General features: G+C 41.7%; 1 protein-coding gene across 1 annotated transcript; it reads right to left on the reverse strand.

The window, feature by feature from the left end:
* Positions 1 to 8,907: 8,907 nt before the first annotated feature.
* Positions 8,908 to 144,839, reverse strand: LOC124775999 (protein bicaudal C homolog 1-A). Its single transcript, XM_047250840.1, is given in 13 exon segments — positions 8,908 to 9,011; positions 14,776 to 14,895; positions 18,150 to 18,569; positions 32,491 to 32,628; positions 44,142 to 44,249; positions 44,433 to 44,681; positions 44,764 to 44,880; positions 66,867 to 67,032; positions 69,318 to 69,536; positions 69,616 to 69,849; positions 77,944 to 78,156; positions 115,084 to 115,163; positions 144,773 to 144,839. Coding segments are annotated over 13 exon segments (2,235 nt in total).
* Positions 144,840 to 288,358: the final 143,519 nt, after the last annotated feature.

Here is a 288,358-nt window from a genome sequence, read left to right on the forward strand (position 1 = left end):
ACTGTATCAAACTGCCTTACCATCATGTTATGCTCTTCGAGTACTATGATCAGCATGCAATAGGCAGTGTCTTTTTGATACATACACTGAATTCCTAGGTATGGAATTTTTTTTTTTTTGGGGACAAATGAAGAAATAAGTTTCTTAGTTACAAAGAAACAGCCATAAGAATAACAAATGGTGCCCTTCTGTACTGTGTTTGTAACATTTGAGATTGTGACTAAAAATGTATTTTTTCCAATCAATTATAAACATAACTTTATAATTACAGCACCAACAGTTTTATCCATGAGCATGGTACAAGAGCTGTACTGAATTTACATTTATGAACAAACTCCAAATTACATTTTATACCAATGATTAAAACTTGAAGAAATTGGCTGAAGAGTGTGCTAAAAAAAGAGCATTTAAAAACAATTGTAAGTGATAACATCTAAAGAGTGAAGGATTACTTAGGTGACAGTAGCAGCTTTGTAAAAAATGTAGGAAGTGGGTAATAAAATCTGTCTTAACAACTTATTTTCACACTTTTCTGGAAAACTTTACAAAAAGCTCTGAAATTGCCTTGCTTTTTTTGATCTCAACATTTCAATCATTATGGAGGAATGTTGACTAAATGTTTTGGGCAATCATTTGGGAAGCAGTAGTACACAGTGTCAGCTGACAGCACACATGTATCAAGAGAATGTGAATGTACGCTTTCACATGTAGAGTGTAGTGTCGTGACACAAACATTGTAGCACAGTTTTACTTTATGTAGTCACTTCTTTGCAAGGAAAGGTAAACAATACTATGTTAGACACTGAGGGTACAGGAAATGATGTTGCACTGCTATTAACAGAGTGGTCTTGTATTTCAGAGGATGGAGGCCAATTTTCATCTAACCATCCTTATTTAAGTTAAGTGCAGATTCTGCAGAATCGTTCAGTGTCCCATGCTGGTACTTACTGCAAGGCTTTTAATGATTTTGGTTGCTGCTCAGTACACACAATTTATTCAGTAGCAGATAGGCACATTGAAAGACAACTGCTAGATATTATCAGCTACCAGACTAAGCCCTCCATCAAATATAGACTGCCTTGCCTTAATGCCTGGAGATTACGACAGGTGCATATGCTTCTGTACCACTTACGCCTCCTCTATGGGACAAGTAGGTGTCTACCCTATTTGATATTTTTCCATTTTATTCGCCAGTATTTGAATATTTATCTTCTTTGTCGCATCTGCAGTAATGTTGCATCATCTTGTGTTACAATATGGAGCAATGGGCTGCTTTACTCCTTAACTTTTTACTAGATCAAAGTTCATGTATATCTTCTCTGAGCACTTTCCCAAATTTCTTAAAGCCATTTGACTTTAATGTACATATTCCAGTGATACACATCAGCAGGTGGAGTTGAGATTTGAATTACGTTGCTAAAAATGCCTGGGATAATGTAATTTAATTAGCAAAAAGTGGGAATTAAAGAAATTATGGGAAACATGGAAAAAATGAGGTATATTATATTAACAGTTTACACTGTCAATATATTCAAAAACAAACTCTAGTAAACATAAAAAGGGAATGCATCGCACAGTTTATCAGAAAAAATAATTGTATGTAAGAGATTTTATAAAGTAAATGATGCACAATTATCATGTAAATCTTTAATATTGTTTTGCATTGAGTTTGAAATGTTACTGCGTTACACTTTCTTTTACCAGATTTGAAACTGCAGTAATGGCCAGCCTTCTTATGAGGAATTTTAGCACATTTTCTAGTGAGCAGAATTTTTGATAATGTGATGGACTACTCATATTGGGAAATGGTTGTAAATATAATAAAAGTACTATATGACTAGGTTGTTGTGGATATTCTGCAGATTACTTGGGTTTTGTCTGGTGTGGAAGCACACCATAAATGATTTAAGTTGTTAAGTTTTGAAGGAATAAGGGAACAAATTATACACAAGACTGATCTACAATAATTATTTTATTCAGTGAGAAATCTGTGTTTTGTAGTTTCTCTTTTATTAAGTACAGCATACTAGTCAACAATAGGAACAGTCATCATGTACAGAAGCACTTGGTCAAATTAATGTCATGACAGTGTGTGCAAATTGCAACACTCCAGTCACAGAATGTCAAACTAAAATTTTAATAAATTAAAGAACTTTTAACATGATGGGTCATGTTACTTATGTAAATTAACTTACATCTGTGGCCACAGTAAGGTACATCTATCTATATTTCACAATGTCTGCAGCATGTTTTACCATTGTGCTGATATAATCTCATTAAATTAAAAAACCTTCCAATTTTACATAAAAAAATAAGGCAGGCCACTTGTCAAAATCTTCAGTTCATCTCTACATTAATATGTTTACAGTCTTGAAATAAACAGTCCATTTTTATTTCTAAGGCTCTGAACTGAAGCTCTGTTTTACACCTATTCTAGTAATAGCATGTAATAGAGTCTCTACCCATTTAACAATCTGCATTGTGTACACTGTTTTTCCATTTACCACTATTACCTACAATAATTGAGATTCAGATAAATTCCTCTGATTTTTCTGTCTTATTTACCTTACAATTTCTCACAAATTGGAGGACCATTGTGAACTGTAACAACATGGTATTCTTAATAATAGGGATAGTGTCTTTAGATGGTGTCCTTGTTCAGAAACGTTGGGCAATACTTATCTTATGATCATTATCTCTGCAATATTTGGAGGTTACACTTTATACTGAAGCAGTTGGTACTTGGTGTGACAATTTCAGAGTTGGTCTCATCTAATATATTTGAACTGTGTTGCACACATCATCTGTGTTTTTACGAGAGAAAAAATGTATCCACAAAAATTACAACCAATATATCTGGACTCTTATCATATCTTTATCTGTAGGATGTTTTAAAGAGAGATCTCCGAAGGCACGACTAAAAATGCACTACCTTAATTCCATGTATTTAAGAGATTGCTGCCTCACTCCTGTATACATATGAAGTGCGATTATTTGTTATTTTAAGTTAAATTTAAGTAAAAGGAAAAACTTTTGTTCATTCATGCTTCAATTACAGAACAAATATAAAGGGATGAAACTGTGTAATTCTAGTGAATCTGCAATTAATACTACAAGAGTTAGCAGTATGAAAGAGTATATCATGAACCAGGCATCAGCAAATATAATGAATTCTTTACGTATTGTCACAAAATTTAGTAAAACTTATATTACAGCTATAAAATGGTTAGAGAGACATTTTACATGGTGTCAAGTTCTAGCATTCTTGGAAGCCCTGGTGAACTGGATACCTACGATTGTGATCTCACCAGTCAGAATATTTTGCAACTGAAAGCATCCCATTCAGCCAAAGTTGAGAACTGTACTTTTAACCACCTTTGTTCATTGTGTCCTGGATAAGTGAAGAACTTTGATTGAATTTTTCATGTATCAAAGACAATAGCAGGGTATTGAGTCCTTAAGCTGATTTATACTTTCTCCAATTATCAAAATTAAATTGTTTAACTGACAGCAAGAGTCACAAAAAATTATTTTCATTTCCACATTGCATTTTATTGCCTCTGACTATTACACCAAGATATAAATAGCCCATCACTCAAGTTTAACCACCTGAAGGAAAGATTTATTAGCAAAATGTTGCCTTATTTGAAATCTTTAATGGAAATTAATTAGTTGTCCTAAGAGTATTAGAAGACCATACTGATGAACATTTAAAGAATGCATTAGGCTTCAGGTTACATATTTAGGAAAGGTTGATAAGATGATACCTTTAGGGCTGTAACCGACTGACTATGCCAATACAAATTGGGAGATTAAGAGTACATTACTGACCGTAACACCTACTAATGAGCAAGAATGTCTTATAGTCACTTTTAATCATCTGAGATGTCAGGAATGTTTAAATGTTTAACTTGCACTTTTTAGGAAGCAGAAATAGTTTATATCACTGAGCTCCCAGCAGTCCAGTAGAGGATGAGGTAAACCACGGAAAGCCTAAATCAGAATGGGGAAACTTAGTGCTTATTAGACCACTGTACAAACTTTTCCTGCTTATCTAGAAATGCAAACATTACACCCACTTGCACCAACAGTATATACTACATGACCACAGAAAAAATTTAATCTAACATTGACTTCAGAAACACAGAAACATTAGAGGACAAAAATTCAACAGGTTTTGATACTTAAATTTGTCATTACAGATCACTACATATCTCAAGGAAAGATGTCTGTTAGTCTAAAGAAAAAAATAGCTTCAACTTCAAGCTTTGGCAATTTATAATTTATTATAAAGGAGCTGGACAGCATGTCTAAATTTTCCAGTATTTACACTAAAGGACAATTTGGTGGATAATTTTCAGCACAATGCAGTCAAAATCTCTTAAGAGAATAACTGCATTAACAGTATGCAAAACTGGATAGAGGATGAAAGGGATATTAAAATTTTTTGTGAATAAAGTAATATTCTTTGCATACATTCTCACTAATGTGTTATATGTGAGTATAAACTCTAAGTGGTATTTAAAGAGGTACAGACCCAGTGGGACAGTAGCCTAACTAAGAGATACTTTTTTTTTAATTTAATGCATTTCATCTCTAACCTGTTAGTACAAAATATGATTTTAATGAAGTTGCTACCTGATTATTTACTTTGTAGCGATTATTATGTACTTTGATGAACATATCAAACAATTTATCAACCATTAGGGTTGATATAAAACTAGCTATTAAGCATCTTATAGGAGTTTGACTACCCAAAGGGACTGCTTTGTGGAAGCAGTGATTTGCACCTCATCAAACTGGGCCATTTTCATTAGTTTATTTACTGAACTAATTTTATACTGAAGCACTAAACTGAGAACTATGTTCAAAATGGTTTTCCCAGGCTATCTTTAATTAAAAATAAACTACACTGTTGTGGCAGTTTTGAAGTTATGGTGATAAGCCTGAGTAGGCAAGAACATTTTCAAATACTTTTCTGCAAAATATTTTTAAAAACTTCAATTTTGGCACAGCTTGATATTTGAGTAAGGTTCAAACAACATTTGTTTCTGAAATATTAAAATCTAAAATATAGGTAGAATGATTTACATTCATTAGCAAGTAAAAACTCGTATGTGAATAAGTAATAGACAAACAAATTTGTTAGTTGTGAATTTTGTGGAAGTAATTTTATTTTCATGTTTCAATGACAAGTTTGCCTGAAGCTTGTGTGAACTATGTTTACAAAACATTTGTTGATTTTGGTGTCAAATGATGCAAAGTGAATGAATGTTGTGTTTTGTATTAATGTAGAACCAAAGCATGGGCCAAATTTATTTCTTCACATCAACTATTGGATAATTTAAGAAAGATCACTGAACACATACACATTTACACTGACAAATGACGTTAAAAATTTAAATTTTATTTACTACTGTTGTTGCACTTGGAAACACACATTGTAATTGTATTTTGTTTGAAAATAACATTCATCTACTATGTGAGGGATGATCTACAGTGTTATTGTTTATGCAAAATCAAATGAATCCCAAAATGTCAAAAGCTAGTGTTCCTGAATAGACCCAAATTTGGTCTAGAAACATGAGTTACAAATAATGAATGGTGATAAAACAAGGGACCATAGAAAAAGACAAAGTACTGTGAAGGGGATACTAAGGCAGCATCACCACAATGTATTTGTGAATGGTAATACATGCAAACAGAACTGGACATTCCCAAGAAACAGTAAGAGTAATTCCAATGATCATGTTGGACATTTAATGGAAGAATGTTTCTATTACAAGACATAGGCTAGTTGTAAATAATAGTAATGAGAGTAGTGATGATGATGATGATAATAATAATAATAATAATAATAACAGGAACAACAGAGAAAGATGTGATCACAGTATTTTTTGTGTGTAGTTAAACTGCATTTTACAGTAACTATAAAAGCAAAGTTGGACTTTGGTGTTTTGTGTTTCCAGCACACTATATGACAATATCAATTTGTCTGTACCTATGTCAGTAATCACTGACCTTCACCAACCAGAGTGGCATTCTGTATCAATATTTAATCTCTTTAACCTGGAAAACTTTAGAACTTTTAGTGTATTAGAATTTAGTCATTTGTATAAGTTATTTGTAGTATTCTGAACATGGAAATTGTATTTGCCTAAACTGCTTTTTAATTGTTGATTTACTATGTAGAAACTAAAAAACTGTGCAGTATGGGTGGCTGTGGAGAGGGGCAGGGGGAGGAATACTAAATTTCATTATACACAGGCATTTTTCCTAAAAAAAACAACAAAGAACTGCTTTTGAAGGATTCCTGTAGCAGGTATGCTAGAAGGGACAGCTTTGGTTGTAATAAATATTTTTGGCACAGGCAATGGTGTAAAAATAATCTTTTCACATAAAATGCTAGTTTCCCCTGTATTGTCTTTCATAACCTACATGGAGATATTTTTATAAAAATGAACACGTAAAAACAGAGCTTCAGCCAGGGCTTGCAATTCTCTAAATAATAATAATAATAATAATAATAATAATAATAATAATAATAGCAACAGTAACAAAAATTTATACATTTATAACTTTACAAAACATTCTCTACTTCAATTCATGTGCTTTTACAGTCCACATCTTTGCAGCATTTACAGTAACAGATTTACTTGTGCTAATCCTAAACTGATTTCTAAATCAATTGCCATTTGACACACTGTTTCAGAGTCCCTGATAAGCAGCACTGGCTACAGGTTACCTGTTTTTTACATCACTATTGTCTTATTCTATATGCAATGTATCCGGTCTGGTTTAATGATAACTTTGATTAAATATTATGTTATCATGGTTTAGATAAATTTAGAGGAATGGGCCTCTTGTAAAAACCTGAAATTACATGGAAGCCCTAGATGACAGTTATAGAGTGAAATAAATGATTATAAAATTTTAGTGTAATTGTAATGTCTATAATTCGGTTGAAAGATCCAGGAATATTTATGAGCTGATGAGTGAGTCCTTTATGTAGTATGCCACAAAAACTAATGCAATTGAGAGACTTTCAGATATGCCAGTTCTGCTTTGTTTAATAAAGTAGCAAGTGCTGCACAAACTGATTAAATAATACTCTGAATAATGAACTAGCTTGGAAACTTTCATAACATTTTGAATTTTTCTGTTCACAGCTGCAGTATTGTTGTTTTCAGTGACTTTTGCACAGTTTTTAGTTACATGTTTGACCTGTAATACATTGCAGCACAATTCCTAAATTGAATTTGCTTTTAACTAAATTATTTCAGATGTGTACGTAACTTGTGTATGGATCCATATTATAGTCACAATTAACTAAGGAAATCCTGTTAACTCCCATTCATAATTTTAAAACAAGCCCAAGATTAAATATATAAAATAATATTTCTGATGAACACATTTACATAACAAGAACAGTATCACAGACATTATACTGCTGTTAAAATATTAGCATTTTAGTATTAACACAATATTCAGAATGTTGTTCCACTTCAGCCTCAAAAATACACCTACATTTTGAGCTCAATTTGCCCATTTAAGCAAAATGTAAAGATCTCAAATTTTTAAAAAATATTTTCTGTAATGAAAAATTTAGTTTAATATATCGGTCATGGTCCTAATATCACATTGATGGTTCAACAGTACTACTGAAAGTTAAAACAAATTTAAAAAGTTATGTTTTATTGGAGGCCAAAGGATATTTTTTTTATACATAAATTTAGAAAGTCAAGGATTGCACAATATGAAAACTCTTCATTTTCAAAGTTAAGTGTATTAAATAGGCAAGTTAGGCCCCAGGAATTTCTTTGGTAATTAGTTATTGTAGGCACATTTAAAAAATATTTTGTGGAATTTAAAAAAGTATCTTAGTAAAATTTGTATGACTATTACAACAGTTTTAGAATTTAGTATTATTTTCATCACTTAACTACAAGAAAATGGGAACTTTTGAGTCAGTACTTACTGTACAAAACTTTCTAATTTCAGATTATTATCTACATGTCTTTCTTGCAACCGTATTGTTCCCTTGCCCATGTTATTATCTTTGGGCAATTTTAAGCTCAATTTCCAATGCAGAAAAAAATTATACATTTTATGTTTCTTACTAACAGAAATTCCAAGGCAAGTTTCCATCAATTTGCAGTTTCAACAGTCATTCATTACAAAATTTTGACTGTCCTTTTTTAAGAAAACTCATTGTCATTTTCAGCAACAGTAAGCACAAAGTGTACTTAGATTTTATTCAATTTCATAAAAATTAGAAATCAAACTCTAAAAAATCAGTTATATAAAATAAATTTCAGTATATGTTAGTAAGAAAACCAGTTTCATGCATTTGTTGCAACAGTGGAAGTATTCAATGTAATTAAATATACAAAAACACTTTGCAATTCCATACTACATTACTGTTAGTGCTTTTGTGCTTACATGAAGCTAACAAATTGATATACAATAATTATCTTCTTTATTCAACATTCACAACTACCTCCTACTTAACTTAAATCCAGAGAGCAGGAGTAGTAGTGCTTATCCCTTCCCACCATAAAATATGCATGACAAATATACAATAGTTCCATTACTTCAATCTCATTAAAATACTGCAATAGAAGAAAATCCTAAATTGTTGGAGCTGACTAACAAACTCAGATAATGGTAAAAAAGAGACTAGCAATGAATAAAAGAAAAGTGCTGCACACTGTCATGCATAAACATTTTGACTTGCGAAACAAGAACACTAAGCTCTTATTGGCAACTGAGATCATCAATAAACAAATAATGGAATTCCATATAACACACAAAGCATAACCATGTCAGTCTTCTTTGGTTATCTCCACTTCCAACCATCAACACACTTGCTATTGCACCTTTTTTAATAGTAGTAGGTATATCTTCTTACCATTTATCTCCTATTGGACTGTTATTTATTGTTGAACCAAGTTTACGTTCAGCTCCTGGGGCCGCACTCCCAGAGAATGGGCTCTGGCGTTTGTTGAGCTCTGCCAATAAAATTCCTTAATTAAGGAATGAAGTAAAAATGAGGTAAACATTTATTAACTAGACTTTAGTTGTGAAAGGAACTTAGGGTTTATTGAAATGTGATTTTCACAGCCAGTTAACTTTATTGCATCTGGATAAAATTCCTGGCTTTGAGTATAGTTGGTTGGTTGTTTGAGGTTAAAGGGACCAAACAGCAAGGTCATCAGTCCCTTGTTTCAAATAGACTCCATTCTGCTAACGAGACATCTCAGTATAGTCAGAAAAATAAAACGGATAAAGGGGAAACGTAAAAGGGCAGTCACGTTGTGATTAGTAAAAACAAATGAGGGAAGTTGGCAAGAGAACGAACCCAACACTATGCTGAAGCAGCATAGGCAAGACCACCTGTGACTTAAAAGGTACAACTGCTATAATGCAGAAAGTACGTATGGGAATAGAAAAACTAACCAAGCCTCAAAAGAAGGGGTAAAAACAGAGTAAAAGGGAAAGAAAAGAGGATTCCGGTCAGGGAGGTGAATCGGGAATCTCTGAACACTGCCTACAGTGGGAGACACCCAAACACTCACCGCCCTGCCCCAACACCAGAGGGAGATTAAAAACTTTAAAACTGAGAATAAAAACCACTCTCCCGGAGGAAACCTAGAACCAGAGAGACCATCCGGGAATCGTCAGCCAACATCAAAGGTAAAGTGTGGGGGAGTCTGTACTTAGCACGCAGAGCCAAAAGAAGGGGGCATTCAACCAAAATGTGGGCCACTGACTGGAAGGCTCAACAACCACATAGCGGGGGTGGCTCATCACGCAAAAGGAAACCATGGGTCAGCCTGGTATGGCCAATGCGGAGACGACACAGTGTGGTCGAGTCCTTGCAAGAGAGGCTAAAGGAAGAACGCCATGGGCCTGGATTCACCTTAATGGCACGAAGTTTATTAGACAGTGGAGTAGCCTCCCAAGAATTGGCCCATGACTGTGCAAAGTGGGATTTGATGTGAAGCCGTAAATCCGCTGCAGGAGGGGTTACAGAAAACGGGGGGTAAGTAACTGCTCCCCCAGCCAAACGATCAGCGAGCTCATTACCCGGGATACCCACATGGCCCGGGACCCATAGGAAGTCAATGGAACAAGCAGCACGGTGAAGATCAGCGAGATGGTCATGGATGGCAGAGACCAATGGATGGCGCGAAAAACACCGGTCAATAGCAAGAAGGCCACTCATCGAGTCCGTACATAACAAAACGCGGTTGTGTTGGGATTGTTTAATAAAGGTAAGGGCCCGGGAAATTGCCATCAATTCTGCAGTAAACACCCCACATGAGGGTGGCAGTAGATGATTTTCCGTTCCAACAAAGGACGTGAAGGCATACCCAACATGATCAGCAGATTTAGAGCCATCAGTGTAAAAAACAACAGCATCCCGAAACTCCCATAAAATTTGGCGGAAAAAGGAACGGAACACCAACGGGGGGATGGAATCTTTCGGACCGCGGCGGAGATCCATCCGAATTCGAGGCCGAGGAACTAACCAAGGAGGGGTGGAGGGGAGGGAGCGAGGAAGACAGGACAAAGAAGGAAGCCGAAAATCACGGTGAAGAGACGCAAGGCGCAGCCCAACCGGTAAACCCGCCCGAGGGCGGGAGTCAGGCGGGCGACGTCCATGGTCTGGGAATAGGATAGAATAGGAAAGATGAGCGGGAGAAGAACGGATAGTAAGGGCATAAGACACCAGAAGCTGGGACCGCGGAACAGAAAGGGGGGGGATCCCAGCTTCAACCAGGAGACTATCAACAGGGCTAGTAGGGAAGGCACCGGTGGCCGAACGGACACCACGATGGTGGACCGGATCCAGCACGTGCAGCGTGGAAGGAGCAGCTGAACCATAAACTTGACAACCATAGTCCAAACGTGACAGAACTAGAGCACGATAAAGACTGAGGAGGAGGGAACGGTCCGCACCCCAGGAGGAGTGGGCAAGGAAGCGAAGGACATTGAGTTTACGGAAACATCCTACCTTCAGGAGTCGGATATGGGGCAGCCAAGTGAGCTTGTTGTCGAAAAGAAGACCTAGGAAACGAAACTGTGGAACCACAGGCAATCTTTGTGCAGCGAGATAGAGCTCTGGATCAGGGTGGACCGTAGTACGGCGACAGAAGTGGACCACCCGCGATTTTAAAGGAGAGAATTGAAACCCGTGTGAGAGGGTCCATGCAGAGGCACGCCGTATAGCCACCTGGAGCTGCCGTTCTGCAGATGGCATCGAGGAGGAACTAACCCAAATGCAGAAATCATCCACATACAGGGCAGGGGCGACCAAGGGACCGACAGAGGCCACAAGTCCATCGATAGCAATGAGGAAAAGAAGGACACTCAAGACAGAACCCTGAGGGATGCCCGTCTCCTGGGTCCGTGGAGAACTAAAAACAGTACCAACTCGAACTCTGAATGACCGATGGATCAGGAACTGGCGGATAAAAATCGGGAGTGGGCCCCGAAGACCCCACTGATGAAGGGTTAGTAAGATGTGATGGCGCCAGGCCGTGTCATAGGCCTTGCAAAGGTCAAAAAACACTGCAACCAAATGGCGGCGCTGGGAAAAAGCCTGCCGAACTGCGGATTCCAAGCGAAGCAAATGATCAATTGGAGATTGTCCCTCTCGAAAGCCACACTGGTAAGGGGACAATAGATCCCGAGATTCGAGGACCCAAGTGAGCCGACGGGCTACCAGCCGTTCAAGTAACTTATAACCAACATTGGTCAAACTAATTGGCCGATAGCTATCAACAGATAGGGGGTTCTGACCAGGCTTAAGGACAGGAACCACAATGCTATCCCTCCACTGAGAAGGGAAGTCACCCTGGAGCCAGATACGGTTAAACACCCGAAGAAGATGGTGCCGTTGTGGAGCACTGAGATGTTGAAGCAGCTGGTTATGAATGGAATCTGGGCCAGGGGCCGTATCATGAGAAGAAGATAGAGCAGAAAGAAATTCCCATTCAGTGAAAGGTTCGTTGTAAGATTCTGACTCACAAGTGCTTTGAGTATACTTTTATTCTTTGGACGTAAGTTTTGTAAGGCAATCATGTCCCTTTAGTAAACTGTTTCCTGGGGTATCTGGATTGAATTTAATTGTTACCAAACTGTTGCTTTATATGTTCTGCACTTGCATCGTGAAGTTTGCAGAAAATCACACTGTGCATGTAGGAGGAAGAAACTATTGTAAATAGGTAAGACAGAGAAACTTTAAAAAATTACATTAGTAGACATAACATTTAGTTTTGTTTACAAACTCTCATTTTAGTACTGTTGCAGTAATGGGACTTTTTCATTACAGAAGGTCCTCTAAAAGTAAACTTGCAACTCTAGTGACATCCAATAATATTTCATTGTATCTTCTTTTCAGCCAAGCAAAAATTTGTCATTAAGAAGTGGCAGAGAGAAATAAGGAAGATCATGTTTGCACAGTCTAACAGTGCTGAAGCATTTGAATTTGTAGCTTTTCTCTGGATCCTCTACTAATACTTCAATTTCTCCCAGAGCTATCCTGTGGATTGGACAGAGCTGCCTAATGTAAATTACTGTAGTGTGCCACCTAGTGATGTGGAGTGAGCCAATGCCCAGTGGGCAGGACATTTATATGAGAGAGAGAGAGAGAGAGCGAGAGAGAGAGAGAGAGAGAGAGAGAGAGAGAGAGAGAGAGAGAGAGACAGACAATGGATGGTACTCACAGTGGGGTTTGCTGCAGAAACCTATGTGACAACAAATCATGGAAACAGTGTGGTCAGTAGTTTTCTGAGAAGTTTAATAGTGTCAAAGTGCCAGCAAAGAGTGCCATGCAGCACTTAGTCTGAAAATGGCACCCGACAAGATCTGTTTTGAGCAAGTCAAATAACATTCTGAAACAGGCCACACAAAAGAAAATGTGGCGCAGTTCACCAGATAATGCTTCAGAGTTCTACCAAATCAGCGCAATGCTTTTTGCAACAGTCCAGCATGTCACATTGATCATGTGGACAAATACTCCACCAGGACTTGCATATTTATCTCTAGCAAGTCTGTGTCATTCATGCATTAAATACAGCAGATGTCTCCTCAGCACCTCTAGTGTTGTGATTGGTTGTTCACCGAGGTAACAATGAATGTATTTGGACATGGATCTGTTTGTGATGTCTGATGAAGCCTAATTTCACCTGAGTGTTTATATCAAATCACAGGTTCTGAGTGGCAGAGAAACTGCCTAACTTCCACAAAACACCACTGCATGGTCAGAAGGTTAGGGTTTGGTGTGCAATGTCTGCACACCATATTATTGGCCCCACCTTTTATGATCAGAAGCTGACTTTGGCATGTTAAATTGCCAACATTTTGAAATCATTTGTGGCAACATTAAAAGACCTACTGTTACTTCCAACAGGATGGAGCAACTGCTCATACAACTGGCCAAACCTTGTAGCACATTTACACAATCTTCAAGCCTGACAGTAGTTAGCAGAGGTCAGTCTGGTTATGGCGAGAGCTGGCCCCCAGGTCACCAGATCTGTCGGTGTACAATTACATTGTGTGGGGATCCCTGAAGTCTGAAGTGCTTTGCAATAACCCTCAGTCTTGACAAACTGCAGCCGAACATTTTGGATGAGATTGCAGCAATTCCAGCAGTCTAGCTTTGATCTGCCTCCAGCAACCTGCTGACCGGGGCCCGAAACTACAAAGATGTGAATGGTGTTCACTTTAAACATCTGCTTCAGGCAGGTTAGTACTGTATTTCCTTTCCTCTGCTGTTTTTCTTTGTACCTTAGGACACTGTTCTGCGGGCCACTTATTTGCCCCATCCTGTGTTTTTCAATGAAGAGAACCTGATGCCTTTGATCCATGTTCCATTCCAATTGACCCCTTGTCCACTACCTCTGAGTGTAAGTGCTGGTGAGTTTATACAACTGTTCATAATGGAAGCCAAATTAATCAAGGAGGGATGATTGTGTAGTATTTGACTGGACACAGCTTTCCCAGCTGCTTCCAGAAAGGCAATGCATACTCCTGTTGTATTCTCATATGTGTATTTATGGCCTGTAACCATTAAGTATCAATTGTCAACTGGTGTCAGCTATGGATGACACCTGAGAGAGACCACTGTTTTGTATCATGACAGAAGTTGGATATTTTGGTTGCCTTTGTATATGGTAATCCCATGGGCAACTTCCCATGCTAGGAACCCTTATTGCCATAATGCAATATGTGAGCATGGTCTAACTTTTCCATAACACTTCCATGCATGTTTATAGATTTAACAGTGTACACAAGCCGATGAAGTACACTGAGAATGTGGGTTTGTGGTTACCCTCATTACCTATGTTGACTTATGTAGTCATTCCTTTTAAGAATGAGTGTTGAGAATGAGGTTTCCAATAAAACAAAAACAATTTAAGTCATGACTGTGGTGCAAAACTGAGTAATTTGTAGAAAGACTTTCTTAAACCAAAAATTTCTCCAACTCCACATACTACTCTTGTTGTAAATGACTACTATATGTGTATATCAATATAAGCAGTATCTTGTCTTCCAAGGTGTTTAGCCTCTCATTCATTGCCTAACCTCTAAGTTTTTTACCAAATTATTGGCCAGTCATTAGGATTTTCCAGCTGAAGGGTCATATGTTACAACAGTAAATAACAATTCAACTTTAGCCATCCAGTCTTTTAGTTCACACAATGAAGAGAAATCAACTTTTTGATTCTTAAGTCAAATATTTCATGAAATTAGTTTTATTTGTACCTGAAATTGCAAGTAACAACTTCCGACGAGCTCCTAAGGCAGTTACACCAATTTCTCGGAGATCACTTTCAGTGAGAGAACGAAAGATGTCAACGTCTATTTCTTGGTTAGTGAAAATACCTGAAAATGTAAAAATTCTTTTTAGGCTGAAGGCAGTTTGTATACATTTATTCTAGAAAGTAATTAGAAACATGACAACCTGAAACCTTAGTAGTAGTAGCAGCAGCAGCAGCAGCTATAATGTGTGCTTTGTAACGCAAGTTAAGGCACTGATCTGTGAACTCTTAGTAATGTATGCAACTGTTTCTCTTTAAACCGCTATTCCCTTCACGGTAGGTCATACTGATATATGGAAGTAGAGAAAGTTTAGATGTCTAAATTTATTCTGGACATTAGATAGACCAGAACTATGTTAAGTAAGAATGGACTAAATCAAATACTGGTGTGTCTAGAGACATTGGTTATGTGAGTGCGATAGTCATTAACAAAGCGTGCGATAGTCATTAACAAAGCGTGCGATAGTCATTAACAAAGCGTGCGATAGTCATTAACAAAGCGTGCGATAGTCATTAACAAAGCGTGCGATAGTCATTAACAAAGCGTGCGATAGTCATTAACAAAGCGTGCGATAGTCATTAACAAAGCGTGCGATAGTCATTAACAAAGCGTGCGATAGTCATTAACAAAGCGTGCGATAGTCATTAACAAAGCGTGCGATAGTCATTAACAAAGCGTGCGATAGTCATTAACAAAGCGTGCGATAGTCATTAACAAAGCGTGCGATAGTCATTAACAAAGCGTGCGATAGTCATTAACAAAGCGTGCGATAGTCATTAACAAAGCGTGCGATAGTCATTAACAAAGCGTGCGATAGTCATTAACAAAGCGTGCGATAGTCATTAACAAAGCGTGCGATAGTCATTAACAAAGCGTGCGATAGTCATTAACAAAGCGTGCGATAGTCATTAACAAAGCGTGCGATAGTCATTAACAAAGCGTGCGATAGTCATTAACAAAGCGTGCGATAGTCATTAACAAAGCGTGCGATAGTCATTAACAAAGCGTGCGATAGTCATTAACAAAGCGTGCGATAGTCATTAACAAAGCGTGCGATAGTCATTAACAAAGCGTGCGATAGTCATTAACAAAGCGTGCGATAGTCATTAACAAAGCGTGCGATAGTCATTAACAAAGCGTGCGATAGTCATTAACAAAGCGTGCGATAGTCATTAACAAAGCGTGCGATAGTCATTAACAAAGCGTGCGATAGTCATTAACAAAGCGTGCGATAGTCATTAACAAAGCGTGCGACTCATTAACAAAGTGTGCAAGTTTTGAAGTACTTTCCAAAAGCTGAACTATTACTAGCATTGTTTTTCATTGTGCCCATCTGTGACAACACTTGCCCTATGGGGTTTGCAGCAACCTGCCCTTTCCAAGTTGTCATTATTCCATCTTGGACTTTCCATTATTTAATATTTCAGTATGATATATGAGAAATGTAATGCATGGATACGTTGGGACTATAGGAATAAAGGGGGATCATGACTGATGGACAAGATTGTGGGAGCATGAATGGCTTTATTGAAATAATGATGAAGCATCCACTTAGAAAAAAGTCATCTTACTTTGTACACACTCTTGTTACTGCACATGCTCCTTCCACCAACCATTTAACTGTTAAGCTGTTGACAAGGTCAGAAACAAGTTGGTGTGCATGTACATTATTTGTTTTGTCTGAAGGTGACTGTCCTAATGTTCAGCACAATCTGTCTCATGTATCTTCCAGTCAACTGGTCCATGACTCAACAAGGCAGTGAAGTGTTATCTTACCTCTTATTTGAAATTCTTAACTGAGCTGGTGCATGACACTGTCAAATTAAGCAGTGTTGAAATGAACTAAGTCACTCAGCCAGCTTTTGTATGCGGTCACACAAATGCACGGGTTTGGACAATGGCATTTCTGAATTCATTTTGAGTGTAGTAGTCCTTCTGGAATCTAGATTTAGATATCAGTTTGTTTCACTCCTCAATACTAGCCAGTTGGTATGCATTTTATTTTGCAATTGACTCCAGAAAAATAAGTAAGTCTGTGCATTTTAATCGAGATCAACTACACTATCCATCATCCAGAGGTACATGAAAAATGCAGCATGTAACATAACCTTTATGTCATGCTAGATCATGACTCGCAAAGTGTGTACAATGTGTAAATATTCAATGAGCCAGTTGAGATGCATTACTACATAATTCTCTCTCAACCTTTCCATTCATTATTATGATCACCTGTACACAATGTTGGTCTTCCACATTTTCTAATACTAATTATGCACTTTCCATTAGTTATCTTTTTCTCTCTTTGTATCAAATGCTGAACTTCCTTGATCCATATGTCTACTGTTGGTCTGTGTGAACTACGCACCTACATTGCATACCCATTACAGTCATGTCATGATTACGTCTTCCATTTTAGTTTGTTCCCTGATCCAAATGGTCGTTCTCATCTCAATATTTGTTGTCAGACTTCTGCTCCCTGGGAAACCCAAGTTTTTACATGGGCTTTTGTGTTTTAGGACCATATCTCATTGACAGAGCTCTGAACCTACACTAGCATTGTTCTTTTCAGAAATGCTATTAGCTAAATTCAGTGAACAAATTTTCTGAAAGGATTTCAAATGTATTTTTACTCCCCTTTCTTTCCCAATCTATCTCGTGTTCTCTAACTGCCTTAAATACAAAAACTAAGTGGTTGTAAGACTTCATTATTAATTTACATCATTTTATTTTCAACTTGTTTGTTATAGATTAATTCAGTAGCTGGTTTTCAGACTTAATTTCAAGCTTTCACTATTAAGTTCAAGTTATGTTTAAATTCATCTGCACAGACAATACAATAGGCACTCATGAAATGAAGATGATTAAGATTTCTGGATTAAAACTTATTTCTTCATGTTCCAATTTTCAGAATCTTTCAACTTCTGTTAGGCATGGTGAATATAGTTTAGAGGATACTAGTTATCCTCTTTCAATTCTGATTATTCGATTGTTCCAGGTAATTCTAAGAGAAGGTGTGAGATTATGATTATGTTCTTCAGAATATTAACATAGCATGGATCCGTGTCTTATCTTGTGAAGACAATTGCAGCTTGACTGTTATGCCTTGGTGGTAATGTATTGAAGATCAGATGCCTAGGTATTACTTGTTGACAAGGGCTTCTGAATTTGCTTTAAGTGCTAGGCAAGTCCATCGAGGATTGAATATTATTAATTATGGTTACATGCAAAAGTAATTCTATGCCACATATTAACCTATCAAATCAGTTACAAAATGTTTACAAATGTTTACTAAGGACTAGAGAATGACCATAACTTACAAATGTATTTTTCTAGTCCAATGGATGTTAGAAGTGAAGCAATATCCTTTGTCTTCAATCCTGCAATTTGATTCACAGCAGATGTGGGTGCAGAATCTAGGTAGTTGCTTGCACTCATCAGTCCATTTTCACCAGTTAATAATGTACTGCTGAAGTCTGAAGCCGAATTTAATGTTGGAGATACCATAGAGTTGTTTGTTTTCCATGGGTCCAGATCACCAGAATCCTAGTTTGGAATCTAATTATTAGTCATGCTTAATGTAATGGTGTATTTTAACATCTTTTGATGTATAATGCTTACCTGGAGAAGTCCATTGTGTTTTGGTTTCATTTCTGGTGTTGGACTGGACTGGCTGAAGCCATATCCAGACCACAGTGATGTTGGAGTTCTTAAATTAGTTCCAAGAGGTTTCTGAATCGCTGTTGGGAGAATTAAAATCATGCTTAATAAATGAAAGTTTATTTTTTTTACAATAAGAAGCAAGAAATTTATTAAATGTACAGTGGGGGATTCATTTACAGTTCTGTTTAAATTTCTTTACCTTTAATATTTCAAAATGAGTTTCTGTAACTTAAACGTAGACGTCTATGAGACAGTGGTTTTGTATATTTACTGCTGACAGTGATCTAGTGGTTATCATCACTGCTTCTAGCTTATGGGGTCCTGCATTCAATTCCCAGTCAGGTCGGAGAGTGTATCCACTTGGAGACGATGGTGTTTTATCATTGACGACACCCAAGGAACCAAAGTTATGTCAAATTAAAAATACTTGCACCAGGCAATCAGACAACCCCAGATGGGATCTCCTGCCTAATAAGGCAATATTATTATTATTTCACTGTACAATCTTGAGTGTTCATCACAGCTGGCAACTATCATAATAAGGTCCAGAATATGTTACAATTCTCTTTAAACTATTTTAATACTAGTTTCTTACATTTCTCATACGTTAAGCAATTCTCTTAAGATTTTGAAAGATGAGCAGTCTTAAGTTATGTATAAATACTTGTTCACATTTTGTTTTCATTACACAGTGCAGTGACAGTTTCATTGCCACAATACTTTTAAGCACCATTTTTTGTCTTTAGCATTTAATTATGCACATGAGAACAAAAAGAAAATAGTTAAAAATCCTACTATCAATTTTTAATATTTTTGAATCTTTATAGAACCTTTTCGTATAAAATAATCAAGAACATTGTCTGCACAGTAATATGAGAAGTAGTGGTATCAATGTTCTTCCCTCAATATCAACAATTTATTTAAAATAAATAGTGGCTTGGTTGTATTACACATTTTAGTAACGTAGCTCTTCAAATAAGTGATCTTTGTTTTTCTTGGTTTATTTAGGTATTTTTGTTTCCCATATCAGTCGTAAATTTTATGTACAGCATTGCAGATTTTTGGACACCCAGTCATACGTGTTTGAAAATCACTTTTCACCAGCTTAATTTTTTAGCAACAACTGTGATACACTTAATTTGGAAATTTCTTCCCTTCAACCCCATTAATTTAGTTTTGCATGTTATTCTACAATTTAATTACGATTTTCCTAATTTAACATTATTCATGTAATTACACATAAAGTGTCAGTGGTGATACGGCCTTGAAAAAAATATGGAGGTAGTGTGGAACGGTGAAGGTGTGGCGACCAGTATTGGTCTGGAGGAGAGTATCGCTCAGGCAGGAGTAGAAATTCCTTGAATAGACTGTTTTTGGTACTCTTGTTCAAACGACAGTGACAGGAGCTATATTGTTCTTAATTACTGAAGGTTATTTTGTAATTGAAGTTTGTTTATTTGCAAGAGAGAGTACTCTTCCTGGTTGCTGACAGCCAGCAACCTGGATATATCTACAAAGGACTGTAAAATGTTGCCACATTGCCAGTGTCCGATACCACCTGTCGGCTTTGCCTTACGTATGACGTCATTGGTCAAAGATGCTGCAATGACAATCTGTGAATGGAACATATCATACTCTTCAACAAACAAATGTAGCATGCCATAAAATACATTTAACGTGACTTATTTACGCGCAAATTTCATTTAAACGAGTTGAAGATGACTGAAATAAATAAGAATGAGAGCAATTACGAGTGCATATATTATATAATATTTTCCATATGTACTACAAAAATGATCTAAATAATGAACTGTCAAATAGTTGGAATCAGTAACTAGAAGCAACGTATGTAAGAAATCATTTCTAGTTACAGATTCCAATATTACTGTTTGTTATGCAAAAATCTTATATCAGAAATGTGCTTAAAAATGATCTCATTAGTGAACTACAGAATACGACTAGACTTTCAAAAAATGAAAATCTTTACACACATTACTGCACACGTAAAGAAATAAAATGTAAAAATGACCAAACCTTGCAACTGATAACTATACTACACTAAAGTCACACCAGCTACAGTAGCTCCAAATAACTCAGTAAAACCAATACACCAGGAGTGACAGTAAAAATAAGAGAAGTGTAGCAGAAACATCCAAAAGGAAAACACAAACTTCCCGTATACGAACTACCATAGGAATCAAAGATGGAAGCTGATAAGAATGAAGTAAGGACATTACAAGAAATAATAATGTTGGAAGGTCAAACTGTAATGAAAGAAGCAAAATCCAGAATAACTAATAAAAAAAGTAATAAGAAAAACTGCCAGGCACGAATGAGGTACCACCCAAATCGGTTCTTTCCTATCACCCACGCTCAATCAGATGCAGAATTTTAAAATAATAAAAAATGAAACGAGTCATTCACATAAACACTCTAGCAAAGACACAGCAATACCCCTCGGCCCACCATTGCAACCAGAAAATATTAAAATGACCAAAAAACCTCACTCCAGAGAAACCGAAAAAGTAGCACACACACAATACAGTAACATAAAAAATGCAACATAAAACAAGAAAAACGTGTCAGACCCACCAACACCTAACTAACAAAATGAGGCTTTTACATTTTGCTGACTACTTTCATAAATGCAAGAAATAAACAATAACCTTCAGGAATACTCTTCCTCCAACAGTATTCATCTGATTGGTCTTGCAACACTGAAATCTTTTTATTTCCCCACCCGACAACATATTTTACAGCCCCCCCCCCCCCCCCCCCCCCCCAATACCCCTCAATAGTATTAGTGCATGCCCCCATCTTATAATCTTTAAACTGAATATTGTGATTCAGGAGCAAATGATGATAACCCCTTTCACTCAACCCCTTATACGAAGCAAACCCATCCGAAATGACTACAGAACCTTCAACCACATTTTTTTAAATTAAAGATGTCAAGACTTCCTTTGTCCAATTTGGTACAACCCTTAATACATCAGCACACATTCTGCTCCAGAAACTACTACTACAAAAACGCAACAACCTAGTGGCCCCTTTCGTACTTTCTCTTTCCAAAATGTGACTCATCTACTTCAGCTATAACTGGTAAGTACTGCAAAATATCTAGCACCTGTGTCTGCACAATATGTTAGTGAGGTGAGACTGTAAATTCCACTATGTTTTGGCAAAAGAAGCAAATTTTGACATGGTAACAAGATAAATGTTTACATTTTACTCAAAATTCATCACAAGTGACATCTTCCTGCAAGTTAGAAGTGGTTAACAACATTTTTGGCTGTTCCAAAGCGGACGTCCTGTGAGAGTATGTTTGTGCCAAGTGCAAGAGGAACGTTAAAGCCACAGGCGAATAAATACAGTCATGACACACATTAGTGTGAAAGTTGTTACCATTTGACAGCTAGAGCGACCCTAGCACTCCAAGCGGTGAGAGTCACATGCGTCCTAAGGATAATGATTGTTTTCGATTATTTTCTACTTAATTGATGGAACAGTTGCTACACTTTTGCATTCCGTGCTTTAGTAAGTTACCAATAGACATGAATTATCATGATAGATGTAAAAACAGCCGAATCACATCTATTCAGTGATGTAAGCTACAACTTGATGATGAAATACTTTGGAAGATTTATTTATTTGCAGTATATTCTGCTGACAGCAAAAAATGCAAACACAGCTCATGCTTGAGAAGCGTATATTTCTATTTTTGTCTGTTGTTACTATCATAGCACTTTCCTTGACACTTACATTTTTTTATGGAGGCCAGTGACTTGCCCTTTCTTACATTTCACTAGCCTTTCTAATATACAAATATTGTTTTGTAAATGTAATTTCTTTTGCTTGAAGGGCAAAAGTGTAAGACTCTTGCCATTTGTTGCCTGATTTTGTAACTGATTCTTCCTGTGTGGGGAAAGGTTTTTATTGCTTTTGATACTATCATTGTGTCTGTGTGGGTTTCACGTAAGCTACAGTTCTGGCGGTTTATTTGATAACTTAATGTAGGTACTACATTCCATATAATATGGGTTTACTACAAAGGGAGGGTGGAGAGGATGGACACACACACACACACACACACACACACACACACACACACACACACACACACACACACACACGAAATATTCAGTTACCTAAGATGTCTTTGGATCCCAAAATACTTTGAAATTTTATGGGCTACTGGAAGGGTTGGACAGTCTAATAGTTTCCTGGGTGGCACAAGTTATTAAAAAATGCAAAGGGTTGCCCACAAGGGTTGATATACGGGCCAATATTTTGGAACCTGACAATCATGAACTGATGGATGGGGCTGATGAAGCAAACAGAGTTGTGGCTTGATAGTATCCTGGTGGTGGTTTCTGGAGGTAATAGATGCAAGCTCAAAGAAAATGCAAACCATGTACACTCAGAGGGACAATGGTGGCTCAGGGGCAACAAATTAATGGTAGCTGCAAATAAAACTACATACATGCTGCTTAAAAGCAAACTCATCCTAAACAGGAATCAAATCTTTAGGTTGGTTAACAGCCCAATTGCATGCTCTGTATTTAGGAGTTTTCCTTGATAACAGAAGAAACTTTTCAGCACATACAGACAGCTTGCCTAAAGACCTCTTAAACATTGCACAAAATAGCCTCTGCTGACACTGCTAACTTAACCCTGGAGGCTGCAAAACTGTACCACTATGGAATACTGATTGCCATTGTGGGTTTTGCAGCAAGCACGTGGGTTCACCAGCTACACCTGGTATGACAGACATCATCATAGTAAAGAACCCCTCGAGTGCGAGGTCTCAAATTCAGTCTTCAGTAAGGCTCATTTGAAAATGATGATTTAACAATCGTGACAGGAAAAATATTAGCTGCTAGTGACTGACCAAACACCTCAGGAGCGCAGTGGAAGACGTCAGGAGTGCAGTGGAACACATCAGTGTCAGGAGATGCTGAGACCAGCCTCTTATGGGATGTATGTATTACACTTCACAAAATGGACAACATTCAAGAAACACTCAAAAAAAACTTGAATTTTACCAAGAATACTAAACAAAAAATGGCACACCGCAGTGATCACAAAGATTCAAACCATCAAGATCGAAGGGAAAGTTCCTTGGAGTTACAAACCATGCAGGATATTCAGCTAGGTATCCACTCAAAGAATGCGTACGGAACCATATTGGTGTAACAAGAATTGATGGAATGTGATGGCTTACAGTTGATCACAAAACAGTCTTTCGTGGAGCTTATTGTGAAAGAGGCTAACATTTAAGATGTAGCTGCATATAGTGTGGTAATATGTTTTATAGGTACAGAAATGCGAACAAGGCTGAATTTCTACATTGGTCTCATAGTATGAATTGCAAAGTCACACTTTCCGTGATGGATAGTTTGTTCTAAAGGAGTATGGATTTTTACGCGCAGACCAGGAATCAAGCAAAAGCAAGTTATTTTGACCATCTACTGGCCAAAAGCAGTGCTCACACCACAGTTTTAGTTCTCTAATGCACTTTTTCCTTTCTAGCTTGCTGTGACAAACCTTGTTTACTGCTCTTGCAAGATCACTCACATGAGAAAGAAACGTAGGGGCAGGGCACCTCTGACTTCTCCCTGCACAATAAATAACTTTCTAGCCAATTTATCATCCAGATTAACAGTCAGCATAATTATATATGAGTGATTAAGGCATTGATGTTAGTTGAGCTTGATCCAAATCTTTGTACCTGCAATTTCCATGGTTCCTTTCATATGCATTTCCTTTTCATATCCCAAATCACTTGAGTTTAAAACAAATTCTTTACTGAATGATGTAAGTTTATCTCATCTACAAATTTTCTGGCCAGTTCTGTAGTTTGCTGTATATTGTCAAGTTGACACTGTTTGCAATTTCATTATCTTTCATCTTCCAATTCTGTAGCACTGTTTGAAGTTTGGCAACCATCCACTGCTTTCCTTGAAATCACTATAATCTATGTTGTGCACAGTTTGATGTGTATAACATAGGAGGTTGCAATCTTGCACATCCTGGAAATTGGATCAAGCATCCTTTAAACATGGAAACACCAATGTTTTTGTAGCAAGTGTACCTTACCCTCCATTGAATATCCTTAGTCTCACAGACTACAGTCATACTGGTGCATACTTATTCAAAATCTGTTCATAAATGTTCTCTCTATGCTGCAATTTATCTTTCATGTGCGAGGTTATTTTTAGTACCCACTGGAGATGGGATTTGTGACTCCCTGTCTGACAAAGGGGATTAACTACATGGTTCATCTGCTTCAATATCACCTTCACTTGTTAAGCAAGTATTGTCATCATTGTACTCCTTATGTACATTGTCTGAACAGTTGAGCGTATATGACACTATGCATTCCACAGCATCTTGCAAAAATGCTAATATTTCATCTGCCACTTCTGTTTCACTCTGCAAAATTCCTTGGGGACTTTTCTGATGCAAAGTCAACTTCAGCAACTGACGTTTTAGATGTAACATAATGTTTGCTTTGTTTATTGTTGCCCTAGCTCTGCTTTGTATCAAAACCACTAACACTATAGCAATATATTGACTTGCCTGTTGACTAAGCAGTCAGCTACACTTCTTAGCCTTATGCAGTACTCACCACTGGATACCTCCAGTTCTGCCCCGGTTGCCATTAGCGGCCAATATTGTGGTTCGATGTTAGACAATACATTGGGCATGGAATTCCATAAGTGTCATTCACCATTCATTCACAAGCTCGCACTCAAGGGGCTCCTTGGAAGACTTAAAATAGTGAGGGATGCTAAGGTTGCCAGGAGTGTATTGTATTGCACCAGCCGAGGCTTTTTGTATCACTGAGTATGTCCCTCTGACATCACAGGATGATACATTGCTGCAGCATATTGGTTGTGGTGAGGTAACATATGCTAAGTATGAGGTATTACATAACAAATAAGATATTCAAAACTGGACTCTTAACAAAGGCAGTGGGCCTGGGGCAGTGGAAATACAGGATGCCAGGCAGATACATCCATCATCATCATCATCATCATCATCATCATCATCATCATCATCATCATCATCATCATCTTTCAGTTATCATAGATACTAGAAATTTATCTGATCATCCCCACCAGAGGTACGGTTTGTTTTATGGCAATACAACCCTTACCTCCAGTACACACAAAGAACAGGAAAGAGACTGGCAGCATTGTGTGACAGTGGGAATTTAGAATCCCTGAGTACGTGGTATTCTCATGCCCTCTCGAAGTGTAAGCCAGGGCAAAATAACATTTCTAATTAGGAATCCTAATACATTCCAGTTACTGAACATAATGTTTTAGATTATACATAAAAATGAACTAAACAAGTCCAGAGCAGGTATTGGAGACAGAAATCTGCAAGTAAGAGATGTTAATGGAATCAAGTTTGTGAGAGGGAATATGCGAATGATTATAAAGGTTGAAAGGACAGTGGTAATGTTGATGCCAAGGATGCAACAAGCTCACAAGTAGTGTAGGAACACTGTATAATCAGTGAAGTGTTGTGTGCTGTCTTAACAGGACCATATTCATTTTATTTACCTTTAATATAATTAGCTATCCATAATAATACTACCATTTACAAATAATTGTGATCACTCATTTTTACTGTCATTAAGAAACTAGACATTTATCATCACAAATTTTAAGTGTTTCATTTTAAGTGTGTGGGTACAATACAGGGAAGAGATGACATGTGGCTGAAGTGAAGGCTTTTATCCTACCCACCACAGGCCAAACTAAAATATACCAATGTAGCCATAAAATAAAGATTATCTAGAAAATTGTAAAGTGCAAAAAAGCAGTTGAAAGCTTTGAAATAGTTGTGTGGATTTTGATATAGATTGTGTAGGGCTAAATAATAGCATGAGAATACCACGTATTCAAAAGAGCAAATTAAGTTCCATTGTGAAGCCTGTAGAAGAGTTTTGGCATCAAACTTTTCAGAGGAAAATACAGGAACCTGAAAAACCAGATAATTGTTAAACAATTGCATCAATTTATTGGAGTCAGTCCAAAATCTAGTCAAGTTAACAGATGAACTATGAATTACAACTCGGCAATAACAAAACCAACAATTCTCAGTTCAAATGGAAGATTAGAAAAATACTTCCTGCAGTCATCAAAGTGCACAGAAAAGCTTAGTGAAGAAAGCAACGACAACAGTGTTGACTTTATGAAAATTAATTCTATCAAACAAAAATCAGACATTGGTGAACAAAACAATGAAGAACTTCACGGGTGAAGTATAAATAGTAAACAAGTGAAGTGCTGTGCATCAGAGTTCACAAGACAACAAACTGAAGATAATAGTTCACTGCATTTTGCAAGTGATTTCCCTAAAAAAATGTACTGAGAGTCAACAATGTAACAACACAGAATGCTGCAGCTCAAATACAAATAGTAAACAAACAAACAAAATTGAAAGAAATGTATACAAAGACTTAATACTTATGAGTAACCTCTCAAGTAAACAAAAACATGGTGCTAAGTGACATACACAGCGAACATACATAAACTATGTAGTGAGATTAAACAAACCAGTCAATACATGGCTCAAAAATATGCTTAAGCTTTTTTTATTCTGACAAATTACCAGTATCCATATGAAACAGGCTCCTCCATGACAAAACATTACCAAGAACAGCTAAGTGAAAATGGGTCACATACTACTAAGAACATCACTCTTATAGCTGTAAGCAGTGCTGAAGTACTGAAGTACAGTGTCTTAGGGTGTTGTCATTCTTTATAGAAGAAGAAGCGAAGCCACATATGCTGTGTGTATGTGAATATCAGCACAGAAAGCTAAGTACTAAAACTGTAACGAGTACCTAAACTTGGTAAGTGCATGATACAGAACAACTGCTTCCTTTGGCGGTGTATATGTATGTGAACAGGAAATTCAATATTAAAGAAATTTATTTAAAAGCTACTCTGTGGACCTGGTTTCAGAGTTGGCTGCCTTTAAGTTATTATATCTTAACATAATTGTTGTCTCATTCTCCGAATAGCAACTTTGAAAATTTTCTGTACCAAATACAATGTGCTACTTAACACACCCTTTAAAGAAAAAAAAATGCATTTTATGGCGATTTCTGTGTACACTTTGATGAAGGGATCACAAAGGAGACAGATTTTATGAAGCTAGTTGCCAGTTTTGGGCATTTTTTTTTCTACCAACCAGATGTTATGCCTGCCTTGACACTTATCACAAAACTAAGTTCTCGTGAATATGAGATCACTAATTGACCAAACAATATCTGCCCAAAATAATCAACTGTTACCTGGCATTCTAATTATGTATTCATAAAAGGGTAATAAATAAGTAACATTGAATAGTTTTCCAACAGCAGTATCTGCTTAAAAGTGGCAGCCTTGACTGCAGACAATGGCAGCAACTGATGCATTTACAGAATTTTTCCAGATTATAGAAGCTAAATGACTATCTAGCCACAGAAGACCAGGAAATTCCTGTGAGCAGTCACAACACAGCCACAGTGTGAGAGCAGTCACAACACAGCCACAGTGTGAGAGCAGTCACAACACAGCCACAGTGTGAGAGCAGTCACAACACAGCCACAGTGTGAGAGCAGTCACAACACAGCCACAGTGTGAGAGCAGTCACAACACAGCCACAGTGTGAGAGCAGTCACAACACAGCCACAGTGTGAGAGCAGTCACAACACAGCCACAGTGTGAGAGCAGTCACAACACAGCCACAGTGTGAGAGCAGTCACAACACAGCCACAGTGTGAAAGAATACTTGCAGTATACAGACGAACTGAAAAAATTAAAATGCATAGTTCTGCTATTACATTATCATTATAAAACACCAACAGTTCTCAGTGCAAAAGGCGTGTTCTACAGCAGATATTTACAAGCTAAAAGGCATTATAGAAAGGATGTAGAAGAAGCCAAGAAGAAAAGCAATTTTAGCTTCATTGAAGGAACTCACAAACCATGCAAGGTAGCCTGGGACTTAATCAGTGAACACAGGAAGAAAACCACCTCTCCCTGAAGCTTGTGTAGTCCAGACGACTAATAGTTAATTATTGCATTGGGGAAAATGCTACGTACAATCCCAGACCTCAATATAGACCCTGCAGCTGCTGGAATAAATGACAAAAGATGCAACATGATTAACTAGATGGAAGAAGAAGAAAATGGAAAAATAAAGGTGATAAAGTATTATAATAGATTATATACAGGATGTTTACTAGTGTCCTCAAGAAAATTATCTATGGAATTGCTGAACCATTGACTATAATAACTAGTAAGTGTTTCACTCCTGATGTATTTCCAGACTTTGTGAAACTTGCACTGTCAGTGCCAGTTTATAGAAAGGATGACCCAACCATGGTAGCAAACTTCAGGCCAATCTCAATAAATCCAGTCTTCACTGAAGTCATCAAAACTGCAATGTGAGACCAAATATCACATTGCTTTGAAATTTTTACTCTTCACAGATGCACAGCATGGTTTCTGAAAATGCAAATTTACAACTGCAGCAGCAGCAGCAGCAGCAGCAGCAGCAGCACTGGGTCTGGTTACTTGGTTAAGAGTTTTGAGAAAAAAGAATCAGCAGCACTGACACTTTCTGACCTTAGTAGACATTTGACTGCATTCCTCTTGAGGTACTCCTAAACAAGCTCAGTGAATATGGAGTTGAAGACACTGTTCTGGCAAACCTCAAATTTTAGTTGGAAAACAGAAGCAGACACTGCCAGACCAAGGAGTACCATCAAGTGAACTAAAGCTGGAATACAGTGAGCCACGGGGATTGGCACCATCTGGATGCCTAGAAGAGTCAAACATTGATCTCATCCAGAGAGAGAGAGAGAGAGAGAGAGAGAGAGAGAGAGAGAGAGAGAGAGAGAGCACACTGATATCTACTTCAGGTACCTGTAATTTATTTGTGTCAGTTGCACAATATGTGTTTTTGCAAGATTAAGATGTTTGCTGTGAACCAGTTTTAAACCATTTTTTGAAAGGAATTTCTGCAATTTGACCGACTTGTTCATATAAATAAAAATAAATCAACAGTTAGCAGTGAAGTGGAAAAATTTCCTTCAAAAAATTCTATATTCTATTGCCCACAAAAGAGGGTTTTAAGCCTGTTTCTTCATTCTCCTGGCAATATATGGTATTGATATATTTGGACTTTTTATCAATATACTATTGCTCAAGTCACACCCACACCCAAAAAGGAAAATAGGAGTAATCTGCTAAATTACTGGAACATGTACTGTGTTCGAACATTATAAAGTACCTTGAAGAAAACAATTAATTGACACATAATCAGCACAGATTCAGAAAATATCATTCTTGTGAAACACAACTAGCTCTTTACACTCACGAAGTAGTGAGTGCTATCGACAGGGATGTCAAATTGTTTCCTTATTTTTGGATTTCCAGAAGGCTTTCGACACCATTCCTCATTTCTAACCGAACTGTGTGCCTATGGAATATCTCTTCAGTTATGCAACTGGATTTGAGACTTCCTGTCAGAAAGGTCACAGTTCATAGTAATAGACAGAAAGCCTTAGAGTAGAACATAAGTAATATTCAGTTGCCCCGAAGGAAGTGTTTTAGGCCCTGTATTGTTCTATATTAACAACATAGGAGACAATTTGAGTAGCTGTCAGATTGTTTGCAGATGATGCTGTCATTTACTGTCTTGTGAAGTCATCAGATGGATAAAATTAATTGCAAAATAATTTAGTTAAGATATCTGCGTGGTGCGGAAAGTGTCAATTGACACTGAATAAAGAGAAGTGTGAAGTTATTCATCTGAGTACTAAAAGAAATCTGCTAAATTTCAATTATGCAATAAGTAACAAATCTTAAGGCTGTAAATTCAACTAAATACTTAGGGATTACAATTATAAAATAACCTAAATTAGAATGATCACATAAATAATGTTGTGGGTAGAGCAAACCAAAGATTGTGATTCATTGGCAGAACACTTAGAAGATCCAACAGGTCTACTAAAGAGACTGCTTACACCATGCTTGTCCGCCCTATTGTGGAGTATTGTGGTGCCGTGTGGGATCCGCATCAGGTGAGACTGACCGATGACATTGAAAGAGTACAAAGAAGGGAGCTCATTTTGTACTATCATGAAATAGGGGAGATAGCACCACAGACATGATACGAGAATTGGAGTGGCAGTCATTAAAACATAGGCATTTTCATTGCAATAGGATCTTCTCATGAAATTTCAATCACCAGTTTTCTCTTCCCATTGCGAAAACATTCTGTTGGCACCCACTTACATAGAGAGAATGGATCATCGTGATAAAATAAGAGAAATCAGGGCTTGCACAGAAAAATTTAAATGCTTGTTTTTCCCCACACACTGTTCGAGAGTGGAACGGTAGAGAGACAGCTTTAAGGTGGTTCATTGTACCCTCTGCCAGGCACTGTGAATAGCAGAGTAATCACGTTATGTACTTTTATCATTGCACAACATTACAGGTTCTGAAGAGGCCTCCAATATCCTTAATGAATCATTTATGTAGACCAAGAACAGGAGTGCAAAAATTGAACGCTGGTCCTATTCTGGGTTTAATCTTATTCCAACTGTTTCATTTGACAATGTGATCAGCTCTCTTGTGTTGTTAAGATGTGACTATCCTAGCAAGGAAAAGACCTTTAATGCCATACTGTTTTAGCTTCCCTAGCAGTATTGAGAGATCTATAGAGTTTTAGGATCTTGACAGCATCACAGAAAATGTCAGTCTAATTTTTGTTGTTTATTTCTACTAAAATTGAGCTTGTGAGATTGTATGTTGCATCCTCAGCAAAGAAGCCTTCACAGAAGCCAAACTGTAAGATGATTTTCAGAAACAAGAGTCTTCATTTTGTTTCAAGGTACTGCTTCAAAAACTTGAGATAATGACAGTAAGTGAGATTTGGCTATAATTAGAGGTTAATTGCTGATCTCCACTTTTGTATATTGGTTTTACTGCTGCATATTTCAGTCTTTCAGGAATACTACTCGACTCATTGATTGAAACACAACTCAAGGGTGGTGTTATGAAGTCAGTATGGAATTTTACTTTGTTTTTGGTGAATTGATTTATAGAAACTAAGCTATCTTCCTCACTGGTGCAATCTACTCAAATACCTTTCATACGGACACCAATTCTGTCTACAGTTGTGGGCTAAGCATTTCCTTTATGATCACCACCACTAAGCACACAGACAAGATGAGCACAAGAACAACTTTCATAGCAGAAGCCACTCTTCAAAGTTCTGTAGCAGTTTCCAAAAATACACCTTTCATATGCATGCTGTCCTATTTAGAATATGAGTTAAGTCTTTTCATGAATAATTCACCCTTACTTATGAAGTCCAGAAACTGAGCTATAATTAGCAAGAGTCAAATTATTGTCCTGTTGTGTCATCAGAAATAAATCAATCCATGAAGTACAAGAATATTTAGAAAAATTCCTGCTTCACTACATACAATAAAATTAATTGTATAGAAGGCATTAGCTTCAGATATTCTTTGACCTACTCAAAATATTGAATAATCTGCCAACACATTCTAATTCCAGAATGAGATTTTCACTCTGCAGCGGAGTGTGCACTGATATTCAAGGTTCGCAGGAGAGCTTCTGTGAAGTTTGGAAAGTAGGAGACGAGGTACTGGTGGTAGAAAAGCTGTGAGGACAGGGCGCGAGTCGTGCTTAGCTCAGTTGGTAGAGCACTTGCCCATGAAAGGCAAAGATCCCGAGTTCCAGTCTCAGTCTGGCACACAGTTTTAATCTGCCTGGAAGTTTCACATTTTAATTGATTATGTCAAAACTAACAGATTTAGTCTCTCCTACAGAAAATTAGTAGTTTTGGGTATATTCAGGTCTAATGGGACTAGAAAAATACAAGTTTGCCCTAATGAATGATATACATAAATATTTACATACATCATATTTGATGAAAAATGCTCTTAATAGAACAAACCTTCTAAGGCCATATTTCTTTTCTCGTCATAGTCAAAGAGACTTGTTTGCTGTGTTACAATCTCCACATTTTTCTTCTCACAGCTAGATGCCCTGAGATCAGCACAGTCCATTAGATCCAACAATGCATTTCCAAGCCCTAAAAACAATAAAATTATTAAGCTATGCTTTTAACTTTGATAATTTATTGCAATGTTTGTTGGAAAGTATAAAATTCATAAAAATTATTATTCTTCATATATTGTAATAGGGGTCAGTTTATTCAGCAATTATTGTTGAAAATTGTGTATTTGATAGTTAATTTTTTTCCTATCTTTAAATTCTTACTGACATGGCATCATGCCTCTACCATAATAACTAGCAACCATTTTTCACTAAAGTAGCTTACTTTAGTGAATACAAAATACATAAATGAGAAACCAATATTAAAAATATATATTACTTTAATAGAAATGCAGCACAGTTGATAAATGAAAATTTACTGACTTTCCACTTCCAGGGCTGCAACAGCCTCTAGATAACAGCAAGCAGGAAACACAATATAGAGAGAAATGCATGCTAGTGAAGAACGTTCACTCAGGCAATCAGTTTGTCTCGATACGTTTACACGCAATGTCAAAGAACTTGATCAGTTTCTTAGATTTTATTGACCATAAAGTACCATTGACTGATGTCACAAAGTAGTGAGTGAGTGAATGAGTTAAGTTTGGGGTACGTGTTACTCAATGGGGGTTACATTGTTTGCTAATAACTGGCAGCCCACTGTGCCTCATTAGCAAACTTTAAGGCTTTTCATTTTCTGCTGTTAGTTGCAAAGATATGTATGTGCTGTATGTTTAGTTCAAATGGCTCTAAGTATTATGGGACTTAACATCTGAGGTCATCAGTCCCCTAGACTTTGAACTACTTAAACTTAAGTAACCTATGGACAGCACACACATCCATGCCCGAGGCAGGATTCAAACCTGCGACCGTAGCAGCAGTGTGGTTCCAGACTGAAGTGCCTAGAACTACTTGGCCACAGCTGTATGTTTAGTATGTCATGGCAATGTCCAGTGGTTCAAGTTCCCTGCAGTCTCACTCAACATGTTGTACCCAGCTTGTTGGTAGCCATCATACTCAGAACCTCTAGCTTTGTTCTCTGGTGACTATGTTAGGTTGCTTTAGGTTTTCAGTGGTGTCTCAAATTTTGTGTATGGGCACCTACAGCTGTCTTACAAGAACTCTGGCTTTGTCAAATGTTGTAGGCTGTGCACAATAAAGACTGCTACACTAATATGTGTGTGTGTATATATATATATATATATATATATATATATATATAGTGTGTGTGTGTGTGTGTGTGTGTGTGTGTGTGTGTGTGTGTGTGTTTTGCAATGTCTGAGGCTTTTACTAGATCCTTAGTGGAATCTACCAAATAACTTGCAGCCACTGTGGAAAACTGGTTTGATGCCACTCTGAGGAGCAGTTTGTCCTACACCTTTGATACAAGATAAGTGCACAACCAGCAGCTGCTGTTTTATTTTCTGTAGAATTTCCTTTTTAAGTTTGTTAGTGTTTGGATTGTTTTACTGTCGTAATGGTTGGGTCAGTAAATGTTATGCAGCTCTTTCAGTTCTTATTTCATCTTGTTTGTATCATCAATGCAGTTTGTTCAGGCAGTGACATGGATGGAACACTTTCCTGCTCTTAGGGTTGTATGATTTGGCATGTAGGTATCAGTAGGTATGTGTTGGTTTTTGGTAGACCTTGTGTCCGAATTTACCTCAAAGTTCTGTAGACCTTGATCTTCATTGTTAATGGGATCAACTTGTCCACATAAATTCTGGCTGAGTATCTGGTTAGAAAACTGTCCCTTGTGAGACACAAACAAACCACAAACTGATACAATGTAGTTCTCACAAAGTCTCTTTGCCGCAATACAACATGAAACTGATACAATGTAGTTCTCACAAAGTCTCTTTGCCACAATACAACATGAGAGTATGTGCATCCTTCAGAAACAATTTCTGATATGAATGACCTGGTGGAGTTACGTTTATCATTATCCTGTCTCACTCGGCCTGGTGAATGTGATGAGAAATGAGAAATTAGTACTGCAGATGAATAGATGTTTTTCGATTTGTTTTATCAACATAAAATTTGAGTGTTACATTTTGCAGAAAAAGCTCTAACATTAAATCTAATAGTAGTCCAGTGTACCACACCCATTAAAGGAAGGCCCTGCTTAGGCCCTTTTCTCCACCTTCCCAATGCACTGTTCATTTGTTATAAGAGGAAGAGAAGCCATGTTGTTGTGAGTGGAATGAATTGGTGGAAGCCTGTGAAAGTGTGACTGAGGTCTTTTTTGTAAAAAAAAAAGAAAGAGGTCACTCTGGAACTGTCTTACATCGTCAGAAGGTCATTCCTGGCACTGCAGTTCACTTCACTATTACCCACTTCCAGAGGTGAGCTCACTGATGTGTGCCACTGCAGTGGTACTCTTTTAATGTAAGCCAGTTTGAATCTTTATGGTAGATGAAATTTTTCTTGCCCGTATTTTTTTACAGCAAGGGGAGGAGAGATGATGGCATAAAATTCCACATTGCCTGATTGTGCCTGTGTCCCAGATTGAATTCATGTTCTCTCTGCAGTGGGGGCATGTGACACTTTATGGTGATCCACCTGCCAGATGTGAACATTAAGCTTGGCAGTCCCCTTGCTTCGAAAGTAGTAGGCTGTGTGCTGAACTGGGAATTATCCTCCTCCCGCCACCACCACCACGAACACCTTTGGGTCTCTCAGCCATCAATGGCACACAACTTGTCACTTTATTTGTCCACATGAAAAGCCAGCTGCTTTGTCGAATGTGTGTTTATGCAGACTGTGCTAGACTCTGTATGCAGTATATGCACTCCCTTCGAACAGTAGAATTGCAAGCTCAATTTTGGAAAATTTTGGCACACTAATAACCCAAAATAATTGTTGAATTACTCTTGGGCACCACTCTTTGGAACTAGATTCTGCACCCACCACAGTCAAACAGTATCGCCAGTTTGAAGAAAGCCAGAAAGTGTAATGGATGCTGACTGGTAGGAAGTGTACCAAGAACCATTTGTAGTGAAATAACTTTTCACTATTTACTGTGAAACTAAACAAACATCTTTCACCTATTTTCAGTTGTGAGGGTGTCATATTTCATAAACATCTTTATAAACTGTCAAGCAAGAACATGATGCATTCACTTGCTTGTCGTGTCACTATACTTAGTAATAGCCTTTACATTTATGTGCACTCCATCACTTTTTGTATTGTGTACAACTATTTTTTGGTCATTGTAAGACTTTATTCTGGAACATATGCAAAATCCCGAAGATTGGCTAAAATTTACAGACGCGTGAAATTTGGCACGGACTTCAATGCGAGATGGCTTTAATAGGTTCCACAACGAAACACTGTCTTGAAATTTGGTAGAAAATCTGAATAAATTCTGGTCGTATGTAAAGTACACAAGTGGCAAGATGCAGTCAATACCTTCGCTGCGCAGTGCCGATGGTACTGTTACCGATGACTGTGCCGCTGAAGTGGAGTTATTGAATGCAGTTTTCCGAAATTCCTTCACCAGGGAAGACGAATGGAATATTCCAGAATTTGAAACACGAACAGCTGCTAGCATGAGTTTCGTAGAAGTAGATACCTTAGGGGTTGCGAAGCAACTCAAATCACATGATACGGCCAAGTCTTCAGGTCCAGATTGTATACCGATTAGGTTCCTTTCAGATTACGCTGATACAATAGCTCCCTACTTAGCAATCATGTACAACCACTTGCTCACCAATAGATCTGTACCTACAGATTGGCAAATTTTGCAGGTCGCACCAGTGTCTAAGAAGGGTAATAGGAGTAAACCATCGAACAACAGACCTATATCATTGATGTCGGTTTGCAGTAGGGTTTTGGAGCATATACTGTATTCAAACATTATGAATCACCTCTAAGGAACATCTATTGATATGTAATAATCATGGTTTCAGAAAACATCATTCTTGTGCAACACAGCTAGCTCTTTATTCGCACGAAGTAATGGCCGCTATCGACAGGGGATCTCAGGTTGATTCCGTATTTCTAGATTTCCGGAAAGCTTTTGACACCGTTCCTCACAAGCGACTTCTAATCAAGCTGTGGGCCTATGGGGTATCGTCTCAGTTGTGCGACTGGATTCGTGATTTCCTGTCAGGAAGGTCGCAGTTCGTAGTAATAGATGGCAAATTATCGAGTAAAACTGAAGTGATATCAGGTGTTCCCCAGGGAAGCGTCCTGGGACCTCTGCTGTTCGTGATCTATATAAATGACCTGGTGACAATCTGAGCAGTTCTCTTAGGTTGTTCGCAGATGATGCTGTAATTTACCGTCTAGTAAGGTCATCCGAAGACCAGTATCAGTTGCAAAGCGATTTAGAAAAGATTGCTGTATGGTGTGGCAGGTGCCAGTTGACGCTAAATAACGAAAAGTGTGAGGTGATCAACATGAGTTCCAAAAGAAATCCGTTGGAATTTGATTACTCGATAAATAGTACAATTCTCAAGGCTGTCAATTCAACTAAGTACCTGGGTGTAAAAATTACGAACAACTTCAGTTGGAAAGACCACATAGATAATACTGTGGGGAAGGCGAGCCAAAGGTTGCGTTTCATTGGCAGGACACTTAGAAGATGCAACAAGTCCACTAAAGAGACAGCTTACACTACACTCGTTCGTCCTCTGTTGGAATATTGCTGCGCGGTGTGGGATCCTTACCAAGTGGGATTGACGGAGGACATCGAAAGGGTGCAAAAAAGGGCAGCTCGTTTTGTATTATCACATAATAGGGGAGAGAGAGTGGCAGATATGATACGCGAGTTGGGATGGAAGTCATTAAAGCAAAGACGTTTGTGGCGAGATCTATTTACTAAATTTCAGTCACCAACTTTCTCTTCCGAATGCGAAAACATTTTGTTGAGCTGAACCTACATAGGTAGGAATGATGATCAAAATAAAATAAGAGAAACCTGAACTGGAACAGGAAGGTTTAGGTGTTAGTTTTTCCCGTGCACTGTTCGAGAGTGGAATGGTAGAGAGATAGTGTGACTGTGGTTCGATGAACCCTCTGCCAAGCACTTAAATGTGAATTGCAGAGTAATCATGTAGATGTAGAACATAGTGTGGCAATCGTGCCTTTAATTACTGTAGTGTAGGCCAGTAATGCATTGCTCACATCCTGTTAAATGAAAGCAGTTGTATCAGACAACAGTTCCGAGTTCATTCATGTTGCTCCTGAGACTCAGCTAAAAGTCTAGTATTAGTGACTTGAAAATCATCACACTACAACAAATAAATTATGCAATGATTTTTTTGCATGACTTTGCCACACACAAATCCAGTAGAATCCTTTACTGGTCATCCGGTATTCCTTTGGGTTGTTAAGATCCTATCAGCATCATATAAGAACACATGCATAACTGTATGGATCTTTTGGGTTTCTGTAACTGGTTTGTAAATGTGACTTCACAAATATTGAGTGGTCAGTCCAGACATAAATTGACTAAACAGACATTACAGGCTGGAGGATTGTAATGTGGGACAAACTTCTTAATTGCATATTGTAAAATTACAGTATTTCATGTAGAAATGTTTAAAGTAACATGAGGTTCCTTCAATCTAGAATCTAGGCACTGGATTGCATTGTATCCTTCAGGTGGAAAGTCTGCCTCGTGAAAGGATTTACCAGAATAACCATCTGTCTTGGTGTAATAGTGCTGTAAAATTGTCAAGGGAAGTTTTAAACTGTCACTTAACTCAGCATTTAGCCGAACTAGAAGTCACTTAGAAGTGGTTTCCACATAGGAAAGACCTAGAAATAGTTACTTGTGGATGTAACAATGTGACCAGGAACATCCAGCTGTAGATGGTTCATTTCTGTCTGTTGTGAGTTGGTGCAGAAAGTACTTAGTAGTGTACAACCAACAAGAGAAAGGTTGAAATCACACTGATGCGCTGAATTATATATTAAAAAACCATAGCATGCAAAAATAGAAATCTCGTTAGCTTTATCCCAACATTCATGCTGTAAAAGTAGGACTTGTGCAGAATTCAGAAGGGTCATACACTGCACCTTATTACTAAGGTGAAGACACAAATTGATGTAGAAGAAACTGTGTTTTTAACAAAATGATATTTTACCACTTCAACGTAATACCCACCAATATTAACACAGTTCTCCCAACAATGAACTATTTTTTTTATAGTTTTTGCAGAAGTGTCAGTCTTGTTTGAGCCAATTTTCCAGAAACACTTTGACCACCTCATTGCTGCTGCAATTTTTCCTACATAATGCCTTCTTGAGTGGAGGAAACACAGGGAAGCCAAGGGAGCCAAATCCAGACTTTAGGAAGAATTAGCTAGTATCTCGTAACTCATGTTTTCTGCATTTTGTTGGGTCATGGGGCAGTGTGAGAATGAACATTGATGTGTAGTAATGTCCCACACTTCCTTTTAGATTCACTACGTTTCTCTGTCATTGCTAGTTTTACTTTGCTGGTGAGTATGTCTGAGTAATAGGCCCTGTTTATTGTTTGCTGATCTTACAAATAGGCACAAATGACATTTTGAGCACCCCAAAACACAACCAACGTGACTTTCTCACACTGATGCTTGCATTCTGCATTTCTTTTCGACAAGCAAGCTAATGTGCTTCCATTACATGCTCTGTCTTTTGGGCTATGATTCAAAATGGTGAACCCAAGTTTCATCAGACACTAAAATCTTATCTAGGAAAGGGTCACCTTCCCTTTCATAGCATTCTTTTAAGTCTGTACAGGCTCAGTATTGTTTCCTTGTGTTACCTTACCTAAGATGGAGAAAGGGGGAGAAAGGAGGAGTTGTCACTCACATTAGAAAGGGTTACAATTATAAAAACATTGACATTCTTAAATAATTTAGTGATCAGCATTTTGAAGCATGTACCACACAAGTAGAAACACACAAAAGAAAAATAATTATAGTCACAATACACAGAGCTCCAACTGGTAATTTCCAGCTATTCAATAAACATTTTGATGCAGTATTAAATTTCTTAACTTCTAAAAATAATGAACTCATACTAAGTGGAGTTTTTAATTTAAACTTTCTATAGGATAGTCACTGAAGATCCATACTAGAGTCTCCTACAACTTCTTATAATCTCATTCCCTTAGTACAGTTTCCAACTAGGGTTATGGGTACCTGCAGCACCGCTATTGATAACATTTTCATAGATACTACCACACTAGCGAATCTTAGTATAAGTCCAATATTTAATGGCTTTTCAGATCATCATGCTCAGTTGCTTACATTTAATGTAGTGGGGTCTGATTGAACTAATAACAGGAAGTGGGAAACTGTACAAATAATAAATGAAACAGGAATTCAAAGTATAAAAAACTGTTTGTGGAATACAGACGTATACAATTCCCCAAGATAAATGAAAAATATAACTGCTTCTGTAATATGGTCATAGGTAACATTGAAAACTTTGCCCTAAGAAAGTAATCAAAGCAAATAGATTAAATGTTTTAAAACCTTGGATTACAAATGGAATAAAAGTATCTTGCAAAGCAAAAAGAAGATTGTATTTAATGTCAAGGGAAAATGATGACTACAGAGCTAAATCATATTACAAATTGTATCGTAAAATTCTAAACAATGCAATTGGAACCTCAAAATGTATTTATTTCCAAGAAAAATAAATGTCTCTAATAACAAGATAAAAACTATATGGAACATAGTAAAAAGTAAAACAGAAAACTAATCAGGCAAATGAAGTTATGTTAAATGTAAATAATGAGTTGATTAGAGATACCTCCAAAATCCTTTCACTAGCAGACAACTTAGGTTTGCATAGTTCCTCAGAAGACAACTTAAAATATTTAAAAATGCATTTCCACTGAAGTTTGACAAAATTCAACTATATACCACCTCACTGAAAGAGATTTATAATATTGTTAGCTCTCTTAGAAGCAAATGGTCCAGTGGTTATGATTAAATCAGCACTACCATTATTAAAAGTTGCTCCTCACAACTTTGTGGCATACTGAGTTACTTATGTATGAATCCCTGCACAGCCGTACTTTTGCAGACAGGCTTAAATATGCTATTGTCAAACAATTACACAAAAAAAGGAGAAATCATCAGTGGAAAACTTCCATCCCATTTCATTATTGGCAATATTTTGAAAAGTGCTTCAAAGGGTTATGTGCAATAGACTTTATAAATACTTAATACAGAAAAATATTCTCATTCACGATCAGTTTGTATTTCAGAAAGGGTTTTCAACTGATCAAGCTATATTCACTTTTACAGGTGATATATTAGAATCAATAAATGAAATTTATTATCACTTGGAATATTCTGTGATCTGGCTAAAGCTTCAATTATGTTAAGCATGATATCTGTATACAAAATTTAAAAATTGTGGGACAACAGGAGTAGCAGGCTCATGGTTCTCATCTTTTTAATAAGAAACTGTGTTTGTGTATCAGGCTTACCACATAACAAGTCATTCAAAATATGAAACCATCAGAGAAGGGGTGCCCCAGGGCTCTATTTTAGGTCCCTTGTTGTTCCTATTATATGTTGATGACCTTCCATATGCAGTGTCACAATTTTGTCTTATTTGCAGATAATAAAAGTATTGGCATAAGAAACTAGTTCCCGTGATCTCGCTGAGCAATCAGCTAATGAAATATTTGTGAGTATCAATGGGTGGTTCACAGCAAATGGATTGTCACTGAATTTTGACAAGACCCAGTACATACCATTTAGTACCTCACACAGAATACCTGACCCTGTAAGTACAATATTCAAACAATGAAATTGAAGCAGTAGACAGTGTCAAATTTTTAGGGCTACCAGAACAAATTGACCACAACCTAAATTTGAAAACTCACACTCTAGACTTAATGAAACGACTTAGTTCAGCTACATTTGCACTACACACGATAGCAGAAATAGGCGATTTAAAAATGAAAAAGTTAGTTTATTCGGCCTACTTCCTTTCACTAATGAGTCATGGAATTATCTGTTTGGGAAACTCCTCTCACAAAGAGAACATTTTCAAAATTCAGAAATGAGTCATTAGAATTATATCTGCTGTCAGTCCTAGATCATACAGAGACCTCTTTAAGAAACTTTGTATTCTAACTACTACTTCTCATACTCATTAATCTCCTGTGTTATTTCCAACATGTCACTTTTTACACAAAATAGTGCAAAACATGATAATACTAGAACCAAAAACGATCTGTATAAGGACTATAAAAGCTTAACATTAGTACAAAAAGTAGTCAAATACATGGGTACTCAAATTCAAGAACTTATCAGAGCGTATCAAAGGTCTTGTAAGTGATAAATATCGATTTCAGAGAGAATTAACGAACTTCCTGCTGGCCAACTCTTATTCCATTTATGAATATCTTCACAAGGATTATAGCTCATAGCTTTGTCTGCACTAGAATTTTACATATCCATGTATCTGAGTAGGAAAAAACTGACTCTTTCCACATCGCAGAGACTCCTCTCCAAGGGATCCATGGAATACAATAAATGTAATGTAATATAAAGTAATTTCAGGACCGATGTGGTACTCATCGTGCTGTACTTCAGCCTGCAACTGTTTTTGCTGTAGGTTCATCTGTAATATGTAAGTCTTCACAAACGTGGGTTTGAAGTGAAGGGGTTGACAACGCAACTGGCTGGCCAGGACAGTGCTTGTCAGTCACTGAGGTTTGACTATTTTTGAACTGTTCTGACCACTTATAAAAATTTCTGTAGGTCACAGAACTTTCACCATACTGTAAAGCCATTCAAGGAAACATCTTAGCCAGTTTTTCACCTTCAGAAAGCAAGAAATGTATCACTGAATATTTTCCAGCTGATGTGTCAACTTCAAGTGGCCACACCATTGTTAAATGCAATATTGATGTAAAGGAAACAATTTTTATTTATCAGCTGTTCTCAGCTCATCTCAATGACACCATTCTAAGTACAAAGCTGCTACCAACTCATTTTGACATCAGTCTGTGTCTATTTCGTGTCCCTCATAATTTATTAATTATGTTTTAGAGCATTGCATTACTGTGCATTTTAGTGAACATCTAGGATGTTATTTGTATAAATTAGTCAACAGGCTTTAAAATTTTAAATTTTATATCTCGTTCAGCTGTGTCGCTGATGATGGCATGGCAGGATAGGTGGCAGTAAAAGAGTCAAGCAGTGGTGGACTACATTTGTGGCTATATATCTAAAGTAGTCCAGGAACATATAGGATGGAAGGGATGGAGGAGAGTAGTAGTTTTAGGATGAGGAAGGATACACTGTTCTGGGAGATGAGAGTGAGGAAATTGTGTGGAGAGTGAGGAAATTGTGTGGAGAGTGAGTACAGACAAGGTTTGTCTTCAGAGTTTCCTGGCTGACAATAGCTGCATAGTGAAAGATTAAAAATTTTGCAAGAGAGATCTGTGTGGGACTTAGATGACAGTACACATAGGAAATTTATCTTGTTCATTTAGTGAGCTGCTTTTGAGTTACTGTGTGCAATTTTTATCCAAAAAAGATCTTAAACATTCTGATTTGAAATAAATTACAGTGCTGTCTAGTTTCAACAATCACATAGACAACACTTACAGTAATTGTATGATCCAAGGAAGAAAGCTCTGCAAATAAATTTTATGAAAATTATTTTTCAACAGTTCACAATCTGCCCCTATGTTGTTATTTATTAGCCAAAGGCTATTTCAGAACTGGCTCTCCTAACCAGTTCCACATCCAAGGTGTCTAGTCGAATTTGTAATGGAACAGAAGGTGTTATTAAGGGTCATGGTATAAGGTTTGATGTACATTGCATTCCAGTGGAACAACTCTTAAACAGAATTAAGTATATTCTTGTCACTGTGCATAGTAAATCAAAACGTTAATATGCTGCTGAAATTATTTTGAAAAAATTGTGTAGAACATTTAACTAATGAGTACACTTTTTCAGTGAGATTTCAATGTATCAAAAATCTCACTGAAGAAGTGTCCCTAGTTGAATGGAAAGAAAGTGGTAAGGGACACATCAATTTTAGGGAAAATTTCCTGAATGCTGCAGTGGCCACCACACTGAAGTGGCCAAATACTGAAAATAAGAGTATTTTTGAAACATGAGATGTACAGTATTTTCCAATGCTGCTCTCTATAAGGGAATTAATATTCTAGAGAATTTTTTTCACTTAAGCTGCCCCATGAGGCACAGGCATGTGTGAGCACTTGCCAGCTTGCTCAAGGGAGGCTCAGCTAGTATAGCCCTATTGAACGTGTTCTTTGAGTGTACACGAGTTACTTGCCTGCCCACAGATGCTCAGCCTGGTTAGTATGATGTGTAGGCTACAGTATGGCTGCCTAAATGCATGTATGACAGTTCTTTGCCTATTTTTACTTCTTGCACTGTCTTTAACTAAGTACTCCTATATTTTTACCAATAAAAATGACTATCCCACATGTCACTAACAAGATTGTTTCATTCTTCTTACTTCAGTTATACATTTTTTACATATGCTTAGAACAAACTCACTCTGAAGTACAATTTGAAGAGACCATAACTGGTCAAGTGTGACAAACTTACCAGAAATATTTGTGAGAGTGTCATCCTGCACTGGAGAACAACTTTTTGTTCTTGGGCTCTCTGCAGGACTTCTTACTGGACTAGTTGAATGACTTAGTGGAGAATTTGCTGCAACATTGAAAGATGTTTCAAACAAACAATTACTTTTGTTAACATTCTGAAACTACTGAATTTGTCTACAGTTTCTAGCAGTAATAAAACATGAGAACAAACTTATAGTTTACAGTTTCTACCAACTACCTTTGCACGCGTTTGATTCCGAGGCAAGTGATAAAGGACTGTTTGACCGACTGGCATATCCACTGCTGCAAGACATGCTGCTGAGAATTGAAGGATGCTGCATCAACAGATGAGGAGGAAGATATGGGCTCGGTAGAGAAGGCAAAACTGTTGACAATCCCCATGGAGTAGCCTGACTAGCTAGGTCTGGCGAGAGCAGTGGAAGTGATGGTGAATTGTATCCTGAAGAACATGGTGAACACTGGTAATTATTGTTCATCAGCAGTGGTGTGTCATACTTTTCACTATCTGTTTTTCCACCTGGAAAATGAATTTTACACTATTTTAATGTGATGTTCTTCGTGAACTCAGTGATTAATGAACTTTTTCCAGGTATACATACTACTGTTGACTTCAAATACTGGATGATCGTCAGGGATGAAGTAAGAGTCTGGTATATCAGCATGAACTGAGGGCTCCTTGAGGCTCAGTAGCAATTTTCTTGCTTCATATATCTTGCCTGAAATTAAATCATGATAAAATTTCACCTACACTAAAAGTAATAGAAATGTGGAAGTGTTTTGTAATAATTCTGAAATAGATCTAAGCTTTTTGTCTGATATTTTATTGCTTATAATAAATAGGTTTTTACCAACTTTTGGTCTAATTATGAATGTACAGGACAGACATTAGTACACTTAACAATTACATATCTGAATTCAAGGGCAAAATGTTAATATTGGTAATGTGGAGGTGTAACAGTGTTGTTACTTTTTGAACATTTAATGCTTTAATGAAGTATTAACTCGAACCAAATGCTTATCTTTATTTCCTCTCTGAATACTGTTATGTCTTATGTTGGATAAAATGTACAGAATACTAAGTAAACTAAGTTGTGTGTCTCCTTGAAAGGACTGCTTAACAATATTTGATAAGCAAAAGTAAACCTATCAGAATCCTAAATATTAACTACAAAGTTTCATGTGCTTTTGTAAATACAGAAACTGCATTGAGAATATTTTGAGAGAATTGGTGACCAGTATTCACCATCAGGAGTCAAAATATTAATGCTACCAATAGGTGCATACAGAAGTACACAACAGTACCCTAGCTTTCAGGAATAGGAGTTCCTTCCTCTGAGAGGAGGGGGGGGGGGGGGCTAAGTTACAAAAATTGAAGAGGAAGGGATCACTCAGGCAATCCTCCATCCATCTGCCAACCTTGCAGAATGAAGGATCTCATTTGAGACCTTCAAAACAATCTAATCACATTAGTTAAAAAGAGTGTGTATTTGTAGAAGTCATTCCATTCAGTTTTCCAATGCCAAATGGGTTTTATTATGTAATATTGATTGGAAAAGGAAAGACTAATGCCCAGTAAATTATTTTGTCATTTTAGAACAGTTGCTGGACACTTAGCCTACTTGAAGCCAGTAACCTGTATCAATTTCGTAAACAATTGCAACACCAGAGCAAAGGAAGGAGATTATCTTTAGTGCAATATAGTTACAGAATTGTTTGCATTATGTTACACTTTTGAAAACTGCACTTTCATCCAGTTTTGATGAGTGAGGGAATTGAGTCTCCATTACTTGTAGGTCTTCATACTACTGAAACGTCCAACAGGAAGTGAAATTAGATCTTAGCATCTGGTACCATGGTTTAATTATTTGAAGTAATTACCTGGTAAAGTTTTCTTGAAAATTTTACAACACACTGAAATCCAGTTGTCCACAAAACTGTCACTATGATAATCCCTGTTACAACCACTTACATATCACTTCAACAGGGACCATGAGGACAAGATCAAGCTAATTACAGCATGCAGAGAGGCATTTGAACAACCATTCTTTCCACACTCCTTACATGGAGTAAACAGGAAGCAGCCCTAGTAACAGTTACAATACCTCCAGTCATGCACTTCATAGTGATTTGCAGGGTATAGACATAGATGTAGATGTGGATCATTGTAATAATGTGTCTTTTCATATTGATGGGAAAATATGCTCTGGTTCCAAGATAAGTATAACATTGACAAAGTACTCCAATTTTATTGACTGAATGAAATAGTGAACTGTCACCCCTATTGTCTTCTTGAATTTGACTATATATAATCTTACTGACCTTGCAAACAGTGGTCTGAATTTAAAAAAAAATCACTCTCCAGAGTTAGTGCATGAACTACTACTGTCCACTTAGTGATTGTCTTAAATATTCTTTACATCAAAAGTGCTATTGAGTACATTACAACTTATTATCAAAAATGGTAAACAGTTTACAATGTTTAGATTAGCAAAGACACTAGCTATGAAGCACAAACTAACTTTTTATTTTATTTTATGAAGATTGATTTTAGTCAGCACACACACATGCATGCACACACTGAAAATACACAGAAATTCTCAGCTCTATGACAGAGCACTTTTAAACTTCAAGTTATCTTTACAGTTTATCAGAGATGATTACTACCACACACAGCTGGTGCTGTGACTCTATTGATTTGTGCTAGTAAACAATCTGAAGCAATTCATCTTATGAAGACACTTAGTTCATCTTTAAATGAGGTTTCCACTAGATGAAGTGGAAGTTCATTATTTTGTACAATCTGCATAATAGCTTTTCATTGTCAAACACACACTGATAAATAACCAGAATACATTTAGAAGTATTTAAGATGCAGTGTGTCAAAGACAGAACTCAAAAAAAAAAAAAAAATTGTTTGAAATTATTTTAACCTTTCAGTTATTCAGAGCAGCTGTGACAGCAACTTAAGTGTGGCATTTTATTCAAAATTAGTCTGCCCTTATATTCGGTTTCACCAAATCAATCCTAAAATACTTTGTGTCCTAGTTTAGAACAGGAAACATTCTCTGATGAATTTAAGTGTGTGTACACAAACCTTGTGGTTGGAAAGAGGCGCAAATCACACCCATCTAGAAGTATAGCTGAAGTGATCAACAGAAGTAACATCCAATAACCTTCACATCCATTTCTTATAAAATCTTAGAACAGACTTCATGGATGATTCAGTTACCTATAATGATAGTGTCTGAAAGAAGCTGCATAAATATTCAGTTAGATCATAAGGTCTTAACGTGGTGCGAATACTGGCAACTTCTTTTATATGTTTAGAAATGTGAAACTGTGTGCTTAACCATATGCAAAAACTTAATATCCTATTGTAATGAATGTAGCCACCTCAGGACTTTTGCACTGTCAACTGAAATTTTCAATTATGTATAAGTTTTGGGTTGACTTGGGTGAATTTTCTTACCTAAATTACACATTTCTACTCTGTAGATATTTCTGAACATAGGTCAGAAAATTAACTTAAGTCAGGTCAAAATTTATATAGAATCAAACATTTTGGTTCACAGCATGAAAGTTCCGAGATTCCTCATAATAGGATACTAAATTTTATTCATTTTGTTGAGTGAACAGTTCTACATTTCTGAACATTTAAAGCAAGTTGCCAGTCTTTGCACCAGTTTAAGCTAACTGAATATTATGTAGCTTCTTGCAGACTATTCCATTGTAGATAACTATCATCTGTGAAACAATCTATTTACAAAGAAGAGCACATATTAAACACTTGTGTGAGCCATTATAGAATACTGCACAGTTGTGTGGGATGCATACACAAGAGGACAACAGTTAACATAGAATGCATTCAGAGAAGGCCAACATGAATGGTCAAAAGTTTATTTGACCGAAAGGAGATTGTGTCACAGATGTTCGAAGAACTGAACTGGCAGACTAAGATAGATGGAAACTATTCTGAGGAAGTCTAACTACTTAAGTTAAAAGAACTTGACTGTAGGAATAATCTACAATTCCATAAACACTGCTCACGTGGGGATTATGGGGACAAGATTAATTAGAGCACGCAAAGAGGCATTGAACAGTCATTCTTCCTGAACTGCATATGTGAATGGAATAGGAAAAAATTCCATTAATTGGTACAGTGGAGTGTACCCTCTGCTGAACACTTCACAGTAGTTTCAAGAATACTCTTAGCACAAATGTAATGAGCTACCTCTAATAACAACCACTTTATGCCAACCAGCAAGACCTGTGAAATCACTGATCATATGAAAACAGACACATATTTCTCTTTTAACATTCTGAAAACCAGGGCTCAAGGTAGTCTGGTAGATATAGTATTTCTCAACTTCCAGAAAGCATTTAATTAGTAACACATCTAGACTTAAGAGAAGTTTGATCATATGGGATATCAAGCATAATTTGTGACTAAATTGAGGTTTTTGTGGTAGGACGACAACAAATCTTTGATCAAGAATTGATAGTTGAAATGACATCAGGTGTGCCCTAGACAAGTGTATTTGGACTCTTGCTCTTTGTTTTATATATTAATGACCATGAAAACAATTAATAGTAACCTCAGAGTTTTTGCAGATGGTGCAGCTGTCTGTAGTGTATTGCCTGGAAAAGGCTGCAAAAGTATTCAGTCAAATCTTGGTAAGATTTCAGAATGGCACAAAGACTGGCAGCTTTCTCTTCAATATGTGCACTTCTCAAATAAATAAATAAATAAGTAAAATAGAATACTTAGCGTCCTATGGCTAGGAAGTCAATGTAACAGTTACAGTGTTGTCAACTCTCAGATCTGGAGCATAGCAATTTGCAGAAATGTGAAGTGGAACAATAACATATGCTCAGTCTTAGGTGACAACTTGGCAGTTTCAGTTAATTAGTGGAATACTAGGGAAAAACAGTCAATCTAAAAAGGAGAATGCTTGCAAAACAGTGATTCAACTGATCATTGACACTGCTCATTTGTGTAGGTTTCAGGCCTTGTCATAAAGCAGTGAATGGTGTGCCTGGGAACAGAGAGGAAGTGAGATCAAATCCTTGTCAGACCAGGAAAATTTTCTATCTGCCTTTAATCTGGCCTTAACCTCTCTGTGTGGGGAGTCACTATGCACAATAAATGTTATGATTTCACATTGAACTGTAGGTCCCCTTTCCCTGATTGGATAAGTAGCAGGGCTTTACAGACACTGGCACAGATGGGGACACGAACAGAAAATTCAGGCCAGAGGGGTTACAAGGATGAAGTAAATTTTTCAGAGTGTTTCCAGCTACACAATTCAGAAAAGCTGGTGTTAAGGGAAGAATCCAGGTGTAACAGGCCATGAAGCAATCATTGTAGAGAAGCACTGCACGTTGAACTGCATACTCAGCACCTGGGCTGTCCGGCTGTCTGGCAGTGGCCATTAATGTGGACAGGCAGCTTGTTATTTGTCATGTTCACATACCTTGCTGCTGAACACTTCACAGTAGTTTCGAGTATACTCCGAGGACAAATGTAATGAGCTACCTCTAACAACACAACCAATGGTTGCAGGTAAGTTGGTAGATTCTATGGCTACTTTCACAGACTCAGGGGAGACAGTCTGGGATGGATCTGTCCCTCCTCACCCCCACTCTTCACTGCAATCCTACCTTCTACATGCTTGTGTAACTACAAGAACCCAGTCACCCAGGATGCCCCATTTAGCCTGAATACTGTACGCCCACAATAATCTCTATGCTCATGCCCCAGACAGCTTCAGCTTCTTACCTGTAACCAGCTCTCATGGTGATGTGTCTAGAATGGCTTTGTGTAGGCAATGATTCTTTGGAGAGAGAGGTGTGGATGCACCAGAAGACAGTTCAGGGATACAAAAAACACTGAATCTGTTTGTTTACATCCCTCAATGTTTGATGCTGGTAGTGTTGATCCCTCATGAGCATGGCAAATACACTGACATGACATAATGTAGTATGTTGACCTTCCAGCCTGGCTCTGTCCACAGAAGAGCAGGCCTGGTGCTTTTGTTGCAGATGCTTTGTCAAGAGAAGTCTCTTGTTACTAGCCCTTAGCTGGACGTCACTGCAAATACAGCAGATTGCATCTGAATTTTATATTTCTCTGTTGCTTGGCTTAAGAAAACCAAATGGAGAACATATTCGATGACACTGACTCTTGTGGGCCACTAGGAAGACCGCACTGTAGTTCCTTCTCTAAATCCTCGCACAAACGAAAAAATGGCTGACATCGAAATAAGTGTCCAAGGAATACAAAAGCAACTGGAATCACTCAGAGGAAAGTCCACTGGACCTGATGGAATACCAATTCGATTCTACATGGAGTACGCGAAAGAACTTGCCCCCCTTCTAACAGCCATGTACCGCAAGTCTCTAGAGGAACAGAAGGTTCCAAATGATTGGAAAAGAGCACAGGCAGTCCCAGTCTACAAGAAGGGTCGTTGAGCAGATGCGCAAAACTATGTACCTATATCTCTGACTTCGATCTGTTTTAGAATTTTAGAACATGTTTTTGCTCGCGTATCTTGTCTTTTTTTTTGGTTTAAGGGCACTCAACTACTGATGTCATTAGCGCCCAGTCACAATTGTTAGAGCACATAGAATCTAGTAAAACTCAAGGGGGGGGGGGGGGGGGGGGGACAGCAGAAAGTTCTTACAAAGATGCAGATAAAATAAGTGAAGGAGTTAGATGTCTTTGGACAAGCCAGTCAAAGTAATGAAACGAAGAACACGAGCAGCTGCTCGAGCGTCATCACCTAAAATATCTGGTAAAGTAGATGGCAGAGACAGGACAACACGAGATTGACTAAAACGGGGACATGACAATAAAACATGGCACACTGTTAATGCATGACCACAAGGGCACTGCGGGGCTGGGTCACCGGAGAGCAGGTAGCGGTGGCTAAACCGGCAATACCCAATCCGCAACCTAGTCAGAAGGACCTCTTCTCGCCGAGATGGTCGGGAGGAGGTTGTCCAAGCAGTTGGGAACAGTTTTACTGCCCGGAGCTTGTTTCCTTGAAGTGATGACCAAGTATCCCACCACAAAGACACAAGCCTCCTACAAACAACCCCACTAATGTCAGATGACAGGACACAATGGGAGGCTGGCCGAGGCAGGAGGACTGCAGCCTTGGCTGCAGCATCAGCAGCCTCATTCCCAGGCACTCCTACATGGCCGGGAACCCACAGAAAACTGACAGAAGAGCCATCAGCGGCAGAAGAATGGAGGGACTGCTGGATCCGTGGCACCAAGGGATGGACTGGATATGGAGCTCCAAGGCTCTGAAGAGCACTGAGTGAATCAGAACAGAGTACATACAATGAATGGCGGTGGCGGCGGGCATACTGAACGGCCTGATGGAGAGCAAAAAGCTCGGCCGTAAAGCTGGAACACTGGTCGAGGAGCCGGTATTTAAAGGTGCCGGCCCCGACGACAAAGGCACAGCCGACACCATCGTCAGTTTTGGAGCCATCAGTGTAAATAAAGGTGTGACTGGCAAGTCGCGCACGAAGTTCGACAAACCGTGAGCAATGCACTGCAGCCGGAGTACCCTCCTTCGGGAGCGAGGTGAGGTCGAGATAAATATGAACTGGAGCCTGGAGCCACGGTGGTGTCGGGCTCTCACCCTCTCTGAAGGAGGGAGGGAGGGCAAAATCCAATTGTCGAAGCATGCGACAAAAGCGGACTCCAGTGGGCAGCAGGGCAGACACATACAACCCATACTGACGGTCGAGAGAATCGGCGAAGAAGGACTGATAAGAGGGGTGGTCGGGCATTGACAACAGCCGGCAGGCATACCAACAAAGCAGTACGTCACGCCGGTAGGTCAATGGTAATTCAGCAGCTTCAGCATGAAGACTCTCGACGGGACTAGTGTAGAATGCTCTGGTCGCAAGACGTAACCCCCAATGGTGGATGGAGTTGAGATGGCGTAAGAGGGATGGCCGAGCAGACGAGTAGATGAGGCTCCCATAATCCAGCATTGATTGGACTATGGACCAATACAAGCGAAGCAGGACAGTGCAATCCGCTCCCCAAGATGAACCACTAAGAACTCTGAGGACATTAAGGGAACGTGTACAACGGGCAGCCAAATAAGAGACGTTTGGAGACCAACAAAGTTTCCTGTCCAGTGTGAGCCCTAGAAACTCAGTTGTTTCCACAAATGGGAAAACAATGGGACCGAGATGTAAGGATGGTGGAAGGAACGCTTTATATCGCCAAAAGTTGATACAAACCGTCTTCTCTTCAGAGAACCGGAAGCCATTTGCCACGCTCCATGAGTAGAGGCTGTCTAGACAACGCTGAAGGCAGCGCTCCAGGAGGCATGTTCTCTGGGCACTGCAGTAGATCGCGAAGTCATCGACAAAAAGAGCCTGAGACATTAGGTGGAATGCAATCCATAATTGTATTGATCGCTATGGCAAAAAGGGCTACGCTCAAGACGGAGCCCTGAGGCACTCCGTTCTCCTGCAGGAAGACGTCGCACAATACGGAACCCACACGTACCCTAAACTTTTGATCTGTTAAAAAGGAATCAATAAAAAGGGGCAGGCAACTGCGTAGACCCCACCTGTGCATAGTGCGGAGGATACCTCCTCTCCAACAGGTATCATAAGCCTTCTCCAAATCTAAGAACACGGCTACCGTTTGGCGCTTTCGCAAAAAGTTGTTCATGATGAATGTCGACAAGGTCACAAGGTGGTCAACAGCGGAGCGGCGGGGATGAAAGCCGCATTGAACATTGGTAAGTAGCCATCGAGATTCAAGAATCCGAACTAACCGAGCGTTAACCATGCACTCCATCACCTTACAGACACAGCTTGTAAGAGAAATGGGGCGGTAACTAGAAGGAAGGTGTCTATCCTTCCCGGCTTTGGGTATAGGAACAATGACAGCGTCATGCCAACGCATGGGGACTTGACCTTCGGTCCAGACACGATTATAGGTATGAAGAAGGAAGCTTTTGCCTGCCGGAGAAAGGTGGGCCAGCATCTGAACGTGAATGGCATCTGGCCCCGGAGCAGAGGACCGGGACAGTGCAAGTGCACATTCGAGTTCCCGCATAGTAAAGGGGGCATTATAATGTTCCAGATTCAGAGAGTGGAAGGAAGGTCACCGAGCCTCTTCTGCCTCTTTTCTGGGAAGGAAGTCAGGGTGGTAACGGGCGGAGCTTGAAACCTCTGCAAAAAAACGACCGAAGGCGTTGGAGACATCCACAGGATCAACCAGGACCTGTTTACCTGAAGTCAGGCCAGGTACCGAGGAGTGGGCCTTAATGCCCGACAGCCGGCGCAGGCCACCCCGGACGACAGAAGAGGGAGTAAAATTGTTAAAGGAGCTGGTGAAAGAGGCCCAACAATCTTTTTTGCTGTCTTTGATGACTCTACGGCATTGCGCTCTGAGTCGTTTGTATCCAATACAATTCGCCAATGTAGGATGGTGGCGAAAGGTGCGTAAAGCACGTCGTCGAGCACGGATAGCGTCTCTACAAGCCTCATTCCACCAGGGGATGGAAACGCGACGTGAAGAAGAGGTAGTACGAGTAATGGAATGTTCGGCAGCATTGATGATAACAGCCGTGAGGTATTCGACCTGACTGTCACAACTGAGAAAATCGTGGTCCAGAAAGATCGCCAGGGAGGAGTAAAGTCCCCAGTCAGCTTTCGGTATGTTCCAGCTCGAAGGACGTGGATACAGGGTGTGGTGCAGGAGACGAACAACACAGGGGAAGTGGTCGCTCGAATAGGTGTCAGAAAGGACATACCACTCGAACCGACGGGCAAGAGTGGTGGAACAGATCGAGAGGTCCAAGTGGGAGTAGGTATGAGTAGAGTCCGAGAGGAAAGTCGGGGCGCCAGTATTGAGGCAGACAAGATTGAGATGGTTGAAGACATCCGCCAAGAGGGAGCCTCTCTGACAGGATGCAGGAGAGCCCCAAAGGGGATGATGGGCATTGAAGTCGCTAAACAATAAAAACGGCGGAGGAAGCTGAACAAACAGGTGCATCATGTCAGCCCGACTAACTGCGGATGATGATGGAGCGTAGACGGTACAAATGGAAAAAGTAAAGGCAGAAAGAGTAATACGGACAGCTATTGCTTGGAGTGGGGTGGTCAATGGGATGGGATGGTAATAGACATCATCCCGAACGAGCAACATGACCCCACCATGAGCTGGAATACCGTCCACAGGGGTGAGGTCAGACCGCTCCGAGGTACAGTGGGTAAAAGCAAGGCGGTCAGTCGAGCGCAACTTGGTTTCCTGGAGACCAAGGACGAGCGGACAGTGCAGGCAGAGGAGCAGTTGTAATTCCTCCTGATTAGATTGAATACCTCTTATGTTACAATGTAACAAAGCCATCGCTAGTCAGAAAAAGGGGGAACGAAATGGGTTAAGAGCTGGTCACCTCGACGGCCACGGAGGGCCGGGTTTCGAGGGAACAACGCTACAACCAGCGGGAGGCGGATCCTGTTCCATTGAGTCATCGCCAGCTGCGGCCGCTTTCCCAGGTTGCGTAGAAGGGGCAGCATCATTTGCCCACGAGATGCCAGCTGAGCGCCTGGCAGCAGAGCGCCCAGCGAAACTGAGGACGGCCGGGAGCAGCGACTCACAGATGGAGCGTCAGACGAAACGCGCCGGGGTGGAGAGGGGATAAAGACTTCTTCTTGGAGGCCTTCTGGGAAGTCCGATGAGACACGGGGATGGTGGGCTGGACCCGAAGAAGGTCCTCACGCGCGGGGTCCGGAACGTTTCCCCGATGGACGCCTGAGAAGAGGATCACTTCTCAGGTGGCTCCTCATAAGACATCAGATTGCAGCAGGAGGTCCTGATGAAAAATAACTCCCTGCATCCTATTCAGTGCCAGATGCGGGACAATAGACACTGGGATGTCCCCTAGTCGGTCGCACGGCTGGAGCGCCGCCGACTGAGTGGCGGAGGTGGTCTTTGTAAGAATGGACCCCTAACGCATTTTACTGAGAGTCTCGATTTCCCCGAAGATATCCTCGATGTGCTGGACAAAGAAAATGGGCTTGGAGGTGGCGAACGTCCCCCCATCGGTTCGAGAACAGACCAAATAGTGGGGGAAGTACTTCGCCCCAAGCCGGCGGGCCTGTCCTTCCTCCCAGGGAGTGGCCAAGGGGGAAGGGGCAGGAGAACCAGAATCAGAGACAGTACCTTTCTTTTTAAAAGACTCGGCTGCAGAGTGACCCGATACATGTTGACGTTTCATCTGCGAAACGTCCGCCCCGATACCACCCACTCCGACCAGGGGCTCTTCCCACGGGCGCCACCCAGCCTCAGCAAGGGCCACCTGGCAGGATGACCGTTGTCAGGAGTCCTGATGCCCCAAGGAGATGGGCATCTACTCCTTGGCCGACGTGGGGAGGGTGCAGCTCAGGTATCGGCAGTACGATCCCTGTGTTGTCAGGGGGCTACAACCTAGAGGGTACATGACGACCCCACCACAACGGGCTGGCTACCATGCTGGATTTTGGGTGCCATGGAAAGTCCATCATGATCGTAGGTGCAGATGGGAACGCACTATGGGCGTAACTTGTGCACCCCATCAGGCGTTTAGGCCCAATTTGAGGAATAGCGAGTGTGGTTACAACACCGTTACAATGCTGAGTGCCAAGGTCTTAGTGCACTGAGGACCAGTGAGACACCACGTAAGGCGTCCTTCCCCAAAAGGCTTGTAGTTCTGTAGAATTTTGAAAAGTGGAGGTCAAACCCCAAGGAGGACCATCACATGAAAGGCCAAAACGGTTGAAACTCCTTTCAGTCGCCTCTTACGACAGGCAGGAATACCTCGGGCCTATTCTTACCCCGGTCCCGCAGGGGGGTCGTGTCTTTTCTGGAAACCCAGAATCTACTCTGTAGGAATCAACATGGATTCCGGAAACAGTGATCGTCTGAGACCCAACTCTCTTTATTTGTTCATGAGACCCAGAAAATATTAGATACAGGCTCCCAGATAGATGCTATTTTCCTTGACTTCAAGAAGGCTTTCAATACAGTTCCGCACTGTTGCCTGATAAAGTAAGAGCCTACGGAATATCAGGCCAGCTGTGTGGTTGGATTGAAGAGTGTTTAGCGAACAGAATACAGCATGTTGTTCTCAATGGAGAGACATCTACAGGCGTTGAATTAACCTCTGGCATGCCACAGGGGAGTGTTATGGGACCATTGCTTTTCACAATATATATAAATGAACTAGTAGATAGTGTCTGAAGTTCCATGCGGCTTTTCGTGGATGATGCTGTAGTATACAGAGAAGTTGCAGAATTAGAAAATTGTAGCGAGATGCAGGAAGATCTGCAGCAGATAGGTACTTGGTGCAGGGAGTGGCAACTGACCCTTAACATAGATAAATGTATTGTGAATGCATGGAAAGGATCCTTTATTGTATGATTATATGATAGCGGAACAGACACTGGTAGCAGTTACTTCTGTAAAGTATCTGGGAGTATGCGTGTGGTACAATTTGAAGTGGAATGATCAGATAAAATTAATTGTTGGTAAGGCGGGTGCCAGGTTGATATTCATTGGGAGAGTCCTTAGAAAATTTAGTCCATCAACAAAGGAGGTGGCTTACGAAACACTTGTTCGACCTATACTTGAGTATTGCTCATCAGTGTGGGATCCATACCAGATCGGGTTGACGGAGGAGATAGAGAAGATCCAAAGAAGAGTCCCATGTTTTGTGACAGGGTTATTTGGTAAGCGTGATAGCGTTACGGAGATCTTTAGCAAACTGAAGTGGCAGACTCTGCAAGAGAGGCACTCTGCATCGCGGTGTAGCTTGCTGTCCAGGTTTCTAGAGTGCATTTCTGGATGAGGTATCTAATATATTGCTTCCCTCTACTTATACCTCCTGAGGAAATCACGAATGTAAAATTAGGGGGACTCTAGCACGCACGGAGGCTTTCCAGCAGTCGTTCCTCCCGCGAACCATACGCAACTGGAACAGGAGAGGTAGGTAATGACAGTGGCACGTGAAGTGGGGTATATGTAGCTTGACGGGGGAGGGGGAGAGAAAGTTATAGGCTTAAAATTCAAGTGATAGCATTCTAAAGATGTAGAAGCACTATTAATACTTAAAGTTTTTCATGAATAGCTAATGTATAATTAAATAATATGTAGGTTAAGTACTAAGCTGTTAGGCTAGGCCTAAGTTAATTATATTAAATAATAAAATAATTTTATTGCATGCAAAAAAATAACTCACATTTGCATCAAACTAGTGTGTCGAGGCTTTTTTTTAGCGTATCTCTTGACATCAATAAAACATTGTTGGCTTGTCGTCCCCTTCAGCTGAAATTTTCACACAAGCTTTGAGCATTTCCTGACTCATCCTATTCCTTAATTTTGTAATCACCCTGTTCATTGTACTAAATGACCTTTCCACTCTGCAAGTCGAAACGGGAATGCACAGTACACGTTCAGCGAGTGTCCGTAGTGCTTCATAGCCGATGTCGGCTCTCAGAATGGAAGAAGCAACATCAGAAGACATATCTTCTCATTTATTACTAACAACGTGCCTAAAAGAATGCAAGTCTGCAATAACAGGGTCAACATTTGTAAGTCCCAAAATCAAGCACAGTTCTTTACAATCATTATCAATAAACTCTAGAAATTTTTTTAAAACTTTCAAAATATGCACTTACTTTTATCACTTTAATTGCCTTCTCATCAAACCGTTGCTCAATTTCATCAATCATACTTTTAACAAATTTCTTTGCAATTTTCATAGCTTTAATCTTCTCCTCTATGTTCGTGAATAGTACAGCTTTAACTTTTGTTGTGTACTCCTTACAGTTTTCTAATTTTATTAAGAGTTTCATTTTTTGCAATATGTCTATTGCAGTCGCAAAGACAGTCTATATGTTTTAAATGTTCCAGAAACAAGTAGAGGGATTAGCGAACTTTTAAGTGATTGTGTCTGCAAAACTTGACATAAGTTTGAGGCTGCATTTAACGTATCATCTAAAATCACAAAATCTACAATGAAATTGGAATTTCATCATTTCTAACAAGATTCCTCCAACTAAACTTGTTAAATCCGCACCGTCCTTGTGTATACGTTCGCATGCCATTATAATGGCATAAGGTTACGAAAATAGCATGAACTGTGTGATAGGTACTTAACCATCGGATGTCAAGAGCTTCAGGTATTTTTAAAACAGGTTGCCCTAAAGCACACTGAATTTCATGCAAAACATTTTGTCATTTGGAAGAACCATGAAAAAGTTTGTTAATGTCTTTAACAACATGTAATGTTCGTTTTATAATGGGGTGTTTATTCCTATAGTTGGTGGCAGCAATTGACAAAACATGTGCTCTACAGTGAATGTATGGCAGCTTATGGCCCTTCCTCTCTGACAACAGTGTGGACTCCTGAGATAGAACCACTAAAATTAGCAGCACCGTTGAAAGAACAAGATAATGGTCTGTCATAAGAAAGTTTTCTTTTCTTTAGTTCAGTATCAATTGCTGTAAGTATGGATTCAGCTGAAGTGCTTTTCAACTCAACGAGACATAAAAACCTTCACTTCAAACGATGGAGACGGTGCAACATATCTAACTACTAAAGACCGTTCACTTTGGTTGGAAACATTTGCAGATTCGTGTGCCATTAATGAGAAATATTTGTCATGGAGAAGTGTTTCAATCTTGAAAGTCTAAAGACTCTCCCTAACAAGTCAACAATTCTGACGCAGTATACTTATTAAGATATGTGGACCTTTCACTCTGAAATTTTCACCACTTTTCAAGATTAATGTCACTTTTCAGTACTACCTTACAAATTAGAGGTTCATATTTTGTTGTGTGGGGTATTTCTTCCTTATTAAGGAAATGTAGACTTCAAATTAATTATGACAATGCTTGGTGGTTTAAAGCTTTTTCTTTTTCATTTTCTTCGAATATCTGTGCATGAATTGGAGCATTTAATCCATGTAATCCCCAATTTTCAAGTGCAACAGCTCTTGCATGTTTTTATGAGTTGGCGTGCTTTTCTAGTTTTCCCATGCTTCCGGTGATTTAGTGAAAGGTACAGAAATGAACACCACTCCTGTTTTCTGCAGAGCTTCGATATCTTTTTTTAAATGCATTTCACACAATTTGCAGAAAGCCCCACCCTACTTGTTATCAAAGTACAACCAATTTACTTACACTATAGTCTTGTGTAGTTCACGAATGAACTAGTTCAGAAGAACACTCCCACAGGAGAACTAGTTCACGGATAACCTCATTACTTAGATCGTTTGCTCTTTTCCGAAGACCGCCAGACAATAGCGAGACGGTGCGAGAGCCCACAGTAGGCTTAAAAAAAAAAAAAAAAAAAAAAATCACATGCTCCCCTGACGTTTTGGTGCAAGTTAAAAATATTGTCGAGTTTTTCAATAGTAGTACACAAAGGGGGGGGGGGGGGGGGGGGGAAGATAGCTACACAACAGCAAATGAATCTGCCTGTCCTCAAGCTCAAACAGGACGTCCAGACCCGCTGGAATTATTCTTTTGACATGCTTCAGCGAATGGTAAAGGATGCAGTGATTGCTATTAGCACTTCTGTGCTCTGACCTAACAATAAAAGAAAGTGACTGGCAAATAATAGGAGTTTTTGCCCTTACTTAGTCCGTTCTATGAAATTATGGTAGAAATAAGTGCCGAAAGAAATGTGACTGTCAAAAGTTAATATGTTTTGTAACCTGCTCAACAGTTTTCTGCAGAAGCATGCTTCTAACAATAAAAAAATTGTTGCTGTGCAACCAGTGCTCAAGAAAGGCATGGAAGACCATTTTAAAGATTTAGAGAATAACATTCTGTATGCTGAGTGTACTATTCTGGACCCCCTATTTAGACAAAGGGGATTTAGAAATCAAGAAGCTTGTGAAGTTGCAATACAACACCTCAAAAATAAAGTTGGCAGAGTGCAGTTACTTCAGAGGGAGAATCTAAATATTTTTTAGTGGCTGATCCCACTGCTAGTGACCCTTCAGCATCTTGTTCTAGTAAGTAGCAGCACTAATCAAAATGAGAAAGACTATATGGGACGAGTATGACAAAGAAATAAGAGAAATCACTAGACCAGATAACCAACTTTCTGCTGGTATTCGCAAACTCAATAAACACCTCAATGAAGAGTATTTACATCAAGAAAAAGATCCACTTGAGAGGTGGCATGAGCATCGTCAGTTATATCCTCATGTATATGCATATGTGTTAAAAAGATGTTGCATAGTAGCGACATCAATGCCCTGCGAACGCATTTTTTCAGCGATGGGACAAATCCTTAATGAATGAACTCTTATCAATGAACAAAGCTTCCAAATTAATGACTCTACATAATAATATGTAAATTTTTATAATATTTCAGTTGAAAATTAGAAGACTGATTATTTAAAGAATGATAATGCAAAGCACAGAAAGTATGCTTTAGAGTACTATTTCACTCAGGGGTCAGTTATTTTTTCTATGTCTAATTCTTTGGTAACAAATTACAAGTGCTAGTGTTTCTTCTGTTAATGATAAAGGTATTATTTTTTGTGCCATATAGTAGTTAACCTGTACCTAAAGCAGAAATATTTTTTGTTGGTTATTTCCAAAACTTTAAAAAGTCGATTATTTATGAAAGTGTATTTTTATTCACAAAAAAAAAAACATTAGCATCTTCTGTAATTAATATTCCTACAACGAACTAATAAATAAATATTTTAAAATTAAAATACTACAAGTGCACTGTATGTAAAGTAGTTGACTAGCTCATTTTACCAATTTGTGTAAACAACTGGTTTGTCGTTTCGAAGTCTAATTGTTGTTTGTTGTTGTGGTCTTCAGTCCTGAGACTGGTTTGATGCAGCTCTCCATGCTACTCTATCCTGTGCAAGCTGCTTCATCTCCCAGTACCTACGGCAACCTACATCCTTCTGAATCTGCTTAGTGTATTCATCTCTTGGTCTCCCTCTACGATTTTTACCCTCCACACTGCCCTCCAATACTAAATTGGTGATCCCTTGATGCCTTGTAATATGTCCTACCAACCGATCCCTTCTTATAGTCAAGTTGTGCCACAAACTTCTCTCCTCCCCAATCCTATCCAATACCTCCTCATTAGTTATGTGATCTCACCCATCTGATCTTCAGCATTCTTCTGTAGCACCACATTTCAAAAGCTATTCTCTCGTTGTCCAAACTAGTTATCGTCCATGTTCCACTTCCATACATGGCTACGCTCCATACAAATACTTTCAGAAACGACTTGCTGACACTTAAATCTATACTTGATATTAACCTATTTCTCTTCTTCAGAAACGCTTTCCTTGCCATTGACAGTCTAGATTTGATATCCTCTCTACTTCGACCATCATCCGTTATTTTGCTCCCCAAATAGCAAAACTCCTTGACTACTTTAAGTGTCTCATTTCCTAACCTAATTCCCTCAGCATCACCTGACTTAATTCGACTACATTCCATTATCCTCGTTTTGCTTTTGATGATGTTCATCTTATATCCTCCTTTCAAGACACTATCCATTCCATTCAACTGCTCTTCTAAGTCCTTTGCTGTCTCTGACAGAATTACAATGTCATCGGTGAACCTCAAAGTTTTTATTTCTTCTCCCTGGATTTTAATACCTACTTCAAATTTTTCTTTTGTTTCTTTCACTGCTTGCTCAATATGCAGATTGAACAATGTCGGGGATAGGATACATCCCTGTCTCGCTCCCTTCCCAACCACTGCTTCCCTTTCTTGCCCCTCGACTCTTATAACTGCCATCTGGTTTCTGTACAAATTGTAAATAGCCTTTTGCTCCCTGTATTTTACCCCTGCCACCTTCAGAATTTGAAATAGAGTATTCCAGTCAACACTGGCAAAAGCTTTCTCTAAGTCTACAAATGCTAGAAACGTAGGTTTGCCTTTCCTTAATCTTACTTCTAAGATAAGTCGTAAGGTCAGTATTGCCTCATGTGTTCCAATATTTCTACGAAATCCAAACTTATCTTCCCCGAGGTCAGCTTCTACCAGTTTTTCCATTCGCCTGTAAAGAATTTGCGTTACTATTTTGCATCCGTGATGTATTAAACTGATAGTTCGGTAATTTTCACATCTGTCAGCACCTGTTTTCTTTGGGATTGGTATTATTATATTCTTCTTGAAGTCTGACAGTATTTTGCCTGTCTCATACATCTTGCTCACCAGATGGTAGAGTTCTGTCAGGGCTGGCTCTCCCAAGGCTATCAGTAGTTCTAATGGAATGTTGTCTACTCCCGAGGCCTTGTTTGAACTTAGGTCTTTCAGTGCTCTGTCAAACTCTTCACACAGAATCATATCTCCCATTTCATCTTCATAAACATCCTCTTCCATTTCCATAATATTGTCCTCAAGAACATCACCCTTGTATAGACCCGCTATAAACTCCTTCCACCTTTCTGCATTCCCTTCTTTGCTTAGAACTGGGTTTCCATCTGAGCTCTTGATATTCATACAAGTGGTTCTCTTTTCTCCAAAGGTCTCTAATTTTCCTGTAGGCAGTATCTATCTTACCGCTCGTGAGATAAGCCTCTACATCCTCACATTTGTCCTCTAGCCATGCCTGCTTAGCCATTTTGCACTTCCTGTCGATCTCATTTTTGAGACGTTTGTATTCCTTTGTCTGCTTCATTTAGAGGGTTTTTGTATTTTCTCCTTTCATCAATTAAATTCAGTATCTCTTCTGTTACCCAAGGATTTCTACTAGCCCTCATCTTTTTACCTACTTGATCCTCAGCTGCCTTCACTACTTCATTTCTCAAAGCTACCCATTCTTCTTCTACTGTATTTCTTTCCCCCATTCCTGTCAATTGTTCCCTTATGCTCTCCCAGAAACTCAGTACAACCTCTGGTTTAGTCAAATTATCCAGGTCCCATCTCCTTAAATTCCCACCTCTTTGCAGTTTCTTCAGTTTTAATCTACAGTTCATAAAGAATAGGTTGTGGCTAGAGTCCACATCTGCCCTGGAAATGTCTTACAATTTAAAACCTGGTTCCTAAATCTCTGTTTTACAATTATGTAATCAATCTGAAACCTGTCAGTATCTCCAGGTTTCTTCCATGTATACAACCTCCTCCTATGATTCTTGAACCAAGTGTTAGCTATGATTAAGCTGTGCTCTTTGATTTCTTAGCCCCAATCCATATTCACCTACTACGTTTCCTTCTCTCCCTTTTCCTACACTCGAATTCCAGTCACCCATGACTATTAAATTTTCGTCTCCCTTCACTATCTGAATAATTTCTTTTATTTCATCATACATTTCTTCAATTTCTTCATCATCTGCAGAGCTAGTTGGCATATAAACTTTTACTACTTTAGTAGGCGTGGGCTTCGTATCTATCTTGGCCACAATAATGCTTTCACTATGCTGTTTGTAGTAGCGTACCCACACTCCTATTTTTCTGTTCATTATTAAACCAACTACTGCATTACCCCTATTTGACTTTGTATTTATAACCCTGTATTCACCTGACCAGCAGTCTTGTTCCTCCTGCCACCAAACTTCACTAATTCCCACTATATCTAACTTTAACTTATCCATTTCCCTTTTTAGATTTTCTAACCTACCTGCCCGATTAAGGGATCTGACATTCCACGCTCCGATTCGTAGAACGCCAGTTTTCTTTCTCCTGATAAAGACGTCGTCCTGGGTAGGCCCCGCCCGGAGATCCAAATGGGGGACTATTTTACCTCCGGAATGTTTTACCCAAGAGGACGCCATCATCATTTAACCATACAGTAAAGCTGCATGCCCTCGGGAAAAATTACCGCTGTAGTTTCCCCTTGCTTTCAGCCGTTCGCAGTACCACAACAGCAAGGCCGTTTTGGTTTGGGTTACAAGGCCAGATCAGTCAATCATCCAGACTGTTGACCCTGCAACTACTGAAAAGGCTGCTGCCCCTCTTCAGGAATCACACGTTTGTCTGGTCTGTCAACAGATACCCCTCTGTGTGGTTGCACCTACGGTACGGCTATCTGTATCGCTGAGGCACGCAAGCCTCCCCACCAACGGCAAGGTCCATGGTTCTTGCTGGGGGGAAGTCGAATTACTCTACATAAAACTGTAATAATACAGGCATTGGCAATACTGGTCATTATTTAAAAGACTAGCATAACGATTAAAAGAGTGTGTGCAGTAGCGGTAGGAAAGCGAGCTAACTGTCTTTCTGGAAACTGAGATGGGAACTAACGAACTGGAAGAGCAATCTAGTTCGCGACGGACCTGCGAATTAAACTGAATGTTCCCAGTCGTGAACTATTGTGTGCAAAACTATTACACTCCCATTTTTGCTGATACTTAATCTTGCGTTCAATCATTTGTTTAGAATTGCAATTTACGGATGGGCCAGAAACAGTACATTTATCATTTGAAAACTGTGGAAGGGAATCTGAAGACTTGGTAGACCTACGCAATTCATTGTCACAATCACTAGCACTTCTTTCAGTAGACTCACACTCATCTTTGTCTTTTGCAATACACTGTCTTATTAGAAAAGAAAGAAATTAAAGTTTCTTGTTTGGACATTGTATTTCGGCACTAACATTTCTTTTTATGTTATGAACTGACTAAGACTGCACGTAGTACACTACATAATCACATCACACTTCCATAGTAACTTATCGACTGACTGTTACAACCTTACAACAGTTTCAACAATGCATTGAGTTTTTATATAACAATGAAAGCTTAGATTATACTCTTATAGCAGCATTGCCAAATGTCCCACTCATGGTGGAATCTACCGCTTCTTTAGGCAGAAATTGTGTATCCCCATTGACACTGCGAAAATCTTTGTCCAGTGTACACAAATATTTGGTTTGAGCTTTGGACTCATCGATTACGAAAAATCTATATGGCTATTGAATCTTTGAAATATTCCCAGTAATGCAATAAAAAATTGTTTTAATCTTTTATAATGTCAGATGCTACTTCCAATTCCGTAGCAATACCCGGGACATGTTTTGCGACATCAGGTTGATTCTAAGGGCAAACTAAGTATAGATGCGAGTGGCGGATAAGAATAAAGTTCGTAGCGAGGGTGGGCTGCGTAGCTAAGGGATTACATGTTAAGGTGATTGCAGGTGCGGTGAGGGAAGACATGAGAGAGGAAAGGCTGACTTATTCTACAATCGGCGTTGCCAACACACCTTGCAATGCTTAGCTTTACCGCACATTTATTGTACAGCAACTGCTAATTTGTTGGTGTTGGCAATAATAATAATAATAATAATAATAATAATAATAATAATAATAATAATAATACTGGAACAGAACCATTATAGCAGATAAAACACCACCACATAACAAACCTGACATACTCACCAATAAAAAGAGGAAATTAACACAACTAATTGAAATATCCATGCCCAATACAACAAATATACAAAAGAAAACAGGAGAAAAAATTGAAAAATACATCCAACTGGCTGAGGAAGTCAAGGACATGTGGCATCAGGATAAAGTTGACATTATACCAATTATACTATCAACTACAGGAGTCATACCACACAATATCCACTAGTACCTCAATGCAATACAGCTAGATCCAAACTTATATATACAACCACAGAAATCCATAATTATTGATACATGTTCAATTACCTGAAAGATCCTAAATGCAATACAACATATACCGTACAGTTAAAAGGAAGTAACGCTTGATCAAGGTCCACGCCACTTTCCATTTTTAACCAGACTTAACATCTGAGAAAGTAAAGAAATAATAATAATAATAAAGAACAGAACAATCGACGCTAAGTGTTCCAAACTGAACCAATAAGTAACGAAATCTAACTATAGGGACCCACCTGCCACCTATTGTGTTACACATTCATTCTGCTTGTAAAAAATTCATGTCTTCATGACTTCTCCATTGTTGACTCCAAACTTTGTTAGCAACAGCAGCTGGTGTAGTTTAAATTTTGTCACAACAGTACAAGTTAACATACCAGGTGATAATTTTTATGTTTCACCACAACTGTAGATATGAATTTCTCAGGGCAGGGGGGGGGGAAGGGGGGGGTGGGGAGGCGGACTTTCCCCCCTGGGCCACCCCCTGAATTCATCACTGCCACTAGTATTTGCCATGCACATACATTTAAGAACTAAAAGAAAATGTAAGGTATCTTTAAGAATTGAAATGTTTCATATTTTACTCAACAGTGTAGAAAACTTTCAGCCAATATTCTGTCATTTTTTTGAACTTGTTAATTTGTCAATATAAGACTTTGTATATGGAGATCGATTATTTATTTATTGGTCCAGTCCCAGGAATATTGAGTCCCAACCCCTGGTTCTGTGATGTTTGATATGCGAGATCCTCTTTCATACTCATTCCAATTGATCATAGTTAGCAAAAGGATACAAATTATATTTGACTCTGCAGAGTCATTCTATCTCCTATAGTATATTTTGAGGGTATACCGGCATCAGAAGGAATATCTTTTGCCGCAAGCTACTTTAGGTTTCATGTGCACATGTATGCATGATCAAAATTTTCTCGACACCATTAATCAAATTTTTTATGAAACAAATGCTCTTAATTCTCTATTAATGTGGTAATACTAAATTCAATATTTGTTGTTTATGGGCTTAAGTCCAGATTATAAGGGATAATTATTGATAAACTTACTTGCATGACGCTCAATTCCCTTTATACTTAAAGAAAGGGTGTTCTGCTTAGGCTTGTGTCTAACATTGATATGAACATCCAAGGTCTCCATCACACTATTTATTTTTTCTAGATCCACAATAACATCTTCAGGCAAGTCAAACATCAGCAACAAAGGAAGTGATCCCTGAAACAATGTGTAAATAAGATGATTCTGAATTAAACTGCAACAGTATTACAATATTTTATTTTATAGAAAAAAATAACTGCACAAAATACTTCAACATTTATTGATCGTAATATTTGATGACATGTGATAATTACATCCTTATGCTGGAAAAAGATGATACTTGGCTTTTATTGTTACATTGGTACAATGAAACAAGCAAGTTTTCATAAATACTCTTGTACCATAACTATATGTCCTTGTTGGGGTTGTCACAGATTAACATTATGATTATGTTTTGGAATCCATAATTAACCAATGTAGAATATGAATTTCTGCATGTTATGTTTATTAGGAACTAGCCCTGTACTTAATGTACTGCTGCCAACCAATTTAACACCCACTCAAAGATCAAACTTTGCATGTAGTGTCATACAGATTGAGAACAGTCTTCATGGGTTGGCCACTGGATCATGTTGTGCAAATTCCACAGTACTTCCTCAGAGCAACTGTCCTCAGAGCAACAGACCCGTCATAACATTGGTCTCTTACAGTCTTTATTGAGAAATGTCTGGCTGCCCTGTTAGTTAACACAGCATACAGCACACGTGCAGGAAAGCCACTCTGATTTTCGGCAGAGGGCATTTGAGTATGTCACCATTTATCTGCAGATCATTTTTCACATCTTATTTCCATGCCCATGCTTTCTTCGAACACATGCTCTAGAAACAGCATGTCAATGTGCCAATACCGTCAGTTGTACTTAGCTGCCTGCAAGGTTGAACCACCTGAAGATGTCTGACAGTTACTCCAAGGAAATATTGTGGAATTTGCACAAGATGAACCAGTGGCAAACCTGTGAAGACTATTTACAACATATCCACTGGGAAAGCTTGACGAATCACATGAGATTGAGATCAAATTATATGAATGGATTTGGCAGCCATATTCACAATCCACTTAATTGTCATCAATTAAGTATTCCGAGAAATCTTTCCACAGTTACATACTCCTTTGAAAGCTCCTGCAAGAGATTTTTCATCACAGCTGACTGACGAAAATTATACCGTAAATTTGAATTGTGAATATGGTAGGCCTGGTCAAACACTGCCTGTAGCATGCAGGTGTCGCCTTGTAGCCCAAAAATGGCTCTGAGCACTATAGGACTTGACTTCTGAGGTCATCAGTCCCCTAGAACTTAGAACTACTTAAACCTAACTAACCTAAGTACATCTCACACAGCCATGCCCGAGGCAGGATTCGAACCTGCGACCATAGTGGTTGCACAGTTCCAGACTAACGCCTAGAACCGCTCGGCCACCCTGGCCAGCACTTTGTAGCCCAGCCCAAATTGTTTTGCCAGTAATGGAATATAACAGCAGCTGTTTCTTTAAATGAACCTTAAAAATTCATTTAGAAACTATCTGACTCCACTTATTTCCATATAAGGCCCAACATATGAATTAATATTAAGTATTTCAAATTCAAAGGAGGATTCCACTTCCCTGATAATGATCACCTTATTGCTATCTGATAGAGTGTAACTAGAAAGGCACAGTGGCTTTTCAACTTGCAGTTATTTATTTTGCCGCCTCATGTTTACATGGGATAGTCAAAAACAGACATTCAAAGCCAGAAAACCAAACAATGCTCTAAGCTTAAGATGAAGCATAACCAACTGTCCCAATTTTAGAGTTTTAAGATGCAAGAAAGTGCACCTTAATCAATGGAGGAAATGAATTCTGACTGCAGGTGACTTGCTTAAGATGAATACCTATGAAAGGTTTTCACAACACAGAAATTGGTACTTGAGACATTATATCAACAATATTGCAAGCAAAACGTTTTCTGCAGTCTTTATGCTTTTGGATGAAAAAGTGTACTGGAGCCTTGAATAAAAGAGGAGGCAATGGAAATTGTCTTCAGAAGTTAAGATTAAGGACATGCAGATTTAAAGAATAGATGGACCATCAAATGTTGATACAATGAAAGGTCATGAACGTGGCTGCAACATAATTTAGAACGGAGAACTTATTTCCTCTTCATTCATTACTGTACTGTCTGTAAAGTGATAATTTATGGAGCTGATGGACCATTTTTTAAAAATCTGCCTCCCATCACTGTTACAATTTTAACAAAAAATTATTTCTGAACACTGTTAAATTGATTTTAGTACATTTTGTGATGATTAAGACTATGCATATAAAAATACATTTATATACCTAATTTCAAATTACAAAATGAAACAAACCATTGCTAGTGTAAAATATTAAGTGACAAACCTACCATTAATTTCTAGTACTTACCATTAGCTGCTGCCTGGCTTTGTAAACATTATGTATTGTTCCAGTTATGTTTACACTGCTTTTCTTCAGACTAGGAATGCCAGGATCACCAGCATCAGGGAAAAGTATTTGTGTTCCAGTTCGTTGCATTATAAGCTTTAAGTTTTCTCTGTTCTTTCCCAAAACAATTGGGTGATGCTGAGGTGATATTTCAATTGTCATCTGCATTACTACTTGCTCCTGAAATGTAGGGTTTGTATTTTGTAATTAGTGAGTAATCAAACATTTGAGAGAATTTTGTTTATGTTTAAGTACTGACCACTGCTCCTCTAAAGAGATGCGACACCAAAAGAAGTGTCGCTTCCTTTACTTGAGCCACTTCCCATTCGCAGCCTTTCACCATAACCAAGGTCGCATTAAGACGAGCTCTTGTACGGAAAGTCACCTGTACATTGTACTTATGCTGCAGCTGTTGTACATAAGCTGAGGCTGGGTCCCAGTGTGCAAGCTCCACTACAGGTAATTCAAAACTAAAGATAAGTGGTGTCAGCATCTGTCAAAGGATGAACATTGACAGATAAGTAACACATTGTGAAAAAAGTCTTTGCATCAAGGTTAATTACACTACTTTGTCTAAAAAGTGCCACCACTTTAGAAAAGGAAGGATGTTGTAGACTAAAAAATCAGGAAGTCTGACAAATTGTTGTTAAAGCAACTACCATAACTTATGCCTCAGGTAACACACAGAAACCACAGGAAACGAAAATTTGTGTGCCTGGATGGGGATTTCAAACTCAGTCTTCACAAATTTAAGATGTCTATCTTTACTATTGTACCTCATTCTGTACCAATACAAAATATCAGTCATGAACAGCTATTCATTTTTGACAACCTGTGTTGCAACATTTCTATTACAAAACACTAAATAGACTTAACGGTAAGTATGGCTACACACACTGGGTGGGCTAAAGTAAATTTATTCTAACATGGGAGAGTTTGTCCAGTAGATCTTTTTTCCACATAGGGAACTAAGAACAATGGATGCCAACATTGATCTAGTGCCATGATGGTCAAAGTTCCAGTAGTATCTGTAGACATGGAGTAAAATACATTTATCAGCTTCTGCTTGCCTGTGTGTTGAATACTTCAGTTAATTTTGGCTCATTTTGTATAGTAAACATCTCTTTACTTCCATATGTCAATATACTTCCTTCATGCTCTGTGCTGTGTGCTACAGTAATATTTTTGCCTTCTTGTCTCTTATTGCATTTGTCCACTGTTGTGTTTTAGATTTAAACTCTAATCACGACAATGGTTTTTCTTTCATTACCAGTGGAACTAGTGCTCAGAATATATTCCTGCATTTGATAGACACTTGTTATTAGCTCACATTCATCTTGTAATCTCAGAACCACTGCTGTGTCTTATTATCCTTGGTTAATTTGATTTATGTAATTTGCACTCTGTCTGCAAAACTAGTTATTACTGATTTGTACAGTGCTGACAGCAGTTATTATTCCAAAGTTATTCGATACTATTTCATGGACATTAACTTATTTCATTAACAATGAAGGCTTTAGTAGTTTTATCAGCACTACATTTTATTGTACTTACAAAAATTTAACAGATTGGTGTAGACAGCCGATAGTAAGTGTGCACAATTTTATAAATTTAAAATAGTTCTTAGTGAGCATCTGATCAAGTTATTTAATGAAGTGAATATCAGCCAAAAAATTCAAAGTTGTCTGCCATTTATGTAAGCAGATGTAGTGTACTAACTACTCGGCTGACAAAGCAACGCCCCTGTATTACAGTACAAGGATATTCCGACTAAGTGCCAACCATCATTTAACATGAACTCAGCAACCCACAAATGACTTGCTGATAAACATTTAAGTGTCACTTTCACAGTAACCTTTTAAGTAATTATTTTTTTTTTAGGTGTTATAGAGTGCCAGTCATATGGTGAACAGTGTACAAGAAACTTATGCAGCAGAATGAACTGGAGTTTTAAGAGATTCCTGAGATAGACATAAAGGATGGCCTCCAGCTGATGAATAGCCTGAAGAACATTAGATCAAGAGGATGTTACAAAACTTAACTATTTTTATTTAGAAACAGAAACAGCAATCAGTTATACCACTGGTTCATATAATAAACTGTTTTCCATAAATACATACTCCACAGTAACTTAAAGATGACAATTGTCAAGCTTTTATTTGAATGGAGATATTGTAAATTTCTTAAACCTATAGACCTGTTGCTCCAATTTCAATTTCAGTATACTTTTTGAAAAATTGTCAAACACATGCTGGATCATAATGTTAAAGATACATCAAGTTATTTTCAGCATGATTTAAGTAGATAGAACCATGTCAGTAGTAGTGCAATTTTTATACAGGACTGTAATAAAAATTACAGCAAGCACATATCCAAAGTCTTTTAGAGCATTCGAAAGACTGTCAGGGTAATCGTGGCATACTGCTGTCAAAGCTTGCAAATGACAGTCTTAATGGAAATCATGTGACTATTAAGAGTCATTCGACAGACAAAAATGGAACCACTCTTGTATCCTGATGGTACACCTGACCTTCACTAAGTGCGAAGGATAGTCTGTGAAGACATATGTTTTATATTTTATCATTATGACTGGAAATGCAACATCCATGTACGAAACTATTAAAATAGTAACAGAAGACAGAAAATATGCAAGCAGCAGTATGGAGTTTCACAGTTATAGCACAAGGCGTAACGAATATTTCCACTTAGATGTAGAAGGTAAATAGGGATGTATGTAATGGAAATTTATTGATAATTGCTTGATTAATGCAAAACTGGATTGTAAAGAATGTTTGAAAGAACTTTGAAGGTAATTTATGAATCTGTGCATAATCCTGGGTGAACTTTAACTGATACAAATATCAGCAGACCTTTAGTATCGATACATTCAAGATCAATAAATATAATTTGTGCCGTGTACTGCTTCCCATTAATTTTATTTTATTTTATCTTGATGGTGACAATGTCAGTGCAGGAACACTCCTCTGGATACTGCGTAAATCATTGTCTGCACTGAACTTCTTGATGCTGGATATCTGTGCCAAGTTGTTCTGTTTACGGTGTGAATAAATATTGCTTTTCCAATAACTTTTTATAAAATTTTTAATGAAGTCGAAATACACATTTTTAACAATGCCAGTACGATTGATCCAAGCATACATCCATACTCTACCACTTTTCAAAACAAAAGGGTGAAGATACATGAATTAATAAATTGAAGAGCATATTTCTTCTTCGGTCCATACAGATATTTAATGCTGTATCAAAACATTATCCTTGCCACAAAACAACTCTTTACTTTACCTCTGGTGCTGTTTCTAACCCATTTAGTTTACATATAGCTTGTATGTAAGAAAAGACTGAAAACATAATATGAGTCAATACAAAGGCTCAGAATAATGTAAGAAATTTATGTCAAAGTAGCCATAATTCCTTACACAGGAAGCACAAGAAGTTAGAGGACAAAGAATTTGAGAGATCTGGAGAAATGGGTTATAGCAAGGTTTTAGTAAGGCCCAGAACTTAGTCAGAATTTAGTACAAATAAAATCAAATCAAATATTTTATGGTACTAGGTTTTTGTTGTTAAATTTTCCTGTGCATCTTAGGGGTGCATGGGTGGAAGGCAATTTTTATTCCTATTCTGCCAGTGCTATTTTACCCTTTGAATAGGTACACTTTTCAAAAGAACTGTAAGTGATGAAACAATGAAATTTTTACCACACACACACATACAAAAGGTGTGTTCCACGAGTAATGTGACCAAATTCATAAAAATTTGGTATTGAATATATTCGTACAAATAATCAAAATTTTCAAAATAGCATCCTCTTTCATCGATACATTTCTGGAGGCAGTGTTTCCATGCCTGGAAGGCATCTTAGAATGCCTTTTCTGGAATGTTCTTTAGAGCTGATGTAACATGCGCCTGGATGCTTTCAATCATGTCCCAATGTTTTCCTTTCGTTACTCCTTTTAATCAAGAAAAAAAAAATTAAAAAAAATCAGCGGGAGCCAGGTCAGGACTGTAGGGAGGCTGGGGGACCAATGGGATCTTGGTTGTGGCCAGGAAGTCTTTGACAATGAAAGTGCTGTGGCTTGGCATGTCACGATGAACTTTCCATGTGTCCTTGATGTCACTTTGGCAGTGCAAGACCCTCTTCATTCTTTTGACCACTTCCAAGTAAAAGCCGAGTTCGCTGTAGTCCTGGCAGGTATGAATTCATTGTGCACAATGCCTCTGATGTCAAAGAAGACAATGAGCATGGTTTAGATCCTGGACTTGCTCATGCATGCCTTCTTGGGACGGGGCTACGATGGAGTGTACCACTCTGAACTATGCCTTTTTGTATCAGGGTCATACTCAAAAATCCACAACTCATCACCAGCGATAACCGAGTGTAAAATATCAGTATTATTTTCACACATTTCCAACATCCTCGGCACCAAAGCACTCACATGTGCTTGTGTTCATCAGTGAACACTTTTGGGACATGTTTGGCACACACCTTTCTCACGTTCAAATCTTTGGTCACAATGTGGAAGACTGTTTTTGACATGGTTAGAGTTTGTGCTATCAATTGAAGGCTCAGTCGTCTGTCAGAGTTCAAACAATCGCGCACACGCATTACATTTTCGTTGACTCATGTGGTTGATGGCTGTTCACTGTGAGGTTCATCTGTGTTCTCCTCTCGGCTCTCCATGAATGACTTGTGCCATCAGAAAACTTGATTTGGACAAGCAATCATTCCCAAACGTATGCTGAAGTAATAGAAACGTTTTGGTGATGGACTTCCCAAATTTAACACAAAATTTGATAGCGTACCATTGCTCTACAGAATGACCCGTTGTGCCATGTTACATAAACTCAAGTTCATCAAATAATGGTACCTGAAAGTAAAAAATGTAGTTTTGAGAAAAATCCATTTAAAGTTTAATATCGAAATTCTAGTACAGTTATTGATGAGAATTACTTACCACTAATATTTTCATGCACCATACTGAGCATCATCTGAATCATACTGATCTTTTCTTCTGTTGGTCCCTTTTCCTTTCTGTCTGGCTTTTTTGTACATTTTAAATTAGCAATATCTGCTTTGCTGATTCTCTCTATTTGCACCAAGGATTTTGCAGTATTTCCACTAGATTTTATGCCCAATAATTCCAAAACATCCTGTTTTCTAATTAGACTATCATTGAAGCATAAAATAGCATCTTAAACACCAAATTTGAGGGCTGTAAGCTGAACAAATACAGTTTTTGGTAACTGGTTCCAAATGACAGAATTCACACATTCATTTAAATTTTGGGTTTTCCCATGAAGACATTTCTTCAACAAGGTATCTTTATGAAGGTCTTTAAATATGGGTTTAATTTCATTCATTACTGATGCTGGTAAAGAATGTTTGTGGTCTTATCTGGCACTACTCCTGTACTTGCACCTAGTGTCAGGATCATTCGGGCAAAGACCATGCACTGGATTTTCGTTCGTGGAAATCTTATGGAAAAAGATAGCCCAAATGGGTTTTTTTCCTGTTTTCTAAATTCCTTACATTTCTTCTCATGACCAAGCCATAATTCCGTTATCTATTTCAATATTTGTCAGGCGACATTTATCACCCACCTTCTTACCATCTTCGAATACTATTTTTGACTTTTCTTTCAATAATCTTCTCAACCTGCACCCCATTCTATTCTGGATATGCCAAATGCACTAATTTAGCAATTGTGACATTAGGACCATAAGGTTGTTCTGCACACACCCGGTCATAAGCCTTGCTGTCTTCGTCTCTTTAAATACTGTGTGTACCTGTTTGCCACTAAACAGTTAAAAATCCTGAGAACTCCTGTTATTTCCATCCCACCACTTGAAGCAGTATAATTCATCTGACAGTTATGTTCATGCTCTTTCTCAGTTCCACTACCACAAGTTTTACAGTATTGCTTAGAATCTCTACATCAATTACCTTGCCAGTATGAAATTTTGTAGCTGTCACAACACTATTTAGTTAAGTGTGTCCATGTTTCTGCCAGCTGCCATCAAAACATGCACAAATAGCACCACTTTCACTGACATCACTTTCCTTGAGTGCTTCTTCAGCTGCTTCCTTCACTGAGATGTTACGAACTTCAGCAACAGCAGTACCAGTAACCTTACTGTAAGTCATAAATTTTGCAGGATGATTTGGAATGTAAAGTAATACACATAATAGTCTGCCTACCCCCATCCCTTTACCAATAGATATGACACCATGAACTAGTCTTATGTTGTTCTCATATAAATTATTATTAGCTATTTTTTATGTCTGTTGTAACAACTGCACCAAATTTTTTAAGACTGTGTCAGGTTTGACACAATCTTTTTATGAAAATAATGATTCTCACCCAAAGATGCATCACCACCACATATTCTGCACACAGCATGCTCTGTGGTTTCATTTCCAAAAATACTAAGGTTCACGATAATATTTCCAAACAAATATTCATCTCCACAAGCTGACTGGGAGGGAATGCCTTTAAGACACTTCAGTTTCTTTCTTGATGTGTGGATTTTCTTTATGTCTAACATTCTTGGGTCCTTTCACCCACTAATCTCATTTACCTTTACATATTTATTTCCTCTGAATTTTAATTTATGCGAGAATTTCTTTATTCGCGTCATTTTTATGAAAACACGTGAAACCAAAGAAATACTTCACTCACAACAAACTTCACCACGTACAACCATTAATGCTCGAAAACAATAAACATGATCAGAAGAATGAGTATCGATAGTAGATACAGGGTAGGAAACATTGAAGCGATAAAACAATAGAAGCATGAAATAATATACAAGTAGTAAAAGAATGCTGTGCATTATCTCTGCATGGTGCAAAAAGGAAGGCATGGCATTTAAATGCCAGATTGCACAGAGCGTCAGGAAAACCATCGCATCTCAAGAAAAAAATTGTCTTATTTATATAAAACAAACTGTTTCACGCAGAAAAGACCAGGCATTTGAAAGACACTAAAATCTAAAGAGTTTTTTTTTTGAAGCCCACTTGCCTTCCATCTCCCCTGAAGTAACATGGCTCATTTCTATCTCCGTCAGTATGGTCTGGAAGTGAATATAGTCTCCCAGAAACAATTTATTCTTTTAGAATACTTTGAGTCTCTTAAAACTTACATACTTTTCTTAAGTGAATGGAAGTTCTTAATATTTTTAGGATTGTGACACTTCTTACTTCATATACTTTTGCAGAGTCTGCATCATACACTACACACACAAATACGATGTTTCTGTTCTAGTATACTTAGATGCTTTGTACACATTTTCTTCTACATCGGGAAAGCTAATTCTTATATGAATATATCCCCACTATTGCCAATGTGTATCTTAGTTCTTATAATTTTGTTTCATAAATTCACTGTTTTAAAATACACTTAACTGGCCTAGAATTTTTATTTACTTAATTATGTTTTGCATCAACTAAGACACTTTTTAAGACACAAAGGGATTAATGACATTAGCTGCTAGGGGTCACTGATTTAAATCAATGGGAAAAGTTAAAAATTTGTACCAGACCAGGACTAACCCAGATGATCTGCCTACTAGGTTAATGCACTGACCATTGCACCATCCTGATACTGTGGTCATCACAACTGCACAGACTACCATAACATGCTCCTTGTCAGACTCAAATTCTCAACTTGTCCACACACTGCAGATGTAGTGCCCTTGCCAATTATCTTTATTACTCACAGTATTTTGCCAAGCCCCACAAGAGTTCGAGCATTGTGTGCATCTGCACTGGAATTATCAGTTTGTTGTCCCCACCTTAATTATATGTATACAATATCTATTCTTTCTGATATGCCTGAAATGACAGATGTCACATATGGCTTTTTGCTGTCTTACTTTGTTTATAAATGTTACATAGTTTTGTTACCGCACAGAATAGAAGTACAGCAGACTGAAAACTATCTTTGCTTTGTATGTAGTATGTTAAGGCACAGCTACTGTTTTCAGATGTATTTATCATGAGAAATTGCAGTATCTCCCAGGTTCTCTCAGCACGATTGGTTAATTGTGTCCCTCTGGGTGTTCATAGGTGTTTATATTTCCGTTTTCACTCAGTATTTCACAGACTGACTCATTCTTTGTCTTCAGGTGCTCCAAGTCGTGCTGTCACGTATACTCTTAGCCTGGACTCCAAATAGTCTGTAACTATACACAACTTCAGAACTCCCGGCTCTGTAGGCTAACAGGATTGGTTGCAAGAACGGTGTGCAAAAATAGAAATATAAAGTCAGCTGAACATGTAGAAGTACACCAGTCACCTTGTGAAATTCGAGTGTGATATTAAATTCAACGGTTCATGAATTTTCAGTTGCAACTAGGCCTTAAAATTCTCTTCAGTAATTAAAAATAAATTTGCAATGTCATTTAAGAAAAATATGATCATACTGAAATATCTTGTGTGATAAGTGAAAGGGCGTGAAATGGCAATAACTGACATCATTAAAACAACTCCGTTGCTTCCATTCCTTGGGGGCAGTAAAACTACTATTACATGATATGCACAGATATGTACTGAATTCTTACTTACCCTTACTCTTGCCCTAGCTTTCTCCACAGCTTGCATTTCACCAGATATTGAAACTTGGTTATTTTTTTCAGTTGGATTACTGCGATTCGAATCAGGAAAATGAATGTGACAACCTGTTTCCTCCATTACTTTCTTTATTGTCAGACCTCCCTTTCCTATTATATGTGAATGATCAGTGTAGCTGACATCCAGTTTCATTGTCACCCTGTTGCTCTGTAAGGAAGTTAAATTTAGTTTATTAGCTTTTAAAATATTTCTTCAGCTTCTTACACAGAGACCAGTACTGAAGGACATGCAGAAATCAGTAATACCAATGCACCACCTCCAGTTACCCTAAAACTTATTTTCTGAAAGTATACAAGTACACCACATGTGAATTAACTCTTATTGACATAAGAAACGAACTTCTTTTCAAATTAGTTACAGATATTGGTACAAAATGAGTATCAAAATGTATTCTACATCTACATGATTACTCTATAATTCACACTGTAGAGTGTCAGAATTCTTAAAGCTACTTTCCAACTAGCCTATTTCTTTACAGTTCCACTCTCAGTTAACACATGGACATCATGAGCACCTATCTAGATGAGTCAAAAAGTTTGGCATCTGGAGGAGAAAGATCGTTGGAAAGATTTCACCATAATGAAAAATGCAATTATTTTAATGACCACCACCTCAACTCACTTATCTGACAGTTTGTGACTGCATAATGTGCCCTGAGTTATGCTGTCTGACACTCAGAGGTGAGATACCAGCTTCCACCTAGAGGATGTCTAAAGAAAGGAGAGAGAGGCAGGAAGGAAGGAAGGAAGGAAGGAAGGAAGGAAGGAAGGCAGGAAGGAAGGAAGGAAGGAAGAAGAAACAGACAGGCAGGCAGGCAGGCAGGCAGGCAGGAAAATGAATGAATGAAGAAAGAAATAATGAAGAAGAAAGAGGTAAGGGTTATGGTTAATGTCCGATCAACAGTGATATTACAGATGGAGCATAATCCTAATTTGTTTTTGTAATGATTGGTAAGGAAATCATCCATGACATTTAAAAGGATGCATCCAACCATTTGCCTACAGTGATTTAAGGAGATCACAGAAAATCGAAATCTTATGGCTGCAGGGGGATCGGAACTGCCATCCCCTCCAGTGTGAGTCCAGTGTGCTGACTACACTGCCATCTCACTCTCTGCCATCTACATGGCTTGTATGGAATGCTCCAGTTGCCAGCTACACACCACCATGATTGACTCAGACTCAGTACCAATGGTGCTGCTGGCTCATCGGCGACATATCTATAATTCAGTCAGAATAAAATCTAAGCTTCAAAAAAATTCGAAAACCTATGAACTAGTGCTGAGAAATCTGAGTGTTAAGTCATCTTATGCTGTTTGCCTTAATATAGCATACACATGATAATCATGTTAACTTACTTTCAAGTAAGAGTCTTAAAAACTGGTTGTTTTGATGAATCCTGTTAACTAGCTACCCAGATAAAATTCGTTGTGTGGATGCACAGTTCTGAGTAAATAAAAATGCATTATGCTAGTTTTTGTGGGAGAGAGTACATATCCATGATTTTGGCCAAATTATATACTTTCTTATGACCCCTGAAGTTGGCCCTCTGTGGCACACAATGATTGAAAGCTGTGATATAGGTGAAGATCATCCACAGTGGCAGTGAGACTAAGGGACCCACTGCAGTCATATCATCGGTTGTGACGGCATCGGTATTACACTTTGAACCAGTCGCCGAGGCTCCCAGTTATCTGTTTGTATTGGTTATTGAAGGCCATACCGATCACGCATGCAGTTGGAGAGATGGCAAATTTTTTATTAAAAAGGGCAAATAGCCCCAGAGCAGCACTCCTGCAGTCTAAAAGGGATGTGATGGTGCTAAGTAGTATCGTCTGCCTTGTTTAGGTCAAAGAGCTAAGTGCTCAGGTGTCGGTAAAGCGTGAAAACATTGAACACTGCAGATTCCAGACATTATTTGGTTGGTGGTGGGCCAGAATTCCTGAAAGCCACTTTAAAATTGCAGTGCATGCCCTCTGGCTTCCAAGCACCAACATGACCTATGGTTGACCACACTTTCCTGTTTGTGCAGCGCATTCATTGAAGAGAATGGTCAACAATTGGTCAAAATTTGAGGGCCTTTCCTGGTTTAAGGATAAGAGTAATACCAGCAGTGGGGATTCCCATCCGAGGGTAGGTATCAGGATGACCACATCCATGGATGTAAAGAGAATGGGATGAGTAAGGTGTAAGGGAAATGTTGAATGGTGATTGCATATGATACAGTTGGTATTGTAATCTGAAGGGAGAAGATCCTGCTACAGCAAGGAACTGCTAATGGGACTAGTCTGAAAGGCACCAGTGGCCAGATGCATACTACAAAGGTTTAAAGTTGATGAAGTAACCAAGTCATAAACCTGGCAATCATAGCCCAGTCAGGAAGAAACCAGAGCCAGGTAAGTGTGGATAAGAGTAGCATAATCTGCACCTCAAGATATGTGGGCAAGGAAGCAGACACCTTTAAGCTTCTGCATGCAGCTAGTCTTCATTTTATGATTATTGTGCAGCTAGGTTGGCTTTTTATAAAAAAGGAGACCCAAGAAACGGGACTGTGCTGCAGTGTGCAGGTACTAGGTACCCAAGTAGAATCCCAGGTCAGGGTGAATCACAGCATGAGGGCAGAAATGGATGACCCATGTTTTTGTAGAAGAGAACTGGAAGCATTAGGAAACAGCCCATGTAGAGGTTCACCAGACGGTGCCTTTGACCTGGCATTAAGAAGAGGCTACCAAGTGTGAGCTTTACCAAATGTAAAAATCCAACATACAAAGCAGCTGTGACCAGTGGCTCAACAGAGGACACTGACTCATTAATGATGAGGGAAAGAGTGACACTCAATGGAGATCTGTGGGGCAACTTCCTCTTGGAAATGTGGGGAGCTGAGTGAAGTGCTGACTAACTCAGAACAATCTGTGGGATAAAAACTGACAAAAAACTGTAGGGGGTCATGGAAGATGAGAAACTTGAGAATGCCAAGCAATGTCATACACATTATGCATGTCAGAAAGATTGGGACAAGATGTTGGCATTTAGAAAAAGCCTGTCAGATAGCCATTTCCAACATAAGCAGAAGATTATGGATTGTCCATCCCAGAAACAGCACTGATAGGGGTACAAAAAGCCCCAGGATTTGAGAACCTAGCACCACATGCAGGCAACCATCCTTTTGAGCAGCTTACAGAGCATGTTTGTCAAGCCAATTGGCCAGTAATTATTGAGAGATGATGGTGTTCTTGCTTGGTTTAATGATAGGCCATGCTATCTAACTGTAAGAGGGAAGGCACCTTTGAGCCAATGACTGTTTCAAACCATGGGCAGACTTTACCTTTGGAGTGTGTTCAGGCGCTGGCTCATCTGATTGTTAATTGTATCATGGCCTGGGGCTGGGTTGTGGGCCAAGGTAGGTTAGTTTGAGAGGGTATATGGGACCAAACAGCAAAGTCATCAGTCCCATAATTCCTCCGCAAAAAGTGGACAGATCTAGTCAGGGGAGTCAAAGTATAAAGTAATAAATTTAAAAAAACACACAATAAAAGGCATAAAAGGTGAGACCAAATCTAAAAATTGGAAAAATAGAGTGGTCTTCCCATGGGGGAGCTGTCATGGTGTCCCAGACAGAAGACAAAGAGAGGTCCCAACCACAACCACCTTGCTGCTGCTGCTTCTTCAGGAGCAAAGCAAAACCTTGTATCTGGAAATAAAAACCATTTTCACAGAGGAAACTGAGGACCAGTTCCACCAGGCTAATGTGAAAGTACGAAATCTGGAAGACTATATTTAGCACAAAGGACCAAAAGGAGGGGACATTACACCAACATGTGGGATACCATCAGTATGGCTCCACAACCACATTGTGTTGGGTGGTTCTTTACACAGGAGGAAACACTGGGTGAGCCTGGTATGATCACTGTGTAGATAGCATAGAACAGTGGACTACTTCCTAGAGGAGCAGAAGGAAGAGTGCCAAACTGTAGTAGGCTCCTTGATTGTGTTTAATTTATTACTGGGAACAGCAGCATACCAGATGTCATTCCACTTTCATGCAAAGAGAGGTTTCATGTAGATTCACATATCTGCAGCTGGAATCGTGAAAGGAAATGGGGGCAAGTATCTGCTTCTCTAGCCAAACGGTCAGCCAATTCATTCCCTGGGATGCCCACATTACGTGGGACCCAGAGAAAGACAACTGAGCAGGCAGGAAGGCCAAGAGCAGAGAGAAGGTCATGGTAAGTAGATACTAAAGGGTGTGAAGAGTAGCATTGGTCGATACCCTGCAGGCTGCTCATTGAGTTGGTACAAATTAAGACACTGTGGAGGGAGGCCAGAGAAACAAAATGGAGGGCTCTGAATGGCTAGAAGCTCTGCTGTGAATACACTACATGATTCCAGCAATAAAAGGTGTTCTAAGCCAGTGGGAGATGTGAAAGCATATTCCATCTTATCTATCATCTTAGAATTATCAGTGTAGAAGGTGGTTTGTTTGGTTTTATGGCACAAGAACAACTGGGGTCATATGCATCCAAGTCAAAACTATAGAACAGGAAGGCAGGAGTTACAAAGTGACTGTCAATCCCAATGGACATAAGATAAGACAGTTAAAAACAGGGATATGGAGAAATGGCTACAGAAGACACCACACAGAAATAGAGATCAAAAACTAAAAATTAAATGACCTTCGCCATATTGCTTTGACAGATAAATAAAATGTCATCAATAGCCCGCACTTCATATGCTAGAACAGCCAAGCGGAAAATAAATGGTTAAAAAATTTGTGTACAGTTAAAACATGGGCACAATGTACATGAAGTGGTGGAGGAGTGCCACTTATCAAATGATGATGGCTAAAAATGCTGTGACCAATACACAACATAGTTAAAATGACCTCCTCCCAGTAGGAAGGCCAAGGAGGTTGTCTAAGGTGCTGGGAGAGGCTTAATAATCCAGAGCTTACTCCCATGAAGGGAGGACCAATGGCGATGCCAAAGAGACACCGCCTCCTGATAGACGGCAATGCAGGGATCATTGGAGGGAATGTATGAACTAGTGGGCTGAGGCAGGAGGACTGCAGCCTTTGAGCAGCCTCATTTCCTGACAGACCCACATAAATATCACAGTGGCTCCATCAAGAGTGAGCAAGTGAGTTTTCCTGGAGCCATTGCACAAAGGGATGGGCAGTGTACAGCACACACATACTTTGAAGGGCACTGAGATAGTCTGAGCAGAGGACACAATTTATGATGCCAGATTTACTCCATGGCCTGATACAGGTGAAGAGCTCAACTGTAAATACGAGCAGTGTGGTGGTAGAAGGTGGTGCCACCCTGGAACTCTGCAAGGATGGGACAGAGGATGCCAAAAAACTGTAGGAGTGTCAGATCTTAGGACCCTGCAATAAGTTGGTCATAATCCATGGTCTAGGCACCATCCAGGGTGGGGGGGGATGAAATACAGGGGTTGAATTCCAGTGAGTGGAGATGGCGATCCCAATGAAGGGAAGTGAGGTGCATTCCAACCAGCAATCCCACCCATGGGCAGTTGTCATGAGGGAGACATCCCTCATTCTGAAAGAAGGCATGGTACACTGGATGGTGAGGGGAATTGACAAATGGTGATTGCATAAGAAACAATGAGTTGGCACCATTGCATCTGTAGAGGGAGAGTCGCCACTTGTGCAAGAAGACTGTCAATGGAACTAGTGCAAAAGGCACCAATAGCCAGATGCGCCCCACAGTGATGAACCGGGTCAAGTATTTGTAGAGTGGAAGGAGCCACTGAGCCATAAACATGACTATCATAATCTAGTCCAGACAAGACTAGAGAATGGTAAAAGATGGAGAAAAGTGGCACAATCTCCACATCAAGGTGCAGAGGCCAGGAGGCAGAGAGAATTAAGCTTTCGCATACATGTAGCCTTTAGGTGGTGAATATGGGGCAGCCATGTCAGCTTTTTATCAAAAATAAGGCCCAAGAAACAGGACTGTGCTACAACATTGAGGAGCTTGTCACCTAAATAAAGTTTTGGATTGGAGTGTACTCTGAGGTGATGACAAAAATGCTTAAACTGCATCTTGGAGGGAGGAAACTGGAAGCCATGGGAATGGCCTACACAGAGGTCCATCAGATGGTGCCTTGGTCAGCAGATGCTACCAAGTGGGAGCTGCACCAGATGCAAAAATCATCAATGTATAATGCCAGGGTAACCACAGGCCCAATAGAGGTTACAGGCAGATTGATGGCTATGAGGAATAGTGTGACAATACAGAATCTTGTGGGACACTGTTCTCCTGAATCCAGGGGTGCTGAGTGAAGTGCCAATCTGACCTGGAAGAGCCGGTGAGATAAAAACTCATGTATAAAAATCTGAAGGAGGCCGTGGAAACCCCATTCATGGAGGGTATCTAAAATGTGATGATAACAAGGCATGTTGTTTGTCTCATGTAGGTCGAAGTAGGCTGCAACAAAGTGCTAGCAGTTAGTAAAAGCCTGTTGGATTGCTGTTTCCATTCTGAGTAAATGGTCAGAGATCATCCTTTGCAGAGGACAATGATATGGAGATGAAGGACCCTGAGATTTGAGTGCCCAACATAATCTGAAGCCAACCAACTGCTTGAGCTGTTTACAAACTACATTCATCAGGCTAATTGGTCGGTAGCTGTCAAGCGACATTGGGTTCTTACCAGGTTTAGGGACAGGGAAACTGTACCGTCTCACCATTATGACAGGAAAGCACTTGTGAGCCACATGTGGTTGCAGACCCTGAGGAGATGCTGCCTCGGGGGGGAGTGACCAAATGATGCATCATCTAGCTGTGGATGGAATTTGGGACATGGTCTGTGTTGCATGAAGAGATAAGAACCTGCAATAATTCACATTCAATGAAGGATTCATTATAGGGTTCAACGTGTTATGGGATGAGAGAGTGGGGTATGGTTAACTGTGTTTCTGCCGGAGAAAGGTGGTAAGATAGGAACAGGAAGCCAATGCCATTGTGAAGTGTGTTGTCAGGTATTCTGCAAGGACCAATGGATCTGTGCACATTGGAGGTTAAGACCCTGAACAGTTGACTGTTGCTGGTGGCTCAAAAGGCTACAGAGGTTGGACCATACCTGCGATGAAGAGGCAAATGTTCCCATGGAGGAAACAGAGCACTCCCAGCATTCCTTTTTACACTGCTCTAACAAGCCTTAGCATGGAAATGCTTAAAATTGATGAGGTTGGTTTGTGAAGGGTGTCGTTTCAATCACCGCAGCATCTGTCAGCAGTTCTGGACAGCAACTGCTACATCCTTTGTCCACCACAATACCTGACAATAAAGGGGACCTGTGGATAGGTGTACAGCAGTGCCAGCAGCATAAAGAATAGTGTTAGAGATGCCTTGCATGTCCGCATCAATGCAATTAAAGAGGGATGTATCCAAGTGCACACTGCAGATGTATATAAAGGCCAATTGGTCCTGCATGTGGGCCCGTCTGCCTGGCGGTGGCAGTGGGACAATAGAATTACTGGAAAATGGTCACTATCACGATGATCATTATGGGGTAACGAATGTAGGGAAGCCGTGAGAACAGAGGAGGAGATTGTGAGATCGACAGCAGTAGAGCTGCTGTGAACGGCATTGCAGTGGGTAGTGAACCTGTCATTGAGGAGACAAATCTAAGTCTGTAGTAAGTTGGTCAGTTAGGAGACCCCTATCCGTTTTAGTGGCACCCCCCCCCCCCCCTCCCACCCCCCACCCCACACAGGGGATGGTGGGCATTGAAGTCCCCAAGGAGGAGAAACGGGGCTGGAGTTGCTGTATTAAGGTAGACAATTCAACATAAGGAAGTGGACTACCTGGAGGAAGGTAGACATTGCGAATGATAATCGGCGGAGTCTTTTGCACACTTACCAGTACTATTTCCAAGTGGGTACAAATGGGATCCAGTCACTACTGACAATGGAGGGAACCAAAGTGGAGATCCAACCAGATTTTTGTTTTAGGGCACAAAACCAATTAGGGTCATACAGATCCCACTAGTTGCTACCCGTGGGCCGGCACGGTACCAACAGAACACCTGATAACCATGAAATGTTGGGGAGTGGTCATCGTGGAAGTGCATTGCTTGAAAAAAAGAATGCAGAATAGGAGGAAACAAGATGAAATATTTCTGATAGGTGACGACAGTTGAATTTCACTAGATGGTTGTGTGGTGTGATTCCAGATCAGACAAGATAAGCTGAGAGGAGATCATTTTAGTATCAGTGGTTGTCACTAACAAGGATGGGATACTACTCCTCCTCCTCTTGAAGGTGGAGGAGGGTAGGGCACAGAGGGAGTACAGGCATCTGCAAGATCTGGAACCGAAAGACAGCAAGTGACCTTGGGGTGCAAAGATAGTGCATCTTATGGCCAAGTTGTGGTAGGAGGTTTCTGGCTCGAGACACACAGGAGCATGGATTCCTGGGGTTTGGGGGGGGGGGGGGGGGGGTGCCCCATCACTGGAAAACTGCAAGGAAGGGTGAGGGGGATGAGGCTAAGAAAGAAGAGGGAGGGGAAAAGGATTTAACAGGGCAAAAGTTGAAAGTGACACCGGATGGATTCTCTCATATTTCTGGTGAGCCTCAGCATAAGACAGGTGGTCCATGGACTTGTACTCTTGGATCTTTTATCTTGTAAGCTGGACAATCTGGTGAGAGAGGAGTGGTTATCGTGACAGTTGACACACACAGGTGGCGGAACACAGTCACTTCCCTCATGGAGTGGGTGCCCACAAACACCACACACATGATCTGCTGTACAGCAGGAAGTTCTGTGCCCAAAACAAAAGCCCCGAAAACACCTCATAGATGGTGGAACGTACGGCTTCACGTCACATCTGTAGCAAATAACCTTGACCTTCTGTGGGAGGTTATCCTGCTTGAAAGCCAGAATGAAGGTGCCAGAATCGGTGCTGTTGTCTTTGGACCCTTCTGCACACATCGAACAAAATGAATGCAGAGTCTCTCCAGATTAGCCCAGAGTTCATCAGTTTGTAGGATAAGGTCCCTGTGAAAAATCACTCCCTGGACCCTACTCAGAGTTTGGTGAAGGGTAAGAGAGACTGGAGCATTGCCAAGATGATAACAAGTGTAAATAGCTGCAGATTGGGCAGCAGAAGAAGCTTTGATAAACAAGGAGGCTGACCACATCTTACTGAGAGGCTCCATTTTACCAAATTTCTCCTCACTATTCTCCACAAGAAACAATGGCTTTGTGGCAGTGAATGTGACCCCATCTGTCCTAGTACAGATGAGGTAATGGGGAAAGTGTTCATTCTAAGATGGCAAGCCTGGCCTTCCTCCCATGGTGTAACCATGGGTGTGAAGGCTGCCAGATCATATGAAGCAGCTTTCAATGATCCTTCCCCACTTGAAGACAGCTGTTTGAGAACAGCCAGATTTTTGCAGCTTGGTATGCTCCATGTGCCAAGCATACACTATGACACTACCCACTCTGATTGGGAGGGGGCTCTCCCGATAGGCACCACGCAACTGGCTGACATGGCACCCCTTGCCTGGAGTTCCCATGCTACAGGAAGAAAAGCAACATCATCTTGATGTCCATGGGGATGAACAGCCCAGGTATCAGTCGTGTGATCCCTGTGTTGTCAGGGGGCTCACGCAATGGGTACGTAACAGCCCCACCACATGACTGTCTACACATGCTGGTGACATAGCAAGGTGGAGGGAAAGGAAGAGCAGAAAGAAGGAAGGGGGGAGGGGGGGGGGGGGGGGGGGGGGAAGGAACCCACACCATAGATGTCAGAGAGGAATTTCCCAACTGGCTCGCTACTAACAGAAAATTTGGAAGTGATGATCAAACCGTGTGCAGACCTAAACGACAGGATGAAAGAAAAGACAGAAGGAACAAAATTGCAAGGAATACAGGGAACCAGGTGAATAGCCAGGTTGATATAAATCAGAACACTGAGAAAGGGGAAGAAGAGGGCAATGGGGAATAGGGAATAGGGAGGAAGAGCAGAGTGAAGGAAATGCAGCCAGGGACGGAAAAATTGGCTGCAATAGTGCTGGGCTCCATTCCAATCTCTCATTGTGCACAAAGAAACACCTGTATCTCCCCAGATGAGCTCCGATTTACCTTATTTTATCATGGTGATCATTTCTCCATATGTATGTTGGTGCCAACAAAATATTTTCACATTTGGAGGAGAAAGTTGGTGATTATAATTTCGTGAAAAGATTCCACAACGAAAAATGCCTTTGTTTTAATGATGTCCATCCCAAACCCTGTATCATTTCAGTGACACACACTCCCTATTTTGCTATAATACAAAACATGCTGTCCTCCTTTGAACTTTTTCAGTGTACTCCATCAATCCAATCTGGTAAGGATACCACACTGTGCATCAATATTGTGATAGAGGACAGACAAGCATAGTGTAGGCAGTCTCCTTAGAAGATCTGTTAGATTTTTTAAGAGTCCTGCCTATAAAACAGTCTTTGGTTAGCCTTCCGCACAATATTTTCTGTATGTTCTCTCCAATTTAAGTTGTTCCTAATTGTAATTCCTAGGTATTTTCTTGAATTTATGGCCTTTAGATTTGACTGATTTATGATGTAACTGAAGTTTGGATTCCTCTTAGCACTCGCGGATGAACTCTCACTTTGTTATTTAGGGTCAATTTCCAATTTTTGCACCATTTATGTATCTTATCTAAATCATTTTTAATTTGTTTTGATCTTCTGTTGACTTTATTAGTCGATAAATGACAGTGCCATCTGTGAACAAATCATTTATATAGGTAAGGGGCCTGTAACACTACCCTGGGGAACACCAGGAATCACTTCTGTTTTACTCTATGACTTTCTGTCAATTACCATGAACTGTGACCCCTCTGATAGGAAATCATGAATCCAGTCACATAACAGACCTATTCCATAAGCAAGCAATTTCACTAGAAGCCACTTGTGTGGTACGATATCAAAAGCCTTACAGAAATATAGACTCAATCTGAAGTCCCTTGTCAATAGCACTCAACACTTCATGCGAGTAAAGAGCTAGTTGTGTTTTACAGGAACAATGTTTTCTAAACCCATGTTGACTGTGTCAATAGTTTTCTTCAAGCTAATTCATAATGTTCGAAGACAATATATGTCCCAAAATCCTGCTGCATATTGACATTATCGATATGGGCCTGTAATTTAGTGGATTACTCCTGCTACCTTTCTTGGATACTGGTGTGACTGGTGGAACTTTCCAGTCTTTGGGTACATGTCTTTCATCGAGCAAATAGTTGTATATGATCGATAAGTATGGAGCTATTGCATGAGCATACTCTGGAAGGAACCTAATTGGTATACAGTCTGGACCAGAAGGATTGCTTTTATTAAGTGATTTAAGTTGCTTCAGTACTCTGAGGATAATTACTTCTATGTTAATCATGTTGGCAGCTGCTCTTGATTCATATTCTGGAATATTTTCTTCGTCTTTTCTGTGAAGGCATTTCAGAAGGTTGCATTTAGTAACTCTACTTTTGCAGCACTTTTTTTTTTGGTCACCAGTCTACTGACTGGTTTGATGCAGCCCACCACGAATTCCTTTCCTGTGCTAACCTCTTTATCTCAGAGTAGCACTTGCAACCTACGTTCTCAATTATTTGCTTGACGTATTCCAATCTGTCGTCATCTACAGTTTTTGCCCTCTAGTACCATGGAAGTCATTCCCTCATGTCTTAGCAGATGTCCTATCATCCTGTCCCTTCTCTATATCAGTGTTTTCCAAATATTCCTTTCCTCTCCGATTCTGCATAGAACCACCTCATTCCTTACCTTATCAGTCCACCTAATTTTCAACATTCGTCTATAGCACCACATCTCAAATGCTTCGATTCTCTTCTGTTCCGGTTTCCCCACAGTCCATGGTTCACTATCATACAATGCTGTACTCCACACGTACATCCTCAGAAATTTCTTCCTCAAATTAAGGCCGGTATTTGATATTAGTAGACTTCTCTTAGCCAGAAATGCCTTTTTTGCCATAGCGAGTCTGCTTTTGATGTCCTCCTTGCTCCGTCCGTCATTGGTTATTTTACTGCCTAGGTAGCAGAATTCCTCAACTTCATTGCCTTCGTGGCCATCAATCCTAATGTTAAGTTTCTCGCTGTTCTCATTTCTACTACTTCTCATTACCTTCGTCTTTCTCCGATTTACTCTCAAACCATACTGTGTACTCATTAGACTGTTCATTCCGTTCAGCGGATCATTTAATTCTTCTTCACTTTCACTCAGGATAGCAATGTCATCAGTGAATCGTATCATTGATATCCTTTCACTTTGTATTTTGATTCCACCCCTGAGCCTTTCTTTTATTTCCATCGTTGCTTCCTCGATGTACAGATTGAAGAGTAGGGGCGAAAGGCTACAGCCTTGTCTTACACCCTTCTTAATACGAGCACTTCGTTCTTGATCGTCCACTCTTATTATTCCCTCTTGGTTGTTGTACATATTGTATATGACCAGTCTCTCCCTATAGCTTACCCCTACTTTTTTCAGAATCTCGAACAGCTTACACCATTTTATATTGTCGAACGCTTTTTCCAGGTCGACAAATCCTATGAAAGTGTCTTGATTTTTCTTTAGCCTTGCTTCCATTATTAGCCGTAACATCAGAATTGCCTCTCTCGTCCCTTTACTTTTCCTAAAGCCGAACTGATCTTCACCTAGCGCATTCTCAATTTTCTTTTCCATTCTTCTGTATATTATTCTTGTAAGCAGCTGCGATGCATGAGCTGTTAAGCTGATTGTGCAATAATTCTCTCACTTGTCAGCTCTTGCCGTCTTTGGAATTGTGTGGATGATGCTTTTCCGAATGTCAGATGGTGTATCGCCAGACTCATATTCTACACACCAACATGAATAGTCGTTTTGTTGCCACTTCCCCAATGATTTTAGAAATTCTGATGGAATGTTATCTATCCCTTCTGCCTTATTTGACCGCAAGTCCTCCAAAGCCCTTTTAAATTCCGATTCTAATACTGGATCCTATATCTCTTCTAAATCGACTCCTGTTTCTTCTTCTATCACATCAGACAAATCTTCACCCTCATAGAGGCTTTCAATATATTCTTTCCACCTATCTGCTCTCTCCTCTGCATTTAACAGTGGAATTCCTGTTGCACTCTTAATGTTACCACCGTTGCTTTTAATGTCACCAAAGGTTGTTTTGACTTTCCTGTATGCTGAGTCTGTCCTTCCGACAATCATATCTTTTTCAATGTCTCCACATTTTTCCTGCAGCCATTTCGTCTTAGCTTCCCTGCACTTCCTATTTATTTCATTCCTCAGCGACTTTTATTTCTGTATTCCTGATTTTCCCGGAACATGTTTGAACTTCCTCCTTTCATCAATCAACTGAAGTATTTCTTCTGTTACCCATGGTTTCTTCGCAGCTACCTTCTTTGTACCTATGTTTTCCTTCCCAACTTCTGTGATTGTCCTTTTTAGAGATGTCCATTCCTCTTCAACTGTACTGCGTACTGCACTATTCCTTATTGCTGTATCTATAGCGTTAGAGGACTTCAAACGTATCTCGTCATTCCTTAGTACTTCTGTATCCCACTTCTTTGCATATTGATTCTTCCTGACTAATGTTTTGAACTTCAGCCTACTCTTCATCACTACTATATTGTGATCTGAGTCTATATCTGCTCCTGGGTATGCCTTACAATCCAGTATCTGATTTCGGAATCTCTGTCTGACCATGATGTAATCTAATTGAAATCTTCCCGTATCTCCCGGCCTTTTCCAAGTATACCTCCTCCTCTTGTGATTCTTGAACAGGGTATTCGCTATTACTAGCTGAAACTTGTTACAGAACTCAATTAGTCTTTCTCCTCTTTCATTCCTTGTCCCAAGCCCATATTCTCCTGTAACCTTTTCTTCTACTCCTTCCCCTACAACTGCATTCCAGTCGCCCATGACTATTAGATTTTCGTCCCCCTTTACATACTGCATTACCCTTTCAATATCCTCATGCACTTTCTCTATCTGTTCATCTTCAGCTTGCGACATCGGCATGTATACCTGAACTATCGTTGTCGGTGTTGGTGTGCTGTCGATTCTGATTAGAACAACCCGGTCACTGAACTGTTCACAGTAACACACCCTCTGCCCTACCTTCCTATTCATAACGAATCCTACACCTGTTATACCATTTGCAGCACTATTGATTGATTAATTGAGAGGGGTTAGGGGACCAATCGGCAACATCATCAGTCCCATGATCCCGAAGTGAGTCCCAGAAGAAAGGGGGTCTGCTAAAAGTGGATGGATCCAGTCAGGGAAGTTAAATTATAAAATCATGAACATTAAACATGCACAGTAAGAGCATGAAAGTTAAGACCATATCTAAAAACTAGAGGAAAGGGGCAGTCATGGGGTCACAGATCGAGAAGATTGTAAAAGCAGTCCAAACCACAACCAACCTACCCCTGCTCCAAGATTGAAGTAGAATCTTACACCTAGAAACAGCAACCACTTTCATGGAAGGAACTGAGGATCAGTTCAGCCATCCATGGATTGTCTGCCAATATTAAATTTAAGGAATCGGGAAGACTCTACTTAACATGAAGGGCCAAAAGAAGGGGACATTCCACCAATATGTGAGGTATCATCAGTAGGAGGGAATAATAGGTGAGCTGGGTATGACTAATGCATAAACAGCATAGAACCATAGACTCCTTCCAGGAGGAGCAGAAGGAAGAATGCCAAACTGCAGTGTACTTCTTGATTGTGTGGAGTTTGTTACTATGAGCAGTAGTGCTCCAGATGACATTCCACATTTGGGTGGAGAGAGATTTGACGTAGATCCGCATATCTGCAGCTGGAATTGTGAAAGGAAATGGGTTTAAGTATCTGCTTCTCTAGCCAAATGGTCAGCCAGTTCATTCCCTGGGCTGTGCACATGACTTGGGACCCAGAGAAAGACAACTGAACAGGCGGCATACTCAAGGGAAGAGAAGGTCATGGATGGCAGAGACCAAGGGGTGACAAGAGTAGCATCAGTCAATAGCTTGCAGGCTGCTCATGGAGTCTGAACAAATTAAAACACTGTAGGGAGGTCCGAGAAACAAAAAGGAGGCCCCTATGAATCGCTAGAAGCTCTGCTATTAACACACTACATGATCCTGGCAATAAGTGGTGCTCAGAGTCAGGAGGAGACGTGCAAGCATATCCCACTGTATTGACCATCTTAGAACCATCAGTGTAAAAGATGGTGGCACCCTGGAACTGTGCAAGGATGGCACATAGAAGAAACCGGAAAACCATAGGAGCAACAGAGACTTTAGGGCCCTGGAATAGAGCGGTCCTAATCCGTGGTCTAGGCACCATGAAAGGGGTTGGAGATGGATCCCTATAGAGGGAAGTGAGACATGCCAACTGGCAATCCCACCCATGGGTGGGTGTTATGAGGGAGACATCCCATGCTGGCAAAGAGCACAGGGTACAGGGTACACAGGATGGGCAAGGAACTGGTGGATGGCATTTGCATAAGAAACAAGGAATTGGCTCCATCAGATGTGTGGAGGGGGAATCCCTGCTTCTGTGACGAGACTATCAACATGACTAGTGCAAAAGGCACCAGTAGCCAGATGCACCCCACAATGCTGCACAGGGTCAAGGAGTTTCGAAGTGGGAGGAGCTGCTGAGCTATAACCTGCCTACCATAATTTAGTCTGGACAAGACCAGAGCACAGTAAAGATGTAAGAGAGTGGAATGGTCTGCATCTTAAGACATGTGGGCCAGGACCCGTAGAGCATTAAGCTTGCACATGCATGTAGTCTTTATGTGGCGAATGTGGGGCAGCCACATCAGCTTTTTATCAAAAATCAGGCTCAAAAAATGGGACTGTGCTGCAACATCAAGGAGTTGGTTGTGTGAATAAAGCTCTGGATTGGGGTGTACTGTGGGTCGAAGACAAAAATACATAACCTGCGTTTTGGTGGGAGAGAACTTTAAGCCATGGACGGTGGCCCACACAGAGGTCCATCGGATGGTGCCTTTGAGCTGGAGCTCAGCAGATGCTACTGAGTGCATACTGCACCAGATGCAAAAATCTGTTGATGTTCAATGATGGGGTAGCTAGAGGCCTAACAGAGGTCAGAAGCCCATTGATGGCAATGAGGTAGAGCACAGAGCCCTGGGGGATACAGTTCTCATAAATCTGGGGTGCTGAATGAAGTGCCAACTTTAACCCAGAAGAGCCGATGAGATAAAAACTTGTGGATAAAAATCTGAGAGGGGCCATGGAAGCCCCAGTCATGATGGGCAACTAAAATGTGATGGTGCCAAGACATGTCATACTACTCATGTAGGTCAAAGAAGGCCTCAAGGTGCCGGCAGTGAGTAGAAGTCAGTCTGATGGCTGATTCTAATTGGAGAAAATGGTCAGCTGTAGAGAAAATGGACAGCTGTAGAGATCACCTTGCCCAGAAGCCACACTGATACAGGGAACTGTCTAGAGATGTTGGGTTTCTCCCGGGCTTAAGGACGGGGATTACTATACTGTCTTGCCATTGTGACAGGAAAGCACCCGTGATCCAAATGTGGTTGAAGACCCTGAGGAGCTATTGCCACTGGGGAATGGCCAAGTGTTGGATCATCTGGCTGTGAATGGAATCCAAGCCTGGGGCTGTGTCTCTAAGAGACAAGAGCCTGGACTAATTCCCATTCAGTGGAGAGTGCATTATAGGGCTCAATGAGTTCGGGCGTGAAACAGAGGGTGGTCTGTTATACATTGTGTTTCTGTCAGAGAAAGGTAGTAGGGTAGGAAGAGGATGATCATGCCATCACAAAGTGTTTTGTGAGGTGTTTGGCAAGGATCGATGGATCAGTGCACAGAGCACACTGGAGTTCAGACCCTGGACAGTGGACTGTTGCTGGTGGCCCAGAAGGCTATGGAGCTTGGACCAAACCTACAATGAAGAGGCATTCATCCCTAGGGAGGAAACAGCACTCTCAGCATTCCTTTTACTCTGCTTAATAAGTTAACGAGCCTTAGCAGAAAGAAACTTAGAAGTGAGGAGGTTGGTCTGTGAAGGGTGGTGTTTAAACTGCTGCAGCACCCATTGGCAGTCCTGGACACCAAGACATCCTTGACATGAGGTACCCTTGGTCCACCCTGGTACCAGTTGATGAGAGGGACCTGTGGAATGGGGGGACAGCAGTGCCAGCAGCATGCCTTGCACAACTACATTGATCAAATTCCAGAGAGTGGTGCCAAAGATCACAGCATACATATATAAAGGCCAATTGGCCCTGCAGACTGCTGAATGTGGGGGGACTGTCTGCCTGGAGGCAGCAGGGGAATGATAGAATCACCAGAAAGTGGTCATTGTCACATAGGTCATCATGAGAGGGCAGGGGAGGAGATCGTGAGATTGATAGAGATGGTGCCATGAGCAGCGCTGAAGTGGGTAGAGGGACTATCATTGAGGAGACAATTCAAGGTCCATGATAAGCTGGTCAATTAGGATATCCCTAATCTCATTGAAGTCCCCAAGGAGGACAAATGGGGCTGGGAGTTGCTGTATTAAGGTACACAGTGCAACATGAAGAAGTGGTCTACCTGGGGAGGGAGATAGACAGGGCAAATGGTGATTGCCAGAGTCGTTTGTACTCTAACCAATATCGCTTCCAAGTTGGTATGTAGGAGGGTCTAGTTATTAATGACATTGGAGCAAACTGAAGTGCAGATCACATGATATGCTATCCCAGGGCCAGAACAGTTCTGACAGAATGCCCAATAACCATGAAATGTTGGAGTGTGGTCATCATGAAATGCATTTCTTGAACAAGACAGGGAAGGAGGAAGGCAGGCAGGCAGGCAGGCAGGCAGGGAGGGAGGGAGGGAGGGATGCTTGCTGCATCTATGTTCTTCCTGTGTTCAGCCTGCACCCTTTGTGACTGAAGCCTTTTGTATGTTTTCCCTGAGACCCTCTAACGTAAAAAACAACCCAGTCCATGCCACATAGACACTGCTACCCATGTAGCTGCCTCTTGCATATAGTGGCACTTCTGGCCTATTCAACAGAACTTTAAATCCAACCACCCTTTCACGCAAGTCAAGGAATCTGCACCCAACATGGTCACAAAACTGTCTGAGCTTCTGATTCAGACCCTCCACTTGGCTCTGAAACAGAGGTCCACAATCAGTCCTGTCTACTATGCTGCAAATGGTCAGCTCTGCTTTCATCTTGCAAGCAAGACTGGCAGCTTTTACCACTTCTGTTAGCCGTTCAAAACCAGAGAATCTCTTCTGATCCAAAGTGACATCATTGGTACCGACTTGATCCACCACCTTCAGTTGGCTGTACCCTGTGCTCTTCACAGCATCCGGGAGGACCTGTTCTGCATTTGATTTGGAATGAATCCACCCGGTAGGCACGTGGAGTGCACATTGGCTTTCTTAACCTTCTTGGCAGCCATGTCCTTAAGGAGCCCCAGTAACACCTAATTTTGGAGCTGTTAACTATCAATACCACCCTCTGTGATTTTCCAGATCTTGCAGGCGGAGAGATTTCCTCTAAAACAGGACAGGCAACAGCATCTGGCTCAGTGTCAGTGTCAGCCACAAAGAGCAGGGGGGGGGGGGGGGGGTGGCAGGGGGAGGGTGGCAAGGCAAGAACCTGAAGTAGTTCCACTGTCAGTGAAAGGTTCATTATAGGATTCAGCTTATGGAGACAAATGTAAGGGGATGTCTTCAACTTCTTGCTTCTTCAGTGTAAATTTAGTGAGATCGGGCCACCGATGCTGCTGCAGCAGCAGCAGCAGCAGCAGCAGCAAAACCTGAACAGCTGTTTTAACATTCGTGGCCCATATGACTATGAAGCTTGGTCTACACACGAGATAAAGAAGTACACATCCTCAGAGCGAAGAGAGCACTCCCAGCATTTGAACAGCTAGCCTTTGCAGGGAGGCTTGTGAAAATGATTGATTTGGTCTGCGAAGGATGTCATTTGAATCATTGCAGGGCTAGTCAGTGATTCTGAATAGCTACTGCAGTCTATTTTGTCCAGTATGGCACTGGCTGATGGTTGTTTGAAAGGGGGGGGGGGAGGGGGGAGAGACCTGTAAAAAAGGTGAATAGCAGTTCTAGTAGCATGGATGATCACATATGAGATGCCTTACACAGCCTCATCAGTGCAATCTGAAAGAGGTGGTGAATGTTACAGAGGTATACAAAGACCAGTTGGTTCTTAAGTGCCCAACGTAGTAGTTAGTTTGGTGGAGGCAAGGAAACCATGGCATCCCCAGAAAGTAGTCACTGTCATTAAGAGCATAGTGCAATGACCAATGTAACAAAGCCCCAAGATTAGGGGAAGAGATCAGTAGTTCAGTAGCTGAGGAAGTACCTGGGCATCATTAGTGGATAGAAGAATGATCAGTGAGGAGGAACTGATATTGGTATGTGAGAAGCTGGTCAATTACAAGCCCTCTACCAGACAAAGTGATGGGTTTGTTTCACAATTAAAGGAATTGAACTGAGGTCATCAATCCCTCCTATCTGAACAGGTGAGTCAACAAAAATACATGCCAAAGAAGGGCCTAATGCATGAAATTCAAGGTAAAAAAATTCCAAGGTCTACCAGGAGCCCTCAAAGACATAACGCCAAGGGGTGCCATACCCCATGCCACTTACTGGAGGCACCCAACCAAACAATATGCAGGAAAGACTAGCAACATGGATAAGGTGAGAGAAGCACAGGAAAACACAGCGAGGACACCAAGACAATGTAACACTTGAGAAGGGGGAAAAAAAGCAAAGGAACAGGTAGTGTGAAGGCTGCAGCCATTGCCTTGTCAGGGCAGGGGAGGTAATAGGTCATAATGCCAATCCATCAACGGGCTGACATGGCTGAGGTGAGGGGAAGAGGGGTGGCGGGGGGGGGGGGGGAAGGGGGGGGGGGAGAGAGAGAGAGAGAGAGAGAGAGAGAGAGAGAGAGAGAGAGAGAGAGAGAGAGAGAGAGAGAGAGAGAGAGAGAGAGTAGTTTCACCTGCTCTGGGGAGCAGAGGATGCATAATGCCATAATGCCTAATCTATCAACTGTTGTTGGCTCAGTACCCATAATGGAAGAGCCTCAGCCTCCACTAGGTGACTGATCAAAGGGCTAGTTGTGAAGGTGTCGGTTTTTTGTTGGATTCCACAATGGTGTATAGGGTACAGCATCTAACATTGAACATGGTGCCAAGCCATATGTGAAACTCTCATACTCTAGAAAGGACTGGACCAATGCTTTGTAGAGCCATAGTGGAGTAGAGTGGTCCATGCCCCAGTTGGTATTGCTGAGACATTGAAGAGCATTTAGATGCAGCCATCATGTCTGCTTTAGTTGATGAAGATCAAGAGGCTGTATCAACTGGGCATAAATGACCAATCCCAAGAAATGGTGAGACAGTATCACATTGAGGAGCTAGTCATCAAGGTACAGGTCCATATGGGGATGCACTGTCCAGTCATGACAGACATGTGATGCAGCTCCTGGCAGCCAGAAATTAGAAGCCACAAGTGAGAGCCCAAGATTGAACTCTTGTTTATTGCTCCCTGCAGTTTGCTTTCAGCAGCACCTATCACATGTGAAAAAAATAGGTACAAACATCATCAGCATCTAGAGAGAGGGGCACCACAGGTTCACACCTGCCACCAGACCTTTAATAGCCACTAAAATGAGAGGTATAATCCGAACACTGTAGAACCCCATTCTCTCACAGCTGGGAGATGCTAAGGAAAGCACTAACCTTAACCTGAACACTGCAACATGAAAGAAAGTTCCAGGTAAAAATCTGAAGAAACCCATGGAGAACCCATTCATTTAAGGGGACAAGGGTGTGGTGGTGTCACGTGCTATCATCAGCTTTAAGCAAATCTAAGGAGACTGCAACAAGGTGTTGACACCACGCGAAGCTGTTCAGATTGCAAACTCCACTTGGACTAAATTATCTGCAGTAGAATGGTCTCAGTGAATATCACCCTGGGTTGAAGCCAAGAGGTCCTGGAATTCATGGATCCACTATAGCCTTTGGCTGACAATTCATTCAAGTAACTTGCAGAGGACATTGGTCAAACTGATTGGATGATAGTTACCCTGAAGATGCATTTTAACCAATTAGAGAACTGGAGGAGGAGGAGGAGGAGGAGGAATGGATATCTGAAGCAAAGGTGTTAGAGATACTGGGTGGAGAATGTCAAATTTCTGTTAGGCCTCAGAATCAGATAGGCAGTTGAGAGTTTTGAATTCTGAATCTCTCTCCCCTTTTTCTAGATTGGGCAATCTGGTGAAGGAGGAGAATATGGCCCATAACACAGACTTTAGTGGTTAGGTGCAAAGACTCCCCACATGGAGAGGGTGGCCTGCAGTCACCATAAACAGCAGTTGCCTCACATTGCCAAGAAGTGACCAAAATGGAGACGCTGTAAACAATGTATGAGAAGTGGGATATAGGGCTTCACATTGTGATGGTAAATCATAACCAACTTTCCAGAATGGTATCCACCTCAAATGCCAGGATGAAAGTGGAGGTGTTGACATGATTCTCCTTAGGATCTATCTGGGCTTGCCGGATAAAATTAATAGCATGACATGCCAGCTTAGTCCCAGAGTTCCTCACCAGAGTGAAGGAGGATGACAACTTTGTGGAAAATAATGCCCTGGGTCATATTTAAAGACTGGTGGGGACTAATGCTCACCACAGTGTCTCCTGAGCATGCATAAGCACAAAGGGAAGATGACTGACTGGCAGAACAGGTTTTGATCAGTAAGGAACCAGATCATTTATTACTAAAGGCATCAACTTCACCAAACATTCTCCATTTGTTCTGAAAAAAAAGTGATTTGGTGATGGTGAAAGTCTCCCTGTCTGTCCTGGAACAAACAAAGTAATGGGGAAAGGACTTTGCCCCAAGCTGATGGGCATAGCCCTCCTTCCAGGGAGTGGAAGCCTGAGGAAGCAAAAGTAGGAGCAGGGATAAAACCATTCCTATCTGAAGAGAGGGCTGCAGACAGTAGCCAGAAGTGTGGACCTTAGCATGCTTTGTGTGCAAAGTAGCCATCCTGCTACCACTCATTGCAATCATATCAACACCCCATGGACACCATCTAGCCATGCATGGCACAGCAGTCATTGTCTGAAGCTGAAAAGATGAGCAATCATTTCTAGGGACACAATAGGTGGTGACAGCTCATGTACCAGAAGTGTGATCCTTGTGTTCCCAGGGGCTCAGATAAATGGGTACATAACAGCTTCAATCCACTGGCTAGTATGCTGGTGATCTAGTGAATAGGGCTTGGGGTGGGGGTGGAGGCTACAGTTGGGAAAGTGGGGAGAGGAGAGGGACCCACACTGGAGATGCAAGGGAGCTCCTCCAAAAATGTATTGAGTGGGAAAGGGAGAGAAGTCTGTAAAGGAGTAGAAGAAACAAGGGAATAGTTGAGCCACTGTAAAGGGAAGCACTGAGGGATAAAGAGTGGGGGGGCAAGAGGGGGAAAATGGGAAGTGGCCAGTGTGGAGATAGGGAAATGTTGCACACAGTAAAGCCAAGGTGGTTTGCACCCAAACTGTGATCACCTCCAATGGGATATAAAGGGGAATACATTGACTGACATCTGTACAAATCAGGGTGCAAACACCTCCACATGCCCTCTGGGGACTAATACAGTTCTAACAATGTGCAGTAACCCTCAACTGTTTGAAAATGGTCACCAGTAAAGTGCAGTTCTTGAAGAGCAATGTAAACTGCAGAAGGGCAAAATGTGTTAGTTCTGGCAGGTGATAGTAACATTCATTACAGAGCCACTGAATGATCACATTACTCATGGCCAGCTTAGATGTGAAGGTACAATCAGGACTGGTCACACTGCTGGATCACCTCATGGCACCAATGGGGATCGAACCACATCCTCAAACATCTACTCAGAATCCAGCTGGATGAGGGGACCCGGTACCTCACATTGAGCATGGTGACAAATGAAGAGCAGGCAGCCCTGGGACACACTGGGTTTGGCTCCTTCAGCTGTTTGGTGTTTGGTCTCTGGTCCGGGTGCTGCTAGGGAGAGGGTTACAAATATTGATCCGTGTCACCAGCAAGCACAGAAAAAGAAAGATTTTCTGGTCAAGTGTGGGAAGCAGTTCCTAAAGGAGGTACTGCAGGAACCATGCGAGAGGAGGATGGTGGGTGATCTGGTTTATGGAAGGTTGAAGTAGGGGATGATGATCATGATTTTAGCATATTGATTGTCATATCCACAAGATGTATGCATTCATATTTCTTCTGTGCCTGAGTACAACAGTCAATATATTTTTATGCCTGTATCTTCTATTGTGTCTTTAAAACTGGCAAATGTGAAGTGTGATGTTTCACACAAGACCAGTATTTTCCTCTCTGACATCTGGCTTGTCCCTCTTCCCAAGGTGTAGCCAGGGAAGGAAATGACACAGGATCATATCTTTCTGCATTATTATAATGTTTCCCATCTGAAGAGTCGTGGGGCCTTGCGACTATCAGTGAAAGAAAGTTTAGTTTGCTTCATGTGTGAATCACCTGCCATGATCCCACACCCTGAGCAGGCACTTCTTAGCCACATCTGTGGTTACCTGGCCAGTAAATCATTGCTCTGAGTCACTGTGCCCAATCCATGATGGGCACATACTCTTTGGCTTGCAAGGGGAGTTTCCAGCACAGGCATGAACAGTGTGATCCCAGAGTGATCAGGGGGCTGCCACTGTGCAGGTACTTGACAACATCCCCTTCCCCACACAGCAAAATGGTTACTGTGCTGGGTATTGGGTGTAGTGACTTCCAAGAAAGGAAGGGTGCAAAGAAAAAAGGCATAAGATGTGGAATATACACCATGCTGGGTGACCTTCCCTGCATCATCCGCACGTCTATAAAATTTATAGTAGTACTAAGTGAGCCCTGCAAGTGGATTCTGTAATTAAGAATACCAGAAGGAAGAAAACGAGTGTCCAAAATCACAAACTAGATCCAAGTACAATCAGTACCAAGAAGACCATTCAATAGAAAGGCAGAGAGGCGGGGGGGGGGGGGGGGGGGGTGGAATACTAGTGGGATACACTTGCAGCACGGTAAGTGAAGCAGCGCTGCAAGGGCTGGTTGTCCATGATGACAACACACCTACTCACAAAAGAGAAACCTGCCGACTCCTCCAGATGTAGTATCAGCATTAATGCCATTTTTACAGTAGGATTTGACTTTTTAAAAGTAGGCAGTTCGGGTTCTGAAAACTGTTGCCTGAAGTGCCACACTAATGGTAGATTAAGTAACCTGTAATTGACAGAGTTGAGCTAGGTGGCGATGGTAGCCTGCAGCCTGTGACTGTCAGCCAGTGGGTGGTGATTGACTGCTGATCTGTTTCATCCTGGAGTTGACTCATTGGCTGGAGTCTTCTTCCCTGATGATGCTGGAGGAGGATGTAGCTACTCCAGTTGTATCTGTGGCATGGTTACTACATGTGCTGTGAGTATGTGTTGAGAGAGATGGTATCCCTTCCCTGACAAAAACAGGAATTTTTATGTGGCTAGGACCAGGAGTTGCTGTTAGATACCTTGTCAGCCTAGGTGTGAATTTGACATTGTTTCCACAGGGTGGTGTCATTCAAACTTTTAGTTTCTTGATAAGACAGGTTGTAAAGTTGCATATTCCTGGATTTTCTTCTCCCTCTTGAAAACAGAAGATTTCAGCAAATGAGGGGGATGTGTTCTGGCACTTTACACATGTAGGGAGTTTTTCTGAAGGGCTGCCCTTATGTGTTGTCCTGCCACACACCACAAAAGTAGGTTCATTATTACAGCTTGGGAACCTGTGTCCAAACCTCTGGCACATGAAACACCTCATAGGAGGAGGAAAATAGGCCCTGACATCACATCTACAGATGACATTAACTTACTTGGGTAACATTCCCATCAAAGGCTAGGATGGAAGTTCCTTTGCCCACCCTGTTATCCTTAGCTCCTCTAGACAATGAACAAAATGAACTCCATGCCACTCTAGTTCATCAGTGTAGTGTTAGATCCTGATAAACCTTTAATTTTATTGTGTTTTTATGAGGTGAGGTGGTAATGATATGTTCCCAAGAATGTCACAGACCTGAATTATCTGTGATTAATTAGCAGTCTAAGTTTGATCAACAAAGAACCTCTTCTCATTTTCTGTATTGCAGCAACTTCTCTGAACAGAAATAGCAGTGGATTTGTTTTTGAAGAAGATTATACAAGTTCTGGAGCATACCAAGAACTGGGTAAATGTTCCCCTCCCTTTCTTTTTGTCTGACTCATTTCATGATGTGTGGAAGACAAACACTACGAGGTCATAAGCATCTGCATTATAATATTGCTTTATCTGCTAAGATGGACGTGCTGTCATGGTCACCAGTACAAGAGATTTTGATCTGTTTTTCTGCATATCATCCACCCTGAGGCAACTTCTAATTCCATTCCACTGAGTGCTTGCATCACTGTCAGTAGATTTTTATTCCTGTATTTTTTTCATTTCTTCAATGTTGGACAGACTAGTAAACACGGAGGATGATAGAACTGTATTATGGAGGATGGTGTTCCAAACAATTGACATATGATGGTTGTTCACAAGAACTATCTTCATGGGTGCAGCAGGATGACAAATGAGCAAATCTTGAGCATCTGCAGCACTTCATAGGTTGTGGGATGTACACATCACACCTATGCACTATGACAAACTTTTCTGGGAAGACATTCCCTTCAGAGGCTAAGATAAAGACATTATCTTTTCAAAGATCCATGGGACTTTTTGGATGTGCCCAACTGTGTGTGCCAACCTGCTTGTAATTAGGCTATAGCTCCTTATTTGGAGCATAAGGTCTCTACAGTAGATGACTCTTTGGACCATATTCAAAATTTTGTGTGGGGAAATGGTTGGTTGATTTGCGGGAGGGACCAAGCAGTGAGGTCATCGATCCCATTTGACTAGGGAAGGATGGGTAAGGAAATCAGCTGTTCCTTTCAAAGGGACCATCTTGGCATTTGCCTGAATCGCTTTAGAGAAATAACAGAAAACAATCAGGATAGTCAGACGCGGGTTTGAACAGTTGTCGTCCTGAATGTGAGTCCAGTGTTCTAACCATTGTGCCACCTCACTGTGTGGGAAAATTGTCAGTGGCTGAGGGGCTGTAGGTTGTTAAGCAAAAGATCTATATTAATGACATAGGAGAAAATCTGAGTAGCCCTCTTAGATTATTTGCAGATGATGCTGTCATTTACTATCTTGTAAAGTCATCAGATGACCAAAACAAACTGCAAAATGATTTAGATAAGATATCTGTGTGGTGCAAAAGTGGCAATCAACCCTGAATAAAGAATAGTGGTAAGTTATTCACATGAGTACTAAAAGAATTTCGATTACACATTAAGTCAATTCTGAAGGCTGTAAAGTCAACTAAATACTTAGGGATTACAATTACAAATAACCTGAACTGAAATGATCACATAGACAATGTTTTGGGTAGAGCAAATCTGAACTGTAATTCATTGGTAGAACACTTAGAAGGTCTAACAGATCTACTAAGAGAGACTGCTTACACCAGATTCCTGCCCTATTCTGGAATATTGCTATGCAGTGTGGAATCTGCATCAGTTGGGACTGACGGATGACATCAAAAAGTTCAAAGAAGGGCAGCTCGTTATGTATTATTGTGAAGTAGGGGAGACAGTGCCACAGACACGATACAGGAATTGGAGTGGAAATCATTAAAAGAAAGGCGTTTTCCATTGCGACAGGATCTTCTCTTGAAATTTCAATCACCAGTTTTCTCGTCTAATTGCAAAGACGTTCTGTTGTCACCTACCTATATAGGGATAAATGACCATGATAAAAGAAAAGAAATCAGGGCTCACACAGAAAAATCTGAGTGCTCATTTTTCCCACGTGCCATACGAGAGTGGAACGGTAGAGGCAGCTTGACTGTGGTTCATTGAACACTTTGCCACACACTTAATTGTGAATTGCAGAGTAATCACAGATTTTGATGCTTTCGTCAGTAGTGGTGCATGGTGCATGGTGCATTTAACCCAGTTAATCAACTTCTCCAAGTTTATTTTTAGTATGTTTCACAAAAATAATGTCTTTGTCACACCGGGAACATCCCCTTCAGTTTCATTATATAGTAAATACTGGGTGTATTTGTTTCTCCCAGTCATCTTGTGTATCACTCTTCCTGAAGAGTAGCCAGAGTAGAGAAAGCAGTATGGTTGTAATTGTCCATATTGAAATTTCTACATGATGAAACAGCCAGGTCAGAACTTTGAAGGCTTTGGTGTAATTTAATGTGTTTTGTGTGTGAAATGTGTGCCTTTAAGTGATCTCTGATCCAGGGGTCTTCAAACAGCCACCAACTCCTTGGCATGCATTAGTAGCTGGAATGCCTGGGAATCTCGTGTGTGTGTGTGTGTGTGTGTGTGTGTGTGTGTGTGTGTGTGTGTGTGTGTGTGTGTGTGTGTGTGTGTGTGTGTGTGTGTTTCTGATGACTTTAGTAGAAAACGGCATCATCCTCTGCAAAAAGAAGACTGCTCAGATTGTCTTTTAAATTGCCTGTGTAAATTATTAACAGCAGAGGGCATAGATCCCCAGATGCCACTTAGGTTTCATTCTTTGACTTTCTGTCAGTTACTACTAACTGTGGCCTTTTTAATAGGGAATGACAAATCCATTTGCCAAACAGAAACAATATTACATAGGCAGTTTGATTTGAAGTCACTTTTGATTAATGTTGTCAGTAACATTATGGAACCCAAGAAATGTGGGATGAACTTCGGGTCCATGTTGATAGTAGCCATTTTTTGTGTTTTTGAATGGCCAACTGTTTCACAAGAAACACCTTTTCTGACTCTTGCTTGTTACATGTCAATAGTAGTTTTGTTTGAGGTAACTCTTAAGGTAGGAACACTTAATCCTATTGCACATTTTGTCCACAATATTTGTCAATAATTCAGTGTACAACTACTATTTCCTTTCTTGTATATTGATATTAACAGTTCATCAAGTGAGCAGTTGTATATGGCTGCCAAAAATGGACTTATTTTATCAACATCTGAAAGGAACCAAATTTGCATACAAATTGGACTGAAGGACTCCTTTTTAAGTGAATTTTGTTGCTTCATTACTCTGAGGGAATCTGCTTCCACATTCATCATGTTGATAGCTGTTCTGGATTTAAATTTTAGAATACTACTAAATACCCAATTCTTTGAATAATCTAGCACCTGCATATAAAAAAGCTTACGAAAGGTTTTAAATTATGCTTCAAGTTTGATGTCTAAGTGCTCTTTTTATGAAATGCTAAAACTGGTCAGGTAATCCATACTTCATTTTGAACCAAAGCAGGTGTTTCATGAACCTCACTGTTTGTATCTCCTGAAATGTGTGTGGTCTGGAGATTAATTTTGCAGGTATATTGGGTAAAAGATGTCATACTGTTTGCAAACAGTGTTGTGAATGGAGTTTGTGGTAAAAAAGTAATAAATCATTGTGCCTGATGCAGTCATTTTACTGCATGAACAAAAATGTTATAAAAGGTAAACTTTTCGCCTTTAATCATTTTTTGCAAGTGTCAACAAGAAATAGTTTTGTCAAGGTTTGAAATAATGTGTAAATTCTGTTTTAAGTCACTAACTGCTCTCACTTTAATGCTAGATGAGTGTAGTCAGGGTAATTTGCACATACTGAGCTATATTGCCTCAAGACAGATGGAGTTTCTAGTTTTAATATTTGTCTTGCTGTGTTAAACCTTTAATATAAGGTTGTACCTCTTAAACAGTAGGTGTCAGCATTTTAAATTTTTAAAATCAGTCAATAACACAAAATATGGAAAACCAGATTTTGTGTTGTTTCTGGAAGCCTTTAGACACATAACCTGTAGTTGTATCTGATTGAGAGAAAGATGTTTAATAATATGGATCATCATCATCATCATCATCATCATCATCATCATCATCATCATCATCATCATCATCATCATCATCATCATCTCTGCTGAAGGTATTTTGGGAAGCTTTGTTCAGTAACTCAAGTTTAGTAGTCCCATCACCAGTAACATTTTCACTATCATTGCTATCTTGCAGTGAAAGTACTTATTTGTCTTGCTGCTGGTATACTTCACATACAATTAGAAGTTTTATTGTGTGTCAGATTTTGAGACAGTTTCATTGAGAAAACAGTGAAAGCTTATTCCATTGACATCCACACAAAGTTTTGAGCATGTGTAAAAGGTTGTTAATAGTGAGTGTTCTTTTAAATATAGTCTACTTTCCTCATTGATTCCACAAGTCTCTTAGCCTGTTTTGTATACATGGGACATATGTTTAACTAACTGGTACAAAACACCATTGCTGTTCGAAGGTTTTCATTGACATTAGCTGCATTTGGGCATTGAAATTTGTCAGTGGCAAGAGGTGAAAACATGTGTCAAACTAGGACTAACACAGATCTACCACTTAATGTGAGCAGTCACCTCATCTGCCTTGATCGTCTGAGCACATTTCCCAGCCGACCCAAATTTCCAGCCTGTTGTGCATTACTTGTGTAGCGTAACCTGCCGATGAAGACCTCATTCACCCTTTTGGATTCCCACAAGTGATCAGGCTTTGTGTGCACCCGCACAGACAGAATGCATCATCAAACAACACACCTTGCTGATGCATGTACATGTGGTGTATGTGTTCTGACGGGTCCAAAAGAATAGACTTCACATTTATGTAAGTATCAGTTGCTGTTAACACTTTCTTTGAATTTCAGCCAGATTTGATTGACAGTTATATAGTTAGACTGTCTGAAAGGAAGCTGTCAAATGGATTTTTGTCTGATTTTTTAGGTAAGTATTTTTGACAGATTTCCATGTCATGGTTGTCAACCTTGCTAAAACAATCTTCTGACCACTAATCCCTATATCCATCACCTGATATTTGTGAGTGTTTCGTATCAAGCAACTTAACCTCTTACCCGTGTTTACATTCTGCGCTGACCAGTTGCAGCTGTAGTGGCGCATCGAAAGCTAAATACTAATTAATTGTTTGTGTATAGTATTTTATTTAGGAACTTTAGTAGTCTTCAACCAGTGTTCTTGGTGTTTTCCGGTGAAATAACTTCAGAAGAAATTTTTGCAAACTGCTTTCAGTTTCGTTACTGTCATTAGACGTTTGATTTTCTTTCTGTGTTAGTATTTTGTTATATTCTCATTTTTTGTTGATTAATACTGTCAATAATAGTAGTTACTTTCCTTGTAGAGCAAGTTTGTGATTATTGTAGTCAGTTTTTAACATCTTATTGTAGTAGCGGAACTTAGATAAAGTTGTTTTCTTGTTTCAATAACTAAAATTTTACCATGAGTGATAAGTGTGGGCTTCGCCGTAGGTTCGCGAGTAGTGGATTGCGGTGTGAGACTTGTTCGAAGTATTTTCACTGGGGGGAATGCAGTGGGCATTCTGGTGAGATCCTCTCTTGGAACTGCAGGTTATGTAGCAAGAGTGAGTTGATAGAGGAGCAGGAGTGTAAGATCTGTGCCCTTCAGGTGCAGTTGAAAATCTGCACAGGAGGCGCTAGATAGGATGAGGAGGGAGAAGGGGGTTGGGGAATGGGAGCTGGCTGTTGGCAAGAGATCTGCTAGGAGAAGGAGATTTTCAGATAGTTTTACTATTGGTGTTTGTAATAGATATGACCAACTGTCAGAGTCTAGTGGAGAGGAATCTCTAGTAGCTGTAGATGTAGGAAGTATGCAGCAGACCTCAGCAGTTACGGTGGCTAGGACAGTTGCAAAGTCTAAGAGAAAGAAGAGGTTCTGCTGTTAGGTAGTTCTCATGGTAGAGGTGTAGGCCAGCAGTTGCAGGAAGTTTTGGGGAGTGAGTACCAGGTCACCAGCATTGTGAAGCCTAATGCAGGATTGGCTCAGGTGACTTATCATAGGGGGGCTATGTAGGGATTTTACAAAAGAGGATCAGGTAGTGATTGTGGGTGGGGCTGGTAATAGTATTGATAGGGATGGGGAGTATGACATGGATGGTGACCTGGAAAAGATAGCCACTCAGACTGGCAACACGAATGTGCATTTCGTGGAACTGTTTCAGCATCACGATCGGCCTCATCTTAATACAGCCGTCAGGCATAATAACATGAGACTTGGGGGTGCGCTAATGACAGAAGGCACGAGTCACATTTCAGTGGTGTCGGAGTCTATCAGCAGGACGGGTTTCACTAGACATGGCCTGCACCTCAACAGGTATGGAAAGGGGAGGTTGGCAAAGCTTATAGGTGACAGCATAGGTGGGGGTGGTGGGATCACTCATGGGAAAATTCCGATAGTTGTGGGTGTTAGAGCTGTACCTTTTTTAGATTGAAGTCAGCTGACAGGTATTCCTGTTTAAGGGAAGTCTCTCTATCAAAGAAACCACTTTCGACAAAGCTTAGGTATCCGATTAATGAGGGAATTAGTATATTTCATCAAAACATACAAGGCATTAGAGATAAAGTTAGTGAACTGCTTATAGATGTTGACTGTGAAATTATTGGTATATCTGAACAATTCTTAAATAAGGAGATAATTCAGAGTCTTCCTTTACCAGGATACAGGTTGGCTGGCAGCTTTTCTAGGAGCTCTTTGCGGTGTGGGGGAGTAGCCATGTATGCGAAAAACTGTATCCCATTTGAGTCAATTGATGTTTCAAAGTACTTCACTGAAAAGGTGTTTGAATGTTGTGCAGGTGTGGTTAAATTTAGTGGAGCTAAACTTCTTACTGTTGTTATTTATAGATCCCCAGACTCCAATTTCACAACATTTTTGCTAAAGCTAGAGGAGGTTCTTGGTTCACTTTATAGGAAATACAAAAAGTTAGTTATATGTGGTGACTTCATTATAAATTGTATAAGTGATTGTGCAAGGAAAAGGATGCTGGTAGACCACCTTAATTCATATAATCTTATGCAAACCATATTCTTTCCAACAAGAGTGCAAGGGAACAGTAGAACAACCATAGACAATATGTTTGTTCATTCATCATTACTAGAAGGGCATTCTGTTAGCAAAATGGTGAATGACCTTTCAGATCATGCTGCACAAATTTTAAGTCTAAAAGATTTTTGTGCTGCAACACATGTTAAATATAGTTACCAACTTTTTAGGAAAGCTGATCCAGTTGCTGTAGAGACTTTTGTAAACCGTATCAAGGAACAAGAGTGGCAAGATGTTTATAGTGCTGATACAGTAGACGATAAATATAATGCTTTCCTCAAGACTTTTCTCGTGCTCTTTGAAAGTTGCTTTCCGTTAGAACGTTTAAAACAGGGTACTACACAAACAGGCAGCCTGGGTGGCTGACTAAAGGTATAAGAATATCTTGTAGAACAAAGTGGCAATTATATCAAAACGTTAGAAACAGCCACAATCTAAATGCAATAGCCAATTACAAACAGTATTGTAAGGTGCTTAAAAAAGTTATTAGGAAGGCAAAAAGTATGTGGTATGCAGAGAGAATAGCTAAGTCTCAGGATAAAATTAAAACCATATGGTAAGTGGTAAAGGAAGTGGCTGGTCTGCAGAGACAGGTCGAGGATATAGAATCAGTGCGTAGTGGGAATGTCCGTGTTACTGATAAGTCGCATATATGTACAATATTTAATAATCACTTTCTGAATATAGCAGGTGAACTAAATAGAAACCTAGTCCCAACAGGGAATCATATAGCGCTCGTAGAAAAAAGTGTCCCGAGACTGTTACCTGAAATGCTCCTCCATGATACTGACAAGAGGGAGATTGAGTTAATAATTAAATCACTAAAGACCAAGAACTCTCATGGACATGATGGGGTATCTAGAAGAATATTGAAGTATTGTTCCATGTATGTTAGCCCAGTACTTAGCCATATCTGTAACTTTTCCTTTAGGAGTGGTCGGTTTCCTGACCGATTAAAGTACTCGGTAGTGAAGCCACTTTATAAAAAAGGAAACAGGGATAATGTTGATAATTATAGACCTATTTCTATGCCATTGGTGTTTGCTAAAGTTATCAAGAGGGTTGTATATACAAGGTTACTGCAGCATTTAAATTCACATAATTTGCTGTCAAATGTACAGTTTGGTTTTAGAAATGGCTTAACAACTGAAAATGCTATAGTATCTTTTCTCTGTGAGGTTTTGGACAGATTAAATAAAAGGTTGCGAATGTTAGGTGTTTTCTTTGATTTAACGAAGGCTTTTGACTGTGTTGACCACAAAATATTACTGCAGAAGTTGGAATATTATGGAGTAAGGGGAGTAGCTTACAATTGGTTCGCCTCTTACTTTAAGAACAGGAAGCAGAAGGTAATTCTCTGCAATATTGAGAGTGGTAATGATGTTCAGTCCCAACGGGGCACTGTTAAATGGGGCGTTCCCCAAGGATAGGTGCTGGGGCCACTGCTGTTTCTTATTTATATAAATGATATGCCTTCTAGTATTACAGGTGATTCAAAAATATTTTTTTGCTGATGACACCAGCTTGGTAGTGAAGGATCTTGTGTGTAATATTGAAACATTATCAAATAATGTAGTTCATGAAATAAGTTCGTGGATTGTGGAAAATAATTTGATGCTAAATCACAGTAAGACACAGTTTCTACAGTTTCTAACTCACAATTCAACAAGAACTGATATTTTAATCAGACAGAATGGGCATGTTATAAGCGAGACTGAACAGTTCAAGTTCCTAGGCGTACAGATAGATAATAAGCTGTTGTGGAAAGCCCATGTTCAGGATCTTGTTCAGAAACTAAATGCCGCTTTATTTACCATTAGAACAGTATCTGAAATAAGTGACATTCCAACACGAAAAGTAGTCTACTTCGCATATTTTCATACGCTTATGTCATATGGTATTATTTTTTGGGGTAATTCTTCTGATTCAAAAAGGGTATTTTTGGCTCAAAAACGGGCTGTTTGAGCTATGTGTGGTGTAAGTTCGAAAACCTCTTGTCAACCCCTATTCAATAGTCTGGGAATTTTGACATTGCCCTCACAGTATATATTTTCTTTAATGTCGTTTGTTGTTAGCAATATTAGCTTATTCCCAAGAGTTAGCAGATTTCACTCAGTTAATACTAGGCAGAAATCAAATCTGCATATGGAATGCACTTCCTTGACTCTTGTGCAGAAAGGAGTGCAGTATTCTGCTGCATCCATTTTCAATAAGCTACCACAAGCACTCAAAAATCTTAGCAGTAGCCCAAACTGCTTTTAAGTCTAAACTGAAGAGTTTCCTCATGGCTCACTCCTACTCTGTCGAGGAGCTCCTGGAAGAGCTAAAAAATTAAGCAAATTCCAGTGTTACATTCTTAAAGAAATAAAGAAATAAATAAAGAAATAAATAAAGAAATAAATAAAGAAATAAATAAAGAAATAAATAAAGAAATAAATAAAGAAATAAATAAAGAAATAAATAAAGAAATAAATAAAGAAATAAATAAAGAAATAAATAAAGAAATAAATAAAGAAATAAATAAAGAAATAAATAAAGAAATAAATAAAGAAATAAAGAAATAAAGAAATAAAGAAATAAAGAAATAAAGAAATAAAGAAATAAAGAAATAAAGAAATAAAGAAATAAATAAAGAAATAAATAAAGAAATAAATAAAGAAATAAATAAAGAAATAAATAAAGAAATAAATAAAGAAATAAATAAATAAATAAATAAAGAAATAAATAAAGAAATAAATAAATAAATAAATAAATAAATAAATAAATAAATAAATAAATAAATAAATAAATAAATAAATAAATAAAGAAATAAATAAAGAAATAAATAAAGAAATAAATAAAGAAATAAATAAAGAAATAAATAAAGAAATAAATAAAGAAATAAATAAATAAATAAATAAATAAATAAATAAATAAATAAATAAATAAATAAATAAATAAATAAATAAATAAATAAATAAATAAATAAATAAAGAAATAAATAAAGAAATAAATAAAGAAATAAATAAAGAAATAAATAAAGAAATAAAGCTCTTTGTGTTCAGGATTGTTTGCTGTGAAAAGTTGTGTTACCACAAACAAGTGCACTTTATATGGGCTCCTAAAATTATTGCTCAAAATTTTTGGAGGAAGTATTGATTGAAATTTTGGATGGTGTTTTTTGGCTAGTAGTCACTTTAAAAATTTCTTTTCACCAGCACATTCAGGGCAAATTGGAGTCACTATCAATTATAGTAGTATGAGCAAATTTTTATTCAAAATGAGCCTCCAATTTTCATCAGGCTGCCTCCCATTAGGAATGTGGGTTTACGAAGCAGTTGTGATATTGCTTTCAAATGACAGTGCAGCAGTCATTTGTCTTTTTCTTGCAGGTTTTATCCAGTAAATTTAGATTTCAGCTAGTGCTAGCCATTATCATTGCTGAGAAATACAGGAAGTACATAGTCCTGCCATAGTATAAAAAGTTACAACTTATGCCATAGTCTATATGGCTTATACATTATATCACATATCAACATTTTATAATATCGATGCAAGTTCTGGTATGTCAGTCCCCTGTTTGGGCTTCTGTCATTTCTTTCAACACTACGGTATAATGGAGGTAGGCTTTGTGGAGAACACATTGATTGGTTGTGTAGTGCCCTCTATATGAACTATGTAATATATAACACTAAAAGGAAGCAGGAATTAATAAAAAGAAAGATTCTAACTGCTTTCTTTTGAGTGCTACATATTATGTAGTTCATATAGATGGCACCACAGCAAATCTGTGTGTTCTCCACAAAGCCTACCTTCACTATACTGCAGTCTTGAAATAAATGTGACAGAAGCCTGAACAACAGGGGAGTGATGTATCAGAAATCTAATCTATACTATAAAAAGGTGGGATGTAATCTAATATCTAAGCCATATAGGTTATGGCACGAGTTCACTTTTTATACTATCGCCTGATGATTTACTACCATTATTTTTTAGCATTGACAATGGCTAGGCACTGGCTGAAATCTAGATTTGTCAAATGAAACCTGCAAGAAAAGTACGACTGATTGCTGTTCTCATTTGAAATCCTAATTTTTCTTGAAACCTTCAGCAACTACTCTATGTGAATCAAAAGACCACTAGAAGCAACCAGTTAATTCCAGTTGCCAAGTATACCCTCCACCCACAAGTCGCAGGAACTATCTTCAATTTCACTACAAAATAAACTGCTTCTAACAAACAAATATAACATCAGCAATTTTATTCAGTCTGTCCTTTCTGACCACCACCAGAATTTTCATTTTAATGTTGCAACCCTTGTCAGTTTCAATGTCATGAACAAGACCAACCACAGTTAAGCATGTGACCATGTGACAGGAATAAATGTCACTTAAGGCTTGGAAACAGGGAAAGGGGAGATAGACATATCTACTAATTTTCTCTATTACAGATACAGTTTTATATAATGTACTATGCAATGAGTGTAAAGTTCAGATGAATCACTAAGTTAATGATAACATCCATATACGTACATGTGACTGCTGAAAGGAACAAGGTAATGGCCATATGTTGTGTTTTTGTGAATGTGTTTCATTTGGAAGTTTCTTTGCATGTGCGTACGTCTGTCCGATTAATTGAGGCTTATGATGTATTTCAATTCAGAGAGACAAAAGAAATTTGAAGTGATAAAAGCAGCAAGATTTCAGCTAAATTTAGTTAGTAACCACAAAACACTTTACAGTATGCTGCAGTTGGGTATGTTTTGTAAGCATTATCTTTGCAATGCAGATTAACTGTAGATCTGAGAAACTATTAAAGCAAATACTGTACATACAGAACACTGGTATGAAGCCAGAACTGTATTATGTCCTGTACTGGTAGATGATAGAAATAGAATTCCACATGTAGGGGTGTTTGATAATGAGGGGGAAGAATAGCTTCACTGTTTTGCATAATATATTTACTTATGATTCTACAGGAATGCGTTAGATCACCATAACCATCTCTATGAACAAATGTTTTCTCCAAGGTTATTGATTTTGAATTTGTGTAAAAGATCAAGTTTACTCACTCGTGTGTCAAAAACAGACATCACCATGTCTTTGGCATTTTTCACATCTGAAGGTCGACCAGCAACACGAATATGTGGATCTGCAACAAGTAACTAATTTAATTACTTATTGTTAGTGCAATATTGCTTTAACAAATTTATATAAATGTTTTTCAGAATCCACAAGGACAACCTAGCTGCAATTTAATTACTAATGCTGTTAATTTCACAGGACCTTTATTTTCATTCAGAAGTAATTTTTTTTCATTTTTATCATTTATTTACATGACTGTGCAATGTAATGTTAGTTGAATCCATGTTACTTCTGTGTCAAAGATATATCTGATATTAGGAAAGTGATGCAGTTTCATGCTGCATTGTGTAATTTACATATTTACATTTTAAGATTTTTTTCAGTGCATTTCTATGGCAAATTCATGTAAGTTTGATGTTTTTGAGGTTATCAATGGAAGACATTGCTGAAGCTCTTTTCAAAAATTTTTGGCACTCAATGATTTTGATAAATTTGGTAGGGTATTACGTACTGCTTGTTTGATATTTGGGCTTTTTGCTATCAGTGTCAGCCTCATGCTGCTTGTATGAAAGTGTTCTCCATGTTATTGTAATTATGAACTGACTAACATTAAGGTATTGACATAATAAATCACCAGAATATTAAAACTAATAAGCAGGTTTTTCAAGTTCTTGGCTTTACTTTATATTACGAAACACATCAATAAGGATCATGGATGAAACCCCTCATTGGTTAGACAGCTGCAACCTCAAAAGCCAATTCCAAGAGACAGAAAGGAGCATACCAAAGGAAGGTCAACAACTTATAATGCTCTGTTATTAAGATGTGGAGCTATTCTGATTATAGGAAACCTAAGAATACATTTTTATACTTCTGTTCTGTTTATAAGCAGTCCTAGCTAGCTGCACTTTCTCCTCAGGAGTTCATTCATAAAAGGGATCTATGACTTCTGAAGGAAATTTTATATCTCTGTATTTATCACAGATTTCTGAGCTAAACATATGCCATACGTATCTTCAGCATATGTGGTAGTGTGATGCTTATGTAGGACAATTAGTCCTCAGTGTGGTGTATAAACAGAAAAGGCCCTAAAGTTAATCGTTAAGCTTACCATTTTTCTTTTTCAAAAAATTACTTTTCTATTATTACACACAGCTTCAACATATTTGCATATCTTTGAAGTACAATACTATTATAAGCACCAGTTTCACACTGACATCACTTCTTGCAAGTTTTGTGATTTGTACGCAACAAACTAATGTGGCATTTTTGCATAAACACATTCTCATCCTGAGCACTGGGTAAGGTCCACCCCTGTATTCTGAAAGGGCAGCTGCCTCAGTCCATCTACCAACCCGCATACCAAGTTTTTTCATAGTCATCTTTTTACTACACAGCATGACACCACAGTCTGTGCATTGTGGGTGCAGGGGAAGTTATTCATAACCAGATGTGTTATTGTATGCAACATCATTAAAATTTTGTTTGAAGAGGCAAACAAAGTAAGACTCTGTAACTGCTGAAAAAAGTTGCAGGAAGTAGCAACTGTTCCCAACACACAAAGTGATTAAAGTAGGAGAGGAGAAACCTAAGTGCTATTACTTCCCTAGGCTTCACTACTTCGGAAAGACATTGAAGAAGCTAAGTTTATAATTTTAGTTTTTGGTAATACTGCTGAACAGGTTCTCAGAAGATTTTATTTCCATTTGACACATGCTCTGTATTTTACACTGTCAGTATAGTAGTAAGTGATATCTACCATGCTAGCTTTTGTACACCTGTTTCGTGAGATACTTTTAACATTTTTGCATTTGATGAATTATTGTTTGTATTAACTACCTCTTACTATGATCATTTGCAGACTCACTATCTGCATCTTACAAGTTACGAGAGATGCATTTGTGCACAGGCATGAAATGTAACTGCATCTCCCCTACCATGTGGCAGCCATTTAAAATAGAGCCTCCATCACTACCATCACCCCCCCCCCCTGCCCCCCATGCTGTTTATGCATATATAGTCTAAGCTGGTTGGCATGTACTCATGAGTGAGTAGTGCACCCCTTGAGGGGATGAATCACATTTTCTGTGTGTTCTGCTGTTGCTTCTGAAGATGTGTGAGTAAGTATTATAGTGCTCATTGTGCTTTTAGGAAACATTTATTACTTTTATAAAAAATGTGGTTAAGCCAACTTGCTTATATTTAAGAGCTTTCATTATTTTCCTTTTCTGAAGTAGGATTAAGGGTGTTAACTCTAGTTTGATGAGTAGAGTTAAAAAGAACTAATCACGGTCTTCTGTTCCTTTAATAAGAAAGATTTTAGGACAAATAAGCTGTGGAGAGCAAATATGATCATTTGTGGTATCATCTTATGCATTGGTTAAAGGATACTTAACTGCAACGAGGGAAGGAAAGTGTGCCTGATAGACTGTCCAAGGCTCCCTAGAGCTGGCCTTACAGCGGGAGAGCAACGTCTTTGTCAACTGATCAGAAGTTCCTTCTCTAGATTTCCAAAATGACAAAGTTCAGAGGAATATAGTAGAGCACCTAGTATTGAGATGGTCAGTAATAAAACTGTATGATTTTAAAACCAATGGGGTATGATAGCACTAGTTTATTGTGTGTAGATTGCTTAGTCACAGCATTTTTGGAAATCTTTCAGAGGTCAGGTGCAAGTACAGTGAATTACTAATAACTGCCACAAATACTGCTTTAAAAGCACTGCTCTAGTATGATGAAGTTTAGTTCATAACCCCCACACTGCATGAAGGTATAGCCTATGTGACGAGTGACTTTTGGGCCATCAGTATAGTTTACTTTTGACCAGGAGAACTGGCAAAAACAGAGGAATGAACATGGAAATTTGAGGAGTTTATTATTTATTTTGGTCCACAGGTTAAGTCCAGACAGATCTTTGAGGTACAAATCATAGCAGGGGAACTGGAGGAGTGGCAGGAAATGACAGGTGGGTGAGATGGACAGAAGTTTATCTGACAAGAGGAAGATTGAGGTCAGAGTGAATAGACTGCAAATTAATTTTTACTGGGACTCCAGGCCCGAGTCACTTGAGTAGGTGAATATCCTTGCTGTTCAAGATTGCTGTGGAGATGTGCTGCCAAATTCTACAGTAACTGGTGTGTTATCTGTCGAGGAGGAATTCCAACCTACAAGTAGGCTGTTCACAGGTTCTTGAGCCACTAGTCAGAAGTCAGATCCCGAAGTGGTGCACTGGGGCAGTAACTAATGCTTTTGGGACTACCAATCCATTAGCCAATTTCCTGTAATCCAATCAAGTTTAATCAAGCACCCTATGAAGCCCAAGAGGGTAGAATGGTCTGCAACCAAGGAGGCATGACAACTATCAGAGTGTTGAGCTCCAACTGACACTTCTTATTAAGCTGGTAGGTAAGTGGCAGCGAAATCAACTAGGCATCGAGAGTTCACAAAAATTGAGGTAACAATCACACTGAACAGTTCATTGTGAAGGTCAAGTCGTGTTTGTGAATAAGCAGTTCTAAACTGGCAAAATTGTTTAACATGTTTTGTCAGTGGAAATTGTGAAGAAACTGCTGACAGCCCAGAACTACACTTCCCACCTGTAGCTTGCATTCAGCGGAACTCCTGGTTTAAGATCTGTAGTAAATACAAAATAGTCTATATCTAGGTTCAGTGGGGTCACACTACAGTCTCTGAACCCATTAAAGTGTATAAAAAAGTAGTCTCTCACAGCACAGACACATGTAGAACTCCATTGTTCTTTGCATGAAGGGTACTATAGGATCATCTAACACTTGACAACCAAAAAGAGGAAACTACAGATAAAAACTCAGAGGGTGAGAGGGAGTGTGTACTAAAATCACCCAGGAGATGGAAAGATGATATCCGATGGAACAGGTTAACTATCTTGATATGTACATTCCATATTTGGAGGGATACAATCATTATGGAGAGTAAAATCTATAGTTACCTGTATGCAGAAAGCCTCGGTAGCAAATCCTTTACTGAGTGGTACTTTATCACGAAACAGTTTCACAAGTACAGATGCACAAGTAGGACCCAAATCCTTTTCAAAGTCCACTATTTTCAAAATAGATTGATTACCAGAATGAGTTTTCACTCTGCAGCGGAGTGTGCACTGATATGAAACTTCCTGGCAGATAAAACTGTGTGCCGGACCGAGACTCAAAATCGGGACCTTTGCCTTTCGCGGGCAAGTGCTCTGTGATTATATACAACAGGGCATATGTTTCACACAACTGAATTTACTGAAGGATAATGCATATTGCCGGATAAAATACTAGTTGTCTGAATTTTGATAGGTGGTGGAAATATCCTTTACATTCCTAGTTGATGATAGCCATCAGTGTACTGAGCAGTTTGAAGGGGGTGAGAAGTTTACATGACCTATTAGGTATACCATCGACAAGTGTAACTGGAACACCAGTTACAGGAGCAGGTTTTCCAGTGCAGTTGGGAACTGAAGACCCACATTAGCCTTTGCTCCTCTCTTTTTTTCATCTTAATACTCCTTACAGAATTTCATCCCTGGATGGAGATACTAAGCTGTATACTAAAGGGAGGATGAGAAAACTTTTACAGCTAACAACTCCTGGCTCCCTCCAGTATTGTCTGATGTTGAGGTACAAGGCTGTCTTACTCTACTGAGGAAGTGCAGATGACTATATCCCTCTGCTGGGAGTGGCATGACAATTGAGTAATACTCAACCAACAAGGGAGTTGGTAACTGTGGTCACTGATACATGGTGGTGGTTGGATCCATGATGTGTCCTCATGCAGCAGTCATTTGCAGTCTCCACAGCTGGTATCATTTGCCCAGTGTGAAGACATTCTCAGATTACAACATTTAAAACATTGGGGGTGGGGTGGCAATGGGGGCAGAAGGTAAAAATTGGCTTTACAATACAAAAGTTAGCCATCACTTACCTTTTTAGGCAATATTACCCTTTGAAAGCAAAAAATGAAAGTACCAGTGTGTTTTCTTACCTTTCAATCCCTGCTGTGTAAGTCAGACAAAATTATTCCCAGCTCACTCTTCATCTGTCTGATGTGAGCTTGCAATGGAACCCACCCTGAGCCATGCTGAGGCTCTTCGTAGGAGCATTGGTGATGGGAACATCATATGTTATAGAAATGCAAAGCCTGTGATAGTGTTTTGCTAGTTTAGTTCACTTTCCTAAATTTTCCCCCATTATGTTCCACAGTGGTTTAATTGCCAAAAGGGATTTTTTTTTACTATACTGTTCTTCTCTGGTGTAGTCAGGTAAGTGGAAGTTGGAGTCATTCCTTTCTACATTAAAACTAGATCTGGGGAGACAGCTGTGGTTTTGTAGCCACCAGTATGGTTAAGTTTGACACTATCCATTGCAGATCATTTATCACAGAGCCACTCACTCCAGCCAGGGGCTCTTCACATGGGCACCACCTCTGTGCAGCAGCCCATATGTGGCACTATAATCACTGACCACCTGTGGTTCTGAGTCAGAAGCCACATACTCCATGTGCACCGAGTTTTTTTCATCTGTGACAACAAAAGTGTGTGTTCTGCAAGTAGCTAAAAAGCTGTAGGAGCACCATGTTAGTGTAAGTGCTTTTCATGCTTTTTTCATCTGTAAGTACTCCACATGTAATACGTAATTATGGAAATTGTTTTGTATCATGTTCATCTACACACAGACAAAGAAATGCCTTTTCCTAATTATTCTCCACATATTTCTTGGGCAGTGGAAATGCTTTCTGACATTCTTTATTTCTTTGCTTTTATGTGATCTGAATGACACTACCATATGTTCCATTACTGAAGGTTGTAAATTATCGATCCTCATTCCAGTTTGTCCAAGTGTTCTTCAAACTTGTGGAGCTTCACAAGCAGGAACATCCACTCCCTTTCTGAGTACCCTGTATATTGTCACATCACAATGCTTTAGCAGTTGTCTCCTTGGTACAAGCATTTACCATATTCAACTCATGGCTGCTCTTCCTTCAGGAATAATAGTTTTTACCATCTTCACTGAAGATGGAATTTTTACTACAGTAAACAAAGACTAACTCTTTGATGAAATATTTTTGGTTATCAGTCAAGTCATGGCATTATATTGTCAGTAGTTCAATTAGCTTCCTACTTGTCATTTGCAGGCAAGGTGCTATGCCTGGCCAACAGGTTCTGGGATTCTGTCAAAGTGGCAGTGGAGATTGAAGTCCATGATAACCTTGATATTTCTAACAACAGTTTCCATGTGAGATCTGCATGGGATGTGGTGCTAACAGAAATCTCAGGAATGCTCCCTTGTGAAAGCAATAGAGCAGTGGGTGGATTAGATAGGCAGCATAAGAACTAGATGCCCAGACTGACTCCATCCCAACAGGGCCCCACCACTGGACATCTCTTCTGGAGCAATGCAATTGACCAACTCATTGAGGTCTTTGCAGATGAGTCTACTGTGAAGGAATGTATTTGACATAAACCTTACATTTTCTCAATATGGCAGGTAGGAAACTCATGGAAACTGCACCAGCATAACTTGGCAGATAACCTGAGACTTCAGTTAAATTTGCTTAGAAAGCCTACATTCTCATTTTAGAATAACTCACAAAAGTAGTTTATATGAGGTGCAATCAAAACAACTGTTTTCTGATATTTACATGTTGGCAGCTCAAACGAACTAGTTCAAATGCACTATTTGTTGATTGTTTACAAAACCAGTAAAGTCCTGGTTTTGTTTCAGCAGTCTTGACTGCTGAAAGTGAACTACAGCTTAAGAAGTCTTGACTTCTGCCAGTTATGTAATGAGTGTTGTAAATTTGGGTTTACAACTAGGAGTTACAACCAGTTCATGTGCCTACAGTAATAAATGAATGAATAGTTATATAGTGACTTCAAGACATTAAAAGTAGCCTTAGGAGTGTGCATCATGAACAGAGGGGCATAACCATTATCCAAACTGATGAAACTGCACAGTAAGTGGACCAAAAACTGCAACCCAATTCACAGTTTGTGCTCTGGATGAGTAGTCCTATTCTGCTTATTTAACAGCACTCCTTACACAGATGTAACAGACAGCTCTGGTATCAAAAACTGTGTGCAAGATTTGTACTGGCTGCTGTAAGGTGACTTCTTTTAACACAATATTTAAAAACCTACACAAATGCAAAATCAGAAGCAAATTCAGTGGTACCTTTATCTGTCAAAAAACCAAGATCATCTCTGACTTAACACTTCTTACACTTTGAACAGTGGCTTGTGGGACATTGGCTTGAAGGTGATTAACTTAAGACCACTTAACTGGTTCAAATGAATTCTCAGGCATAGTAATTTCGTCCAAGGCAATTTAAGACTCTAGTACACCATTATAAAAACTACTTGAAAGTGCTCAGTGACTGCATAGAAAAGTGAGGTAAGTTTGTAGGAAACAGCTACAAGCTTTTTCTGAAGGATATTTATGATATAACAGCCCTTACTTTTTGAATATGCCTCTTATCTTTACAGCTCCTCAGTCACTGTTCTGTGCATGTGCTATTGGTAGAATAATGTAAAATATGTGAATGAAAATCAACATGCTACTAGCCAGAGGAACACTAATGTCTTACACTGACAATAGGTGGAAGTTTTCCTTCAGATAGGTACCAGTAACCCACATCTCTTCATTTTTTTATGCCAATGCCGTAGTGCCTAATATATTTATCCATCTCTGAAGTTTGTGTGTACCATCTATGACAAGATTAAGAGCATTGTCTACAGCTGGAGTTTGCAGTCTGCATCACACCATTGTTTACTAGCATCTAATGACTGCTATCTTTACTCCCCAAGTTAAGGACACAATTCTTTAAATTTGTCTTCTTCAGTCCAGAGACTGGTTTGATGCAGCTCTCCATGCTACTCTATCCTGTGCAAGCCTCTTCACTTCTGAATAAGTACTGCAACCTACATAATCCTGATTCTGCTTTGTGTATTCACCTGTCTCCCTCCATGATTTTTACCCTCCACACCTCCCTCCAATACTAAATTGGTAATCCCTTAATGTATCACAATGTGTCCCAGCAACTGATCTGTTCTTTTAGTCAAGTTGTGCCATGGGCACCACATTTTGAAAACTTCTCTTCTCACATCCATCACATCCATACAGGGCTACACTCCATACAAATACTTCCAGTAAAGACTTCTTGACACTTAAATCTATAGTCAATGATAAATTTCTTTTCTTCAGAAATGCTTTCGTTGCCATAGCTGATCTACATTTTATATCCTCTCTACTTTGACCATTTATTTTGTTCCTCAAATAGCTCAACTCATTAATTACTTTAAATACCTCATTTCCTAATATAATCCCCTAAGCATCACCTCATTTAATTTGACTACATCCTATTATCCTCATTTTGCTTTTGTTTATGTTCACCTCCTTTTAAGACACTGCCCATTCCATTCAACTGCTCTTCCAGGTCCTTTGCTGTCTGACAGAATTACAATGTCATCTGTATACATGAAAGCTTTAATTTCTTCTCCATGGATTTTAATTCCCACTCCAAATTTTTCTTTTGTTCCTTTACTGTGTGCTCAATATACAGATTGAATAACATTGAAGATAGGCTACAACCCTGTCGCACTCCCTTCCCAACTACTGCTTCCCTTTCAGGCCACTCTACTCTCATAACTGCCATTTGGTTTCTGTACAACTTGTAAATAGCCTTTCACTTCCTGTATTACACACATGCCACACTCAGAATTTGAAAGAGTTTTCCAGTCAACATTGTCAAAGCTTTTTCTAAGTCTGCAAATACTAGGAACATAGGTTTTCCTTTCCTTGACCTAACTTATAAGATTTACATTTATTCTTTCTTTAACCTTACTGTGTAGCCCATTTTCCCAGAAATGTTGTGATAGGAAAAAGTAAATGTAGCAGTTCAGCATGCCTGTTGTAGAATGCCAAGACAAAGATATTTCAACAAAATCAGACACCACATAGTTGTTTCCAAGTTTCCCTATTTTGACAGCCAATCTGTCTGAAAGCCATATGGAGTAACTTCCACCTACTAACATCCAACTTTAAAATTTATATTTATTCTTCTGATACATTTGTAGGACTACTGACAGAAGCTTTTGTTTAACAGCTAGACATGTTTCACCACAGTTTTATTTACAGAGTTCTCTTTTATCATTTTATTTTCTGTATTGTGTGTGCACCTTGAGACTGCCAACAGAAAGCAGTTTTAAGTATAAATTGATACAGGATGTCATCACTGTAGTTGACCTGTCCTGAGCAGTACATTATTTTTTGTCCTGCTGTATGTTTGTGTTTTTTGTTTAGACTGTCTTCTTGCCCTCTCTGGCAAATTCTGGAATTTGTTATGTTGCTGTGCCTGTACATTTGCATTTAACATAATGAATTAATGAGCAAAATTCATGTACAGGTATCTTCCTGTATCATCCTTGTTAGTTACATACCAATGAAAATAACTGATTCTTGAAAATATAGTGTAATATAATTGAATAGATAAAAAATCCTCTCACCATGCAGCAGACAGGAGAAAAACCGAAGTTAAAGAAACAAGTTTTCTGAGCCAGTAGTCCCTTCTGGCAGAAGAGGAAGGAATAAAGCTGCAGGGAAAGGACTATCTGGGGAGAGTGAAAGGGAAGTCACTCTTAACCCCAGACCAGAAGACCCTTATAAGTTCTGGGTGATTTTTCTGTAACTCACTATTTTGTAAATTCACCAGTCAGTTTTGTTCACCCCCCCCCCCCCCCCCCCTCTTCTGCCATGAGGAGCCACTGCCTACTAAACCTTGTACATTTAACTTTGCGTGTTTTTCCTGTCACACTAGGTGTGCAGATTTTTCATCCACCTAATTACATTTTCAATCATTGTTAATTAGTTAAATGAATATATATGCTCTACAAACCACTTATGTGCACGACAGGGTTATCACATTTTCTTTCCATCCCAGCTGTGTAAATAGTGTGGGAGGAAAGAATACTTACATGTCTCTGCAAATGTAGTAATTAATTTTGTCTTAATCTCTATGGGAGCAATGTATACCAGGGATGAAAATAATCTCCAGATTCTTCACTTAATACTCGTTCTAGAAATTCTTTTAATTAGACTTTTGCAGGATAATTTCTGTCAATCTTTAAGAGTTTGCCATTTCAGATTTTTGGGCATTTCTACAACAGCCTCCCATGGACCAAACAAAACACTTACCATTTCTATTTTATCTACAACCGAGGATACATAATCACTTCATCATAAATAAGAAAGTTCTGTTTATTACGGTTCTAGGGCACAAAACAGCTATGTCCAAAAATGACCATTTTGTGGGCTTAGTGAAGAGTAAAAACAGGAATTTAAATCAGCAGAAATGGGAGTGAAACTCAAGGAGAAGGGAAACTAAAAATGAAAGGTAACCTTAAAAAAGTGCTATTGAATGGCGGGGGGGGGGGGGGGGGGGGGGGAGGGGTGTTTTTCCTGAAAAGAGCTTCGGATGACCGATGTCATCTCCCTAACACTTAACTCAAGGATGCAATTTGCTGAGTGTGTGTCATCTGCTAAAAGGGAAGATATATTAGATGACAGCTGCAAACAGGTGCATAGTGGATTAAAATAGGGGCACAGAAGTAAAAGCTGTCTCACCATCCACATTTGAGAGCATTGGGGACAAAGAGGAGGACTGCTACTTAAAAAATGTTGATAGCTAAAAAGTCAGTGCCCAATGTGGAGTATAGTTAAACTTACCTTCTCTTGACAATGAGGCAGTGAGGAAGGGGCCCAAGCACAGGGAAAAGATTTTATGTCCCGTAATTTATTATGCGAGAGTGCAGACTAATTTGTGTGCCATAAAAGAGCAACATGACAAACACTCTGCAGATCGGCAAAGGGAACCACGCTAACAGCGGATCGAGGAAGAGACAGCAGCCTTTGCCACTATATCTGCTTTCTCATTTCCATGTATACAAACATGCCCTGGGATCCAGAGGACTGCCACAGAGATGCCCCCAAAGTGGAGCATGTGGAGGCAGTCCTGAGTCCAGTGGACTAGAGGGTGGATGGGAAAAGAGCTTGGAGGTTGAGAAGAGAGCTGAGCGAATCCAAGCATGTAATATACTGTACCCACTGATGGCGACAGATATATTGTACAGCCTGGAGAACAGAATAAAGCTCCACAGTAAAAACCGAACACTGGTTGGGAAGCTAAAATCTAATAGGGGTGTCATCAGTAGTATAGAAACTCTAAACAACAAAGGGGGTCTTGGAGCCGTCAGTGTAAATAAATGTGGCATCCTCCATTTGTGCGCATAGAGTAGCAAATGCCCGATGATAAACTGTGGGGGAAGTGGGGGTTGTACTATCGTTGGAAAGCTGATGAAGGTCACAAAGAAGGCAGGTCCGGGGTGAAGCCAAGGTGGCATCTTACCTCCATTTGTCAAGAAAGTTTTAGGAAAATGAAAGGAAAGTGAATGTAGCAGTCGGAAGAAGTGGACTCTGTTGGTAGAGAGGAAGGCTGGCTGCATACCCTAAGTCTGAGGTGGTGTAAAAGAAAGGCATGGGTCAGATTATCAGGCATGGAAGACAGGTGACTAGCATAACAACTCAGGAGGATAGCTCACTGATTGGACAGTGGAGGTTCAGCAGTCTCAGCTTAAAGGCTCTCCACAGGGCTAGTGTAAAAAGCTCCAGACACTAAACACAATCCACGGCAGTGAACAGAATGGAGAAGCCAAAGAAAAAATGGCTCTGAGCACTATGTGACTTAACTTCTTAGGTCATCAATCGCCTAGAACTTAGAACTAATTAAACCTAACTAACCTAACTACCTAAGGACATCACACACATCCATGCCAGAGGCAGGATTCGAACCTGAGACCGTCACGGTCGCTCAGCTCCAGACTGTAGTGCCTAGAACCGCACGGCCACTCCGGCCGGCGAGAGAGACTGCGAAGAATAGACAGCCATGCAGAGGAATAAACTGGGTTTCTATAGTCCAATTCTGAGCACACTAAGGTGTGATATAGGTGGAGGAGGACCACTCTGTCCGCTTCCCAGGAGGTACCACACAAAACATTGAGGGCGTTGAAGGATCAGACATTAGGCGAAAGATATGGAACGTGGTAAGACCAACACAGTTTTCTGTCAAACTTAAGTCCCAAGAATTTGGTGACATCCGTGAATGGAAGGTCAACAGGGCCTAGATGTAAGGAAGGCGGATAGAACTCCATATGATGGCAAAAATTTACACTGACTGTCCTACAGGGAGAAAATTGGAACCTGGTTTCAATCCTCCGTGAGTGGAGGCAATCGAGACATCCTTTAAGACGTTGTTCAAGAAGGCTGGTCCATTGAGAGCTATAGCAGACCGCAAAATCATCGACAAAGAGGGAGCCCGAGACGTCGGGAAGGAGACGGTCTGCAAATGGATTTATGGTGACGGCAAACAGTACAACACTTAGGATGGAGCCCCAGGGAACCCCGTTTTCTTGGGAGAAAGTACAGGATAGAGAAGTGTTCACCCACACCTTAAATGTGCGCTCTTTCATAAATTCAGGGATGAAAACGGGTAGCCCATGTCGGAAGCCCAAGAGAACAGTGTGTAGAGGCTGCCTGTCCTCCAATAAGTATCGTATGCCCTATCCAGATAAAAAAATATAGCTAGCGTTTGGCGTTTCCTGAGAAAATTGTTCATGATATAAGTGGAGAGAGCGACAAGATGGTCAACTGCCAAACAATGCTTTCCGAAACGGCATTGGGCAGTTGTTAAAAGGTTTCAGGACTCCAGCCACCAGCCTATACGGCAATTTACCATATGCTCCAAAACCTTACAAACACTACTCTTGAAGGAGATTGGGCGATAGCTGGAGGGGAGATGTTTGTCCTTTCCAGGTTTCAGAACAGGAATGACGATAGCTTCCCACCATCTTCCCTGGAAAGATACTGTCGACCCAAAGTCTATTATAAAGGCGAAGCAGATAGCACAGACTAGGGTATGATAGATGCAGAAACGTTTGGACGTGGACACCATGCAGTCCCGAAGCAGAAGAGCGAGAGGAGGAGTGTGCTTGTCGGTTCCCACCTAGGAAAAAAGGCATTATAGCTTTCGCGATTTTGAGAGGAGAAAGCAAGAGGTCGCTCTTCTGCTACCTGTTTCTTCAGAAGAAAGGCTGATGGGTAATTAGAAGAGCTCAAAATCTCAAAGTGTTGACCCAATGAGTTAGAGATTGCGACTCGGTCCACTAACGTATCCTGCGTGATGGTGAGCCCAAAAGGTTGATGAGAAACTGAACATGCCAGATATCTGTCCGATTCGGCTCCAAACAATGGATGAGAGACTGAAGATATTAAAGGAGTTGGTGAAAAAATCCCAGCTTGCCTTATTTTTATTACATTTGATGCAATGGTTGGTTGGTTGGTTGGTTTTGGGGAAAGAGACCAAATAGCGAGGTCATCGGTCTCATCGGATTAGGGAAGGACAGGGAAGGAAGTCGGCCGTGCCCTTTCAGAGGAACCATCCCGGCATTTGCCTGGAGCAATTTTAGGGAAATCACGGAAAACCTAAATCAGAATGGCCGGACGCAGGATTGAACCGTCGTCGTCCTCCCGAATGCGAGTCCATTGTGCTAACCACTGCGCCACCTCGCTCGGTGATGCAATGGCATCGCACACTTAACTACTAATAGCGGATACAGTTGGCCAACGTAGGATTATGGTGGAAAACGTAAAGAGCATGTCTCTGCTCACGTATTGCATCACAGCACACCTCATGCCACCAAGGAACTGGGGGGCACCAGACAAAAGGGGAGGTATGAGGTACTCAGCATTCCGTTTGTGCTAGGAAATTGACTGTCATCAAACGTTGCTAGAGAGGAGAAGTGTCCAGTCAGCTAGGGCAAACTTCCAGCATCTTGGGTGCATAGGTAGCAGTTGTGGCTATAATTTAAGGACACACAGAAAATTGTCACTCGCATGTGTATCAGCAACAGTGAACCATTCAAAGTGCTGAGCTAGCCGAACAGTACCTACCGAAAGGTCCAAATGAGAGTAGGTTGACATGGAGGCAGACAAAAATGTAGGTTCCCAGTGCTGACATGAACCAGATCCTCTTGGTGGAAGAGGCCAATCAATAGGGATGCACACTAACAAGGACATATCCCCAAAGTGGGTGGTGTGCATTGAAGTCCCCAACCAGCAAATAGGTGGTGGGAGCTGACCAAGGGAATGAAGGAGATCAGCTCTTGCCATTGGTGTGGATGATGGAATGTATATGGTACAAAAAGTGAAGGCGAATCCAGAAAAGAAGGATGTACAGTGAACTGTGTAAGTGGATTCGGTGATAATGGATAGTATCATGGAGAATAATCTGAACTTCCCATGTGACAGAATGGCAGCAACAGAGGGGTGATCAAACAGGAATGATTAGAAATGAGGGGAAAAAGCGATCATGGAGGCATAGCTTTGTTTCCTGAAGGAATAAGATGACCGGGGAGTAGGATCTTAAGAGGATCAACACTTCATTCCAATTGGAGCAAATTCCATGGTTATTCCAATGGGTAATTGGCATAGGGCGGACGAAAAATGGAGAATCTCACCACTGTTACCGTCAACTTATCAACTGCTGAGAGCCTGTGGCTGACAGCGTGGAATGGCATCCAGCCAGCCAGAAGACCCCAATCCATAGGTTTGGGGGGGGGGGGGGGGGGGGGGGCAGCTCCTGCCGCCGGTGATTGGCTGGTTGATTGGCCGCCAGCAGTGCTTCTTGGCGAAATGGAGGATGGCTGAGGACGGCTACCTACAATTACTCTCAGCAATTACGGCAACTAAAATGTCCGCGATTTTTATAGTTTGGCGCTCAAACGTATTATAGCTAAGACTATGGTCCATTACTATACTTCAATAAAATCTTTCAAACTTTGCCCGCTTTTACTTTCACAAAGCTAAGTGTTCTTATATTCAGTTTAACGTAACTTCGTATAACCCACAGATCCTCTTATCTGTTATTTGGCATGTAATAGAATTTAATACTTGGCGCTACTTTTTCTCGCGCATACAGTTCCTCAGATATTCGTAGTCCATGACCTTACGCCAAACGTCTGTACCGTATAAATTAACTATAGTCAATTTTCTTGCAGTTTAAAGTGCTCTGATCCCTTCCGTAGCATATCTCACAGAAATGCCAGCTATATCGCATGCCGCAGCTACGTAGACTTATTTGGAGTGCAGAAAAAACAAGAGAACTAACAATACCAGCGCATGGTTTAATTAGTAACATTTAGAAACAAAAGTAGCTGCGTTGAACCCCGTTAGATTTCCCTGAAGCGCTACTTTGCTTGCGGGCGTTATTCTTATTGGAAATTGTATAGTAACACGAATTCTTTACAGACGAATGGAAAAATTGGTAGAAGCCGACCTCGGGGAAGATCAGTTCGGATTCCGTAGAAATGTTGGAACACGCGAGGGAATACTGACCCTATGACTTATCTTAGAAAATAGATTAAGGAACGGCAAACCTACGTTTCTAGCATTTGTAGATTTAGAGAAAGCTTTTGACAATGTTGATTGGAATATTCTCTTTCAAATTCTAAAGGTGGCAGGGGTAAAATACAGGGAGCGAAAGGCTATTTACAATTTGTACAGAAATCAGATGGCAGTTAAGAGTCGAGGGACATGAAAGGGAAGCAGTGGTTGGGAAGGGAGTGAGACAGGGTTGTAGCCTCTCCCCGATGTTATTCAATCTGTATATTGAGCAAGCAATGAAGGAAACAAAAGAAAAGTTCGGAGTAGGTATTAAAGTCCATGGAGAAGAATTGAAAACTGAGGTTCGCCGATGACAGCGAAGGACCTGGAAGAGCAGCTGATCGGAATGGACAGTGTCTTGAGAGGAGGATATAAGATGAACAACATCAAAAGCAAAACGAGGATAATGGAATTTAGTCTAATTAAATCGGGTGATATGGAGGGTATTAGATTAGGAAATGAGACAAAGTAGTAAAAGAATTTTGCTATTTGGGGAGCAAAATAACTGATGGTCGAAGTAGAGAGGATATAAAATGTAGACTGGCAATGGCAAGGAAAGCATTTCTGAAGAAGAGCAATTTGTTAACATCGAGTATTGATTTAGCCACTTTTCTGAAAGTATTTGTTTGAGTGTAGCAATGTATGGAAGTGAAACGTGGACGATAAATAGTTTAGAAAAAAGGAGGCTAGAAGCTTTCGAAATGTGGTGCTACAGAAGAATGCTGAAGATTAGATGGGTAGATCACATAACTAATGAGGTGGTACTGAATAGAATTGGGGAGAAGAGAAATCTGTGGCACAACGTAACTAGAAGAAGGGATCGATTGGTAGGACATGTTGTGAGGCATCAGGGCATCACAAGTTTAGCATTGGAGGGCAGCGCAGAGGGTAAAAACCATAGAGGGAGACCAAGAGATGAATACACTCAACAGATTCAGAAGGATGTAGGTTGCAGTAGGTTCTGGGAGATGAAGCTTGTACAGGATAGAGTAGCACGGAGAGCTGCATCAAACCAGTCTCTGGACTGAAGACCACAACAACAACAACGAGAATTTAAACTTTTCAATGCTATTCATTATTTCCGATATTATCCATCACCTGTCCCCTATATCAACAGATTCTGCTTCGCATGGATTCGGGAAGTCCTTGACAGGATTTCAGCAGTATATAGCATCAGATGTCTACGCACAGGTCAAGAAATTCCCCAAATTATGGGATGGCAGTTTATGAGCCCGCAGCGGGGACCGTGTGTTCCAATCGGTACAGCCCAGGCTAATTTGCTGGACAGGACAATGGGAGTTCGCTATAATACCGCTCAAACCACTGTAGCACGCTTCTGACCTCCTACTGGAAGATGTCATCGCCACAGGAGGAGAGTTCAAGCACTGAGCGATGCAGGTAGTCCACAATAATGTTTTTGTAGTTCACTGCTGTCATGATGCTTTCGATTATCGCCACAGATCCCATGGAAGCCCAACTCAATGTACCCCACAGCGTAATTCAACCTTGCCAGGCTGTATCTGCGGCGCAATGCATGTGTTGTGCAACCATTCGCCTGGCTGGCGGCGTGTAAGGACGCAACCATATCCACTTAAAGTAACAGAAGCAATTCATTCGACAAGCAAAAAGTTTCTATTGATCCACGGTGAAAACTGTGTTCCCACTGAAATCATAACCGATGATGTTGGGTGAATACAGGAACAGATAGGGATCGTGTGATGTGGAGCTGCGTGTTCAGAAACGGCTTTTGAACGGTGTGCTCCGAAACACTTGTGCCTGCATCAGGACTGCACTCTTGTCAGATCTGCTACAGATCGCTGTCTCTCCCAGATTACACAGTGGAGGGATCTACTGACCGACGTTTTGTGGTGAGACATGGTCATCCAATACCATACGGCCTACTTGTGGATTCACCCTCCTTCAACTGCTTTCCATAGGTGCCCACGACTGCAGTGCAACGGGCGACATAGGTGCCCACGACTGCAGTGCAACGGGCGACATAGGTGCCCACGACTGCAGTGCAACGGGCGACATAGGTGCCCACGACTGCAGTGCAACGGGCGACATAGGTGCCCACGACTGCAGTGCAACGGGCGACATAGGTGCCCACGACTGCAGTGCAACGGGCGACATAGGTGCCCACGACTGCAGTGCAACGGGCGACATAGGTGCCCACGACTGCAGTGCAACGGGCGACATAGGTGCCCACGACTGCAGTGCAACGGGCGACATAGGTGCCCACGACTGCAGTGCAACGGGCGACATAGGTGCCCACGACTGCAGTGCAACGGGCGACATAGGTGCCCACGACTGCAGTGCAACGGGCGACATAGGTGCCCACGACTGCAGTGCAACGGGCGACATAGGTGCCCACGACTGCAGTGCAACGGGCGACATAGGTGCCCACGACTGCAGTGCAACGGGCGACATAGGTGCCCACGACTGCAGTGCAACGGGCGACATAGGTGCCCACGACTGCAGTGCAACGGGCGACATAGGTGCCCACGACTGCAGTGCAACGGGCGACATAGGTGCCCACGACTGCAGTGCAACGGGCGACATAGGTGCCCACGACTGCAGTGCAACGGGCGACATAGGTGCCCACGACTGCAGTGCAACGGGCGACATAGGTGCCCACGACTGCAGTGCAACGAGAGACCAGCATCCCCGTTTCAGAGATCCCCGTTTCAGAGATCCCCGTTTCAGAGATCCCCGTTTCAGAGATCCCCGTTTCAGAGATCCCCGTTTCAGAGATCCCCGTTTCCAGTTGTAGTGCCACATCAATGTGCCCTTTCTCAAAACACATCAGTGGATTTCCGCCTTTGCGGACCGTATCTTCGCTATAACGACTGCCCATTCGTCTCTCTTCCGCTTACATTCTTTCCTTACTTCGTCATGAATCTGCACCACCACCAGGACGCATTCAGTCTCACGCTGGCCAGTGGTCTAAATGTTCTGGCTCATGAGTTTATGGGAAAGTTTGAAATCAGGGTATGTCTTCGTCTATAGAGAGCTACGGCGAAATATGGTGGAGGCAGTTCTGTCCTTTTGAGTGGTTTATGAGGAGTGCGTCCTACCTGCTGGCCGAACATTTTTGAATCAGTCTGCTGTAGGGTAAATTTGCGCCAGTTTGCATACAGAAAGTGACCGGTTCCGAAGGGCAGCGATGCATCTGAGAACTTAATTACAGCGTCATTCAACTTTTAAAAAATATGGATCTTTTATTGTACAGCACTGGAAACCCAGCACTGTTCATGATGCGCGCAGAGTGAAAAATGGCTATGCAGAGCACGGTATATGTATTTCAAGCATGAAGACTTGTACCCTTGTCCCTACCGACCACTAGAGGGCATTCCAGCTTTCGTGATGAGCAGTAGGGGTTTTAAGAACTTTTCTGTAAGTTTTCACAAAATCTTGACAAAGCCTATGGTAATTATTATTAGCTTTAAATTTGCCGCACGTCCGCATTATAAATTTTATGATTTAAAAGTTACTTCCTACTTTATGAATCACCAATACTATGGAACCAGTGGGCGGTTAGAAAATTCTACTATTAATAGAGATACAAAAGTGAGCGGTAGGAAAAAAAAGGTATAGGTAGGACGTGCGGCTACAGGGAGACGTCCGAACAGACGAGCACGCTCTTTTCTTTAAATGAAGGACTTCCCTGCCGCAGCATGAATGGAGAGCTATTGTTAACAGTAACGAATCTAATATTCTGATGCAGATGACGGAAAATTGTCGCCAAATTTTCCTACGTTTCGCACGTTACATCCGACTGACCTGATTCGAGTTAATTTAAGATGAATGAAGCTTTAGACAGCCACTTATTTATGGCTTGCACGTTATTTTCAGTGCGATACGACTCTTACCCAGAGACATGTGAGCGTAGATTAGCTAAGATCACACACCACATACTCTGATTTCGGAACAGATTGTAAGTGGTAGAAGCCGAGCAGTGGTCCGCAATGAGGAAGTCAGGGTTCTCTTCCTCTCCGCTGCTAATGATATGCAGTGGACTATTATTACAGCTCATGGAAGACGATTTAGGTAAGAAACCTGCAAACTTTTAACATGCGTTTTAGATAAGTAAAAACAGAACTACCCACATGCACCATCATCTCTGTGCGCACGTCAGCTGCAAAGTTGTCTATTGACATCAATGTGTAAGAAAGAACACGAATTTTGCGGAGGATTGAGTTTTTGAAGTAACAGCCTCGAACGCTGTGGCCATAACAACAGGCTGATCAGACAAGATCCTATCATCTCACCAGTGTTAATTCCAATCTGGACAAAATATGGCGCGATGTTTGGCAGCTAGCTATCAATTTGAAAGTACGTAAATTTTCTAGTACAGTTTAACGCTTCCTTACGATTACAAAACATTTACATGTCAAGTGTTGGAATAATGTTTAAGTGAGATATCCATATTAGGTTGGAAGAGGAATCTTAGATAATTTATATTGTGAAGGACAGAGCGAATAACTGCACCCTTGTTTCGCTGGATCAGTGCTGTAGAATCTAAACACAGTCCCGCACCGAATCTTTCTTCGGAAATTCCAACAGCATGATTTCAGGACGGAGTTTCCCTTCTGTCCATAAGGCGTTGCTCTTTGAAACTAAGGTAATATTACACAAATAACAGAGTGCTTAAGCAATTCCATTTTCTCGCATCCTCCCTCATGAATGGAACAGGAAGTAACCTCTACATACACTACTGATCAAAGTGTCCAGACAAACATTTATGGGTATGTCCAATATTTGCCTTTTTTTTGCTTGAACTCTTCTGGAGATATTTTCGAAGAGATGTCTAAAGGTGTGTCGAGGAATGGCAGCCCATTCTTTCCAAGAGCCGAAACTAGGGAAGGTAGTGACAATGGTCACTGGGGTATGGAGCGAAATCTACTTTCTACCTTATCCCGAAGGTATTCCGTTGGGTCCACGTCTGAACTCTTGGCGGGTCCATCCATTTCAAAAATTGTTTTCTACAAACCACCACCTCACAGATGCTGCTTCCAACGCCTCACAGATGTTGCTGTGACTGGATGCGTTGTCATGTTAATACAGACATGTCTCTGAACTGTGACACTACTGTATAGAGTAAGCAAAGCTGTATAATGTGTTGTCCTCCTGCATTTGGCGTTTTCTGAAGGGCAATAAAGACACGACAACCTAACAAACACCACCCGATCGCCTAACATCACTTTCTCGATACTTCACTGTTGATTACAAACGACGGCAGCTAACGTTCCCCAGGAATTCATCATGTCTGAACCCTTCCATCGGATTCCCCAAAGGCACAATGTGATTCATCACTCCAAATCACTCGTTTCCAGTCATCCATTGTCCAGTGGTGTCACTCTTTACACAATCTCAAGCGTCACTTAGCAGTGACTACAGAAATGTGTGGGTTATGAGAAGCTTCTCGACCACTGTATCCGTATCCATTCGTTTTAGCTGCTTACGAACTGTAATGGCGCTGGACTGACTGCCGGTAGCATTGTGGAACTCGTAAGTGATCCATTCCGTTAATTTCACGCAATTTTTTTTTCAGTCACCCATCACAGTGCTCGACGATCCTGTCTCAGCACATGATATCTGCCTGGTCTTTGTTGAGATGTGGTTATTCCTTTGCGTTTCTAGTTCGCAATCACATCATTCGACTTTGGCACCTTTAGACAGGTTGAAAATTGTTACTCGGGCAACGTCCAATGACTGGTTCATGTTCGAAGTCAGAGTTCTGCGGACCAGCCCTTTCTGCTGTTAGCCTCTATACTAACAACACCGCACTGCCGCCTCATTTTATACTGGCGAGTCTGCTTGCGGTGCAACCTAGCGGGCAATTCCGCTTTTCGTAGGGTGTCCTGATACTTTTGATCAGATGACGTGGCAGGGGATGCTTTTTATTATATCGTACACTGTCTCTTATAAACCACATCTAATTATAGGTCCGTGATGCTTCATTCGGTGCAGGATAGCGCAGTGATCAGCTGTAGCCCATCGCGCAAACCACTGCAGCATTTGCTGGAAATTTACGTGTATGGCTTGTGGAAGATTCTACACCTCTAAGCACAGTTTTAGTTGTCTCAGTTCAAGAGCTAAGTGGCCGATTGCCCACCGTTACCCAGTTATTTCTTGTATTTGATAAATATAACTATACTGTAAAACCTTTATGCATTTACACGTTTTCAGAAGCCGAACTGGGTGGAGCAGTGGCTAGCACACTGCACTCCCATCACGGAGAGATGAACTTCGATTTCATTTCCTGTCAAATCGCTTAGGACCAAAGAGATTAATCCACTTAGATACATACTGCCTGTTTCCTTCCTCACTCTTCCCTACTCCGGGCTTCAGTTTCAGCGACATCGTCGTCGACCGAACGTTACATCAACACAAGGCATAAAAGGGTATTTAATTGACGGAGCTGTCATTTGTAGTCAGTTGATTCACCTGGAAAGGCTTCCGATGTGGTTATGGCCGCGCGACAGGAGTTAACAGACTTTGAACGCTGAATGATAGTTGGAGCTAGACGAATGGTACATTCTATTGCGGAAGTCATTAGGGAATTCAACATTCAGAGGTCCACGTGTGTCGGGAACACCAAATTTCAGACATTACCTCCCACCACGTGGAACGCCATGGACGATAGTCTTCACTTAACGTCCGAGAGTAGCGGCGTTTGCTTACAGTTTCAGTGCTAACTGACAACACTGCGTGAAATAATCGCAGAACTGTAAGATACGTAAGACGAACATATTCGTTAGGACTGCAGCAAAATTTGGCGTTAATGGACTATGGCAGCAGATGACAACGAGACGCGAGTGTCTTTGCTAATAGCATGATATCGCCTGCAGCACCTCTCTTGGGCTCGCGACCATGTCGATTGGACCCCAGACGACTGGAAAACCGCGGTCCGGTCAGATGGTAGAGTTCGAATGTGTCTCAGACCCCACGAAACCATGGACCAAAGTTGCCAATAAGGCACTGAGCGAGCTGGTGGTGGCTGTATAATGGTGTGAGCTGTGTTTACATGGAATGCACTGAGTCCCCTGAGCCAACTGAAGTAATTATTGACTTGTGTGGTTATGTTCGGCTACTTGGAGACCATTTGCAGGCAACAACGATGGAATTTTTATAACGGATGACAATGCGACATGTCACTGGCCCAAGACTGTTCGATACTGATTTGAAGAACTTGCTGGACAAATCGAACGAATGATTTGGCCACCTAGATCGCCAGACATGAATCCCATCCAACAATTATGGGACATAATCGAGATGTCGGTTCGTGCAGAACATCTAGCACCGGCAACACTTCCGCGTTTACGAACAGCTATAGAGGTAGCATGGTTAATATTTCTTCGAGAGAGTTCCAACGACTTGTTGATGCCATGCCATGTCGAGCTGCTGCGCTATGTCGGGCAGGTGGTGGTTCGACACCATATTGGGAGGTGTCATGGCCTATCAGAGTATCTGCAGCCGTTCTCCGCACTCCACTAAGTTCATAGCAATTGCACGAAGTTCCAGATTGTACTGTGTATTCCCGCTCCAGTTGTTTACGGAGCGCAGGAAAAATGACTGCTTAAATGTCAGTGCGTGGAGTAAGTCGTCTATTCTCGTCTTGTTTATTCTTATGCGGGCGATACGTCGCAGGGCTAAAGAATAGCTCTGGATTCTTCACTTACCATTTGTTGTTGAAACTTTGCAAGTAGGCTTCCGTGTGATACCTGGCGTCTTTCTTCAGGCGCCTGCTAGTTTAGTTCTCTCAGCTTTTCAGTGACGCTATCCCACGGTTCGAACAAACCTGTGACCATTCATACTGCCACTCCGTATACAGAGGGATCAGTAAGCCTGAAAAGCTTGTAAGGATGTTGGAATATAGGTTGTGCTGAGAACTCTGTTAACAAAGTTAGGTACGTCGCACCGGTTCCGCGTTAACTAACATTGAAGTTAGCCGATCAGACCGTTGCACGTCCAGATTCAAGCGGCGTGCCAGATACAATAAGTCTCGGTTGTCAAACCGTGGGTCAGGTGGGCAACCGGCAGCTAGATGGTCAGGTCCGGCCAGCGAGAGAGCGGCAGGCGCTCGCATTGCATGTACCTAGTGCTACTAAAACAAACCCATACCTGTGCGATTAGTCATCCTAAGTATTTTAGGACAAATATTTCAAAAATGCTTCTTTATCGTATTTGCGGATATTAACACAATGAATTTGACAGACGCTAACGAGCTTCCTCAAGCCAAAAATAGAAAAGTTAGTCCTAATTGCTTGTCAACTAAATTGCCTGCCTCACTGCCGTATTTTGTTTTGTGTATCCTCATTATCATTAAATAAACCTTACCCACTATCGACATGTTAGAGAACTGCCACTATTGAAACTGAAGGTAATTTAAATTTAATGTTGCCACTAGTGAGTTTAGTGACATATATGCGTTTATTTTTCCATGATATTTCAAGGTCCTCGAATCCAATCTTCATTTATTTACATTTCGGTACGTGTCGTGAACATTGTTTCTTTACTAATGGCGTTCAGAAGTTCGCAGTGGAAACTTTTAGAACACCTATGGTAAAACGTAGGTAAAGAACGTTCACGACGCATCGTGACATTGCCCGCGAGCTTAAGGACATATGAACCAGGACTGCGGGTCACCAAAGGTTTCCCATGCCTTGGCGTAGAGGACAGCGCATGAGACTACCAAGCTTTTGGCTCTGGTTCGATTATTACTACCGTCTCATGTCGAGTCTCTCTCTCTCTCTCTCTCTCTCTCTCTCTCTCTCTCTGTCTGTCTGTCTGTCTGTCTGTGAAACCGTATCTGGCGGGACGATAGCGCCGGCCTGACTGACTTCAGCGCTAATTGACAAACGGCGCAACTTATCTAATTTTTTTGGTAATTATTTCTAAGCAGAACCTACCATACAACACCCTTATAAGCTCTCCAGTATGTTCCTGACCACCCAGTATATTCAGTATCTCTTAGTGGTTCTACTTTGTATGGTTCCTACACACTTTAGCAATATTGTAAGATGGTGTACACAAATGATTTTAAAATAGCCTATTGATTTCCCAGTATCCTGCCAGTGAACTGAAGTCTGCTATCTGCTTTATCCCAGAGTCTATGCTATCCTTCCGTTTTGCATCCCTGCAAGTTGTTACCACTAGATATTTGAGTTCACCGATTCCATTTGTGGCCCATTGCCATTGTATAGCACTTTTTTGCATTGTGGAGAGTGCACTATTTGTAACTTCCGATCATTTTAGATGAGTTGCCACTCGTAATGTTTCGCAATCTTTTGAAGATTTTACTTCATATTTATGAAGCTTACTTGACCGTAATTAAGTACTTCTGCAAGAACTGAAGTTACTGTCAATACTGTCTGACAGGTCATTAAAATAACTAGAACATTAAGGGTCCCTCTACATTTCCCTGCACCAAACCTTGTATCCGTTCTTTCGGAAAATTGACATATCAGATAGTATGCTGTGTCTACGAACAGATCCTCAACCCAGAACAAAATTTTGTTTGATAACCCGTAAGATCGCACTTTCAATAAACGTTGTGAGATATAGAGTCTGATTTTTTCTGGAGCCAACATATACGGAGCCTCCTGATTGACTTGATCCAAGGCTTTCAAGACGCAATCCAATTCCTTCCTTGATGTCTTTAAAATGTAAATACTGAAAAATTATAAAAGACATTACAATTTATAGGGCTACATTAAAGAAGAACAGGTTACAAATAACATGCGCCATCACGACGTGTGCCGGAAATTGGTCACACACATTTTATGCACTAAATATCAGTTATTAAAACAAAATCTGTTTCTTACAAGGTGTCATGCATAAAATATGAATGTGTTATAAAAATTACACACACACAGAGAGAGAGAGAGAGAGAGAGAGAGAGAGAGAGAGAGAGAGAGTAATTATGCCAACGAATACATACATATGTGCTAACTTTCTAGTGGCTTAACGAACTTTACTGTCGCCAGGGGCACCACACTTTATTGGCAGGTGTAGCAGTTTGACTCTCCAGTGTGTACGGCCTGATGTCGCAAGGACTGCGCATAGAAATTGGCGCATAATAACTTTATTCGTGTTTTTAAGTTTAGGAAGGCGTCATGTGATAGGTGATTTTGTTTTATTAAGAAATTTTTAGCGCATCAAACGAAAGGCGGTAAGGAGTTCGATTCCATAACGTTGTACGATATGGTACGGTACGCATTGATCGCAAAATGTGCTGTGCTGTTTGTGTCAGTGGCACTTATGGTTATTCCTTTTCAGAGTGAAAGGCATATGATTTACTACCAGCACACGTATGTTGCGTGCGTAGGTATTTGATACACTTATTCAAATGCGTATCTGCACACGTCCTGATTAGCATATTATTTGTAACAGGCTTTTTTGTAATGTAACCATACGCTGTGATATTCTACCGGCATTTATATATAATACTTTTACCTTCAATTTTACGTATGTACGATCAATGTAAAGATAACGTTTTGGCTTTAAATCCTGCCTTCGTGCCATGGATGATGATTACGTCGGGCAATGCTCAATGTGGTGCTGTTTGATGTTTGTTTGTTGTGGAACTGCAGTTTGTTATCAAAGGTTGCATAAATTAATTTGAAAAAGATGTGACTTTTCTGTCTTCCACCTTATGTCTTTAGACAGTATGTGGAAACTTACACTATAAGGAAAGCGAATTTTAGATTTTAGCACCGACTCCCTGTATGGAATGCTTGATACTGTACCCGACAATAAAAATGTAAGGTTGTACACATGAGTGCGAGCTATGTCGTCACCACCTGGTTTTGTATCATTTGGCTGCTACGTTATTTTGTAAAACAAAATTGTTAACAGTTCGTATAACGTAAAATTGAAATTTTTCTACTTTTTTGAAAGTGTTATCAGTAAACGGCAATGGGTGATGCAACACCATAGAATACTAATAGACAGCCGACAGCTACTAAGGTGTCCTGTTGACTACTGGAAGTAAGTTTATCAATTTTCTTGTGTGAGGTGCAACTGTGGACACAGGCTAATATCAGAGCACTTACTGCCTACAGTTTGCCTTTGTACAGAAAGTATTTGTACCTTATGGCACGATATTGTACGACTTGTTAGGTTAATGACGAGGTATGTCTGTAAGCATGTAAATACCTGCAATATGTACATGCATACCGTATGTGAAAATTATTGTACGACACGTACTCTGTACTTTTTAGGTCTGGTTTGGGGATGGGCGTGTCAGCCCGAAACGGATAACCACTGCAGCAAAAACTGTATGTTGCTTGCAAGCAACAGACACACAGAATGAGGACATTACCAAATTTCCTCAGTACCAACATCTGCCAGATCAGCACAGCAACTCCCAAAAACATGATAAAATTTATGGGCCGTGAAAGCTTTGAACTAGTAATAGTCTCAGCTGATTGAATTCATGGATGGCAAGTTCAATTAGGAGGAGAAAGTTGCTTAGCTGCTGGAATAACTAAAGAAATATTTATTTGCAATATTGTCAGGCATGGGCTACGTGAAATTAAAGCTTTGACAGTATTTCCATTTCCTAATGTTACACGCTAAACGAGTTAACAAATCAAGCCAAGCAAAAGATTTTCGTGTTCATATAACAACTCATCTTACACCCTTCTTAAGTAAAGGTCTTTGAGACCATACAATAAAATTAATTTCGAGTAATACACCTCATTCGAACCTACGGATCAGTTAATGGAATTAACACCAGGAATAGGATCAAAATTCATGAAGACTAAGTTGCTCACTTTTGCCCAGAAACGTGTCAATTATTCAGTAACAATTTAAATTGCTTGCCGGCAACTATAAGAATATTCTGTCAGTAAATTACGGTTTAAGACATACCTGATGGACTTCGTAGAGGCCAACACACTGTAGTATGTATTGCTCCAACGAAAGTCACTGATGTAATGACCATTTCACATAACACGAATGTTACCTAACTATTTCGGTTAAGTTCCAGTCCTTCGATGAGATAAGTGTAGGTATGCCTCTGAAGTCTTTCTACGATCCTCGATTACAGTAACGCAAATTTATCTTACGTAAATATGTATACATTTCAATGCTTACAATCTAATGCATGAAAAAGAAATATATAGGATTCACTATTTCCGCATCGCTGAGGACAACCTGACGCTCGGATGGCGCATTAACCTATCATGCATTGATCTTCCACCTGTCTTGTTACGGATCTATGGATTTAAGTGTGTAAACCAATCTGGCTATTTTACATGCCTTTACGGAAAGCTCACATGTGTATGCGATGGCTGGATCAGTTCTAACACGTCTAGGTAGGTTTCGCTTCCACCTGCGTAATTTGTAGTCTACTAACCGCTGTTTGCAATGATTTTATTCCGGCTTAACTCTTATCTCGGTACCACTTACGAAAACCACAACGACTAACTGAAGGAAAGAGCGATCGTTTTACGATTAGTGAGACCTTCATAGCGTGTAAGGAAAATTTATGTTTATTACCTCTTGCAGGCTCGGAAAGCTGAACTGCCCATTTCACACTTTCTTTTCCTCTCTTCTTATTGCTGGCTTTTTCCATCGAGGGACAACTCTCGTACTAGAGGACTCTCCGTCAGCGCCGAAACAAAGTGCAGGGATTCCACGCTTCAGACGGCAGGTAGCCACGAACGTTACATTTAAATTAGTAGCAGTGATGCTGCGGGTCCAAACGGCCGAGATGACAAGTCAGCGTCCGCATTGTAGTGGTCCACTATTGTTAGATGCGCATCTCTATGTAGGCTGCTGTAACGGATGCTGCAAATTTAAGTGCTTAGCTGACTGGTACGTTTTGCACGTAACCCCCGCCCCCCTCCCTCACCCCATCAAAAATTTTTCCCTTCCCGCTAGTTACTGCCCGTATTCGTCTTTCGGCGCTCGAGTTTATCCTGGCGATCAAAATGTTGCACGCGCGACACAGCAAGACTTTATATGCTCCATTAATTTCGAGCTCCGAGCTGCGAGCTGCGTCATGTTTTATCACTTAAAGCCAGCTCACATAGAATCAAATGCTTGCCCTGATTTACCATATAATCTGTTGCCATCATACTCGACAGCAAAATAAAGTCTGACAATTATGTCAAAACTTACATTTTTGAAAGTATAAATACAGTACAAGAACTGTGCTTCTGGACTGACCAGTAAGCCTAGTGAGTCCAGTAATTGCTTACTGCACACAGGAGTAAGCTCTTAGATTGTATTCTTGCTCTGGCGAGAAGAATATGTGAATTATGTCAACGGAGAAGTTAACGCATTTCAGTAGCATGTCAGTTTCGGAAGTGCTGACCGTAACCTTTTAATGTGTGACAAAGGTGGAACAGTATCATATACACATCACGAATTAGACACATTCAGCTTATACTTTACAGCCACTTTTCCACTTCTCTCTCTGTGTCACAATGACCACTGATTCCTGCATTTTCGATAGAACAAAAAATCCGCTTCAGTTGCGAGTAGTATTTATGACACATCCGGTTTTTAAGCCTAATGCGTTATCTTGAGTGCAACCACGTAATTACGGAGACAAATGTAGCGGTCGGGACAGCCACGGGATCCCACCCACGCCAAACGAACGCGTGGGAGTTTAGGACCAGCAACCGCTGCGTCCGCCTTGACAGCGCAACACGGAATTTGACGTAAGTGCGACCTGTCCCTCCGTGACTGACTGGCCCGACCTCCAGATATGTATGTCTCAGTTATTTGATGCTGCCTGAAGATTAGGCTTCGAAACCGGCCGTGCAATGAATGAGTTACTGGTAACTGAAGCGATTCTCAGTTGCGGATGTTCGCATGATCAAATGTTTTCTACCTACATTTTGGATTATATTTTGTGACTTATTGGTCACTGGGATATATGCATGTCGCTACAATTTTAATTTGTACAAGAATATCTCCAAGTAACAATTTGTTCGGTGGCAGTTCTCTTACTTTTAGTTCAGAGCAACTTCTCTACGTCAAATTTAACACTAAGCGCGCATTATTTACCAATGGGAACGAGGCCCATTTTGGAGTCTTATCCAGTTAAAGAGGCGTACGATTATCGTTGCCAAAGATCTGCGTCATTGACTTGTAGGCTAGCGAGAAGAGACCCTGAAAGTAAAGTTTATATTTTGTCTCTTACCTTTTTTAGATTTTGCTCCTATTTTCAGCCTGGTAGGCCACGATATGTGTGTACAAGTTTCTTCCATAACCTGAAACAATACGAGTTATGCTTATTGATTCACATAATTAAGAATAATGCGTCTTGTATGTTACGAATTCTACAGTTTAGATATACAATATTAACCTAATCAGGAAAAGTTACTTTATTTTTAGAACCTGTTGCTGAGATACCCGTTAACCAGAAAGAAAACTCTTAAGGGTCAGTACTTTTAAATCACAGCATGAAGGAAGTCCCAGTTTTATCTCACGTTTAGATTTTAGAACAGGAAACGGCAGTGCATTATTCGTAGCCTATACTCTTTCCTATTGGAGTAAGTGCTGTAAAGGGGATTTATTCCTGTTATCTATTTTCTGGAGATCTTGAAAGACAGGAATTTACCAAATTGTTATTACAAATCTGAAGTACATCAACAGTACAGTTCATTACGAACGACAGACATGGCTCAGTACGTCTCATTCCATTCGGCTTACCCTTAATGGCTAACTTCAAAGATTACTGAAAAACGATCTTGAAAGGGACCAGACTACGAAGTTATCAGCCCCTTCTTCCTTAAAGCAAAGCGAAAATCGTTCCACGAGGAGAGGACGTTCTGCCAGCCTATCTGATCTCTTGTTTTCTTTCGCGTAGTCTGAATATCGTGAAAAGATCCCAAAAACTGACCATTGAGGGGATTCACTTTGTCGACTACTGAAATGCACCGTCGAGAGAAACATTTCGGGAAAAATATACTTATGAAAATGTTTAGTAATGAACTACTGAAGTATACAGCATGTAACATATCGTCTGCTCGTATCTTTAACTTTCTTGAAGTTTTAGTCGTGTACATGTCAACACAAATTACGGAACTGGTTTTCCACTAATCTCCTAATATGAGGGTTTCAGGAGTAAGAACAAACAAATGTTTTAAGAGAAGGGCCGTTTGAAGTGAATATGCGGCTGGCGGTGGAAACGTAGCGAACAAAAGCGCGGAATGTTGCTGGAGTGAGGCAGGGGAAGAGCGAAGTGGTTTTTTTGATAATAGCTTCTAGTCCATTCTATATAGGGTTAGGAGTACCAAATCAAATAAGTGTACTGTAGGAGTATGTCTAATAACATGACAATAGCACTGCAGGCAAGCTACGATCAACATAGTAAAACCATTATCGTAGCCAAGAGAGACATGAAGGCAACAACCACGACAGTAGCACGATGGCTCTGCAGATGAGAATGAAAAAAAAATTCAGGTATCTAAGGAAACCGAAAATATAGCAGTGGAACAGGAATCTAGTAGGAAGTGAAGGAAGAGATTGAGAACTAGGAGAATATAGAGACGACTGGGGTACGAAGGGGGAAGGGGGAGGAGGATTAAACGAGAAGCTGCCTTGAAGAATGTTACACAGCGTAATTTAAACCTCACTAACACTGTGTAGGAATTATGATAGGCTACATACGTGGGGTGACCTGGCGACACCAGATTGGTTCAGATTACCATTATACAATCAAGCATATCTAATCCAGATTTTGGCCAGCGAAATATTTCCACGGCAAAATATTTCCCGGACAAAGATTGTCCAACTGAAATTAGTAACTAATTGCAGGTTGTAACAGACGTAGGAAATTAAGGAGATGGAACTTGGAAGTAGGAACCGAATTATAAAAAAGGAAGAGGAAGTACAGGAAATGGAAATATGATACCGTTTGCAGAATCTGAGGAAGTACTGAAAGATCTAATTGAACCAAGGCTCCCCTGGAATAGACGACGTGCTCTCAGAATTATGGAGATGCTGTTGGAATGCGGGGTGAGGCGCAAATGTGATAATACTGTTTCATATTGTGGGCAAGCTGTATCGTAGGAGCGACACACGCTCTGACGTTAATGAGGTAATAGCATCTGCTTTCTTTGGAATAGAAGTTAACAGGTGTGAAAATTACCTCACCATCAGTTTAATAAGTCATGTTTTCAAGAAACGGACGCATTATTTACGAAAGTATAGAAAAATAATAGAATCAGACCTAAATAATATCAGTTTGTATTTCGGAGAAATGTAGGAACTCTGCGAAGCATTATGGACTACGCCTTTATCTTGGAAAACGTGTTAAAGAATAGAAAGCCTACGTTTAAAGCAGTTTTAGAATTAGCGATAGCTTTTGGCTATGTAGATTGGAATTCACTGTGAAGTTTTGAATGTGGTAGGGGTAAAATGCAGAGCGTAAAAGCTTTAAAAGCTTTTTTATGTAACCTTTACAGAAAGCAGACGGCGGTTAAAAGTCGATGGGCGTGAAAGGGAAGCAATGGTTGAAAAGTGACATATGTAGCCTATCCCAGATGTTATTTGATCTGCAAATTAAGAAAGCAGAATGGAAACCAAAGAAAAATTTGGAGACGATATTTAAATTCAGGGAGAAGAAATAAAAGTTCTGATGTTTGCCGATGACATCTAATTGTCAGGGATACCAAAGGACTTTGATCAGTTGAACGGTAGGGACATTGTCTTTAAAGGATACAAGATTAACAACAAATCCAAAACAATGGTATTGTTTAATTAAATCAGGTGATGTTGAAGACGTCAGGTTAGGGAACGAGAAACAAAGTAGGCAGTTTTGCTACGAGGGTGTTTGAATAAATGCCCCACAGTTTGTTTGTTTCTCTCTCTCTCTCTCTCTCTCTCTCTCTCTCTCTCTCTCTCTCTCTCTCTCTCTCTCTGCCTCTCTCTCTGTCTGTCAGTCTGTCTGTCATTAATAACGAGTCAGAATTTAATGGCGATAGCAATCTACGCTTCTTTCAAATTTGTATTTACCTAGATGGCATCTGTCATTCTGTCGCCTTACACCACTGATGTGTAAGAGAATGTAATCCGCTATTATTAAAAGCTCTTGGGCTTTTAGCAGTGTTTTCACTGCATGCCTGGCCCACAGTGTGGGAATTTGGTTTCTGGGGTAGTGGCTATTACAAAACGTCCGGAAAGAGGTGGATGAGTGAGGTCAGTTTCTGCACCTCGTGACGCTTTAACTCTCTTCCTACATATGCATACTTCGCAAGCTAGCTTACAGTGTGTGGCGGAAGTTATCTGGTACCATTACTGGTCATTTCCTTTGGGTTCCACTCGCAAATAGAGCGAGGGCAAAACGACTGGCTATATACCTCCGAGTGAGCCCTAATTTCTAGTATTCCTTATACGAAATGTTGGCAGTGGAATCTTTCTGCAGTCAGCTTCAACTTTCGGTTATCTAAATTTTCTCAATAATGTTCCTCTTTAAGAACGTCATCTTCCCCTGGAATTCCCATCCCGAACAACTTCCGTGTTGTTCGAACATACTGGTAACAAGTCCAGCAGCCTGCCTCTGAATTGTTTCAGTTCGTTACGCTAATACACTTCTAAACACTAACAGTACTCAGTAAGTCGCACCAGCGTCTATGTTCTTCAAAACTGTCCCAATAAAGAGGAATCTACCATTCGCCTTCTACAATCTTTACGTGCTCACTTCATTTCGTATCGCTCTGCAACGTTACGTCCAGATATTTAAACGACGTGGCGGTGTCAAGCACGACACTAATGCTGTATCCGAACAATGCAGCTGTGTTTCCCTACTCATCTACACTAATTGTTTTTTATACGTTTAGAACTAGCTGTCATTCATCACAACGATTAGAAATTTTGTTTAAGTCATCGTGTATCCTCCTATAATCACCCAACTTCGACACACGGGATCATCGACAACTAACGACCGATTGCTGCCCACCCTGTCCGCCAGATCATTTACGTATACAGTAAACAGCGATCCAATCACACCTCCATGGGATTTTTCCGAGTGTACCCTTATCTCTAACACTCGCCGTAGAGGACAACATACTGAGTTCTGTCTTTTACGAAGTCTTCGACCCACTGCCACAGCGCACACTCAGCTGCAGAGTGAAAATCTCTTTCTGGAAACTATTCCACATGCTCGTACCTTCGGTAACAGTCGCAGTAGGGCACCGTGCCAAATATTTTTCGGAAATATATGTATATAAAATCTGCCTGGTAACCATCATCTACAGTTCGCAGAGTATCATGTGAGAAATGGGAAGGCTGAGCTTTGCACGAGCGATGCTTCCTGAAACCGTACTGATTCGTGGACGTAAGCTTCTCGGCCTCAAATTTTATGATATTGGAACTGAGAATATGTTTAAGGATTTGGCAGTAAACACACGTTAAGAATAGTGGTGTAATTTTGTGGGTCTGTTCTTTTACTCTTATATAAAGGAATCACCTGCGCTTTTTTCGAGTCGTTTGGACTCTGCGCTGGGCGAGAGATTCGTGATAAATGCAAGTTACGTAAGGAGCTAGAGCCGTAGAACAATTAGTAAAATCGAACTGGGATTCCATCCGGACCTGGCGACTAACTTTTTTCGAACTTTCATGTGTTTCTCTTTGCCAGGGATGTTTGTTACTATGTCGTCCATACGAGAGCCTGTCAAACGATCAATTTGCTAAAGAATGAAGGTTGTGATAGTTGTATGCTTCGCGCAGAGATCTTTTCACAGACGGACGAAGTCCAGCGGCCTTTGCTCCCTCAGCATTTTCCGAATTTCGTTACTAAACCACGGTGGTCTTGCAGCCTTAATGCACGTACTAGGCACATACTACTACTGACTACGATTTACAATCTTAACTTCTGCACTTTCTAACAAACACTGTTAGCCTTCCTGGCTGCTTTATTAACTTTTGTAACTAAACTCACTATGATGACATTCACTAATCCCCCGTCTCTATGCTTACGCGGTAGGTAACTTCCGGTCTGCTTGTAGTTACAAGGTTTAAAATATTTATATTTCATGTGGGCTAGCTGCTTAGCAGTTTTAGAAGAACGCTTTGAAAAGTACTTCGGAAAACTAACACTCCGCAATGAATCCATAGACGTCTCAGTATATACTCGGTAGGTTAAAGTCGCCTCCAACCAGTACTGCATAATCTGGGTATTTACGTGCTACTGGACGTAGATGTACTTTGAATGCCTCTAGAACTGTCACAGCGGAATTGGGTGGGGCGGTAAAAACATCCAACAATTAACTATTTCACCGACGCGCGCTACATGCGACCAGGTAGCTTCGCTGTCGGACTGGACTTCGACCTCAGAGAGAATATCTCTGTCAACTGCAATGAACACTCGCCCTCTTAGGGTATTTAACCTGTCTTTCCAATATATATTCCATGACTCACTAAACATCTCCGAGCTTTCTACTTAAAGTTTCAGCCAGCTCTCCCAAGAATAATGTGGGAGCGGGAACTATCCTCGAGATTAGTGAATTCTGGAACTTTGTTACGAATGCTTCGACTTTACCCATCGCCCCGTGTTATTAACTGTATCATTACAATACGCTGAACAGGAATGTTTATGGACGTTCTCCACGAATTCTTTTTCCGCAACCAAGAATTCGATTACATCACGTTGCTTGTTAATAGAGTGTAGCGTATATACCTTTTGATGCTTCACTGTGCCTCTATGATCTGTTAGAATTTTTCGAAACTCCCCAGAAGTGCGGAAGAAGCGTCTAATTTTAAGCACTGAGAAAGACGTTTCCTGCATACACAGCTGTAAAAGAATGATATATTATTGAATGACGCTCGTATTTGGGTATCAAATTATCTCGTTACGGCCGAAGTGAAGTTTATAAAACAATGTGGCAATAGAAAGAAAATAATTTGTCCAAAAGAGGAAATTGTTAATACTGAAAGTAAATTTAAATTTTAGAATTTTGTACTCAAGTGAAATGTGGAAATTAAGCACTTAATAATATAGAAGCTTTTGGAAAGTCCCGCTGCAAAAAAATGATGGAAGTTAGACGGGGAAAAATGTGGAACAACCTGACTAAAAGCAAACCAGTGTTCGGACTGAAGACCAGAAGAATATAGGATAACGTGAAAGAATGGGAAGTGCTACTGCGATCTTTCAGCTAATTAAAGAATGATGATTAGGAAAGAAGTTTCGATTAAGGTATATTACTGTCATATCGTATTTCCTAATCTACGCAGCATTAAAGTTATGCAAAAACCGTCACATGAGTGTTGATAGTGTAGTGCTTATCAAGTTGAAATTTGAAGGTTAGGATGAGAATAGATGGAACGATACCATTAAATTTAGGTAAGATGGTGTCACGGAGTTAATTATCATTAGCGAAACTGGAAGCAGTTTAATTAGAGAAAGATGGGAACATTCCTGAAAAGTGATGTACTATAACCACAATATGAATGAGTCAACTTTCATGATTGAACTTTTAACAATTATCCGCATGTAACAATTTGTGAGGAATAAAACTGAATGACGACATAGGTTTAAGAGCAGATGACAATCTTTGGTTCAACGATAAAATACTGGGAGAATGCCGTCAGTCAAGCAACGAAATTTTTGAGAACACATTTATGCAGCTCATCCTAAAATACTGTTGTGTATAGTCCCTAGGAAACAGGACTAACAGTTGATATTTAACGTATTCTAAGGGTAGCACAAATGTTTGATCCTCAGGAGATTCTTCAGCATCTTGCACATCACTCCCGTAGCGTACACTCCATCACCGTGCAAAGAGGAGTTTAAGCAGTCATTTTTGTGCACTGTACACGATTGGAACAAAAACCTTTGGTGACTTCTTGTTCAGTGATAGGTACGCTCTGCCTCTCAATTCATAATGGTTTGGAGTGAGAGAGGGGGAGGGGGGGAGGGGGGAGGGGGAGAGAGAGAGAGAGAGAGAGAGAGAGAGAGAGAGAGAGAGAGAGAGAGAGAGAGAGAGAGAGTACGTTATGGCAGGGATTATTTAGTTTCTTAATTAGCAGCGCTGCCTGTATAAAGCCAGAGAAAGAGGAGCTATATTATTACCTTGAATTCCTTATCCTCAAGGTGAAGAGAGAAATACGCGTAAATTCACACCTTGTTCGAACAGAGATCGACTCGATTGGAACATATTAAGTAGAAGTAGCACATTAGAAAAACGTACCGGATGTTCATTTAGACGAAAGGACATCTGACGAAATGAATAACTTATGCAGGAAACTTGGACAGTTTTTTTTCGAATTACGTAAAATTTTCTGTGTTAATTTTAAATTTGTGATTTCCGAGGAATGCGGACGGACTACAGAGCAAGGAATAATATTAAGAATCTAAGGAAGAAACCGGCAACAACTCAAACCAAGAGTGTTTCAAAGTTGAATTTACTAGAATATGAGGGTGGGAGGAGGAGAAAAGTGTCGGTCAAGTGGGCTCAGCAATAGCAGAGAAAGACATCTCACCAATTGTTTTATTGTAATTTTTGTAACAGTTACGTATCATTCGCTATTTTATTTGTGAAGCGCTTAGTTTCTTCACTGGTAGTCATAAATAATTGCATTGCTTTACCGCTCTTTCGCAGTTTTACTGTTTCTTAGGCCTTAATTTTCTTTCTTCCCTACAATCGGCAAGGCACTTATCGACGCCCGTACACCTAATGCTCAAGACTCTTCGATTTCTTTCTAATGTGTTATGTATTTGCTGTTACGTCTTTGATACGACGTCCCGGATGTTGTTCCACTATATCCAGTCTTCTTCACTTTCTATTTTTCTGGAGAAAACTTTGTTATGTAGTCTACCTTCTCTCATACTTAATGACCAACCCATTTCAACCATTTTTGAACATTATGACTGTGCGGGGTTTTTACAGTTATTTTAGTTCATTTCTTTTCGAGTGTTTGGAACCTTATCGATCACATGCCAAAAATTTCTTTCAAATGTTGGTTTTCCTCATTATTTACTCGATATTGAGGCCACACATGACACATAATGGCATTACAGTAGAGCTCTATCAGCTAATTTTGTAGTTCGTGCCGAGTTTTCTTCACATTCTGATGCAACTAAAGTGATCTAGTTCGGCATCTGCTATTCTCTTTAGCGAAGAAATTTCCGAAGTACAGGTTGGTTATGATTATACTGTATTTCTGAAGGTCCCATGAAAACACAGTGGTCATAAGACCATGGAACGTAGAAAGTCTGTAAGGGCGTGAGCAAGAGAAACCATTGCAAGAAGCATTTTGATTTTAATTTTCACATGAGGTAATGTTTGCAAAATGCATACCATGTTTACGTTCCATGTTACAAACGTTGCTGAGTGTTACGACCAGCTGCATCCACGTCGGCCTGGAACAGCACTATAGATTTCTCTCGCTACCCGAAGTAACAGTGGGCCATGACGTGTTCAGCCGTCTTGACAGCTGGCCATGACGTGTTCAGCTGTCTAGTTTGTTTTGGTTTTAGGGCGCAAAACTGCTATGGTCATTAGCGCCCGGTCCGTGACTTAGGAAACAGTAAAAAATCGAAATTGAAAACCAGCAGCAATGGGAACGAAAGTCATAAAATTGGAGAAACTAAAAGCATAAGGAAGGCTTAAAAATCCACTACAGAAAGGGGTTGGTTATCCCCAAAAAAAAGCTTCGAATGACTGACGTCATTTCACTGGCACTAAAACTTGAGAACGCGGTCGGCTGAGCGCGTGTCATCTGCTAAAATCGACGATATATCAGGCGATAGCTGGAGACGGGAGCGTAACGGATTAAAATAGGGGCACTCAATTAAAAGGTGTCTTACCATCCACAGCTGAGAGCAGTGGGGACAGAGAGGGGGAGGATCCCCGCTTAAAAGATGTCGATGGCTAAAAAGACAGTGCCCTATCCGGAGTCTAGTTAAAATTACCTCCTCCCGACGACGCGTTCGGGAGGAAGAGGTCCAAGCACAAGGAAGAGCTTTTATGTCCCGCAATTTATTATGGCTAAGTGTCGACCAATGCGTGTGCCATAAATGAACACGTCGACATAGAACGCTCCGTAGATCGGCGAAGGGAAGCGATTGAATGGCTGACCGAGGAAGAGAGGCTGCAGCCTTGGCTGCAATATCGGCCGCCTCATTTCCACAGATACCAACGTGTCCCGGGAGCCAGAGGAACGCCACCGAGACGCCCCCCAGGTGGAGCAAGCGCAGACAGTCCTGAATCCGGTGGACCAGAGGGTGCACAGGATAAAGAGCTTGAAGACTGAGGAGAGAGCTGGGAGAATCTGAGCAGATAACGTACTGTATCCGCTGATGGCGGCGGATGTAGTGGACAGCCTGGAGAACAGGGTAAAGCTCCGCAGTATAAACCGAACACTGGTCGGGAAGCCGAAAGTGATTTGGGGTGTCGCCAACAATATAGGCACTCCCCACACCTAACGATGTTTTCGAGCCGTCGGTGTAAATAAATGTGGCGTCCGTCATTTGTGCACATAGAGCAGCAAATACCCGACGATAAACAAGTGAAGGGGGTACCATCCTTGGGAAATCGACAAAGGTCACGGAGCAGGCAGATCCGGGGACAGAGCCAAGGCGGTACTGTACCCCAAGTTGTCAAGAAGGTTTTAGGAAAGCGGAAGAAAAGAGAATGAAGCAGTTGACGGAATCGGACTCCCGGTGGTAGTAGGGAGAAGGGGCGGCCTGCATACCCTACATCAAAGGAGGCGTCGATTAGCAGGCATGGGAGACAGATGGCTAGCATAACGACTCAGGACTGCTCGCCGATTGGACAGCGGAGGTTCAGCAGTCTCGGCATAAAGGCTTTCCACAGGGCTGGTATAAAAAGCTCCAGACACTAAACGTAATCCATGGTGGTGGATAGAGTCGAGACGCCGAAGAATAGACGGCCGAGCAGAGGAGTAGACTATGCTTCCATAGTCCAATTTCGAGCGCACTAAGGCGCGATAGAGGCGGAGAAGGACCACTCGGTCCGCTCCCCAGGAGGTACCATTCAGGACACGTAGGGTGTTAAGGGATCGCAGACAGGGAGCCGAAAGATAGGAAACGTGGGAGGACCAGCACAGTTTTGTCAAACATAAGACCCAAGAATTTAGCGATTTCTGAAAACGGAAGGTTGACAGGACCTAGATGTAAGGAAGGCGGAGGAAACTCCTTACGTCGCCAAAAATTAACACAAACGGTCTTACTGGGAGAAAAACGGAAGCCGGTTGGTTGGTTGGTTGGTTGGTTTAAGGATCAAAGGGACCAAACTGCAGAGGTCATCGGTCCCTTTTTCCAAAATACTAAAAATACCCACAGAGAATAAAAAATGTTCAACGGAATAGGAGACAGATGACACAGAACAATAGAAACAGACAAGGACCAGACAAAACGAAATAGAATCACACTGAGTGTGACTGTGGTTGGCCGACCATAGGAACAAAAAAAATGGAAAAGCCAACCACCGAAAACACATTAAAAACTTAGTTTAAAACCGTAGGCCAAAGGCCAGAATCAACACAAAACAATAAAATAAAACAAACACTCAGATTAAAGAATAAAAACTCCCTGCCCTAATAAAACGTAAAACTAAGGCAGCCATAACAGGGTCATCAGATAAAACGGCATGGAGCGTATCAGGCAGCGCAAATGTCTGCCTGACCACAGCTAAAAGGGGGCAGGCCAACAGAATGTGGGCCACTGTCAAAGCCGCCCCGCAGCGACAGACAGGAGGGTCCTCCCGGCGCAGTAAATAACTGTGTGTTAGCCGGGAGTGGCCAATGCGGAGCCGACAAAGAACGACTGAGTCCCTGCGGTTGGCTCGCATGGATGACCGCCACACAGTCGTCGTCTCCTTAATGGCACGGAGTTTATTGGGTGTGATCCGATCGCGCCATTCAGCGTCCCAAGGCGCAAAAACTTTTCGGCGGAGGACTGCCCGCAAATCAGTCTCTGGGAGGCCAACATCCAGAGAATAACGTCGGTAATATGTGTGACCTCATCGTCGACGCTGGGAAAGTGACGGTCATCGAATGTCGCTAGTGACGAAAAAAGTGTCCAATCGGCTTGGGCAAACTTCCAGCGTCGCGGGCGCATGTATGGCAGTTGAGGCTGCAGTCTAAGGACACTCGAGTGTGTATCGCCAAGGGCGAACCAATCGAAGCGCCGAGCTAGCGGAACCGTACCGACCGCAAGGTCCAAATGAAAGAAATTTGTCATGGAGGCAGACAAAAATGTAGGGACCCCAGTGTTGAGGCAAACTAGATCCGCTTGGTGGAAGACGTCTAGCAATAGTGAGCCACGTGGACAAGGATGCGGAGATCCCCAAAGCGGGTGGTGGGCATTGAAGTCCCCAACCAGCAAATATGGGGGTGGAAGCTGACCAAGAAGATGAAGGAGATCAGCTCGTGCCATTGGTGTGGACGATGGAATGTATACAGTACAAAGAGAGAACGTGTATCCGGAAAGGGGAAGACGGACAGCGACAGCTTGGAAGGAAGTGTTTAAATGGATTGGGTGATAATGGAGGGTTTCATGGAGAACAATCGTGAGTCCTCCATGTGCTGGAGTGCCTTCAACAGAGGGGAGATCATATCGGATGGACTGAAAATGAGGGAGAACAAAGCGGTCATGGGGACGCAGCTTTGTTTCCTGAAGACAGAAGATGACTGGCGAGTAGGATCGTAAGAGGATCGACAATTCATCCCGATTGGCTCGAATGCCGCGGATATTCCAGTGGATAATGGACATAGGGTGAACAGAAAATGGAGGAATGTGATCAAGGTTGCTGTTAACTCATCGACTGCTCAGAGCTTGCGACCGACAGCATGGAATGGCATTCAGCCGAAGGCAGAAGATCCTGATCCATATGTTGTTCTGGAGCAGCTCCTGCCACCAGCGGTCGGCCGGTTGATCGGCCGCCAGCAGTGCGCCTCGGCGACACAGAAGATGGCCGAGGGCGATTTCCGCCAGGTGGTGCTGTAGATGGGACACGCCTTGGCGGAGAAGGAGAGGAACTGGGTTTCTTTGTACTGTTCTTGGAAGTATGATGTTTAGATGAAGGAGGAACCGATGGTTGGGAAGTTACGGTACGTACAAACTCTTCACGAGTGTGCTCTTTTTTTGAAGTCTTGGTGTGACTTTTGGGCTCGAGATTTAGCAGAACCCGACGAAGGGTGAGCCATTGAGTGGGCAGGCGAAAGTGGTGAGGTTGAACGGGCGATCTTTGCGCTGGCCGATCTGACGACCGTGGTACTAAAAAGGTGAGGTCGCAAGTCTGCGTGGCCGCCTCCTTTGGCCGAGGAGAAGCAAGGACAGTGCTGTATTTTCCTGTCTGAGGCACGGTGGGCTTTCGACTGGCGAGTAATTTTCGAGCAGCTAAGGTCGACACTTTTTCCTTCACTCTTATTTCCTGGATGAGCTTTTCGTCCTTAAAAACGGGGCAATCACGAGAGGAAGAAGCGTGGTCACCCATACAGTTGATGCAGCGAGGGGATGGAGGTGGACAAGCACCCTCATGGGCATCCTTTCCACACATCACATTTGGCCGGATTGGAACAGGACTGGCTGGTGTGATTGAACTGCTGACACCAATAGCAACGCGTAGGGTTTGGGACGTAAGGGCGAACGGAAATTATCTCATAGCCTGCTTTGATTTTCGATGGGAGTTGAACTTTGTCAAATGTCAAGAAGACAGTGCGGGTTGGAATGATGTTCGTGTCAACCCTTTTCATAACCCTATGAACAGCCGTTACGCCCTGGTCAGACAGGTAGTGCTGAATTTCTTCGTCAGACAATCCATCGAGGGAGCGTGTATAAACGACTCCACGCGAGAAATTTAAAGTACGGTGCGGTTCCACCGGGACAGGGAAGGTGTGTAATAGTGAGGTACGCAGCAATTTCTGTGCCTGGAGGGCACTGACTGTTTCTAACAACAGGGTGCCATTCCGTAATCTGGAACAAGACTTTACAGGACCTGCAATTGCGTCGACACCTTTCTGAATAATGAAAGGGTTGAATGTGGAGAAGTCGTGACCTTCGTCAGACCGAGAAACAACAAGGAACTGTGGCAACGATGGAAGAACTGACTGTGGCTGAGACTCAATGAACTTACGTTTGTGAGCAGACATAGTGGAAGGTGAGGAAACCATTGCGGAAGAATCCCCCATGATTACCGGCGTCTCCGATGGCGCGCTCCTCCCTTGTGGGGGCCCTCACCGAGGGCACACCCGCCTTAGGTGATTGTTCACACCTCAGGTCACACCTCCCGACAAACGGACGGAGGGACCAATCGGCACTTTCGGAAGGTATCAGCTTGGGTAATCTCCCCTCCCTGGGCCTGGCCGTTACCAGGGGGTAAGTACGTGTCCTACCTGTCTACCCGGGACGGGGAATCACGCGTTACCCCGTCACCGGCTACGCATGGAAGTGCGTGGGTCGGCCTTCAGACATGCACAGGGAGGAAAAAAGAGAAAGGGAAAGGAAAGAAGAGGTGTCTCAAACGCCGCAGCGGAGAAAAGGGCAAAGAGAAGAGGGAAGGAAAAGAGAAGGACAGAGGAAGGACGAAGACTTGCAAATGTAGAAAGCAAGGAATTTTAACAGTTTCGAGCGTCCGTCTCCGGACGTAGGCACAAACCATATCCCCAGAGGGGGAGAAAGGGAAGGAAAGAGGAAGAGGTGAGGGGGGGGGGGGCGAAGATGGGGGATGGGGAAGGATGCGGAAAGGGAGGGTATGCAGCCCGGAAAGGAAGGAGGGCCACATTAGCTCGGGGCCCGTGCTCGCTATGCACGTATCCACAAGAGAGTTGTGGACCCCCTGGGGGGGTTCAGCTGTCTTCACAGCTGGCCATGACGTGTTCAGCTGTCTTCACAGCTGGCCATGACGTGTTCAGCTGTCTTCACAGCTGGCCATGACGTGTTCAGCTGTCTTCACAGCTGGCCATGACGTGTTCAGCTGTCTTCACAGCTGGCCATGACGTGTTCAGCTGTCTTCACAGCTGGCCATGACGTGTTCAGCTGTCTTCACAGCTGGCCATGACGTGTTCAGCTGTCTTCACAGCTGGCCATGACGTGTTCAGCTGTCTTCACAGCTGGCCATGACGTGTTCAGCTGTCTTCACAGCTGGCCATGACGTGTTCAGCTGTCTTCACAGCTGGCCATGACGTGTTCAGCTGTCTTCACAGCTGGCCATGACGTGTTCAGCTGTCTTCACAGCTGGCCATGACGTGTTCAGCTGTCTTCACAGCTGGCCATGACGTGTTCAGCTGTCTTCACAGCTGGCCATGACGTGTTCAGCTGTCTTCACAGCTGGCCATGACGTGTTCAGCTGTCTTCACAGCTGGCCATGACGTGTTCAGCTGTCTTCACAGCTGGCCATGACGTGTTCAGCTGTCTTCACAGCTGGCCATGACGTGTTCAGCTGTCTTCACAGCTGGCCATGACGTGTTCAGCTGTCTTCACAGCTGGCCATGACGTGTTCAGCTGTCTTCACAGCTGGCCATGACGTGTTCAGCTGTCTTCACAGCTGGCCATGACGTGTTGACAGCTCGTACACTGCTTGAAGATCGCACATTGCGTCCAGCATTCTCAGCCATGAGAACAGTAACTTCAACAGTTGGTCGTTGGCCACTCACAGGAGCAACTTCCAAATCATCCGTTGATTCCAACTTCTAAATTGTTTTCTTCAGCCTCAGTGCGCAAAGAGGACCTACCGGTATCCCTTTAATGCGTCGATACTTGGGATGAGCGAGAGACCTATTGCTCTTTTATTAAAACAGTTTTACGAGTGAAGCCTCGCTCGCTGTGTCCAGACCATGTTGACTGTCCAACTGCAATGCACTCTGAGGCTTGTTTTCAGGCCTACGTCTCCGTACAGGTAGCGGCTGCTAACTTCAAGTTGTGACACAGACTAGTAACGCTCAAGTTCTACAGCACACAGTCTGAGCGTCATCCTTTTGAAGTCAGGTATCAATACAGTAAGTAATTCTCCGTCTACACTGGCTGAAGTAGCGAAGGTTTAACTGCAACCACCCCATATATAGGCTGTCAAGTCTTGTTTTAATATTGAGTCATCTATAGCCAAAGAGCACTTATCTTTATTTCCATGCGTTCCATCATCTCTAACACACACCCCTGTTTCTCAGTTTCGTGATAGCTTTGCACCAGTCTAATTAAATCTGTCCTGGAATTCTTTATTAATGCTATATCGACCGTGTAGGCGAACCTAGTAAAGTTTAGACTTTGCAGTTTATTCCTTGAGACCAATTTTAACAAATTCATTAATTTTACCTACAGTAATCTCACATGTATTATCAAATCTTACGTTCCCTTCTGCCAGTGGTGCACACAGTAATTTAGTGTGTGACGACAAAATTTTGTTTTACGATTAAACCGTATAGAATGAGGAAGTGATAAGTTGGAACAACAGTAGGCTGCAGTTCCTTCGATTAGTGTCTAAGCCACAAAAATTTCCAACGTCGAATTTGTGTAATTAGAAATGTGAGCCTGACGTTCTCTGAAAAATACAAATGTTGCTACTGTTTGTGACGGGGGTAAATTCTTATCTCAGGAGTATTTATGTATCCTTAGTTACCTTTATATAATCATCCTTAGTTAACACTAACTTCTTAAGAAGAGAATGTGCAAACTGAAGTCAATAGTGAGGCGATGAAGCTTTGTTGGCAGTACGAGATGTTTTCTGGTAACTTATCCATCCAAAGATCTTTATTGAGGTATTATGAACCTGAAGGAAACCAAGTCTGCGAAGTATGGAAATGACACAAACAGGAAGAAAGTTTTCTGTCTGCAGGAATAAAAAAAAAGAGGGATCACAGTTTCAGAGCGAAGTAATGACGGAACAGTCTGATGAGCACTGAACCTGCTTGAAAATAAACCAATCAGAGACCGAAGTAACACGGCGTAGCAGAAAAGAGGTTAGCGATAAACCGATCGAACTTTGTGACAGTTTAGTAGACGAGGCTAAGGGCTGCTACATCTGAAGCAAAATAACTCATGACAGACAAGGAAAAGATGATATGACGAGAAAAATTGTGCAAGAAGAGGGAATTCCTGGCCCTAAGTACTAAGCTCATATCGAATATATGTCTATTAGAATGTACGTCTAGAATGCAGTGTTATACGAAAGTGAATTTAGGGACAGTGGGATAAACTGAAAACATTTGGATCCAAGCGTTTGGGATTTGTTAAGTGGGCTGATTAAGAGTGTGGACTCATAAAGTGTGAGAGGAAAGTAATACGAGGAACACAGTGACTGGAATAAAGGACATGATGATAGAACATATGTTGAGGCTTATTAAGTAGAGGGAGTAAAAGGGTGGGGGTAAACATTTTATAGAAGGCTGAATGGAATATATACAACAAATAACGGAGAACGTTTGATATATATGTCACTGAGGTTAAGCAATTGGTACAGGAGAGGAAATCGTTGCAGCCACATAAATACCCGTTTGATAAAAAGTTTTTTCGGTGTTCTGCTTCGCTCGTCAACTTTAGTTCACTATATATCCGTGTTGGATACACGGAAGCAATTTGTTAAGTATCCTCCTAAAACGAAGAGATTTTTATCTTTTACTAGCTGATCACTGTGCGTTACTCTGTTAGTTGCCTCCATCTTATGTAGGGGCGAAAGTTAACTCGTCTACCAGTGTGCCGACAGCGGAAGTTTTCGATTTAGCACTAACGTCGGCCGTGTGCGATTGTTTATATTATGTCACCTTATTGCGGGGCCGAATTCCACTCCTAACGGTGCTACGGACGTCCCAGCTGCACCATATTCTCTCCTAGACAGCAATTAGTCTGTTTTAAGTTTGGTCGAAATTGATCCAAGTGTTTCAGAGTCATGTTTCATGTGCCACGCGTTCTTAGTGCCACTCCTGAAGCACTGGGGGTTAAATGTCGTCGGGATTGTCATGAATAAACCCAGGAAAATAATACCTATGGGATACACCTACACTTACCAAGCTAGTGGTGCTTTGTGTCGGGCGCACACTGTCACTTTCTACACTTTCAGAATCCAATTGCTAATGATGCCCAAGAACAATAGGGCGGGTATGCATTGCGCGCGGAAAGACTTACTGTTTGCCCATTTGCACGAGAGCAGATACAGCATTACCTCAGCAAACACGTCGACTGCACGCGACAACCTATGTCATGAACAAGTGTAAAGGACACGCTCGTTTTATTCGCTTCTTGTAATGCTTACACTGTGGCATTTATTAGTGACTTTCTCTGAGTGCTGTCCTGTGTGTGCTAGTTTCTACAACGCCTATGTTACTGGTAAGCTATACATCGATTATAGTGTACCTGTGGAGCATATGGCGAATGCAGAATCCCTAAGTTGATCGTTGTTGGAAGAAGTAAATTTCGGGAATACAAAAACGCAACGGTGGTGTGGTGGAGCATAGTAAAAACATGTCAGGTATTTATTTAAACTAGTCTTCAATCCCACAGTCTTTCCGAAGCCAGTCATAACCATGAAGCAATTGATAACTTAGACAAATAACTTAGTATAGTGTAGAACGAAAGGCTTTTACTGAATTACGTGAGAGCTCTCAAGGTAATCCATAAAGAAATTGCCGCCAATGGATTGGTTATTTCCAGCCAAGTTGTTACTAGGATAAAAATGTATCAGATCAGCAGTTTTATAATGCTCTGCTTTTGTTGAAGATTTAATGAACAGTAAACCCGCAATGGAAAATGTTACGTTTTGCTGATTGTCAGCTAATTTCAGTGTCAGACTATTTACACTCGAAATTTGGGCTTTCAACGCTGCAAGTTCTGAAAGAATAATCAGTATTTCTGAGGCATTTCATTTCACAGGACTTTCGGCCTTAATTTTCACAGTGCACATCCACAAGCATTATTTTGATGACGCTATTGTCCAAAATCTGACAGCAATACAGTATGATGAATGATACAAATAGGCCTCACTGGTATAACAATAAACGAGAAAAATCATGTGCAGTATATATAGCAATTTATTTTGAAATACAAAAATGGATCTGACACGATTACATTTACAAAACTGTTATCTTAAGGAAAGAAAATAGTTTCCTTGTCTTTTCGAAGACCATGAAGAGTGCGCCTTCACGGAGATGAAGTTATCAAACATTTTTAACCATACCTATGACTGGTCTAACTTAGCAAACAGAAACGCAAGTCTCGGAAAATGGGAAGGGAAATGCCGTAGTGGCAACATTTGACGCAAAAAATTGACCATTACCCGCAGTTTACCTATTTCGAAATGCGAAATGTGAGGGCGCGCGTAGCTGATCACTTTAGGAGCAGGTAAAATCTTCCATCTGCGCACAATCGGTATCACTGAACAGCGAACTCCCTTTTGAGTTAATTACTGTCTTTGACTTTTCGTGGGATGTGCATGGGAGGGAGCATCATATTCGTTGATTGCTACGAATGCACTTTAGCGAAATTTTAACATTGAACTACACTGCGATGGATTTAATCCCTTTCAGCGCTTCACATTTGAGTTGGCTGAGCAACTCCGTGACGCTTTCACGGTTACTAAATTAACATAACATACTGCTCTTCTCTACTTCATGTACCAGAGTCCTGTCTGGAAAAGGGTTCCAAACCGAGGAGCAATATTCTAACATCGGTATAAGGAAGGAAGTTACTTCCATTGTGTGTGGACTATCTTCTGATTTTTCCTACAGATCTCAGTTTGCTTTTCAGATGATTCGATTTATGTGGCCGTGCCACTTTAAATCTCTCCATACGCATATTACCGGATATTTCATCGATGTGACTGCCTCCGGTGATTGCTCTGTCAAGTGTATAGTGTTTGCCTGTTCCGTTAGGACTGGGGCTATGCAAAATCAAAGTCATGGATTATTTTCACTGAACCACTGTATTTATTCAGTATAATCGCCCTTGAATCAATACATAGCTAAATTAGTTTTAAAAGTGTTCTGAAACACTTTTTGAATTGCATTTAGAACTGCAATACAATTTTCTTAGATGTCGTTTGCTTCTTATGTGTGCCCTTTATTTGCTACCTTAAATCTGGGGAACAACCAGAAGTCGATTGGGGCCAGATCTGACGAATATGTCGGTTATCCAACATTGATCCATTTGCAGGTTGGTTGGTTGGTTGATTTGTAAGAGGGCCGAACACAGAGGTCATCGGTTCCATTGGATTAGGGAAGGAAATAGGCCGTACCCTTTCAAGGGAACCATCTTGACATTTCCCTGAAGCGATTTAGGTATATCACGAAAAACCTAAATCAGGTTGGCCGGACGTGGGTTTGAATCGTCGTCCACCCGAATGCAAGTCCAGTGTGCTAACCACTGCGCCACCTCGCTGGGTCCCATTTGCTGGCCAAATCTCGTCGACAGCCTTCACTTTGTTGACTGGGTCATCGTCGCGAAAGAACGACCGGAAACCTGTGTCGATATGCGGGTCAAATTCTATGAATTTTCGCCCACAAGCGATGGAGGTCTCAACTCTTTGGTTGCCTCATTGCTCCACCGTCATTTTCCTACAAGTGACACACGTACTCTTACAATTATAGCCAGGACGTGTGCTGCAGTGAAGCTAGCACTTTGACCTACTCGCCTGTTTTTGAAACTTCAAGGACTGTAACATCACAGCTCTCTGCGAGATAGCATTACAAGTTTGGAATTTCACACAAGCAGTTCTAACGGAACTGGGGCACACTGTACAACAACGGGTTGTTCCGCCTATTTGTGCACGACAGAGTACATTTACTGGTATGTTGACGGTTAACTGACAGTCCTTGCACGGAGCTTGATCCTCTGACTTTTCTGCATCTCTGTACAATTTGATAGCATTCTCTCTACAACAGCATCATCGTCTAAAGGTCTCTGGAACTTCAGACGCTGTTCATTATTTTTAGTTCGTTTCCAGTTATTTTCACCTGTATCCCTTCATACACCCCACATTTAATGATGCTAGTGCTAGGATACACACACACACACACACACACACACACACACACACACACACACACACACACACACACACACACACACACACTGTGCGTGTTTTTGTCACTAAAGGCAAACAGCCTAAGTTAGTAATTAACAAAAGCAGTGCTTGAGGATCGAGAGGGCTGGTAAGAAGTGCATGAGGCGTGACGAACATGGTATACAGCGCCCTCCCGTTGGGATGTATTATTACAAATAAAAATAGGATAAACATTTCAGATGGGATAATGGTCCTCAGTACTTTAGCAGATTTCGCAAGAAGAGTGATAGCGAGGGTACGTAGCAGGCTCCTGCTGAAAGAACCTCAAATTTAGAAGGTCTGATCCTGGGCTGGGCAGTCTTTTACAACGCGATACTAAAAATGGTACAATAAGGAATTCTGGTGTACGCGAGCTAATGGTTTTCCGTAATTACTAATATCAAGAGTTTCCCTAGAATTTAGGTACACATTTCTACAACTACTCGTATTTGAAGCATATTATTAGATGTAAACGAGACAATGTGGTAATCCTTGAGTACGGGCGACAGACCTAAAATCTGTCAGATAAGGATATTTAAACGGAAACCACAGTAAAATTTGTTTATTATTATACAAAAATGGGAAAAATATGGAGGACGCTTGCGGAAGGTAGTCTTGGGTCGTATCATGAATACTCAGACCGAAGTGGGAAACACTTGTGGTTCATTACGAAGTTTGTAACAATATCGACGACGTATGTAAGAAGCGAAGACACGAAGATAGCACAATTCGATAAGAAAGCCAGTAACTCGTCAAAATACTTTAACGATGAAGTATGTGCTAATGTCCTTTCCCGCAGCCATTACCCAAATTTGTCTTCTGCCTCTTTCCTGACAAAATCTCTGCTTTAGCCGAGAGAAATTCGTACCAATTTGATCCGCCATTTCCTTCCGTATTACGTACTTTAGTAGTGCTTAAACGTGAAGGCTATGAGATGCTCTTTATCATCCTTTGTCCTTTTCGCACTTTACGAAAATACTATGGGCGACTGCAAAATAATCTTCATGCCACTTTATCATTACAGTGGCCTCGCGCCAGGAACATACTACCCTTTTCCATCCTTTCCCACGCAGATCTATGTTTAACAATGCAGTGAGCAAGCTGGTTAGGGGTTAAACCACTGAACTCTATGGCGTCATCTGAACGCGTGGGTGCAATAACTTCTCGAGTAATTTTTGTGACAGTATTTTGGTGACAGTTCCTTGTAGGTTAACAGTTTATTTTGACTGACTCCAGTGGGTGGCAGTTTGCTTTCCACCTTTGCGCGAAGAATAGTTGTGAAATGGCTATCACTCTGGTTTTACTACGCAAGTTTAATAACTTATCGCCTGTGTCAAAATACATCAAAATACTCTTAGAAATTGGCAGATTAAACGATTTTCCTCTTCCCAGTACGCTGAACGTTTAAAGATAAGCTGTTTTGATTAGACCCCGTAATTCTCTCGTGATTCATATGTGGTTATCCAAAAGTAATTATTTAAGAATCGTCAGTGAACAGTATGGGCGCGTCGTTCACGAGACACTTCTAATCATATTGCTTGCCTATGGAGTGTCGCTTCACTTGGGTGACTGAAATCCTGATTTCCTGTCAGAAGAGTCACAGTTCGTAATAATTTACGGTAAATCGTCGACTGACACTGAAGTGATATCCGGCGTTCCCCATGGAAGTGTTATAGGCTCTCTGCTGTTCCTAATCTACAGACACGATTTGTGAGTCTCAGAAAACCTCTTACACTGTTCGTGGATGATGCTGTTTACTGTCTTGAACAGTCATCAGAAGGTCAAATCCAGTTGCAAAATTATTTAGACAAAATATCTGTATGATGGCAATAGTCTCTGAATAAGGAAAGTGTGAGGTCTTGAGTACGAAACGCGTTAAATTTCTGTTATTCGATAAAACACATTTGAAGGCTGTCAATTCAGCTAAATAATTCGGAATTTTAATTACGAACAACTTAAATTGGGACCATCACACGGATAATGTGGCTGGAGGCAAACCGAAGGCTGCGTTTTTATTGGCCAAACACGTAGAACATACAACAGCTCCACTAAAGAGTGTCCTTATACTACGCTCGTCTATCCTCTTCTGGTTTACTGCTGTGCGGTGAGGGATCCTAATCTCATATCACTGACGTAGGACATCGAAAACTCCGAACAAGGGCAGCTCGTTATGTATTATCGCTAAATAGGGAAGAGTGCCACAGACATGATACGAGAATTGAGATGGCAATCACTAAAACCTTTGCGTTTTTCATTGCGGCGTAATCTTTTTCACGAAATTTCGATCACAAACTTTCCGTGAAAGTGAAATTATTTTGTCACCAACGTATATAGGGAGAAACAATCATCCTGACAACGTAAGAGAAATCATAGCTCCTACAGAACGATTTAAGTGTTCATTTTTCCGACTCACCGTTCGAGAAACAGGTGGTTCGAATACCCACTGTCAGGACTCTAATGTCAGTTTCAGAGTAATCCAGTAAATGTATCTACAGCGCCGTTCATAAAGAAGAAACACACATTTATAGCTTCCGAACTACGAAAGATATAACCAATCCCAATGTTCCTGGAAATTGGAAAGTTCAAATTTTTATACATTAATTGTGATAACAGTGCTCGAATTGAATGCATAAAAATTTTAACTTTTCTATTTCCAGGAAACTTGTGTTTATCTTTTGTAGTTTAGAAGCAATAAATGTTTGAAACCTGCTCCTTTTTTAATAGCCATGTATTTACGTTGATGGTCTCTTAGTGCTTCATAGTTTGGACAAAAACGACATTTTCAAATAGGCACGGTTTTGAAGTCTGTAAGTGGTTCACTTCGCCCAATTTTGCTGCAACGCATAATTAAGAAATCGTCTCTTTGTTGATCTCTGTAAAGGACAGCTTTGTTATTACATTTGCATAACACACATTTAAATGCACACTAGGAGAAAATCTGTTTCCGCCACTGCGTTTTGAGAATTGTTTCCGCGTTAAGAAATACGAAGATACTGAAATTTATGCTTTATGGTCTCGGGAATATGAACTGTGGGACTTATTCAGAGAAAGCCCTTTTAGTAGGTTTCTATGATCTACATAAATCTGCAACACGTTTTTAATTAAAAATGACGTCAGTAATGCATATCTTATGTTTTTGCCGCCTCTTTCCCTTCATAAATATGCACAGCTTACGCTCCCCTCCGTTCTTCTGCCCGTAAAGAGCAACCTTGGTTAACACCAGATAGTTCAGGTAGTTCAGATACGTGCGCTCTGGCAAACTTAGCAATCCACTAGTTTTTCATGGTATTCATTTTGTCAATCCTAGAAATATTTTCTGAGCTTGCTTGGTGGCTAACTATTGAAGACAAACTTGCAACAGTTTTTAGCTCTGATCACCAGATAACTTTCAAATTTATCTTTAGTGCAAACTATAGCAAGTTTAAGCCCCAACATTTTAGATGAACCTAGAAATTAAGAGATTTTCTGGGAGAACTGCTACTTTTACGTTACTACTGCGAAGGTAGCAGTTATATTCCTTAACTCATGTAAGTTAGTTTCTGAACATGTGATTTTGGCTGCAGAGGTGCCTAACACTTTAGGCCTACTGCCTTTCTTCAAATTTCTTGAGAGTTGGTCATGATGTACTTTTTCCCGTTAAGTATAACTAGTTAGCTCTGATTTGCATTTATGCTCACATGTGCAAGCGACGAATATTTACGCTAGTTTTACTTTTAAGGAGATCATTCTCGCAAGTACTCGAGTTTTCGCACAAATAAAAAACCTTAATTGAGAGTAGGTCCGCAGCTGCAATGACTTGCTTGAACAACGTAGTTCTGTCTGCAGCTGTCTTTTCCCTTTGTTGGTTGTACGAGTGTACAATTTCAGTTTTAGACGGTTCTGAAGTATAACAAAGGTAAAGATCACAGCTGCAGGCTGTGACCCAGAAGGGTCACTTCATAAATTTGAGAGTTGACACCAGTTTCTGTGGACTCTAGTGAAAATAAAAACTGGATACTTACATTTCTTATACTATATAAATTTACGTTTTGAATTAAGAAATGTCCTGTTAATTGTTTTTGTTTAGCAGTTGCGTGATCCGAAAGGCTGTTTCTCCAGCTTTTCTCAAGAGACCTATTTAATACTGGTACTATGTAGTGATAGATCACTATTTTCCATACTAGTCGTAAAAACTTAGAGAAATACGTAGTTCACCCAGGCGGAAATAGTGCAACTTTGGTTGAAGGTTTCCTCCACAGAGGTTAACAGAACCAATTCGAAATAAATTCGCTGGATACGAATAGCTTGGGATCAGCTGTGTTAGGTATAGATCTGCTATATTAGTGAACTGTGAAAAGTTTTTGCCAGTCTGGCTCACCTTTACCACTTTGGTTATCCGTGCACTATTCCTGGAGCAACAAACTTCAACAAGTCGCATTGTCTACGTCCCCATATCATACAGATGGTTGTCAGTTGTCAGTCTGTTCATCCAGATACGCAAGTAAATGTTAGCGCAATTGTCATGATCTGGGTAGTTACGGAAAGATGCAATTTCCTATGACATAACGTTTCCTTGTTGCTTGACGCAATGGTTGCCGTAGCACACCCGAAACTTCCAGCTGCAGCACTAACACCCAGCACGCCAAACATACAATCAAAGACGACATTTATTTGAAATAAAACACCCCCCCCCCCCCCCACACACACACACACACACACACACACACACACACACACACACACACACACAATACAGAACCAACGTCAAATTTCGCAGTGGGACCATCAAAAGAAATACCTCGTGTTTCAAATTGATCATCAGGGTTTTAAGGCTTTTTTTATTCGTTTATTACATTCAACCAACAAGTTTAAGAAATACAGCAAATGAAAGAGCAACGCCGACAGTTTTTTCTTATAAGTATTCTATATGAGCACTATTTGAGATGGCGAACATCAGGTCGATAGGCGAGGTCTTTCCAAACTATAATCAGTGTGTATGGAGCGATTGTTGCAGTAACTGCTTCACCCCTCTTCAAGTCCGGTAGATCAGCTTGTAGCGGAGGCACGTAAGATCCTTTATGAACCACCGAAGGTCACATCGCGTGAAGGTGGAGACAGCTGTCATCCAGATCCCCTTGCAGCCAGTCCAGCAGTTGGGTACAACGTCGTTTAACCACTCGTGTACTGGGTTATGCCAGTGAGACGGTGCACTGTTTTCTGTGGTTCATCTTCCTCCAATTTAGCTAAGAGCCATAATTCTAACCCATCAAGATGATCAGTTATGGTGCTTCCCCGAAAAAAACGGCCCAAAAACATTCCGCCGGGGTAAGCCACAAGAAAATTCTGCTGCTGTGACATCATCCGGCGATTTTCTGGCCCCCAGATGCGCATATTATGTATGTACACATTTCCACTTAAGTGATATGCCGAACCATCAGTGAAAACGATGATACAGAAAATCTTAGTCGTGCAGCAACATTTCGTTTCCAAAGTTAGCAAGTGAACAGATCTTTCAACAGCTGCAAGCAATAAGAGGACAGTTTAAGGGTCTTCTTGATAGTCTCCACACAGACATTACTGGAACTGCTGATTCACGATTAGCCTTCTGAACTAATTTCTTGGGGCTAAGCTTGAGAGACGCTCACCCATTTAACACTTTATTCAGTCACTCTTGGTCGTCCAGTGCTCTTTTGCCAAGACAGCCAGTGTCTTCAAAAAGATAATACCATCTACAGATGTTATCACCACTTTGAGTATTACAATAGAACTTGGTATGGAACGCACATTGCACTGTAACACGTTGAGTCCTTGCAAACTGTGGAACAAATACTTCAGTTCATTAGTCGTACTCTTTGCCATTAGCGTTTCCTAACTGAAGACAAGGGAAACCATGCACGTATACTGGCATATAAACGAAACAGCTGTTTCATTTGCTATAATATTTATATATTTGATGTAATAAATCCTAGAAAGCCTCAAAACCTCTTAATTTTGAAATACCGGGTATTTAAATGATGCATGCATTGATAACTCCACGAAACATTTTGGGATGAATCCATAGCAATGACAGATTCCTGGAGTTCTGTCACCGACTGGCAGATCAAGGGTTCTGGTATTTGTCTAGTCAGAATTTCTATACATGATCGCTCCTGTTGACAGTGACGATTTGCATCCATGAGAGCTACTCGGGATCCTAACTTCAGAGGCAGACCTAACAATCGTGTGCTCTGTGATGTTCAGCCGAATTGTTGATCCCATTTTTCTGCATGACGTTTGGACGACCGACCAATATGGCTGCTTCAGGTGATACGAGCTGTGCATACTGCTTGCCTGGACTCCCACCAGACTGAAGTACAGTTGGTGTCGCTCCTAGCTGAAGTAGAGTTCGACTCTCCAAGCCCTCTATACTCTGTTAATGTGTTACTCTTTTCTCGGAGCCCTAATTTACTCCATTAAAAACATTCAGCGTTTTACAGCTTTGATGGATGAGATGTCAGGCTAGATCACAGTATATCGAGTGCCGGATCCCAGGCTTAACAGTTTATTGGATAGTCTCCGTAATTACACTGTTCCAGAAACAGTGTTTGTAGCACGATACATGTATTTCCGTCTCGATTACACTGAAGACAGTGGTCGGCGACAACTGAGTTATTTGTTTACTTGCTTTAATCGGGTGCTTTGCTAATGTTCCTTTCACACCACCTGGACCGTTAGTAGCCTGCCCGCGTCAGACATACCACATTCGAAAGGAACGCGGTACGCGGCCATCTTTCGAAGACTTAGATCACGTAGACCGTCTTTAACATTAAAGAGGAGAATGTAATATCTTCCAATTGGCAGTTACAGAACCGCTCTCCTAGTAACAGTGATGGCTTTTAGTCAATCATGAGTTTGCATTTCGACAATTACTGTGGTAGATTAAAGCTTTAAGGGTGTATTACCTCTAATGAAATCCTTACAAAATATTTCAAATTGAGAATCAATGTACTCGATTTTTGTAAATTACGATTTTTGTAAATTACGATTTTTGTAAATTACGATTTTTGTAAATTACGATTTTTGTAAATTACGATTTTTGTAAATTACGATTTTTGTAAATTACGATTTTTGTAAATTACGATTTTTGTAAATTACGATTTTTGTAAATTACGATTTCAGTAATCAACAAGACAACAGTAGGTCAGTCCTGACATTGAGTTGTGCCTATTGTATTTCCTTTGCACTACAGCCAAGTTCTTGCACATTAATTATCTTGCGAGGAATATGACACCGTTTCAGTCATTTCTGCTGACACTAGTGCAAGAGACGGCAAATGATATTACAAATTAGTTTCGAGTTATTTAAGAGCTTGGGCTCACGCAGAATCGCTAACGACGCAGCGTAGCTTTTTACAGCCAAAATGAGATTGGTAGTAATTTGCATCAGAGTCACATTGCCTAGTTAAACCGCCGACAGATTCACGGACGCATTCTGGATCATTCGGCGCAACGGATCTGTTTAAATTAATTGAACAGCCAAGGAGCTGTTGGGTCAACTAGATTCCATTTGTATCAAACTGAACTAAAGAGAAATCTTTAGGTTAACATCTTTGGATTACCTGCGATTATGTATGCTTCGTAAGTCATTGATGTTACTCAGGGTTTGGGAAGTGACTACACTGCCCTCCAGTTTTTTTCCTACTTCGGAGTGCTGGAAGGGCAGTTGTCGATACAGCTCTATAAAACTAACTTACTTGCACCGTCTACCACTTGACTGCTTTACATCTCTAACACCATGGCGCCGATTAAACCAATCCCTGAAGAAAATGCTCAATTCGTCGAAATTGTCCTATCACTTTTTGTGTTAATCCCACTTCGAAAGCATTCGTTACCACTAATCGTTACAAATAATGTGGACAAATTTGAAGGGGACATATCGATCCAGTACCTCACGTGTCGACTCTGATCTGGTGGATAAGCAAAGACCATGGGGTGCGGAAGCCCTGTTCTAAGGGCAGCAGGCGATATGGCCCATCTCCATCTTTGGCGCAAGTTTATTCATCACCCGAGTTTGGTCGCTATGCCGAAATGGTAGCATACGCGAGTTGTGTGCGAAGTCGTATCGAGCAGTGCATAATTTAAAGCATGCATTTAATTTCGTAACCGATAAAAGCATATTAATTGAAGGTGAACGTAGAATACCTAACAGGAGTGCTTGCATTATGTTGTCGCTAGTATGTAACCATTACATTTTGTATGTCAAAGATACAAGTTATTTGGTTGTAAGCAGATTACACGATTTATGCCGAGTGTACAGGATCCTAAAGGTGTTTGTGAGTACACCGAAAGACTACCGTATTCAGGCAATGAGACACCTATATTGATATTACCAGATGCAAAGGTACTGAAAGTGTCAAACAAGGCGTGCAGTTTTGGCGTTTTAATCGTCTTATAGATGCAGTGAACGGTAGTAATTGACCACCAATGATCCTATAAATGTTATTTTCTCCACATATTCGTATCCTATTTCAATGTTCATTTGTTTTGCTAGCTGTTTGGAGATGCATCATTAGGTACCAAACGTGCCTGATAATCTATTAGCTGGAGTACCAAGAGTGTTCATCCAGAACAGGTCGGCTCCATATGAAAAACATCCGAAGTATGTGGCGTGTGTGACATTAGCAGGAAGTCTAATTATTTACTTGCTGCTACTGTGAACAAATATTGTTAGCGGTCACTTAGAAAAACAAACGCACGTGAGATGTCTAACGTCTTAACATTGGTTACTTTATTTCACGTCCGCGTCTCGTGGTCGTGCAGTAGCGTTCTCGCTTCCCACGTCCGGGTTCCCGGGTTCGATTCCCGGCGGGGTCAGAGATTTTCTCTGCCTCGTGATGACGGTGTTGTGTGATGTCCTTAGGTTAGTTAGGTTTAGGTAGTTCTAAGTTCTAGGGGACTGATGACCGCAGATGTTAAGTCCCATAGTGCTCAGAGCCATTTTTGAAGTTTATTTCACGTAATGGCTTCGGAGCAGATCAGCTCTTAATTTAGGTGATACTCCGGAGCCTCAGCTGCATTAGTAGGTGGGTGGGTGAAACTATAAAGACGGAGGATCTGTAACGCACTGGTAACAAACATAACGAAGGGATGAAACGAACAATTAAGGCGAACCACTTAAGAGGCCGATGGGTGGAAGGTTCGTCATCCAGACAGAAATTAAATCTCTGACCATATCGCTAGGGTGAATACTTAGTGGAATGCGTTCTACATTCTCTTATAGCTCAGATGAACATTAAAACGCAAGAACGTTGAGAAACTGATACAGGGTTAGAAAGTGGCTCACCATCAGTGGTTCATTACAATGAGCGTAGAGTACCGTAGTGTGGCCGCTTAACAGGTAACGACGGCTGAAAATACAGTGCTCAGTACGTTGTCTAGATTGTGTCCTCGCTAGAATGTCGCCTAAGCCTGAAGTAGCAGTTTAGTCTCCCGGCTTTTTTCCAGTGTTCGTACCAGAGCAATACAATACAACAAAGCCGATATCTGAGCGTCAGAGTAGCAAAGAGGCCTGGACAGACCTGCAGCCTTAGCAGCAGTATCAGGAACTGCATTCCCGTATACACCAACATGATCAAGAACCCATATGAACGATACGTTGGCGCCAGAATCTACGATTGAAGGCAGTCCTCGATCCGCTGTACTGAAGGGCGGTGCGAGTGCAGCGTACAGAGGGTCTGGAAAGCACTGAAGGAATCAGAATACGATACGTCGGTGGATGTACAGGTTGCATGTTGAACGGCAGAAAGCTATGCAGTGAATATTGAGCACTGGTCTAAAAGGCAGTACCTAAAATATTTTCGCCAAAAAAGTGGGTATCCCGTACCAATAACCCTTAGACCCTTAGACCCTTCTGTGTAACAGGAGGTCCTGTCCCCATGCTCCGTCGAACTAATGACCGAACTCAAAACAGTTTTCGGAAGTGAAGTGAGTCGAGGATGGACCTGTGCACGAAGCCAAGGGGGAGATAGACTAACACCTCGTGAGCGTAGCGGGTAATGCGAGATGAAGCTTTCGAAAAGGAGTACGAAAATTAACCCCGGGAGGCAACAAAGAAGCTGAATACAACGTGTTAGTGGTCAAGTAAGCTATAAAGTAAGGAAGCTTAATGTGGGTGGCTGAATATAGAGCATCATTAGTAAGTCCATCTCCAGAGCATAACACCGCTCCTGAATGACAGTGGTAATTCGGCAGCTTCCGGATAGGGACTTCATTCACCGGTGGCGAAACTGATTTCGCTATGATTAATCTTGCTGAGGCGACGTAAGATCGACGGAGCTATAATGAATATACTATACATTCTTTGTCCAGGTTAGATCTGATTAAGGACCAATGCAGACTAAGCAATGTCCGGTCTGTTCCCCATGAGGTACTGCAGAGAATGCGTTGGACATTTGAGAAAAACATCGATGCCAGCCAGGATATACTGCAGGACCAACCAATTTCTTTCAAGCGTTAACCTTAAGAATTTCGTGATGTGTACGAACGGAAGACCAGTGGGGAAAGAGAGCGGAGGGGCAGAGTGTAAGTGCAGTGGAGGGGACTGCTTTCGCCACCAGAAATTTGCTTTTTCGGTGGAAATGTGGAAGCCGCTGTCTATGCTCCACGAGCAGAGATGGTCAAGGCAGCGCTGAAGCTGCGACTGTGTTTTACAGGTCCCCCGAGAGCTGGAGTGGAACAACTTCGACGTAGAGAGCCTGACGCGTCCGGCGTGAGTGTGGTTGACTGCTGGAGTAAATAAGGTTACGCTCAGTGTCAGCATAGAACCCTGAGGTTCTTACAAATAGATGGGATCAAGCGAGCTTAATTCAAGCTTACATTAAAATCTGCGCGTTTTATAAACTACCAAATAAAGTGGAGGAAAATGGCCTCGGAAACCAATTCGTGGATTGTAAGGAGGATGCTCGTCCTCCAGCACACGTCATAGGTCTTGTCCAACTGAAAAAAAAATTGTTACTATTTGGTACTTCCGCAGGACTGGACGTTTGTTAGCGGCTTCTGAGAAACAAGCCATTATACCAGCTGCCCACTGACTGTTCGTTTCGCCACTTTCCAGACACTACTGGATAGGGAAATGGAATAGTAGCCGTAAGGAAGCTTTTAACAATATACACCTTTGTATCTGCTCAGTGTCCCACCTTAGCCTTCCTGACAGCTTCCGCCACACTCTTGACACATTCAAACATCGGCGAGTAATGTTATGTATGCAATCTTCTTAGATATCTACAGATTTCTAGTGTCCCTACTATCTTTGTCTGCCACTCCATATCTATACAATGTGAGAAACTGGCAGTCAAAGGCCACAGTGAGTTTACGTTTCATGAAGTGTACAGCTTTGCATTTTTCTGCATTAGGAGCAACCTGCCCTCTCTTTGCACCATCCTACGAGGGTAATCCCAAAAGTAAGGTATTTTTTTATAAATACATACTTTTATATTTCTACAATGGTTTACATCAGCTTACAGCTTTAACATTTAGTTATGAACCTCTTCTTTCACCTCGTCGTCGGAGCTGAATCGCTGGGATCACAATTAACGTTGACAGGTACTGTGAGACACTGAAAAATCTCAAACGGGCAATTCAGAACCGGAGGACTGTTGAGCAAGGGCGTACACATTCTCCATGACAACGCTCGCCCATACACCGCTCGGCAAACTGTTCCTCTCCCGCAACAGTTTCAGTGTAACAATCACCCACCCTATAGTCCTGACTTTGCGTCCAGTAACCTGTTCTCTAGGTTAAAAGAACATTTGGCCCGAAAGCTATTCAGCTCCGACGACGAGCTGAAAGATGTTCATAACTTTCTGAACAGCATGACGGCGAACTGGTATGACATGGGCATACAAAAACTGCCACAGCGTCTACATAAATGCATCGACAGAAATGGTGATTATGTCGAAAAAATAGCTAAACGTTCAAGCTGTAAACTGATGTAAGCCATTGTAGAAAAACAGGTCTATGTACCTATAAAAATAGACTTTTTGGATTACCCTCGTAATATTGCGTCTAGATGTAACTGATTATTTCTGCAAATACATTACTGGCAAAACACACGCAAGGGAGGTGGAAAACTTCACGGGTCGAGACGATGTGTGATACTTCAGTGATTACAAAATCTAGTCATATTTACAGAGAACTTGGCACAAGAAGCTTATTTATTAGCACGACACTGCACTCCCTCTGGCCTGAATGCATGCACTGATTCAGTTGGGTATGTCATCTTACAGCTCTCGTATCCTCTCCGGAAGCATGCTGATCCACGGCTGTCGTTATTGCTCCTTGTAATCTGACAGTCACTGGGGCGGTGTTTATGACCGAGCTGGTCTCGTCTCCTCCCTCTCGCCCCCCCCCCCCCCCATGTCCTGTTTGGGGGTCATGATCTTGAGATCTTGCTGGCCACAGGAATACCTTATCGTGATGCAGACAGTTTGTAGATACAGATATCTTTCGACGAGCCTTGTCTGTAGAAAAATGGCACCGTTGCATAACAGGTATCACACGAGGGCGCAGGATGTTCGTGACACACCATCGTGCCGTCCGAGTTCCCTCAGTCACCTCCAGCCGTGACCTGAAGTCATACCTGATTGCTCTCCACACCATGTCGCCAAGCGAAACACCACGGAGTATCCAAAACATTGGAGGATTTGGTCCTCTGCCCAGGTCGCTGGTGTACTCCGACGACTATCATACAGGTCAGAGCTTCATCGCTGAACACAATTCGACGCCTTTCATCAACAGTCCATGGCTTTCCACTCACGACCCCACTTCGGACGCAGCCGTTTGTGTTGAGACGTTAACGGCAGCTTACACACGGAACAGTAATTCTCCAATCCGGCTGCTATTGTCCAACCAGCGGTGCGGGATGATTCACAACGTTGCAGGCGCTGATGTGTAGGGGTTACGATCTGTATGGTACTCAATGCGGCGACCTCTTGAGTTTGTCAGACGTGGTGGACTGACCTTTACGACCAGTACGCCCGTTCTCACTTTCCCGTACAGCACAACATGGGGACATTGTCGGAACCAACTGCCCTATAAATAAGGATATCTCACGATTTGAACAGCTGATCAGATCGAGACGCATAGTGAGACCCCTTTCGAATTCAGTCAGGTGCTGATAACTTTTTCTAACCTGTGTACGTAGCATCTGTGTCCCCTCCACAGTGGTCAGTTCGCACCTGACTGTTCACGCCTAATATTTCCCATCAGGCCTGGTAATAACACTGAATGCTCACACTAACGCATTCTGGTCGCTGTTCTACCTCTTACGGATAACTGCGTACCCTCCGATGGTACGTTCATGTACGAAATTACAATGGCATCCGACGATGACTTCTTGATGTTTCACTTTTTCTATCACGCAGTGCTTGTAACCGGGACAGTATCCTCAGGTAACTACATTATTTGCGAAAATCCTGAGAATGCAGTGTATACAGGCTTTTTCAGAAAGATTCATCTGGCTTCGTAAGATGATCTCTTACGGGGTTGAGAATAAAGAGCTCGGATAAATTTTACATTTCGCAGTGAAACCGCAACTATTTTGGCGAAAGTCTTAAGTTACCGATTCATGCGACAGCGATAATGCAACAAGAGGCTGTTATGCTTTCTCCGTTTCAACAGAGGAAGTAAAAAATTTAGTTCATGTGCGTCTCCTCTACAACAACGCTGGCTGAAATGCAAGGTCGCCTACCAAGTGCAATGAATGCAATAATGCCATGCACGCTCGCAAAGGTATGGGACGATTTCCACTATTATCCGGAGAAGTGGAGGGCAAAGGTAAATGAAATATTTTATCGTAAACGCAGTTGTAAATTATAACTCGACTTTGTATGTGCTTGTCTGCAGAAGATTTAAAACTAAGGTGGGATGGTTCTTTCGAAAAGAACTTGACCCTAAGCGTAAGTTTGAGTGTACTCAGAAGGTTCGATGTTCTTTCACGTGGACTAGTTACGCGAAATTTGATTATTTGGAACTTAAGGTATCATTTCAGTCACTGTCCGAGTATAAGATTATCAGCGAAGGCCCTATTACACTTCCCTGGGCCAAAAAAGAATTTCAGGAATCTTGAATCTCTGCTAGAGTGACTTCGATTCAGTTGCAGAACTGTATATAGCCCACCGCAACGTATTTACTTTACAGAACAAAGGTTCGGTGCTAAAAATCGTTTTTTGGCGGTCTGGAAATACCGAATAAACTTACGTTTACTCATGGCTCTGAGAAAATGGTTTGTGAAAAGTAGGAGTTGCGTTTTGCATGACCTGTTCGGAAACCAAATTGCTAAGAGAACAACGTGCTGTCTTACAGTTCCTTCCGGACTACAGCTTGTGGCTTCAGTTGAAACCTGCACTGAAGGATCTAAGCACATTGTTACCCGTCCTCGTGTTCCAAAATAAGAGGAATATCAGTAAGTTGTAATCATACCAGCCTAATCATAGGAACTGTTTGAAATTAAAGTTTTGTATTCGTATATTTTTGCGTGAGGCGTGAAGCAATGTCATATTATCGCCACTGTGTGTGTGTGTGTGTGTGTGTGTGTGTGTGTGTGAATTCCTTGAGCAATAGCAGAGCCATCTGTTGGTCGCCGGCTGAAGCGACCATTCAGCAGTTAAACGAAGCGCAAGGCCTTGCACGAAGAACTTTGATGTTGGTAATGGTGAATTACAGAGTGCTCGAGAGGTGTCTTTAGTTGCCCTCTGAGATACAGGTATTACTGCGAGGCGTATCATTTAGATAGCTGTGCTTATGCACGGGTAGTCATATGGTAAATATGCGAACAAAAGAGGCATGAATGTGGTTTTCAGTGCTAAATAGGGTCTGTTTTAATTTAGTAATCTTTGTCCTGGAAGAAAGAGGAGTTGCGAGATTACACATTTAATTATGTTTCTCCACTTTTGATTAGTATTCAAGTGTGAAGCTTTTTGCATTTAGTTAATTTAAAAAACTTAAAGGCAAAGTTTAACTGAGACAAGCGTAAATGTTTATTTGGCTGAAAGCTTAAATTCATCGGTTCTGTAAATTTGAATGAAGCAAATTTACGTTTTTCTTAATGAAACTATTGTGTTATGCTTTAGTAGTTAATATTTTAATTAATTGCTCTTTTAGCAGACAATAGAAAGAGGAAGCTTCTTTTGCAACTACAGAATAGAGTTCAGACAGTATTGATGTATTTACAAGAAAATTCTTGACATGTTTTTGCGTAATGATCAGAGACAGGATTTTCAAACTTACTTCACCATACACTGCGAAGGAAGTGTTATCGCTGGTTAACAATGTGTGACACTCTTCCCTCTTACAAACTATTTCAGAGAATTAAAGTTACAACTTTTGGCAGGAGGCGTAGCTAAAATCTCGGTAATATGAAACTAATAAATTTAAATATTTTGTACACGAAGCGAAATATTTCAATGTTATGTATGCAACATTGCAGAGAATTAAAGGAATTTTTGTGATTGTCAGGTTTCTTTGAGACTATCTTAAGAGTTACTTTATCTTTGAATTAGAAACCGAGCCGATTTCATGCACATCCTTGAAGGAAGGAGACTCAGATTTTTTTGGTTTACTGTGTAAGTTGTCGCCTCTCCTTTTAATAGATGTTTTACACAGCGTATCGACGAACCTGTACTTTGTTTACATCAGGTTTATTCTTATGATGAACAAACACAAACACGATGATTGGTCAATAGCCGTAACACACACTGATGGAGTTAAGGTCTTTAAGATAGGTCATATTTTCTATTACTATGTTACGGGAAATTGAAGTAAGGTGTTTTAATCTTAACAGTTATCAACGTTTTTCTTAATCGTACTTAAATTTTATACTTTTTATTTCAATAAATGTGTGCAGTCGCAATCTCTCTATTATTCTGCTGTCACGCTGTTAATATGTACTGTGAAAACCGCTAACACTTGTTCCTGCACCGTAGTGAAACACTTAAAAGTGACGAGGAACAGGTTGTTACAGGTTTTTACAGGTTTTTCACACTTTTACAGAAATGAAATCAACTTTTAAGTTTTCCGAGTTTGTGTATGTACTGAAGTTCAGAAAATTTTGAAAACTGATTGCATAGCTGAACCGATGGCTTTGTAGAATGATCATACGGTGCACTCCATGAATCGATGGTACGAATATCCCCAAGGTCTTTTTCATTCAATTTGGAATAGCTACATATTTTCCAATGTAAATTTAATCAAACTTCGGCTAATTAACATATATAATGTTCACTTTTAATGAAAATGCCCATATAGTTTCTAGGCCTAATTAGGTATTGCACGCAAAGTTACAGTTTTCATTGCAAATCAATTTTTAATTATCGATGTTTTATGAAATATTGATAAAGATTGTTTAAGAAACCATAAATCAAAATTTATGGACCAAAATGAGAAAATGCTCTATTTGGACTGTCCCTGATTTGTGCCAAAGATGTGGTCTCTCACGAGCCAGCGTGAAAAGCTTCGTGGAAGCCATGGAAAACAATTATCACAGCATCGAGCACACTATACAAAGCTTATTTTTACAGTTGCCACCGTAACACTATAGTATCAACCCAACTGAACTGATCTGGAGCCACGTTAATGGAATTGTCGCGAGAAATAAGATATTTATGCTGCCAGACGTACTGGAACTAATGAACGAAGCTTTGTCACACGTCACTTACGTCGGCGGGCTACGGAATGCCACATCATAGAAGTGGAGTCTTGTTGATCGACTCATCAGTTCTACACCAGACAGTTCCACCACTGGAACTTATTTCTCGGATTCGGATAAGGAAGCAGCTAAGAGACTACCAGACGACCGACTGTAATACTTTCAGTGGCTTCAATAAACTATACGGTGAAATCCCTGCACTACGCTATTGCATCACACGTATCTCACACAGAAAAATTATCCTGTTTGATTTCGGAATTTATCAGTTATATTACTATAATTACATTACTGTGTTAGATAAGAACGAGAGCATATTATGCTTTCTGCCTGGGGTTTGACGAATGTTATTTTCTTTAAAAATTCTTTAAAAATTAAATGACATTACAACCTGTGATGTTTCTCTGTTCGTTTCGTTGTACCAGCTTGCTGGTCAGTGCTGTCCAAGATGTGCCAGACAGGCTGTTATCTCTTATTACCTCTTAGTCTATGTGCGCGTAATGCACAGCATGAAACTTTTCTTACTTTACCTGTATTCTAGACGGATTGGCTTCTGCTCCACGTCAAACGAAATCCAATGAGATCCCAGCAAACGCGAAAAAAATACGTGTAGTGTTTACGTCATGGTTATTCTTTTGGTGAAGACATTTCAGTTTATTCACACAATGTTTTTCCAATATATGTGTATGGGAACGTTATCGATTGCAGCACTGCCGATTTCCATAACTCTTGATATTTATTGTTCGAGGGACTTTGACTATACGAAACGACAGATTTCAGTACAGCTGCAACTATACTGAAGTATTTCCTAGACATTTAAATAGAAACCTCCATTTAATACTACATCACCCTGTTTAGAAGTTAAACACTAATAGTAGGTGTGGCAGTTTCATAGGTAACTCAAAATTGCTAGGTGGTGCCCAGTATATCTTTACTAACTATGAACTTCCAATGAATTTCTAGATCTACAGCTCAAATTTCAGAATGCTGAATACTGCAAAATCTGTCATTTCATTTGTATTCCTTTTTAATGCAAGTGGCAACTCAGGTGTCAGTTTCACTTTTCCCTGAATATAAATTCTTACTTCAGCACCTTACCCCATGTGAGCATTGCGGAACGAAACGAGTGCACAAGCACCGTTGTTAATTAGATAACCCGGTCACAGCCAGGACGAGGCAGCCATACTGCCACACATCTAATGCAAATCATGGTATTGCCTAGGAATTACGAGCGATGATCTATCGATAGCTGCAGTCTACGATTTAGTCACATTTGCGATCTGGCGACGAATTTCTGTGATCCGTTGTTTGTAAAAGTCTTTAGAGCTATTCCAGAGGAGAGGACTGTTGGTACCGCGTTGCGTTACCTATTTCTAACAATGGGCCTATATTGCACTGCAAAAGCAGTAATCTTTTACATAAAAGTTGCTCATGTGACGTTCACAAGTCCAAAAGCAGTCCCATAACCCACTGTCAGCTACAACTATTTCTGTGTCCTGACTGCTATACAAGGCATCATCGACTACATGGATTCTGTAACGAGTGGACCATTGTATGAGGATTATGGTCATCACTTATTAAACTGAAGTGGGTATTCACAAACGCGAGATACCAGTCAACGTGGTCTTCACAAAAATGCAAAAATATGACAGAAGAATTTTTGGATAGAAAACTCAGCTGGTTCAAGTGAACTACCACATTTTAAAGTAGCTGCAATCAGAAAAAAATTCACTTTGCAAAATGTCAGTGTATAACGCAACTATGCATACTAAGTTTAGATATGGCGGTCTAACAAGGAGACCTTACCCATGAATGGCGCTCTTATTCATATTTTTAGGACAGATCAGTGTGCAGACACCAATTTCCTGAAGCAACATGACGTAATTTTCAAAACCTAAAAATCGCTTTTGAAATTACGGTTTCGGAGTGGTGTTCGGTACAAAACGTTTGCGGTTTGTTAACGTATTGGCTAGTGCCTAAGAATGTAGCGTTATCTGTGAGATTGACGTGTGATTGTAACTACGTTAGTAGCATATTTCTATATTAAAAGTTTATGAAGAAAAAGAAATATGGAATCGTAATTATTAATAGAAATCTGCTTAATTCTTATTTGTATGTAAATTCGACTTACAACATATTAAAATTTGGTATAAAACTTTTAAACATGTAAAAATCAAATCTTTCATTTCTAGAGGTTTAACTGTATTATGTACTCATTTTTCATTTAAGAAAAAGGCATTTCAATTATGTATCAAATTTGTTTATTTTCATATGACCAACTGTTACAGTAAAAAGATGTCTATTAATGAATTCAGTATGTGTTAATTTTTGTATTTATTAAATATGGCTCCCAAATGAATAAAAAGAATGCTATTAGCGAGATTCAAATTGCCGACTTATCACAGGCATTATACTAAGCACTAAGATGACAATAACAGTATTGTACATTTTATACCCACAGAATATTTTGTTTATTAACATGTTGCAGATCATTTTCTTTAGGCTATATTAATATATTGTTGAACTGCTTTTAGATCTGAAAGAGAGAGATTTAACAATTTGAACAACAGCTGCAGAATTGAAGGTCATAAAATAATTGGCGGGTACTACAAGAAAGTGAACATGTGATATTTATCCTAAAGATACGATTTGTTTCAGTTTTTGTAGCTGAAATTAGTGTAAAATTTTTGTTGGTTAAAATATAATTAAAAATCTAGACATGTAATGTAAATTATCTATTACACTTAAAATAAAATAAAATGTCCTGATTTGATTGTTCCATCAAGAAACGGAGTTACTGACTTTACTGCGGACTCAGTGTTCTCTTCCGTTCCTAACTAGTCAAAGATTATACACAAATGATTATGCACTATTGTTCCACATCTGGTTCTCAGATGAGATTTGACTCTAGTGTCGCAATGACAAATAGGGAATGTTGTTAAAGTCTCCAAGAAACCAGGCAAAGGTATTTTCTTCACTGTGACGGGAGAATTTCCAGTCTTGCCGCCAAACTTTGTCGACATTGATCATACTTATGGTAGTTCTTGTGAGAAATTCTTACCCAATTCCAAATGGCACACACATGTCTACGCAAGGAATGAGTAGTGTCGTCGGTTCAACAGTAGACAGAGCTCATAACGATTAGGGGGCAGGTTGATTATGTTGCTTATCAAGAGTAGGGTAGGACGCGGTGATGACTTCTAGCTACAAATCTCTAAAACTTGCGGGTAAAATCTGTGCCGACATCTCTCCCAACTTGACTAATTTGCATGAAAATTTATAGACATAGAAAGCTTAAGAGCTCGTTGGACTAATTGTTGGTGGAGTCTTGCTGAGGATTACCTCAATCTGTGTGTTTATGTGGAAGATGCCGACATACATATAAATTTTGCATTCTCTATTATATAAGTCTGTACCCTTAAATCTGAAGGTCGAAACATTGGAAGAGCTTTTGTGTGATGCTTATAGCGTCTTCCCTGAGGTTTTTGCTTGTGTATTTCGGGAATATTGTCATGCAATGCTGGTACAGATTTCCCAATACCAATTCGCCGTTGATTCGTGGAGTGGGTGTATTGAGAAAAGGCGGTTTGAACAAATTTAACCTGCAGACATACCGCGTCGCCCTGAAGTGTGTATAGGCAAGACTACTGGTACATGACTGACCTTGTGTAAGCAGCATTCATGTAATAAGCCATTTGCACTGTCTAGACTTCAAAGATTTAGGCTCCTTAATGTCTCTTCGTTTGATTGTACGTTCTCTCGATTAAGGTTCAACATACGCGTGGGATTCATCGTGATCACGCTCAAACGGTATTTTTCTGGCTTCGCTCGATCATTACTATTCATGGCTATGTCCCCTCTGTTCATTCTGCCTTCTCATTTAAAATTATCTGCGTAAGCGGTTGCCGTGGTATTCACCCAATGATACGGCGTCCGTACAATGTGGTCCGCAATTTGTGGCAAAGAGGTTACGTTGCTATTGCAAAGATAGATTCGTTGGTTGGTTTAAAAGGGAGGGAAAGGGACCAAACTGCGAGTTCATCGGTCCATTGTTCCCAGTAGAACAATTACCCAAGGGGAAGAAGAAAACGAAGACGTGGGGCACAACAGGTGGAAGTAAGAACCCGGAGAGCGACAGAAGGACAATACTACAATGGACAAAACAGGACAAGAAAACCGCCGAGAGACGCAAGAAACAGGGAGAAGAGATTAAGAAACAGATTACAATGGCTGGCTGATCATGAGAATAAAAACTAGAAGCCAGTCACTCTGCAGCACATTAAAACCTCCACCCAAAAAGCACTATGGTGGAGGAGACAGGGACAAAGGACATGCGCTAAAACTTAGATCATATGATAAAACCCACCCTAACGAATAAAATGTGAAACTAAAGCTGCTGTTGAGGCATTGTTGTCCAACACCTAAGGTAGAGTGCCGTGAGAGAAGTCCGTCGCAGAGTGGCTAAAAGTGGGCAGTGCAGCAAGAAGTTTAAGACTGTCATTTGGGAGCCACATAATGACACTGAGGTGGGTCCTCGCGACGGAGGAGGTAACCATGTGTGAGCCACATATGGCCAATGCAGAACCGACAAAGGACAACTGATTCCCTGCGAGACGACCGCAGGGAAGACTTCCACACCTTCACAGTCTCCTTAACGACACGCAGATTGTTGTGCTTACTATTATGCCACTCCGTCTCCCAAAGACGAATAACTTTGCGGCGTAAGACAGAATGCAAGTGACCTGGGCTTTTTTTTTTGTGGTTTTAGGGCGCAAAACTTCTATGGTCATTAGCGCCCAGCCCGTGACGTAGGAAACAGGAAAAAAACGAAATTTAAAATCAGCAGCAAGGGGAACAAAGTCATAAAATTTGAGAAACTAAAGGCAGAAGGAATGCTTAAAAATCCACTATAGAAAGGGGTTGGTTGTCCCCAAAAAAAAGCTTCAAATGACTGACGTCATTTCACTGTCACTAATAAACTGTAGAACGCGGTCAGCTGAGCGCGTGTCATCTGCTAAAAATCAACGATAGATCAGGCGATAGCTGTAGACGGGAGCGTAACGGATTAAAATAGGGGCATTCAATTAAAAGGTGTCTGACCGTCCACAGCTGAGAGCAGTGGGGACAGAGTGGGGGAGGATCACCGCTTAAAAGATGTCGATGGCTAAAAAGACAGTGCCCTATCCCAAGTCTAGCTAAAATTACCTCCTCCCGACGACGCGTTCGGGAGGAAGAGGTCCAAGCGCAAGGAAGGGCTTTCACTTCCCGCAATTTATTATGGGGAAGTGTTGACCAATGCGCATTCCATAAATGAGCAACTTGGCGACATAAACCGCTCCGTAGATCGGTAAACGGAAGAGACTGAATAGCTGGCCGAGGAAGAGAGACTGCAGCCTTGGCCGCTATATCGGCCGCCTCATTCCCACAGATACCAGCGTGTCCCTGGAGCCAGAGGAACGCCACTGAGACGCCCCCCAGGTGGAGCAAGCGCAGACAGTCCTGAATCCGGTGGACCAGAGGGTGCACAGGGTAAAGAGCTTGGAGACTGAGGAGGGAGCTGAGAGAATCTGAGCAGATTACGTACTGTATCCGCTGATGGCGGCGGATGTAGTGGACAGCCTGGAGAACAGCGTAAAGCTCCGCAGTATAAACCGAACACTGGTCGGGAAGCCGAAAGTGATTTGGGGTGTCGCCAACAATGTAGGCACTCCCTACACCTAACGATGTTTTCGAGCCGTCGGTGTATATAAATGTGGCTTCCGTCATTTGTGCACATAGAGCAGCAAATGCCCGACGGTAAACAAGTGTAGGGGTACCATCCTTGGGAAATTGACATAGGTCTCTGAGCAAGTCGATCCGGGGACGGAGCCAAGGCGGTGCTGTACCCCAAGTTGTCAAGAAGGTTTTAGGAAAGTGGAAGGAAAGAGAATGGAGCAGTTGACGGAAGCGGACTCCCGGGGGTAGTAGGGAGGAGGAGCGGCCTGCATACCCGACATCAAAGGAGGCGTCGAAAAAAAGGTCATGGGCTGGATTAGCAGGCATGGAAGACAGATGGCTAGCATAACGACTCAGAAGGACTGCCCGCCGATTGGACAGCGGAGGTTCAGCAGTCTCAGCATAAAGGCTTTCCACAGGGCTGGTGTAAAAAGCTCCAGACACTAAACGTAATCCACGGTGGTGGATAGAGTCGAGACGCCGAAGAATAGACGGCCGAGCAGAGGAGAAGACTATGCTTCCATAATCCAATTTCGAGCGCACTAAGGCGCGATAGAGGCGGAGAAGGACCACTCGGTCCGCTCCCCAGGAGGTACCATTCAGGACACGGAGGGTGTTGAGGGATCGCAGACAGCGAGCCGAAAGATAGGAAACGTGGGAGGACCAGCACAGTTTTCTGTCAAACATAAGACCCAAGAATTTAGTGACGCCGGATAACGGAAGGTTGACAGGGCCTAGATGTAAGGAGGGCGGAAGAAACTCCTTAAGTCGCCAAAAATTAACACAAACGGTCTTACTGGGTGAGAAACGGAAGCCGGTTTCGATGCTCCACGAGTGGAGGCGATCGAGACATCCTTGAAGACGTCTTTCAAGCAGGCTGGTCCGTTGAGAGCTGTAGTAGATCGCAAAATCGTCCACAAAGAGGGAGCCCGAGACATCAGGAAGGAGACAATCCATAATTGGATTAACGGCGATGGCGAACAGTACAACACTCAGCACGGAGCCCTGGGGTACCCCGTTTTCTTGGGAGAAAGTACGGGAGAGAATAGTGTTCACCCGCACCCTAAATGTGCGCTCTGCCATAAATTCGCGAAGAAAAAGGGGCAGCCGGCCTCGAAAGCCCCAAGAGAACAGTGTGCGGAGGATGCCTGTCCTCCAACAGGTATCGTATGCTCTCTCCAGATCAAAAAATATTGCTACCGTTTGGCGTTTCCGGAGAAAATTGTTCATGATATAAGTGGAGAGAGCAACAAGATGGTCAACGGCAGAAAGATGCTTTCGGAATCCGCATTGGGCTGGTGTTAAAAGACTGCGGGATTCCAGCCACCAAGCTAAACGGTAATTCACCATACGCTCCAAAACCTTACAGACACTACTCGTGAGAGAAATGGGGCGATAGCTAGAGGGGAGATGTTTGTCCTTTCCAGGTTTCGGAACGGGAACGACAATAGCTTCCCGCCATCGCCTGGGAAAGGTACTGTCGGTCCAAATTCGATTGTAAAGGCGAAGGAGGTAACGCAGGCTATGGGTTGATAAATGCAGCAACATTTGGACATGGATACCATCCGGTCCTGGGGCGGAGGAGCGAGAAGAAGAGAGGGCATGTTGGAGTTCCCGCATGGAGAAAACAGTATTGTAGCTTTCGTGATTTTGAGAGGAGAAAGCAAGATGTCGCACTTCCGCTACACGTTTCTTCGGGAGAAACGCTGGCGGGTAATTTGAAGAGCTCGAAATCTCAGCAAAGTGCTGACCCAATGAGTTAGAAATTGCGACGGGGTCCACTAAGGTATCATGCGCGACAGTGAGCCCAGAGACCGGGGAGAAACTAGGCGCGCCTGAGAACCGTCGAAGCCGACTCCAAACTTCCGAGGAGGGAGTGAAGGTGTTAAATGAGCTAATAAAGAATTTCCAGCTTGCCTTCTTGCTATCGCGGATGATGCGACGGCATCGCGCACGGAGATGCTTATATCGGATACAGTTTGCCAAAGTTGGATGGTGACGGAAAATGCGAAGAGCACGTCGCCGCTCACGTATAGCGTCACGGCATGCCTCGTTCCACCAAGGAACTGGGGGGGCGCCGGGGCAATTCGAAGGTGCGTGGTATTGAACGTTCCGCAGCTGTGAGAATAACGTCGGTAATATGTGTGACCTCATCGTCGACGCTGGGAAAGCGACGGTCATCGAATGTCGCTAGAGACGAAAAAAGTGTCCAATCGTCTTGGGCAAACTTCCAGCGTCGCGAGCGCATATATGGCAGTTGAGGCTGCAGTCTAAGAACACATGGAAAGTGGTCACTCGAGTGTGTATCATCAAGGGCGAACCATTCGAAGCGCCGAGCTAGCGGAACAGTACCGACCGCAAGGTCCAAATGAGATAAATTTGTCGTGGAGGCAGACAAAAATGTGGGGACCCCAGTGTTGAAGCAGACTAGATCCGCTTGGTGGAAGACGTCTAGCAATAGTGAGCCACGTGGACAAGGATGTCGAGAACCCCAAAGCGGGTGGTGGGCATTGAAGTCCCCAACCAGCAAATAGGGGGGGGGGGGGGTGGAAGCTGACCAAGAAGAAGGAGATCAGCTCGTGCCATTGGTGTGGACGATGGAATGTATACCGTACAAAGAGAGAACGTGTATCCAGAAAGGGAAAGACTGACGGCGACAGCTTGGAAGGAACTGTTTAAGGGGATTTGGTGATAATGCAGAGTATCGTGGAGCAGAATCATGAGTCCTCCATGGACTGGAGTGCCTTCAACAGAGGGGAGGTCATATCGGACAGACTGAAAATGAGGGAGAACAAAGCGGTCATGGGGACGCAGCTTTGTTTCCTGAAGACAGAAGATGACCGGCGAGTAGGATCGTAAGAGGATCGACAATTCATCCCGATTGGCTCGAATACCGCGGATATTCCAGTGGATAATGGACATAGGGTGAACAGAAAATGGAGGAACGTGACCAAGGGTGCTGTCAACTCAACGACTGCTCAGAGCTTGCGACCGACAGCATGGAATGGCATTCAGTCGAAGGCAGAAGATCCTGATCCACAGGTTGGTCAGGAGCAGCTCCAGCCACCAACGATCGGCCAGTTGACCGGCCACCAGCAGTGCGCCTCGGCGACACAGAAGACAGCCGAGGGCGATTTCCGCCAGGTGGTGCTGTAGATGGGACACGCCTTGGCGGAGAAGGAGAGGAACTGGGTTTCTTTGTACTGTTCTTGAAAGTATGATGTTTAGATGAAGGGAGAACCGATGGTTGTGAAGTTGCGGTACGTAAAAACTCTTCACGAGAATGCTCTTTTTTCGAAGACTTGGCGTCTGACTTTTGGGCTCGAGATTTAGCAGAACCCGACGAAGGGTGAGCCATTGAGTGGGCAGGCGAAAGGGGTGAGGTTGAACGGGCGATCTTTGCGCTGGCCGATCTGACGACCGTGGTACTAAAGGTGAGGTCGCAAGTCTGCGTGGCCGCCTCCTTTGTTGGCCGAGGAGAAGCAAGGACAGTGCTGTATTTTCCTGTCTGAGGCACGGTGGGCTTTCGACTGGCGAATAATTTTCGAGCAGCAAAGGTCGACACCTTTTACTTCACTCTTATTTCCTGGATGAGTTTTTCGTCCTTAAAAACGGGGCAATCTCGAGAGGAAGAAGCGTGGTCACCCATACAGTTGATGCAGCGAGGGGATGGAGGTGGACAAGCACCCTCATGGGCATCCTTGCCACACGTAACACATTTGGCCGGGTTGGAACAGGACTGGCTGGTGTGATTGAACCGCTGACATCGATAGCAACGCGTAGGGTTTAGGACATAAGGGCGAATGGAAATTATCTCATAGCCTGCTTTGATTTTTGATGGGAGTTGAACTTTGTCAAATGTCAAGAAGACAGTGCGGGTTGGAATGATGTTCGAGTCAACCCTTTTCATAACCCGATGAACAGCTGTGACGCCCTGGTCAGACAGGTAGTGCTGAATTTCTTCGTCAGACAATCCATCGAGGGAGCGTGTATAAGCGACTCCACGCGAGGAATTTAAAGTACGGTGCGGTTCCACCCGGACAGGGAAGGTGCATAGTAGTGAGGTACGCAGCAATTTCTGTGCCTGGAGGGCACTGACTGTTTCTAACAACAGGGTGCCATTCCGTAATCTGGAACAAGACTTTACAGGACCTGCAATTGCGTCGACACCTTTCTGAATAATGAAAGGGTTGACCGTGGAGAAGTCTTGACCTTCGTCAGACCGAGAAACAACAAGGAACTGTGGCAACGATGGAAGAACCGTCTGTGGCTGAGACTCAGTGAACTTACGTTTGTGAGCAGACATAGTGGAAGGTGAGGAAACCATTACGGAAGAATCCGCCATGATTACCGGCGTCTTCGATGGCGCGCTCCTCCCTTGTGGGGGCCCTCTCTGAGGGCACTCCCGCCTTAGGTGATTGTTCACACCTCAGGTCACACCTCCCGACAAACTGACGGAGGGACCAATCGGCACTTTCGGAAGGTATCAGCTCGGGTAATCACCCCTCCCTGGGCCTGGCCGTTACCAGGGGGTACGTACGTGTCCTACCTGTCTACCCGGGGCAGGGAATCACGCGTTACCCCGTCACCGGCTACGCATGGAAGTGTGTGGGTCGGCCTTCAGACACGCACAGGGAGGAAGAAAGAGACAGGGAAAGGAAAGAAGAGAGGTCTCAAACGCCGCAGCGGAGAAAAGGGTAAAGAGAAGAGGTAAGGAAAAGAGAAGGACGAAGAAAGATGAAGACATACAAGCAAGGAAGGCGAAGAGTGCGGTACATTTACAAGCGTCCGTCTCCGGACGTAGGCACAAATCATACTCCCAGAGGGGGAGAAAGGGAAGGAAAGAGCCAGAGGTGAGGGGGGGGGGCGAAGATGGGGGATGGGGAAGGATACGGAAAGGGGGGGTATGCAGCCCGGAAAAGAAGGAAGGCCACATTAGCTCGGGGTCCCATGCTTGCTACACATGTATCCACAAAAGAGTTGTGGATCCCCTGGGGGGAGTGACCTGGGCTGCTGATGCGGGAGATGAACCGCTGCAGGTGGGGAAAGGAGACAGTAATTCAGATGCTCAGCAGCACTACGAATGTGTGCAAGTTAAGTGGCGAGCAGTTGCACACGTCGGATCCGCAGTGGAGGGACTAGCTTCCACCAGGACACTGGTGAACTGACTTTTTCTAAAAGTTCCCGTCGCTAGGTGAATGCTACAGTGGTGCACTGGATCAAGTAAACGCAATGCTGAGTGCGCCGCTGAACCGTAAACCAAACTCCCATAGTCAAGGCGGGATTGAACAAGGGCTCTGCAGAGCTGCAGCAGCGTAGAGCGATCTGCACCCCAGTTGGTGTTACTAAGGCCGCGGAGGGCACTGAGGTGCTGCCAACACTTCCGCTTAAGCTGACGCAGGTGACGTAGCTAAGTCTATCGGGTGCCGAAAACCAGTCCTAAGAATCGATATGTCTCCATTACAGTGAGTGGATCGTCATTAAGGTTAAGTTCCGGTTCCGGATGAATGGTACGACGCCGACAGAAGTGCATGACACTCAACTTTGTCGCTAAAAACTTTAAACCATTGGCTAGAGCCCATGGCCGCCTTGTGGATGGCTCCCTGGAGGCGCCGCTCATCAACACCAGTACTGTAGGAGCAATACGAAATGCAGAAGTCATCCACATACAGAGAAGGGGAGATCGACGGTCCTACAGCTGCTGCTAGGCTGTTAATGGCCATTAAAAATAGAAAATACAGAGCCCTGCGGGACTCCATTCTCCTTGATATGGATGGAGCTACAGGAGGCAGCAACGTTGACTCAGAAAGTACAGAGTGGCAAGAAGTTTTGGATAAAAATCAGTAGTGGGCCCTGGAGACCCCAATCATACAATGTGGCAAAGATATGTTGCCAGGTCGTGTGCACAATCTCGACATGTGATGCTGGGAGCACAGTGTGAAGTCATATGGCCGAAATTCCAGCACTTAAAGCACTTTATTGGGGGAGGGATATATAGCTTGACATCACATCGGTGGACCATCAACTTGACCCCCTCGGTTAATGTGTGTCCCTGTAAGGCCAAGATGAAGGCACTGGTGGCAACCTGATTGTCCCTCCGACCCTGATGGACGCGCTGAACGAAATGAACTACTACTCGCTCTAAGTTGACGCGCAGCTCGTCGTCAGACTGCAAAAGAAGGTCCCTGTGGAATATAATAACCTGGATCATATTTAAGCTGTTATGAGGCGTGATGATGATTGATACATCCACCTGCTTGTCACAAGCGAGTAATGCTCGTGACTGGCCAGAGGATGCCATTTTTATCAGGACTGATCCTGGCTGCATTTTGGACAAGCCCTCCACTTCCCCAAACTTGTTCTCTAAATGCTCTGCAAAAAACTGAGGCTTCATCGAGACAAAGGAATCCTGATCAGCTCTCGTACACACGAGGTACTGGGGCGAATAAAGTTCAGTGCCAGCTTTAGCCTGGCGTTCTGCCCATAGAGCGGCCAGGGAGGGGAACGATTTAGGATCTTACTTCCCCGCACTGTGCTGAGACTTTGAACGCTTAGTGACTGCTGACGTTTGATCAAGTGATGACGTGGTACGCTTCATCGCGCGTCATCTGCCCTGATGCCACCCACTGACCAGGGGCCTTCCCCACAGGCCCCACCCAGCGGCAGCAACGGCCACCTGGCAGGATGGCCATTGCTAGGAGTCCCGATGCCCTAGGGTGACGGGCATCTACTCTTTGGCATACGTGCGGAGTTAACAGTGCAAGCATCAGTAGAGCGATCCCTGTGTAGTCAGGGAGCTACAACAACAGGGTACATGGCGGCCCAATCACAACGGACTGGCTACCGTGCTGGATATGAGGTGCAAAGGATTCATGGTCGTCGGCGCACAAAACGACACTGCATAGTGGGTAGAGGAAAACACACCCAGGAAGTTGTCTTCGCAGAAGAGTTTGAAGACGAGTGGAACTGCAATGCCACGACGAGAAAGTGGGCTGAAGATCTCAATGCACGATGCACCAAGTAAGGCGCCGGAAGATTTTGAAAAACGGAGGTGAAACCCTACAGGGGACCATCACAAAGGCCGAAAGGTGTGAGTCCTTACGACAGGCAGGAATACCTCGGTGCTATTCTAACCCCCAGGCCCGCAGGGAGGGCAGAGACAGAAGCAGACTGGATGACAGTGCCCTCTGTAGCTGTATCTGATCTGAAAGATCACTGAACATTCGAGTGCACGCATATCGCACACGTACATTGAGAATTTATGAATTTCCTATCAAATCCTATTTTATCCGTGGCAATGCGGTGGAACTGTATTGTATGGCCGTTTTCTGGAAGTAGAGAAAAGCAGTATACAAGTTGGCTGCGCTCCCGAAGAAAGAGGAGCGATGTGTCTTGACTGCCAATACGTCCATCATTCTACATCGTGGGGCCATGGATTTGAGTGTCGAGAGGCTCCAGATAATCCAGCTTTTAGTCAACTCGTAATGACCTCCCTTGAGTATTTGGTAGTCGGGACTGGTGAAAGCAATCTGCCCCATATTGTCGGCTGCAGTGATTTTAGTGTCCTTGGGATTAGTAATGTTACCGTACCCGTTAATTATACCAATGATGCTCTACCTCGCAGCACCGCTAGTACAAGCGAGAATTTGGCACAGAATTCCAACACCCAACACTAGGTACCCAGCGATTTGTGCCTTGGCGCCTTTCGGACTGGATCATTATTCTCATCGCTAGTAACTGTTGTTAGTCGATTCCTTTTCCGCTCCTTAGAAGCCTGAGAAGCGTCACAAAAGACAGCGCCCTACTGCAGGTTTGCGAACTTTACCAAGTCTTCATTAAGCGCGAGTGCCACTCTTTAGAACACGAAGAAGCGAAATTTTGCCGCAATAGTCTAACTTGGGTGACGCAGATTTTTAAGTTCTTGTGCCTGATGGGTTGTTTCTCATTGTTTCCGCGTATCGTTTCCGTCCCTAGCCGAGATGCGATAACCTGTCGTTTGCTTCTTTTAAGTTAATAATTTTGGCTTTAGTATGTTATTGCGTCAGTGTCATTTGTCCGCTTACCTGCCTCGTGTAACCCTTGCAGTAGGGTAATATTCGGGCCTTAGTTTTTGCCATGCAACATTTTTCTTCGCGTTTTCTTTCACACAGTTGATTAATGCTGTCTTACCTTCCGGTATCCACCACAGGGTCACAGGTATGCTCTGCTCTTTACATAGTGTCAGTATATTCCAGTTCTGCCTTATTTTTATCTTTGATTTTAGAATCATGAAGTAAGCTCCAATGAAGTTGCCATAAACAATGATACTGACAACAAAGAGTGATCTGGCAACTCATTCTCGTGTAGACTGGTGAGTTCATCTCTTCTAGACGCTTAGTGCGAGTTTCAGCTCCATACAGCCATCACGCGATTTTTGAGAGCAAGATCAGTGAAACTGTTATAAAAATGGAACAGCGGATATAGATCAAAGTTATGCCATCAAGTTTTGCGTTAAACTTGCTGAATCTACGAGTGTGACCTGGAAATTTGAAACGGGCCTACGGAAAACATTCGTTATCAAGAGCACAAGTTTTCCGCTGGCACAAACCAATTTTGGAAGGCCGAGAACACGTTGAAGATTAACCTCGCTGAGAGAAACTATCAAGACCGAACTTGAGCGTGCTCTTATGACGTCAGACCGATGTTTAGCAATAAGGAAGATGGGTGACTTCATACATATTTTCACCGTACATCAGATTCTGATGGATGATTTGCACAAGCGGAGGGTTTGTGCCAAAATGGTGCCGAAAAACGTCAGATATGAGCAGGGGAACAGAAGAAACGTGTACATTGATCATTTTTAGAGGATTGCCAATGACCACAAATGGTTCAGTCGCGTGATGAATCCTGAATTTTTGGGTACGATCCTGATACAGCGGCAAAGTGAGGAGTGGCACATCTTTACATCTCCTTCGACCGAAAACGATCTTTAATAAGCAAATCTGAGACCATAAAGCTGATCTGCTTATATGACAGTACTAGTGTGTGAAGAATTTGTTCCTTTAAGACAAAGTGTAAACCAAGTGCTTTCTGAAGATGTCCTTCAGAAGCACATGAAAAATTTAAATCGAGTGAGATTCTACATTGCAGGCAAGCGAATGCTGCATCATGACAACGCCCCATGTCACACTGCCACTTCCATCAAGAAATTTTTGATCTCAAAAGGCATTCGTGTTGTTCCACAGCTGCCTGTTCATCTGACCTGAGTCCTTTCTTTTTAAGAAAATGAGAGGACGTCATTTTGGGATTCTCGAGAACATTCAGTTGAATTTGACAGACATGTTAAACGCCTACTAGCTGTAGGCTTTCACCGCTGCTACCGAGACTGGGAACGACTGCACCAGTGTATAGGTGCCGAATGGATCGGGACGAAAGTTAATATTGTTTGAAAAAATAAAAACTTTGGTGGATAAATCTGACTTATTACTTTTCTCACATGTCTCTTACCTCAGTGGATTTTTGCTTTGCATGAGCAACACTGACACATGCGAAATGATCAGATAAGGCTTTGGGACAAATTTCTGCCAGGTGTATTTTCTTTGCAAGTTTTGATACTTATATGCGGCCTAACTGCCTCTCAACTTTATCTGTGATGTACAAATAAAGCTCTCTGGGTATTTTAACCACCAGGTGTCAATTTGAAGCCACTGATTAAATTTTCTAGCTCAACGATAGAATTCCTTTGAGATGTTTGATCTGTGTAAGTACACAAATTCGCTGGCAACAATCGCTGTGTACGGATACTATTTTTAGTCTAGATATTTCTGTGGCGAAAAATCGTGTTCTTGCACGGTGTTTGTGTCCAAGGGAGCGTAGATAATTGGATGCCTAGGAAGTCAGTTGCGATGCCGCAAGCTGATTCAGTAACTTGGGTGCGTGCATTGTAATCCGTCTAAACAGCTGTGCCGGCATCTTTCCCGGGTTTCAGTATTGCCTCATATCCACATACTAGGTTTCCAGTAGTAATTCCTTTTATCAGAAAGGATGCGGCTGCGGTACGAATACTGCGGGAAACTTATCTCAATCGTTAATTCGCCTCTGTTCGCGTTGACGATAACAAGTCAATCAATGATGCGTGCCTGTACTCTTATTCCATGTCGTTCACTCAGTTTGAACGATGACCGTGGTAAACCTTGTGCTTGTCCGAGTTTCTCTCCATCGCAGACAGGGAATGTTTGTTTTTCCTTGTTTTGCATGGCCAAGTCGTTCTTTGTGAAGTTCATGCCCTTTTCCCATCTAGCAAGTTTGTGTCCCTGCTAGATCTGCGTGTACATTGCTGTTTCTTTTCTAGTTCCTTATCCTGAAGGTACTAACGCGTTCTCAGGGCGCTCTTGGTCCTCGCCGTTTTCATTGGCTCAGTACAGTTAGTCTAAGTCTGGTCTTCAGCGCAAATTTCCTGTTATACTCCGCGCGCCTGTTCCTAGTCCTGTGTATTTATCAGTAATTCCCTAAACCTGCGGTTTGGCGCCGTATTTTACAGCACATGCTTCTGTCTCTTTGGTATTATGTTCCTTGTACGGCATCACTGACGTTTCGCCCTTGTGCTCACCTCATACCCAACATTCTTTTGATCGTACGTTTCACCAACTAACAGCAAGTGGTTTATCTGCATCTATACTTTGCAAACAACCATGAAGTGTATGGCAGTGGGTACGTCGCATTGTAAGTTAGAGTTTCTTACCGCTTCATTCACGTATAGAGAGCGGGAAGAATGACTGACTGCCTCTGTGCGTGCTGTAATTGTTCTAATCTTGTCATCACGATCCTTAGGTGAGCGACAGGTTTGGAGTTTTAGTATATTTCTAGAGTAGCCATTTAAAGCTACTTCTTTACACTTTGTTAGTAGACTTTCTCGGGATAGTTTAAGTCTATCTTGAAGAGTCTTCTCGTACAATTTTTCAGTATCGCTGTGCCACTCTTACGGATCAAATAAGCCTGATCGTTCATGCCGCCCTTCTTTGTACGTGTTCAATATCCTTTAAGACGTATCTGGGACGGGTTCCACATGCTTAAGCAGTATTCTATAATCGGTCACACAAGTGATTGTAAACAAGCTCCTTTGTAGACCGATTGAGTTACCTCAGTATTCTACTAATAAACTCAAGTCTATCATCTGTATTATCCATGACTGAATCTTTACGATTTCATATCCCTGTTAAGCGTTACACCCAGGTATTAGTAGGAGTTGGCCGATTCCAACAGTGACTCATTGATGTTATAGTCATAGGATACTATTTTTTATTTTGAGAAGTGCAAAATTTTGCATTTCTGAACATTTAAAGCAAGTTGCAATCCTTGCACCTCGCTGAAATTTTATGGAGATTTGACAATATTTATGCAGCTTCTTTCAGATAGTACTTCATTATGGATAACCATCTACAAAAGCCTGATTTGACTATTAACGTTGTCTGCAAGGTCATTAATATGCAACATTAACAACAAGGGCTCAACACACCCGAAGTTACTCCATCCAATGTAACATGTTGTGTCGTCCTACCTAGAAGTCCTCAATCTAGTCACAAATTTCACTTGATACCCCTTATGATCGTAATTTTGACAATAAGCGTAGGTGTTGTAACTAGTCAAATCAAGATATACTGCATCTACCTGCCTGCCTTGGTCCAAAGCTTTAAGCAGGTCGTGTGATGAAAGTGCGAGTAAGGTTTCACACGATTCTTTTGGAATCCACGCCGGTTGGCATGGAGGTGGTCATTCTGTTCAAGGTATCACACTGTGTCCGCTCAGAAGATTTTCTAAGATTCTACAACAAATCGATCTGAAGGATGCTGGCGGCAGTGTTGTGGATAATTTTACTAGCTTTTTGTAGATGGTTGCAACCTGAGGTTTCTTTTTACTACTGGGCAAGGTTTATGTTCCAAGAATTTACTATAGAGTATAGTAAAAGGGGGGGGGGGCAAGGTTTATGTTCCAAGAATTTACTATAGAGTATAGTAAAAGGGGGATAACTCGACCGCGGATTCAGTATAGAATCTGACAGGGATTCCATCGGACCCTGGAGCTTTGTTCATTTACGATTTCAATTGTTTCTCAACACCACTGACACTAATACTTACTTCACTCATCTTTTTAGTGTACGATGATTATATTGGGACAATTCTGTGTTCTCGTTCGTAAAGAAACATTTAAAACCAGAGTTAAGTACGTCAGCTTTTGCTTTGCTACCCTCAGTTTCAGTTCCTGCCTCATTTGGTCCGGGATGGACTAACTTTGGTGGCACTAACAGCCTTTTATATCACCAGAGTTTCTTTGATTTTTGTGAAGGATTATTTGACAATTAACAATTCACGCATTGCTCTCTTGACAGCAAAATGCGTTTCATTCAACATCTCTATCTATAGTTATATGCTTTGTTTTACACCTAATATGCACAGTCGCTGTTTCTTCAGTTATGGACTGTTCTGCTGGATACGTATCTATCCAGTGCATGGCCAATTATCCTTTTAAGCTTGAGCCATAGCTCCTCTACATGCTCCTGTCCTGCTATGAAATACTGAAGTTTCTCCTTCAGACGTAACGCTCAGGTGTTTTTTGTCCATACATGGCCGTACATGTGATCGTGATGCTAATTCTGGTCACACCGTGTTTACAAATAGTTTTGATAGCTGGATACTGTTAATAGCAACCTGGTATCTTTCAGTCGGTGCCAGGGAATATTTAGACAGGTTTCTGAACATCTAACGTTGTCACCTTACGCAACAAGTGCTTCAACACCAGCTCACGGCTGTTAAATGCTATCTCTTGTCGCAGTCTTACTCAGGAAAGGCATCGAAATATACTGGACACGCAACTGGGTGACTTATCCTTAGGCTATTTGGAGCAGTGATAGTTACTTCTGTGCTTTAGTGGGAACTACGTTGGTCGTCCTCTTTTGCTGACAACTTTTCCAAGAATGTGGTAGCAAGAATAAAAAATGATAATTGCACTACTCTAATTTATTCTGCACATGTTCTAACATCTTTCCGCGCTTAGTCGGGCTAGGTAATGCTAACTTAACTATGGTCAAAATTTTGATTTATGACTCCAAAGAAATACTTTCAGTGTTAAAGCTGTTGTGGTATTAAAATGCATCCCGTCATCATACTACTTCATATATATTTTATGTTAAGTTCTGAATGTGCAGACATGTTTAACAAAACTCGTCTGAAGAAATCCTTCCTAAGCCCTGTCCTTTTCTCGTCTTAAAGTTTCGCTTGGTCGAAATAATTTCGATTTACAGACACACTAAGCATATCACGTCCCTTGCGACCCGACCCTGTATCTCGCTTTTCTTCATATCTGTATTACTTAGGAAACAGCTTCGGGTGATGCTGTACCTAGCATAAAGTTAGATCTTTTAGCAAAGTTTTGGCCCTTTTTTGATGAGCTATTATTTGTGTTTCATGTGAATTACGTAGGCAATAAATGGAAAAGCGCTTTCAACAAAACTGAAGCATTTCTGTGTGTTGAAAACTATTTCACAATGAAGTAAGAGGCCTATTTTTGTGAACTAAAATCTAAATTTTCACTAGAAATTCTCAGTTCATTACAATCTAAGTTTCAAAGGGAAAGGCGTCAGCTCCCGAACGTAAACATTGAGAGTGGGTCCAGTTCTTTTAGCACATTTCAGACGCAAGTAATAGCCTCTTAGCTAAGTGATCAGAAGCTTCGGAACACACAATGATAAATTATCTTGACAACAAACAAGAGTAATATAAGGCGTGCCACAATGAAGCTGACATTCTGTCGTCAAAAGCAGTGTGGGATTTGGACCTTTCAGTCTGAAGTGATTGATAGATCCATTAAAACAGAGTGATGTGCGCGTAGAAAGGCGAGTGAGGGAGGCAAACTGCAGTGGCAAAGGGTTAGCGAAGGGCAGTATATCATAGAATACATCAGCCAATAGCGTGATTCTGGCGCATGTGTGTGTAGCGTTCATTTCGATGTGCTCGGGATAACATTTAATGTTTATTTTTTCCTTGAACCCCTGATTTCCCGGCGGGTCTATTGCAAATGCGCCTTTACGATTTGCCGCCGTATGACATTATGCCCTACAGTACAGGGTAGCAATTGTCCATGATCACCAGGTGGTTGCTATGGCTTTTTCTGCTTGATGTGACGGAGGGGATATTCCGCTTCGGTGTCCAGATGCATCAGACACACGAAAAGGGATCAAGCACACACGGAAAAGATAACTGTTGAACGAAAATACCGCCCATACTGCCCCTTTTTGGTTGCCGAAAAGAGGTCTTTTACGCGAGTAGACGTTACTGTGGCTAAAAGCTGAATTGGATTTCTGCCGTGAGTTGCGCCGTATCTAATCGGAGGTTCTTGTTTCTCTCTCGCTTCCTTAATGGCAACCAGCGCTGGATTTCAGGCAATACTTCATAAGCTTTGATGAAATCCCGCATTCCTGTTGAGATTTATTGCCGCATGGCTAATTAAGTCTTCCAGGGTGAATATCAGAACGTGTGTGTGTGTGTGTGTGTGTGTGTGTGTGTGTGTGTGTGTGTGTGTGTGTGTCCAACACGTTCTCGCACGATGCGACACATCCGTCCAATCTAAGGATTCCCACAGTGGCACGGAATATGATATACGCCCCTTTTTCTCAGGACGGAAGTCTTTAATGTAAATTCCTCAATTTTATCGGTGGACGAAAGATTCGCTTTATATATTTTATCTTTGTATTATTGATTACATATCCCAAAATTCACCATGAATATCGTTGCAGCAGGTGCCTCCGCATTTTCACTTTCATCCCTAGAATGGACTGACCACACTGCGGCGCGGCAAGTTTCTGTTTATCGGAATAACCGCTCTCTTGAACGTCGTTTTTACAAGTTGTATCTCACCTGGCGGATACCAGAGATCGCATGCGCTCTATGTACCAGGGAGCGTAAGAGAATACGGCATTGTGCAGGGTAAAATGGTTCAAATGGCTCTGGGCACTATGGGACTTAACTACTGAGGTCATCAGTCCCTAGAACTTAGAACTACTTAAACCTAACTAACCTAAGGACATCACACACATCCATGCCCGAGGCAGGATTCGAACCTGCGACCGTAGCGGTCACGCGGTTCCAAACTGACGCGCTTAGAACCGCGCGGCCACACCGGCCGGCTTGTGCAGGGTAATGACAGCTCTCCTTAAGTAGGTGTCAGGTTTCAACTGGAGGCTCTGCACCACGATCTCTGAGCATCTTTCTTCATCTTTCTGCATGTTCGCCCCTTCCTGATGTCTATCTGCCAATTCTCTTTTGCCTCCTCTTATTAGGCCTGCCAATGTAACTGTGAGTAGACTTGCAATAGACAGTGTCCTAGTGTAGCGTTCTGTTCATCCTTCTAACCGTGATGTCCAAAAAATGGTAAGCTGACGTCTTTTTCCACTTTCATGGCTAACAATGTTCGAGTGGAGTGAGAACACACATGGGAGTAATTGTCTATTCCCCGGAGCAACACCACAAATATGTAAACTTACAGCCAAAAGGAGGAAAGAGTTTTTGATCAGAGTATTTTCCTCTAAATCTTCCATAACGGTTGGCTATCGTAGGAGATTGTGTATATTACATGGTGACGCTGTCCACATGCTGTAAATACTGATTAATAAGAAATAGGTTTAGCTGAGCAAATGTTTAAACAATGATACATTGTCATCGTCGAACATGTTGCTATCAAGCTCCAAAGTGGTGTGCAGCATCCAAGCTGAATGATCCGTTGGTTCTCTGAGCGTCTGCAACTGATATACAAAATACCCTGATTTACTGTTGGGTTAGGTGCGGCACAACTATATCAAGTTAGTGTTCACTATGGGAGACGAAGTGAACAAGATTTATATTAGAAAGCCATATCGTTCTGAGGAACTGATCACACCCAAGTCATGCAAATTGCCAGCTGGAACGTGCAGTACATATGGTACACATGTTTCCTAATACTGGATGGAAGGTGGTAGTTGAGGATAAGTTAGTAGCCGTTTTATTTATAGCTAGTTCATAGAAGTAACTAGAGCAGAGACATGTTTACTACAAATTGTTTAAAAAATTTAAAACCCTCTAGGTGAGGAGCCGATAATGAAGATACATGTAAAATTGGAAGTGTGTTTCAGCCTGCCTCCATATAAACGATTATACTTTGGAATCAACCTAACAGCTTAAGTTTCCTGGTATGTTTTATCCTATTTCCATCCTGTGCTTTAAGAAAGAATGCATACAGACCAATTTGTTTTAGTTTTATTTCCCATCATCGAACTCTCACATTATGAATAAGCTCTATCTTGTGTGGATAACTGAGTACGTATGTACTGGTAAAAATTCTTTTCTGGTATAGTCGTGAAAATTTTCCACCGATTCCTGTTCAGACGTTTCTTGTAACTTGTGTGAAGTAGTTAAACAGTCATCCTGCCTGCTTTTAGCGTATTTCAGTGAGTCAAGCACCCAACGGCTTTTAGTTTTTCGATTGGTCCAGCACTCTTCCAGCACGTAAAAAAGGGGGGGCGGACCCCGGCGACCAACGGCCGGCAGTTTTTTTAGACACTTCCTCAGGACAATGTCTTTAGTATCTCGTGTTCGTCTGTGCACTCTCATCCTGTGTTTCAGTTTGGTCGGAACTAAATTTTCGTTCTGCAAAGTGTGCAATTATCGCGTTTACTTATATTAGCAGTCAAATGATTCATTCCAGAAATGCAGTCTCTATTTTGCGAAGTTTCTCAGTTTCAAGTGGAATTCAGTGTTAATCGAATAATTCTGAAGTCATTGAGTAGATTGAATACCCATATGCATATTCAAGCGTCACAAATTTTGTTGTATTTTTACGACTTTATCCTCACAATTGTCCCACTGTAGACTGATTTAATTGCATCGCACCCAGTTTGCTGATCATGACGAATACCTATATGGCTCCGAATATTCCGACAGGAATTTATCAAAATTGACTTATTCAGTGTAGTTGGTTGATTTCTTTTCTGTGGAGCCATCTGTGATTGTAGTGCATGCTGCATTAATAGATTGTACAAAATCCCTGGTAGTTTTCTGACGTGCGAATGCTAATGTGTTGTCTCAAATCTATTTTGTTTCCTGATCTATCTGTAGTCCCTCCTGTCCCCATGAAGTCCATGTGCTGATCTTTAAGATAATGCTAGTGGTAACCCCTAACTCAACTTAGGAAATCATGGTTTTTAATGCTAGTGGTAACCCCTAACTCAACTTAGGAAATCATGGTTTTTCTTGATTCACAATGTATGCTGCGAGAGTGAAAGATTTCACTAGCAATGAATTCATTTTTAAATGATGTGATCCTTCTCAGCCACAGTCAATGCCCGCCCTATTTCTATTTTACCTGTGAAATCGCTAATAGATAACTGCGTTTAGTAGCGTGGCGAGATATCCTTCCTGTATAGTCATGTAGAAGTCTGCTCTAATTTCAGTTGCTCATTTGATGAATGTACCGTACCTTACGTAACAGATTTTCAGCGGGACTTTGCATAAGAGTGCATTGGGACAGAAAATTTAACTTCCTCCCCAAATTCTACGAGTCATCAAGCTCTTCAAAAGCCGTGGTATATGGCGAAAATACGAATCAAACAGGAATATAGGGATCGCTTTTAAAATAGCAAGACTTATGAGAGAGAGCAATGTTCCTAAAGTATGTGCAGCACGTACTTTAGTGCTACTAACGGTTTCGGAGTACCAAAACTACTGCGTCTAGATTGTTATGTCCAATAACTTACTTTCGTAGGAACAGCAATGACGTAAGATTTATAGTGATCAAATAAGTTCATTGGCCTATCGGCAAAAATAGTGAATCTGAGCAATGGACTCTTGTCAGTGCCCAGCCAACTTAAAATCTAGCAATTCCGTTTCGTAATTCATGAAAAGTGTGGTCAACAGCACGTCTTGTCAGAAGGTATAGGTATTGTACCTCAAGTAGCAAGTAATCTTATTTACGTGGTATTAAAGCAGTTTTACGAATTAAAACTTCGTTAAATGTAGTGTTTTATCTGGTGTTGTAAATGCGAAAGCAAATCTCGGACCTGTAGCAAGATGTCAGTGTCTTACCACCAGTGGTACAGTAACATTGGTAACAATTGATCACGGCGACGGCTAAGGAGCAGAATATTGTGACTGCAGAAAGAACATCCACCTGGTTGGCAGCGAATTTGCTTCCAAAGTTATGTAACTCTTTTATCCTGTCAGATACATGTACAGAAGTTTAGGGAGCTTTGAAATTCCCAAGCCTGAGGTACAAATACACTGCTCGCGGTTAACGCTTTGAGTCTCAACAACATACATTTAATTTTCACGTTTTTCAGAAAATTGACCGTTATCATAGTAAGCAGCAAATAAGAGAAGAAATTGGGAAAAGTAAACAATCTACTTTAACGTGTGGTTTCACTTTGGATCCAGTGGGACACAGTTTTACATCACCCATCATTTCATTAGCTGTATTTGAAAGCTGTTTCGCATTTCTCCGAGGCTATTTTATGTCTCAAAACTTTCATAAATTCATAATACCTAAATAAGAAGCAAAATTGGACCTAAAATTTAATACATTTCTATCAGAAGAGCGTTCTGCTCCAATGGTTTCATTTGGAAACAACCCAAAAGCAGTAGTAGAAACTCAAATTTACGTTACAATAGGCTAAGATAAATTTACTGTCCGTCAATGATATCGATATCACCACCACCACCACCACCACCACCACCACCACCACCACCACCACCACCACCACGCCCCTTGGCTTCTTTCAGGGGCTATATCAAGGAAAGAGTCTTCGCATACCAGTTGACGTCGACGAACTGAAGGCTACGATACAAGCTGCTGTGGGTACTGTGACAGAATACATGTTAAGAAAGACCTGGAGGGAACTGGAATACCGCCTCGACATTCTCCGAGCTACCAAGAGAGCACACGTTGAGGTTTACTAACTAAAGTGGTCTTGAAAAAACTAGTAACACTAACCTATGTAACGGCATCAAATGTAACATGTTAAACGGTTACTCTGTTTGAAATTTTTATAATCGGGGAAGACTTGGTGCTCACCCTGTATTTCTCGGATTGAGATACGGAAGGAGCTAAGTGATTACCTGACGAGTGACTAAGTAATACCTTCATTGGCTTCAATTTATAAGTATACGGCGAAATCCTTCACTACTGTCTTACGTTACACACAGATTATGCAGAAAAATTACCCTGTGGTTTAGGAATTTTCATTATTCTTGTTTTAATTACAGTAGTAAGTTAGCTAAAAACGATAACGTGTTGCGGTTTTCGTCTAGTCGTCTAATTAGAGTATTGTGGGAGATTTGCAGTGTTATTTCATTCTGCATAAAAAATGACATTCGAAGCTGTATTGCTCCTCTGCTCGTCTCTTTACAGGCGAACTGCATGCAGCTGGCCACGTTACTGCAGGCTACTTACTGTACCAGCTGACCGGCCAGTGCTGTCCAAGTTAAATGCGCCGGTAGAGCTGTTGTCCCGTATTGTCGCCAAGTCGATGAGCGCGTAACGCACAGGACAAAACGTACCCTTATTATCGTACTTGATAGTACTCGAGACAGCGTGGCTGCAGTCCCACGTGAAACGGAAATCCAAAGAGGTTCCAACAAATGCGGAAGAATACATAATGCAATGTTTACATCAGATTTATTCTTATGATTAACGGATTATAGTATTAAATGTCTTAATACCGAAGGAAACTTCCACTAACGATCCACGTATTAAATATGAACTGTGACGACATGAAAGGAATTTATATAGTAAAGAGAATAGTTTTGGGAATTAGAATACATAGAACTAGTCCAATATTGTGCTATGGTTACAGATTTGTTATTCAGCGAAGAATAGCTTAATGCAGCTCTCATTGCTTATCCACCCAGACAACGTCTTGCTCTCCACCTACGTACTTTTCCTAGATTACGATTTAAAAGCTGCAAGAAGTGATTTATTCATTCGCTAGTCTCACGTCGCTCTATTTCGGTTTATGGCGTAGAAGTAATTTTTATGTATTAGATGTCTAATCAAAACGTCTCCAGCCATCTAATTTTCCAGTTATTTTAATTGAGCAACCAGTTTCAGTTTTACATTACGCGATCTTCAGGCCCCTCTGACTTGTAGAAAGAATATCACCTCTTGTCCAGCCAAAACAGGGGCCAGCATTCAGTGACGTATTTGCAGGTTTCTTTTTTAACACAGCGATCCCTTCGATCATTAGGTGGAACAGTCGGCAAGCGATGGAAGGAATCGCTGCGTTAAAAAGAAATCTGCAGATACCAGTCTGAATGCTTGCTCCTATTTTGGCTGTATCAGAGGTATGATTCTCCTTACACGTCTGTCGGGGGTCTGAAGATGGCATCATGTGGCGTTGAAAATGGGTGCTCAAATAACTGGACATTTAGACGGCTGAAGGTGTTTTGATTCGACATTTTATGTTGAACGGCCGAGGTCGCGCAACGATCTGTGGAACGATGGACACTCAGAATATTAAAGTAGTCTTAATTCCACCATGCCAAATTGACAGTATCTCTACACTGAGGTTTTAGACTATAACATCTAAGGCGTTGAGTTTTTCGGGAACAGATTCTATTTCATTTTCACCCAAGAACTACAAGTGTTGGAACTGAATTACAAACCTCAACACCGTTTACTGCAGCATCAATTGGCAGACAGCATTGTAGTAGTAGCAGCTGCCGTTATCTCAAGACCTTTTCAATGTTGGAGATATCAGTAGTACCTGTCGGCGACGCGTTGTCTCATTCCAGATAGCCGCGGGAACTAACTGCTCGAGATCGGCAGGCGCTGCGTGGACTATCTTATCACGGGACCTGTTCTCAGATCATCGGATTAACTTTAAAAGCGTGGCAGCGTACTCACTGAAGATACCACTGCCTTCTTGGTTGTTTTCAGCTGTTGGAGCTGGTCACCGTATTTTCATTCGTAAACTGATTGCCCCTTTAAGCGAGCGCTCGTGCGTGCGTCTTAATTGTTAGGAATCAAACGCAATTTTTTTGTTTTCGCTTTCAATTTAAGGAAACAAGTCAGTCAGCACATCGAGGTATAAAGTTTCAATTATTACTTCCAAAATTTTATGTAATTTTGTTTGCAGGTACCTGCCTGCGGTAGTGGTGCACATTGGAATAACCTCGGCTCGGTAGCGTGGCACACCGCTGAGGGAGCTAATAATAAATAGCACAGCTCATTGATTAAATGAAGTACGGCGCTGTAATTCATTTTTTTTCATTTGAAAGGACCAAGGCTGCAATAATCCATGGTTGGTTAGTTGATTTGAGGGACGCACCAAACAGCAACGTCATCAGTCCCATCGAATTAGGGAATGATGGGGAAGGAAGTCGGCCGTACCCTTCCATAGGAACCATCCCAGAATTTGACTGAAGCGATTTAGAGAAATCACGGAAGACTTAAATCAGGATGGAAGGACGCGGATTTGAACTGTCGTCCTCCCGAATGCGAGTCCTTTGTGCTAACCAATGCGCCACCTCGCTCGGTAATAATCCATGCTGAGTTGGTCCAAGTGTACAATGCACTATCATGTGACACGTATTAGGTGGCGCAGAATCTTCGAGTGTGGCCAAACAAGTCTAGAAGTCTTATTAATGACGAAGTGGCGTTCAATCTCTCTAACGAACCAAGAACCGCAGGAGTCCGGCTTATCACAATCGAAGTGACAGTGGAATAAGTGAAAAATCACTTGCGAAACAGTTTTTAGCGTCTTTCACAAAATTTTTAAGCAACTTTCGCCACTGACTGGATTACGCGACTGAACACAGCCAATCGGAAAGACCGCCTAACCTAGACAACAGCGGAAAATGTTGCAGCTGTGAGAGGCCAATCTAGAAGGTTGCTTTTGCTGCGTAACTGCCATGGACGGGTTCTACGTGTATCAGTATGATCGCGAGACTAAGCAAAGGAAGCTGTGAAAGCACGTGTATTCCAGCAGCGCCGATAAAAGGGAAGATCCATCATCGGGACCCATGATGTTTAGCCCGTTTCGGGAATGCAACGGTGCCGTGCTAACATTTTTATTGCTTACCTTAATGACGAATGCTTTACACAGAACCTGCAAATGACTGCTCCGAACTACAATCTGTAGATGTCCAGTACCTCAATGAAACTAGTTACAATGTACATAGTGTATGACATGAGACTGAAGGTGTTTTAGCAAGTCAGTTTTCTTAAGTTTCTCCCCTTGACAGTATGTGAAGCCTTGATAATTTTTGGTTCTGTACATCACATCAAGATGGCTAGTCAGGGCTGTTTTCTCATCAGGATCGCAATTTCTGGGAGAGAGGGGGGGGGGGGGGGGGGAGAGAGAGAGAGAGAGAGAGAGAGAGAGAGAGAGAGAGAGAGAGAGAGAGAGTTTGAAATGCAAACTTAGAGAGGCTATTTTAAAATCCACGCAAAACACTGAATCCAGTAGCTGTGAAAACCTGTTCCTCATCCCTTTGAATCACTTTGCCCTCGAACGTAGCAGTGAAAGGTGTTGGTACCGATAGCTCGAAGCAGAACGTTAGGATGAAAGTGATGTGTGTATTCTCAGCCTGCTAACGGTTAGGGTTTTCCAGGCGTACCGCAGGCCTGGCGAAGTATTCATATCAGTAAGCAGCCAACGCGCTAGTGAAAGTTTTGTTTCCTGACGTGACATTCCGGACGCAACTGAGCAACCGCCTCGTCTGCTGATCTGCCTGCTGTTGAGACTGCACGTTCCGCATATCAAATCTGAACTATTTAAAAGGTTACACATTCTTAACTGTTTGCTAAAGGGAGATGCGCTTAACCCAGCGAGTTCCCGATATTTTTATCCTATCATTTAGAACTTCGATAAGAATTTCTTACCTAAACACCGTAGTTTTGATGTCGGTATACTGAATTAGGGGAATAAAACTGAACGCAGTTTGGGTCCTAACTGATCAGTTTTCGCTTTTGTGACTGCTAATGATTGTTGAGGAGACTGCTGCTATGTTAGTGCGTGGATTGTTTCCTAAGTATTTAAACAAAATATAGGGTGTTACAGTGCAGCTTTTATCTGACTAACATGAGATTTAAATCTTGGAAAATAATCTCTGGTCTACACTTTCCTAGTCAGCAGAACTGTAGTTGCCTCTTCGTTTGTGAACTTTCGCGAACTTCATGCATGGTTCTGGGTGCAATGATGGATTCAGTCTGCATCCAGCACATACGTGTCTACACTCAGTTACTGGTAGCTATATTCTGCATTGACATTTCCTTTTTATCTTTTTGGTGAAAATTTTCAGTAACTCGCGCACATAGGACTTATCACCACCAAGTTCGTGACGACTTTTGCATCGTGTTAGATGCATTTCACGCACCTTTGTTTTGTAATGAACTTGCACATCAGTAACTTTCTCTTTGCTTCCGGTCTGATGTCTTCTACGCTGACCTCTAACACTACGACTTAAATTTCTTAAGAAAGTAACTGCTGCTTTCAGACAAATGCATAGAGTCCGTATCAATGTATTCCAATTTGGTTTTGATTTACTCAGTTGTCTGATCATAACGATTAACAGCACGAAACCATTCCATATACTCAGACTCTGTATGCTCATCACATGGCTGCCAACTAACACTGCATATCGCTTTAGCACGGAACATTGGAAGAATTTATCACTGGTGCTTTCCCATCAGGAAAGAACGAGTTCTGAAATTTACAACATGGGTGCCGATTACGGCAACTAAAATCAGAAGTACTATTCTCAGACCGTGTTTCACAACAGACGAAACCAGTAAGAAATGCTTTTATTGAATGATGCCGAATATCCCAAATTACACGGTAATTCAGAAAGTTCTATTGCCCGCAGCTCGTGGTCGTGCGGTAGCGTTCTCGCTTCCCGCGCCCGGGTTCGATTCCCGGCGGGGTCAGGGATTTTCTCTGCCTCGTGATGACTGGGTGTTGTGTGATGTCCTTAGGTTAGTTAGGTTTAAGTAGTTCTAAGTTCTAGGGGACTGATGACCCTAGATGTTAAGTCCCATAGTGCTCAGAGCCATTTGAACCGTTTGAGAAAGTTCTATTATAAAATAGTTAAGTCTGAACAACTGTACACGAATTGAAGACCAAAAATTTCTTTGAAGAAGTCATTTTCGCGCGGAGGCTTATTTTACCTTTAAATATTTACCGAAATTAATGACCCTTCGTAGTAAAATGACTTCCTTCAAGAAATTTACAGCCGCTGTGTATCCACAAAGATTGAATGCAGCTGGATAGGTACGTAATAAAGAGAAAATTGAAAGTTTGACATGGCGTGCTGGGATGTTCGGGCGGTTAAATAAAGCAAGAAATGGAGAGACTGTAGTATGTACTAGAGAATGAACAATGTTTTGACTGATGCTAATGACCAGGGAACTTTCTAATTGGGTAGAGTAGCAAGAACTTTTTTTTGAGAGGAAATACCACTGAATATCCAAAAGTCAACGCTTAAAGGGCAGACGTGAAGTGAGATTTACAAATGATTGAACTATTGAAAGCTTGTAACTACAAAAATATAGGTTGCTGGACACACATTCACAAGATCTGAGGAAGAATTATTACACTGAGGCTTTGCTCAAAGAACATGGGTGATGTCCCGCCAACTAATAATTTGATATTTCATTATTGAGAAACTAACACAAGCGGAATAGTTTCAAAAATTCTAGAAAGCGCTCACGATTATTTTTGGTGACTGCTGACATAGTTGGCAGGAAAGCGTCAAAATTTTCAAATTGAAACGTGATCCCAGACGACGTCTGGAGCTAGGAAACGTTTTTGAGTGATGTACAAAAGCTTCTGGCAGCAAACTAAAGCTGCTGGGAAAACAAAACCTGAACGAAGAAAACTACGTTTCCTTGTATAACTCAGTCGGCCCGCCCAGCAATACACAACATAGGCGAAATTAGTTTAGAAATATTGTGTCGTTTACCGAGGCGTCAAGCTCGGCGAATATGATACCTCATCTTCACCTCAGTAGAACCAGAAAATGAAGCTTTGCAACTGACTTTGTCGAGCAAGGTGGCTGAGGGGTAAAGACTCTTGACTCACGCGAAGACTTTCAGCTCTGTCTTTTTATTCCAATTAATGTTCTACATGGTTCCAAACAGCTTACGGCGTTATCTATATCTACATCTGAATACGTACCCCGCAAGCTGCCACACGGTGCATGGGGCATAACATGTACCACAGCTAGTCTTGCACCCTGAAATGAAGCGACGGGAAGGAACTAGTGTCTATGTGCTTCTGTACAGGACCTGATTTTTCTTTGCAGTTCACATGTGTGATACGTGTTTGCGACAGTAGAATCGTTCTGCAGTCTTTCACTAATATTGGTTCTCTAAACTTTCTCAATAGTGCTTCGCGAAAATAACGTCTTCTATCAAGGGATAGTGAAGTGGCAGAACATTGCCTTAATAATCGCCTGTTTATCTAACCTACTGGTAACAGTTTTAGTAACACACTAACAGTACCAAAGAGTGGTTAGAAGAACTCTGTATGCAGTCACCTTTGTAGGTGAGCTACATTTTTCGACAGTTCTCCCAATAAACTGAAGTCCACTATTCGCCTTCCCGGCAACTGACTGTTTGAGAGTTCCATTTCATGCTAGTTTGTAACGTTACTCTTAGTTATTTTACAGACTTGACAAACGGCACTCTACTAGTACTGCGTTCCAAAATTACACGATCCCTTTCAATAGGACAATTTCCAACCATACACCTTTAACAATCCTAGCTTGTGATCTATTTACGTCGACCGAACGTTAAAACCATCTTTTTCGGATGACTTGACACCTCTCCTGAATAAATCAACCTGATAAGCTTATCACTTTTTTGGCGCGCCTTAGTTCTGAGGCCGCTTTAGTTATCCGACAATATGCAGACGATAAGACTATCTCCTGGTGCGAGTACTACAGTATCGATTTCATGTAGTCTGGAATGTTATATGCCGATAAACAGGGTTAGAGCTGACCCAACTCCAGTTGTTCGGGGCGATTGCAGTGAGATTCCGTTCGGGTGCCTTAATACTCTTGTCTTTTTGATACAGTAAAAGTGAAGAAACGTAATTTGTGGGAGAGAATCCTGATGTGATGAACACAAAAACTCCAGAGATCCACTGTCATTGAACCTTTTTTCTAAGGAACGTGAGCCGAATCTACATTTTAGTGTTCTTTAACTACCCTTCTTTGCCACTTCACGCTAAATAGGTGTCCAATTCTAAAGCTTCTGCAGGTCCCCCCACATATGAGGACATACAGAAATTTATTAGAGTACTTCAAACTCAGGTGCAACGCTATGAAGATCGAAACCGAGGACGATAGAAAGGAGAAACTCTAGAAATCCAGCGGAAAGGTAGGGTTTTTATTAATGAAAAGAGACACAGAAATTACCAGCCACAAATTGGCTGTATGGAGTTTCGGGAACATACAACCCAACTACTGAAAATCATACAGTGATGGAAGTACTCAATTGCACTGTTCTTCGTGACATTTAATTACTTGTTTCGACAGACAGATTCAAAAATTCATCAACATGGAATGTACCAAAGAGTTCTGTATTCTTTGTTTTTCAATTTGATGACAGTCTGCCGAAGCGCGTAATTCACAGCTGATTTGGAAATATCAAGCGCGAGCTAGACACTTTCCATAGTGGAAGTGCACGAAGATTTCTCACTTCTTTGAAGACTTCTCACTTCTTTGAAGACTTTCTATACTATAATTTTCAAAGCGTATCGCTCCTTGGACTGAGTCCTACCCAGCACTCACGAACTGTCGCCTTCCTCTGAAGAGCATTTAGTCGTAATTTGTAATGATTATGTAATATCTTAAAATTGTTTTGCGTGACAAGCTGTTTAGCCAGTTTCTACCATAACGTTAGGTATGAGTGTTATCACGCTGAACGGACAAAGCAAGGTCTTTCCTATTTTCTACCCACAGCCGACATTTGCACCCAGGAAATAATCGCTATCCGTTTCTCTTTCGGACCACCAATATACCTTGACAATATACAACGAATTCATAACAGGTTTCCAAATTGTAGACGTGGAGAAGCCACGTCCACGGACTAAACTGAGGTCTATTCCAGCCACGTAACGATCACAGTAGTTAAACAACTCAGTACGTACAAGGCGAGGTGAAGGACATGGGCTCTTCATTTTAACCTTACACTTAGCTTCTTTTTACTAACTGCTCGAATAGTTTAATCATAATTTACGCTTGTAACATTTTCATCACTGAAGCTCTTTACTTCGATAGTTCTAATTTCCCATTTGCTTCAAACCACAGGTAACACTGATTACATATTGTCACATGATTTCATTATGCTGCAAATGATTTTGAACGCTTACCTTGTTGAAGAAGTCTTCAGCCGCCTGCGGCCCATTTTCGCCTGTAACAAAACCCGGTATCAATAAGAGATTCCTTATGTCTAAACACAAGTACTAACAAATTTTGAGTAATTTTATTGATTAGTATAAGATTACGTTCAGTGTTCAATATACTAACAAAGAAATAAGACCGCCACAAATTACTGTAACAAATACTTCACAGAAAATAATTAGTGGAGAATATATACGACAGTTTTTTCTTTGATGTGAGAAACTAATTTCCTTATTGCATAGGCAAGTAATTTGTAAATATTCTCTGCACATTTCATTTCATACACATTGTTTTACTTAAGCGGACATTAAATGTCTGACAGTTGAAATTGTTAGGTCAAATACTGACAAATGAAAGCTTATACCAGTGTTTTATGACACTTTAACCACAGAATTTGCAAAATATGACAAGAAAACTTTAGCAAGCGTGCCATTGACACCATTGTTTCCAGCATAAAGACGGCAAGCAAGCAGAATGTATAGCGTTCTGATGGAGTGAAGAGAAGGACTAGATATTACCACTTTTGTATGCATTTGTGTTTCGTACAATGTGATCGAATACGACACTGAGCACTGAAGAAAGAGATTCGGAGGTTTATGTGGTTAATGCCACAGTCTGCAGATCTTTGACGTTTAAGGGGGTTTTACTTTCGAGTATGTTATTGGATTCTTGTGCACAGCTAGATATAATAGCAAATTACAAAGATAGTACAAGTAACTTTCACCACACAATTTCTATCGCCTGGGTCCATAATTTGTTTTTTCCACTTCTTACAACAGGGCTTCGCAACATACGTGCTCGCGAAGCAAGCTGTGAGCAGCAAGGCGCGAGCACGGAGCAGCGCGAGCATGCTACCCCCACTACCGGACCACAGCGGAGAGTGGGGAAAGTCACGTGGGGCACACAATAGCTGCCGCCAGTCAATGTAAATCCGCGGCCACCTGTAGGGATATCACACGAATTATTACTGCGACAAATGAAACAAAGGAGAATGTACACATGCCACTTAATTTTATTAGCTTAGTGTATGCCTCTACATTCGCATTAATTTGTGAACTGTTACACAATAAAAGGTGTCTCTGAAGTGTGGGATTCTCGGTTATCTTGTACTTTTTACCCTTTACAATTGCGTCTATGTTCGGAGTAATTGTTCTTGTGCATTTTAGGCGCAGCGTGCAGTTTAAATTTCGATCAGACAATGCGTTTCTCAGGCGCGCCTTGTTACATTTCATTGCAGAGAACAGTTGTTCACAAACATACGTGGAACCGAACATTGATATTATTGTAGCCGCCAGTTTGTGCAAACGAGGAAATCTATCCTGAGGGAAATGTCTGTAGAATTCCAAAATGTTTTTCTTGTTCTGAAATTTGTCTCTGTATTCTGTCACACTGCAGGTCAATTTCTTGCTGCAGCTGAGGACGAATCTCTTAAATATTCGCTGAATATGGAGAGAACAGATCAAAATCGCTGTCTAGTGCTGTCAGATCTTGAAAGCGCTGATCAACTAAACTATGTTAATAACGTTCACAGTCTTTGTGAACATCTTGCATCGATGATAATTTAGGAAAATGATCTAGGTTTCCTGTTTCCACCTGACTCACCCAAAGTGTCAATTTCATTTTAAAAGCTCGTATTCGATCTATGAAATGAGTAATTAGCAGATCTTTAGCTTGTAGTAAAATGTTCAAAGCATTCAGATGGCTAGTTAAATCTGCTTAGAACGCGAGATCACATTCAAACGTGCGCGCGCATTTCCCCTCCCTCACTACTCCGCGACCTTGCACCTGCTCGCGAGCACGTGCCTGAGCAGACGCGAGTACTCGCGCTCAAAACCGGCCAGTTGTTAAGCCCTGTCTTACAACATCGTTTTGGTGCCGTGAATACGCGTAACGCGTAACGCTGCTTATGAGATCTTATAAAGCCAAGCTCTTACGATCTATACTAGGAACGTACTCTACAGAGTACCACTGCGGAAGTCTAACGACACTCGCAGTTAAGTTGTACCATTTAAATGATATGCCCCATACTTGAACCATGTGCACGTCCTTAAGATTCCTAAAATGAAATCCTACAGCAGACCAAGATAATGTGAACTGCTCTGCCAGGACGAAAGCAGTAGGACTTAGAATCGAGCTAGTCGCCCCATATGTAATACTACACAAGTAGCTGGTAATGCGTGGCCTAATGAGCAAGATTAGCTATTCAAGTCCTGTCGAGCGCAAGTGATGGATGACGGGGGAGAAAAACGTATCCAGCGTCAAAATCGAATAGGCTATTTGCCTTTAGCAATTTCGAGACGAAACGAAAACAAATCTGAATGATCGGACGAAATTTGAAGGCAGTTTCTGCCAATTATTAGCACCTTAATCATCCTTGGTAGTACACAATTTTCCTGCCTGACTACGGAAGGCGGTAGAAACGGAAATGAATGACCCGTTATATAGTCTTACCCGTAACATGATTACGAACTGCGGACGTATATTTAAGGAAAATTCCCAGTACTAGAGAGGCAGATGTGTGGAACATCACCAAACTCCCAGCCTAGTTGTCCGTGCACCGAAAATAAATTTCTTCAACAGAAGCAATAAGAAATTTATCAACGAAACATAAGATTCGCGGAAGGATCATTAGTTTTGTAATTCGCAATTAATGGACTGAAAGCCATTTAACAATTTTTGTAGATATTGAGAAAGCGTTTGACAATGAACGAATGGGAAGAAATAGGTGAGGTACTGAAGAGAGAGGATTAGGCTTCAGATACCAACTGATGTGGAACCTTTAAATCTGACTGCCGTTTTGGCGACCGCTAAATATAGGCACAGATTAGGAAATAGTCCATCGAGGAAGTACACTAACAAAGCTTTTTTGATGTGTAGATCGTCACATAACGGAAGAAAGGTTATCTTGGAAATTCTGAGGCCAAGTAGTCTGGAGATTTGACTAATAAAAAGAGAAAAGATCTGCATTATTGCTTCAGGCCTTCTACGTGTCCTCATACTGGAAAATGTCTAACACTGATTTAGGGACGCTGCTGCATTATGATTTGTAATAAGGATACGGCTACCCGTCCACCACGTAACACTGACTGGTCGAATGCACGTCCGGTTACAGTTCAAGCTGCCAACGCAGTTCTGCTATGACGTTGCTAATATGTCAGGAATAAAGTTCTCTGAACTTTTTGGACGAACTGTGTGGTTTAACGGCAGCCTATGGGACTGTTTCCGGAAAGACACGGAATTCAAACTACCTGCTCCGTCAGCCAATGGTGCATGTCTAAATCTGTATACTTCAGACGAAGATTTCCATTAAATTCATCCTGATTTTAATCTTAGCATTTCATGTCGACTGCTACTTTTAATAGTGGCACAACTCTTACTAATCAGTTCTCCTATGACCTCTTACTACTGTCATAATTTGTTTTAATTATTGCGTATCATTGCACTATTGAAGACGGCTTGTGACAGCAATCCAGTTTTGCATGTTACTAGGGTCTTAGTATTATAAAATCAATGTATACCCGCAACTGATTCTGGTCTTACTACGGCATCTTTCGCTAACATTTTTATCAGTCTGCAATGTGATGTGATGCAATGCGCATTTTTCATGTTACTGTCATCCCTGAGCACTACCCAGTACCTAATTTACACGTGGTGTAAGGGGGAGCGTCTGATTAGTAATGAAAACTTACTCGGTCCCGTGTTCGAACCCCGCCACTGCTTGAATTAGGAATAAAATTCATGAGCAATGGCAGCCGAAAACTTCCGGCATTAGAAGCCACTCCCCTTCAGTCAACGGCCTTGTCAAAGAGGGCGGAGGAGCGGACAGAGGGTCAGGGCACTTGTCCTTGTGGCGCTGAACTGCCCCCAAAGGCGGAAGAATCAGCAATGATGAACGGCACGAGGATGCAGGACGCAATGGAAACCACTGCATTAAAGACAATGTGTATCCATAGGACATGTGGCCTGTAATTGGAAAGTGTTATGATCTCTCCATTGGCAAAAGATTCCGGACTAGTCCCCCTTAAGGATCTCTAGAAGATGACTGCCAAGGGAGTAGGTGACCATGAGCAAAAGGACTGAATAATCACAGAAAAGAACGTTCTGCGAGTCTAGGCGGGGATTGTCTGAAGTTTGAAAGTGGTAGGGAAACAAAAGTATGAGAAGGGGATATGATGGTAGACCGTTAACAGTTCAGTGATAGGGTTCTTATCAGGATCCACAGCAGACCAGCACCGACAGTAGTTCAGGTATACATGCTGATGTCGCAAGCAGAAGATGAGAAGTATAAGGATACTGAATGGGCAATTAAGTATGTAAAGGGAGTTTAACAGTCATGGGAGGGTTAGAATCCAATTGCAGGGGAGGAGTAGAAGGAAGGGTTAAGGGAGAATATGGGCTTGGTAGTAAGAAAAAGAGGAGGAGACAGTTGTGCAACGTATATCAGATGGAAATAGTTAATACTCTGTCGGAGAACCACTACGTAGTTACTTCGATGGTTGAAATATCGGCAAGATGGAGGAAACGAATGTAAAGAAACCAAAATCCAAAACTTGACTTCTGCAGGAAGAAAGCATAAGGAACTTAAAGACAAAGCAGTTTCATATAGTTGAAACTAGAGAATATTGAAGAACTGGGAAGATTAAAAACAGAAATATTAAAAATAGCTAAACTGGTACTAAGGAAAGCAAAGAATCGAACCGGGAAAGGATTCCGGAAATATGGAATACAAAAATAGCTCACAATATTCAAGAAAAACAAAATGCTTTCAACGCATTTACAAACACGAACAAATGAAGCATCGGCAATATACAGGGTGTTACAAAAAAGGTACGGCCAAACTTTCAGGAAACATTCCTCACAAAAAAATGGCTCTGAGCACTATGGGACTCAACTGCTGTGGTCATAAGTCCCCTAGAACTTAGAACTACTTAAACCTAACTAACCTAAGGACATCACACACATCCATGCCCGAGGCAGGATTCGAACCTGCGACCGCAGTGGTCGTGCGGTTCCAGACTGTAGCGCCTTTAACCGCTCGGCCACTCTGGCCGGCAACATTCCTCACACACAAAGGAAAGATGTTATGTGGACATGTGTCCGGAAACGCTTAATTTCCATTGTAGAGCTCATTTTAGTTTCTTCCACCTACGCTCAATGGAGCACGTTATGATTTCATACGGGATACTCTACCGGTGCTGCTACAACATGTGCCTTTACAAGTACGACAACATGTGGTTCATGCACAATGGAGCGCCTGCACATTTCAGTCGGAGTGTTCGTACGCTTCTCAACAGATTCGGTGACCGATGGATTGGCGGACCAATTCCATGGCCTCCACGCTCTCCTGACCTCATCCCTCTTGACTTTCATTTATGGGGGCATTTGAAAGCTCTTGTCTACGCAACCCCGGTACCAAATGTAGAGACTCTTCGTGCTCGTATTGTTGACGGCTGTGATACAATACACCATTCTGCAGGGCTGCATCAGCGCATCAGGGATTCCATGCGACGGAGGGTGGATGCCTGTATCCTCGCTAACGGAGGACATTTTGAACATTTCCTGTAACAAAGCGTTTAAAGTCACGCTGGTACGTTCTGTTGTTGTGTGTTTTCATTCCATGATTAATGTGATTTGAAGAGAAGTAATAAAATGAGCTCTAACATTGAAAGTAAGCGTTTCCGGACACATGTCCACATAACATTTTCTTTCTTTGTGTGTGAGGAATGTTTCCTGAAAGTTTGGCCGTACCTTTTTGTAACACCCTGTATAGACAGGAAAGGAATAAAGAATTTAATAAGAAGGTATTGTGGTGAATACTGGGAAAGATTCATCGCTAATGTTTAACATGACATTGGCGGAAGACAATACAACGTTTTAACTTGTGAAGCTTATTAATAAACTCAGCAGAATGCTGTAAACAATGTAATAACGGAAAAACAATGGATACACCATCACAGAAATTTATGGTGTGATGATAGTGAAGAATATTATCCTGTAAAAATTGGTAAAACTGCAGCTCAAATAGGCATAGAAGAATTAAAAGCCGCCTTAAATGTAACACAAAAGAGGAAGTCTACTGGCTAGATAACATTAATGCAAAGTAAAGTATGGTAGAGCAATATCAGAATTTTTCTTTCTCCATTTTTTTTATATGTGCTTGAATGGGACACATCAAAACTTACTTGTATATTTAAAAAAGGCATTCATAAAGACAAGGTATTAAAGGGTGCTTGAATTTTTAATAAGAAATTATTGAAAACCGTTGGGAATTTTGTTTGGAAATGCGTTTTAACAGATTTTGAGGAAACCTTTGATAAGATAAAAAGACCATTTTGTGGAAAACACTGGAAATGAAAGGTTTCCTAAAACATCTTGATACCACAGTCTGTCTGTCAATACAAACAGTACGTGGAAGTATAGGATCGAAACTGTCACATTTCTAGAAAGGGTAATCACAGAAGTTGGAAAGAAAATCTTAGATACATGGAAAGCAATTGCAAAGAAACCACGGGTAACATAAAATATTTCAGCTGACTGACGAAAGAAGAACGTACAAAAATATTCTGGGAAATTTAGGAAGACAAAAAAACATGTCACTTAGGAATGAAATGAATAGGAAGCCCAGGAAGCTAAGGCGAAAAGACTACTTGAAAAATAGGGAGAAATCTGAAAAGAAATAAAGGACTGACTCACCGTACAGCAAAGTCAGAACAGCCTTCGCTGAAATTAAAAGCAAAGGTGGTAACAGAGTGCAATAGGAATTCCGCTGTTAAACGCAGAGGGGAGAGCAGATATGTGGAGAAAGCACAATGAAGGCCTCTATGATCGGTAAGACTCGTCTGATGACGTGGTAGGAAAAAAAACGAGTTGGCAGGGAAGAGGTAGAGCATCCAGTATTAAAATCAGAATTTTAAAGAGCTTTGGGAGACTTGAGATCAAATAAGGCAGAAGCGATGGATAACATTCGATCGGAGTTTTTGGAATCATTGGAGGAAGTGACAAGAAGACTATTCTTCATGTTTATAGAGTATGAGTTCGGCGACAGAGCATCAGACTTTCGGAAAAACGTCATTTGTACAACTCCGAAGATTGCAAGAACTGATAAATGCGAGAATTATTTCACAATCAGCTTAACAGCCAACGCATGCAAGCTGCTGACAAGAATATACAGAAGACTGGAAAAGAAAATTGGGGATGTGTTTGATAAGTATAAGTTTGGCTTTGGGAAAGGTAAAGGCACCAGCGAGGCAGTTCTGACGTTGCGGTTGATAATGGAAGCAGGACTAAAAAAATCCAGACACTCGTAGGATTTGTCGAGCAGGAAAAGCTTTCGACGGTGTCAAACGGTGCAAGATGTTCGAAATTCTTATAAAAACAGGGGTAAGCTATAGAGAAAGACGGGTGATTTACAACATATACAAGAGCCAAGAAGGAACAGAGTGAAAACCAGGAACGAAGTGCAGGGATTAAAAAGGGCTAAGAGATGGATGTAATATTTCGTCCCTACTGTTGAATTTATACATCGAAGGAGCAATTTTTTGTTTGTTTGTGGTTTTAGGGCGCAAAACTTCTATGGTCATTAGCGCCCAGCCCGTGACGTAGGAAACAGGAAAAAAACTAAATTTAAAATCAGCAGCAATGGGAACAAAGTCATAAAATGTGAGAAACTAAAGGCAGAAGGAATGCTTAAAAATCCACTATAGAAAGGGGTTGGTTGTCCGCAAAAAAGCTTCAAATGACTGACGTCATTTCACTGTCACTAATAAACTGTAGAACGCGGTCAGCTGAGCGCGTGTCATTTGCTAAAATCGACGATAGATCAGGCGACAGCTGTAGACGGGAGCGTAACGGATTAAAATAGGGGCATTCAATTAAAAGGTGTCTGACCGTCCACAGCTGAGAGCAGTGAGGACAGAGTGGGGGAGGATCACCGCTTAAAAGATGTCGATGGCTAAAAAGACAGTGCCCCATCCGGAGTCTAGCTAAAATTACCTCCTCCCGACGACGCGTTCGGGAGGAGGAGGTCCAAGCGCAAGGAAGGCCTTTCACTTCCCGCAATTTATTATGGGGAAGTGTTGACCAATGCGCATGCCATAAATGAGCAACTTGGCGACATAAACCGCTCCGTAGATCGGTAAACGGAAGAGACTGAATAGCTGGCCGAGGAAGAGAGACTGCAGCCTTGGCCGCTATATCGGCCGCCTCATTCCCACAGATACCAGCGTGTCCCGGGAGCCAGAGGAACGCGACTGAGACGCCCCCCAGGTAGAGCAAGCGCAGACAGTCCTGAATCCGGTGGACCAGAGGGTGCACAGGGTAAAGAGCTTGGAGACTGAGGAGGGAGCTGAGAGAATCTGAGCAGATTACGTACTGTATCCGCTGATGGCGGCGGATGTAGTGGACAGCCTGGAGAACAGCGTAAAGCTCCACAGTATAAACCGAACACTGGTCGGGAAGCCGAAAGTGATTTCGGGTGTCGCCAACAATATAGGCACTCCCTACACCTAACGATGTTTTCGAGCCGTCGGTGTAAATAAATGTGGCTTCCGTCATTTGTGCACATAGAGCAGCAAATGCCCGACGGTAAACAAGTGTAGGGGTACCATCCTTGGGAAATTGACATAGGTCTCTGAGCAAGTCGATCCGGGGACGGAGCCAAGGCGGTGCTGTACCCCAAGTTGTCAAGAAGGTTTTAGGAAAGCGGAAGGAGAGAGGATGGAGCAGTTGACGGAAGCGGACTCCCGGGGGTAGTAGGGAGGAGGAGCGGCCTGCATACCCGACATCAAAGGAGGCGTCGAAAAAAAGGTCATGGGCTGGATTAGCAGGCATGGAAGACAGATGGCTAGCATAACGACTCAGAAGGACTGCCCGCCGATTGGACAGCGGAGGTTCAGCAGTCTCAGCATAAAGGCTTTCCACAGGGCTGGTGTAAAAAGCTCAAGACACTAAACGTAATCCACGGTGGTGGATAGAGTGGAGACGCCGAAGAATAGACGGCCGAGCAGAGGAGTAGACTATGCTTCCACAGTCCAATTTCGAGCGCACTAAGGCGCGATAGAGGCGGAGAAGGACCACTCGGTCCGCTCCCCAGGAGGTACCATTCAGGACACGGAGGGTGTTAAGGGAACGCAGACAGCGAGCCGGAAGATAGGAAATGTGGGAGGACCAGCATAGTTTTCTGTCAAACATAAGACCCAAGAATTTAGCGACGTCTGTAAACGAAAGGTTGACAGGACCAAGATGTAAGGAGGGCGGAAGAAACTCCTTACGTCGCCAAAAATTAACACAAACGGCCTTACTGGATGAGAAATGGAAGCCGGTTTCGATGCTCCACGAGTGGAGGCGATCGAGACATCCTTGAAGACGTCTTTCAAGAAGGCTGGTCCGTTGAGAGCTGTAGTAGATCGCAAAATCGTCCACAAAGAGGGAGCCCGAGACATCAGGAAGGAGACAATCCATAATTGGATTGATGGCGATGGCAAACAGTACAACACTCAGCACGGAGCCCTGCGGTACCCCGTTTTCTTGGGAGAAAGTACGGGATAGAGTAGTGTTCATCCGCACCCTAAATGTGCGCTCTGCCATAAATTCGCGAAGAAAAAGGGGCAGCCGGCCTCGAAAGCCCCAAGAGAACAGTGTGCGGAGGATGCCTGTCCTCCAACAGGTATCGTATGCTCTCTCCAGATCAAAAAATATTGCTACCGTTTGGCGTTTCCGGAGAAAATTGTTCATGATATAAGTGGAGAGAGCAACAAGATGGTCAACGGCAGAACGATGCTTTCGGAATCCGCATTGGGCAGGTGTCAAAAGACTGCGGGATTCCAGCCACCACGCTAAACGGTAATTCACCATACGCTCCAAAACCTTACAGACACTACTCGTGAGAGAAATGGGGCGATAGCTAGAGGGGAGATGTTTGTCCTTTCCAGGTTTCGGAACGGGAACGACAATAGCTTCCCGCCATCGCCTGGGAAAAGTACTGTCGGTCCAAATTCGATTATAAAGGCGAAGGAGGTAACGCAGGCTATGGGTTGATAAATGCAGCAACATTTGGACATGGATACCATCCGGTCCTGGGGCGGAGGAGCGAGAAGAAGAGAGGACATGTTGGAGTTCCCGCATGGAGAAAACAGTATTGTAGCTTTCGCGATTTTGAGAGGAGAAAGCAAGATGTCGCACTTCCGCTGCACGTTTCTTTGGGAGAAACGCTGGCGGGTAATTTGAAGAGCTCGAGATCTCAGCAAAGTGCTGACCCAATGAGTTAGAAATTGCGACGGGGTCCACTAAGGTATCATGCGCGACAGTGAGCCCAGAGACCGGGGAGAAACTAGGCGCGCCTGAGAACCGTCGAAGCCGACTCCAAACTTCCGAGGAGGGAGTGAAGGTGTTAAAAGAGCTAATAAAGAATTTCCAGCTTGCCTTCTTGCTATCGCGGATGACGCGACGGCATCGCGCACGGAGCTGCTTATATTGGATACAGTTTGCCAAAGTTGGATGGTGACGGAAAATGCGAAGAGCACGTCGCCGCTCACGTATTGCGTCACGGCATGCCTCGTTCCACCAAGGAACTGGGGGGCGCCGGGGCAATTCAGAGGTGCGTGGTATTTAACGTTCCGCAGCTGTGAGAATAACGTCGGTAACATGTGTGACCTCATCGTCGACGCTGGGAAAGCGACGGTCATCGAATGTCGCTAGAGACGAAAAAAGTGTCCAATCGGCTTGGGCAAACTTCCAGCGTCGCAAGCGCATATATGGCAGTTGAGGCTGCAGTCTAAGAACACATGGAAAGTGGTCACTCGAGTGTGTATCATCAAGGGCGAACCATTCGAAGCGCCGAGCTAGCGGAACAGTACCGACCGCAAGGTCCAAATGAGATAAATTTGTCGTGGAGGCAGACAAAAATGTTGGGACCCCAGTGTTGAGGCAGACTAGATCCGCTTGGTGGAAGACTTCTAGCAATAGTGAGCCACGTGGACAAGGATGTGGAGATCCCCAAAGCGGGTAGTGGGCATTGAAGTCCCCAACCAGCAAATAGGGGGGTGGAAGCTGACCAAGAAGATGAAGGAGATCAGCTCGTGCCATTGGTGTGGACGATGGAATGTATACCGTACAAAGAGAGAACGTGTATCCAGAAAGGGAAAGACGGACGGCGACAGCTTGGAAGGAACTGTTTAAGGGGATTGGGTGGTAATGGAGAGTATCATGGAGAAGAATCATGAGTCCTCCATGGGCTGGAGTGCCTTCAACAGAGGGGAGGTCATATCGGACGGACTGAAAATGAGGGAGAACAAAGCGGTCATGGGGATGCAGCTTTGTTTCCTGAAGACAGAAGATGACCGGCGAGTAGGATCGTAAGAGGATCGACAATTCATCCCGATTGGCTCGAATGCCGCGGATATTCCAGTGGATAATGGACATAGGGTGAACAGAAAATGGAGGAATGTGACCAAGGGTGCTGTCAACTCAACGACTGCTCAGAGCTTGCGACCGACAGCATGGAATGGCATTCAGTCGAAGGCAGAAGATCCTGATCCATAGGTTGGTCAGGAGCAGCTCCTGCCACCAACGATCGGCCAGTTGACCGGCCACCAGCAGTGCGCCTCGGCTACACAGAAGATGGCCGAGGGCGATTTCCGCCAGGTGGTGCTGTAGATGGGACACTCCTTGGCGGAGAAGGAGAGGAACTGGGTTTCTTCGTAGCCTTCTTGGAAGTATGATTTTTAGATGAAGGAGGAACCGATGGTTGTGAAGTTGCGGTACGTAAAAACTCTTCACGAGAATGCTCTTTTTTCGAAGACTTGGCGTCGGACTTTTAGGCCCGAGATTTAGCAGAACCGACGAAGGGTGAGCCATAGAGTGGGCAGGCGAAAGTGGTGAGGTTGAACGGGCGATCTTTGCGCTGGCCGATCGGACGACCGTGTACTAAAGGTGAGGTCGCAAGTCTGCGTGGCCGCCTCCTTTGTTGGCAGAGGAGAAGCAAGGACAGTGCTGTATTTTCCTTTCTGAGGCACGGTGGGCTGTCGACTGGCGAGTAACTTTCGAGCAGCAAAGGTCGACACCTTTTCCTTCACTCTAATTTCCTGGATGAGCTTTTCGTCCTTAAAAACGGGGCAATCTCGAGAGGAAGCAGCGTGGTCACCCATACAGTTGATGCAGCGAGGGGATGGAGGTGGACAAGCACCCTCATGGGCATCCTTGCCACACATATCACATTTGGCCGGATTGGAATAGGACTGGCTGGTGTGATTGAACCGCTGACATCGATAGCAACGCGTAGGGTTTGGGATATAAGGGCGAACGGAAATTATCTCATAGCCTGCTTTGATTTTTGATGGGAGTTGAACTTTGTCAAATGTCAAGAAGACAGTGCGGGTTGGAATGATGTTCGAGTCAACCCTTTTCATAACCCGATGAACAGCCGTGACGCCCTGGTCAGACAGGTAGTGCTGAATTTCTCCGTCAGACAATCCATCGAGGGAGCGTGTATAAACGACTCCATGCGAGGAATTTAAGGTACGGTGCGGTTCCACCCGGACAGGGAAGGTGTGGAGCAGAGAAGTACGCAGCAATTTGAGCCTGGAGGGCACTGTGTGTTTCTAGCAACAGGGTGCCATTCCGTAATCTGGACCAAGACTTTACAGGACCCGCAATTGCGTCGACACCTTTCTGAATAATGAAAGGGTTGACCGTAGAAAAGTCGTGACCTTCGTCAGACCGAGAAACAACAAGGAACTGTGGCAACGATGGAAGAACCGTCTGTGGCTGAGACTCAGTGAACTTACGTTTGTGAGCAGACATAGTGGAAGGTGAGGAAACCATTGCGGAAGAATCCCCCATGATTACCGGCGTCTCCGATGGCGCGCTCCTCCCTTGTGGGGGCCCTCACCGAGGGCACACCCGCCTTAGGTGATTGTTCACACCTCAGGTCACACCTCCCGACAAACGGACGGAGGGACCAATCGGCACTTTCGGAAGGTATCAGCTCGGGTAATCACCCCTCCCTGGGCCTGGCCGTTACCAGGGGGTACGTACGTGTCCTACCTGTCTACCCGGGGCGGGGAATTACGCGTTACCCCGTCACCGGCTACGCTTGGAAGTGCGTGGGTCGGCCTTCAGACACGCACAGGGAGGAAAAAGGAGAAAGGGAAAGGAAAGAAGAGGGGGTCTCAAACGCCGCAGCAGAGAAAAGGGCAAGGAGAAGAGGGAAGGAAAAGAAAAGGACAGAGGAAGGACGAAGACTTGCAAGTGTAGAAAGCAAGGAATTTGGAACAGTTTCGAGCGTCCGTCTCCGGACGTAGGCACAAACCATACTCCCAGAGGGGGAGAAAGGGAAGGAAAGAGCCAGAGGTGGGGGGGGCGAAGATGGGGGACGGGGAGGGATGCGGAAAGGGAAGGGAAGGTATGCAGCCCGGAAAGGAAGGAGGGCCACATTAGCTCGGGGTCCCGTGCTCGCTATGCACGTGTCCACAAAAGAGTTGTGAACCCCCGGGGGGATCGAAGGAGCAATGAGGGGAACCAAATGAAGGTTCGAGAGTGGGATTAAAATTCATGGTGAGGATATCAGTGATAAGATTCGCTGGTGACCTATCACCACGGAAAGTTGTGAATTACATTGTCTGCTGAATGCAATGAACAGTCTGAGTAGTACATATTATGGTTTGAGATTTAAAAAATACGAATGTAATGAGAAGTAGTAGTAATGAGAACAGCAGGAAACAGATAGGTGAAGTTAAGTATTTCTACTGCAGAGGTAGCTAACCCACGACGACGAGAGCAAGGAGATAAAAAGCAGACTAGCACTGGCAAAAATGTCATTCTTGGCCAAGGGAAGCCTACTAGCACCAAACCTGGGTTTTAGTGTCCGGAATGAATTTTGAGAAGGTACGTTCGGAAAAAATTTTATAGCAGGGAAAAATCGGCTGGGAAACAATCAGAAGAGAATCTAAGCATTTGAGACTAGTTATTACAGAGGAATGTTGAAAATTAGGTCGACTGATAAGCTAAGTAGTGTGGGCTTTCTCTGGAGAATTATCGAGGAGAGGAATTTATGGTAAACAAGACGTAGGGTATAGATGATAGAGCATATGCTAAGACATCCACGGTACAAGAGGGAGCTGTGGAGGATACAAACTGAAGACCGATTGGGATACATTCAGTTAACGGAGGACGTACATTGCAAGTGCTACTCACAGATGGAAAGGTTGGCACGAGAGAGGAATTCGCGGTGGGCATCGAACAAGAAGACATGACAAAAAGCTGGAGCCAGCCTAACTAATAGCATTAGTCAGTACCTGTTGCAAACTTACCGCCTCGCTCTTTCCTTTTTGAAGGTTATTTCTTTCCCTATCTCCGTCTCTAAGTTCGGCCAAGAGCTCTTGTGAAGAATGTAGTGTTCCTTTGAATGAAACAGTTTCTCTAATACCTCCGCCAGACCATTCTTGCGGTACTGAAAGCTCCGAAACCGAAGATCCGCCACTAGCGAAGAAAGTAGATCCTAGTGGGATTCAAGTTTAGACACTTTCTCCTTAAGTGGTAGCCAACATTCAAGCAAGACCGACTCAGCCTGGCTCGAGCTTTTAGAGCAAGTCAGTAGCTAATTTATTTTAAGCATTGCCCGTACGTCCGTTGAGAACTTTGTGAAATCAGGTCTTCATGGAAAATGAAAATTTACTTTAACCAAGTTTTAGATGTAAAAGTAAGTGATCACATCTAACGAGATTCGAACCCACAATTAGCGCATGTGAAGCTATTAGTCTATCCATTACACCATGCAGCTTTTTTAACGCTATTGTCACACATTACCAATTTTTTCGTCAATTACTCGCAGACCCGGGCCCACAAGGGTTAATGGCTGCAGTGGCTGATACCTGGGGTCAAAAAGTGGATCCCACGGCTGGGGACCTCTCCTGGTTAGTACTAGTAGCCACAACGCAGCTGTATTTGGCAACATCTGCAATCTCATGGCGTATTACACGTGTAATTTTTGTGCATGTCGGCTGGTTAGCCAATCTGGACACAGTATTGGGCTGTTGAGAAGACCAAAGGCCAGGAAAGTAGGGCGGGTGCCGACGCTCCACAGATAAGTAAGCTGTTTAAATATCATGGCAGATTAAAACTGTGTGCCAGACCGAAACTCGAACTCGGGACCTCAGATGGTAGAGCACTTGCCCCGACAAGCAAAGGTCCCGAGTTCGAGTCTCGGTCCGGCACACAGTTTTAGTCTGCCAGGAAGCCTCATACCAGCGCACAAATCGCTGCAGAGTGAAAATCTCTTTCTGAAAGTAAGCTGTTAATTGATTTCTGAAAGAGTTATGAAGGTTTACTCAAGATACTTTGCGGTTTTTTAGTATTTTCGAACTGTACGCCGAGACTTTCAGGCGAGTTTATTATTTAGGTGGAAACAGGAAACCATTTTGCTGGTGTTTGCTAGGAGTATTCATTTGCGCAAGTACTTTCCCACTACATCCAGGTATTCCCTTAGGATCTTTTTCTGACTCTTGAAATGGAGTTACACCTTGTTGCAAATACCCAGTCGTCGATTTAACATAGCCTTGTACGCGCCAGAGTTCTAGAAATGAAACCCTGAATCCACAGTAGCCCTGCATACTTTTTTTAAATCCAAGGTAATACGTCAGTACAGAGGAGTGTACCATATTCCTAAATCTTACCAACATCAAGGAAATAGTCGACTAATTACAATATTACTTTCAACTGAGAACGAGCGAGTAACGTGACCCGTTGAGACGGCCGCGTGCAGGTGTTAGGTCGATATACGCAGGCGCGCCATCTCTTGGCGTGACTGCCGCCCACCATCCGGTCACGCGGGACGCTCATGCTCCCGCTACACACTTTTTTACCCCTCGTAAAACTAGCAGAGAAGTTACTGCTGCCAGCCTGACTCTGTACTCCGCAAGACTCTTGCGATGTATTGCGGACGGTACTCTTTTGCTCCTTTACTATTCCATTCCGAAGAGGACTTGGGAAGCACTCCTTGTCGATAGTGGTATGACGTAAATCTTACCCCTTGAGTGTTGCTGGTTCTCGGGAACATTCGCAGCTGAACGCTCCAGGATGCGTTGTCCTGGTATTTCGTTCAACAATGCAGGAGTGCCGTTATGCGAGGAGAGGGCAGTACTTCAGGTTTCGCGTACAACGATCGGTTGTAGTAGAGTCGCACCAAACTTGTGTGAACAGATTGCAGGTGTTGATAAAATGAATTTGGAAATTTTTCCGCCGAGTAGTAGAGCGACAGTGAGTTTATTCATGGAGGATGAGCGTAATTACACACGAAACCAGTATACATATCAGTACAGTCATTCCCAGTCAGCAGCATCCGTTTGCGGGCTGAATTATTTGCTGAATTATTTACCTAGGCTACCGTGAACTATTAAATTGTGACATTTTTATTTGGAAAATCAGTACAGCAATGGCAAACTTTTGTGTCAAATTGAAGTACATTTGCTGCCAATGTCCACATGGTTGGATGTAGCAATTTTCTGGATGTGTGTCTCTTCACGAACTAAAACGAAGTTAACGTTATGAATCTTTCAAATCAAACTTTCTCACTTAGCACTGAATTTTAATATTCGTCAACAAAATGGAGACATTTTCGCTTTAGCATCCTCAGGTTTCGTACAAAGTCTGCTCTCTATCATCCCTTACTCATGTTCGATCACCGATCGGCAAAATATAGCGGGAGGGAGTTTGCAAACTCTTCTGCAAGGGCAGTAATTCTTCAATTTTCCAGTAATTCTTCAATTTTCCAGTAATTCTTCAATTTTCCAGTAATTCTTCAATTTTCCAGTAATTCTTCAATTTTCCAGTAATTCTTCAATTTTCCAGTAATTCTTCAATTTTCCAGTAATTCTTCAATTTTCCAGTAATTCTTCAATTTTCCAGTAATTCTTCAATTTTCCAGTAATTCTTCAATTTTCCAGTAATTTCGAGAGCTGCCGAACTTACGGGAACACACTGCCCTCTGTATTTTAATATTAAACCTCTCCGTAATGTGTAACGCGTCTTGCAACTTCTGCCACTGTTAATAGGACGCTCTGGCTTTGGGTTACCGAATCCGGGACCAAACGCACCACTTTTTCGATCTACTTATATTCCCTATTAATCCTAACTGTTAAGGGTCTGACTGACGAGCAGTACTGAAGAATTGGACAAAGTAGTTTTGTGAACCAAATCTTTTCTAGATTAATTGCCTTTCCTTAGGATTGTTGTAGCCAGTTTCTGATCTGGCATCTTGTCCTAAAACTTTATCCACATTACGTTTATGCCTCACAAGCTATTGGACTGTGCACTGCGAAGGGTACACGGTCCGAATATTGCAGACTTTCTCCAGTTCCATACGCATCTTTAGCGCCGGAAAATTGTCGGCGCTCCTATACGTGCCTAACTCTTAATCACTACACGAAATACAAGTTAGTGGGAGATTGGTGGACGCACAGTCCAAAACTGCTATTTTATATCCATTTAAAAGTTATTGTGACGAAATCTGATAACTATTTTTTCAGATAGTCACATAGCTATGTGAATACTTAGCTAGGTAGTATGAGAAACAGCAATGTTAAACAGTTCTCTGTCGGATGATGTAATGGGCAAAAGTTCTCATACTCATTTCGTGAGTGTGTGTGGGGCTCAAGACTACTGTTAATCCAGGGTATGACAAAGTTCCAAATTTCACGAACATTAGTGAATGTACCTATTTACATTTTCATCACTATTTGCCATGAAGTCTTGGCAAAATAATGAATTTTATGCATCATTTTTCCGCACTTCGCTAGAGTTTTCTGTTGAGTAAAGATTTCATACTAATCACTGTACTCAACAAATTCGTTACACATTGCAAATGCATCTTTAATACAAGTTACAGAGCCCAACACAAAGTACTTTGCGCATTTCCGTCCACGGCACGAGGACTACCGTCCAACTCTCTACCACCCGAGCTAAAGACGAAGACGAACTTTTGGTGCCTACGACAAACCATGTATTACAGCAGTTCTAGAGTGCTTCAGAAACGGCAGTTTGTCACATCATTTGTACATAGCCTTATGGATGCGTGAGTGAATAGTTAAAGGAAATACGCCCCTTGAGAACACAAAGTCATAAAAATAAAAATCATTCGTAATTTTGAAATAGAATTTTGTGAACATTACCTATGCCAAATCGCCACAAACCAGCATTTCATATTCTCTCTCATTACTGTTTACGAAAAATTTATTAATTTCCCAACTAACAGTTCTTGATTTAATTGTGTTACAAGATATACTGTAACCAGCCTACCAGCTTTCAGAAGTAACAAAAATATGATTTTCAGTATTTCATGTAATTGAATTTAAATATCTAAAATGCTGTCGTTTTACTCATTAAGTGGTATTCTCTTATGCTGAAAGTGTAACACAAAGTTACAAAGTATCTACACTTCTTGAGGCAGTAACACTCTGAACGCAAATTACCGAAAATTTATTCACCCAATATTCGATAATGAGAGCACTTAGTGACTTGCAACAATCTTTTGACCCCTTTAGCGTTTCGTAAAATAGAAGTCAGTTGCGCAAAGGGGTTCGAATGTATACTGCAGCAACAGAATGGAACTGATTTACTTAAGGGCGCTAAAATTAAGGTCATATGCGCCCATGTCACTAAGATGAAAAAAGGAGTTAAAAGCGACTACACGCTAAGCCCAATAGACGGAAGTAAATAGCTAAAAACAAGGACTTCCTCTTAGAGTAGGTGGACAAAATACGCAGTGAAGACAGCGGAGGTTCAGAACTCCTTCGCAATGAGGCCGGTAAGTTCTGATCATGTTTACCGTCTCAGTTAAGTCGTTAAAAGAGGAGCATTCCGTCAGAAATGACGAACTGTCAAAGGCTGAGGACAATGAGCACGAAGTGGTGGGGTGATCACCACTTAAATCGCGATGGCTAGAGAGAGTGCCCAAAACGCAACCGAGCTGAAGTGATCTCGCGGCGACAGGACAGAGAGGAGGTCGGCAAAGCAGCTGGGAAAGGTTTAATTCTTTGAGCTTGTTTCCATGAAGGGAAGACCACTGATGATGCCAAAGTGACTACCTTCTGACAGACAAAGATGATTAGAGGGAATGGAAGAGCTAGTGTGCCGAGGAAGTACAGGGTGGAGCAGTGGAAACTGCACGTTTTTCATTAGTGGATGACTGGGACACGGTTTGATAATAAAAACAAGCAGTTAGATTTTTAATGCAGTTTTGAAATATACGTACTTTAAGTTCGAAAAATGTCTGAGATGAGGTCCTCCCTGTTGGATGCAAATTTGGATCCTCTCCCGAAAGTTACGCATGGCTTTCGGCAACATTTCATTCGGCACGGCTTCAATTTCCTGACGAGTGGAAATTAGGTCGTCGATTGTACCAGGCTTGTTCATGTATACTTTATTTTAAATATCCCCAACAAAATTAGTCGCATATCGACAAATCGGGTGAGCGAGGGGGGCCGCTAAACGTATCTCTAAATATGTCCTGGGAACATTTGTCGAACCACTTCCATGGTTGCTCTCGCCGTGTGAGCTGTGGCACCCTCCTGCTGAAACCGTATTCCTCCCATGTTCACTTGACGCCTTTCAAGTTCTGGACGAAGAAAGTTAACATTTTAATGTAGTGCGCTGATGTCACAGTAACCAGTTCTTTCCTCTTCAAAAAAATAAGGTCCAACAATCCCAATCTTTGAAATACAGCACCACACTTTTAAACTGTGGAGAGGTCTTTGATGTAATTCGTGTGGGTTCTCCGGCGCCCAATGACGACGATTTTGAACATTTACGTAACCGTCTACATGAAAATGTGCTTCATCACTCATGAAGACTAGTATCTGCATCTTCCGTAAAAATGTCGTCCATTACGCGACAAAACTCTGCGTTGCACAAAATCCCCTTCACTAATCAGCTGGACGATCATTATCTTGTACGAGTGTAACTTAAGATTATCATGTAAGACGCGGTGAAGCGAACGACGTGACATACCCAGCGCTACAGCCTGTCGTCTAGCCGTTTCCGACTAGCAAGAACTGCCATTCTCACTGTCTACATTTTCCGGATTACGAACTGAACAGGGAAGACCAGGTGGTTTCTTTTTCATCGCAGATCCAGTACTTAAACGCTGCAACCCATCGGAGTACAGCATTTCGATCATGCACTGCACCTTGACGTCAAATTTTGACGGAAAAGAGGTTGCACTGTAACTACGGAATCATTGTTTCTAAAGTACTGCTCGACAACGAACAAACGATGGTCTACGCTCCATAGCGACAAACTACATTGCATTGGCAACCTGCTAACATTCATTCAAGGTCAATACCCCCTCTCATCGCCGCATACTAGATGTTCAAAAAAACATGCGTTTCCTCTGCTCCACCCTGTAGAATTGCAGCCTTGGCAGCAGCGTCAGCAGCCCCGTTTCCCCTCAGGTCGAAATGGAGATCAAAGCAGTTGACAGGACGCAATTTTGTTTCCTGGAGGCTGCAATTCTAAGCGTAGCCGTAATTCCTCTGTGTTGGATCTAACACCACGAACATTCCATTGAAGGAGAGTCATGATGCAGAAAGGGGTGAGGAGGAAAAATGAGGTTGTAACTTCAGTGGCTCCTGATTGCCAACCTTCAAAGACTGCTACAAGGTGCAGAGGCTGATGGGTCCTGTTTGATATCTACAGAGATGTTGACATTCTCACTGGGTTTGCCAGCAGGTTCCAAGGCAGAGGAACAGTTGGCAGTGTGCATCGGCGAAACGGAGGCCGGCTGTGTGAGGTTATCATGCGGTGACAACATGGAAGAAAATATCCAAGTCGCCGAAGGAGAAGACTATTTGCCTTTGTTTGGTTTCTTTGGGCCTTTGTGGTTGGCAAATGAAGACCCAGGTATTTGTTGGCTGGCGGGACGTGAGAAGTCTTCACAGGAGTATTCCTTCTGTCCTTTCCGGCCTGCCGGTTGTGTAGCAAGTAATTCGCCGCCGGAGGTGAAAATTTTTTAGCTTGTTGCGCAGCTGCAGGAGGAGGATGATAACACTGGGTGATTTTACAACCGCGGTGCTGAATTTGAAGTCCGAACTCTGCATGGTTGAGTGCTTCATGGAGCCAGGTGTAGCGAGAACGGTACTGTAAGGGCTCATAGTAAAATGCAGGGCTTCCGACCAGTCAGCAACTTCCTAGCGACAGGGTAAGGCACTTTTTCCTTCACCCGGATCGCCTGTATGGCCAGCTCATCAAGATAAATGGGACATTCTCGGGATGAGGCTGCGTGGTCGCCATTGCAATTGATGCAGTGGGTAGGAGGAGGTGGCAGTCACCCTCGTGAGCATCCCTACTGCAACTAAGCATTTGGCCAGGTTTTCACGGGACAGTCTAGTATGGTTGTAACGTTGGCATTGGTAGCAGCACATCGGGTTCAGAATGTACAGTCTGACTGATGACTTCTCAGCCAGCATTGATCTTTGATGGAAATTCTATCGAACGTGAGAAGATTGCGTGTAGGCACGCAGAATGAATGAACCTTTTCCATTACCCAATAGACTGCAGTAACGCCCTGATCGGAGAGGTAAGTTTGAATTTCTCCCCTGTCAGATCATTGAGCAGCCTTGTTTGAATTCTTCCCGTGGTGTTATTTAGAGTTCGACGAGTCTTGACAAACAGGTTAGCCATGGACAAGGCGCAAGCAATTATTGTACCTGAGAATTACAATTAGTCTCCAAAAGCGAAGTGCCATTGCGTAAACAAGAGCAGGATTTCACAGGGCCAGCAATTGCCGCAACACTTTCCTGAATAACAAATGGATTAACTGTAGCAAAGGACTGTCCTTCAGTACATGATACCAAGAGGAAACCAGGTGCAGCTGGAGGCGTCTTGGAATCTTTAGCATCGTTCCGTTTGCATTTAGTAGACGTAGACTGAGTTGGTGACTGGCTCATTGCGAGATAATCCCCAGTGGTTGTCAGTGTCTCCGATGGGGTGCTCCTTCCAACTGCCGCCGCCGCCCCGCTGCTATACTCACCAGGTAACTGTCACGTCTTCGGCGTAGGGTATTAAGTCATCTAGCACGTAGCTAAGTGTCAACAGAAACAACCTTCCTGAAGTAAAAATTTTTCCTGGAATTCCGTATCATTTTCTTAGTCTCAGTAGCGGAGGAAATAACGCCTCACAAAAAGGCCATCTGCATTTGACGAGACATTAAGTTCACTGGTAATTATTCATGTTATCTTATAACAGTGCCCGAAGCCTGTGTGTTCATAACGTTTGATTTAAACTTACTCAGAACTGCAAGTCAGTACAGGTATGTGCTTCATATCAAATACGACATGATATCGTTAAAAGTAAAGTTAGTTAGGTAATTTATTGCAATAGTTTGTCAAAGCTGCTAAGCATGTCCATTGAAGACATTCTATGTTTAGTGTAGTTATTGTGGAAGACTGTGTGTGGAACGTATAATAAATTTGGAACGTTCTCATTACACATGAATTGAGAAATGAAATTGCGATGTGAAAGTCAACTGGCATGTGTGCTTGCCTAACATTAGCGCGCGGGACAAGTTTAGGCTTCTTGTTTTCTGTTATTTTAGATAGATTTTTGAGAACGTGGTAATATTTTACGCGAAGAGACATGTGCTTTGAAGAAATTCATTCAGTGCAAGGTGGTTTCACCTCATTGTCACCAAGGTAGTTTGAGATTTCCAAAATGGTCGTTTCCTGCTCAAGTCGAATTTGCACGACTGCTTCTGCAATATGAAAAATGGTAACTGTAAGAATATCTCAGCCCGTCTATACATTGTCCACTGTTCTTAAGAACAAATTCCATTGAGGAAAATATTTCTGGGTAACGTCTACCATCCTTCGGACAAAGCTATGTTGAGAGAAAGGGGCACTCCCTATGCGAACGGACACTGGTGAGCCTTATTATTACAACACTGCCCCTCTCCAGATGGGATGCGGGCTCGTGGCAAGGCAAGTACAGGGTGGTTCAGACTAAACTTTCGCTACTTGAGAGGCCCCTCATGGAAACAGAGTGATCGTAGGGCAAAAACTTTGAAAACATTTGTAAGGATATACGGAAGAGAAATAACGAATAAACCATTGGAAGAAACATTTCAATCTCCACAGGAGAAGGCAACTTTAACTGCGTACCAAGTTTGCGTTCCAGGTTACAAACTTTGCTCAATGTGACGTCAATCTGCATCCACGACAGCCTGGAACTCACAGGAGACTGCTCTGTTGCTGCCCGAAACAAAGGTGGACCACGTAATGTTCATCTGTCTAGACAGCTCGTGCACTACTTGAAGATCGCACACTGCGTCCAGTAATCTCAGCCATGGCAACAACAAAAAAACAACTTGTGGTGCAATTGGCAGTCGGCCTCTCCCAGCAGTAGTTCCCAGATCGCAATTTAATTCGAACTTCCGAATCATGTTCAACCCAGGTGCGAAAAGAGCACCTCTTCGTATTCCTCGAATGCGTCGGTACTCGCAAAGAGCAGAAACATTGTTGCTGCTGTTTTGATGTACAGCCCTGATCACTTTGTTCAGACTGTGTTTAACCCTAGTCGCCGTAACAGTGCCTAACGGCAAGACATGAGTCATTACACTAATACTACTAACTACGCAAATCCTGCAGCGCACAATCTGCAACAACATTCCTTACAATCTGGGGCACTCAAACGGTAAATAGTTTTCCCTCTACTCTCGCTCCTGTATCGAAAGTTTTATTGTAAGTACTCTGTATACAGGCTGTTACAAAAAGGTAAGGCGAAACTTTCAGGAAACATTCCTCACAAATAAAGAAAAGATGTTATGTGGACATGTGTCCGGAAACGCTTAATTTTCATGTTAGAGCTCATTTTAGTTTCGTCAGTATGTACTGTACTTCCTCGATTCACCGCCGGTTGGCCCAATTGAAGGAAGGTAATGTTGACTTCGGTGCTTGTGTTTACATGCGACTCATTGCTCTACAGTACTAGCATCAAGCACATCAGTACGTAGCATCAACAGGTTAGTGTTCATCACTAACGTGGTTTTGCAGTCAGTGCAATGTTTACAAATGCGGAGTTGGCAGATGCCCATTTGATGTATGGATTAGCACGGGGCAATAGCCGTGGCGCGGTACGTTTGTATCGAGACAAATTTCCAGAACGAAGGTGTCCCGACAGGAAGACGTTCGAAGCAATTGATCGGCGTCTTAGGGAGCACAGAACATTCTAGCCTATGACTCGCGACTGGGGAAGACCTAGAACGACGAGGACACCTGCAACGGACGAGGCAATTCTTCGTGCAGTTGACGATAATCCTAATGTCAGCGTCAGAAGTTGCTGCTGTACAAGGTAACGTTGACCACGTCACTGTATGGAGAGTGCTACGGGAGAACCAGTTGTTTCCGTACAATGTAAAGCGTGTGCAGGCACTATCAGCAGCTGATTGGCCTCCACGGGTACACTTCTGCGAATGGTTCATCCGACAATGTGTCAATCCTCATTTCAGTGCAGATGTTCTCTTTACGGATGAGGCTTCATTCCAACGTGATTAAGTTGTAAATTTTCACAATCAACATGTGTGGGCGGACGAGAATCCGCACGCAATTGTGCAATCACGACATCAACACATTTTCTGTGAACGTTTGGGCAGGCATTGTTGGTGATGTCTTGATTGGGCCCCATGTTCTTCCACCTACGCTCAATGGAGCACGTTATGACTTCATACGGGATACTCTACCTGTGCTGCTACAACATGTGCCTTTACAAGTACGACAACATGTGGTTCATGCACGATGGAGCTCCTGCACATTTCAGTCGGAGTGTTCGTACGCTTCTCAACAGATTCGGTGACCGATGGATTGATAGAGGCGGACCAATTCCATGGCCTCCACGCTCTCCTGACCTCATCCCTCTTGACTTTCATTTATGGGGGCATTTGAAAGCTCTTGTCTACGCAACCCCGGTACCAAATGTAGAGACTCTTCGTGCTCGTATTGTGGACGGCTGTGATACAATACGCCATTCTCCAGGGCTGCATCAGCGCATCAGGGATTCCATGCGACGGAGGGTGGATGCATGTATCCTCGCTAACGGAGGACATTTTGAACATTTCCTGTAAGAAACTGAAGTCACGCTGGTACCTTCTGTTGCTGTGTTTTTCCATTCCATGATTAATGTGATTTGAAGAGAAATAATAAATGAGCTCTAACATGAAAAGTAAGCGTTTCCGGACGCATGTCCACAAAACATTCTCTTTGTGTGTGAGGAATGTTTCCTGAAAGTTTGGCCGTACCTTTTTGTAACACCCTGTTTAAGTGTAGCGGAGACAGTTCTAGCAGCGAAATGTGCCGCAGACGAGCACACACACACACACACACACACACACACACACACACACACACACACACACACACACACACTATAACCTTGTACTGAAGTGATCGCGACAGATTGTGTGTTAGATATACATTACGGCTCAATTTCAAAACACTTCAGACCGTAATTGTTACTCAACAGAGAGAAGGCTAAGGCGTTACGTGTTCACGGTGTTTGCTAGTGTCTTTACGAGTTAGTAAAGACGTGCAATGTGTGAAAGTAACTACCAGCTTGCTAATGAAGGTTAATGGTACGTGGGGAGGGGAGACACCACTGGGCCTTTAGGGCGGCAATACGTTTGGCCACCCAACTAAATTCATCTAAGTGTTGATGTTAGAGTCCGATCAATATTTCAATACACGTTACTTTCATAAGAACCTGCCACAACTGACATGTTAACTGTTCTCTTCCTGTGCCAACTTTGCAAAATTGAAGCTCTGCTGGATTACTAGATGTTCTTTGAAAGCTACGAAATCCACAGAAATGAAGACACGCTTTTTTCACATTCAGTCCAGATCCCAAATGTCTTCTGACTGCACCGCTACGGTACATGGCGCTAAACTGATAAATTCTTTTGTGCTTATACAGGAATGACTACTCTCTTCCAGTTAAGGTCTGTACTTGCTGCGAAAAATATTTAAGCTAGGAAAAGCTTATTTCTAGAGTTGCCAGGTACCTTATTTGGGCGGAACCTTCCCAATTTTTCCGTTGGAAACCCAACTCCCGATTTAATCTTGTCGAGATACATAAAAATCCTGACTACACCGAAACGGGTAATACTTCACACAATACGCGTCGAGATGCACTCTCGTAAAGGTAACAATTTAGAACTGCAGCTCAGACGTCAGAGTTGCACTCAACAGCCATTCAGAGACACAACTAAGTGTGCCGATCGGCTCCCTAATCCTGAATCGCTGTATGACGATGCCAGTTTAGGATAAAGAGTACTCAGTAGTTAAAAGTCTTTAGACTTCGACCCACAGTCATTTGTTTCTGGTTGCAACCGAAGCCACTTCATAGCTGACAGGACTGTGTGCGGTGCCCATTGTCTGCTTTGTTACTGTGAGTTGTACTTCACTATTTCGAGTGTGATTTCTTTGTGATGTGTACATGTTGTTGTTGCAGTTAGGATCTTTATTAAAATACCATTACATGTGATTTCAGTTCCGATCGCGAACATCTTTTAATCTACTTTTTACCTCTGACTTCTGCTTGCAGAACCAGCTGTTTCTTGTTCACTCTACACGGTGGCGGTGAATGTGGGAGCAAGGTTTGCAGTCTGCCAACTTTCATCCAACTCCGTAGCGAGTCAGCAATATCAAAACCGTTGTTTATTGTTCCTTATGGTGAAGCACTTCTACAATTGGATTCCTCGGCAGCGAAGCAAATAACGAACCAATGCCGAAAGGGAAGTGGAATTTAAAACCAATTTTAATGACGAATCATGGAATGATTAGCCAGAATGTTCACTGTATCGTATACCTTTCAGTTAAGCGTGTGCCATTGTCTAAAAGTGTCATGTTCGAAAGCCTCCCGACTGCTTTGGAAATATCTGGCACTCCTGCTTACTCCACATTGTATTCAATCGAATCTAAAGCTTACCTTTTCCACTTTGAGTGTAATTTCGCCTTTAATATCGGGTGTGCTTATCTCATTTTCGTCACGGCAACCCAGTGGTAATACTAAGAATGTGAAGTTCATGAACGAACTATATCAAATGTATTCTGGGAAAGGAAGTGTTCGGAGCGGTCGTTTTTGTGAACTGTGGTTCTTTTACTCATTTCCCCTACCTATTGGAAGACTGAATGCGCGTGAGCGAATTTCCTTCCCTTGATAATGAGTAAACTCCACTCCCAAGACCTAAGTATTTTTTCCCATATTAAGAGTTTATTTTTGGGAACTATTAAATAAGAATGAGTTCTTCCTATTTGCAGACCTCATCGGACAAGAAAAATAACGAGGAAGCAAATAGAAGCTTGGTGATAATGGGAATACTTTAATCTTTAGTGCTTCCTACTTTCCAGGTTCCCAAGTAAAGGCGTGGGTCCACTGACAAAAGATAAAAAAGTCTTAGAAATATACACTGGTTTAGTCCTAAAGATCATTCAATTTTTGTATGCAACTAAAGTATTAAATTTTGCTTTCTAATATGTTTAATATTTTTGTAAGTGCTCATTTATTGGTACTTTGACATTAAATGAACTATGTAGTTCGTTAAACTATTTAGTTCAATACGGATTACTGTCTCAAAGGGAACAGTTCTGTAAAATTGACTGCTTTGTCCATCTCCAAGTGACACGCTAGCACGTTCCTATAATGAATTTATATATGCATATTTAGTACCTGCATTTGTTTTCTCTTTTGTTTCTAGAACTGACACCTAAATGGAATGTGTCGACTCATTTACGTTTCAAATTTCTAGAATTTTCTGAAATTTTTCTATAAGTGAAATTCAATTTTCACGCGATGCCCTTCGTGTAGTTCCACAAATTTTTTGTGCGTCCTCTTCTTTTTGCATCTAGTGTGACATTTTGAATACTGTGGGTGTATGGCGTATTATGTAACTGAATATTGATCAATAGTATGATTTAGTATGTGCCTGGGCTTTAATCACTTTAGTGTAAGATTTAGACAACGTTCTCAGTTTATCAGAAAGTCAGTAATTAATAGTTCTATCGAATGTATGTAGTCTTAACTTGCTTTATAAACTTGTTCCAGTGAGAATCATCGACACTTCTGTCTCATGATCTTGTATAAAATGTCGGACCTGTAGCAAGAAGATCTAAAATTCTCTCCCACGATTCAGCAGCGACTAATTATTCGAAACTTGTCTGATAACACTGTTCAGAACTACTTCACACGATTCCCTACCGCCGACAATATATGCGTATTTCTCAATAGAGACCAAGCATTTATCAACCGCCGCCCACGCCGTCGATTGACGGAGCTGTACTCGTGCTTTTGTATTTATACTACGTTAAGTCAATGACTGCCCGTAGAACAGTGGATGATTACGCCCACTGCCGGCCACTAAAAGTTCTTTGTGATTAAAAGTCTAAATCAATGTACTTCCTTTATTGCGTCGTTTCGGCTACTGCCGTGAGTTCAAAACCTATAACCTGTAAAACAACTTTCAGTGTTATGATCAATGAAATTTCTACCTAAGCAGGGCGCATCGCTGTGAGTAATGGAGACTGACTCCAAGTGCCCTCTTAAGGGTGTGTCGACAAGCAAACCGTCTCATCACCAGAAACTACAGTATCATGTTTTAACTGTCTGCTGGGCTCCGCAAATCATGTTACGAGCGGCAGCCACCAGCTGATACAAGGCAGTAGCACACTGAGTAGAAGTGACAGTCTAGTCTATTCGCATTGCTCTTCATGGAATCTGTACTTCGATGGCATTTGTTTTATTATTTACCAGTGTTTGGTGTGGGAATCACGTAGTCAGCTCCGTATTGAACATCTTAATCTATACTCTGCAAATCACTGAATTGCATAGCAGGGAGTAATTTCACATGCGGTACATCTAAGAAATTGTTAAGCACATACAGAGGTAAAATTCTATGTGCAGTTTACAATTTCTGAAAAACTTTTATAGGTAGTGTTTTTCAGTGCAAAGGTAATGATGTTGTTGTTGTTGTTGTCTTCAGTCCTGAGACTGGTTTGATGCAGCTCTCCATGCTACTCTATCCTGTGCAAGCCTCCATCTCCCAGTACTTGCTGCAACCTACATCCTTCTGAATCTGCTCAGTGTATTCATCTCTTGGTCTCCCTCTACGATTTTTACCCTCCACGCTGCCCTCCACTGCTGAATTTGTGATCCCTTGATGCCTCAAAACATGTCCTACCAACCGATCCCTCCTAGTCAAGTTGTGCCACAAATTTCTCTTCTCCCCGATACTATTCAATACCTCCTCATTAGTTACGTGATCTACCCACCTTATCTTCAGCATTCTTCTGTAGCACCACATTTCCAAAGCTTCTATTCTCTTCTTGTCCAAACTAGTTATCGTCCATGTTTCACTTCCATACATGGCTACACTCCATACAAATACTTTCAGAAACGACTTCCTGACACTTAAATCTATACTCGATGTTAACAAATTTCTCTTCTTCAGAAACGACTTCCTTGCCATTGCCAGTCTACATTTTATATCCTCTCTACTTCGACCGTCATCAGTTATTTTACTCCCTAAATAGCAAAACTCCTTTACTATAAGTGTCTCATTTCCTAATCTAATTCCCTCAGCAATACCCGACTTAATTTGACTACATTCCATTATCCTTGTTTTGCTTTTGTTGATGTTCATCTTATATCCTTTTTTCCAGACACTGTTCATTCCGTTTAACTGCTCTTCCAAGTCCTTTGCTGTCTCTGACAGAATTACAATGTCATCGGCGAACCTCAAAGTTTTTACTTCTCCATGAATTTTAATACCTACTCCGAATTTTTCTTTTGTTTCCTTTACTGCTTGCTCAATATACATACAGATTGAATAACATCGGGGATAGGCTACAACCCTGTCTCACTCCCTTCCCAACCACTGCTTCCCTTTCATACCCCTCGACTCTTATAACTGCCATCTGGTTTCTGTACAAATTGTAAATAGCCTTTCGCTCCCTGTATTTTACCCCTGCCACCTTCAGAATTTGAAAGAGTATTCCAGTTAACATTGTCAAAGCTTTCTCTAAGTCTACAAATGCTAGAAACGTAGGTTTGCCTTTTCTTAATCTTTCTTCTAAGATAAGTCGTAAGGTTGGTATTGCCTCACGTGTTCCAACATTTCTACGGAATCCAAACTGATCTTCCCCGAGGTCCGCTTCTACCAGTTTTTCCATTCGTCTGTAAAGAATTCGCGTTAGTATTTTGCAGCTGTGACTTATTAAACTGATAGTTCGGTAATTTTCACATCTGTCAACACCTGCTTTCTTTGGGATTGGAATTATTGTATTCTTCTTGAAGTCTGAGGGTATGATATCAGAGAGAAAGTATGAAATTAATCTTTAGTAGCAATCAGTTTCGATCGAACTGAACAGGTGACAAAGTTCTTTACATCAGCTGTATTTTATCATTGTTACTGTGGCGTCAAGAAAACCAACTTCAAATATGTACGACCTGTGTTACCAATCCGTAAAAATATTTTAAAAGCTTTTTTGAATCTCCTTAGTCTTGTTGGAGGAGATTTTGTACTCTCCTCTCGCTGGTTAATATTTCGGTTCTAGTTGAGACGTGCGGGCTGCGTAGGGAGCGAGCTTACAAGCTGTATTGTTAGTTCACAATATTGCCTGGTTAAGGAGAGGTGTGCGACTCTAAGGCTAACACGAGTCAAACAGTGACAACGTTTGATTTCCTAGTCCCACGAAACATCCATGAAGACAGTTATTAAATTTCTTAATGACCATCAACCACAAGCAAACACAGACCTACATGTAATGAAAATCATCTTGCATGAACACACTGGGCTAATGCATCCCTATGACACTTCCAGAGACAACTGCACAACTCTCGCTGCACGCTAGCGCGCGTCGAACCACGCCTATTACTGAGACCAAAAACAAAGAGCAATGCATTTCCACTTTCATACAACGGTAAACGAGTCTAATTCGTAAAAGCCACTGATAAACTTACATCAATACATTGTCAAAATTGGAACACTTTACGTACACCGTCTCAAATTGCAGGTCGCGACACTGTACACAAAAAAGAGGATTTTAATCACTTTGTGTTGAGTCCCTGGCTAAGTCGAGAAGACTTGCCATATAGACGCGAAGTTCCCGTAATTTACCTGAATCCTCATGGTGAACGTTGGACGCCGTCACCCGAATATCCTGTCCGTAGAAGATCATCTGGTTGAGGAGCAGGTTACTGTTGGCGTGTCTGGCGTTTTGATTCTTCTCAGCCTTCTTTCCATGCGATAAACGCGCTCAGTGACTTGAGGGATGTGGTGGTGGTACGTGTTAAAATGATGGATGAGGGGCGGGTAGGTACGAGTGAGTGCCCTCTCGGCATTGCATCCTGTGCGACGAGCTCCATGCTCTGAAGCCTTTTTGTGACTGCAACCAGGGAAAGTTCGCCTGAGCTCCATACCTCTCTCACCCTTTTCATTATGTTCTCAATATTAATGTTATACCTCCGTACTTCTGGGCTACCGAGAGCCGATAGAACGCGAGCCTTACTATCAAGATCTCCCTCAGTCCGAGCAAACAGCAGAAACGGAGAGGCTGGTTCACGTCTAACTCCTGTTGCGAGGGAGGGAATGCTGCTGTCCTGCTGCGAGCAGGACAAACATCGCTACTCATGATTATACCGTTATCTTCGACACGATAGTGAGTACAGCAGTTGTGGACCTCAGTCTGTAGAATAGTTTGGTGCAGCTCTTCAAGCTGATCTATCCTGAGCAAGTCGTCTCCGAAGGACTACTGTAAACACAGATTTGAACCTGCTTACTGCTGTCAAACCTTTCTGTCCCTCCACATTGTAACATCTCCCCTTCACACTTCTCTCCATAACGAAACTGGTTATTCCTTAACGCCTCAAGAAGTGTCTTAACAGACACTTGCTTTTAGTCAACTTTTGCTACTAATTTATTTTCTGCTCAGTCCGATGAAGTAGTTGATTAGCTATCCGACCTACCTACGTCCACGATTCTTATGTAGCACCGTATCTCAAAAGCTATTGCCTTCCTGTATAAACTGTTTACTGTCCACGTTTAACTTCCGTATACATCTAGACTACTAATAAACCTCTATTAGTAAACAGCCAAAGATGTCGCCCGTATTTTACTTGGATGGATGTTTAACTTTTCAAGACGCTATTCCGTTCTACTGTCTTCCGAAGAGCATTGTTGACAGCATTACAATATCATCGGCAAACCTCGAAGTTTGTTTTTCCCTCCTCTTTCCGAATGTATCGTTAGTTGCCATTCATACTCTCAGTTCAGCTTGACAGTTTTCTGGTAACAGAGGATTCTGTGGAAGACTAACTGCTTCTAGGCGGTGTGGATTATTTTCAACCGTTGCCGACCTTAACTAGGAAACAATAGAGAAATCTTAACTGGTACGAAGCAATTCGTACCATCAGCAGAATTCTGAACCATCTATTGACGCCAACAAAATAATGGCTTAATGTTTAGAACTGACTCAGAGCATTATTGCCGTTTGCCATAAAAGGCGACGACATTCGACACTATTGACACTGATAACTTGTCTGCAAGGATATTATAGCCAACAGCTCATTTTCACTAAGTCTTTGAGGCAGGTTTTTAATGAGATCATCGCACGTTCCGATAGTTGGGCCATTGTTCCTGTGACAGGAAGTTCGCGTAAGTTTCGTCGTCTGTCTCCGTTTCTGCTTCACTTCGATTGGTAATGACGTTATGTCACTTGCCAACTGGAAACAATATGCATGAACACTATGTACTTAAAGCTTTTTAGAAGCCTTTAGCTCAAAATCCCTCGGTTAAATGCTGAAGTAATCCAGCAATGCTAGTAACAAGTTCCTGGTAAAAATCTAAAATGGGTAGTAGTGAGATTTTTGCAGAAAATTAAATTATCTCTAAGATAGAGGATAATGGCAAATGAACGAGAGACCGAAACCGAAGCTGCATGCGAGACAGAGAAACACGCATTATCAAGGATGAGCGTAAACTTACTATCTGATCCTATCGAGCACCGCATCTTTATTGAAGTAACCAAGAAGTTGAGAAAATTTAAGCTCAGTAATCCTTAAGTTCCCCGACCATGCTGGAATTGGAGAATACTTTAATCATCCAACCATCGATTGGAAAAATTACAGCGTCTTAGGTTTTTTCATGACAAAACGTCCTGTGAAACAAATGCGTTCTCTGGAAACCACTTAGAGCGTAATTCTAAAGTCCATTCCTGATGGAGGCATATTGGATCAAGTTTAACAAGAAGACCTGAGCTCTTTAAGAATGTCTTAATAGAAACTCGTCAGCTACCACGAGGCAGCTACAGTGTCAATGATTACCGGAGTACAGAGGGCAACAACAAAAGGTTATATGTTCAGCAAACTAGATAAAGAGGCAGTAGTGTTATCTTTATCTCGGAAAGGAACTCTACACATAGCTCTGGAGAGGAGCCTTTTCGAGCGAGATTCAGGTTCAAAATAGTTTACCACCCACGTAATAGCTATGTATCTAGTAGGACACTTCATAGTACAGACCATCCGTGGTATATAGTTACTGTAAAGGAATTTCTAAATGAATATGTTACCGCATAGGAAATGCGAAAAGCGTAGGGCTATAGACAGAGGGCTGAATGAAACTGCTTGGTGGTTAAAAGAGCAATGTTTGAAGCCTTCAACAACTATCAATGTTATCTAAAGATTATTCACGTAATCGGTAGAAATTCTGACCTGGCTATTAAAGGTACGAAAGTTAGTTTCTAAATAATCATGGGCGAGATAGAAACAAACCGAGGGTAGCAAATCTAAAGCAAAGGTGCTTAACTCTTGTAGAAAGGAATATCCATGAGTATTGTCATTTCATTCTCGCACCATTACAGATGGACATAGATATCCAGTGACGCTGAGAAACAGTTGATATTGTTCAAATTGAACAAAGCTCCGAGCGCGATGGAATAACGTATTACACGGAATTTGCGACTGAGTTTGCCCCTCATAAGCATAATGTATTTTAGGTCTTACAAAAAGCCGTGCCCAGTATTTAGAGAAAAGCACAGGTAACACCAATCTGTAAGGAAGATAGCTGGAGTGCTCTACAAAACTGTTGGCCTATATCCTTGACATCAATTTGTTGTAGAGCCTTACAACATTTACCGAGTTCAGACTAATGGGTTATCTCTAACAGAATGACCTCCCAGGCCAACCAGCAAGGATTCCGAAAACATTCATTTGAAAGCCTACTTACACTTTGCTCACGTAATATCCTGACAGTTATTGATCAAGGCCGTTTTTAATTTCCGTAAAGCACTTGAGTTGGTACGATAGCTGCCTCATTATCCATAGTACAATTGTATGAGGTATCCAGCTAAATTTGCGACTCAATTGAAGATTTGTTGGTAGAGTGGACCCTGCATATTACCAGTTTTAGAAGTAATTTGAAGTGTGCGTTAAAGAAGTGGGTTGGAACCTTTGCTGTCCATGTTTTGTATTAACAATCTTCATACAACAGTAGTAACTTCAGCCTTTTAGAGGTGATGCATTTATACATGATGTACTTCTGAAAAACTGCTAAGTATTGTCACGAAACGAGGAAGCTTTGTATCCTATGACGTGATTATCAACTGGTCACGTTTCGAATGTCAACTGATACAAACAACTGAGTGCAAGGACTTGCGAGGGTATGAAGTGGAACTATCATATAGGCTCTGCCGTAGTTAAGGCAGGTGGCAGGGGTAAGTTCACTGCTGGAACACTAGAAAATGCTTTCAGTCTACGAATTAGGCTGCTTATCAAACTCGTGACCCATCCTAGAATATTGTTAAAGTGTGTGGGACTAACAGGGGTATTGAACGAATACAAAGGAAGGCAGCACGAATAGTCAAATATTTCTTCGACCTATGTGAGTGCGTCACGGAAATGCTGAAGAAAGCAATTCTTAAAGGTAGACAAACTGTCCCGAGAAAGCTTGCTTACGAAGTAAATGATTTATCTAACAGTATACTACAGCTTCCTACATATCGCTCCCGTAGGCATCACGGTGGTCTAATTACATGCCACAGAGGAGTTTAAAGGCATCACTCTTCCCATGCTTCACTTGTGAATGGAATAGAAAGAAGCCTTAATTTGTGCGCTAAAAGTACACTGCTGTCCGCTTCATCGTGGTTTGCAGAGTATGGATGTACACAGATATGCACGTATACAGGTAGCTGTAGCATCGCTTACAGAAGGTATGAAAGGACAGTAGGACAGTGCATTGGCGGAGCTGTCATTTGTGTTCAGCTGATCCATGTGAAAAGGTTACTCAGAAACCGAAGTCGCGGGGTGGAATCTCTGAAATTTTCAGTCTGCCTTTTATATGGCGTCACCTGTACGATGTGAGCAGTCGTCGGGAACGAAACATTTGTTCGGATTTCACGTTGAACTGTATGTCACCTTTCCTTGTGTAACTGGGATGTATTAGAGGCAAGTCGAAGTGGCGTCCAGTTTAAAGACTTACTCTTCCACTGAGCCACACGGAATGGTTCCAATGGTGATAGTAATTATCTTTATGTTCTGGGTGTTTCCACTTTACATAATAAACTTAAATTTGATACCTTACTACATCATAAGTTTGCCCCACCGCTGTTTCCTACCTTTAACCTCTACTGTGATCCATTCATTCATTGAAACCTTGACAAGCTTGCAGTTTCCTAAATACATAGCTGGAATGATGAACTCTAGTAAGCAGTTCTGTGTCACTCGCTTCTATCTAAGTGATCAAGTTACTACATCGAAATATCTGTTTCTGGGTTTCTGGTGTATTACTGCTTTACCACCTCTACTGTCATTTCAGCAATCATTTTCACATTTTCTACGTGTAGACATATGCTTGTGATATTACGTATTCATTTAAGTGTTCTGTGATAGCTTTATGTTTGAGACAAATTATTTAGTTTCTAATAGATTTATTATTTTTCATGCTTAGAAATATTACTGGTGTTTTGCTGCAGCTGATCATAGTATTAAGCTGTAGTTCATGTTTTACAGTAGACTTAGTGCTTGAGGATCCAGTTTAGTTCGTGAGTTTCTTGAGAAGTTTCCACTTCAAGTTTCATGTTCCAAGGATATCTTTACGATAAATTTTAATGAAGTGGAGCATGTTAGTTTGTATTCACATTATAAATTTTGTAGAAGTTGCAAATGCGGAAACTTCCTGGCAAATTCAAACATTCCCAGACCGGTACTCGGACCCGGTGCCTTTGCTTTTGACGTTTGAGTCCACGTCTGAGTTATCTGCCACGAAGTCTCATGTCAGTGCACACTCCGCTGCAGAGCGAAAAATTCATTGCGGCTGCACGATGATCATTTATTATTTGTTTCAGACACGAACACACCAACTTTAACACAATATAATAACAGAAATAATTCTAGGGACTAGGAGTTGTCAAGGAGAAAGTTTCAGTGTGTAAATTTTAATTTGCTATCTCAGACATTTTACATCACTGATTAAGAGATCAAAAATTTTGATTCTACGAGTGCGCAAACACTTTATGCTAAATAAAACCTTCACGTGGTGTAATGAAGGTCTTTTTCTTGTAATTATGGACTTTTTCATTTTGAACTGCAGTGGATTATTTGCAAGAAACCAAACGTTATAAAGTTCCTGTCGCACCACGGATTCAGTATGTTACCTTTGCTTTGAACAGAAGAAATGTGTTCCACTTTATTCATTGTACAATGGTTGTGAGAAAGCGTGACTAAATAATATATCCCACGGAAAGTAATTTCTGCTAGCAGTAGTTTTGGTAAGCACTGAGCGTTACGAGAATTCCTGATTTTCAGGTCTCTTCTGTTTTTATATCTGATCGCGTAGCTATATGACGGAAACTTGCACCAGTTTCAACATTAGTTGTATCTGAGGTAGAAGATTTTTCCATTTTGTTTATATTTAACCTAACCATGTAAAAATTATAGTCTTCGGCGTACCTATTTCACTAAAAAGTTGATTGATTTAACGGAATCAGTTACTGCTGCGCCGAAAATTAAACAGTTAATTAAATACTACCATAGTTTAAACGTAGAACCAGTGTTTCTATTATTTATCTTCCATTTGTTTCTCACATTACTAAAAAACAAAACTAAGAATGTAAAATTCAGCACTTCAATCTTACAAACAAGTTTATGGTAAATTTTAAAAACTGTATATAGGCAGTTTGAAAATGAACAACAGTCAACAGCAAGGAATTTATGAGGTTATCGGTTTCGTTCTGTTTTAGACGAACTTCAAACCTCACACCACGATCGTACACTGGCGGTGAACGGAGCAGGCGCTAAGACCCACGAACGCTAACTGCTAAAAAGCTAAGCGTTAGCGTTCGTGAAGTCTTCGCGCCTGCTCCGGTCACCGCTACCGTCTACCATCATTTTGAGAGGCCTGAAGATGGTCTACAACAGAACGAAACCGGTAACTTCAAAAATTTTCTTGCGGTTGTGTAATAAACCGCTGTTCAACAGAAATGCACAGGCAGTTACTTGGAATTTTTTAGCCCTTTGGCACATAGCGTCCAATACAGTGGACAGTTACTAATGGTCGTTTCTTTGGCGTTTTCAGTCAGCTCTGAGGCTGCAAATGCACAGTCCACTGCAGTGGGCACTTACTAGTGCTGTGCCCTGCATTCATTTGTAGCCTGAAAGGTTCAAATGGCTGAGCACTATGGGACTCAACTTCTGAGGTCATTAGTCCCTTAGAACTAGTTAAACCTAACTAACCTAAGGACATCACACACATCCATGCCCGAGGCAGGATTCGAACCTGCGACTGTAGCGGTCTCGCGGTTCCAGACTGCAGCGCCTAGAACCGCACGGCCACTTCGGCCGGTTTTGCAGCCTCATGCGATTGAAAACGCCAAAGAAGTGACCATTAAGAAATGTCCACTGCAGTAAAAATCATGCACCACAGGGTTATATGCGTCGTGCTGATGATAAATGATTGGCAACAGAAAATCATTCATTAGTGAAAACTTTATATGCACTTAATTTTCTTAAAACAGTTTGATGGTACAAGAAGGATCGAAAAAAGAAATTTTTAAAAGCGGTATACTTTCAAATTGTTAACGAAACAACCTTAACCTCAAAATACTCTTCATTATAACTAATACATTTGTACGATTTGCACTGTTCGAAACATTTTTGTGGTCATCTTTAGAATTGGGTGTCAGCTACTCCCTCGTTTTTTCTTGGCTGCTTCAATGTTGTCAAATCGGTGTCCTTTCATGCCCCTTTTCATGTGCGGATTACTGGTGAGTTATGGTTACGGCCCGAAACAGACAGTAAAGCCAGTGGGAGACGTCATCGTCACCCTGTCCAAAAGAAGTCATATCAAAAATATCAAATCAAATATCAACAATCAGAAAAAGTCGCATTGGAGTCAGTTGAGGCGAGTAAGGCGTGCGGGGCAACGGAACCATGCCGTTTTCAGCCAAAAACTGGCCAATAGAGACGGGTGTGTGTGTGTGTGTGTGTGTGTGTGTGTGTGTGTGTGTGTGTGTGCGCGCGCGCGCGCGCGCGCGCGCGCGCGCGCGCAGGTGCGATGTGGTGGAAGAACCAGCCGCCTGTACCGCAGACACGGTCTCTTGATTGACACTGCACAATCAGCGTAAAACTTGAAAATAAATAGTTTGACTATCTCTGGGGGGTGACGATGGCGTCTTTCACTGGCTTTACTGTTTCTGGGTCGTAACCATAGCGCTATATCTCATCACCAGTAATTACCTTTGACAAAATGTATCACTTTCAAGCTGTTTCAAAGCGCGACATTTTTCAACTTAGCGTTCCTTTTGTCAGTCATAACCAGAGGAACAATTTATAGCAACTGTTTTCTTTCCCAAATCTTCCATTAAAATTCGCTGAACGGAGCTCCAAGATAACCCACTAATTTCTGAAAGTCTGTCGACAGTGAACACTATTTTTTCAATATTTTCGTCAATTCGGGAAGCTGATTTCCAGAACGTGGTTTGTCACAAAACATGTCATTTTTAAATCTAATAAACCACTTGCACACTAGTTTTTCCCAGTCTTGGTAAGCTGTTTTCAACAAAAAGTTTCAGTAGCATTTTATCGAGTAAAAAATTTCACTGCTGCTCGTTGTTCACTTACACTTGCCATCTTAAAAACGAAAGAACAGCGCTAACAAAAACAGTCACTGCAGATGAACGGAACAAGCCATGCCGACAACGCAGGCGGCACTGAACCGGCAATGAGTTGCGCTATACACCCCTAACGGCAGAAATGCCTACTACACATGCTCGGCCCACAGCAATGTTATTTCTTTTGTTTTGTACGCCTTCTATAGTGATGCGCGCAATGAATGTTCACAGAGGCTACGTTGAGTATCCACGTTTAAGTCACTTAACTCCGCCTAGTGAGGACAAATGGCGTATTGACACAGTCAGCATGAATCATTTGTTGACTATGGGTTTCATATGCCTGGGACGAACTTATCGCCTCGCACCCATGTAAGGCTGAAGGCAGTTGTCCTCTCACACACCGCCACGGAGCCTAGTTTCAGACATTCTGTTGGCATCTCCAACGTACGATGGAACACTGTCTACTAAGGCTAACAGACAAATTCGACCGCGGCTCGTTGAAACAATCCTGACCGTCCCCTGACGTGGTCTATGGTAAACTACAGCTGTTAGGAGGCGGTTTTGAAACCCGCTCCATCCGAATACAACGCTGTATTTAGCACTGCTGCTCAAATTTCGATCCCTGTCACGCTCCTGACACCCTTCGCAAGATTAATTTCATCGGATATGCTGAATTCCTGAAGCAACTGAACGACGTTTTATCACCACGCACGTCAACAGCTTATTTATTGGAGACACGAAATTCAATGACCGCTTCTCTAAAACGGATTAATATCTCTCCGCCTCTGTGTAAATTTGATCCCTGTCACTTCATACACACTACCGTTCATTTAATCTGGGAATTACGTTTCAATTGACATTACTAAGCCCCGTGACTAACTTCACGTCACATGCGATACACACAGTGCTTTGTTATCTGAAGTTATTTGTACTTAAATTTATAACTTTTGAGCACTTCAGACTTTCAAAAGACCTCTGATTGCGACGTACCAAAACCTGACGACTATTTTACAGTGGAATTTTGGTTTCCTGATGTAAGTAGGCTGTTTAGGTTTTTTTTATTGGTAACGCCACCCGTGTGCAGTCTGGCTAGTTTGCATTGTTGTCTGCCATTGTAGTGTTGGGCAGCGGCAGCTGGATGTGAACAGCGCATAGCGTTGCGCAGTTGGAGGTGAGCCGCCAGCAGTGGTGGATGAGGGGAGAGAGATGGCGGAGTTTTGAAATTTGTCATGAACTGCTATATTTATATATGATATTAAGGTAAATACATTGTTCTCTATTAATATCTTTGATTTGCTAACTATCCCTATCAGTTGTTAGTGCCTTCCGTAGTTTGAATCTTTTATTTAGCTGGCAGTAGTGGCGCTCGCTGTATTGCAGTAGTTCGAGTAATGAAGATTTTTGTGAGGTAAGTGATTTCTGAAAGGTATAGTTTAATGTTAGTCAGGGCCATTCTTTTGTAGGGATTTTGAAAGTCAGATTGCGTTGCGCTAAAAATATTGTGTGTCAGGTTAAGGACAGTCGTGTATAATTCTTCAAAGGGGACGTTTCACTGACAGAACGAAACTGTATTCACATCTGACTCAGAACCTACAGTTTGAGTGCTTTTGGAAAAAAAAAAGCTGTTCGAACGTGTTTCAAGAACCAACCTGAAGCACGCTTATCGAATTAATAATTGATATCCCGTCGTACGGTCTGTAAGACCGGAGTGTGAACATAGTGTGCCTTCGAAAATTAAGGGACCATTCCTCGTCTGAAATGAGGCAGTGATCGTAAGAAATGCTTCCATCCGATGCAACAAATACCACTTCTTAATGAAGTTATGGCTTCAAATGTTTTACAGCGCCCCAAAGTTAAGCAAAAAATTTAAGTTTGCATTTCTGCGAAAGTGAAAGTAAGGTCTCTAGTTTTGTTAATGCAAAGGAGTACGTCACCATATTCTGTCACCTGCATCAGTCTTAGAATGAAAGAGATTGCCTTTTACTGAATTTACGTTGAGACAAAGTCGTCAATATCTGTCATATTGAATGTATTTGTGTGGGAATGTCTTGTCAAGATAATTTCCGGCTAACCTAGTGCCATAAGTCATCGCCTGAAACAATTTTATCAATCACTCAAGAATTTTCTGTCTAGAAAGCGGCGTATTATTTAAACTTTTGTTGCGCTAGTGCCAGATATTTACCTCTGTGACGTGGAACTAACTTTGTAGCTGTTTTACGCAGTGAAACTTAACGAGCTTAGTGTCCTAGATTTTGGGATTCATTCTGGAGCAGTTTTAAATCCATGTCTAATAATTCTGTATTAGGTCCTCCTCGACTTCCTGCTTCGAACAAGCACTATGACCACTTATCAAGACCAGGGCCAGATCTGAAAAACTGTCCACTTTTACTGAGGATCCGTTAATTTTCCCATGTCGATTCGAAGAAACGTTTTTACCCAAGAATATTTTCTAAACATTCCAATAATTTCAGAGGCTTCAATATAGAACAAGTCAGTAGCTCTGTGTTATATAGAGCAGCCATAAAACTAAGTTCTATAATGTTTAGATCGATAATGCGCTTCAAAGGCAAGCTTCCACACTCAGTGCGAAACCCTGTTCGTTATTAGACGCGATACATTAACATACGTATTTTATTGTTCTTATTGTGCCAAACTCGCTAAGTCAGGCTACTGATATCTAAGCTTGACAAATGAAGAAACTAGATTGTGCTGTCATCGCTATCACTGGCCAGATCAATAATTTACACTACGCGATTTGTAAAAAGTTGTAAAAAGTTGAGTGCACGTAACTACAAACTTAGTTTAGTATTTTTATGAGAGGATGGTGCCATCCTGTTTTTAAACTGAGAACGTGGAAGTAAAAGGAAGTTAGAGTATGTTCACTATTTGTATGTGTCCGCAGCATCTGGAACTACTACGCTGCGAGATGAGGCCAGACTTCAATTATAGCGGACAGGACGCACACCCCTACGTTGTGAACACTTTGTACCATTGATTTTGCCGAGAAAGACGTCTGTTCAAAGCCGAAAGTTCTTAGACGGGGCCACATCGATGCAGAAACCACAGAATCTAGTGGCGCTCCTAGCGATGTGTGTTTTCCATGAGTGAAGTAGCTGTCAGATCATACTTCGGAGTGTGCATCTTCATTTTCCGTGAATTTTTAGACAGCTATCCCATCTTTGTTCGTAGGTTAAGTAGCTTAATAGAGAGGTCATCAGTCCCTCCTCCGTGGCTTAGCAAGTGGAGGGAGGCGTCCCAGCGACAACTGTCCATCCTCAATCCATTGTAGTCCAAGTGTTAAACACAGGGATAGAAGTCACTGAGGAAGCAAAAAAACTGCTCAAATTTGCTTTCGTCGTCAGCTAGTGTTAAGTATAGTTAATCCTTAAGGTGATCTCAGCGGAGTGCTGTATGAAGAGGCACTGTGAAAACGTAAAAGAGTGCAGCACAAAAAGGGCTAACTATCTCATCTTTCACACTAATTTAACTCAGAAACAGCACTGACATCCAGCTGAAACAAATTTCCGGCTACTTTTACGAAATATTTCTAAGTTTTCAATTTGTGACGTGTCAGTTCGTTTCGTTTCTGAACCTATTACGTAATCTCTTGAGAAGCATAACTTAAAACATATCGTAAAATATACGGCTGGAATTCCTGATTCTGTTTATGCAACCCACGTCTAAATCTGACGTTTGGTTGGAGTGTTATGTGGTTTTTAATCGATAACATCAGAACTCATGAATGGCAGCCATGTTCAACCATTGTCATGAAAGTTGACGAGACTTGGCGCGGGGATCGCTTCGAGTGGGCGACAGCTGACTTCCAGAGGGAAAAGGAAGAGATGTCTAATATTCTGGGACTTAGGCGTAGGAATACTCCCGTCGACACTAAGAAGTAACACGCGAGATGAGGCGGACGTCCCCTTGGTAACAGCAGAATGGAACCCTCCTTGTCCCTGGCAGGGGGAGGAAAGAAGTAACCCTTCCAGAAAATTATGATTTATACGAGACAGATTGATCCTAAAATTATCACAAGAAGGGCCCCGAGTGTACGTAAAATTGTGCTGCTGTTGACACAAAAGTAGCTTCATTATCAATACTGGGAAATGTGATGATACAGATACGAATACGTTCTGTATCCTCTCTGAGCAGGTCGCCGGTCGTGGCTCAACTTCAGCAGTGCAGTAAGCATTTATGTTGACAAACCTACAAAAGACTTTTGCATTTTTGAGCACTATGCATGTTTCGATGTGATAATTACTTGACTTTGTAAGTTACCAATGTCTGATTAAAAGGTGACTAAAGAACCGTGAAAATGCGGTCCATTTGTTAGTGCTGTTCTTTAGACGGAGGCTGTTCCATAGTGACATCAAAGCGTCTACCAACAGACCGCAGAACGTTTACTGCCCAACTTTTCTGTGCGGACCTTAGTTTCAGGTTATCGAGGTGTGGCAGAAGCTAGTACTTATGGTCAAGTTCCGCTGTCCCTGTGCGTGGAAACCAGTACCCTTTATCACATGGATATTCTTCACGATGGCATGTTTCCTGGTCATTAGTTAGCGTAGTAGCTACGAGAACACCTTGAAAACAGTAGCTGTTCTCACCGCTGTTGCATCATTTCTGCATAGAGGTTACTTGATCGTATGCGAGTCAAGCTCAGTAACGTAAACGTTAACTCCGTCCACAGGTCCTGACGGCTATTCGGTACTGACCGACCGATCATCCTCTACCAATGGTGTCATTCGATGCGGCATGAAGGGGCGTAGGCTCAGCACGCCGCTCTCCCGGCCGTTGTCAATTTTTGTGACAGAGCCGCTACTGCTGTCAAGTAGCTCATCAATTGGCATCACGAGGCCGAGTGCACCCCTACCGTCCCCTCCCACCAATGGAAAATCGCCGGAAGTCACGGGAAATCAGCTTGATTCCAGAGTTGAGTGGTTACGTAACAAGATTAAGTCCAGTATAAACATCTGGCATGCAGGAGCGTCCGAAACATTTAACTATACCGTTCTGAGATTGGGGGGGGGGGGGGGGGGGGATTTAAGGAATCTCCTCCCATATCGAGAGTAAGCAGGAAGGCTAGAAGAGAGACGCACGAGCGCACGCGGTAGTTACTTGGTTACTCCCTACAAGATGTTCCAAAAGCTCTTTAGCTCACGGTTACTGAGAAAGCTGTGAGCATGTCTGGAAGAGTGACTGCGAACCACGTGTCTCTCTCTCTCTCTCTCTCTCTCTCTCTCTCTCTCTCTCCCTTCCCAGTGCATAGCAATACAGCTCAGCACGAGTGACTTCACCTGCATTACGTACGTCTACCAGTTGAGATGAATGCAAACGGGCCATATCCAGATTAGGACGATTATACCACGAAGTTATACGGAAATTAACACGTGTTGCTGAAATATTTCTTTTCCCAGAAGCAAAGATTCATATGCTGATTTTGTTGTGGAAGGACGATATTTTTAGCCTAACAGTTATTGGCCATATCACAAGTACTATGTTGTCTGACGGTCACATGAGTTTTACACAGCTGAACGGCATCTGCGACCTTCAGACGAATTAACAGTGCAGGATGGTTACCGAGAGCGACAGCTTTACTGGGGAACTATCACGACTTTTAAACACACTGAGGAAAGGCGAACGAACGTTTATAGCATTTGTCGTATTTCTCAAAATTTTTCTGTGTTGATTGGAATACACTGTTTCCGGTTCAGAAGGAGCGAGGTGTAAAACAAGGAAAGTTACTTTGCAATTTGTGCAGAAACCGGAGGGCAGTTCTAAGAATGAGGGCATGAAAGTGAAGCAATGTTTGAGACGGGAGTAAGACTATGTGACTGTCTCTCCTCATTGTTATTTAGCCCGTACATTGAGTAAGCAGGGAAGGAAGCCAAGGATAAATTGTGAAAGAATTAAAGTTTAGAGAGAAGAAACAGGTTTGCCGGTAACATTGAAATTCGGTCAGTCGGCAAATGGCTAAGAAGAGTAGTTTAATAATTAAATGGATAGGGACTTGAAACTAGAATACAGGGTAACAAAGAGTAATTGAACTAGGCTGTGCTGAGAGAATTCCATTAGGAAATTTAAGTGACAGACTTGTTGCCTTTTTGGATAGCATAAACTGTGATAGCCGAAGTAAAGATGATTTACAATGCAGATTGTCAAAAGCATGAACACAATTCTCAGAAAAAGAATGTTACCATTCAGTATCAATTTAAGTGTTACAATGCTTATATTCAATGTACGAAGCGTAGCCTGTAAGAAGGGAAAATTTGAAGATAAGCAGCTCAGACAAGAAGCGAATAGATGATTTTAACTGTAGTGATGCAGAATAATGTTTAAAATTAGATGCGTAGATCGACCAATTGAGTATAATCGAACTGCGAAAAAAGTGGTACAGCTTTACGAAAAGGAATCTGTTGATAACGCAAATTCTGAGACTGAGGTATCTTAAGATAGGCAACTGAGGGAAGTGTGAGGGGAAAAATTTAGAGAAAGACCGGAGAAGGAACGCAGTAAGCACGTTAAAATGCATTGGTTACGGAGAGATGGATAGATTAGCGGGGAGAGCTGCACCAAACCAAACCGAACACATGATACCACTTGAATCGTTGTGATTGCCAACGTGGCCGATACTGGTTAACAGTTCGAAACTCGTGTGATTACGCCGAAGAAAAGTTTAAGAATAAATTGCATATTTTTGCAGACTTGATTGTCTACTGGCACGTAACTTAAATGTTCTGTCTCTGAACTGTTGTCTAAGCCATGAAATTACTTTCTAGCGCAGACATGATCGTACTAATGCGCATGACGAAGTGGTGATGTTCAGTCGTTACTGACCCTATGGTGCAGAAAGTTTATGAAAGTGTCAGAAGCTTTATGATTTCAACGTTATGTGATGAGTTTCATCAAGCGGCAAGAAATGTGCTTTACGCAATTGTTGCCTCGGCAGATTTCTACGAGGGTGGTATCCAAAAGCTAATTGTGCTACACGGTAAGTGCCTTAATGCCAGAGTGGATTATGCAGGAGAGTAGATTGAAGTACACTCATGGTCATAAATTAAGGATAATTGCAGAATGTGGTGCCACACAACGTGGCACTACACAAAACTGGCGCTGATAGCATAGGCACATAGGAAACCAACACGACACAGATCTGTAAGTCCACGGTATTGGTGATAAGAAAACCGTCCCGAAACATGTGCTACGAAACGCCACTGTTTCCTGCGCATGTACCCCGACATCAATATGGGATATGATCACCATGCACATGTACACAGACCGTACAACGGGTTGGCATACTCTGGATCAGATGGTCGAGCAGCTGCTGGGGTATAGCCTCCAATTATTGTACCAGTGCCTGTCTGATCTCCTGAAGTGTCCTAGGGGTTTGAAGACGTGCAGCGATACGTCAACCGAGAGCATCCCAGACGTGCTCGATGGGGTTTAGGTCTGGAGAACATGCAGACCACTCCATTCGCCAGATATCTTCTGTTTCAAGGTACTCCTCCACGATGGCAGCTCGGTGGGGCCGTGCGTTATTCATCAGGAATGAAGGTGTGACCCACTGCACCCCTGAAAAGGCGGACATACTGGTGCAAAATGACGACCCGATACACATGACCTGATACAACTCCTGTCAAAGACATGCAGGGATGTATGTGCACCAATCATAATCCCACCCCACACCATCAAACCACGACCTCCATACAGGTCCCTTTCAAGGACATTAAGGGGTCCTATCTGGTTCCTGGTTCATGCCAGATGAAAACCCGGTGAAAATCACTGCTCGGACTATACCTGGACTAGTCTGAACATAACCTGGGACCACTGTTCCAATGATCACGTACTGTGTTCTTGACACCAGGCTTTACGGGCTTTCCTGTGACCAGGGGTCAGTGGAATGCACCTTGCAGGTCACCGGGTGAATAAACCAGGTCTGTTCAGCTGTCTGTAGACAGTGTGTCTGGAGGCAACTGTTCCAGTGGCTGCGGTAAGGGCCCGAGCAAGGCTACCTGCAGTACTCCGTGGCCGTCTGCAGGCACTGATGGTGAGATATCGGTCTTGTGGTGTTTCACACTATGGACGTCCCATACTGTAGCGCCTGGACACGTTTCCTGTCTGCTGGAATCGTTGCCATAATCTTGAGATCACACCTCGTGGCACACGGAGGGCCCGTGCTACGACCTGCTGTGTTTGACCAGCCTCCAGTCGCCCTAGTATTTTATCCCTCATAACATCGGTATGTGTTCTTTGAGCCATTTTCAACACAGTCACCATTAGCGCGTCTGGAAACGTCTCTGTGCACTTACCCGCTGCACCGTACTCTGACATGCACCAACACACCTCTGCGTATGTGGACCGCTGCCAGCACCACCGTGCGACGACTGCAGGTCAAATGCACCGCGTGGTCATATCCCGAGGTAATTTAAACCCGCAAACCGACACCAGAGCATTGTTTCAGCATGTATCAGCATTATCCTTAATTTATGAGCATGAGTACATGCTTTCATTTAAAAAGTAAAATTACCAATAAAACATTTCTTTCAAAATATCCTTATACATGCTTCGTATATTCTTACCATATTCCTCTTTCCCGATTTAGGTGAACGCTTCAACAGTGATTAGTAACTCAATATTTCTATCAGCCACATTGCTCCGTCAGTAACGTTTCACGTACCTATTGAAACACCTTCAGTCTGAAACCAAGCAATCCATCTAAACTCAACGTGGAGACGGAATTCGTTCACACCAAAGATTCGTCAGCATATACTATTGCAGGGCTCAGAACCCAGTTACATTCGTGAAAGTCCCAGATGAAGGAAACTGGCGGTATGGCGAGGACCACGTTACGAAACAACCGGAACCGCCATTAACGAAATGAGCCGGGAACTGTACTTGTTGACTCCACAGATGCGATCTCTTGCCGTCTTCCCAGCGTTACTTTCGAATATACGGGAACGTTAATCATGAAATCACGAGTAAGATGTCATGAATTTAATTAATGAGAAACTATGTGATGTACTAATGTTCATATAAAAATTTCATCACTAAGCAGAAGACATGTTTCTAACTGTTTCTGCTGACAGTCCAAATGTGTCAAAATACAAACTACTTTTGAAACCATGGGCAAGTTGGAACTACGTTTCGTCAAGTTTATTTTTAATACTTCAAGAACTTAGTTTAAGTGTCAATTAGGTGTACACTACAATCATAATTCTGTGAAGTGGGGGCCTAGAGCAATTCGAAAGAAGGTTTCTGAAACCCACTGCTTTCTTTCGTAAGTTGCTTCCATTAGCAATATAATTTCTACTATTTTATCGAAATAGTGTGAAACGACTCAGTTTACAGACTGTGTGTGTGTGTGTGTGTGTGTGTGTGTGTGTGTGTGTGTGTGTGTGTGTGTGTGTGTGTGTGTGTGTGTGGGGGGGGGGGGGGTGGTAGTACGGCTGCATACTGGTCATCTATGGGAAAACCGTTCGGTGGCTTCAGTTTAATATCAACGAACGTAGTTTTTATAAGTGAAGAATTGAACTAGGCAACCATTTTTTTGTCATTTTATACATGCCAATGTGCTTAACGTTGGTCTGTGTAACGGAAGTTGTCTCAGTGGATATCTTAATTGGTTTATAACGCTAAGACTAGAGCAAAAGCTAAGATCCGACACGGGATATCTATAGTTTTAACTACTTCGTGTAGGCGTATTCTCGCCAGCGATTGATGTATTTCACGAAATCTGCCGTTAGTGTACGACTATACAGGGTGTTTATAAGAAAGAATCCGAACAGACAGCTTCGGAAACTGACGGCTTCCCCAATACGACATACACATGGCCTGTACTAGATGAGCAAAGAACCGAACTGCAGAAATGCAAATGAGGACAAACAAATGTCCACATGGTCCCCATTCATGTGAAGGCAGGCTTCATCACGCACACGTTAAAATCTCCGAGGCATATTCCGAACTGAACCATCCACAATGCGTTTCCAGAGTTCACCGCCAACAACAGCAGGACTGGAATTCACCAAAGCTTCCTCGCACGAAGCAACAGACCGAAGTGGGGGGGGGGGGCTGACCTGAAGGCCGAGGTGTTGGCGAGCCACGACCAATACATCTGTTGCCGAAGATTTGTGTTACATGTCCCTAAAAGCCACATAGAAATGGGCCATTGAGTCATGCATGTAGCAGGTACGCACTCTTTCAGCACAAGGGTCATACAAACAATTTGCGTAGCAGGAAATGAAGGTACACGGGACCAGTAAGTTGCTGAGACAGGAAATGTCGTCTAATGATTTCCGGATGATGTTAATTAGGGTTATTTGCTTGCTTAGTTATCTACTCATCCCTTTTTTCGTACCTACTACAAACACACTGTTTGCAGGTTTGTCTCTCAGTGTGTGGCTAAGAATGCAAGAACCCCTAGGAAATTTGTATTACGAATGAATGACGTGGAATTAGGTACTGAATTTTACAGTTGCACATGGAGAATCGCAGCAGTTATTGGAAAGTTGGTTTAAAACGGGGAGATGGGGGAGGGTGAAGAGACCAAACGGCGAAGTCATCGGTCCCTTGATCCCAGTAGAACAATTGCCCAAGGGAAAGAAGAAAAAGACGTACCGCACAATAAGAGGAGAAAGGAAGAACCAGAAGAACATCCGAAGGACAAAACTACAATGGACAAAAAAGAAGAAAATCACTGACGCAAGGAACAGGGAGAAGATATTAAAAACAAGAAAGAAAAATGAGAAGCCAGCCACTCTGCAACACATTAAAAGTTATGAGAAAGACATGACTTTTTATGGTTCAAATGGCTCTGAGCACTGTGGGTCTCAACATCTGAGGTCATCAGTCCCCTAGAACTCAAAACTACTTAAACCTAACCAACCTAAGGACATCACACACATCCATGCCCGAGGCAGGATTCGAACCTGCGACCGTAGTGGTCGCGCGGTTTCAGACAGAAGCGCCTAGAACGGTTCGGCCACACAGGCCGGCCGTGACTTTTTATAGCATAGGTGAAATATCCTACAATCAATTTTCAACACTGCCTACAAAGGACAAGCAATGAACACTAAATAGTAAGTTCGAAAGTATCTGGAGCAAAGATACCACCCCCCCACCCCCCCCGAAACTCTGAACATAGCAAGTACAGTACAGAACTGACTAGAATCCAAGTCGCTAAAGTCTTACTCACTGCCCTAGAGAAAACGTCCGTTGGTAGGAAAAAGGGAAGATACAGTCAACAGAAGTTCGTTGGGCCGAAAAAGCCCACCACAGCTAGAAATCAGTAACTACAATCCAGATCTGAATGAAAATAATTTTATAGCAACATGGTATTAAAGTAACTACTCTATATTCTCTCAAGAATTTTTTTGAACACTAACTTCAGTTTAGTGTGGTTATTTGTCAGTGACGAACAATTGTGCGCTATGTGTACCGAGTTCTTTTAACGACGTAGGGACATGGAAAAATGTAGGTACCGAATACTTTCATCTCGATAATGATACTTTAAGAACTGCTTCTTTTACTCTTTAAAGGACTTCATAACAGGTATTAAATCTTCATGATTACTAAATTTTATGGTTCTGTACCTTACTCAGAAAGAATGGAACCCTTATAGGATCACTTCGGTCATCAAATTTAAAGTCTTGTGACATTCCAAGGTCTACGCTCCCTTGACGATATGAAACATCTAAGCTAAGTTAATGCAGCCAAAGATACGACCAGATATATCACATTTTGATACTAGCCAACTCATCAAAACCTACAGGTGCGCTACCTATACAGGGTTATTACAAATGATTGATGCGATTTCACAGCTCTACAATAACTTTATTATTTGAGATATTTTCACAATGCTTTGCACGCACATACAAAAACTCAAAAAGTTTTTTTAGGCATTCACAAATGTTCGATATGTGCCCCTTTAGTGATTCGGCAGACGTCAAGCCGATAATCAAGTTCCTTCCACACTCGGCGCAGCATGTCCCCATCAATGAGTTCGAAAGCATCGTTGATGCGAGCTCGCAGTTCTGGCACGTTTCTTGGCAGAGGAAGTTTAAACACTGAATCTTTCACATAACCCCACAGAAAGAAATCGCATTGGGAGAGCGTGGAGGCCATGACGTGAATTGCTGATCATGATCTCCACCACGACCGATCCATCGGTTTTCCAATCTCCTGTTTAAGAAATGCCGAACATCATGATGGAAGTGCGGTGGAGCACCATCCTGTTGAAAGATGAAGTCGGCGCTGTCGGTCTCCAGTTGTGGCATGAGCCAATTTTCCAGCATTTCCAGATACACGTGTCCTGTAACGTTTTTTATGCAGAAGAAAAAGGGGCCGTAAACTTTAAACCGTGAGATTGCACAAAACACGTTAACTTTTGGTGAATTGCGAATTTGCTGCACGAATGCGTGAGGATTCTCTACCGCCCAGATTCGCACATTGTGCCTGTTCACTTCACTATTAAGAAAAAATCCTCTCCCATGAGCTGTTGCAACCGCGCCGAAAATTCAAAGCGTTTGACTGTCATCGGGTGTCAGGGCTTGTAGCAATTGTAAACGGTAAGGCTTCTGCTTTAGCCTTTTCCGTAAGATTTTCCAAACCGTCGGCTGTGGTACGTTTAGCTCCCTGCTTGCTTTATTCGTCGACTTCCGCGGGCTACGCGTGAAACTTGCCCGCACGCGTTCAACCGTTTCTTCGCTCACTGCAGGCCGACCCGTTGATTTCCCCTTACAGAGGCATCCAGAAGCTTTAAACTGCGCATACCATCGCCGAATGGAGTTAGCAGTTGGTGGATCTTTGTTGAACTTCGTCCTGAAGTGTCGTTGCACTGTTATGACTGATGTGAGTGCATTTCAAGCACGACATACGCTTTCTTAGCTCCTGTCGCCATTTTGTCTCACTGCGCTCTCGAGCGCTCTGGCGGTAGAAACCTGAAGTACGGCTTCAGCCGAACAAAACAGTTTTTCTACGTATCTGTAGTGTGTCGTGATCATATGTCAATGAATGGAGCTACAGTGAATTTACGAAATCGCTTCAATCATTTGTAATAGCCCTGTACTCTCGAATACGTCGGACCTAGAGGTCTATCGATAAAAATGGCACCTGCAAACCAAGAGGTCGCGGGTTTGAATCTCGGTCGGACCACAAATTTGTCAGCCCTGATTTTACTCTAGCATTCACCTCTCAACGATGTGACGAGTCACCAGAAACACGTCGTTCCGATCTCACGTTTAACAGTAGGTCCCCGTTTCCCAGTATGGTAACGGACAGGTTAGGGACACGCAAATCACCGAAGTGGCGTCTAGTAGAACTTGCACCAGTCCATTAAGCCAATCTAAATAATAAAAAATGAAGTCCTTACAGACTCCTCAAAGTCCTACTCCCACTTTTGCTGTTTTATTATTTACCCTAAGATTTGATCATATGACTCCGTTCCAACGCTCAATTTATCATGCGAACGCCAACAGGACAACATTTGGACGAATGATACGCATGCGAGTGAGAATGTAGGTAAAATTGCGCTGATGATCGAACCGAAGGAGATAACGCGAATAAACACTCAGAACCACTCCATGCGCCTGGCTCCCAGTCCTAGCATGAGCCTCCTGCAATTCCGCGATCACAGCCCCAAAACCGCGCAGGAAAATCTTACAACTCCCTAAGCACTAAGTCCTGGCACCTACAGACCTAAATCATGGCCACTTTAATGGAAAATCGGCGAAGAACTGCAAGCCTTCGTATCAGAGCTGACTTTGGAAGAATTATGGGCTGTAAGTGAACAGAAGAACCGAAATTTTGTGGACGACCACAAGAAGTAGTTCGAAGGCTACAGTCTCCCGAGGAAACTGGACGACTGAATCTGGTCAGAACGAGTTCTGGTTGATTTAAGTAACTGATGAACAAGGGTTACCTGACCGTCCTGAATATGCTGTTAAATCCAATCAACGGACCATTTACTTTTACGTTAAGTACATGGCCATGAGGGCGAAGTGAAGGACATACACACCTACTCAGCTGTAGTGGCTAACATATTTGATGTAGTGTAGAATTACAAAAAACGTTTACGAAGAATATTTTAATTCAGTAGATTTATAAGAATGTTGTGGTTAGTACATTGTGCTAAAATTTAATGTGATCTCTGTATTCCGAACAAATAAAATGTGGATACAACAGTAACGACACTTCGCCAGCGTTTCCTTCTTAGTTCACTATGAACCCTTTTTCACAATTCCACTAGTTTTGTCTTTTTCTTTCAAACTATTTACGTGCAAAAATTAATGACTCGACAAACTGCTCTGGCTGATCAAAAAGGTGTACAGAGCCCTTGTTTCATGACATCTGTCACCACTGTCTGCTAATCCTTTACAGCTGTAGGTAGACAAAGCTTTTTTCCCAGGTGTGAAAGCTATTATCTGGATTACAGCTATATCCATGCTCTGCTTTATTTTCAAAGGCAGGCAGTGCACTGTCAAAGACGCGTAATGTATCAGCAAAACGGTTAGATAAAGTATTGAGCGTCTCGAGGAACAATGGGAAGATATGGTAAAATTTATCCACTTTAGGGTACTATTAAATTTTTCCAATAATCCATTCTGTAACTTTATATTTCAAGTTTCAAATTCTTAAAAATTAGTCTAAAGAAAATTAAAACATTGCTTTAACACATATTTTATTCTATTTAAAATGCTACTAAGTATTATTTTGAAAACAGATGGAGGGATTGAGTTTATAGGAAGTGATCTTTTTTCTCGAAGTATTTATACCTCAAGATACAATGTACGGCTATTTTAGTTTCGATTATTTTATGTGTAATCGTTTTCTTGCAACATTACTCATTGCTGTATCGATAATTTTCGTTCTATACCGAACCCTACCGAGACGGCCTCTTCTGTCGACAACAGACATGATTAGGTATCTGCAAGTGATAACATTAAATGCTTTAACAGTCATGATGGATTTTCCGCTGTGTTATACTAAGGCGATAGTATTTGGGCCGAATCTAGACGCGAAGGGTAACGTTCAAGAATGGGCGAACAGTAGAAGCTGCGAAACCGAGGCAACCTTTCATATCTGACTAGCCTTTGTACAATCCAGAACTGGCGTCGTCGGACTTTCACCTCTTTCTGAAAATTATCTTTGTGGTACACGCTATTCGGATGACGAGGCTTCCCAGGATGCTGTCTGACCGGATGAATCATCAGGCAGAAGCTTTGTGTGACTACGTACGTATCACGTAGAGAGGACTGCGTGAAAATGGAGATGAAAGTACGTAAAGGATTTGGTTTTTTCTTTAGCGTATTATACGCTTGGGCAAAGCACACTCCAGTATTTGTCCCGATATCTTTCCACTAGTTGCATCGGAGATGAATGGTGCTACGTACACAAAATTAACGTCAGACGTCGCCCAGGAAGAGAGATATGACAACGCTTGCTTAACATACATTAACTACGTCAAATAGGCTGAGCCACGATCTGTTTTCTGATGACTCACTGGTATGGAAAAATATCGTTGAGCGACTACTGGAAGATTCAACAGGGCTCAGTTTTTATTTGCGAGAATGACTGGAAATATGCTTGAAACTTAAATTTATGGCATTTGGTAGTAGAAACATTCCTATCATGTACAAATACAGTAACAGTGATAAGGTACTTAGCCACATCGATTAAACTGGGGAGAACGTTGAGAAATGACCCGTAATGCAAGCAGCAATAAGATCAGTTGTAGGGAAGGCCTGTGTCCATCTAGGGGTTGTTGATGGTTATGAGAAAGTTAACACATCTTTGAAGGCGACAGTACGGAATGGTGGTAGGATCCGTTCTCAAGTTCTACTCGAGTGTTCAGCTTAAAAGCAGACATCGAAGTAATTCGGCAGCCAAGCCATTGTACAGCAACTATCACTATGTAGATGCCAGAATACCCCTGCACGTCCTTTTGTGCCGAATCAATCCGTAAACATTATGGAATACATTTCATTGCTGAACAGATTTACTCCAAAACCAACTGTATGATGTTTGGTGAAGGGTGCATAATACAGGACACCACTATCACTTTCCCCGCTTCGTATCTAATCGCAAACGCGCGCAGTAACTACGACCGTGCACGCCTCCTTTCGCCCCACTTTAGATTTGCTGCTAATCATTGCCGAGTCTCATGTGGCAGATTGTTTAACGAGTTAGTGCCAAGGACGATCTGGGAATACTAAAAGTTTCAGCCTTTCCTATAGCGCAAGCCATAATAGACGTGGTAACAGCTTGATACTCTGGAGAATAACGTATCCGAAGTTAAACAAGATGAATCTCAAAACACAGAGACTCGAGCTAGAAAGAAGCCACAAACGTTAAACAGCTTACTAGCAATTACCAAGTTCTAACGACTACAGCAGTTGGAGACATCATTAGCAGTTACGCCAAGACTATGATGTGGCCTTTCCAGCGATGCGAATAGTAAGGAGTCGACGGAAGATCGGTAACAGAAAGCAAGAATTGATGTGTGTGTGTAACAGAGGACTTCGTCAGGCGTCCGATGCAGTGTTCTCCCGGGACATTCCAGTAGAAATAGCTCTTGTTGAGTCTAGTGTAGACACGGAGTTTGACGCTGGGGATGTAGAGCCACCAATGTGATACTAGGAAAACTTTCCTGACGATACTGTGGTCATATCGCACCAAGAAAATTTGTGTCTTACACTTCCGGTGAACACTGGACATAGTAATTTTGTAGTAATTTAATGTATAGTTAAGTGATTAGCTGTAAGTGTTTTTTCTTGAATGGTTAAGTATAGATTGGGTGCTGGAACGAGTTACTCCAGGAATACCAGATCATGAGTCATACAGAAAGCCTCGTCTATACACAAAGCGAGACAACACTAATATTTAGTTATTGGGGTTAGGTAGCGGGTTCTTAAGAAATATTTTTTAGTATAGTAAGTTATTTACGGATGTGTAAACTAGACTGTAGGAAAGGCTGAAGGGCGTAGAGCATACCTTTGAGTTGTGGTGTTTGAGAAAACTCCGAGTAGGTCAGTGTTACACCAAATATAATGAGACTGTTCCTTCTAAAGTGAGATACTGAAACAGTAACTGGGCACATGATGAGCAGATATGATTCTCTGGAGAAGCTTTATGCTGAATAATATCGAAAGCACAAGGAGAGGGAGGCAAATGCTGAGGTAAATCGACGTCATCGCAGAAGTAATGGATTCCAACGTGGAAAATCTGTTGGAGAGTATGGGAGTTGCTTAGGATAGATTATTCCAGCTGTAGGATATTTATTGAACACCGAATTATGACTAAACTCATGCTTAAATATTAGCACTGTTACAATTTGTGTTATACTACCTGCATTAGTGAACGAGACTGCGGATTTAGTTTGTAATGTTTCGGCGATGTTTAATTGTATTTTTGGCTACATAGATAACCGACACGAACAATGACCAGCATAAGGTAGAGCTTACCCAAGCGTTCAGCATCCAGGTCTTCCTGCACCTCTGAATTTTGTAATGATACCGTCAACCTGTATGTGAACGTCCTTTTCTACTTCCCTGCACTACGATCGATCGATAGTTTCGCGACTGGAGATGCCTCCGCTTTTAAAACAAGCTACTGGAATACTATATAATATACCTGGTCTAATATTCTATAATGGCATATGTCGCCAATGTGAGACCATATCCAAGTAAATGCACCTTTAATGACTGGCAGACCAACGAAGTATTACCTTAAATGCAACATTGTTTTCATTCCGGTGCAACTCCACCTAATCTGTGCAAAACTTCATCGCTACGTAATTACTACAGCCTTCATCTCTTCAATATGTTTACTGGCATAAACAGTGGTCCTTTAATTTCAACCCACCAACACTTGCCCCTAATACTAAACTGACTTCCTTGATGCCTCAGGATGTCTTACTACCCTACCCTCCTTTTACGGGTTAAAAAGAACGTATTTCAGTTTTTTTTCAGAGAAACCATGAAAGATAGGAACACATTGGGATGTCATTGGATAGCGGAAGATGCAAAGTTTTGTCACAGCTGTTTGTAGCAACATGCCGGCTAAACCACAAGATAAATCATTTTGTGTGTTCGAATTTGCGTGAAACCAATCCGTTGTTCAAATGCAACATGCTTTCCGCCGTCGATTCAGCCGATGTCGCTGCTGCACAAGGAGATTTAGGACTGGCATACAAAATTCTTGGAAGCTGGTTGCATATGCAAAGGAAAGAGCACTTGTCGGCAATGCACGTCTGATAAGTGGAACGTATTTGAGATGCGTTCTCTTATTGCAGCAATTGTTTCCCGACGACCATTAAAGAAGGTACGAATTTTGCGTTTCAATTCTCCAGAACATCGTAGACGACACTTATTCCGAATAACTCAGGTTTTCGGACGTATCTACATTTCATCCATCGAGTAAAGTAATCCGTAATAACTTAAGAATTTAGTAGTCACAAAATCCTGGCGTCGTCGTCTAGCATGGAAGAGACTCGTCGAAACTTTTGTGCCATTTCTGTTCACAAAGTGACTTTTTTCGGAGGAGACCGACAGGAATGTCATACGTGGACATGCTGCAAAACTGGTGACGGCGTCCCGCCTCACTTTCACCTGTAGTTGCTGCGTTATCTTAACACCATCCCACAAAGTAGGACTAAAAGAGGTGGACAACAGAATCTTATTCATTCCTTTTGGCCCCTCAGTTCACAGACCTCACATTGAATTTTTTCTATGGGGGTACATAAGAGTGTCTTACCTAAGGCAGCTACTTTTCAGCAACTGAAAAATTGAGAATGAGATTTTCACTCTGCAGCGGAGTGTGCGCTGATATGAAACTTCCTGGCAGATAAAAACTGTGTGCCGGACCGAGACTCGAACTCGGGACCTTTGCCTTTCGCAGGCAAGTGCTCTACCGTCTGAGCTACCCAAGCACGACTCAAGCCCCGTCCTCACAGCCTTACTTCAGGCGGTAGAGCACTTGCCCGCGAAAGGCGAAGGTCCCGAGTTCGAGTTTTGGTCCGGCACACAGTTTTAATCTGCCAAGAAGTTTAACTGAGCAATTGTTGAAGCCGTCTATTCGAGGGAAGGGACCTTTTGACTCTTGTATGGAATGAAAACTGCTACCGTTTCGATGTTTCTCGAGCAACGTATGGTACTTCTGTTGAGTGTGTGGTATAGTGTCTGTGCGAACATAAAACTATGAACTTTCCTCTATCCAGTGACATGAGCAATGACTATCTTTCATAGTTTGTAATAACAAATCTTTTCTTTTGAATCACCCTGTAGACGTCAAATTTCTTTTACCCCCAGTTCTGCTCATTAGGTCATTAGTTATTCAATCTACTCATCTAATATGTAACATTCATCTATCGTACGTCATTTCAAAATTATTTCTTGTTTGAACTGTTTATTGTCCAAGTTTCACTTTCACATTCAGAAAAGATCTTACGCAAATTTGTATTTGGTGTCAAATAACTTTTCAGAGCTACTTTTATTGCTATTGTCCATCTTCTATATCCTCCACTTCGACCATCCGTTTTTAATGCACAAATAGCAAAACTAGTTTTCGTTTTATAATCTAATTCCCTAACCATAGACTGATTTAATTCAATTACTTCGCATTACCATGGTTGTACTTTTGTTGATGCTCATTTTATCTCGTTCTAAGACATCCCATTCAACTGATCACTGAAAAGATATTTCTCTTCTCCCTGACAAATTACCTTCCCAAATTTCCCCTTTGTTTCCCTTGATTGCTTACTCCACGTAGAAATTGTCTAACACCAGTGAGGCTGCGACTGTGTCCCCTCCATTCTCATCCACTGCTTCCGTTCTTTGCCCTTCGACCCTCATAACCGTCTCGTTTCTGTACAATTTGTAAATCACTTCTGTCCCTGTATTTTACCCCTATTGCCTCCAAAATTTAGACAAATGTATTATGTAAGACAAAGCTGATAATGGAATATCAATCATATCCACCCATTTCCGAAGACCTGATACATCTGAGGCATCCAAAAATATTCAAGTTTCAAGAAGGTCCAGGATCCAAATTCATTTTGATACAACGGGTTTTTCCTAACGAGACCTGCCTATCAAAATCTTACGTTGCGAGAATGAAAGGGATTACTCAGCAACGCTGCAGACAAACCACTGATCTATTTTTTGTGCGCTTCAGACCGGTTTGATGCAGTCCATCGCAACTACATGTTTTAGGGTCTACATACATCGATATTGACCGCATCACTCAAAACGATTGTGTGCAGAAAGACGTTTAGCTATGTTACTGCAGTCACCAGTTCTGTGTTTAGCTGAATTTTGAAGAGTGGGTTTACTTTTTTCAGGATAATTTTTGGACCTTGTGAAAGTCGTCGAAATACAGAAGCAGATATAATGATGCCCAGCTTGACTTCAGACAGGCGTTTGAACACGCACTTTCACATAGGGAACAAAGTAAGAGCTTACAGAATAACATACCTTTTCACTGGATCGAGGGCGCCATTGTAAGATCTCCGTACATCGTTGCCAAGGGGGATTAAAAAACCATAAGACTAGTTCTTTGCAGCTTACCGATAGAAAAGTGATAGGGCCGTGTACTTAAATGTGAGTAAATTATCTGGTGGTTAACATTTGAAAATTCATGTGGTGTTTCGCTGGATTACAAGGAAAAGTTGCCATTCCAGCAATGTCTTTCAGCGGAAATTAGGAAAACCAGCAGATTATCGACGCACTGGCAGTTTACCCTTACCGGAGCGGTAGCTTACTGCACACAAATAGAAAATAGATATTATTCAATTACGCTATTGGTAATCACTGTCAATAGTCAACCATAAAATACCTTGAGTGCACGTTCTAAACTGAAGAACTTCAAAAATAGTTACAGAAGGTTTAGTTGCCATACCTTCTAAGCGAGCATTGACACACAGATAATAAATTTGACGAAACTCTCACTGAATATCGTTCGTCAATGTGGGGATTTCATTAGATGGGAGAAAATACGAATAGCAGCATATTCTGTGTCCCAACATTACGAAATTTTTCTAATAACACTATCGATGAACATAGCCAGCACGGATTCAGAAAATATCCTTTACATGAAATAACCACCTATTCACAGGGAGTGATGACTGCTATCGACAGCATCAAGCTGATTCCTCATTTCTAAATTTCCAGAAAGCTTTCGCTACCGTTCCTCTCAAGCAGCTTCTAATCTGTGTGTATGGATTTTCACTCATTTGCGCGTCTGTATTCGTTATTTCTTGTAAGAAAGGTGACAGTTCTTAATAACTGACAAAAGTGGTACCTGGTATGCCCAATCTATACAAACCATTTAGAAGGCATCTGAGCAGCCCTCACACTGTTTGCAAATTACGCTGCCTTACCGCCTACTAAAAGCAAAAAATGAAACTGCAAAATGATTAAGACGGGGTATCTACGTTGCGAAAAGTGTCACTTGACTCTTTACAATAAAAGTTGTGAGGTCCTCCGCATGGATACCAGAAATATTTCTTTAAATTTCGATTGCACAACAATTTACACCAATTTAAATGTTGTCGATTCAACTATATACATAGGAATTACAAATTTTAAGCGTCATGTAGTAAATGTCGTGGGGAAGACGAACCAAAGACCTGTTCTTTGTCTAACATTTAAGGCACAACGGACATATTAAAGATAGTGCCTGCACTACAAAAACTTCGCCCTTTCTAGAGTACTGCACAGTTTGGGATCCTTACCAGATAGGATTGACTGAGGATACCCAAGAAAAACAAGTAGCTCGTTTTGTAGTATCGCGAAACGGAGTCACGGTTACGATAACCGAGTTTGGGTGGTAATAAAAACGGCGTTATTCGAAATGGCTAAATTTTTCCACGAAATTCGCATCGCCAACTTTCTTCTCTGTATACCATATCAAACCCTTTGCGTACTCCCATCCTCTAAGTTGTCCAGTATATGAAAAAGTTCACTTGCAGAATGTTTTTCTTCATCTCATATTTGGAGCAATTTGTTCACAGTAGTGTTCGTAAACATTAATAACAGTAACTGACGGTAATGTTAGTTTCATGGACTTTTGTAGCGGTTTATTGCTCCTCGACGCTGTTTACTTAACGAGGGCAATGAAAACCTTTTGAGGTTGTCATATTGGCACTGGACAGTGAGATGTCTAACATTAATCAGCTAAGAAGGCTCTTCCCAAATTAGTTTTACAGACTAGTGCGATCCACAGGATGTTTTCCCATCTTTAGGTGGACGTGTTTTCCGTTTCCCTAATGTTCTCCAGCCTATAGCCATTACTGTGACTGCTCGCCGTTCATCACCAGGGAAATCTAACATTCCGAGAAATAGACTTGTCAACATTCCCAGAGCGTTTGCCACAACGGCACTTCAACAGTGACAAATCCGGCATGTCGCTCATTGGCATGGAAGGCATGCATCATCTTACGGTAAATAGTTGTCAGAGAGAGAGAGAGAGAGAGAGAGAGAGAGAGAGAGAACCGTTTCATCTATGGATTACTGTATATATTATTCATTCTTATATTTATAAACACTGGTTATCCTCCATTTGATATTCGATATCCTAACAAAATATTCCAGGATAGCAGGTGCTTCTGAGATTGCGAGTATGTCCTGCCAAACAATGAAAATGATTTCCGTTATTGATCAAATTAATTTCTGCCGATACCGATTTACGCGTTTTAAGTTAGAACATTACACGGCATGGGTATCCACCACAACGTTCGCAAATCACTTTATTGAAGCCGCCTTTTCTCACTGAAATTCATCAGACAAGAAAGCCTAGGCAAATGGAAAGGTCCTTGAAATATCAGTGAATGTAAAAGAAAATTAAATAGGCGTTAAAATGAGATGAAATTCTCAGGATTGCCTCACCAGGAACAGTTAATTTGTTGAGAAGATCATCAGCAAAACGACTAAAGTTTATGTAGCAGTTACCGTATGACTCCAGCACTTCACCTGAAGTGAATTACTGAACTTTTCACATGCCTGAAGATGAAACTATGAATCGGCTTGCAACTAAAGTCCCCTACGCGCACCAATTTATCGGCCGACCGACCAACGTCAAGGCAGCCTATACATCCCGATTGACTGCACTGTTATTACAGCGCCGCAATGTTGCGATTTGCTTATCTTAAGTTCATTGTGTTTATGTTAGAGATCCCGCTTGCTTTTACAGACAAAAACTAGGGTCTGCCTTGGCTGTTTTAGAGCTAACAGGGCCAGAGAAAACCGAGAGGAAGCTTTGGGTAAAGCGGCTATTGCAAGGAAATAAAATTACCTTTGTTACTTAAGCAGCTAACAGCCTATGTTTTCCGTAATTATCTAAAAATGGATTAATCACGCTTTTCGGAGTTGCTGGACATCAAATCATTCTTAACGAAAAATAGCAATAAACACGCCAGACGAAATAATGGATTCCTTAAAAATGGAAAAGTTTCATTTCTACCACGTACATTGCTACATTCACACGACGTACCCCACAAACATCTACAGTCTTCAAATTTCTCCATTAACTCTTTCCTTAAGGTTTCATCCGCCTTACATCCTGTCATGTATCTACGAACAGCAATTAAAGAACTTTTGTCGGGAGGTCGGCACGACAGCGCTACACGGCCCAATTTGTTGGGTCGGATGGTGGGGTCTGCTGTCGGCTGGTCCTACCCGACCGACATCCCGACCATGAATGTTCGTCGGCTGGTCGATCAAAACGCTTACACGTGCAATCGATCGATCGGTGTGTGTAGCAACCGTAAGGGTACTTTGTTGACAATCGCTGAGGAATCCCCTATTATCAAGGACAAGCGTCATTAGAAATATCAAAGTGGCAGACTGGAGGTGTTTACTAAGAACTCAATAAGCCTGCAACGCAGACGAATGACAATATTTTACATCATTTAGTGCGGAACCAAGCTCAAGTTAGCGATACATAGAAATCCAACCTCTTTGCTTCGAAGTTCAAAGTTTGTTTACGTTGGCTGTTTACTCAAAAATCTATCATCACAGGAAGTGTCATTCAGCTACAGTAATGCGTTGTAAATTTCCTGAAACAATGGCTACAGCTGCACGCACTTTTCATTTTATCAGATAAAACAGATTTTGGCGACTGTTTCTAATCTATTTTTCATCTCAAACTCCGAGATGCCATAAAAGCAGTAAATCAGCTGTCGCCAACTGAAGTGAAGGGTTAATGTAAATTCGTCAGCGTTCGCGAACGATTAAAGATCTACCCTCTCACGACGATAAGCTAAATTTAAGGGGAATTAGCAGTCGTAAAGGCACATGATTACAAAACCACGCTGCTGAACAACATTGCAACAGTTTTTAATACTGATTTCAAAACACGTTTTTTATCGCTAACAAAAAGACGGAAAGAAACTCTCATAAGACTGTTTTGCAGCGTAAATAAATTTGTCGACAGTTTTCAGCCTAGCTATGGCCTTGTCATACGTATTCCGGAGCAACTACAACTTCTTACAGCATTCGAGCCCAGATCGATGTGATGTGCCACCGAAAATAAACAGTATACTCCAGAAACCTCTTAATTATTAAGATTTGCCACACTAGTGTGAGTAGGTCCTAACAATAGTTTTGCATACTACTCTTTAAACCTCTTGATTCGCAGTTCATAAATATTTCAAAATTCAGCCTATTTAATACCTCTAATTTTATATTCAGTATTAAATGAATAACCACAAGGTTCAGTGTACGCAGGTTCTTACTGCTCGTCTCCGACTTCCGTCTGCCAGTAGCCTGGCTGGGCCAACCGAGGCGTATATTATCAATGTCAACAAGTCTGTTAGCTGCGAGTACTACAGCACTGACAAATACTCGCCTAGTTACGGGGCGTTCTAAACACCTACAGGCGAGTAATTGTTCCGCACTGTTCTCCGTATCACCGAAGTATACAGCAAACTCAGAAGTCCTCCATGGTAAACATCCCCATCTCTCGAATAATCTTACCTAGCGACGTTCACAATGTGGCTGTCGAGTGGACGTGACGTAAGCAACTACCGCTGCGTCTAGCTGCCTTACAATACTTTCACCGTCAGCATTTATAGAGGCAAACTTACTTCCACGCCCTTAACTGTTTCCAAAGCAGTAAAAACATGGGGCTGAATCATGTGATACGTGCCAGAACCGGCTAAAATCCTTACGTTCAACCGGTAAAGAGTTTAGCCATGCTTAAAATTTATTACTTTCCAGTTGCCCGGTTGTCAACACGTTTGTGCTTCAACCAAACTCTTAGCATGTGCTGTTTTCAATTATCTCCGTTATTCAAACAACCTGTAACAATTCAATCTTTACACTATAACTTCAGGCCTATAATCTGAGCGGAAAAGCAGCTATTTTTTTAAACTAGTGCATTTCCCTAGTAACTTCACAGTGTTAAAAGTACCTAGCACAACCACAAAACAAGCGTTAATACAGCGTGCAGAAATTGATAACTGCTACTTTAACAAACATTGGCTCAGCGGCTAAGCGATTGTTAGAGTCCAAATCTGTCAGGGGAGTCAATGCTCACTCGGTCCTAGGATTTTTTTACCCTTCGCTTCTTTCACTTGCGCCAGTGATTTACACATGTGAAAGTGCCGAGATACAGCGTAGCTCGGAGTAACATTGAGATACAGATTCCCTGTAATTAGCTAGGCTCATGAAAACAAGAGTAAAGGCAGACCAGCTGCAATAGAACAATGCTTGCTAAAAGCAGTAAGGTAATACGATTATACCTCCAGGTTGGGAGCAGCTTTAGCTTTTGACATATCCCCGAAAATTATCCATGCTAGATTCAACGGAAAAAAGTGAGCAGATTGAGAGATTTCAAACTTTAATGAGACTTTTTACCCGAAATATCAAATTGTGAGGTTCTTTTTGTCGGTCTATCCGGTAACTTGACATTATCTTTTCCTATTTTTAACTGATCTTTTCATCTTTAATCACTACTCCCAACATCCACTAATATTCTGCGTTTTCAAGTCTTTCTGCCCCCATTATTTTACTATTTTTCCAACCACCCTTTTCAATGCCTAGTTAACTTTCCTTGATCACCATAGCAAGTGTTCCACTAAGCTGCTACTCCTGGCATGGCTCTTCTGTGGCCTTCTTTCCTGCATCTATTCTTGTTCCTACTTCCTTTCGTAGTTTTAGCCAATAAAGTTCGTTACAGCAAATTACCGGAAACAATTTCAAGCGAAAGCTATATTGGGTGTGATACCTCCGATGGCACTACAGTCCAAACAAATATCATGAACCTAATACGAAAAACGGTAGACCTAAAACTGAGGGCAGCCACGTTCAGTCCAAGCAGTCATTAATACACCAAGATGGAACTTTTTAAGTGTTAGAATAGTTTTGAGGATGATTAAGTAAGAGTTCAGTACCTCTTGCGTTTTCATTGTTGATACCACGCATGTTAGTAATATTCACCAAAATATATTAGCGCGTAATATGGTATAGCTTTTCCGACCTGGAGTATGAAATTAGATACAACGGAACACCTCCCCCCCTATTCCTCCTTTTACCCGGAAATATTGGCTGTGGTGAGTGATCTGTAGCGTAGCCGAAGATGTAGGTTAGGTTGTAAGTTGATAATTTGGATTGGGAGCTGGTGAAGGCAAAGAATGTGAATGTCAAATAAAGGTTGTAACGTATTGACTGTAGCATAGCCCAATGTTTACGTTCGCGCCATGTTAAACGGACGTTGTTATAAAAACAAACTGCAAGATAAATTAAGAAAACTTCCCGTAGATAATGGCCAATCCGACGAGTATTTCGATGCATATTACGTATATATATAGGCCAATCTAAAATTACGAAAAATTTAAGAGGGTCCACTACGCAACTTTTTACCTAGCTTTTTATAGGATCAGACGAGATTCACGTAGTGGCCTCCCCTCCCTCGCATTTTCATAGTTTGTATACGATAAACGTTGACATGCACAAAAATACTCTGAGCGTTATGTAGTACAGATTTTTTGTTTTTTTTTTGTTTACGGTATTTCGTAGTATTTCCGAGATGACTGTCACAATAACCAAGATTTCGTGTGGTCACATTACCAAACTAGAAACGATGGTCAGACGAAGTGTAGGCTAAACGCAGGGAAGTGACAGTTTTGTCTGAGCACCCCCAACGCATTCTAAGCACAGCTGTTGCAACCTGTGTACCAGTCCGCCCAAACAGTCTGGGGATGCCTCTCAGCCTTAAGCGGAACAGAACCTACAGTTCCATTTCGCACATTGTTTCCGCGGCCCACTTGGGGCGACGGGTCACGGGACTCACCGGTGAGCATCGCCTCTAGCTTCCTGCGGTCGACCCGGAAGCGGTCCTCCTTTAGGTCGGTGACGGCGGCGATGCCCAGGGCGGCCGCCAGCTCCTGCAAGTCCTCGCGGCTGTCGCGCCGGCTCGACACCTCCGACAGCGCGTCCAGCTGCGGATCGGTGATCACCGCGCTCGCCATGGGCAGCAGTCCTGTGGTCATGTTCGCTCCAGCTCTAAGTCCAGTCACCTCTCCCGTTCCGTCCGGACTGAGCGCCGAGCGCACCTTCCCAGGCGCCGCCCACCGCGCCGCGAGGGGGGCGACATCTGCACGCGACACGCGTGACGCGCCGTGACAAGCGAGCGTCGCCGCGCGCGCGCTTCGGTACGCGAATTCGTCCGTACGAGAAACCCGGTCTTCACTTTTAGCGGATGGAGGCGTGTACAAGCGAACGAACATTCGCAGACAATTCGTAAGTGTTCGCTACCGTTCTCTTCTACCTCTGAACAAACCGTTTACACTAGAGGGAACGGAAGAGACACGAGATAATGAGTATAGCCTATGAAAGCTGCATTTATGACTTTTGGTACACAGTATAAAACACTATCTGTATTACTAAAGGACTAATTGCGTTCACGGCAGCCGTCTCACTTGCCTTTGCCTATATAATGACTTCCAGGGGAAACAAACATTTGGTATCAGTTTCTTTACATATAAAAATTCAGCCCGTTTATGTTTGTGCTGGCAAAAATTTCGAAGAGTAGTCAGCAGATTGCTTTGAAATTTTGACGTTATGTTGCTTGCGAATATGCGCGAGTTTTTCTATACGTGTTTTTTTAATGTGTATGATATACAAATAAATATGTAATATCTCGAAAGTTCTTCACCGATTTACTTCAGATTTTTATGCGATCGACGTCCATATGTTTGGAAATACCAAGTGATTATGGACATTGGAAAGGAAATACATTATAAAATAGCATTTTATTGTTTTCTAAATGTTTATTAAGTTCAGACAATACGTAAGTACATGGAAATGAAGTCCCACGCCGGTCGGAGTGGCCGAGCGGTTCTAAGCGCTACAGTCTGGAATCGCGCGACCGCTACGGTCGCAGGTTCGAATCCTGCCTCGGGCATGGATGTGTGTGATGTCCTTAGGTTAGTTAGGTTTAAGTAGTTTTAAGTTCTAGGGGACTATTGACCTCAGAAGTTAAGTCCCATATTGCTCAGAGCCATTTGAACCTTTTTTGAAGTTGGTTGGTTGGTTTGGGGGAAGAGACCAAACTACGAGGTCATCGGTCTCATCGGATTAGGGAAGGACGGGGAAGGAATTCGGCCGTGCCCTTTCAAAGGAACCATCCCGGCATTTGCCTGGAGCGATTTAGGGAAACCACGGAAAACCTAAATCAGGATGGCCGGACGCGGAATTGAACCGTCGTCCTCCCGAATGCGAGTCCAGTGTGCTAACCACTGCGCCACCTCACTCGTTTTTTTTTTAAGTCCCATGCTTCTTGACAAAGCGTAGGGGAACGATGGGGTAGACCCGCACCGCCGTACTAGGCAAGGTCCTAATGGACGTGGTTTGCCACTGCCTTCCTCCGACCGTAATGGGGATGAATGATGCAACCATTAAATTTTAGGTACCTCAGGATAGCCACCATTTACTTTAATCACTGCCTTGCGGACTCTCGGCACGCGATGGGTTAATTTTTCCAGAGTTTCAGTCAGAATTAGCTTTCATTCTTGCTGCAGGACCTCCCACAAGTGTGTCCCACACATGATTCCCCCTTTTTGGATCCTCCTGTTCAACTCATCACATAGTACTCGATAGGGTTACAGTCAGGGGTTTGGAAAGGCCATTCCACGTTTTTCAAAGTTTGGTGATGCTTTAAGACTTCACATAGTTCTGACACAAGCGGGATGTACGTTTCGGGTCGTTGTCTTGCTGCAAGATGGAGAACGGCATGATAAACCTTTCGGTTCATTTTTCCATCTACTTTAACCAAAGTCCGACTTTGTTCCCTCCAAAAGATCCCCATACCATAACTTAACCCCCACCCTGCTTCACAATTGTAGTTACACACTGAGGATTCAAGTGTTCATGAGGTAAACGGCGTTCGAATTGACGGCGCTCACTTGTAAGTATTTCGAACTTGAATTCATCAGTAAGATTCTTTTCCAGTCCCCTGCGGTCCGATGTGTGTGTGTCGTAGCCCACTGAAGCTAACAGCGCGCAACAACCGTCTTCTTGCTGCTGCAAAACCGTTAAGGTCGTTTTCTGCCAGACGCCATCTCATCTGTGAGTCACTCACTGGTGCATGCCAAGTTGTGTTCAGTTCAGCTGTCAATTAGACGGCGGTTTTGAATCTGTTACGTGTACCGGTCACTACCAGTTACCTTTCCTGGCGTTCTGATATTTTCCTGGATGCTCTTTTGCGAGATGGATCCTCATGGGAGCCTGTATCCCGATGCTGTGTGTGGTCTTTGAAACTGCGCTGATGGAAATCTATAATTTCTTTGATATTTATTGGAAAGTATTGCCTTCTTGGCGCTAAATGATTATCTTTATCCGTGAATCATAAGGAATCTGGCACTTTGGAGCCGTTTCCAATTACTCTCGCTGCATGTACTATATTCTTTCGTGGCACGTCCTGCTTTCATACAAACGGAACTAAAACTGATAAGAACTGAAAAAAAACGACGTACTTCTACACAGTCGTGCCCTCTATTGGCGCCACCTGGGATGTTTAGCAGAACTTCTTTGACAGGTTAAGTCAGTTTATATAAAACTAATATGTATCATTATATGTGTATACTGTGTCATTATCAATCACTATTTGAGCATGTTATTCTGTATTTTAACAAATAACTCACATAGATCGCTCCCATCTATCTCCATTGCAATACACCGAATTGTGTTTCCAAACTTACGGAGGGTAGTGCATGTAATTTATACAGGCGAAAGGTTATTAGTGTAAATCTGTAAAGTACTTGAACCATTTTTATGTATATTAAATTTATGTAAAATATATATAAATATGAATATAAAGTTGTTGGCCAATTTACTTCAGATTTTAAGCGATTTTCTATTACACATTCAGATGGACATTGACTGTATTTTTTTAAAGTAATGTACAGGCTTTTTGTTAAACCAGACTGCGAGAAACAAAATGCTCTGCTGTAAAAACGTGAGGTTTTATTCTTTGTTTCAGACAGTTTTAACTACGGCAATGGGATATTTAAACCATTAGACAAATTGTTTCTCCGTGTACCTGTGTATTCTTTCCTATTATGTATATCTTTAAACATTAATTGTATACACAACAATATGCTCTTTTGTTTTCTTCCTCGTATACAGTTTCCACAGAAAACATGAAAATTTTATATCTGGCTTATCATTAAAATACTGCTACAAAATATGAATTTGTAATAACAATAAACAAGACTCATGGTCAGAGAGAATTTGAAGATGGAAGAGAAGTGGGAGGAGATGGACATAGAAAGCGGAAAGGAGAATGTGGGCAGTGAGAGGAGGCAGGAGGAGATGGAGAGAGATGGAGAGAGACAGGGGGGGGGGGGGGGGGAGGAGGTGGACAGAGACGGGAGGAAAGGAAATTAAGGCGTATTTCCGATTCCCAAACATAGAAACGTGTGCTTTCTCTTTCGTTTCTGTTCCATTTAACCAGACTGAGCCACATCAATGCGTGGCCGGGTACAGCTAGTTTCATATAATTATTGACATCGCTTAAAAATTACAGAGGCTGTCATAAGCTACTCATCAAGCGGTGTACTCTTTTGTCAAAGCCTTCTCACAGTAAGACAGGGATTACAGTTAAAAAGAGAGTACATGTCGTGATGCAGCGTAGCTCACGACGCGCAGATTATCCAAGCTATATTCATCCCAGCAAACTTTACACATAATGCAAACTTTGTCTAAACTTATTGTGTGTGAAATCTTATGGGACTTAACTGCTAAGGCCATCAGTCCCTAAGCCTACACACTACTTAACCTAAATTATCCTAAGGACAAACACACACACACCTATGCCCGTGGGAGGACTCGAACCTCCGTCAGGATCAGCCGCACTGTCCATGACTGCAGCGCCTGTCTAAACTTATTCTCGGTGACTCATTCGACAAAATAATGGAAGGAAAGATGTTATAGCTTACTCCGTTTTCGCTGCGCATGCAGTAAAACTTCAGCATTAGGCGGCATTTGTTGACAGCATCCACATTTACCACTGAATACACCTGCAAAATTGTATCACTGGAGGACATATAGTTAAAGACATAATCAGGTGCTCCAAAAGCTAGCTTTTGCTCAAAACGGAGCGATAATTAAGCAGAATATATTCGTCCAGTGTGTCATAACGAGAGAGCGAAGCGACTTTCAACAAACGTCAAAACATGAATCCAAATCTTTTTTAAACTTTTTCTCGCTAACATTCTTAATGTCAAATATTTAACACGTGAACTAATATGTAAAATAATTAGATATCTGAAGCTGTCTTATACACGTGAGTTCCATTCTTTGAAGAATAGGGGGTTTACAGGTATAGTTAGAGTGAGATTTTCACTCTGCAGCGGTGTGTGCGCTGATATGAAACTTCCTGGCAAATTAAAACTGTGTGCCGGACCGAGGCTCGAACTCGGGACCTTTGCCTTTCGTGAGCAAGTGCTCTACGATCTGAGCTACCCAAGCACGACTCAAGCCCCGTATTTCTAATATTCGCAAATCTTCGGTTAAAAAACAAGATGGAATCGTGAGAGAAACCGTAACACCAAACGAAAGACTGGCAGCAATATTGAGAATTTTCGCGCGCTGAAGGGATTAAAAAGACCTCAGACACGTATATACACGCAGAACTATAATACACGATTGCTGACTTTTTGTACTGCATCTCTTCCTTAGATACTTTCCCCTCCTGCTGTCGCTGAACCACTCATCTCTGTTGGAAAACCCCTCGATCTCGCTATTCTTCCTCATCTATTCTTCTTCTCACCTTTTCGTGGTCTTCCTCTTCCTCTCCTTCCAGAAGGTTGCCATGAAAGTGCTGTTTCTGGCTCCCTGTCTTATTCCAGACTTTCGACATGCCCTGAACATCCTAGCAGTCTTTCTTCTCTTCTATCCTAAAACTATAATAGGTCTGCTTCCTTTCTTTTATTATCTCATTTCCTATGCGGTCAAGTCTAGAAATTCTACATGCTCTTCTCAGGTGGTCTGTTTCTAAAACTCTAAGTCTCTTTTTCTTTCTTTTAGTGAGTACCCAACAGTTCCTCTCATACGCTGATATCGGTTCCACTACGGATTTACATACGTTTTACGTGTATTAAACCAAAATCTTATCGCGGTGCGACGAAGAAGAATGGTGTATACGTTGCACTTAGAAAGCAAATGCTCTGTCAAAGACAGAGATGTTACGAAAATGATAAATCATCTGCAAATAAGACAGGCGGGCGAAAATGCAAGGTATTTATTAAATGGAAGAGATGAAGTACGAAAGTCAACGCTCGCCTATCACAGATATGTGTAGACGCGTATTTGAGGTTTCATGGCCCGTTCAGATTACGTAAAAAGTCAATATTGTTGTCAATCATTAGCTTGTTGTTATAGCTGCTCTAGTGATTGTATCCTACTTTTTAACCAGTGGTGTTACGAGTGATAGGAGGTTCAAATATGTCTCTCCATTGATCCTGAAATTATTATACCAGTCATGTGCATATAACTACAGTTAGAATACAATAAATTTCCTTGAGGCCGAAAAGCTTCTGTCCGGAAATCAGCACGGATTTAAAATTCATCGCTCGTGCAAAACTCAGCTTGCCTTTTACTCGGACGGTATCATGCGAACCACGAATTAAGGGCAAAGGCCGGTTCCATATTCCTACATTTTCGGAAATCATTTTACAGGATGTCCCACTGCAGTCTGTTAACGAAGGTTCGAACATATGAAATAGGTTCCCAGAAATGTGAGTGGCTCGAAGACTTCTTAAGTAGTAGAACTCAGTACACTGACATGCATGGAGAGAGTTCATCGGAGCCAGGAGTGCCACAGGGAACAGTCATAAGACCGATCTTGTTCTCTATATATTAGGTCTACAACTTTGCTTCTGCTGTTTCTTTCTCGATGTTCGAGGCTTTATAGTGCAAACATACAAAAAAATTGCGAATGACAGTATCTGTCATCGCTGGCCACTACTTTCTCCCATCTTTCGGGCAGCGTACCAATCCCGTGGCGGAAGAACTGGGAGTCTTTTGAGAAGATCCGTGGGTAGATCCAATTTTGCACTTGTTCATATGACCGGAGCTTCCATTTCAACGTTTCCAAGTATGTTTTGACTGGTTTTGCGATATGAGCATTGCCACCCGTCGAAATAACCTTTTCACGTTTATCGTTGTACTGCGGTCATTTGTCTCTCAGCACTCGTCTCAAACGCGTCAGTTGCTTTCGATAACGATGTCTTGTGACTGTTTCCGCCGGTTTCAATAACTTCGAAAACCTTCTCTCTTCCACCGCCAAGCAGGTCTTCGACGTGAAAATCACTGTTCTTGAAACGTTGAAACCATTATCAGCATGTTTTTTTTCACTTACCCAGCATTTTATGAGCTTCAGTCGCAGAATTTTTCATGTCAAAGCAGGAAATTAAAACATCCTGCAAACAACGAGAACTGGCTCACCGAGCGTGGTGGCGCAGTGGACTCGCATTTGGGAGGACAACGGTTCAATCCCGCTTCCTGCCATTCTGATTTAGGTTTTCCGTGATTTACCTAAATCGCTCCAGGCAAATGCCGGGATGGTTCCTTTGAAAGGGCACGGCCGATTTCCTTCCCCGTCCATCCCAAATCCGATGAGACCGATGACCTCGCTGTCTGGTCTCCTTTCCGCAAAAACAACCCAACCCAACTGGGCTCATGAACTGACATACTGAATCGAGAATAACTTGCTGACGCAATCACAAATCGACCGATGTTTTGATGGCATTATGTTTAAAAACGCCGAAGCTCACTGTATGACACTTACGACCAACGAGCTGCGCCACTACTTGTCGCTGCTGCCATACATTGCAAAACGGCTGAAGCAAAGTTGTAGGACTAATATATAAACGATCTGACAGATAAAGTGAGCAGCCATCGGCGACTGTTTGCTGATATCGCTATAGTCTACGAAAGTGTCGTCGTTGAGTGATTTTGGCTTCCTCTAAATCAAGAAAAATTAAAGTTAGTGCAGATGAACAGCAAAAACATTCTTGTAAAATTTGAATACAGTATTAGTAGTATGCTGCTTAACACAGCCACGCCGGTTAAATATCTAGGCCTAACGTTGCAAGGCTATATTAAGGTCGGTAGCAGCGAAAGCGCATGGTCGAGTTCGGTTCATCGGGAAACTTCACGGAAAGGGCAAATTATCTATAAGGAGACTACGAGTAGAACATTAGTGCGAGGTTTCTTGAGTGCTACTCGACTGTTTGGGATCTCCTCTGGGTCGGATTAAAGCGAGACACCGAAGAGTAAGAGGCCCCTAGAGAAATCTCCCCGGCTCTCCAGGTTTGAGGTTGTGCGCCTAGGCCGATATCCCGTTCACATAAAAAGAGCTTCACTCATAAGCCTCAAGTAATAAGACAACCGGACAC

This window comes from Schistocerca piceifrons, chromosome 2 (genome assembly GCF_021461385.2).
Source record: "Schistocerca piceifrons isolate TAMUIC-IGC-003096 chromosome 2, iqSchPice1.1, whole genome shotgun sequence".
Lineage (NCBI taxonomy): Eukaryota > Metazoa > Arthropoda > Insecta > Orthoptera > Acrididae > Schistocerca > Schistocerca piceifrons.